General features: G+C 45.1%; 2 protein-coding genes, 1 long non-coding RNA gene and 1 pseudogene across 3 annotated transcripts in view; 3 read left to right on the top strand and 1 right to left on the bottom strand.

Annotated features, from left to right (window-relative positions):
- The first annotated feature begins 97,484 nt into the window (after window positions 1-97,484).
- Tmem108 (transmembrane protein 108) lies at window positions 97,485-264,177 on the top strand. Its single transcript, XM_059268483.1, has 5 exons — window positions 97,485-97,575; window positions 132,041-132,126; window positions 250,093-251,496; window positions 259,035-259,189; window positions 262,397-264,177. Exons 2-5 carry the CDS (start codon window positions 132,087-132,089, stop codon window positions 262,517-262,519), a joined length of 1,722 nt encoding a protein of 573 aa, XP_059124466.1. The 5' UTR covers window positions 97,485-97,575; window positions 132,041-132,086; the 3' UTR covers window positions 262,520-264,177.
- LOC131915336 (uncharacterized) lies at window positions 203,334-205,542 on the bottom strand. Its single transcript, XR_009380319.1, has 2 exons — window positions 205,482-205,542; window positions 203,334-203,913 (listed from the first exon to the last, which is right to left on the bottom strand). It is a non-coding gene; the product is annotated as an uncharacterized LOC131915336 (long non-coding RNA).
- LOC131915722 (U6 spliceosomal RNA) lies at window positions 223,324-223,420 on the top strand (annotated as a pseudogene).
- A 2,700-nt stretch (window positions 264,178-266,877) lies between the features above and the next one.
- The window catches only part of Bfsp2 (beaded filament structural protein 2), a 55,556-nt gene continuing 34,075 nt past the window's right edge, over window positions 266,878-288,358 (top strand). Inside the window, exon 1 of the mRNA XM_059267086.1 lies at window positions 266,878-267,366. Coding sequence (XP_059123069.1) covers window positions 266,878-267,366 — 489 coding nt within the window. The remainder of the gene's footprint in view (window positions 267,367-288,358) is intronic.

Genomic DNA, 288,358 nt, shown 5'->3' with positions numbered 1-288,358 from the left:
TTATTCCTCCTTTTATTTATTATTTTAATAATCATTGAGTCCAATTTGTGCTGCCCATATACTCAGGACTGTGGGGCCATCCTCTGGAGTGTGGTTGACCTAGTCAGGGGCCATACCATTAAAGAAAATTGGCTCTTTCTCTCCCAGAAGCCATCACCTGTTCATAGCTCTGCGGTTAGGCATAGAGGCTTGTGAACCCCTTCCCACTCTGTGCCGTATGGTGAGCGGCTCGATCTTGTGCAGCTCTTGTGCAGGCCACCACAGCTGCTGTGAGGTCATGAGTGCAGTTAGTGGCCCTGCATGTCCAGGAGACACTGTTTTGCTCTTGTCCTCCTCAACTTTGGCTCTTACAATCTTTCTGACCCCTCTTCTCTGGTTGTGTCTGGGCTTTGGGAGGGGGGATGATGCAGATGTCCCATTTGTGGCTGTCCTACAGTTTTACTTTCTCTTTTGCTGGAGTTTCTTCACATGCTTCTTTACCCCTTCCTTCTGTTAACCTCACTACCTTATTTAGTCTCTTTCATTATCTTTGCTTTGTTTCTCCAGGAAAAAAAAAACTAAGAAAAAATGTGGGAGTCCAGCTTAGGTGGAGGAGAGGAGAGTGAGGAAATATCAGATAGAATGAAAGATGGAGACGAGAAGAAAGACAGAAACACAGGATAGCTTCGTGAGGGCCTGGATCAATACCCACCAGCCTCGTCCTTTATTAAAAAGGGCTTTTTATAATATGCCAAGGGGAGCAGCAAAAGACCTCCCCCTTGCAAGATCAAAGCACATCATATAGTCAAGTGTAGACCCTTCCAAATACCTGGTAAACAAGCCTGTGACCAAATTGTGTCCTTATGCAGCCCTGCTGGGTTAAGCTCACACACACACACACACACACACACACACACACACACACACACACAAAAGTAGGAGAAAACTTGTGTTCCGCAGTTATGTGGTTCCCAGCTGACTGTAGACAGTGCCTCCTGAACAGGCATGAAGACTATACACAGGTAGACCCAGTGTCCCTTACCAATCTCTTCTAGTCTTTCTCCACAAAAACTCGTACTTCACCTGGCTGGTCCTTGAGCCTATTCTCTCCTCCCTATGTGGAATGCCTTATTGTTTTCTTTTCAATGTCCACGTGTGGCATTTATAGACTTGACACAGTAGCCAAATAGTCTTTGCATCGTATCTCGTGTTTATCAGATTTTAGAAATGTGACTTTGGGCAAAGACTTTAATGTCCCTTGGCCTTCATACTTTTTGCCGCTGATGCTTTCTTTGACTTTTCCCTATGAGTTTGAAAATTTTGCTCATGATTCTCCTGGTGTCTTGGTCTATCTGTCCACATTAGAAATTGACAGCAACTTCATGGATATTCTGCAGAGTTTAGAGCCACATATCTGTTTCCGTTCATGTAAGACGAGAGTTATCATGAAGACTAAATGTTGGGGTTACAGCTGTCATTGCTGAAAATGTTACTGGAGTTTTTATGATAGAAAGCCTGCATTCCAGCAGCCTCCAATATACCAATGAAAGAGATAAGAAATGGTGAATAACAGAAAGTTCAGAGGTGCCACGTTGGGAAGAGGAACAGCAGATAAAGATGTGCAGGGACCCCCTAAGCCCATCTCTAGGAGAAGGGCGTGAGGTTACGGTGTAAATAGAGGACAAGAAGTATGTCTAATTAGGCAGTCCTGGTCAAGGTGTGGTCCTGCCTATCATTGACCCATCATGGTCTCAGCTCAGATCTGCTCTGCCTGGTGTTGGGATAAGCTGTTCACTTGTAGCTGTGAATGGCTGAGGGTGAAGCCTTGCCCTCCTGGGTAGTTTTTCTCATCCAAGTGTGGGAGTTGTCTGTCCTGTAAGGTGTTGCTCTTTCTGGAAGCCAGGGTGACTCAAGAAGAGAGGTTAAGGACATGAATTTATCTCAGTGCCTTCAGCCAGAGTACAGGTGCACAGTGGAGGCAGAGGCTCCAGGCATTCATCTGCCTTGAAGTTGCCTCGTGGACCCAAGTGAAGAGTCTTTGCTTCATAGCAAAGGCAGCAGCTAAGTGTCTGTTGTAGAAATATTTCTTTAAAATGATGTTTTCCAGGACCCGAATGTAGGGCTTTTTATTCTAAACATCATTGTATAAAATGCAACATGACATTAACGGCCTTGCTCGGATAAGCCCTTGGAGTTTATTTAAAGCTGACTCTGCCTTGTATTGATTCTCAATTATAACACATTTAGCATGAATGTACCTGCCAGCATTCTGGAACAATGCAGTGCTGGGCTGGCAGCTCTGCCCTTGTCTCGCTGCCCAGCCGACAGCAGATCAGGGTTTCTTTTGTTCATTCTGTTTAAAACATCACCCTCACCCTCTCTCTCACTCACATGATAGAACCTCGTGTGAGGTCTATAAATTTTAGTTTCACAAAAGCTATTTCCTCTGTCTGTTTTCTTTCTTATTCTTGCTTTTCCTCTATTTTCCTTATAGTCTTAAGTACCAAAGGAAGGCTTGCCTTTCTCTGCTCCAAGTAACAATAACTTACTGCTTGTGATGCTTTTCCAGTTTGATCTCTGGTTTTTCATTATTAATATGGCCTGGTATTTCATATACATGGTGGTTCTTTTTTGAGTTAACCATCGTTTCTTGCCCACCAGTTTATGAGCAAGGAGATGTCTTTACGACTGAATTCTTTTTCATTCTTTGGCCTTTTGTGTATTCTGCTAATTGAACCCTTCTGGTTACTTGTTTTTGTGTGTATGGTGTGGTGTATGTATGTGAGCTGTGGAACCCTATCTGGTAACCCTGGGAAGAACCTATAATCCCATGAGCCCTACTTCAAACTGGAAGGAGTTTCTGCCACTGACTGGGGGTTGGGGGTGAGGCTTAGGTTTTATCTATTGGTCTTTTTTTGTTTGTTTTTGTTTTGTTTTGTTTCTCTGTGTAGCTTTGTGCCTTTCCTGGAACTCACTCTATAGACCAGGCTGGCCTCGAACTCACAGAGATCCACCTGGCTCTGCCTCCTGAGTGCTGGGATTAAAGGCGTGAGCCACCAGCCCCTGGCTATTTCCATTGGTCTTATGCAGGTTGGCTGTCTGATTGCAGGGTGGCAGGTCACTGCTCTGTGCAGTGTGTTCTCGGCGAATGTGCTTTAGGCTCATAACCTCTAAGATCACTCAGCTGCTTGTATTCTCCACAACACTGGTGAGGTCAGCATCTTCATGAGAGTTCTAGTCCCTTGCCCTGGTTATTGAACACATTTTATTTTTCCTTAGCCAGACCCATTTCTTTGAGGGGCAGGGACAAGGCCTAATTCTCATATATTCTCAGCCATACATTTTGTTCCTGTAGAGCAAGCAAAATAGGTAGTGGTCTGTAAATGATTTAATCTAATTAGACTAAGCCTTCATATAACTGAAGAGAAATAAATGCCCTTACCTACACGAGCATGTAAACACACCCTGGGGATATACTGATTGACCATAGCATTAAGATATCATTTTATGAATTTCATTTCTTATCTTTCCATCCCTATTTTCCTCACCTCTGTGTCAGGCACTGGGTAAGGCTCAGGGGATCCAAAGGAGCTATCAATGGAGGGGACAGAGAGCAGAGAGAGAATTTAATCTGATTAGAGTGTAAAGTACTTACAAAAACCCACACTGGGGAGCTGCCTCTGGGTACAGGGAGGTTTTTCTGAGACTGTGATGTTTACCAGCTGTGGCCATTACCAGCTCAGGGGAGGAAGAGACTTGTTCAAGGCCAGCTCACACACAAATTTCTATGCCATGCGATCATTCCTCTGAGTGTCATGGAGGTTCTGTGAAAACACCCACCACTGAATACTTTGGTTATCTTGAATCTCTTTCGGGCCTTTGGACTGGCCATTTCATGAACAGTTTACATCTTGATCGTTGGAGTAGACTGTGGCTCATCTAAATCTAAGCCCCAATGTGATGATGTTCAGAGGAGGGAACTTGGAGAGAAATCAGTTGCCAGGGTGGAGCCCTGAAAGCCTTGCAATTAGAGGCCAGTATACCCCCTTTCTACCATTTAAGGACACAGCAGTAAGTCAACAGCCTGCAACCTACAAGACTCTCATCAGAACTTGACCATGATGGCACTCTGTTTTAGTTTTCTTTGTGTTGCTGTGATAAAATATTCTGACCAAAGTAACTTAGATAAGCATAGGATTTATTTGGCTTACACTTCAGGGCATAGTCGTTGATTGAGGGAAATCAGAGCAGGAATCCAAGTAAGAATGTAAAAGAGAAACCACAGAGGACTATTGTTTACTGTGTCATTCATCATCCCATGCCTAGCTAGCTAGCTTTCACCTGCATAGGGGTGGTGCTGCCCACAGTGGGCTGGGCCCTTTTACATCAAGTAACCATCAATGTGTACACATCCACAGGTCAATCTGGTCTGGGAAATCCCTCAACTGAGACTCCCTTCTCAGGTGACTAGACTGTGTCAAGTTGACAGTGAAAGCTAACTAAGGCACACCCTGATGGTGAACTTCAGCCTTTAGAACTGTAAGTCACGTGTCTAAGGTACTTTGTTACAGCAGCCCAGAAGGATGAGGACAAATGCTTCTGCTTTGAGAATGAGAGACACTCTGAATCAGTTTCCTCCCATGCTGCTCATAAAGCAGTGTTTAATGTCTTGCTCCCTCACCTCCTAGAGTGGTTATTGGATCCTCTCTATTAGTGTCTACAATTCTGGATGGTTTGTCTTTTACCAGTCTACTTCCCTGTGTCTACCTTCCCTGATTACTCATGTCACCAGGGTTTTGTTTTGTCACCCTACTCTTCAGGGTGATAAAAATTGAAGATCTGGGGTTTATAGAAATCAAGAGTGGCCAGAGCTAAGTGATGAGCAGGAAAGAACTTCAGGAGTTTTAAGCTACTGAGTAAACTCCAAGTCTCTCTGAAACAAGCCCAGAGGTTTGCCTCTTGACACTAGAAGGGGAGAGTTTTGTCATTGTTTCCTAATTGTGTAGACCTCTGTATATGTGTGTGGGTACAGCCAGACATGCTGCCTGGCAGACATGGAAGTCAATCCTGCTTTGCCTGTTACTCACACATCGTAGATGGGATGGGTACAGGGATGAGGTGATACAGATGGTGGGGGTGTTAGAAGGACCGGCCTGACCTATACCTGTGATGGGTGTCATGTATTATACTGGTACATGGAAGAGTTTGTCATCCCCTTGCAGAGAAACATAACAGGTATGAAAAATTCGATTTGTTCAAGATCACACACGATGATGTCTTCATTCCCATCGCTGTTAACATCATTAATCTGGCTAATGAGTCTCTGAGCTGTGAAATTGGCTGCAGAAGTTTTATGTTTAAGGGCGTTTTCTGGTTAGATCTGGTTTCCTAAGATTCTCAAAGAGGTTTCTGATCACACAGAAGTTTATACTACTGGAACTGTCAGAAATATCAGTAATTTATTTATAAATTATCGTAAAGTAACTTTTTAAAAAGTTTGGACTGATGAAACCTTTCTACATGTCATGGAAATCAAACTGTGAAAGCAAACTTTCTGTTTTGCAATACAATAATTAAAAACTTAGGGATGGAAATGGCTCAATGGGTAATAATGCTTGATGCACGAACTTGAGGAAATCATGAAATCAAATAACCAAAACTTAGGTAGGTAAAACAAAATGTGAATATGATTACATGTGCCTGTAACTTCACCCTTAATATGTGTAATATGTACGTACAGAACATGATCACTGAGCCTTGCTGGCCAGCGGCCTCACTTGCCAGTAGCTCCAGGTTCAGTAAGAGACCCTGTCTCAAAGGAATAAAGCAGAGAGCATGAGAGCAGAAAGGAAAGAGAGAACCTCTGACTTCTTCTCATGCACCATGGAAAATACACACACACACATGTGCATACACACAGGCACACAAGCACATACACAATTATATATATAATTTTAATAAAAACCCATAACAGTATTTAAAACATGCCTATCCCTGCTGACCGGAGTATGTGCAGCATCCGATATGTTTTAAATTTTATTTTTATTTACATGGATAAATTGCACATATTAGTGGGCTGTAGTCTTCATTGTCAGTTTGTCTAGATTTAGAATCACCTGGGAGACACACCTCTGGGCTTATTTCTGGAGAGGACTGACTGAGAAAGGAAGGGCTTTGTCAATGTTGGCTACACAGAGTCATGGGATGGGACCCCGGGTAGAATGAAAGGGGAAAAAGACAGAGGAGCACCAGTGTCCCCCTTTCCCTACTGCCTGCTCTGTGACAATGTGAGCAGGGAACACTCTCCTGCTACTCCTGCCACTCTGCCTTCCCACCACGAGATCTACATGCCCTCCAACAACAAGCCAACATAAATCCTTAAGTTGCTTCGAGAAAAATAATACAAGTGTGGTTCACGTGCACACAGTGTGCACACCTCAAACCATGGTAGTCAGCTCTTTCCATTTTCATTTCTGTTTGGCATCTAGGATCTCCTTTCTTCTAGAATTCATAAGCTCTATCACAGCATCATTCATAACAAAGCAGTGGAGAGGATTAGACATTAGCCGAATAGAGCACTTACTAAGTTCAACTGCATCTATGCTATGACGCTGGGTTAATATGAGCATTGAAGAGTGTATCCAATTCTTCAGAAGCTTAAAGTCTAGAATAATTCCAAGGTCTTTGTTACAGAGGAGGTGTGGGGTGGATGTGTAAGGACCTGCTGCTGGGGACAGCAGGTATATATCCTAGTTCAACATTTTACCTTGGATGTTTACGACGATATGAGGGGGAAATCAGTGCCTCGCACTGAAGGAGGAATTTGGGCACAATTTGTAGGCTGCCAGTACTGTTTAACTGAGTGCTGTTACCACTCTAGGCATTTATTTTTAAAAGGAACTAGCAATTTTCTCCATTGGCAATTCATTAGACACCCTAAGAACCTGCAATTTGACTCCATGGGCTGGACACCGAGGCTTCTGTGTGGAATGCTGGAGAGAAAGCCAGACAATGCATTACCCAGGAGGAAGGGCACCTACTCAACTTGCAAGTAAAGTCTGTTTTCAGTTATTCTCAGCCCAAGGCTCAGTTTTCTGGTGTGAGTGAGTGTTTCTGGCAAAAGAATATGAATTTTTGACCTTGAAGAATCCTAACCTGTTGACCTAATGTGCAAACAATAGCCAGGAGAGCTTTTTTTTTGGGGGGGGGGATTATTCATATTCTCATTTTACCTCACATTATTTAAAGTTGTCAATCTATTCATACTCAAAGAATAAAAAGGTTTGTTTGTAGCCAATGGTTATTAGAATGGATACCAGCCCCATTCTAAAAATCAGGATAGGTTTAAAGAAAGATGGTTAGTGATCTTGAATCTGTAGACTAGGATGGGTTTGTAATTCCTAGCTACTTGGGAAACTCAGGCAAGTGGATCACAAGTGCAAGGCCTGCTTGGGCTACAAAATGAGCTCAAAGTTTTGAGCCTGGATGACTTACTGGTACTCTGTTTCAAAATTAACAACAGGTATAAAGGGAGTTGGAGGTGTAGTTTATGGTATGTGAGGGGCAGTGGGTTCAAACCTGTGGCACACTCAGCTCTGCATTCTCTTTTAGCATCAACATTGATGCCATGGGGACTCTGGACAAATAGTCTCACTCAGGACGAATGTGCCTCCTTAGAAACTGGAAGTAAGTCTTATTAAAATTTACTTTTACAGAATTAAATTTGTCTTATTCTGAAATCCTGTGATGTCGTTTAATGTCAGTTCATTTCTAAAAAAAAAAATGAACTACCCCCGCATATCCAGAGAGACAAGAAGAAATTTTGAGAGTTTTGTCAAAGTTCAAGATTCTGAATTGATAGTGGGGACATTCACAGAATTGTCTCTTTTTCCTCCCTCTGGGCCCACAAGTGAATGAGTGGAGGGTTGAGTTAATGAGGTATTGGTTTTGCCTTGTGAACTAGAGTGGAGAGGGAGCTCAAGGCATATGGAAGGGCATAGTACTGATAATTGACTGTGGAGTTAAAAGTGATTGATGAGGTGAAGCCCATTATGAGGAGACTCAGGGACCCATTATGAGGAGACTCACTCTTCACTCGGTGAAGAGTGGTGGATTCAGTGGGTCATGGGTCTCACTGGGACCAGAATGTTGAAATTGGGGTTCCAGGTGTACAGACTGACAGAGGAGATTGTGGTTGGATAGGGGCTCAGAGGTATTGCAGGAAAGGACTAGTGTATGACCTTGGAGAAAAATACACAGAGTCGAGTGTTGGAAGGCTCATCAGTGTGATTCTGAGTTCACGTAGGGCCAGAGCCACTGGCATGAGGCAGAGTGACGGTGAGGGGGCCAGCAACCCAGGGCTTCCCAGAATGAGAGGGAGTGGGTGGGATAGTCTGATGGTGCATGATTCAAAACTTAGATTTTACATAAGAGGAAGGGAGGAATAATGGTCTAGATGTACTAACAAAATGCAGTAAAGACACCCACTCCATACCTAAGTTCCAAAGCCCAGGGAATTGAGGGGGGAGCCACTGCTTAAGAGTCCTTGATGGGGGATTAGTGGGTGAGCAAGTGTTCTTGGGGAAAGCCAAGCTTTAGTCAGGACAGGAAACTAGGCAAAGTGTTCCAGAAGGGTGCGAGGGAGGAGGGGGCAGATATCTTGCTGATGACCTCTAGAGTTCCAGAGAACACAACCCAGGAGCTGAAGGCACTGTGGAAGGGTGAGAAACAGGATCAGGGAAAAGAATACAAGGGATCCTGTGGTGAGAGAGGCTGAGGGGTGACAGATGGCACAGAAGCCCTGGACTTCGTTGTGCCTGTTGTTGGCGGGTGGAAATGATGGAATCTGGTCTCTACCAGGGCTGTGGGTGTGAAAGTGCAGCGCAACGCTCAGGCATTTGGGATGCCCTCTGGGCTCCTACTTGGAATGGCCTTACGTTATTTATATAGGACTCCAATCCAACTGCAGCCACAAGAGCAGCTGGCTTTAGTCAAAGGCTCTCCCTGCTACCCAGGGAAGAGTCATGCATGGCAGAGGTCATGGAAGGATCTCCTGCTTGACACAGCTCTGTGTTATCACTTTGCCAGGCAGACAGCATTCCCCTTAGACTGAGCTGTATTTGATAACTACTCTTGCCTGATTCAGAACCAGCCTTCACATTTTACTTCATCCCTCCCCACTTGCTGTGCCTGGATTCATGAAAATTGCAATGTATGCCATTCTGGGGTGGGGAGTGTGAGCTGTGGTGCCCCCTAGCTCTACTCAAGACATCGGTGCCTAGAGCCAGAGATCATCTCTACGGACCTGACAACCTTTCAACTTCACTGTCTGCTTAGCCCAGGAGGGGTTTCAAAAAAGTACTAAACATCTTCAATGAATGTTGAGGAATAGTAATCTGCTTGGGGGAAAATAATTCATGTTTACTTCTTTGTGAGTGTTGGATTTAAAAGAGAAGGAACTCCAGGACAGGTCCCCACATCTCCTCCATGGCCTCTAGTGTCTTCATTCTCCATGTCACACTCTGCTGACCCCAAACAAGCTCTAACAAATAAGGAAATTCAAGAAAGATTTACAAAGGACCTAACTTTGCTTCTCCTTCCTCTTCCTGGACCTCTACTTCCTCGATCACACAGAAATGTCACTTCATGTGAGCTGGGATCACCCTTCACTTGGTTAGGTCCAAACATGTAAGGGGACTTCTCAGATATGAATCATAATTTGCGAAACAGAGTGAAGGAACAGAGGTGAACATAAAGGTCACTAGAAAAGGACACCTTTTCTATTCTGGAAAGTGACAGCTTTCGCTAAAGGCTGGAGAGATGGAGTGAAACGGAAGTGGGGTTCATGGCATCTGGGTTTTTTCAAGGTAACAACCCCTTCCTCCTTTCAAAGACATCTGACCTAGCGTCCATTTGCACAGCATGTAAATACCACAGCCAGGGTGGTATTTTTTTTTCTCCTAAACTTTTTTTTCTTAGCCAGAACTATGCGCTAACACTTCTTCCTAGCCATAGAAGCTCCTAGAAGTCTGGAGACAGCAAAATGAAATCAGGCCTGCGTCAGGCTGGAGACTCCAGAAGCAGGGCCAGGCCTTTGTCTACTCAATGATATTTTTGGATCATTGATCTCGCTGTCTGGGAAGTTCAGGATGACAAGTCTGCAGGGATGTGGTCCTTGCATATAGATAAAGTCCATATGGATTTGCTGAGTGAATTAAATCGTCACTGTGTTAACTGCTCTGTGTTCCCGTCTGTCTGTGGGATGCAAAGCATGGCTTTGAGATGTACATGCATGCATGCACCAGCACTAACGTACAGAGATGCTCCCGTATGCAGAGGGTGACCCTGACTCTTGCTTGTGTGGATCTCAACTAGCCAAACCATTGCAGCCCCCAGTGATGGTTGGTAAGTGGGTTCACTATAAATATAGCTGCTTTCACCAGTTTTTCATCTTTTGTTTCTTAGAGAAAACAATCAAACTTGTCTCAAGAAACTATAAAATTACAATGTGTAGAAAGGTAAATATGGCATCTTGTCTTCTTCCAGGGACATAAGCCTAGTCTGACCTAGCTAAGCATTGCTTAGCTGTAGTTAATGCAGGAGAAACTCAGCTTGTTGTTGTTGTTGTTGTAGACATTACAGAAACATTCCTTATTGCTGAAAAGAAATGAAGGAAGGAAGTGGGGAAGGAGGAATGAAGGAGGGGAAGGAGAGGAAGGAGGAAGGGACAGAGGAAGGAAGGGAAGGATTTTAACACAGGCTACATATTCCTGGTTTTGTTGCTACCATCATGAGCCCAGGCTGCCCTCAAACTTGCTATGTAGCAAAGGATGACCTTCTCATGCATCTGCCTCCCAAGTACTGGGATTACAGGCGTGTGTCACCACACCTGATTTGTGCAGGGTTGCAGAGCCTTTTAAATACTAAGTGCTGGGATTACAGGCGTGTGGCACCATACCTGATTTGTGCAGGGTTGCAGAGCCTTTTGCATACCAGGCAAGCTGTCGGCCCCACTTCCCACCCCACACTGCTTCATTAAGAACTTGTATGCAGCATTTATTAAATCACTCCTTGACCTTATTTTCAACAAGTTGTTTTATTCATAACTGGGCCAGTTCTTTTCAAATTAAAAAGAAAAATTGTACGTCCATATGGCACTCGTGTAGATATGAGTATTTGTACGTGGCATTCTAGGAATAAAAATATCGTTTAAAAGTGAAAATTGAAATGCCAACAAGCGCTTGTTTCTACAGAGTTCAGCTGTTTTCCAGGCTTCAAGTAGGCGGGGATCGCATGTTAGAATTTTTCAGTGTAATTGTGGGGTTATTAATGCATGGCACTTTCGGTTCAACAAACAAGGAAATAGACTGTTCTGGAAGCTTCCTAAATTAAGTGTAGGGATTCCAGACAGCCCTAGAGTAGTGCAAAGCCCTCACTCTTTGCTTCATTAGTGCGGTTTCTGCAGGCTCTCTCTCTGATCATAATTCTTCCTATATACTTATCCCCCAGTTACCTTCCTCTGTCTGGCAGCTGGAACATGACATCCCTCACTAGATTCCTTTTGGTTTAGGTAAATGCATCTTTTCTGCAAAGTAACAGTTTCCCGGAACTTGAAGTTTAATCAGTATTGTATCGGGACAGCCACCGGCTTCATTTCCACTGCCATCTGGTGCAAGCTCCTTTCGTGGTGTGTGTGCTTGTCGGTGAAATGATCTTTTCAATCTGTTTCATATTACCATATTATTATTTCTAGTGTATATCTCATTTATTTTAGATACATATCATTATAGGGAAGATTTATGATAGTTTGTAGAGAGGCATAAAATACAACAACTTGACATTTAAGAATGGAGAAGAAAAGGCAGAGGTAATATACATAGAATAGGGACTGAAGCTTTGAAACTTGCAAGCTGCTGAGATGGAGCGTGTCTTGGGGACACATAGGTGTGGGGCTTCATAGCTGTGTAGAAGGGATTTCTGTTATTCTATGTCCTTAGTATGAGAACAGACTGTTCATCTTCACTCATCTGTGATTTGCTCAGTGTCAGTCAATATTTAAATAGCAAGTCCTTCAAACACAGTCACATAATTATAATGTACATTATAAAGGATAATGAGTTAAGACATGTATCTTCTGTATTTATACTTCCTTGAAGCCCATCCTGACCTTTCCCACTGGCACTCGCCTCTCTCCATCCTTCCTACTAGTCACCCAAAATCCAGGTCTCCTTTGGGGTTCTTAAGTCTTAAAGTGTTCTCATATATCCAGAAGCAAAAACGAAGCCTGATGTGCCTGTTTTCTTCGTTACCTTTGCTTCTTGTGTTCAGCGTGGTTTGAGGTCATGCTAAAGTTTGTGTCTGCAGCACATTTTTATGTGTTTGTATGTGCTGTTCATCGACTCCCTTTCAGACAGTGAGGAGAACTGTCAGTGTCCTCCTGTCTCCTGGTACATGCCTCCCTGTGTGTGTCTTCCATAAGTAAACACATATGAGATGCTCAGCACTATAATTATCTGTTATGCCTTGAGAACTGTACCTGTTATTCAGCCTTACTAGATAATGTCAAATTGTTTGCTGAAGTGATGATGACCATTTTACACGTCTACTAGTGAAATGGGAGCTTTCCTGTTCTATTTTCTGTATAGCACTTGGTACTGTCAGAATGACACTGAATACTTACCTATCAGATGGACAATTCATGAATTCCTAGTGTCCCTTTCCCTTAATTTTAAGTATTTATTAAAACACACAGAGAGAGAGAGAGAGAGAGAGAGAGAGAGAGAGAGAGAGAGAGAGACAGAGAGAGAGAGAGACAGAGAGACAGAGAGAGACAGAGAGAGAGACAGAGAGAGAGATACACATAGGCCACGACATAGAGGTCAAAGGACAGTTTGTGGGAGTTGGTTCTTTCCTTCCACATATGGTTCTGGGGATGGAATGTAGGTTGTCAAGCTTGGTGGCAAGCATCTTTGCTGCTAACTCATCTTGCCCATTCGATGAATTTCTTGTAAAGATTCTGCCCAGGCCAGAAGCCCTGGTAACAGGGTGACCCAACTTTCCTGTTCACCTCATCTGTCAGGGCTTCAGATGCTGACCCCTGAAGTTAGACTGTTTCTCAGCTGTCTCAGTGCTCCAGATGTTCGCCTGCTCCCACCTGCACCGATTAGACACTTAGAGAATTTTCAGATGTCTTTTTTCAGGGATAGTGCTCTCAATACACAAATCAGTGTCATGTTTTACAGATACAGAAAAAAACAATCCTACAATTCAAATAGAACAGCAGCAACAATAACAAAAAACTCACATAGCCAAAGCAATCTTGAACAAAAAGAATAAGGCTATCAGCATTCCATTTCTTGCCTTTAAAACATACTACCCACGTGGCAGTTCATGCCTGTCTGTAGCTTCAGTTCCAGGGCTTCTGGCACCCTCTCACCCTCTCACAGACATATATGCAGACAAAATACCAATGAACATAAAAATTAAAAAAAAAACATACTAAAGGAGGGGCTGGAGAGGGGTCATCAGTTTGGAGCATGTACTTTTCTGACAGAGGGCCAGAGTTCAGTTCCCAGAACCCATGGCTAGAGTGCCATAACTGATTATAACTGCCGCTATGAGGTGTATCCAGTACCTCTAGCCTCCTCAGGCACCTACACTCATGTGTGCATACCCACATACATACACATAATTAAAATACTTTCTGTATATATGTATGTGTATATACATGTGTGTGAACATGCTCCAAAGGTATAGCAATCAAAACAGCATGATGCTGATTTAAAAATAGAAACAATGACCGATGGAACAAAACAGAGTTCAGAAGTGAACCTATTCATTTAGAATCAGTCTGTTTTCTATAAAGATGTCAATAAAACCCAGTAGGATACAGATATACTTTTAAGTAAATGATGTTGGAGACATTGGATATCATATCCATCTGCAGGAAGATAAAGTACTCTTATACTACATATGAAAACTCAAAATATATTGAAGAATTTAATGTAAGATTTGAGACTGAAAATACTAGTGGGAAATATTGCAGGGAGCAGCCATCAGCCTGGGCAATGGTGTTTTCGATTTAGCTCCCACAGTTAGACAACACAGTCAAAGATGGACAGATGGATTACATCAGACTAAAACATCTCCTACACAGCAGGGGGACTGTAGAGATAGCCCCTACAGGTTGGGAGAAAATACTTACAAATGATACATATGATAATATCTAAAGTGCAGAACTCAATCATTTCAAGAGAGAAAAGACCCATTTCCTGTTATGAAGATGAAAGATAATATTGGCGAGGCTCCAGGGAAGAAAAACCCTTTTCCACTGATAGTGGAAATATTAGTGAGTCTAGCCACTGATGGACAACTGTGGATGTTCCTTGAAAGCTGAACATAGAGCTATGTGATCCAGTGAGCCCACTTCCCATTAGATCTATCCTGAGGACTTGAGGTCCGTGTGCTGCAGACATACTTACACTGCGTGTTCACCGCACTATTTACAGTATTAAGATGGGGAGTTTATATAAAGTGTCTATTAACTGATTAATAAGGAAAATGTGTATATGGTACATTTTACATATAATCATACATACACAGCATGGAATACGTTTTATCTTTGGAAAAGAAGGGAATTCATCATGCAGCAACATGAATGAGTCTGGAGGACATTATAGTGAAGTCATTCAAGTCTGACAAAAAAAAAAAAAAACCCAGCAGGTTCTCACATGAGAAAGCTGAAAATGGGGGAGCCACAGAAGCAGAGCATAGAATGGTGGTTACAGGAGACTGGCGGATGTGGGGGTGGGGAGATGTCGGTTCTAAGGAGCAAAGCTCCAGTTAGGGGAGGGGTGCATGGTAGCCACTGGAGGCCACGAGTATGTTAGTCCACTTGACTCTGTCATCCCACAGTGAATACAGGTGTCACGGCATCACTGCATACCCCACCATTAGGCGCAATTAGTTGTCAAAAGCATTGAAAAGGGTTTCAGTTTCTCCGCTTAGTGGTTTTTCTCAGTTCCCAACATGTAAATCAGAAAAGTGCTTGGCAGCGCACCTGTGCGGACCGTGAGCCGTGCTCTCAGAGAATGTCATCGTCCTGAAGTGGTGGCAAGGGCTGATGGTGCTCTCCGTAGGTAAATTAAAATGCTGGGAAATTCACAGTGTGAATGGAGGGTCAGGGCAGAGCCGCTGAGGCATGCGGAAGTGGTCGGGGTAGCACAGGAAGAGCCTTGGGCAGGTGAAGTTGGCTGAGGCAGGATGTTTGGGAAGAAGGGGAGGAGGCAGACACTGCTGCCAGGCCCTTGGGCCTGTCTTTAAGGGGGGGCGTGTGACTCCATCCTGGTTTCCCCCTACACTTCCGGTGTCTGTCACTTTACCACTTCATACTGAGCCAGGGGTGGCCCATGATCCAGCCAGTCTTTGTCTGTCTGTCTGTCTGGTTGAAACCCAGGGCTATAACTGGACTCACCTCACTCTTAGGCTCCCAAGAATGTTGTTTTCTGATCTACTTTTTCCCAGTATTTTATGTATTTATGAATTTTGGATTTGTTGACTTAGCATATACTATTTGTAGTCATGAGAGTGTGATTAAATTATTCTAAGAAAATGGACCTGCCTTAAACTGATAGTTCCCACCTTCTCCCCTGCCCTTATTAAAACGTCTCTTCTAAGTTTCTGACCATCTTAGGCAGGTCCACCACTATATTCTTCCCACTCTTCTCCCCTGACTCAGAACTTCTCATTGTATCTCTCTGGTGGTCACATGTCAGTGGAGGCCCCAAGCAGAATCTGTGCATGCTCTTGGGAGTGTAGGAGAGTCTTGAGTCCAGACATTATAGACAGCTGGACTTTGATGAACACTCAGTCCTCTTTCTGTGTCCCCAGGGGCCCTGAGTGACACCTCCAATGTGAAAACCCTTGGAGGTCACTGCCACACACCACTCATGTGACTTAGACTTGTAACCTACCACAGCCACAGCCTGAGAGACTCTCCTTGTGCCTAGTGTGTGAGACATTGCCCTGGGTACGCCATCTGGGCGATGGGGCTTGTGCATGGGAGAAGGGAGTGAAGAGTGAAGGCTGGATTGAGTATCACCTTTGCTACCTTTATAAGGTCAAAGATTATAAGTTGATTCATTATAAGGTGAGGGTCATTTGAATATTCAAATTATTTAAATTAACTCTTAACAGCTATCTACACCTATGTGTTCATTACAGCGTTATTCATAATAGCCAAGATAAGGAAGCAAACCTACATGGCAGGAGATGAATAGGTTAAGGAAAACATATGTATTCAACCTAGTAAAAAGAAAATCTTGTCATTTATGGCAACATGAATTAATATAGAGAAAGAACTGTATACTAACTAAACTAGTCACAAAAGGACAAACACCATGGAATTCTACTGTATGGGATTTCTGAAATAGGTAAACAGGAACAGAAATTTCTACTAATCCTTGCTAGAGGCAGCGAGAAATGGGTTCTCTGTTCTGCAAAATGAGTATGCCCCAGAGATCAGGTGAATAGTGTATCACCTACCCCTAACCACGGGGCATTATTCACTTTAAAGAACAAGGGGATCTCATGTTAAGTATTTTAAGCCCCCAAACACACAGAACACAAGGAAAAGTTTGAGGTAATAGAGATGTCCTGTATCTTGGTTGCAGTATAGCACCATAAGTATATGTCCACATTCATCAAGGTCCATGCATTAATTGTGGACATGTATATATATGTATACATTTTAATATCTGTTATACCTCACTGAGCTGGACAGTTTTAAAAGGTCAAGTAATAATGATGATGCCTTACATATGTCTGTTGTTTGTAGCCCTACATACTTTTCCATCTCTGAGGAGTCAGGGGTACCACACCATCCTTACTGTGAAGGCGGGCTGTGCTGCAGATGGAGGCCGAGACTTCCTTGGAGTCTCCTAGAAGCTGAGCCTCTACAGTGGCTTTTCAGTGGCTTCTTCCTTATCTGTCAATTTCCATTAGCTTGGGGTATGAGAGCCTGGCCTGTCTGCAGTTGACTGTAAACTGGAGATCACAAGGAACAGAAGAGATCCCTAGAGAAGCAGGCTATAGTAAAAGGAAGTTACTGTCCCTGCAAAGTTCATAGCTCTGTTCTTCCACTTTGAACTATTTCATTCAGGTTTTCTAGTTCAAATAGTCTGAATGGTTGAGCTGACTACCTGGGTTCTATCTAGTCTGGCCATCTCTGTTGTCAGAGGCAGAGGAGAGTTTTCAGGGTGAATCATGAGAGGCCCTTGGCAGAGGGTGGTAGTCCTGCTTGGCAAATCTATCAAAGGATGGGGAGGCTGTGAGTGCTGCAGCCTCTCTACAGAGCTGGCTAGAGTCAGCCTCATGGAAGGGACAGATCCAGGTCTAGAGACAGGCCAATGAAAGAAATCAAAGCTTGGCCAAGACATCAGAATCAAGTCAGGAATCAAAGCCAGGAATGGTATATTCTGAGCTTTGAAGGCTGGAGCTATGCTCTCCTTCTGCATAGGAGGTAGTCAGGCTAGAGCCCGAGAGCAGATGGAGCCATGGCTCGGAGCCCCCATGCTTCCTCACTTTCTGACCGAGCCAGACAGAATAAGGCCTGCACAAGGCGTGAGAAATGAGTAGGTACCTGGCCATTTGTAACTATGCTGGGGCACGCAGGGAGGCAGTTGATGTTTATCAGTTGCAGGGCAAAAACAATTTTTTGAAGGTCTGAGGCTGTATTTTGCAGAGGGAGGAATTGGCCGTTTCATTGTCCTCTCTGTTTCTCCTACTGTTCTCTTCTCTTTTATTGTAATCACTGCAGTGGTGTTCAGAGTAACCAGCCACATGAGGCAGAGATGATGCCAAGCAGCAGGACCAGCAGGTGCTCCTGGAGTACAATAGAGGAGGGCATGGTCCAGCAAGCTGCCCTTCCTGAGAGGGTCAATTCTCTCTTCTTCTTGGAGAAAAGGATGGATCTTGTACAATCCTGAGCAAAAACAAAGGCGAACTCTTGTCTTTGAGAAGGATGTTGGGGTCATAGTTCCTCTTAAACTGGGGACACAAACATGGAGACACTTCAGCTTTTCTTTGCCCACCGAAATACCCTTGCTCAGTAGGCTTCCTGAACCCCGGCAGCTTCCTGTTTTCTGCACCCACTTCCTCTGCAGAAGGAGCAGTTCACTTCCTGAAGGTCCAGGCTCCCAGGCAGAATGAGCTCTGCCCCTCTCTGAGGGCACAGGGGCACGTGCCCTCCCCAGCAGCATTCCCAGAAGTCAGCCCTGAGAGCTGCCAAGCTACCTTCTTGACCTTTGTGTCCTCAGCACCGAATTCTAGATAAGGTAGCCTCAGTCTTTGAGAAAGCTCCTTGAGGACAAACCTATAGCAAGGTGGTGCTGGAAACTGAATTTTGTTAAAAAAGGTGGACCCGTGTGGAGGCCCACAAAGGTTTCCTAGTGAGAGCTGAGCTTGCTTTACACAGCAGGGCTGCATTAGGGGATGGCTTGACCACATGCATGGTCACCAGGTGCCTGGGATGATCTGCACTTGGCTGTGCTGGGGGGAGGTCTTTTGCTCCACCCCTTGGCATTCCTTTAAAAGCCCTTTAGTAGAGACAGAAGGGGCTGGTAGGTTTTGACCCAGGCACTCCTGAGTCTATCTTGTGTTGCTATCTGTCACTCTCCTCTATATTTCTATCTACATATTCCTCATTTCTCCCTGCTCAAGAGTACCCTGGGGCGAGGGGAAGAGGGAGCTGGTCTTCCTCAGACCTGGGCTAGAGAGATGCCTCAGCGGTTAAAAGCCTGTGCTTCTGGGGACCCCATAAGTTTGGTTCCCAGCACTCAAGTCACTTAGCTCACAATCACCTGCAGTTCCAGATCTAGGGTGTCTGATACCTTCTTCTGACCTCTTTGGGTACCTGCAGTCATTTATACATACCCATACATAGACATATGTGAATACACATAATTAAAAATTAATATATTTAATGTAATATTTTATTAATTCTTTGAGAATGTAATGTAGTGTATTTTGATCATATTCACCCCATCTCATTCCATCTCCTAACTTTTCCCAGCTCTGCCCCCCACTCCCACCCCTTCTTTTTTCTCCTTTATTTTTCTCCTTTATTTTGTTGCATGTATAATGCTAATACATAAATACAAATGTTCTGAGTCCATTTGGTGTTGCTCATATGTATGCCATTTTAGGACTGCCTACTTGGTTTAGGCTAACTGGTTAACTTTAGTTAACGTTGGTTAGTTTAGGATGAATTAGGGAGGTCATCTCTGGAGAAGACTGATTCTTTCCACTTACGGTGGTTTGTTGCCTGTAGCTCTTCATCAACTCGTACAGGGCCTTGTACGAGTTCCCTCTGCCACCATCCATGGTGGCATGTCACTGGGTAAAAGCAATGAAGCTTGCAGCTTGTCCTGTGTGGGTCACAGGTTTCAGTCTTAGCGCTCCATGTCCATGCTCTTGGCTTGCTTTCTTGTGGGCCACAGGAAACTGCTCTTCTCAGCTCCTGGGGAGAGCCACACATTTTACTCTTATCTAGCCTTCCTGTCTAATTCTCAAGCCTTAGTACAGCAGGGTCCTTGTAACTCCAGGCAAGGCCAAGACTGACCTCTGCCAGAAAACAAGTGCTACTGCTCTGTAGAGCTGAGCTGAGTGACCAGTTAGATCGAGCAAGTTCAGGAGGTCAGGGAACATCCAAGCCACAGACAGAAGACTGTGACCCTCTAAGGAGCCACAGGCTTGTTATGTTTTTATTTTAATTATTCATAGGGACTTAATAATTTAAGTGGTTAATCAACAGAAACCTAAATAGAGCTTAGTAGGAAATAATTAGAAATTTGAGATATGTTTATCTGGAAGAATTTTAAGATTGGGAATTATCTATTCAGTCAGAGTAATTGCATAAAATAAGACAATTTTTCATTGCCACATGTGAAGTCTCGGTTGTGTATACATATATCATACTTGAATCTTTTAGGAAAAATACAAAGATTCTAATCATCTTTTCAAGTGATTTATCCAACAAATAGAATAATACTGAAACTTTTATGTAATTCTCTGCTAAAAACGGACAGAAAGATATTTAAGACGTAGTTTTTCTTTTAAAAGCATTCAGCAGTTAAATTGAGAAAGGAAAACACACTTGAAATATGAAATAACTAGTTGTGCAGCTAATGAAGAATGTGGGATGCTCAGGTGGGATGAAGGGCAGAGTGGCTGCTTACAACGAAAGATAAAAGTTGGATGACCTTTGCTGAGTCGCTTGTTTCCCCTGGGTTTGTTCCTCATCTCTAAAGAAAGGTCTTCAAGACCAGCAAACAAGATGATGGTTTGTATATACGATGAGGTCTGCATTCATCCCGGGCTCAGTGTGTTGAAAGGACCTTGCAGAGGCACTCTTGTGAATTGCTCAGTGCTTCTTGGGCATTGATGAAGATTTCCTGTTGTCTTCACTTGGCAGGTACCATGAGCCCTTTGGGCTGCTATAATAGAACACCAGAGGCTGGGGAGTTTATGAATGACGGAAGTTTGCCTCCCACCATGTATGAATACTCTGAGATCAAAGCACTAACAAGTTTGTGTCCTTGGATCATTGGGTGGCCATTTGTCATCACACCCTTATCCTGTAGAAGTAGCCAAAGGAATCTATTAGGGTTCCTTTCATAGTGGCACTAATCCCGTTCTAGAGGATCCCCACCTTAATGTCCTAAGAAATTCCCAGTAGTCCCAACTTTGAGTGCCATGGCACTGGGGATTACGTTTGAAGATGGAAGTTTGGGGATAGGAGGGACACAAACATTTAGTCACAGATAACGAATTACAGTTAAGAGCTAACAGCTCCTCTAGGGCAAGAAGGGCCCCCACAAAGACATTATTCTGAAGGAAGACTGGTGCACAGACAGGAAGCTTGAAATCAGGTCTGAGTACGGGCCCACAGCGGTGCTAGATACACCACCTTCAAGGCAGGGCCTCCTAGAGATGAAGCAGACCCCTGAGTCCTCATCCCAGGGAGGTCAATGAGATCCAAGTTTCACTCAGATGCCTTTTGCTTCAGGCCAAGGCTACAAGCTGCCCAGGGAAGTGGACCCTGTGTTTATGACTAACCTACTTGAAGAAAATTAGTTGGCAAAATAAAATCCTGTATACTAAAGTGAGCTGCTGAAGTTGCCCCACACGATAAAAAAAGACACTCCAGAGGATAGCCCAGATTGGAGACTCTTCAACTAGATTGCCAAGAGCCCCAGAAGTCACCCACAGAGTAACAGTAGGGTGTCCGCTGTTGGCTGCCTCTGCCTCAGCCATTCACACCCATTCATTGTTTTAGAGTAGGAATACATTATGTTAAGTAGCAATGAGCATGTGAAGCTCATGTGTTAACTTAGAATTCTTTGGTTTGTGGGTAATTTTCTGGGTGCTCTTAAATAATGAATTTATGTAATTAGGATGCTAAAATTAAGCTATACACCTGCATCTTTGCCATATTTCTTTCTAAGGATGCATGTTGGTTGCTCAGGGTATTTGACATAAACCTCAGAAAAGACAAGTTTTATATAATTCTCTCCAAGTTCCCTCGTGTCTCTTCATATGATGGCATTAATGTCACCACATGCTAACCCTAATGAACAAAAAGGCCCATTTCCAAATAACACATCAGGGCTTCAACATAGGAATTTTTCCTAGGCAAACAGTATAGTTAGGTGCCTTGTCATTACTTCCTGGTGACATGGGCAGAATTCTTCCCAGGAAACAAATCTCAGCAACACCCTTTTCAGGACCTCTGTAGTCTTTACTCTCTCAGCATGCTGAGTGCCTACTTTGTGCTCGTCATCTGCCGGTCAAAACCGGGGTTCTCTGTGCTGACCGTCTAAAGGGAGAAGCAAGTGCTGCTGTGTGGATATCTGTAATGATGGCCGCAGCACTGCCAACTGCCCCGGAGTGGTCTGAAGGGAGAGGAAGACCGTCCATGGGACTGAGTGACAGATGACGGTGCACTCCTTGAACTCGTCACAGTCTCTTGCCCCAGTGTCACCGCGTCTGTTATTCCCTCTTGCCCCGTTTCCTTCTTCGCTTGGCTGGCATCCTTCAGTAACTGTGAGTGCATATGTAAAGTGACCAAGTGTCCTGATTTGCCTCCTACAGTCCTGAACCTCTCCTCTTGTCCCAGGGTAATTATTTATGTCCTTTTCTTTTATGCTCAAGAATGTCCCAGTTTAGACAATATATCATATGCTCACTTATTTGCCAAACACTGATCTAAGCATTGTACATAAAATACTCACCTACTGCAGACTAGCCATAGAAACAGTGACTTAAAAATATGTGTATATGTGTGTGTGTGTGTGTGTGTGTGTGTGTGTGTGTACACACACACACTATATATATATAGTTATCAGTTTTAGAATGAGAAGTAAGACGGAAGTTGAATAATGCACTCAAGGACCCTGAGGCAGTGGTCCCAGGCTTTGAACCCAGGCTGTCTGCCCTGGGCCTATGTATTCCACCACCACTGCGTTGTCTCTGGTGAGACCAGACTTGGGAAACTGTCCTCTCACCCCTGCCCTACCCCTCACTCTGGCTGGGCATTTTCCTGTGTCCCCCTTCTCCCCTCTGTGTACCTGCATTGTGACAAATTGTGGGGACACTGGGAGTGCCCCCTCCTCATCCCCAGCACCTCACATATAGTGAAGTCTCAGTTAATCTGATGAATGAATGCATCTACAGAGAGAGTCGTCAGTGTAGGGCACACTTAAACCAGAAACGGACTTACATTGGGTCATTTTACTCCTTTCTGGAGATTCTGCCCTTGTCTGTCCTTCAGAGGGCACTGACTAGCTTCCTTGGCTCAGCACTGTCCCCAGACCTACCAAACTGGGGGCTGGAGCTAAAAATGGACATCTGTGAAAGAAGTATATCCCATAATTTTGTTTGTTCAGCCCTTCTGACATCACATTCATTGGGAAATTTCTGTTTCTTTTCATGTCTCTGCAGTCGTGTTTTATTTTTAGAGAGTTCTAGCCCAGAGGGCAACCAAAAGACAAAGATATTTCAGAGGATCTTTAAATGAAGTAATACATTTTTTTAAAGTATAGCCTTTAAAGCTTGTTAAAAAACTTTGAAAGGGACAGGACATTTGGGTAATTTGGGGGGACATAAAAGTGGGGTTTTCTCCCTGTTGATGGTACTGGTCCCGGTCTTCTGAAGGGATTGTAAAAGAAATATATAGTTTATCTATAGAAATCATGAGGAGTATAAAAAGAAACAACTGTCAATCCTGGAACAGCCTGCTCCCGGTGTGAATGTAGCTGAGATCTTCCGTAGAAAGATGATTTCCTCAGCCTCCACCAGTGAACTTCTCCATGTGATTCTTGGGAACAGAGAAGAGTGGAGTTCCCCTTTAGCCAAGAGCTTTTGTTACCTGTATAGTGTGTACCTTGGCGTTATAGAGAATAAGACTGTTGCCTCAGCTCCACCTTTTCCTATAAGTTAAAAAACCTGATCAGGACATTTTTATCTAGGTAAAAACCAAAGAAAAGAGCATTGGGAACCACATGACCCAGCTGCAGCTTTGCACACATATTGATTGTGTACACACGTATTAATTGTACACCTATACTTGTCTTCTTGAAGTGATCTGGGCCGTAGATTTTCTTTCTGGGCTTGGCTCTCCTTTTGGACATACTCCTCATTTTCTGTGGGAATAGAAAGCAGTCCGATGGATGTCTCACTTTTCCCACCCCCAAGGAGTAGCATCCTGTTGTGATTTGGGGGGTGTATATTGTGGGCAAGCGTCTCATCTGAAATGTTGGGAGAGGCATGAGCTGTCAAGACAACAGTTTGGAAAAACAAGAGTGGCAGGTGAAAGTGACCTCGGCTGGAGTGACGAAGGCTCGTTCCTGAGAAACCATGACCTTTCGGAGACACTTTGGGACAGGTAATAGAGCTTATAATTATCATATGTGTTGCTGTACTGACAACAGCCAGTATTTTGTCATGCTTGTTACATACTCTGCACAGCCTCCAATACTTTCAGTAGATAAGCCATTAGTTCTCATAGCAATCCAGTGAGATGGAAGAACTTGGGACGTCCCGTATTTTATAGATGTAGAACTTCCGGCTCAGGAAGGTAGTGAGAAGTTGTGTGTGTGGTGGTGGTGGTGTGCGGGGGTGGGGGTCATTGAGAGTAGCTCCTTTAGTCAGGAAGCTGTAGCTCCAGGGGCAAAGAGGACTTCTTCAGGTCTAGCACGAGCGGTAGTGGGCCCGGGACTGCCCTTTAGAAGCTGGTCATAGACCTGTTGTGCGCTTTGGCTACAGCATGCCTTCATCTTCACTGCCAGGGACACTCTCTGACTCTTCTCTCATTGTCTCTGCTTCTCTGGAATATGTATGCCTGTATGTCTCTTTGTCTGTCTACCTGTCTGTCTGTCTCTTTCTCCCTGATCCTCCCTCTCCCTCCCTCTCTATCTCTCCCTCCCTCTCTCCCTCCATCCATCCCACCCTCCCTTCTCCCTCCTCTCCCCCTCCCCTCTGTCTCCCTCTCTCTTGTTTTATTGTAACTCTGCAGTATTTTGAACCTTGCCAACATTTAGAGACTATGGACTGTGAAGACAAAGGCATGCCCCAAAGCCAGTGTAAAATTAGAAGAGTCTCCTGCCCCCTTCATTTGAAATTTCCCAAAGTAAAATGAATTGTTTTCCTTCCTCTTTTTCCATTTCCTCCACCGTACGGCCCCCATCAGTACTGGGTGTGTGAAGAATGGTGCTCATTCCCTGCCACCGAAGGCATTGCCCACTGTGGTGCTTATCCGTGCTCTTAGGTCGCTTTCATAATAGAAAAAGCCCGTTCACAGCAAAAAGTCAATGAGAAAGGAACACGGAAACAGATCACCAATGGGCAATCAGAGGCCCAAGGACAGATGGAATTAGATTGAGATAGGAAGATTACCTCTCCCCTTTGGTTTTTTTAAATGCCTGCCTTCCCCACACACATGAGATTTTACCCACCCAATACGTTATAATCAATTATAGTCCTTACTATTTGGAGCAAAATTGGCCACTGAGAACCTCTTCATTGTGGTTCTTGTCTTCTTTTGAATAACCCCATTAGGCTCTGAGTCCTTTCTTTTTGTCTGGGACATCTCGAGATGTCATATTGTACTTTCTGACTACTTTTTCTTTCTTTGGTAGTCATTACTTTTTTTTTCTTTGTGAGAAAATATAATAGTTTAGATTACACAGATTTTAGGACGTTTTATAAAAGCCTGAAGGGTTTTACTTAGATCTCTGTACCATTTGTGATTTTTTTTTTTAAAGTCAGCCTTCAAAAACATTATTTTTAGAGTGGAGCCTTATTCTGGAAAAGGAATTTATGTATTTCCTAAATCAAGGGTTTCTATATTTTACTGATGTCATCCTTTCTCTGGTTAAACTGTTATTCTGATTTCTCTCTTTGACTGCTGAGCTGTATTTTAAAAACAAGAGAGGGAAGAAAACACTGGAATTGCTTACTAAAGTTATTTTGTTTGAAAGTCAAAGGAAAGGATTCTCAGGTCCAACCTTGCCTAGAAGTGGTGACAGGATGGTGTCAACACTAGTGATAGATGTCCAGAGGGGCCCACGCCTGCCCCACCCTGCCTCTGAAGCTGGCTAGAGCAGCTTACACCCTCTGTCCAGAGCTAGATATGCCTGGTGTCACCTCTTATGTTTTAATCTCTGAAGGACTTAAGAGTTTTTTGTTGGATTTTGTTTATTTCCTGTCATCTGTAAAATGGATTAAAAATTGCCTTTGTAAATTTGGGTAAAGACTGATTTAAACCTTGACACACGAGCAGCACAGGACCTGAGGAAGGAGTGGGGGTGGGGGGGGTAGGGGGTGTTAATAGTTGTTGAATGACTGCTATCATGATTCTATTTATTTATACCTTGTATAACTGAGTACCACAGACTGGGTTATTTATAAAGAGTAGAAGATTGTTGAGCCCGTAACTCTGAAGCCTGGCAAGTTCAAGAGAGCAAAGTGTGAGCATCTGCTCAACCTCCCCAGAGCTCTTCTCATTTCATGTGATGCAGGAGGACATCGGCCGGTAAGAACAGGCTTTCATCAGCTCAGGTCTCTCTGCCTCTTACCGTTGTAGGCACTGATGTCATCGCAGAGGCCCTGGTCTCCTGTGGCCCCTTCTAATCCTGATCAATTTCCAAAAGCCCTACCTCAAATACCATGAAGATAGGATTTTTAGGAGTAAGTTTCTGTAGACCTTTGGAGGATCCAAATTAGACCATAGCACACCTGCAAGACATGGCTGCCTTGTTCTATAAACCTTTTTACTGTTAAATATAAGACAGAAACTCACATCACATAGAACAGTTGGGCAGTTTATTAAATTTGGGCGATTAGAATTCTTTTCAGTACCATCCTGGGAAATGATCCCTGTGTCTCTCTTAGACAAGGTGTGAGCACACTGTGGGGAGCACACAGAGCCCTGCTTGTGCAGAGCTGATAAATCAGGCTTCTGTTCACTGTCAGCGGTCACACGCTGGAGGAGAGAGGACATTCCATTCAGCTAGGTTAATGCCGACCCAGACCCAGAGCCCTGTGTCCCTGTAGTATGGTTGGCCATCTCTCTGGATTAGCTGTGCAGCTCTTTACTGCACTCCTGCTGTGGAGGGTCTGATCTACTTTGTCTTTTTAAAAAAAACAAAATAATCGGAGAAATGCATTTCTTTAAAATTGAACTCTTTGTGGGGGAGGATGACCTCGAATTTGTGACCCTCCTGCCTCTACATCCTCAGTACTGGGATTCCAGATAGACACCGCCCCACCCATCCCTGGTGCTGGGGATCCAACCCAGGGCTTTGTGCGTGCTAGGCAAGCATTCTGCCAACTGAGCTACTTCTCCAGCCTGGAAACTGCGGGCGTCTCTACCTCTCTGGGACATTTCCATTCCACTTGGAAATGGAAATAAAGACCCGAGGAGAAACAGTCAGCTGTAGGACCATGGGTCTGCTCGACTTTCTCTCTGTGAGGGTCATCGGAGGTTAACTGCAAGTGACACTCTTGAGAGGTGTGTATGTGTGACTCAGCTTTGTCCTTCTCTGGTCCCTTCCGGTGTTCTCTGGCAGTAACTTCCCCAGTGTCTCCTTGACCTGCTCTTCACATTCCAGGCCTAAATGAGTTCTCAGTGCTGCTGAGGGAGTTCCTGTGTACCTGACCATCCACGCTCAGTTGTTTTCCTTGTTCATATGTGATAACCCTGCCCAGGCGAATCTTCAACAACCTCCTAGACTCCGTGCAGCTGAGTCTTATGACTACGGGAGGTGGCAGCTTACTCTATTGCTCAGCCCTAGTTTAGGAGAACAAATACTGGTTTGTATTGGCTTGGAAAATGTTGTTCTCTTTTCTTTCTTGAGTCTTTTTTTTTTTTTTTTAATGCTGGCTCTTAAAAAAATGTCATGAATCTGTGGCATTATGATAGCCTTTGGTATTGTCGTTTGGGACCAGAGGGTGGCTGGGCCAGAAAAAACAAACAAAAGCAAATAAAAAGGCAGCCTGGCAGCCCTTCTCTGCTTGTCGCACACAGTGAAGAGATGCTGACCCCATCAGCTCAGGTTTCAAGGAAGATGGCCGTGCTTCTTGCTCTCATGGTGTATCCATAGTCCTTTTAGCAAGGCCAGCCTTAGAAGAGCTGACTAGCAATGGCAGGGCCATGACAAGGGGGGTCCGGGCTGGGTGGTGTGGCTTGTGAGACTAACAGAGGGGCTGGAAGACTTCACACAGGTGGGGGATATGAAGTCGTATGTCAGATCTTCACCAATGGGGGGATCCCTGAGGATAGAGGGGGAGGGCTTTGAGGGGGGAGGCCAAGAGTGAAGAGGCTCTTATACAGGGTGTATTTGAAGGAAGTGAGGAGGAAGTGTGCTGAAGGGGTAAGAGGGTGAGATGATGAAGTGGTGTTGACTAAATTGAGGGTAGTTACAGAACATAAATGGCAGTAGTTCCCATGGTACGGGGTTTGAAGATGAGATGGAATGTTTTAGTGAAGGTCACATGTGATTCACCTCCAAAGGAGTGAGAAGGCTTTATGGGGAGATCAGATGGAATGTTTTAGTGAAGTTCATATGTGATTCACCTCCAAAAGGGCGAGAAGGCTTTGTGGGGAGATCACTGCTGGGGCTCTGTGGGGAGATTGATGCTCTTTTGAATAGCAAACTTTATTTCCCTCCTAAAGCAACTGTAATTCATTTTTATAGATCTGCACTACCAGTTCATCACACAAAGAGGGGTTTTGAATGATTCATGGTACAGAGCAATGCTTTCACACTGTATTTGGATGTTTGAATTGGAATAAATAGAAGCATCAATAACTCTTTAAGAACATTTCTGGTTGATAATAGTCATTTGAATAGCTACTTGCTAGATCGACTCTAAGAGCTGTGGCATTGTACTTGGGCACTAAGACAACTTTGGCATTGTTACTTGGGACCAACTGGGGAGGGAGGCTTAGTCCCTCATTAAGATTGGTTGAGCAGTCATCTGTTCATTGAGCCCTTGGACACTGCACATTGATGCACGGGATGGTTACCATTGGAATGTGCCAAATACGTTGTTGGATCAATGTATTAGTCTACATGCTATATCTTTTCTGTGTCTTTCATGTACCATACATTTATTTCTTTATTAAAAATATCTTATTTTAAATAAAGTGCAGTGACTCGTAATGTTTGCTGTAATTAATTCTTATTTTAAATTTTTATTCTTTGACAGCTTCATACATGTATATAGTGAATTTTAGTCATGCTCACCATCCATCCTCCTGTCTCATCCCCCATCTTCTTTCACCAAATCCTTCTCCTTCCCAGCACGTCCACCTCCTAACTGCATGACTTTTGAGTAGGTGGGACCCATGGAGTTTAGTTAGAGTTGCTTTCCCGAGCACGGGTAGGAGGTTATCTACTGGAACATGGGCAACGTCTCAGTGGCTACACTGCTGAGGAAAGTGACGGCCCTTCCCCCAGCCACGTAAACAAACTTCTCTGTATTCCTCCAGGGAGGGGGCGGGGCCTCATGAGCCACCTCCTTTCCATGATGAAATGTTGAAGGGCTCAACCTTGTGCAACTGTTGTAATGCTAACGGTCTGGTTGACCATCTTGTTCACTGATACTATGAGGGGTAGAGCCGACAACATTGACTAGACTTGTTCTGTGTGGTCTGGAGAATGATCTGTATTAGCTGTCATTTCGATTGCGAAAGAGTGAGTTTATTAAGTATACAGCAAGCAAAAGGTAAAAGAATATGTACCGAGTAGCAGAGAAAGCAGAACATCATTAAGTCAGGAGCGCAGTACATTCAGCCAAGATGGCGGGAGTGGCTCAATTGAGAGAGCATATAAAAGGTAACATTAGGTAGCTCCGACTCTTTTCCTGTTATTGAGAAATCAGGCTCTGGCCGCCTGGGAAGCTGTCATTTGATTCGATAAGTGAGGACAGGAAAGGAGGAAGCCGGAGGCAGGCACCTGGGTACTGGGTATCAGGATCTCAGAAGATCATATACCAACCATTGTATAGACTTATTTTCAAAGGAGACTTGTGTATGGTGTGAAAATACGAGGTCTGTGTTTCTCACTCCCTCACAACCTGTGAGCCCAGGCTCCATCATTCTCTTCCCCGCCCCCACTCTGGAAGGCACTCATAAACACACACCCACCACAATGCTGAGGGCTGCATTCATAATTCTTGGTACAAACGGGAAGATTTCACAAGGCTGAAGTGAAGGCATACTTACAAATTCACCAGATGGGCAAGCAGCATCTGGTGTCTTGTGTTTGGGACACCCAGATTCTCATTTCCTGCTCGCTGTCAGCCAGGGTCATTCTCCTCTAGAAGCTGCCCACACTCTTTGGATTGCCTGCCTTCCTCCATCTGCCAAGGCTGCAGTGGTGAGCTAAGTTCCTGTCGGGCTTTTAATCTTACCAACCTCCCTCCTGCTGCCTCCTCCTGGCTTCATGCACCTTCCCTTCCTTCATGCACCTCTCTCTCTAGCTCTTCTTACTGTTGGCTTTTAGGACTCACTGTGACACACGCCCCCACCTGACAAAACTGTTGTCTTAAAATCAACTCATTCTTGGCCTTAACTCTGTCTACAAAGGTCCTTCACAATTGCATCTGTATTAAGTAGCTGACCGAACAGACAACACACAAGAAAGTGTGTGTGTGTGTGTGTGTGTGTGTGTGTGTGTGTGTGTTGAGAATTCTAGCATCATTGGCCAGTAAGATGGCTCAGTAGATAAAAGTCCCTGCAGCCACAGCGGGCACAACCTGAGTTTAATCCCTGAGACCCACATGGTAGAAGAAGAGAACTGACTCCTGGATGTTGTCCTCTGACCTCTACACATGTACCATGGCATGTGTGTACCCACAACACAATAAGTGAATATTAAAAAATTAGGAAGTCTCTCACCATACATTTACCATAGCACTTGCTCTCTTAGCTAAAGGGGAAAGCTGGGCAGGTGTGCATTCATAAAAAAAAAAAAAAAAAAAAAAAAAAAAAACACATTGTTAACGCTTGAGCCTTTGGCTTTTGATACCTAAGAACTTTTGAGAGTATTAAACTGTTTTCTTGGCCACAGCTTTCAGATATCTTGGGTGTATGAGACTAAAGTCAATCTTCTGTTCATGTGTTCTCCATGGACAGTGTGTGCAGGGAGGTTTTTCTTTCTCTGGAGTAGTTGAAGATATGAGGGAGCTTTCAAACGCCGGCCAGTTCATTAATCAAACCTTTACTGACTATTCTTCGACAGTGTTCTGAAGATTCTGCCCTTCAGGAATTTACAACCTAGAAGAGGTGACTGTCACTTAAACAAACGTGGAATGTGGAAACGCTGCGTAGGGTACACACAGTGCAGTCAGAGCTCAGACAGAAAAGCTTGGGCTTCCGTAGAGACAGCTTTACAAAAGTGTATATACAGGGACTAGAGGTCTGATGAAATGCTTAAGAGCACTAGGTGGTTTTCCAGAGGACCTGGGTTCAAGTCCCAGCACCCACAGTGTAGCACCATCTGTAACTCCGGTCCCAGAGGATCCCATGCCCTCTTCTGGCTTCCACTGGTATCAAGCATACACATAGTACACAGGCATATGTGCAGGCAAACAGTCACATAAAATAAAATGAATATTTAAGTGCATACAGTTAGGCTTCATAGAACAAGTGGTTGCTGAGAAGTATTTTACATAATCACAACATGCGAAAGAAGTACTCTTCTATACTGGATTTTATTTAGTCCTCACGTGACTTCTTGTGATAGGGATTAGAGTAGCTGTGTTACAGATGTGAGAGCTAAGACCAAGGCTTAGAGGCAATCAGATTCCAATGCTGCCCCGGTGGGGACTGAGCCCACTTTCAGCAGTTCTCATGCTGGTGAGAAGAGAGGCATGCCTACTAAGAAATCTACACAGCAGAAACCATGAGGTTGGACTCGGCGCACAGAGCATATGGTAGCTCACCATCGATGTGGCCTCTCAGAGCCCCACCTATTGGCAGTCACCCCTTTTTCTAGAGTCCTCCTCAGCCGAATAGGGTTGACCTGCGTGGCTAATAGGATAGTGCAGAAGTGATACTTCCTGACTCTGAGTGTGGCTCCCAGCAGACACTGCTGTTTGCTTTGCATATCCACTGTCTTGAAGACACTGAAGTATCCTCAGGGAGAGCTACCTTAGAAGGGGAGTCCCGCCTTCAGATGGCTGCAGTCCTGTACAGCATGGGAGACCCCGTGGGAGACCCTGAGCTGGAACTACCCATTTCAGCTTCTCTCGGCTCCCTCCCCAACAGATGCTGTGTGACATACTCAAGGTTTATTGTTGTTTTAAGTCATAAAAAAAATGTGGCTTAATTTATTTCACGCTAAATCGATGTCTAATACAGCATAGACTATGAGCAATATTATTTAAATGGTGTTGAACTGATGGTTAAAAAAACTTGCCTGCCTGCCTAGAAGCATGAAGAGGCACTGAGAGGTTTAAAGCTGTAGAGTGCTTAGAAAAATAGACTATTGGGGAGGCTCTTGCTTATAGAGTATTTACAGATGACCCAAAGTCCATGTCATTTGAATCTGGAAAACAGTTACTGAGGAATTAAATACCCCTCAAATACTTTATCTTGAGTGTTTTCTTTTCTTTTTGCCTGAAAACCTTAATGTGTTTATCAATTTTTTATTGTAGTTATAGGAATCATATTTTATCTTTCTCTGAGTTGTGTAGAGTGACCTAAATGTCTAGAGCATTTAGACAGGGCTGCATGAGTGAGTGAAAGATCAGATGATTTTTCCAAAGAGTGTCAGAGCAGCAGGACGTGGTGGTACACACCACTGTAATCCCAATCCCAGTACTTGAGAGGCAGAGACAGGGGGATTGCAAGTTGGAGTCCAATTTGGACTATACAGAATAACCCTGTGTTTAACCAACAGAATAAACTAATAACAGAGAACTCTCCAAGGGGTTCCAGAGCGAGATCTGTGGTAACCACCAGGACAGAGCACCAATGGTATGTGAGCATGTGACGGTCAGATTTCAGTGAAGCCCAGACTCTGCAGGGACAGTGTCCAGTAGGAGACTTATATCTGAAGGTCTGTCCTCTACTTCCTGTGGAGTCCAGCTACAAAGGGGTGAAGGTTATATTGCCTTCAAGACCTTGTCATCAAGTAACTTGCCAAAAGAGGCATGGGTCCTGATTTAGTGGGATGCCCAGGAAAAATCCTGTGAGCACTTTAGGCTTGGAAGGCCCTCTCCAGAGCCCTGGCAGCAAACAGTAATAGTTTCTAAACCTCAACTGTCTCAGAAGTGTGAGTGGGTGGAGGGAATGCTTTCCTTGTTAGTGAAGGCAAACCCAAGGCCTTGGGGAAGTGGCCTAAGGAGGGCCTATAGCTTTTGATTTTGCTGCACTCTTCTAAAGGCTGGTGATTGCTCAGAACTGTGTCTCTGAGTGTGACATTGCTATGTCACGAGGGTAGTTGGTTCTGCAGATTACACGGCCTCTTGTGCCTGGTTGATTGTGTTTGGACCTCAGAGTTAATGATACAGTGGAAAGCACAATAGGTTGAGGGTCTAGACGGGAGAGTGCTAGTTCTTTCTAGAACAACAGGAGCTGCCTGATCTTGGGCAAGTCTTTGAATTTCTTTTTGAATTCCTATAAAGTAAGGGAGGGTTGGCTGGGTGGCTTTGAAGGTTCATTTTCATTACAACTAAACATGGGACTCTGTAATATCTTCATCAAAACTGAGGTAGCCTGTATTTCTGGAGAAGAACATAGAGTGATAAGCTGACTCCATCTTTAAGAACAGGATAGATAGGGGAGGCAAACATGTACATTGGAAACTTTATACTCTGTTATTAGGCACAATAAATACTCATTTGCTAACTGCTTTCCAGAGTATCCTATGTAAGGTATTACTTTGTCATTGTAAGACATTTTAAATTTCTAAGACATTTTTAAGTTCTAAGACATTGAAGAATTACAGTAGAAAAAAATTGGAAGGATCCCATTGCATGCATGTGTAGTGCACAAATAAGTGAATCTATGCCATAAATATTGTTTGGTATGCTCTTTATTCTTTATAATTACAATTTTAATGAATGGTGAAGGCTAGAATATTCTTCACACTTAGCAGGAGTTGTAACCTCCTGCCTAATAATCAGAGGAATTTTTGTTCTGTCATTATACATACATACATACATGCATACATGCATACATACATACATACATACATATGTGTGTGTGTGCATGTAGTACTTGGAAGTTTCAGTTTGTGGTTATTATAGGTTTTCTTTTTAGGATTGGTAAATAGAGATAGGAACTTTACAGATCTCTTACAGAATGCCTGACACCCACTAATTAATCATGTCTTCTGTATTCTAGCTTCTGCTATACTTGCTTATTTTCTTTACCAGGCTTAACTAGTTTGTCTAGATTTTTTTTTCTTTTTTTTTTCTTCCTTGCAATCAGATAATCATGTAAAAAAGTTTCTGAAAAAGGAAGAACATGAAGAGGCCTAGATATCATGGTCTAATATCAACCTCTGGGGCTAGAGAGCCTCTTGCAGAAGACACAAGCTTGGTCTCTAGTACGTACCCACATTGGGCATCTCACAACTACCTATAACTCCAGCTCTAGGGGCTGCATTCTACCACCCTCCTCTGGTATCCATGGTTACTGTGCTAATGTGTATATACCCACCCACCTACTCATATGTACCAAATTAAAATAATAAAATGAATCTAAAACAAACAAAAATCTTGGGCCATCTGAGATGATGTGGGGATGAGGGTAGGAAAGGAAGTGGTCATGGGATATAGTGGCTGCTTGAGAATGTAGCCTCAACTTCGGACACCAAGCAGATGGGACCACAGGAAGTCGGGAGTGCTGCATGTTTGGAGGGAAGTGTTTCCCCCCGCCCCCAGTCTTCCCACTGTGGACCCTCTTTACACATTCAAGATGCATTCAAGCATCTTTCTATTCTTCTCTCTACAGGGACTATATCCTCTGCTCTTTTCCACTCATCAGTTTTCACATTCCATTTGAGAGGCATGTTTGGGATATTTCTAGATTGGGAACTTTTCAGGACCTCCTGAAGCAGTGCTCAGTATTGTTAGATGACCAGCATTGCACTCTCTGTCCCCTGAGGGTGGTGTGAACCATAGCCCAACAGAGCTTGAAGGACCCTAGGATTCTAAACTCTACGTGGGAACAGATGTTGAAGTAAAGCTCCACCTCTTGAGCTTTGGAATTGTTATGTTATGAACTGCAGTGTTTTTTTGGTTTTTTTTTTTTTTTTTTTTTTTTTCGAGACAAGGTTTCTCTGTGTAGCTTTGCACCTTTCCTGGAACTCACTTGGTAGCCCAGGCTGGCCTCGAACTCACAGAGATCCACCTGGCTCTGCCTCCCGAGTGCTGAGATTAAAGGCGTGCACCACCACCACCGCCCGGCTCAGAACTGCAGTGTTTTTATTGTATTTTCCTGGCTGGTTTTTATGTCACCTTGACACAACTGAGTCATAAGGTGGGAATCTCCATGGAGAAAACGTCTCCCTAAGATCGGGCTGTAGCTAGGCAAGACTGTAGACCATTTTCTTAGTGATCAGTGCAGTTCATAACATACAGTAGTCTTAACCTGAGCTGTGATGTTTCAGACCTTGTTTTTGGGCACTGGGTGTTGTGACACCATAAGCAATACAGACTGCTTCTTACGTGTTCATAACTAAGGCTGCAGTGATGCTGCATGATACAGCACAGATGGGCGCTGCCATAAATACCTTGTATTCATTATGTGTTCGATTTTGAATTAATTTTTGGCCATTGCACATCCAGAAACTTTTTAGTGTTGCAAAGACTTTCACAGCTCCTGAATTCGATTATGCAGCCCCACATGGGGTCACAACCCACAGTTGAAGAAGCTGTACCCTAGAACAAATCTGTAAGACCGAGAAAAGACATTGAAGAAGGCACAAGAAGATGGGGAGATCTTCCATACTTAATAGATCGACAGAATTAATAATGAGAAAATGGCTATATTACTAAAAGCAGTCTACAGAGTCAGTGCTATCTCAGCCAAAATCCAATAACATTTTTCAGAATTAGAAAAAGATACTAAACTTCATGTGGAAATACAAAATATTCTGAATAGGCAATGTAGTCCTAAACAGAAATAATAATGCAAAGGAACAATAATGCAAGTGTATCACAATCCCTGACCTGCACAGAAATCCATTCAAAATAGAGCAGAAACCTTAATATAAGACTCATCTCGCCATAAAAAAAAAAAATTGAAACTTTGGGAAAAAGAACAGGGAAAACATCAAGAGTTAGGCATAGGCAAGAACTTTCTGGAATGAAAGTAACACCGAGTTGACAGGTGGGATTATGTGAAAACAAAATGCTTCTGTACAGTACAGCCATGGTGCGGGAGAAAAAATTTACCAGGTATATTTCAGATTAGGTTATATTATCTGTACTACATAAGGAACTGCATAAATTGAACACTGATAGGCCTAATCTTTCAGTCTTTGGGCTAATTATCTGAACAGACAGTTCACAAAGAACAAAAAGCCAAATGGCCAATAAATATTTTAAACAAATGACCAGTAAATATTTTTTAAATGCTCAACATCCTTAGCCTTTTGAGGAAATGCAAATTGGAACTACTCTGAGGCCCCCTGTCCCCCAAGTCAGAATGGCTGACATCAAGCCAAGAACAAATGCTGACAGCATGTGAAGAAAGAGGAGCCCTTTCTTACTGCTGGTGGGAGTGTAAACTGATGCAGTCATTATGGAGACCAGGGAGTGTGGAGGTTTCTCAAAGAAATAAATAGTTGAAACTAGAACCGCTACATGACCCGGCGTTTCACTCCTGGGCACGGACCTAAAGGATTGTATGGGGACTATTCACATCTTATCCTGGATCATGGGATACCTGCTCATCCATGTTTATTGCTGCACTATTCACGAAAACAAGGAAATGTGAACACCCTAGGTTCAACAGGTGAATGGATAATGAAAGTATGGTTTGCACATACAGTGGACATTTATTCAGCCTTAAAGAAAAATGTCGCCATGACATGTATGAGAAAGCGGGGGGGGGGGGGGGGGGGGCGGGGGGGCGGACACGACTAGAAGTTTCCATGACCTGTTTTCTCCTATATGCATGTTTTAAATTTTAACTTTTGTGTATCTGTATGGGTGTAGGTGTTTGTATGTGATAAAATCAGAAAGGGGACCATCGCAGGGACAAGGTGGTCTCAGGGTGGAAAGAGAGAATAATGGAGTCAATGTGGTTGAAAAGGAGAAAGGGGAATCTGGCAGTGAAGACGAGGAGATCGGGGAGGGCAGGGGTACTGAGGAGGGAAGTGGGACAGGAAGATCAACATAAATACAGCGGGTATGAAAAAGTCGTAATGAGGCCCATATCTGCATGCTAATATAAAAGGCCTGGTCATTGAAAAAGAAAGGCTATCCCTTACAGGAATATCTACAGGAATATATCTCTGGAGGCTAAGGGATGTCCAGGGCTTCAGCTGTGCCCTTGACTGCTGTTGGTAGGTGGGATTGAAACTTACCCTGCCCCCACCAGCCCCTCACCATATAGGAGGAGATCTGCTAGGAGGCAGTGGGCAAGACTACTGCCCCCTCATCTGCTGGAGAACAGGGACAAACCCAGCAGGCTCTGCAGCGTGCTCTTGCACTCTGTCCACAATTTGATAGCAAAGTAGTCCTTTTCTTCTTTCCTGTAGGAAACAGTTTAGTTTTCCATAGGGAGAATACCCCAGAAACACTAAGACACATTCTGCCGTCTGTAGGTGAGGCTGTAATGAAGCATTGAATCACTCTGTGTGTGTGTGTGTGTGTGTGTGTGTGTGTGTGTATTCATGTTCATGTTGGTATGTATATGTGTGCAGATACACGTATATGCTGTGCATATAGAAATCTGATGTCAACCTTGGGTGCCTCAGGCACCATCCGCCTTGCTTTTTGAGGCAATGTTTCTGACTGGCCTGGAGATTGCCAAATAGATCAGGCCAGCTGGCCAGTGACTCCCGGGGGATCCTCTCTACCTCCCCAGGACTAGGGTTGTAAATAGGCCCCACTACACCCAGCTATTTTACGTGGATTCTGGGGAACCAAACTCAGCTCCTTATATTTGCACCCAAGCATTTTACCAACTGAATGAACTGCTTCCCCAGCCCAGATTCGTTTTGTAATTACCAAGCAGGGTAGTGGAATGTGCCATAGAATCCTCCCCATGTTTCTTTATTAATGACGTTTTGACTCCTTCATTCATGGCCGATGGGTATGTGAGATCGTTAGTCTCAGAGAACCATAATGATGCTTGCTGAAAGTCTGTGACAAATGGGTAGCTTCTGAGGGGTCTCAGGCGGGCAACCTGCCCTGCTATTGGAGAGATACTGTCTTATATTTAATATCCGTGTGAGGAATGTTGAGGGCCACGACCAGAGTCAGGCAAGCCTCCCTCCAGCCCCACTCATGGTGACTAATGAAACATGAATGTTCTCATGAGGGTCTATAAAAGTCAGAACTGTCCAGCGCCTCAGAGTTCCAGTGGGAGGCAGAACAGGTTCCAGGAGCAAGCAGGTAAATCTGTTTGGCAGTTGAAAGTAAATCATTGCAAACACTGGAGCCTTGGGGAGAAGCAGGAGAATTTAGATCGCAGGACACAGCCCATCCTGCTATTAAGTGGCATTCATGTTCTTGAAAAACACCATGCTGTACAAAGCTGTGCAGAGCACAAACCACAGGCCTGGGTATGTGTACGTGTGGCAGTGGCAGGGGGTGCTGGTGCCCACAGCGTTCAGCAACTTACAGACAGCTAAAGGTTGCAAGATTTGCGGGAATCATATTCCTCAGCACTGTAGCCATTGGTACATTGTGCCCATGTACCATGCTCATACGGGCAATTCTAACTGCATGGGACACACACACACACACACACACACACACAGAGAGAGAGAGAGAGAGAGAGAGAGAGAGAGAGAGAGAGAGAGAGAGAGAGAGAGAGAGAGAGAGAGAGTGTTAAAGAGGAAGGAGGAGGAGAGATGGTTCACAGGTTAAGAGCACTCACTGCTCCTCCAGAGTAGTCAGGTTCAGTTCCCAGCACCCACATGGTAGCACACAATAACCTGTAACTCCAGATCCATGGGATTCAACATGCTCTTCTGGTCTCTGTGGGCACTAGGTACACATACAGTGCACTCATATATGTGCAAGCCGAGTGCTCATTCATATAAAATAAAAGTAAATAAAGCATAAAGAAAAGTAGAAGGACGACTTGGGAAGCACAGATTTGGAGGGAGATTGAATAATGGGGGGGGTACTTTGACCAAGGAACACCTTATTTATATTGAAATTATAAAAGAATAAATTTAATAAAACAATAAAAATGGTGATAGGGTTAGCATGTTGAAATGGTGAGGAATACAGAAATGGGAAACCCTTAAGCTTGCCTGTGGAAGAGGCTCTTGAAGGAAGGATGATGGTTCTCCAGTTACTGTGGAGGAGAGGAGGAAGAACTGTCTGACATTGGGAGGACAGCTGTGCCAGCAAGAGCAGGTGTGGATGTGGACTCACGGGCTGGTGAGCTAGGGTGGGTATTGGAGGCAGGCACTTCTGATCCCTGCACTTAGGGGGAGGCAGGAAGATGGTGAGGTCGACCCCAGCCTTAGCTCCACAGGGAGACCTGTCTCAAACAGGTGTGTGCATGTGCTTGATTCTAGCAGACGTGGTTTTCTGTGGTGACAGAGGAAATATCTCAGACAATTTTTTTATTACTCTTGTTCCTGATTTAGCATTTGCACAAATACAAATTTATCTTTCCAGTATATGCAGTATAACAAAATTGGCTTTACCAATTTTCAAGACATGTAACTTGTCCCCACCTTTAAAAATTGCATAATGGCTATCTGTGAAATGAGGAGTCATGTAAGGATGACTTTTAAATATATTTATATTAAGCGTCTCATAAAAGTCCCTTCTCAGCCCTACAAAACAAACACATGTTAATCTTTTGAAGGTTACACAAAAATCTCCCATGTCTCCACGTGGACTTGTAGAGATGACCCCATGTCAGTCCTGCTCTTGAGCTGAGAGCCAAGTTGGGGCCCAATCCTTGATGTCTACATGTAATTTTCTACCCAAAGATTCTAATTGACAGATCGCCCAAGAAGATGTTGCTTCTGTGTTATTTTGTGAAGTACATGTATGCTCATTTGTTAATGGGTTACTGGGGGTGAGGGGTAGAGAAAGGTGGCCCTCGGGTTGTCTTTGATGACTTCAGGACATGGCTGTGTGTATTGGACATTTATGAGCAGATCGTGCATCGGAGTGCATCCCTTTTAAATCTGGGGCTCTCTGGAATTTTTTCTTTTCAGGTCAACTTTGAAAAGAAGAAAAATCCACCTGTAAAAAAGGTATCCCTTTAATGTTGGTGCTATGAGGGAGCACCTGCCTATTTCTTATAAATTGAATTAGACCCAGAATATCATCTTTCCCTTAGACATGACAGCTGGGTTCTCATTGTGTATTGGGGGTGCAAACAGACACGTGTGACTGCTGTGATAGAATAAAATGAGAAATTGAAGCATTGTAGGATGGGGTGGTGCACATAACCTAGAGAGCATAACCTAGGTGCTGGGCACTGTTCTGCGTGGCTCACGTGAACTACTCATTTATCCCTAATGCATTCTGTGAGGAAGTTGTTGTCATTGGTACCCTCATTTGATAGGGGGGCTGAGGTTCAAAGAGGATGACCTCTCTGTTTGGAAGACCAAATAGCTAAGGTGGGATGCTGAGGTGCAGAGCCGGGGTGTCCCCTTCCAAGCTTGCTGACCTGGTGGGAAAGAAGGGAGGAGCCAAAGGCACAGGAGTTAGCCCCGCCTCTCTCACTAAACAGACCTTCCTCCAAGCAGCTTTGTTGTCTGTTAGAGGATAAAAATAGCACATGCTTTTCCTTCCTCACAGTGTGTTTTTTAATGAAACTCTTAGAAAGGGGAGGGAAGAGGTGTTTGATGCCCAGCACTGTACCAGACACCCTTCACATGACATCATCCGTCGCCATGCACTTGTCAAGTTCACTGCTGACTCTCGAGTCCCTGCCATTTTCAGAAGATAGATGCACTGCCATCTGCTCTCAAGTGTGGGTTTTCCTTATTGCCTGTCTTATTCATCTGGTTTCATATGGGGTAGGGAACTATTTTTAAAGCAATGCAGGCTATTTGTAGAAAATTTAGGCAAAGGATTTGAATTGGCAGTCTACAGGGGAGGAAACTCAAAAGGCCATCAACAGCCAGACATCATGGCAAGTGCACACACGTACACACACACACACACACACACACACACACACACACACACACACACACCTACAATCCTAGCACTCAGGAAGCTGAGGCAAGAGAATGATGAGTTTAAGAGCCTGGGCTGCATAGTTATACCCTGCCTGAAAAAGGAAAACATATAAATAGTGGCCATCGGGAAAGATAAGCCAATTCACCAGCAATGAGAGGAATGCAAATTAAATCATAATGATACATTATTTGTATAGCATATTAGAGAGTTAAATTTTGCCAAGTGTTTCTAGGGCCCCATCTATTTCTGATTCTATTATATGGCACTGCCTGCAAATGTCAGGGCTAGTCAGATTCCCCTGACGTACTAGTGACACTCTTAGAGATGAAAAGAAAAGGAGGAAGAAATGAGGGGTAATATAAAATAAAATGTTCACACAGGGTTACTGTGGTGATGAGGTATTTGCAGGTAACGTCAGTGTCATTGAGAAAAACAAATGACTGGATGAATATTTACGGGCAGATCTCAGGGGCATGGTGCCAAGTGAGAAGAGCAGAAAAACAGCACCATACAGCAAAGGCCCATTTCCTCAGGTTCAGTACATGCACACAAAATGATATGTACTTTCTACATGCCCACACAGAAGATATACTTAATAAAGATAGGATGCTTGACCAGGGCCTGTGAGGGATATAGAGCAGCATACAGATAAAAAGTAGAACAATAAATAATAAGGCAAGAAAGGGCCTTGCCAGAACCAGTGAAGATAATGTGTCATGATAAACTAAGAGTCCTAAGAAGAAAAAAAAATGTGAAAAGATGTCAGAATAGAAATTATACATAATTCCGCTGATTTTATTGATGGTCTTAAAACTTTGGCATGCTATTCTAATATTTTATTTATATGTGCTTTATGTGCATATGTATTTATGTGAATGAATGGGTACAGATGTATGTACACATATGCACTTACTGACATAAATTGTTGAAGGTCACACCGCATGTATTCTTTTTGCACCCTGGCTCTGAAGATGGACTGGAGTGTCTCTGGGATGCCTTCTCCCCTTAGGATGGATACTGCATCATCAAAGTCTGACAAGTTATCCCTGACATGGGGACCAGTATAACTTGAAACCCTCTGCCAGATGCTCTTAATGTCAGATGGGAGGTGAATAGCATTGAGTGCGAGAAGATACCAGTGTTTTCATGTACTCATATTCAATTCTAGTAGCCATTCATTTGCCTGGCTGTGCTGGAAAATAAGAGCTGTCAGCCTAACCAGATGGTGGCGGCACACACCTTTAATCCCAACATTCGGAAGTAGAGGAATGCGGATCTCTGGGAGTTTGAGGCAAGCCTATCTCCAAAGTGAAAGGGCAGCCAGGACTGTTACACAGAAAAACCCTGCCTCAAAAACAAAAACAAAACCAACAACCAAAACAAACAAACCACACACGTACAAAACAAGCCACACAAAAATTTTCAGACCATGTCACAGATGGTAGGAGTGTGTAGCATCGAGTGAACGTTGATCCCAAGTTGGACAGTGATACTGAAACATGGTCTGATGTGCCAGAGAACCATTCCTTGTGGTTATCTAATGGCTTTTGATGGGCTCTAGCGGAACAGTGTCTGATAACTGTTTGCTCAAGAACAGGTCAGTCAGGCATAATTCAGAACGTTTCTTCTCTGTTATGCATCTGAGCTGTGACCAGTCCTTAAAAAGGACTGTGTTTTCCTCTCTCATGCATTCCATAAATGCCTGATGAAAGACCTCTAATCAGTCTAGGCTCCTTGCACAAACCAACAAAATCTCCTAAGGGAGACTCAGATTTCACATCCTTCTACCAAGAGCTAAGCACGATCCAGTACCACTGGCTGCTGTTTCCATGGTGATCACTGCCAACATTGCAGGTCCTTCACAATGGCTTTCTCCTCAACAGGTGGACTTGGAATATATCTGTTAAGGGTTAGGGATGAGGGTAGTATATCTGTGTCTGTTTGCATGTTTTTGTCTCTCTTTGTTTGGTAGTGGTTCAATTATTATATTTTACTCAAAGTACAAAATAATCACAAGTCAGGAGACATTAATGCTTTACACCTAACAGAGGCCACACAAAGGTTTGTGGCATTGTGTTGAATACACTAGATTTGGGAGAAAAAAAAATCAGACATAACAGAAGACATGGTCTCAAAATGTCTCTGATGTCTTCACCACTGGCTACTAGTTTCTTCAATAGTTCCAGCTCTTTGGTGTAATCCCCTTGCATATGAAGTTTGCTACTCTCAAATACACAAAATCCCATGGTTGGGAGGAACTATTTTAAAATACCAATTTGAGGCTGAGGAAATGGCTCAGTCAGTAAAGTACTTGATATACAGGCACAAGGACCTGAGTTCAGATCCTCAGCACCTATTTAAGAAAAAAAAAAAAAAAGTTGAGTATAAGTTACATATGTCTGTAACCCCAGTGCTGGAGTGGGGGGTAGGGGGGTAGTCAAGCAGATCCCTTGAGTATTCCAGCCAGCCTAGCCAGACTTACTTACAAGCTCCAGATTCAGTGAGAGATTCTCTCAAAAAATAAGATGGAGATCAATTAAGAAAAATACCCATAGTTACCTCTGCCCTGCATAACCTGTACATGACACACACGTTCACACTCACACAAGTACACATATACAAAACATATACTCAAATACACATAAAGAAATGAAAAACCTCCTTTCTTGGGGTTTATTATTAAAAGTCTGTCTTATTTAGGGTTTCTATTGCCACATTTAAATGGGAATGGCTTACATTTTCAGAGGTTTACTCCATTATCATCATGGTGTGACATGGCAGCATGCAGGCAGATGTGGTGCTGGAAAAGAAGCTGAGACTCCTACATCTTGACTGGCAGGCAACAGGAAGTGGTCTGCCCCACTGGGTGTGGCTTGAGCATAGAAGAGACCTCAAAGCCCACCTCCACAGTGACACACTTCCTCTATCAAGACCACACCTACTCCAACAAGGCCACACCTCCTAATAGTGCCACTCCCTTTGGGGGCCATTTTCTTTCAAACCACCGCAGAGTTCCTCTCTCTGATAGCCAGGCTTGGTTGTTCATGCCTGTTATCCCAGCACTCAGGAGACAGAGGCAGGAGGACCAGGGATTCAAAGCCAGTCTGAAGCCAGTGTGGGGCACAGGAGATCTTGTTTCCACAGTAACAACAAAGGCTTTCTGGGGGCAGGGAGCCACATGATCATCAAGAGGCTTCTGACTACCTGTTAAGTGCTCAGGTGTGGGTGGTTTCCCACACCCAGCTAACACAATCTGAAGATGCTGATATCAAAACCACCTTCATGCTTCCCAGTCTTGAGATTTTTCCACAATCTAAAGTAATACTGCAGTTTATCAGGGTTTGTGGGTGTTTTTTTGTTTGTTTTGTTTTTTTTCTATGTCTCTGAGGGAAATGTTGCTTTCCTCCATGTTAATTCAGGACTTAATGGTTGTAGAGTACTGTAACATGGCTTGATATATCCTTAAATGGAAACTTCTCCTCTCCGAGGAGAAGAATTAGCAAGAATTCTGTGTTTTGAAGTTAATGTAATTATGCATTAGTATTAAGTTCTGTCCCTGCAAAATATTTCACTGCTGCCTTCCCTTTGTTCTTCCGAGCCTACCTACTTCTGGCTCCACCTCAGCGACTGAGCCATCTTGCCCTCCCCCTCCCGCCTCCCCCCTCCCCTCCCCTCACTGCTTCTCTTATTTTAGTGCAAAGACACTGGCCGGCTGTATCTCACAGGTGGTGCTGAATCCAGATGACATTTGTTGGCATTCTTTGCAGACTCTTCAGGGCTTTGGAAATGTAGGTATGATGTGGGACACAGGCTGGTAAAGGCTATTTTTCGGGTGTGTCTGGAGGAGGGCGGCATCAGGGGGCATCAGATGTCATCTCTCTGGGGCTCTCCAGTTTGAAAGGTTCTCAGAGATCATCAGAGAAGAAGAGAGAGAAAAGGGGGCAGGCACTCCCTTCCACCCACTCACTCCACTCGGGGACCCATTCAGCCTAGGATAAGCCTTCATTCAGCAGCCCTCTCCTGCTTTGTATGCAGAGACAGAAGCTCTTGTGATAGCGTGGAGGATAAACACTCATTTCCCCAAACATCCAGATGCAGTTGGCTACAACCATCTGACAGAGCTGGCTCTCTAGAAACACGGTTCATTTAGACTTTACTCATTCACGATCCTGAATGCTTCCTCTGGGGTAAATCTGCTTGACTTTATTGTGTCTACAAAGAAGGGGGGGGGACCCACAGAGCGAGTTCTCAGTGTAAATACGTTTGCTAACAAACACATTAACCTGCTTGAGAAGGAGATGTGCTTTTAAAAGCCTTCCTCCTGTCTGCATCCTAACCATGTACTGATTATGAGTGATTCCCGCCATTAAGGTAGTCCTTGGAGAGGGATGCTACTTGATAATATTTTACTAGCATTTAATTTGAATTACTCTAATGAAACTCCATTTCTTTGACTCACTATAATTCAGTATTGTCACACACATCTTTTCATCCTTGTGAACTTGCTAAAAAATATCATCATTAATTACATTCCCCTACATCCCTTAGGTACTGTTGGATACAATTATATACTTTTGAGCGAGATTTTCCATTTTTCTCCATCTTTTTTTTTTTTAGGATAAACACATACTGGCACTCAGACATTTGGATGAACAGCATGATTGCCTGTAAGAAACCCAACTAGGAGAAATAAAATTAGTTATTATATATAATTTAATATATAATTTATATAAATTAGTTATCTAGACTTGAGTGGGAAACAGAGGCCAACTGCCCCCCCACACACACATAAAAAAAAAAACTTGGTTGGATTTCTTTAATGGCAGAAAATAACCTTTATTATTCCTAAACAACTTCTGCACAAGTGAGTACTGAGTGAATGAATTAGTGTGTCAAGGGTTCTGTGCCCATATATCTTTTTGGATTCCTATTGTGTTACCTGAGGACTGCTTGAATATCAAGCAGTCTGTGTTGTGATAAAAACTGCAAGGGGTTTGTGTTGAAAGTATTGCCTGTGTTCCTTACACCCGTCATTCATTCACCCAGTTTCTGATAATCTGGGGCGGGAACACTGACCATACACCAGCCAGCCACAGAGAAGATAGGAAGACCCTGCCCTGGTACATCTCCCTTTTAGGGTGTAAGACACTCAACCTTTAAGAGAGACAGAGTCAGCCTTCTGCCCCTTGTATTCAGATGTCCATCTGTGTGTTCAAAGTCCTGCCCCAGCCATCCTGCTGTGGTTATTTGTGATGTTACAAAAGACAGTTGTGAACTCCGTCACATCTGGAGTCTCTCCAGTACTTGGGCTCCACACCACTAAATAAAAACAGTAGCTTTGGACTAAGGAAATGGCTAATGTTTTTTGACTATTAGCTTACAATATGCCAGATCTGTCCTGAAGACATTTTTATCTATGCTCTCTCTTCATCATCCCGTATCCATGAAGTGAGTGCTTGTCCCATTTTATAGATAAGGAAACAGAGTCACACAGATATGTTTATTCAGCATTATTTCAAAAAGAAAAACGGCTGCTTATCTTTTTAGTAAGACTTTTTGGCATCCTGTAACTTTCAGACTATACCTACCTGGGTGCATTTGACCGAATATATCTGTTCCCAACTGTTCACAACTTTTGAGTCCAGAGGCTCTAAATCCTGGCCCAGGACTCTGTCCAGAAGCATGCTGCCACCTTCCTCTTCATCTGACCCATAGATCTGTGTTACAAACTTGGACCTCGGTCTGAGAGGAGATTTGAATTCTTAGTGACATTGAGCAGTTATTGAGGGGTGTTACAGTGTATCATATTTGATAGCTAACTCCATGGAAATACCAACAAATGCTGTATTAGTTACTTTCATGTCACTGTGACAAAATACCCAGCAGAAGCAACTTGAGGGCAGAAAGCTTTATTTGGACCTGTGATTTTCCAAGGCTCGGTCTGCCATGCATGGAAGCATGGTGGAGCAGCTTAGATCATGGCAGTGACCATACATGGCAGAGGTTATTTACATCATGGTGAACCAGGAGGCAGAGAAAGAGAGGCAGAAACCAAGGGCTGGGAATGTATCTTTCCAAGGTCCATTCCGAGTGACTTCCTCCCACCAGGGCTGCTCATTGCTACAGCCTCCCAAGAAAATACCAGCAGCTACGTGTGCATAACAGGAGCTTGTGGAAGGGGCTTCAGATTCAAACCACAACAAATACCCAGTTTATTTTTGTCATCTTTGTTAACGTCTATAATCTGTCCTTAGCAACTTTGGAGGACAAGCTTAGTGTATAACCGAAGAGTCAACTCCTCCAAATTCATCTGTAGTCTTGATTCATTCTTTCATCCTCTGTAGTGTATGCTCAGGGTCTGTGGAGATGCTCGTGGAAGTGCCTTGTTTGACATGTGATAAAAACGGAGAGAGCACTTCTTTGGACAGGTGACTTCACTTGTCATTACTGAAAGCCACCACAGCAGTCATTACGCCTGGCTTGCTGGGGTCCCCTGGACTTAGAACAGTGGACAGTTAAGGTGGCAATGTCAAGAGCTTTCTGGGAGTTTTGTGAATACCAATTATAAGAAAAAATGGGAGGAATGTTTGGGAAGTTGAGAATGATATGGAAATGAGCCATAGCAGTTTATTTTTTTTTTTAATGGAGTGTTCTCCATTAACCTTTAGAAGTTGCAAAAAAGAATTTTATGCCATGGTTTCTATTTTCTTGTTATTGAGTTGACAGTCATTAAGGGGAAATTCCTTTTTGGCTGTCTCTCTGCATGAAGTAAAACCTCCCCCTCCCTGGAGACAAACTTTCAGTGTTAAGGTTTTTGTAGCTGGAGAGCTTTTCTCTCCAGGTCCCACCAAGTCCCGCCAGTCCTGGAGCCCACTTATAAAATAAACACACAGACGCTTACATTATTTAAAGTGCTTGGCCATTAGCTCAGGCCTATCATTGTCTAGCTCTTACTCTTATATTTAGCCCATTTCTATTAATCTTTACTTTGCCACGTGGCTCGTGGCTTACCGGTACTTTACATCTTCCTTGTCCTGGCGGTGGCTCCAGGCAGTCTCCCCTATCCTTTCTCCTTCCTCAATTCTCCTCTCTGTTAGTCCCGCCTATACTTCCTGTCTGGCTATTGGCCAATCAGTGTTTATTTACATAGTGTGATATCCACAGCAGGTTTTGGTGGTGGTGGTAGTTTTGTTTTGTTTTGGTTAAACATCATTTAAAATTCTTGAATCCCATTTACTGCTTCCTTTTTATTTAGATGCATATGGTATTTCTGGGGCCTGTGTTTCTTCTTTAGCAGAACAAAGGATTAGCCCATTAGGAAGAGCCACTAGTTTTAGCTTATTTGCTATGTGTTACTGTGTGTTGCTGTTTATACAACTTTTAATTTGTGTATCCCTGATCCAATTTTTCATTTCTAATAAAAGTCTCAAATACTTAAAATGCCCAACACATTGATAGTATAAGCTCTGAGGACAGCCTACATAGGCTGCTGCTTCCAGTTTGGTCCTTTCCTCCATGGTATTAGCTACCCTGTACCACTTACAGAAGACGCCTAATCTGCAGGTGTAACCTGCAGCCTTTACTCTCTTAAGCTACATTCTATTAATGTAGACGCACATGTAAACATAAACCTTAACACATCTGTGCTTATGTAAATACATGGATTCTGTTGTGCAGTATACATTCTCAGCCATAGATGTTGGGAGTCTGCCCTTATCAGTATGCAGACTCACCTCATTTTGAATGACTGTATAGTACTCCATTGTATTCACATGCTATAGTTTAATGACATTTAGATTTTTCTAGTTTTATTCTGTTCCAATCCTCCACTAAGCTTCCCTAGAAACATCCTTTTGTTTTTGTAGGCATATCTATCAGATACTGTAAGAGACTCACTGATAAGATAGATGCATATCTTTAGTGATCTCTAATTCTGCCAAATTGTCCTCCAAAATGATTATACTAACTTATACTAATGGAGTGTGGGAATGTCCTTTTCTCTGTATCTTTGTTAGCCATGAGTATGACAGCAATTTGAGTTTGTGAATCTGATGAAGATGGAATTGAATTTCAGTATACATCTCCAGTAGCTGCCATGTCTAAAATTTGTTCCAGTAACTGTTCACTGAACATGTACTGTGTCTCATTATTGGACTAGGAAATGGTGACCAAATATTGTCCTTGTCCTTTAAAAAGCCATGAGAGTAAAATTTTCTAGAAGAAATTCAAAACTGTCAGTGGTAGAAGATACGGATCTTTTGTTCTTTGCTGGCAGGAAGACACTATCTCATAAAGCATGGGCAGTGATTACCCATGCGCACATGGACAGTGTCCACCCCTGCCTACATTGATGGTGTCAACCTCTGCCCACATGGACAGTGTCTACCCATGCCCACATGGACAGTGTCTACCCATGCCCACATTGATGGTGTCTACCCATGCACATATGGATAGTGTCCATCCCTGCTCACATTGATGGTGTCTACCCATGTACACACAGATGGTGTCTACCCATGTGCACATGGATGGTGTCTACCCATGCCCACACTGATGGTGTCTACCTATGCCCACACTGATGGTGTCTACCCATGCCCAAATTGATGCTGTCTACCCATGCCCAAATTGATGGTGTCTACCCATGCCCAAATTGATGGTGTCTACCCATGCACACATGGACAGCATCCATCCCTGCCCACAATGATGGTGTCCACCCCTGCCCACATTGATGTTGTCAACCCATGCCTACATTGATGGTGTCTATCCATGCCCACTCTGGGTTCTGCTTCCTCCTTTCTTAACTTGGCAACTCTCCCCTCTGCAGCACTTGCCTTGATTTCCTTGTGGAGAGCAGTTGGCTGCAGGAGAGAAGCTTTTCCAGCAGTTTCCATCTTTCTCCTGGACCTGGCTTGCAGTTAGGTCCTGGTGTTACAGTTAGAAGCAAACACTCACAGTCACCCACTATTGGCATCTTTCCTAAAAGGCCATCAGGCAGGTGTGGCATTGTTTAGGCAGAGTGTCCCCAAGAGCTAATTCATTGGTTTAAGATTCTCATCCTGCAGAGATTGTCGGGGAAGATATTTCACCCAGGGCACCCAAATTAGGTTATAGGTGTGATGAATCTTTAGAATTCACTGCAAGAAAAAAAAAATGAATACAGCAGCATTAGTCATTTGAGGCTGTTTGTTCCTGTTACCAAAATAAACGAAGAGAATAAGGTACAACCTGTAAGTTGAAATACCTACATGCTTGCTGTTAAATAAAATAGGAGGGTCCCAAATATACACATAATGGCTGAATACATCCTGGGAGATTTGTGAGTATAAGGATGTGCCTAGAGGCCAGGGGTGAACCTAAAGTGTCTTCCTCAGTTGCTCTCTACCTTGATTTTTTTTTAGACAGAGTCTATCTCTGTGTGTGTGTGTGTGTGTGTGTGTGTGTGTGTGTGTGTGTGTGTGTGTCTGTCTGTCTGTCTGTCTGTCTCTCCTCTCTCTCTCTCTCTCTCTCTCTCTCTCCCTCCCTCCCTCCCTCCCTCCCTCCCTCTTTCTCTTTCCCTCTCTCCCTCTCTCCCTCTCCCTCTCCCTCTCTCCCTCTTTTAAATCTGGAGCTCTTGGATTTGGCTAGCTTGGGTGGCCAGCAAGCCCCAGGGATCCTCCTGCCTCTTCCTCCCCATTGCTGGGTGTGTGCTACCAAGACTGGCTTTTTAATGTGGCTCCTAGGGATCAAACTCCTTGTGGTTGCCAGATGAACACTTTGCCAACTGAACCATTTCCCTAGCTCCAAACCTGGTTTTCTGAATGGGTGCAGCTTTAGATACTTTTTACTCTATTTAGCTAAGGATGAGGAAGAGCTTGAGTTCTTTAAGAATTGAGCTACCCAAGTGATCAGCTTAGAGTTGTCCATGCTCAATACGTTGCCCTGAGCCTATGGACATCTTTTTACCGTGGGATAAGAGCAAAGTTCCAGGTTGCCCAATGCCAGTGTGCTCTCCAGGCCAGTGCCCAGTGAGGCCTAACTGATAGCTCCCCTTTTCACAGGCGCCAACAAGCGCCTGAGTGTGTTAAAAGGTAAGAGGAGGGGAAAGCCAATCCCCATTGAAAAGGCTGGAGCAGGCTAGTAGTTGCTAGGCAAGCTAAAGTAATTCGGTGTCCTTGCCAAATGCCTGCTTTGCAAATAGGGAAACTTTCATGGAAGGGGAGTGAGATGGGGGTGCTTGTTGGTTGCCATAGGAATGTTTCCATGATTGGAACAAGGCCACCGAGTGAGGAGAGTAAGCCAGCAGCATCCATGGCTCTTTCTGCTTGGGAATAGAAACTCATTCACGGTGGGTGGTGGAGTCAAGGTAAGCCCGGGGAGGAAGGAGCAAAAGCCAAAGGGGTGAGGCTGGGCAGAGGGTAAGGACAGACAGAGCATCCTCTGATGACCTGCAAGACCTGGGCAGGCGAGGCCCCAGACGCTACATGTATTCAAAAACGGGAGAAGCGTGATTGCTGCAGCTACGCTGAAGACCTGATGCTTGTAGGAGAATTTACAATCTGGTCTTAAGTCAGGGAGAATTCTAATTAGACACTGGAAAAAAAAACCCAGGTTTAAAATAGATAGGAACTTAAAATAATGCAAGTCACTGAGAAAGACTACTTAGTCTAAAGGTAGGTATTTGGTATTTATGTAAATATTATGCCAGCTTATGTCTTCATTTTAGTTCATGAAGTAAAGGTGGTAATTAAAGATTTGTTATTAATGAAATACCCTGTATTTATCCAATTCAAATTCATAGAGAGGAAAAAGCACAATTGGCCAAACTGTGCTCCTGGTAGGAAGCCTTGAACGACCCTCTGGTGGGGCTTTTAGTATCAGGCACCCTGTCACTGGGTGGCAGCCTGTGGGAGGACAGCTTTTGGGTTTGTGCAGAAGTAAATGGCTGTTAGCAGATGTTGAATGTGCTTGTTGGCATCTCAGGGATGAATCGGTTTCCAGCTCTGACGTGGGAGGTAATAGCTTTCTCTTGCCCAACTGGAATGGTAGCAGCTTGGATGCTCTTTTCACTTAGATGGATACAGCTCGTGGGGCAGGCACAGAAGCTCCAGGCTGCAGACAGTGGAGACTGGTGACTTCACTGTCTGTTGATTGTGCAAAGACTTCCAGCTTTTCAGTTCACAGTCTTCAGTGGAGTTTTCTTTTTATCATGAAGTTTTACTTGTACATAGGAAGTATGTATGAGTGTGCTATTGTTTGTCATGTATTTGATTCATTTTCAGATGTTCAGAGGGCACTTAAAGCGATTTCTTTAAAATATGACCAGAGATAGGATTGGTATGATTCATTGCTGTTGCTTTCTCTATGTGTTTTTGAAGCACTGGGAATAGAACATAGGACCGTGTGTGTCTAGGCAAATACTCTACCACAAAGCTATATTCCCAGACATTTAAAAAATGTATTTGTTTATTTTGAGACATGGTCTCACTAAGTTGTACAGGTTGGCCTTGAGCTTACTTTATAGACCAGGCTGTCCCCATATCCCCCTGCCTTAAACTTTCCAGTTGATAACAGGCCTGTGGGACAAGGCCCAGCCTTTAATGTGTTTTTGGTTGATTGGTTGGTTGGTTTTGATTGGAAGAATGGGTCATGTAAAAGAAAACTGAAGAATATATTTATTGTCATATTTACATTCTAGTGTTGCATACATTCTTAAGGGGTCAGAAGTCACTGTTGTTTGGGGATAGAGTCAATTTCTCTGGTCTGGACCAACAATGTCTTTGCCACTTTAGAATTACTAAGAGTTGACAGGTTGATTCCAATCTACAAATTGGATGCATGTTTGTAGACTGACTGCCCAACTTTTCTTTACTGATCGAGTGTCATCCAATAAGAAAGACTGTCCTTGAGCTCTTCAGATGACTAGACTTGTATGATTCTGACAGAGATGCCAAAATGCACACCAATTGTAATCTCTTGAAGAATGATTTTCCTATCAACATCCCCTAAAATCTAGAGCAATGAAAATCTAGAGCAACAGAAATCTAGAATGACGAAAATCTAGAACAGTGAAAATCTAGAGCAGCGGCAATCTAGAATAGTGAAAATCTAGAACAGTGAAAAATCTAGAACAGTAGAAATCTAGAATGGCGAAAATCCAGAATGATGAAAATCTAGAGCATTGCTGTCAAATAAAAACAAGCCCCAAAGACTCCATTTCTAAACTTAAATTTAGCTTTAAGTAGGACTCAATTTCATGACATTTAACATGAAACTGATCTCCATCATCTAACTAAGGAGCAGCTAAGTCAGTCGAGAGGAGTGACCTCCACTCATCCTCACTCCCATGGCTTGGCCTGGGAGACCCATGTCGGGTATCTTTGAGAGGGAGAATCCTGCTTCCTAAGTGTGGGTCTGTAAAGTTTACACTCTTAAGAGGAAATTCCCATCAAGCTGTGCTAGAGCAGGCCTGTCAGAGCTATCTGCCTGGTGGCCCTGACTATCTCCAGCCTTGTTCCCAAATCCACCTCATTGTCTTCACTACAGATAACAGCGTGCCAGCCATGGGTTGCCTCCCCTGTCCTTGGCTCCAGATGCCGCCTTTCCATTACCTCAGTGTGCGTCCTGGATGGACAGCCCCTTTATCTTACTCATTGTTTCAGTTCCCACATCTGGCAGTTATTTCTCTCTTCCCTGAGTTCAGTAGTCAACTGTTCAAATCCCGGTGCGGTACCAATTCAAGTCATGTCTATCACAGTCAGTGTGTTGGTTTAGGTGGATTTAAATAAGATAGACTTAAATAAGAATGTTTGCCTCCTTTATCCCTTGCCTTGGATTTGTATGGTGCCTAACTCAGACCTTGCTTTAGATAGGTCAGGGTTATTCAACATAGCCAGTCTATGATCAAGCAGTTTGAAGCTTAAAGAGCGTTGTTGGTCCTTAGACAGGAGGAATTACAAAGTGCTTACTTCTGGTGGGTGGGTAAGTACTGACTTAGCTCACAGCCTTGACAGAATTTTGACATGGATTTTGCTTGGCTCTCACCCATTTGTCATAGAATATAATCGTGGCCCCGTTCATCAGTGGGCTATAGAAGACAGAAGCCTGTCGTTTCCTGTTGGGGAATGGCCACTTGCCAAGGACAGCATCCATCAGAGTGTTAATAAAATTCATCGCCTGGGTCTTAGAATGTTTCAAGTGAAAATCAATGACAGAACTTCTTCAGGTCTAAAGAGCAAAGGCCTTGGTTTAGGGGTAGGCTCTTGTCCAAGAAAATAACCAGTCCTCTCTTGGCAAGGAAGCTAGCTTTGAAACTAGGAGATAAGTCTGGGACCCCTTGAGCCCTTTTAAGTTAATGAGAATAGGAATGCATGTTGCACCTGGTTCTCATTACCATCGGAAGGCTGAGGCTAGTGGGATGTGTACCAGAGATAGCCTAAAAACCTTAGAAGCCAGCCCCAAGTCCACCCACCACAAGAGGCAGGCGTGACAGCAGGAAAGCTGGAGAATTGCTCCAGGCCTCCCTCATTTCTCACCGGTTAAATAAGAGCTTTGGGCTGGTGGCCCTGAGGTCTTTTGCTCACATCAAATGAAGGCCTGCAAAGCTCAGACTAAGTTTGGACAGGAGAACAGCATTCAGATGTTTCACTGATTCTTTGTTCTGTCCATACAGCTTTCCTTTTGTCTGCTTGTAACACTGTGAGGTCAAATCTTTAAAACCTATAGGTTTTCTGAGACTTTCCCCTCCTTAAGTGGTCAGTAATTCAGCTCAGTTATTTCTACAGCATAAAAGCATCCAGTAACCTCCAAAAGAAAACAAGTCAGTTCTCTACTGACTTTTAAGATCCATGATAGCAATACCAGTTTAGGGGTTCATACATATAGTCCTGGCACGTGAGAGGCTGAGGCAGGAGGGTCACCATGAGTTCCAAGTCCCCCAGAACTACAGACTGAGAACCTGTCTCAAGAAGGAATGTAAGAGCGAGACAATGAGGAGTGCTTTGAAATGCCATTCTTGAACATGACATGGTTGTTGCATGTATGAACTCAACAGCTGTGGTTACCTACAGCTGGAATGGAGAGGGGCTCCAGAGGCCCTACCCCGAGCTGAGGAGGTTTTGGTATTGCTGGCAGCTGCAAGAGGGAGGCTCACTTTCCTTTAGGAGTGTAGCCCCTGGTACTGAGTTTGAACCAGGTTCCCAGGTTCCCCCGTGGCTCATCCCATGGATGACCCTACACCCATGAGCATAAAGACAGCTCTAATTGGACTTAATGGGTTAATCAATAAATAAGGACATAAAGTTGGGACAGGGATATAATAGGAATTCCAGAAGTGATTTTGGGGGATGATGAGGAGTAGGTTTGATGAAGTACACTGTATACATGTCTGAAATTTCCAAAGAATAAAAATTAGAAAGATGAACGAGTTCCATGATAGCAGAGAGAGGAACTATTACTGTGCTGCCACATTAAATTGGTTCAGTTACAGTAAACAGAGCAAGGGGGTCCCACAGCTAGTCTTGTGGAAGTTTCCAGTGCAGGCTGGAGCTGTCCTTCAGGTGCTGGAGCATCACTCACACAGGAGGAGGGAGTGTGGCTTTCCTGTCACGGCTCCTTTTATCTGAGATAAACCTAGGGTCTTCATGCTTCTTCTAGTTAAAAACTTGGCTAGGATTCCAAGGAAAGGAAACATGGTGATTGCCTGTTATATACCAAGCCTGGTAGATATTTGATAAACAGTGGCCCCTTTTTTTCTCTAACCACCCTGCAAGATAAACAGCCATTATTTCCATTTTAGAGATGAATCTAAGTACTCAGCGCTTTGCCTAGGGTCACACGGTAAGGAAACGGGCCAGGACTTCTATTTGGCTGTAATCTGGTTACTTCCCACTAGCACGCAATGGCAGATGGCAATGTAGAGCCCGGTGGCTGTGTTGGATTCCGTCGAATCTGAGGACTCCTGATCTCCAACTGTAGCTGCCAGTGTAGATGGAAACAAAAAAGGTAGATGCATAACTGAGTCCATCTCACTGAGAAGCCAAGGTTGTCAGCCTGGGCTGAGATCTCAGCAGTTCTTGGAAACAATTAAAAACAAAAGAATTGGAGAGGCTGGTTTTGCAAATAATAGATTCATTCACATGTTTACTAATGGATGTTGTTAGTGGCAAAAGGCAGTTGAGTCCTAAATTGAATTTGGCTTTTGCTTCTTTGGGGTTAAAATACAGAGCCCTTGTCTGGGTTTTATGTAATTTGACTATTTAGTGGTTCTAAGTTCCTCCTCTTTGGGGCAGTTGAGAGCATATCTATGCATTCAGTGTCCTTCCCCCGAGTCATGGCAACTTTCTGTTATCAGTGTCTAGTGGTCTGTTACACAGCACTCCAACACGTAGGGTTGCAAAGCAGCGGTCAGGGTTGTGGGGCACATGAATCTTGCAGTCTGGCCAGGGCTCCATGGGAGCAGCTCACCTCTGCTTTCCTGTGATCCTCCAGGTTGGATGAGCAGCCAATGGCAGGCATGGTTTGAAGCTAACCCACTCTGTGTGTGCAGCCTGGATGGAGAGGACTGGAGTAGCAGGGCTTCCTGGTGATCTCTAGAGAAACAGCTTTAGGGTAACCCAGTTCCTTTCTGCACCAGCTCAGCACATGACCCCGGAGGAAGAAAGCCAGGCAGAGCCATTATCATTGTGTGTAACCAAATCATGCAGCATCACTCCTCTGTGCTCTCTTCTCTGAGGCCATCACGAAGCCCATTCAGGTACAAGGGAGTGAAAGGAGGTTCTACACCTTGATAGAGCAGCTCAGAGTTTCTGGAAAAGCCTTGCCATAGCTGTTTTTTGAAAATACAGACTGCCACAGGGAGGAAGCAGGCTGCAGGCTGTATACAGGAGGCCAGATGCCACTCTGGGCCTTTCTCTCCCACTCAAGGGAACATATTGGCATGCAAATAGATCTTATTTATTCCACTATAATTTACGCTTTTCAGAAAAGTAAGTCGTCTGCAAATTTTTGGCAATCTGTTTACTGTTGTAACCAAATGCTTGTAAAGCACCCACAGATTAGGCTTATGAGGTGAAGAGCTGAGGCTTATGTCGAACTTTTACATCCTTTGTGAGCTGCTTCCCGATTAACGTTTTTGGATTGTGATCAGCTTTCCTATTAGCTACCTTGTATGTGAAGGGGGTTGGGGATGAGTAACTGACAGTTACATAAACAGCTTTGCACAGGAGGTGCCTTTCCATTTAAAACTTAAAAAAAAAAAAAAAAAACGAAGACAGTTGCTCAGCCTGAACGCTGCATGCTCCCCAAGAGCTCGCTTCCATGTTTCGTTGCACCTGCCACCTCCTCCTCTGGAAATGGAATGATTATTCAAGCCACGTTTCTGAATGTTTATCAAATCAGCATCTTCTTTAGGGCTCTATGTGGAAAACCTGAGAATCTTGTGTCTTGGGACACAGCATTTTGTTCTAGGCCTTTACTAAATGGAAGCGTGGCATCCATACAGAACAGGATTTAAAATTCATGAGCGCTGTTTGATGAGTTAAAAACATGGGTGTTAAATACACATCCTAGAAGTTTAGTAGTAAGCCATCACTTCCTGTAATGCCCCCCATAGAAGTCAAACCCCCATGACTTTTGTGTAAATTATCTCCTTTTTACCTTTTACAGTGTTCCATCCCTTTGATAAGATCCTCACTTGAGAGAGAGAGAGAGAGAGAGAGAGAGAGAGAGAGAGAGAGAGAGAGAGAGAGAGAGAGATTGAGATTCATATCATACTTTTCAAATCAATTTAAACTTTTCAGAATTGTAGATCAATAGCAGAATGTATGAGGTCTGAGGTTCAATCCCTGGCACCAGAACAGAAAGAGACAATTAGGAAACCTCAAAATGAGTAAACAAATCAAAACCCCAAAATATTTCACATAATAATCGTAGAATTGTTTTTAAAAAAAAAAAAGTAAGGTTCTTTATATTTTTGCTGCTATTGATGGTGTCTTTGGCATGCCTTTCTAAGGGATTCACACTGAACATAAACACACTATATGTGTGTGTGTGTGTGTGTGTGTGTGTGTGTGTGTGTGTGTGTGTGTGTGTGTTGTTTTCAAGACAGTTACATTTGCTTAATTTACTAGTTACAAATTTAACATTTCTAGTCAAAAACCCTGAAGTGGTCCAACATCGAAATTTTTTTTCTATTTATCAGTTGTTTCCTCCAACATCGAAATTTTGAACATTGTTTAATTCCACATCTGACCTCATGGCACAGGTCATAGTTGGAATGTGAGTGCAGTAAACACCTGGTGTGAGGGCTGAGCTGTCAAAGTGAAGTGCGGTGCTAGGCAGCTTTTTGTTAGTGTAACTGATGCTCAGATAATCTGTTCAGGAAAAGGAAGGCTGACTCGGTCTCATAGGTGGAGAGGCTGAGTTGATGACCAATGGATGCTGTCACTTGGGGGCTGTGATAGCACAGTGTGTCGTGGCACAAGCATGTGGTGGAGGAGACCCATTCACCTCTTGACCAAGTGGAACCTAGTGGGAGCCTTGTGTGACTCAGTGTGTGCCTTGCAGATTGTGGGGTCCTTGTGTCTTTCTCTTTGCTTATCCCTATTAAATGTTTGCCTCTGTTTTCCTCTCTTTCTTTGCGTTTTTATTTCCCTCTCCACCATTTTAGGCTGGATGCTTACCTTACTAATTTTGAACTCTCCTAATAGAGACATCTAAGGTTATAGGCTTCCTTCTAAGTACCAATTTCATTCTGTTCCTTACATTTTTATATGGTCATTTTTTATGAAAGTCTATTTTTATATGAAAATACAATTTTCAGTCAGTTCTGTTTTTATTTCTTCTTTGGTTGTGAGTTGTTTCAAAATGGGAACTTCTGGTGTTCTTTTAAAACAACTATTTGTCTTAATTGACAAAATTGTATATGCTTATGGGGTGCAACCTGATGCTTTCAAATATGTATACATAAATCAAGCTAATTGACATATCCCTTACCTCGCATACCTGTTCTCATGGTGGGAACACTGGGATCTAATCTTAGTGATACTCAAGAATACACATAGCAGTTAACTCTAGGCAACATGTTTTGTAAGAATCTCTTGAACTGATCCCCCGTCTTACTGGTCTTCCATGTCCTTTATCAACATCTCCCTAATGCTCCTTACCTGAGCCCCTGGTAGTCCCCAATGTTCACCACATTGATATGCTGGGAGAGTGCTGTCCCCAGAAAGGGAAGGGAAGTTCTACACAGACACACCCCTCTACCCTTTCTTAAATCCCTACATCATCCTAATACCATTCTCTATACTCAGAACTCCAGTAATCACCATTTCACCTTCCTGCTTCTGCATGTTCTGAGTTAGATTTTACAGTTTCACATGTGAGGTCATGTGGTATTTGTTTTCCTGCCTGGCTTATTTCACTTTTTATTTTCCAGTTTCATCTACATTATCACAAGTACAGGATTACCTTCTGTTTTAAGGCACCCTAGATTCTATTGTGTACACAACATGTTTTCTGTCCCCATTCTGGTTATCCTTGGAGAATGTGTTCGATTATATTGTAAAGGACCTAGTCTGTGTGTATACCAGCCTTCTGAATTTCTTGAGGCCATCTTTATAGCTTTGTCAACCTTCAAAGTTGTTTTATAGCTCACTAATTATTACATGCAATATTTCATATATGTCTTATGTACTTAAATGTACAGTATTGGGCTGGAGCGATGGCTCAGTGGTTAAGAGCGCTTACTGCTCTATCAGAGAACCAGAGTTCAGATCCCAGTATCCACATCAGGTGGCTCACAAAGGCCTGTGACATTGGCTCTAAAGGATCCAACATCCCTTCTATCCTCTGTGGGCCTGTGCATGTGTGCACACACATGCACATAACTAAAGATCTTAAAAAAGAAAACGAAATGCAGTATAGTATTAATGAAGCTATCTAAGCCTTCCTTCCTTCCTGGTGTACTACCTACTGAAGTTGGTATCAGGAGATTTGTACTAGAATTACTCCCCCTGCTCCTGGATTTGTCTATGTGTGGTATGATGGATAAATATCTGGTTGCTGCCTCCTGCTCTTGGCACAGAGTTCCTAAAATGCTTTAAATTTTCTGGGTTAGGGGGTGTCAGGAACGTCTTCTTTTCTTTCGTTGGCCTTTGACCTTGGCCACTGACGCAGATCTCTTAAAACCTGCCCATTTCCTGAGTGATGCGGATGACTAGTCTGTCTGCCAGACAGCCCCCGAATTCCTTGGAATCTCTTTTGTGATAAGAGTGTATTTTTATCAAACGAGGCAGCCTTCGGTGGGTTTCTGGATAGTTTCAAGATCAGAGCCATTCACCGGGAGGACTAAGCTGTGACGGGATGCTGGGAACTTCCAGCCCTGACTCTGATACCCTGGAAGAGAGAGCGGCTGGACACTGAGTTAATAACCAGTTAAGCCTTTGGGATGCCTACATGAAATTAATCCCTAAAGATGGAGTTCAGGGAGCTTCCATCTTATTGAATGAATTGAGATATTTGGTGTACACACGGTGGGCATGGAAAGTCTACTTTACACAAGCACACCCCCTTTCCTTACTCTGCATATCACTTCCATTTGAGGCTTCCTGATTGTAGCCTTTGTGGTGAACTAGTAAATGCTAGGTTAACGTGCCTTCCTGAGCTCTGCGGGCATTTCTAGGAAGGTATCCGACTGGAGGAGAACATTGTGGGAACCCTTAGTTTTAGCTGGTGCCAGGGAATCCTAGAGATTGTGGTTGGCATTTGTAGTGGAAACAGCTGGTTGAGACTGGGTCCTTAGACCTGTAGACTCAGACACTGACTCCAAGCATTGTCAGGCTTCACTAGAACTGTAAGGCACTCAGTCGATATTCACAGAGAATCTGAGGGTTGTTTAAAATGGAAAACCACCCACACATTGGCTCTTGAAGGTACTGTGGAAATGAGGGGTAGAGTGGAGTTTTTTCCCTTTATCTTGTCACTTTTTGACTTGTCTATTTGGAGGGAATCTTAGTGGGTACCTATGGGTTCATAATTAGACTTTTTCAATGTTTTAGGTGTATCTTGCAACAATTTGCTACATTTTTTTGTTCATTCTAAGTTATTTAATTCTATTTGGTATTTGCTCCTATTTTCATTTACTAAAATTAATATATTTTATATATTCTATCACCATTATTTTGGGACAAACTTTCACATAGCCCAGGCTGGCCTTGAACTCACAATGTAACTGAGCCTGGCCTTGAACTCCAAATCTTCCTGTTTTTACTTCTCAAGTGCTGAAATTTCAGGCTTGTATCACCATGCTCAGCTTAATTTATTTCCTTTATTTTTCAGTACTGGGGACTGAATCTAGGTCTCCACACATGTAAGGAAAGCATACTACCACTGAGTTATAATCCCAACTCTATTTGCCATCATTAAAAATCTTTAAATAATGCTCTATAATGTAGAGCCTCTATTATAATGTGTTATATATATTGCCTTCTGTTCCTGCTATCTTTTGAACTGGTAAATTTTTTTCTACTTATTCCAATTTTTCCAGCTACTTGGTAGGTTACTTGCTTTGTGCCCATCCTTTAGAAGCTGCCCTTTCTATTTCAACACATATCATTTCTCAAATAACCTGGTCCCAGTGTATGGGGAATAGCTCCAGTGTGCTGTGAACCGGAGGGAAGACAGGCAGACATCTGAGGCTTGGACAGAGCTCAGTTTATTTAGGACTTGCTAATAGAAGTGTTTTCCTATATGGCAGCAAAACTATCTAGGTCCCTGCAGTTTGGGTCACCAACAGTGTGTATATTACCTAGGACTATCCTGGGTGGAATGTATCTACATCAGAGTCAGGCCCGTCCTGGTACTAGGGTCTGGCATACAGCCCCACATACCATTCTAATGGTTTCATCTGCTTAGAATTTATGGGGAAACTATGCAGGAAAATCTAACCAGGGATGTTCTGGGGTGATCATGTTAGTGATGCTTCAGTAATGTAAAAGTGAGCCCTGCTCCCCAGCCCTCCCACACATACACTTTAAAACATCTCTATTTGTTTAATGGCCTTGTTACTTTCAGTGCTCCATAATGCAAAAACTTACATCCCTCCAGTGTCCTTATTTTTCCTGCACAAATTATTCATCTTTGAATAATGTCTCCTTGCATCTACCTATCTGTACACTACTATCTTCTCAGTGTCATTTTCCATCTGGAATCATTTTCCTTTTTTGGTAAAGTATATATTTTAGATTTCCTTAAGTAGATTTTTTTTCACAGTAAACCTTACGGTACTTATCAATGAAACAAAGATAAAATATGCTCCTGTAAAATACACAGTTACAGTGTAACTCAAGTATGAGATTAGAGGTTAGGATGAAGCATTGAAATCACACAGAGACTTCTCAGCAGAGGGTGCAGAGGGGGCAATGAGAGAGAGAGAGAGAGAGAGAGAGAGAGAGAGAGAGAGAGAGAGAGAGAGAGAGAGAGAGAGAATGAGATGATGGGAGACTGTGAATGCATTCACAAAACACTCATCAGTCCTAGTGGGCTGGCTGGAGTTTAGGCATGAGTTGGTGCCAGAAGGAGCTAGCTAGAAGGATGTGAAGAACCTTAAATACTAAACTCAAGTAGAGAATGAGGACAGCTTTCAAGCGGGAGGGGTTACAAGATTAGATGCATTATTTAGGGGTGAAATGTGTGACTACATGAAGAGCATGGGGCAGTAGTTACTAGGGGAAGGCTGAGGAGCTGACTGAGGCAAAGCAAGGATAATGAAGAGAACATGTGAAATCTCCAATGGTACTTAGAAGGTAAGGCACAGAAGACTGAGAGGTGTGGTCCTGGGGACTCTGTTTACTGGACAATGAGCATAGGATGGGGTGTGTGTTTGTGTTTTGGGAGAGAAGGCCATCTCTGGTGGAAGAGAGAATAAATCTAGTAGGTAACAGAAGTTTTGCCCTGTGCTCAGGACAAATGGTGGACTGATTTTACAAGAGGCAGAAATGCCCCTATTGGAGATAACTGCTGAGAACTCAATGACATTTTCTCATGGCCATGGCTTCTAATATCTGAATTAGAAGAGAGATCACCACGTCAGGGCACAGAGGATGGCACTTCAGCAGCAAATGAATGTAATGGGTGAACAGGTAGCTTTCAGTTGAAGTCTAGGGCAGTAATCAATGGACAGGTAGCTTTCAGTTGAAGTCTAGGGCAGAAATCAATGAACAGGTAGCTTTCAGTTGAAGTCTAGGGCAGAAATCAATGAACAGGTAGCTTTCAGTTGAAGTCTAGGGCAGAAATCAATGAACAGGTAGCTTTCAGTTGAAGTCTAGGGCAGTAATCAATGGACAGGTAGCTTTCAGTTGGAAGTGTAGGGCAGTAATCAATGAACAGGTAGCTTTCAGTTGAAGTCTATGGCAGAAATCAGTGAACAGGTAGCTTTTAGTTGAAGTCTAGGGCAGTAATCAATGGACAGGTAGCTTTCGGTTGAAGTCTGGGGCAGTAATCAATGGACAGGTAGCTTTCGGTTGAAGTCTGGGGCAGTAATCAATGGACAGGTAGCTTTCGGTTGAAGTCTGGGGCAGTAATCAATGAACAGGTAGCTTTCGGTTGAAGTCTAGGGCAGTAATCAATGGACAGGCAGCTTTCGGTTGAAGTCTAGGGCAGTAATCAATGGACAGGCAGCTTTCAGTTGAAGTCTGGGGCAGTAATCAATGGACAGGCAGCTTTCGGTTGAAGTCTAGGGCAGTAATCAATGGACGGGCAGCTTTCGGTTGAAGTCTAGGGCAAGGATTTGAAATGGAGTGCCAGCTTCACCGCTGTTTCAAAATCATGGCTGTCATGGTTGCTCTGAGCAGTAAGAGGTGGGACCTCTTATTGGTCTATTTTTGCCTTCGCAGTGATGTGACAGTGTGCCCCTGGGTGTCCAAGAATGTCTGGTACCACAGGAGAGAAAGGGATAGGAAAGTCAGAGACGCGGAGCAGAACGAAGGAAGAGGGGAGAGGGGAAAACTCCTTCATTTAATTAAAAATGTATTTCCAGGGCTTATGCTTCCTCCCTGCTGTTTTTAGCTAGCAAGATCACCTCCCCTTAGACACCACATCCTGGCCTTTGAGCCCAGGGGAGGGCTTTCTGTTAGCTGCGTGAGTCATCAGTGTGATTCAGTGGCTGACGGCTCAGTCACTTGCAATAATTGCAGTAGGCTCTGCTGAGAGCCAGAGGACAGTCTCCTGACCAGGGTGGCAGTGGCCGTGTCCTCAAGCGTCATAGTCTGTCAACCTGAGCAGTCAGTCCCCTGCCTCCTGGTGCCAGTGAGGACCTCTCAAACTGGTAGAGGATATCATCACAGCCGGGCTTCCCTTAGCAGAGGAAAGGGAGGTAACGGGGTGCAGGGAGCCAACTCTTGTTCCATCCAGTGTTTTATTTGGATATCTGTCCCCTGTCCAGCAGCATCATGATCTCTAAGACAAGCTCTCTAGTCTCCCCCATTGTCATGGTGGCTGACCCGTGGTACTCCACTGTGTGTGGCTCTGATCTACTGCTATTAAACAGCAGATCGAAGGAGTGACTTGAGGGAAAGTCTCAGGCAGAAGTGAATCACATCCTGCCTGGAAGGGAGGATTGGGGTTGTTAAATTGCAGAATGAGGCCTGAAGGTTTTGGTTGCTATAGTCATAAATCACGGCGATGACATGCGATCCAGCCCTGCACTTGCAGGGGAACCATGTCCGTTTCTGACAGCACCAACCTCCGGGTGGCATCAAGAAGGCATCACATGGGTGAGCACATTGGAGATGCTCGGGATGTTCTGTTAGATTATGGTACTCTATTGTGCAGGTAAAGAGAGTCAGATTCTCAGAGACGTGGGGAAGCACCATGGGCTCCAGGCAGTTCCATGTTGGCCCCAGTTCAAATCCAGGTATAATTAGTAGTTAAATCTGTAGCATGCTGCCTCAGGTGTGTTTCAGTGTCTCCTATCATTTCAGAGAACAGACGGTAGCTTCAATGAATAGTCTCACCCAGGTGCTCTCCCTTGATACAGACACCTTGCCTCTGTGCCTGCCCCCAGGTTCCTAGCCTTGCATCCCTAGATGCTAGCTTCAGTAACACCCGAAGAAGAGACTTGTTCCAGTGTTTCAGCCAGCCCTGGCATAGTCTTCGTCTTAAACTGCTTTTTAAATGCCAACTAGGGCATTTATCAGTGATGTCTTAAAATTACTACAAGTTCTGGATGGGGTGGTGGGGCAGCTACATGGGTGGAACACTTGTTGTGGAAGCATGTGGACCTGAGTTCAAATCTTCATCACTCATGTAAACGGGTGCTTGCAGTGGTGTGTGCCTATGATTCCAGCACTGGTTGGTGGAGACAGGAGGATTCCTGGAGCTTGCTGACCAGCTGGTCTTGTCAAATCAGTGAGCTTCAGGTTGAGTGAGAGACAATGTCTCAAAAAAATATGGAAAAGTTAGGCAGTGGTGGTGCGCACGCCTTTAATCCCAGCACTCCAGAGGCAGATCTTTGAGTCTGAGTTTAAAGCCAGCCTGATCTACAGAGTGAGTTCCAGGATAGTCAGGCTACACAGAGAAACCCTGTCTCAAACAAACAAACAAGCAAACAACAACAAAAATGGAGAACAATTGAGGAAGATATCTGGACGTCAACCTCTGGCCTTCATACACACATGCGCATACATGTATGCATACATGTGCACACGGTATACTTGCATATGCACACATCTAAGTTTCTGGTTGTCCTTATCCTAGGAACAGAGATTGCACAGCCAGGACGTCAGCTGTAGAAATATGGCCATTTGTTCCTTTTCTTTCTTTAGTGATTTAAAATTTCTAATGGCTGCGGATGATCCAAATGCCAAGCCACCAGGAAACCAATGTGGAAAGGTGCCTTGGTGGCAGGTTTCCTTAGTGCCTGAACTGGTTTCCGTGTTCTGCAAAGCTTGGAGAAGACAAAGCCTTTGATGAACATGGAGTGTTTTGTGGTTTCCAAGAGAGAATGTGCAGTAGCTCTCTTGAGCAAACAGAATTTACAGTAAGAAGGTGGGTGGCCCTTTATTATGGAGAGAAAATGTTCATACTTAAGAGCGCAGGACATTAATTGGCACTGAAGCTTATACCATTCAGGTCTGTTGAGTGCTAGGTGCCACTTGAGTGTGAATCTTTTGAAATAGGACCTTTTGAATATGTTTTCTTCCATATCTTATAGATTGATACACTCAATCCACACTCCCTGAGATTTTATATCTCCAGTGCATTCATCTGGAGATGTTTGGAAGAAAAAATAAATAAATAAACGGCTTGTGTTTGTGTGGTTCATCTTTAACAGCATCATTGAATTTTATCCTTGTAACAGCTCAAAAGCAAAACCACTTAGGAAGCAGAAGAGTTTCCATTAATCTCTTCATTCCTTTCCTTTTATTATTGCTTTGTGGCATGAAAGACACTGTAATCCTGCTTACAGGTGAGAAAACAGAAACAGATGAAGCCAGTTGCCCGAGGCAACAGAAGCAGCATTTGCTGCTGTATAACTCCGGAAGTCCCTGGGCAGACCCCAAGGCTGTTGCAGTGAATGAGGAGGGGAAACTTGGCTGTACCCTGCAGGGGGGCCTGTGCTCTGTCTGGACTCCGGGCTGCATCCTTACCCCTCACTACACCTCCCTAACCATGGGTGCCTCCTTCTACATCTCTGATGCTCCAACTTAGGAACCCTCTGTATGGGAGAGGAAGACTCTGAGACTGGCAAATTCCTTTAACTCTTCAGTCTCACATCTTTAAAATGAAGGCAGGATGACCAACTGGCTAGTGCTGAGACTGTTTTATTTGAGCAAACCCCGTTAGAGAGCATTTCAGTATTTTCTCTTCTGCCTCACCTGTTTTGAGAACAAGTGAAGACATTTAATGTGTTTGAGAAATCTTCAATGAAAAGATTTCTCTAAACACTTCTCCGATCTGAATGCTTAAGTGAATCCTGGGTTATTGGCTTAAAGTTGGGGCTATTTCATATGCTGATAGAAGTAAGATGTGCTTTCATGAGTTTATATGTGCATGCATTTTCTGGCTGTGTCCCCTGAGAACAATGAGCTCATACCAAGACCTTGATTTTAAATATCATTTTCCAGCAAGGCAAATAGAGCTCCTGTAGAAATGGCTATGTCTACAGCAGAGAGAGGGAAACACAAGCTGAGTCTAGAGTGTTGTGTAGGAACAGAAAGAAAGATGCTCAGAGAGAAGAAGGGCGGGGGAGGAAGGGAGGGAGAGAACGGACACGAACCTCACAGAGGTACAGAAGCTCCTCTCAAAGAACCCGCAGCTGTCCACATGGCTGCAAAGTTAGCCACAGAAGTTCACAGAGTGGTTAATAACATGAGAAGAAAATAAATATCCAGGGGACCATAACACTATAAATAAATGGAGAGAAGGAACAAGTTTTCCAAAGAATTTCCCTTCTTTTTTTTTTTTTAAGATTTATGTATCTTCGTGTGTGTGGGTGTTTTGTCTGCATGTCTGTGCACCATGTGTGTGCCTCATGCACACAGAGACCAGAAGATCCTCTGGAACTGGAGTTATAGACAATTGTGAGTCACTGTGTGGGTGCTAGGATGTGAACCTGGGTCCTGGAAGAGCAACCAGTGTTCTTAGCCACTGAGCCATCTCTCTAGCCCCAGAATTACATTTCTTAAGCCTAGCAGGGATAGGTAGATGGAGGAATAAAAGATCATCCTTAGGACACCGCGGTAAATTGCCACAGGCAAAGTCCCTTTGATGAATGCCCAAAAAGGGCAAAACATTGAGAAATGGTGTGTTCACCTTCGTCACATGGTGGAGGTAATGTCTTCAAGCACTAATTTAAAGTGTGGCACCAAATGCAAACCTTGCAAGGGAAATTAAGCTTTACTTACTGATGGGAGACATATCAGATAATCTCCAGCATATATTATGACCACCATAATAATAACTACTTCAGGAGAGATCACTTGAGTCCCCAGAAACACACCAGTAGTGAGTGATGCAGCTAGAATATGTTCACTGATAGGACGTAATGAGAACGGTCTCTCACCTCTAGGGTATGCTTGCCAGTCTTCACAAGTACAAATTCAAATATCCTGATGAGCTTCTCAAAAGTACTAAGATTATGAACAAATCCTGAGAAACTGTTAGGTTGAAGGAGACTCAGAGACTCCTAATGACTAAGTGCAACACGCTGTCTTGAATTGGATCCAGGGTCAGAAAAGGGAACACCAGTGGGGAACATGAGGATATTTTAATGGCATTTATGGTTTACTTAATATCATCATTGCAATGTTGATTTCTGGGTCTCTCTAACTGTACTGTGGCTATGTAGGAGCTTAGCAGTAGAAGAGAACTGAGTTAAGGGTATACTTAGAAACTCTGCAGCTCTTCCAGAAACCTGCATCATTTCCAGATAACAGGACTTCATGGTTCCCTTCTGAGGGATGCACTGGTGCACAGCTGAGTTTCCAGCACTTAGGAAGGTGAGGCAGGAGGATTGGTGCAAGTGGGAGGCCAGCCTGGACTCCAGAGAGAGTACCAGGCTAGTCAGGGCCATGTAGTGGCTTATCAAAAAAGCAGGGAGTAGGGGGCCCTAGGGATGGATCAGGGAGTAAATCAGGCACTTACCACACAGTCATGAGGACCAGAATTCAGATCCCCAGAATCCACATAAAAGCTGAGTAGGCTTTGATACCTTGCTTGTAATCCTCATGCATATGAGGCAGAGACAGGGAATCCCAAAGCAAGTAGATGAACCCGTGAGTTCTGGGTTCAGATCCTCCTTACGTGAAGTAGAAAGGGGTTGTGGGAGACACCTGATGTTAAAATGTCAGTCTCCACATGCCCGTACATGCAGGCCCACAGGCACTTACTTACATGTAAGTGTCCCTACACATCTGAGTATGTATGCACACAGACATGCACCCCACAGGCAAACATGCTCATACATATAAATGTACACTATACACACAAGCAAAAGACTCCAAAAGAATATAAATATAAATAAAATTCTTTCCTACATTTTTTTGTTTCTCTGTTTCTCTAGTACTTTTCTTGTAGACCCACAAGGCCATAGTTCACTAACTCAGATCTTTGTGAGCAGGCATGCACTTTGAGATACGTGTTACCCAGTTATATAAATTCTACAGAGAAGGGTCTGTTTTTTCATACTGATTGTTTCCAAAGAATTATATTCTTATTTAATGGTGAACAAATGGACAGAAAATGAGAGAGAAAACTGTGCTGTTAATGAAATCTACTTACTAAAGAGTGCATTTAGCTTTATATATTTTCATTTGTTTTTGAAAGTATTCCTAAACTATGCCTTACTCTGGAGAAGGGTTAGGCTCATGGTAAGGGGTCTATAGGCACATGGGTTACCATTTTCCCAAAAATGCTTTAAGCTGTGGAACAGAATCCTCAGGGACTGTGTCTTAGAGAGATGTGGGCCATAGTTCATATGGTTGATTTCGTCATAGATAAAATCAGACCTGGTATTTTCTTTCCCAGGCTTTCCTAAAAGTCCTTTCAAGGGCTTTGAAAGTTAAGGTTGGAAGAAATGTGCCTGTGTTTGAGTTTCTGTTCAACGTTCTCCCAGGTTACGAGATCAACCTCTTAGGAAGTGATTACATTGGGCTGTGGATCCATGTTGCCTGAAAAGTTCGTGGCTCTTACTAGTCTTTTCAGGAAACATTGTAAGCAATAATTAAAGCATGTAATAGCTGTTTGTCTTGAGACAGTAGGAAAATACTCAGGATGACTCAGGAGCCAAAGAGTCTGATTTGGCTGTGTTGGTTTTGTTTCCAGGCACATTAATATTTTTAAAAGATACTTCCGTGAAGATACTGCTTGCATGATATCATTATATTTTAATTTGATGATGCTAACACTGGAGAGAGTTTGAGGTTTCCTTTAAAGATCTTCTGTGCATTCAAAATATAAAGCATGGTCTTTGCAGGATCCTAGCATAGTTTTCTCAAATGACATTCCTGATGTAAATCATCAAGAGGGCATCTCAGCCTTTGAGTATGTTGGGAACATGTATGTCATATGGTTATATTATAAGGGAAGAAAGTGTCCAACCATACTCTACTCTCTAGTGGCTGCTACAGAGAGGAATTTCTACCAGGAGCTTGGATTCTGCGTTTTATTGAACACACAGCATCTTCCAGGTCTTCAAAGAAACTGTTCGCATTTTTTTATTCCCACAAGCTTCCCCTAAACCACAACTGAGAAGTAAAAGTTGAATGTACTTAATGTATACAATGTGATGTTTTGATATAAGAATATATTGTCAATCAAGGCATTAACATATCTGTCGCCTCATTTAGAACACTCCAGGTCTAACATAGTAAGTTTTAAGTCTATAATATAGTGTTACTAGTTGTGATTGATTAATCTTCATTGTCAGCCTGACTGGATTTGGAACTCCCTAGGAGACACACCTCTGGGTGTGTCTGTGAAGGCATTTTCAGAGAAGTTTAAAACTGAAGAGGGAAGACCCATCCTCAACGTGGGTGATTCTAGACTGAAGAGGGGTAGGGGAATGTGAGCTGAGGACCAGCATTCAACTCTCTCTTCTTTCTGACTTGTAGACACAGTGTAACCACCCACCTCATACTCCCACCCCCATGCCTTCTCTCTCAAGATGGACTGTGTCCTCTCAAAACTGTGAGCCAGAATTAATCCTTCCTTTAAATACCTTAGGTATTTTGTCACAGCAGTGAATAAAGTAGCTAGTACATTAACAGTAGTTACCACACTGAACACTGAACACCAGGATATATTCATTGTCTAATGGAACTTTTTCATCCAAGTTCTCCATTTTTCCCACTGTTTCTGAGTTCAACTTCCTTAAAGTCCACAGAGTATACAGTTTTATTAAATAGTAGAATAGTAGTTATCTTTCTGTGTTTTTTCAGCTGCTATAGCACCCTCCAGATTCTCCCATGTTGCCACAAAGGCAGGAGTCCCTGCACGGTCGAGACTGGATAATACCCTATTGTGAGCACTTGCCACGTTCTCTTTTATCCACTCATCTATTGATGGACACAGGCTGTTTCCATATCTTGGTTACTGTGAATAGGGCTGCAGTGGATTCTTTGTTGAGTGCAGCTCTCTCTATGATGTCCCAATTGATTTCCTTTGGGTAAATACCCACTAGTGGGATCCTGGATCATATTCTATTTGTAGTTTTAGAGACATTCTATACTCTCTCCCATAATAGCTCTACCAATTTGCTTTCCCACCAACAGCATACAGCCTTACCTCCTTTCCCCCATACCCTAACTAGTACTTACTTTTTTTTTTTTTTTTTTTTTTTTTTTTTTGCTAATAGCCCACCTAGTGTAAGGAGATGCTTCACCATTACCATTTCTCTAACAATTAATGATGTTGAGCACCTTTCCCAGACCTGTCAGCTGGGAAAGGTGCCCAACACCTTGCCAGAAAAAAAAGACTTTTTAAAGCTCTTTGCCGTGTGTGTGTGTGTGTGTGTGTGTGTGTGTGTGTGTGTGTGGTGGTGGTGTTGGTGTTTTTAAGACAGTCTCATGGAATCCAGGCTAGACTTGAATTTACTATGGAGGCCAGGCTGGATGGAACAACTCCTACCTTTGGCTTTTGAGTGCTGGGATTACAGGTATGAACCATTGCACTTGGCTCTTCGAGAATTTTTAATGGTTTTGTTGTTTTTGTTTTTGTTTTTGTTTTTGTTTTTGTTTTTTTTGCTGTTGAGTTATATGTGCTTTTGGAGTCGGTGTTAAGACCGTAGTTTCTTTTATAACCTTTGTTACCTAAAAAGTGGGACATGCTAGAGCATAAGGTCTTTAAAGTACTTTTAGGATCAAGAACATAAGAAGTCCAACTTTAAAAAGATGTTTATTGGTGTGTGTGTGTGTGTGTGTGTGTGTGTGTGTGTGTGTGTGTGTAGGAGGGAATGTGCAAAACACAGTGGGAGTATTGAGGTCAGAGGACAGCATCTGGGTATCAGTTCTTTTCTTCCTCTGTGAGTTCTGAGGATTGAACTCAGGTCATTGGGCATGCATGGCAAGCTCATTCACTGACCCCTAGCTTCTAAAAAAACATACCATTTTATGCTGAAAAATGGAGGAGCTATTCAGTGCAGTTGTGTTCTGAGTAGTCTCTCAAGTGGGGTGGAGTGAGTGTTACAGATGAGGGGACAAGTGATGTGGTGGCACATCATCACTCAGGCAAAACCTGGACGGCAGTAGGACCGGGCCTTGCCTACAAATACCCTCTTCCTCTCAAGAACCCTTCAATGGCTTCCCTTCTCTCAGCTTACACACCCTTTATGATTTAACTCCAGTTTACTTCCCTTGACAACATTATCCCAACCCAGCTATACTGGGAGTGAGCTGATTGCTTTCATTCCCTCCCATGCTTTCTGTCTCCACCTCTCTCTTCTCAGAAGGCTTATACATGCCTTTAGTCCTGTCCCATCACCATCTCCTCCAGGAAGTCCTCCCTCAGTCTCTCTAGGTCTAAAGGAAGAAGTGTTGCTAGGTGCTCCTTTAGTATCCACCCTGACACTCCCCTCATTAGCACTGGTATACTGTGTTATTTTTTGACTGTTAACTCTCTACGATAATGCGCATGCGTGTATGTCTGTGTGTGTGCGTGTGCGTGCGTGCGTGCGTGCGTGCGTGCGTGCGTGCGCCTATGTTTAGAGGTCAGGAGAAAGGTTTGTCTTGCTCTATCTCTAGCCCATAATCTAGTTCATGGCAGCAAGATGCTCAATAAATACTTATTAAATAAATCAACAAACAGATAAATGTACAAATGAAGGAGCACATGAGCAGTATTGATCTGAACCCGGTGCTCACTTTCCACACCCCTTTCCAGATGTTTTTCATTGGGAAAACCACCATGGAACTCAAACTGCCATACAATCCATGTCTGCTGTGAAGCGCCAGTCGGCTTTTAGAGTCATTGTGTGCCATATGCAACAAGACATTCTTTGACTAAGAAGACAGTCTAATAGAAACTTGGGGGGAAAGGAAGTCACTGATATTCAACCAGGAGTTTAATGCTGGAAATAAATAATAGTAACAAAAGCAGACTTAAAGTTCATGACCTAGGGGCTGGGGAGATGACTCAGTGGGTAGAGTGCTAGGGCAAATGTGACACCCTGAGTCTGGGTTCCCAGAACCTGTGTGAAAACCCAGCTGTGGAGGTGCATGCCTACAGCCCCAGCAATGAGGGAACAGAGACAGGTAGATCCCAGAGGCTTGCTAGCCAGCCAGAGTAGCCAAAAGTTGAACTTTAGATTCAGTGAAAGACCCTGTCTCAAAGAGATAACCAAAGTTGACCTCTGACCTCTATGTGTGTGTGTGTGTGTGTGTGTGTGTGTGTGTGTGTGTGTGTGTATACGCGCGCGCGCGCGTGCGCGCGCACGTATATGTGCACAACTTATTACCTAATTTAATGAAGCATTGAGAAATATATCTTCCTTCTGATTATGTTCGGAGACCAATAGAACCATTACTGAACATTTTTAACCCCAGCTTATCAAATGTGTGGTACCCTGTCACTTTAAGTAACTGAGGTTTCTTTGTTTAAACATTCCACCTCATCTCAGTATCCTAGTTACCTCATATTTCACTGGTCTCTGTCAGAAGCAGAGTGGGAAAGCAGAGATGAGAGAAGGGCGTGGAGAATTGAATGCCATAGTAAATGCCAACCAGAGTAAACCAGAGACTTGTCATGTGTCTCCAGTTGGTCTGCGCACGTTGAGTGATGGTTGGTGCACTTACTTGCTTGCTTTGAAATCAAAAGCAGAGGCTGACTTCTTCACTCCATGGCTTGATGAATGCTTCCAAGATGGCAGCAGAACAGTCTGTCCCATCGGGGTCTCTTCTGGCTACTTGTTAGATGCCAGGGGCAGAAGAAGGTCTTCAGCTCTTCAGCCAGAGAGCCTTTGAAGAATAGCCTTGGTTGCTAAGGAACAGCGGTGGCTTATTTTTGTGCAAACAATTGGTCTGCTGGGAATTGACATTACTGCTTCAGCCAGGCTGTCTCTCCATAAAGAGGTGGTATCAGCTTTTGTTTCTCATTATAACGGTGACATACTGACTCCAGTTCATCTCTTCCATCAAGAGTTATCTACGATGAGCCGTCATTAAGGCTGAGAACAGGGAATGGCATACCTGCCTTCCCATGAATAGTGATTTGATTCTGGAAAATTAAAAGGAATAAAATGAGGAAATCAGTCTTTACCCTTGCTTTAAAAAATTGCTGTCATCTGTTTGGGTGAAAATTGTTTCCTGGTCCCTTCATGGCTCCCCTTGCTTACCAGGGTCATGATTCTCTTTGACAAGTGTAGATATTCACCAATTTGCTTTGGAAGAATAAGAATTTAATTCCCAGAGCCTGGAAGACATAGAAAACGTTCTGGAAAGTCTAGACATTATTAGTTGGAAAAACACTTTTAAGCTGTTTTTTTGAAATGCCCTTACCTAAGCCTGCTAGACAAGAACCAATTCAGTTTTTTTTTTCTTTTTTCATGTTAAAGTACATTGGAACACAGCATTTCCACAAGCTCTGAAAATTCATTCAGTGTAGCAATTTAGGGCGACTTAATTAAAAAACAACTAGCGGTGTCATTAAGCTGGTGAGAAAATAGATTTAATTTCAGACTGGAGGCCTACCTCTAGGCTGCAGAGAGCTTTGATTCAGCATTTAGGTTTGTTTCCTTTTGTGCTCGGGCCAGAATTGAGCAATGTAAGTAAATTTAACTAGGTAGATTTTTTTTTTTCAGAAAAAAATGAAAATTGAACCCAAGAAAATTAACCTTGATTTGAGCAGAATTGAGTAGATAAGTATGTCAAAACCGGTCCAGACAAGAAGTTCCCACAGGCTAGAAAATGACACGAGACTAGCAACCAAGAGGCCTGGGTCCCATCTTGGCTTCATCACAGACTGTATGATTCTGAGGTAAGATAGAATGAATGATCCGTGTACTCCCAAGAGTATTTGGCTGGGAGTTAAGCACTGTTAAATACCATTAAGAATGTTAATGGGACTGGAGAGATGGCTCAGTGGTTGGGAGCGCTGACTTCTTCCAGAGGACCTGGGTTCAATTCCCAGCACCCACATGGTGACTCACAAGTATCTGTAACTCAAGTCCCAGGGAACCTGACATTATCTTCTGTGGTTACCAGGCATGTACATGGTTCAGAGATATACATTCAGACAAAACACTCATTCATACACATAACATTATTACTTATCAATGTAGGCTGATGTTGGGCTGGGTGATAACTCAGCCTATAAAATGCTGGCCTTCCAAGCATGAGGACCTGAGTTTGACTTCCCAGAACCCACATTTATAAAAGTTCTGGACGTGGTGGTATGCACATGTAATTCCAGCACAAGGAGGTGGACACAGGTGGATCCTGGGGTTGCATTGACCAGCCATCTTAGTCAATTCAGTGAGTTCCAAGTCAGTGAGAGAGACTGTCTCATTCATAAATAGTAAGCCATGGATGGCCCCTTAATAATGACAGTCAGGATTGTTCTCCAGCTTCTGCATGCACCTCTACATGTGTACACATGCATCACACACATGAACATATATGTACATGAATACATAGACACACACCATGTTAATGACAAGTCTTTATTGAAAGCATCCTTTTATGTCTACTTTTCTTTCAAATCAGACTTTTGGAGGCCTGATGTGACTCTGATTGACCGATCAAGCTTCTGGAGGCCTGATGTGACTCTGATTGACAGATCAAGCTTCTGGAGGCCTGATGTGATTCTGATTGACAGTTTCCATGACCTTCCCTTGCACCTGGCTGCCTTAAGCAGGAAACTACACACCAAACAGTCCATCTTTTGGTGACCCCTGAACTGTTGTCATGGTAACCCAACTGCTTTAAGCAGTTCATGAATGTCTTCAGGAAACTACCTCTGCTGTAGGAACTCAGTACCCTCAGTGGCTGGCAATGGCTGCTTTAGGAGGCCTTATTCCAGTCACAACTTCTCTCACGTGCAACAGCTCTGCAGTACTGCCCTGACAAGCCCCAGTAACCACCAGATGGCCTTGCCCACTACTGCCCCTGAGGTGCAGCCCTCATGGTAACCCAACTGCTTTAAACTTTAAGGCTGCTCTGGACCTTGTGGCAGTAGTCATGAAATTAGGTCAAAAGAAGAGTGCTCCCCACAGTGACCCAGCAGATAGTTCATGATTGGCCAATACGGGGCTGTGTCTACACGTGGCTTGTGATTGGTTCTTACTCAAAGCTTGTGTCTGGTCTTTATGTGAGAGTTGTGAGTTCTCAGTGAAACTGGAAGCTGTGCTATGATTGGTAAAATTGTACCTGTAATAACCCCCTTTGGGTTCTAACCAGGCTGGTCCCTACACTTTAACTACTTAGTCTATGAGGCATCTCTCTTATTTACCACCCCTGAACATTTAGTGCTGCAGTGTTGGGTCCTAATAACGACTTCCCCCAAATGGCCTTGTATATACTTCTGTCTTTATCGTGGGTAGAATAGGCTGGGAGGGTTACATGAAATACAGGCAAAAACCCAGGGCTTCCAACCCTGGGAGTAGCAGTAAGGAGGTGGCTGAAGAGTTCCAGAGAGACACCAGGAGCTGAGGGTCCTGGCGCCCATAGCTGAAACACTAAGAGGAGACTCACAATTCCAGAGAGACACCAGCAGCTGAGGGTCCTGGCGCCCATAGCTGAAACACTAAGAGGAGACTCACAATTCCAGAGAGACACCAGGAGCTGAGGGTCCTGGCGCCCATAGCTGAAACACTAAGAGGAGACTCACAATTCCAGAGAGACACCAGCAGCTGAGGGTCCTGGCGCCCATAGCTGAAACACTAAGAGGAGACTCACAATTCCAGAGAGACACCAGGAGCTGAGGGTCCTGGCGCCCATAGCTGAAACACTAAGAGGAGACTCACAATTCCAGAGACACACCAGGAGCTGAGGGTCCTGGCGCCCATAGCTGAAGCACTAAGAGGAGACTCAGAATTCTAGAGGACCAGGTGCTTAGGACTCAGAGCTGTAACAGATGCATCCAAGCGTTAAGGAGTCCAATACCTGAAGTTCCGAGCTGCAACACTAGGAGGCAAAATGACTGAAGAGCTCAAGAAAGTAACTAAGGGCAGAGTCTGCAAGAAGCTCACAACAGAGGTGTGAAGTGGGTGAGAATCAGCCCAGAAGCTGAACCTAGCAAGTGAATGAGAGGCTGTGAAAAGCCAAGGAGGCCATAAGCTAGAAAAGCTGCCAGCCCTGGTCTCTAGAAGAGTTCAAAAGACAGGGCCAACCTAGAGTCCTTCCACACTCTCCCCAGAGCTGTGTGTCTGGCTGCTGCATGTAGGTCCTCTAAGCCATGGACAGTAAGCCTCTGGCTTGGCAAGCTTGGAGCCCTAAACCTCTACTTCCCAGAGCCTAGAACTAAAAGCCCCTGCGTCTAGAAGCCCAGCCTCAGAACTTCTGGAACTCACAGCCACAGATGCACAGAGCTTCCCCTTGCTTATCCATGATTTCTATAGAATAGAGCCAAAGAACCCCCAGCCAGCCATTTGTGATGATTCCAAGCAAAGCCCTTGAATTTCTGTGGAGCAGGTGCATTCCAAAGCCCCTCCTAGGCCTAAAATTTAATTATCTCTTAATATCTGAGCTCAGCTGGCTCGAGGAAAGGCATTTGGCAAAACGCAAAGAAAAGAAATTACTGTAACAGTTACTGAGTGCTTACCATGTATTCTAAGTGGTTTAAGTGCATTATTCCATTTAATCCTTCACAGCAGCCCTATGAGATCAGTACGGTAGTTATTGCTTCACTTTTATAAAGAGGAAGTTGAGGAAAGTTAATCAGCCTGCCGCAGGTGAGCTCCATCTCTGGTTGGATTTCAGACTGATCAGAGGAGCTGTGAGTGAACTCACTTCCATGTCATCCCCTCTGCTTTAATCCGGCCTCTCTGCCGACCGAGCGTGTGGCTTTCAAGCCGTCCTGTTTGGCCCTGTGTGGAAGCTCCATGCTCATTGTGCTGTCTCCAGCTGGTATTCTGACAGTGTGTAGCAAGACACCTTTCAGTGGATTCACAAAGAGTAAATCTCAGTGTCGACGTCAAAGGGAGCCTGCGGAGACTGTAGTAAGCAGTCAGTGTTATGCTCCGTGATGGGATGGGATGTAAAAGGGAAGGATGTGTGTATAAAGCCACACGTGTGGCATGTTTGTGAGACTCTGTGCCCGGAGAGGCAGGCGGCATCTGAAGAGCATTACCAAATGCAGCAGACCTAGATATTCCCTACACTTCGTTTTTTTTGGTGGCCTCTGACCCCCAAGATGCTCAAAACCTGGTCTTAGTATTTAGTCAGTCGTGTGATTCCGTAGGTATTTTAAAAGTCACCAAAGCCTTTTATGGCTTTCCACTGTGACTGAGAAACTGTAGCGAATGCAAAGAACTGTCTGAAAATAAATATTTTGGAGGCATGGAGTTTGTTGGAAATGTACTGTGTGTGTATTAACAGATACACAAAGAGATGAGTGATATCAGGTACTGTGTTTAATGAGTAATATTAATAAAAATTGAAAGTGGGAATGTAACTCTAATTATGGGTATAGAGATTTGCACCTCAGCCTGCACAGTGTCACACACCTGTAATTCCTGTACTCAGGGCATGGAAGCAGGCAAATCAGTAGTTCAAACTAGCCTAGACTACATAGTGAACTCAGGCCAGCCTGGACCACAGAAGATCTTGTCTCAAAAATAAATTTATACCCCAATGGTCTTCTAACTAAAACAATGTGTGACTCCAAAATCTTTTGGCTTGCTATTGATGTGATTTGAGCAAATTGATCCCTGAGCCTTAATTATTTTGTTTGTAAAATGGGATGCTGAATCCAAACTCTAAAGATACAGCCATGTAACTCATTCTGGACAGTGAAACATAGGACCAAGTCAACACCCATCATTTCCAGTGAAAAGCTCTTAAGACACTCTGTGTGACTCACCACTTTCCCCTTTCTGTAGCACAAATGTTAGAAGGTCTTGTTAATAAAAACAAACCTGGAGCCAGGTATTGGGGTGAATGCTGAATGATCAGAAAAACAGAACAAGCCACAGCTTCCTCACCTCGCCAGTTCCTCAGCTGATCCTGTTTCCTCAGACTGGAAGCCTCTGAGTCCTCATCCAGAATGAATCTCAGCTGAACTGTGCTGCTCAAAAGCCTGAAAGCTTAACCAGGCTAGTTCCTGGTCTTCATGCCTTATATACCTTTCTGCTTTCTGCCATCACTTCCTGGGATTAAAGGCGTGAGTCACCATGCCTGGCTGTTTCCAGTGTGGCTTTGAACTCACAGAGATCCGGATGGATCTCTGCCTCCCAAGTGATAGGATTAAAGGCGTGTGTGCCACCATTTTCTGGCCTCTATGTCTAGTGGCTGTTCTGTTCTCTGACCCCAGATAAGTTTATTAGGGTGCACAATATTTTGGGGAACACAATATCACCACACCTTCCTTTTGTGCCCCCGTGTGATGGCAGAAGCACAGTCCAGCCTTAACCAGCCTTCAGTAGCCGTGGTGCCCAGAGCCTCTGCTAACTGACACTGCGTGGGGAAACACAGCGAGAAAGAAACACGTCATGTTGCAGTCATAGCTTCAACTGTGACTGCAACACTCTCCTGTCCTGCTCTGCGTAGAATGCATGTCACTGCCGCTAATGTCACTGAAGCACCTGAGGGTGTTGGGGTTCTTGAAGTGTTATCTTAGTGCTACCTGCTCTGTACTGGAGTTGGTTTGGGGCTCCACCTTTCCAGTAGATACTGACCTCAAACCAATCATAACTCACTCACTCTTACCTTTCTCACCAAGCATTTTATCCAGCTTACGGACAAAGAACAGAACTGACTTTTCCACCCACTCCTGTCTTCCAAATTCAGTTTAACTGATGGACTGATGGTCAAGATATAGTTGCTGGGTAGATCAGACCAATGTTAGGAATAATGCTTGATTATGACCAAAGGCAAACTTCCATGTACACACACCTGTACATGAACCTGTAGCTTCAACAACAAAATTATACCTTCATCTTTAAAAGTAAATTCTTGCTTAGATTTTGAGTTCTTACTCCTTTCGACAAGCCTTTCTCACAGAAAATTTGGCTTATTTTAGCCCATGTGACCACAGACCTACGCTTGAACACCATGCAAGAAACAGCACTCAGAGTAAAAACAATTTTTTTAGAACTTTGGGACGACAGCTCCTCTTGGATGCTGCATGAGGCAAAGATGTGTTAAACTGTACTCTAAAGAGAATAGTAGCATTCTGCTCATTAGTCACGGGCTCTGATGATGGTCTGAGTCATTAGAGTGAGGATCTCCTATATCCTGTTGAATGTCACTCTTGAGGTGTGTAAGTCCGGAAGAATGTTCTAGAAGAATGGTCAGCTTACCATGACCCTGTTGGAATGCTGGTGGGTACCAGTGCTGGAGACTGAGATGGGCATTTTTTAGTCTCCCTAGACTGAGAAGAGTAACTCATCTTTATAGAGCAAAGCTTGCCTGCCAAAGCCAAGTACTGAACTAGTCGTGTGTTATTTAGTTTTCTGTCACCTTGACACAGGCTAGAGTCATCTGAGGACCCTCAAGTGATAAAATGTCCCCATCAGATTGGCCTGTATGCAAGCCTGTGGGGCATTTTTAGATTAATGATTCATGTGGCAGGGTCTAGCCAGCTGCTAACTAATTAAGACTGGTTAAAAAAAAAAAAAAAGTGACTCACGGCAGCTTAGCCTTTAACTATGTTCATCCAGCTGAAGATATTCCACCAGGCTCCCCCGTGGGAAAGAGGAAACATTGTATCCATCAGCTCTCCAGACCCTCACTTCACGTATACATTGTTTCTGATCGCATCCTCACCAAGTCCCCTGGGTAAGGAAGTGGGTGGGATACTCAGCATGTCGCTTGTGCTTCCTTAGACAGTGATGAATACAAGTTTTTACTGACAAATCCCACAGCTGTCTGCCTGTAAACTAGTTTTTAATTTGACTTTTACTAATTAAGTTCGGTAAATCCCCACAGCCCATTATTGCCTTGGAATTTTGATATTTTAAAACATCAACACTCACCTGGGCATTTTTTTTTCAGTTCCTCTTCACTGAATGTTTTTTTGGTTTTTTTGTTTTGTTTTGTTTTGTTTTTGTTTTGTTTTGTTTTGTTTTTCGAGACAGGGTTTCTCTGTGTAGCTTTGCGCCTTTCCTGGGACTCACTTGGTAGCCCAGGCTGGCCTCGAACTCACAGAGATCCTCCTGGCTCTGCCTCCCGAGTGCTAGGATTAAAGGCGTGCGCCACCACCGCCCGGCCACTGAATGTTTTTATTTGTGCTCCAATGACTAATTACTGTCATCCCTCTGCTGGAGAGACACCACCACTTCAACTTTGTCATTTTGAGGGTCCTTGTACCTTACCTGGCCTCTCTGATAGCATTCTTTCCAAACACAAAACCTGGGGGATGTGGTGGTGTTCACTTTTAATCCTAGCATTTGGGAGGCAGAGGCAGGTAGATATTTGTGAGGTTGAGGCCAGCCTGGCTTATACAGCAAGTTCCAGGCCAGCTAACACTACATAGTGAGAGCCCTGTCAGAAAGAAAAAAAGAGCAAAAAAGGACCTCCTGCCCAAACATAATACCTCAGTTTCCGTGTTGTTCCTGGGGAGGCTGGGGGGAACCCTGAAGTTGCTTCAGCTCTGGGCTGGGTGCTGCTCGTCATGTTCTTGTTCGCATCTCACGGTGCTGTGGGCAGGCACTGTCTTTATCCCATTTTGCAAGTGATGGAATGGAGGCTACTGAGTCTTACTCCGTACACACAGCGGACAGTGGGAGAACCTGTAGTCCAAGCCAGCATGGCTCTCTAGTCTCCTTCCTTTCAGCTGTGACGTCAGACCCATCCACCCTCTTTTTAACCTGTGAGATCTGTCTGCCTCCACGTTTGCTCTGCTTTCTTTATGAGGACCCAGCAAACCAAAGAGAGAAGGTAAGGATTGGCCCTGAATTTGCTGAAAGTACATTGGAGTAGCATGGGGATGGCAGACAGCAAACAGACCACACCTGCCTGTGTGGTGATATATTGTGTACCCTAATAAACTTGCCTGAGGATCAGAGGACAGAGCCAGCCACAAATTAGACATAGAGGTCAGGCAGTGGTGGCACACACTTTAATCCCAGCACTTGAGATCTCATGCCTTTGCTTGGGAAGCACACATGCCTTTAATCCCAGGAAGTAATATGGCAGGGCAGAGAAAGGTATATAAGGTGTCAGGAAACAGGAACTCACTCTCGTTAGGCTGAGGATTTCGTAGAGGTAAGAACTAGTGGCCGCTGCTCTGCTTCTCTGATCTTTCAGCTTTCACCCCAATATTTGGCTCTGGGTTTTTTATGATAAGACCATCTAAGATTCGAACAACATACCTGCTTTGGTCTCTCTTGTTGGTTAAGATCAAGGAGGCCAGTCCCCTGCTTGTGGGGTGTTTGGGGGAGAACTGGTTGCTTTCTGGCTGGTATTTGGCAGAAGGCATTTTTCAGGGTAAGTGGGCTTCCATTTGGGCACTAACACCTCAAAGGCAAAGTCCTGTTAGGCAAGGATCTTGCTGTGTTTGCCTCAGCATCTAGAATGAAAGAGATGGTTCTGGAAAGTGGGGCTGGTAGGAAGAATGTCTGACAGCAAGTGACTGTTAGAGATGTACTCACAGGTGTTCAATCTGGGCCACACCGGGAGAGTCTGCCTAGGCTTCAGTTCACTACTGAGATTCTAACTTATTAGTCTACTTTTTACACTGTTTTTCTGGGCATAGGTTAAAAAGAATTGAGCCCTTCACTTGGGCCAGGTCCCTGAATAGGGCATAGCTTGGCTGGCTACATAGGCCACCAAGGGCTGCTACCTTCAAGACTTGCCATTTGTAGAAGAGCTGATAGAGAGCTAGGGATATGGCTTATTTTGTGGAGAGCTTATTGGCATGGAAACCCCGGGTTTGTCCCCAGCATTACACAAGTTAGGAATGGTGTGTTATTCTTGCAACCCCAGACTCAGGAGGAGGCAGGAGAATTAAATGTTCAAGGTCACCCTTAGCTGTATGGTGAATTTGAGGCCAGCCTGGGCTCCATGAGACCTTATAGGAAAAGAAAGGGGAAAGCTGATGGAACATCTAGTCAGCTGACTGCACTTTGCTGTCACTGCTAAGGTTAGCCAGGTGCTGTGTCCTTACACTTTTGCTGGCTCTTAGGACCTATTTGGAAACCCACCCACCCTGCCCCATTTCTTAAGTATCCGGGTCAGCCCAGCGCCCTCCTGTGGCAGGTTCATATACTACTGTGACTGTTATACACCTCTTCCAGACAAAGCATGCCATCTAACATCAGTGTTAAACTGCCACCCAGTCATGACCCTCAAACTGGCCTTTCGTTCTCTCCTCCACCTGCCTCCAAAAGCTGTTTCCTATGATCTTTTCAAAACAGAAGCTCCATCATGTCCCTTCTTGACTGAAAATCCTTCAGTGATTTCTCAAGGGTGTTGAATAACTCCTCACCCCAGCTTGCTTAGCCTCTGTCCTGGATATCATCTTATACCAGCCTTGTCCTTTTGACTAAGCTCACCCACCTTGTTCTTCCTCTAGTGCTTCATGCTCCCACACTGGCACCTGTGTGAAGGCTCTTTCTATGCCCTGGAGTGTCTGTCTGCTGGTCTTCCTTTCACATGACTGGCTTCCCCAAACCTTCAGATCTCAGCTAACATCACCTTACAAGGCACATTAGTACTCCTACCCAATCACTCCTGAAAATATTCTATTGTCCATTTCCTTCCATTAAAAATCCACTCATGGCCTCTCATAGATACTCTCTGTTGTATCTGCCACAATAAGAATAAGGCCTGCCTGAAAAGCCCAGGGTTCAGTTGATGTACATTGAATGACTGTCATGGGGCAAATGCCCCACACATGTTAGCTATTATTAATTATATTAGATAAAAACAAAGGTGTGAAGTTTCAGTACAATTGGGTTTCCATTTGTATGTGATTCTTTGCAGTGATGTGCTCACGGAAGACTGGAGGCACAAATCTTTCATTTTTTTTTTCAAGAAAATACAGAACATTGAAATCCAGTCTAGCTATCTCTGTCACAGCGTATCTACCAATACTTTTCTCCCTTCCCACCACCTACCCAAAGAACTCTCCTCTGTGGTCAGGACAGCACCCTTGGAACCTGTGTGAAGTTGTAGAAGAGGCTGGGAATCCTTAGAGTAACCACTTGATTATTTGCATGTCTACTATTCCTATGCAGCTGAAGCGGGAGGGTGAAAAGTTTCTAGTGAATTCTAATCAGAGTGGTATTTAAGGAATGCCACAGTAACTAAGCTGAACTGATGCAGTTCTGAATACTAGGTACCTTTGTTCAATACATGAAGGGCAGATCTCCTTGGTGGGTGTCCTGTGACAGGCATTAAGCTCAGGATTGGAGAAAGTCTCTACGTCACAGGTGTATACACTAAAACCACATATCTACTTGGTAGCCACCTAATTGATGCTACGAGATGTAGTTACTAACTTGCTTTATTAATTCATTTTTAATTACTGCTAATTAGAAACAACCCGAGAGAGAAGGGAACTGTCAGACTTAAAGAACATGATACCAGTTGTTCTGGCGTGAGCAGACCAAGGATGGCCAACAATCCCTAAAATGGAGTGTCAGGTCCTGTTTCACCCTGAATCATTTCTTCAGAAGGGCGTCCTGTCTCCCACCAGCCATCAGTGCTCTTTGTTCGACTCCCTTCTGTCCAACACCCGTTTGCAGGACAGATGCTTAGGATTACAGGATATCATCTTGCGGAAGTCAGGGCTACCCCGGCAGCATCTCCAGGTCAGGCAGAACATCTTTTCCGAGCCCTTGGCTTCATTAGCACACTGCTGGGTGCTGACCTCAACTGACTCATCGGGTTATGAGCACAGTTGGGAATGGGAATTATTTCCCCGGGGGATCCCGGCTGAATAATAGCTATCATTTGTATGCAGTTAAATGATTTGCAGAGTGGCACGGCTCAGAGCTCCCAGCTGCATTCTATTTCTGGAAGCCTGTGAAGCAGTTTGTTGAGCATGTGCTTTCTAGAAGGTAAGGTGGACGTGGTGGCCGCATCTGGAGTCGGGGCTGTCTCCTACCGCATACAGATTTTGGTTGAGGTCTGCAGCTAAAGAATGGAGGTTTAATGTCTCTCTCCTGCTTTCCAGACCCTTGCCTGTCAGTTCTTTTTTGCTACCTGCCACAGTCTTGAGCCTCCAGATCCTGCCAAAGGAAAAGAGCTGGACATGAATATTCATGAGGGACTGAACTTCAGAAAGCCAAGGTCAGGAAACCCTCTTTCTCAGAGGGGTTTTTGGCATGTTGCCTGGCTTTCCTCATCTTTTAGTCCACTCCTTCTGAGGAAGTTAACAGATACAGCAGCCTCATGTCAAGATAATGTGGAAGGCAACAGTGGGTTCCCCCAAGATGGTACAGGGGTTCCCAGCCCAACATGTATCATTCATAGCTTTGGTGCCCACATATGCCTCACGAGATGTCCTAGCTAGGCCACTGATGACTGTCCTAGACTTAATCAAGGGTTCCAAGGGCTTCCTCTCAACCCCTGAACCTTCCTGCACTAGCAGACCAGATTTACACAAAATCAGCTGCAGTCTTGAAGACTGCAGCGGGGTGGGGAACTATTTTATCCCTTGACTTCCTGAGGGTAGAGGGGTTGACAGGCTTCTTCCCTGGGATGTGGGGACTTGGAAACTTTGAAAGATGGACTTCCCTCTCTACTCTCATTATTCTCTTTCAGGCCAGTCCAAAATAAGGTAGACAGTTCCTGAGGAAAGACTCCTGAAGTTGTACTCTGGCCTCCACAGTCAGATTCACACACACACACACACACACACACACACACACACACACTCACACACTCACAGAGCCATGGGGAGATTTGCAAATAATAATCAAAAAGGCAATGTCCCACTCTTATCTCCTCTATGTGACTCTTCTATGTGGCTCACTTTCAGGAAGAAGCGTCCATGAGTTTACCCCAGTTCCAGCCATGTTATAATTGGATAATTATATTCTGTGTTTCTCTGTTTTCCAAGCTTTCTACAATAAGCATGTATTTCCTTTGTACTCAGAAAAGCAATTATTATAAACAAAACCCTAACATAAATGAAGCCCTGAAATATTCTCTCTGTAGGAAAGGGACTTGTGTCGTTCATTATTTCGTCCCCAGTTTCTGTGCACCTGAGGCATCTCAGGACTGTGAATGGTCCCAGTTTCTGTGCTCCTGAGGCATCTCAGGGCTGTGAACGGTCGCAGTTTCTGAGCCTTGCTCCTGGAGATGCTAATTCGGTTGCTCTGGGAGGAGATGAAGCTACCAAGGAAGGTGGACACTGGTCCTAGAGTAAGCTATGCTGGAGAGCATTGTGAGAATCTCCACTGTGGCTTCTCACAAGGGACAGAGTCTATGTTGCAGTTGAAATCCCCCCTCCTTTCCCCCTCCACGCAGGCTCCAGTTGTTTCTACCTGGGAAGAGCATGTCTGGTTCAGTTTCCTGACATGTCATTTAAGCTCCTGGGACTTGGAAAAGGCAATTATCTATCAAATACCAGATGGCTATGTAGATTAGCCCCAGTGAGCAAAAACATAGAGATGTGAACAAAAGCTGGTGATTAGCTGGTTGAGTAGCAACAGGCCCTCTCTGTGCAGATGCACTGGAAACAAGGGCAGAAGCAGATCTTAATGTCTTTATTTTCTTGGGTTCATTAACAATGCATTCATTATTTTAGTACTGTTCTGATGTAAATAGTGGAGAGATAAGGAGAAAGTGCTACATCCTATACCACAACATTCTTGCTTTTATGTGTTTTCTTTATATTTTTATGGTAGGAGATGACAGTGTTACGTTCCATCCGGTTGTAAAGAATAGTAATGTGTGCTTCCTGGGAGGGTTTTATTTTACCCCAAATTAAGCATTTAAAAGCTCAGTTTATGTGACTATGAAAGCACTGATGTCTGCCCTGTGTGGTGCATGCACAGGACTATGCCACACGAAAAAGGAAAAATGGCCAAAGCCACTCAAAATATTTGAGGCTGCCATTCCAGTTGTGCTTGGTTTTAAAAAAGGAGGGCCTGCACTTTTCTAAGATGCTCCCTGTTGAGCCCTGCTACAGACCTAGGGTTTGCCATCTGTCAGTTAACTGACCCCTGAGTACAGAGAAGAAGGACTACAGATAATTTAAAACAGTTACACCAAACCTAGCAAACTGCATTGTCAAAATCTTAAAGCATCAATATATTAAGTTTAAAGTGTACCCGATATTTAGAACTATCAGCATTCAAAAGCATCACCCCCAAGCATTTAACTATTGGTATCATGTAAACTGTAATCATCATTTGACTTCTTCAATGCAGAGATCTTTTGAAAAGGTCAAATTCTTGCTCCACTATACTACTTTTTTAAATGGAAGAGCAGTCGTTTCAAGGTATGGTAAGAGATCATATCTGTTTACATACATTCCTATGACTGTCAGAGATATCGGTATCGTTTCTGCGTTGTGGGATTATTTTGACAATTCATTATATGTATTTTGGGGGACATGGTTGACCTGGCTCCTTCACAATCAAGCATTGAACCCCATATTGCCCCTCACCCATTTGCAATGTTCAAGTGGTAAAGATTAGGCCGGGAAAGGCAATAACTGTGATTGACAAGGTGCCTCAACTTGTTCATGACTTGATTTTTTAAAAATCATTAGCTTCTTTATGAGTCTGAGGTCATTGGTTCTGGCGATGCCTCTCTGGCACTGGATAACTCACCTCCGGGTAGGTGGTAATTGTGGTAACAGACCTGCCATCGATTGGCGTCTCCATGTCAGTTTACCCACACAAAGTAGGTAGAGGGAGCAGTTGGCCAACTTGTAGGGCAGGGGTGGTAAGGTTTCAGGGGGGCTGTGTCAGTTTTCCTTGAGGCAAAAATAATGAAGGCAACCTCCCCACAGCATTTCTTTGGTTCTTCTGTGTCTTTTGTGATTCCACAAGTTTTATGACAGTTTCTATTTCTGTGAAAACAGTCACTGGTATCCTAGTCTGATGGAGGTTGCCTTGAGTTTATAGCTCACTTTTTGTGGCATAGTCATTTTAACACTATTAATTTTTTTAGTCCCTGAATATGGGCTAGTTTTATGTGTGTGCATGTGTATGTATGTGTTTGTGTTTGTATGTGTTTATATTGTGTTTGTGTGGTTTTGGATGTATGTATATGTATCTGTGTGTGTGTGTATGTCTTTGTGTGTGTGTTTATGTGTATGTGTGCATGTGTCTCTGTTGTATGGTTTTTTTGATCAGTGTTTTATCATTTTCATAATAAAGATCTTTCATTCCTTAGTTAAATTCATTCTTAAATACCTTATTTTGGCAGCTTTTATGACTTGTATTGCTTTCTTGATTTTCTATTCATCACGTCTATTGTTAGTAAATAAAAATGCTGCCTTTTTTAACACTAATTTTCTATCCTTCAATCTTACTGAATTTTGTTGGTCCTAACAGCTTTTTAATGAAATATTTAAGTTTCACTATGTTTAAATCATGTCTTTATAAACATGAATAATTTTACATCCTTCGTTCCAATCTGAGCACCTTTTATTTCTTTGCTAATTGCTGGAGCTAAGACTTCCAACACAGACTGTAGAGAATGGAGAGTACCTTCCTTGTCTCATTCCAGATCTTGGAGGAAATGCCTTTTCCCTTCAGGAGGATATTGCCTGTGGGTTTTTATTATGTAGCTTTATTATTATGAGGTATGTTCCTTCAATGCTTAATTTGTTAGAGGTTTTATCATGAAGGTGTGTTGAATCTCAACAAATACTCTGTGTCTATTGTGCTCATGTTTTGTTCTGCAGTCTCTTGGTGAGATGTAGTATGCTTATGATTTGCACGTGTGAGACTGTCTCTCCAGAACTCCTGTTTGATCATGATGTATAACCTTTTCCCACGTGCTGTTGGCTTCGCTTTGTTGTTTTATTGGTTCATCAGGGGGATGGTCTATATTTTTTTGTTACAACCTAGACTGGTTTTAGTATCAGGGTAGCATCAGCCTTGCAAAAACAGTTTGGCAAAGTTCTTTCATTTTTGTTTGAAATATACAATGGGTTAAATGAGAAATGTCCCCCAAAAGCTCCCACATTTGAACCCTTGGCCCCCAGTTGATGGCATTGTCCAGGAAGGTTTAGGTGGTGAAGCTGTGCCAGAGGGAGTACATGAGGGGTGGGCTTTGAGAGCTTAGAGCCCCATCCAACTTCCAGCTCTCCCCTTCCCTTCCCCTCCCCTCCCTCCCTTTCCCCTTCCCTTCCCCTCCCCTCCCCTCTCCTCTCTTCCCCTCCCCTCCCCTCCCCTCCCTTCCCCTCCCTTCCCCTCTCCACTCCTCCCTTCCCCTCCCCTCTGTTTTATGTTGATGGTTGGAAAATGTGATCTCTCAGCTTCCTGCTCTGACTGCCTGCTACCCTGCCTCCCTGCCATTGTGGAACTATAAGCCAAGACAAACTGCTTCTTTGGTCATGGTGTTTTATCACAACAACAGAATAGTAGCCTATGAAGAATGTTTTTTTAAAAATTGAGAAAAAAAAATCTCTTTTTGAAGTGTTTCCTAGAATTCAGTTATGCATCTCTCAGATCTTGTATTCCATTTTGATGGAAGACTTTTTAATTATTGCTTCAATCTCACTACTCACTGTTCATCTGTTTAGATTCTCTGTTCCTTCTTTTCAGTCTTGGTAGGTTGTAGGTGTGCAGGGATTGATGCATTTCTTCTAGGTTTTCTGATTTGTTAATTATTCATTGCAGAAAGCTTTGAGAAACTCTGCATAGGGGCTTGAGAGAAATCGCCTGAAAATTCAACAGACATCTGTTTAGTTACAGCCATGGAGTGACTCCATTTGTTACAAATTCTGAAGTGACTCTTGAATGAGCCACATATAACTAATCATCTCATTTGTGGCAATTCCACACTTAGAATTAAACAGATACAAAAGGCTGTAGTCTCATAATTTTCTACTTGAGAACTTAAGTTTCCTCATTCTCCGATTTGTGAGTCTCATTTACTGCCTTTGGTGTGCAAAGTTCTCATGATGTATATTGATACAGGCTTTGATGGAAGTGGTGGTGCTGATGATAGTTAACACCTTTTCAGCATTTTCCAGATGCCGACACTGTAAACAGACATTCCTCTAACCGACCGCCTAGTCCCAAATAACCACTCTGAGGCTTACATTAATTGTAAATGCTCAGCCAATAGCTCAGGCTTATTACTAACTAGCTCTTACATTTTAAATTAACCCATATTCCTTATTTACGCTCTGCCACATGGTGGTACCTTTATTAGCATGGCATGTTCATCTCCAGCTCCCTCTGTGTCTGCTGGTGACTCCTCACTCCATTCTTCTCCTTCCCAGCATCCTTAGTTTGATTACCCTGACTATACTTCCTGCCTAGCTACTGGCCAATCAGCATTTTATTAAACCAATTTGAGTGACAAATCTTTACAGTGTACAAGAGAATTATTCTACAGCATGACACTGCTCTGAGTTCTCTCAAATCACCCTTACAATGATTCCTTTAGAAAAAGTCACCATCAGCATCAGCCCCTTTTACAGCATTAGTTTCCCAGGGGCATGTAGCTTACAATTGGCAGGACCAAGAATGGACCCTGGACAGTCTTCCTCCAGAGTCCTGATCTTTAAGCAACACCCTTGCCTGCTTCTCCTTAGAGAAATTATTGGACATTGATGGTTTTAAAGCTAGTATTCAGATAGCCACTACAAGTGTTGTTGGAGAAATACAGGACTCATACAAGTGGCTGTCCACAAAACATCTGGTAGAATTAGACAACAATGCCATGATAGGGGCCACCTGGCTTATGAAGCCGAGTCCTGACATGAAATTTCTGAAGCGATTTCATTGCAATGATGTTATGAACATTTTATAAGGGATTCAGGATAGTGTATGGTGATTTGATTCAAAAATTACACATCCAAAAGCACTTGATTTCTTTTTGTTTTTTTGTTTTTGTTTTTTTTTTTGTTTTTTTTTTTTGTTTTTTTTTTTTTGTTTTTCGAGACAGGGTTTCTCTGTGTAGCTTTGTGCCTTTCCTAGAACTCACTTGGTAGCCCAGGCTGGCCTCGAACTCAGAGATCCACCTGGCTCTGCCTCCCGAGTGCTGGAATTAAAGGCGTGCGCCACCACTGCCCGGCTGATTTCTTTTTTATATGGGGAATAAGTGTCATTTTTCAGTAGTCTCCAGATAAAGAAAACCCACATTAGATAAGTGGTGTACTTGATAGTTATCACCAGTCTCCCTGGCACAGTAAGCCAGGTAACAGTAGGAACTTGGTGCTGCCAAGTGTAGGGGAAGTTGTAAGAAAGCCCAGCCAGGATCCAGCATCTCTCTGTGCCCATCACCCCAGGCTTCTTTATCCCTCCCAATTATAGGGAAAGAAAGAACCTGTCCCAGCAGTCGCGTGGGGGGGGGGGGGGGGGGGCTTGTCACTCATGCAGCTGCTCTGCACTTCTTTTTATAGCAGGAAGTATGCACTGACTTCCTCTCCAGTTGACAGCTTCCTTCCTCAGTTTATGCCTCATGGTGGCAAAACCCATGTGGCTTCCGAAGTCACGCCAAGCTAAGGGTCACTTCTTCATCTCTGACATTGGCTTTTCCGTATTCTGGACCCAGGGGTTGCCCTGTATCATTACAAAGAAAGAAGATATCACAAGTCTCTTTTTTGCTTTGTTTTTTGTTTTTCTTTTTTTAATTAAGGGATTTTTCTATTCATTTTACATACCAACCAATTTTTTTTGAGAATTATATTCACAGGTACCATATTTACATTATTTCCATCCCTTCATCTCCCCCATCCACTCTTCTTGGTGATATATTGTGTCCCCCAATATATTGTGCATCCTAATAAACTTATCTGGGGTCAGAGGACAGAACAGCCACTAGATAGACATAGAGGCCAGAAAATGGTGGCACATACACCTTTAATCCTATCACTCGGGAGGCAGAGATCCATCCGGATCTCTGTGAGTTCAAAGCCACACTGGAAACAGCCAGGCATGGTCACTCATGCCTTTAATCCCAGGAAGTGATGGCAGAAAGCAGAAAGGTATATAAGGCGTGAAAATCAGGAACTAGAATGGTTAAGCTTTCAGGCTTTTGAGCAGCAGTTCAGCTGAGAGGCATCCAGTCTGAGGAAACAGAATAAGCTGAGGAATTGGCAAGGTGAGGTGGCTGTGGCTTGTTCTGTTTCTCTGATCTTTCAGAATTCACCCCAACACCCAGGTTTGTTTTTATTAATAAGACCTTCTAAAGATTTGTGTTACACTCTTTTCCTGTCTGCCCTCAAATTCATTACTTCCTACTTCTTAAGTTATTGTTGTTATATGTATATACACACCCTCCTGAGTCCATTTATTATTGTTTGTATGTACACATGTTTAGGGCTGACCACTTGAGGTCATCAGAGAGTTTGTCCCTGGAGAAAACTGATTAACCCTTTCTTGGCAGCCATTTACTGCCTCCTGGTGTTCATCCAGGGGTGGGGCCTTATGAAATTCCCCTTATCCATGTTGACATGGCCAGTTTTGTTTAGCCAGCCATTGTTAAGATCTCATGAGTGCAGCATCCCTGTTGTGTCTAGAAGACTCTAGCAGCAGGCATCGTGGTCTTCTGGTCCTTACAGTCTTCCCACCTCCCCATCTGAGAAGTTCCTGAGCCTTAGGTATAGGAGGTGCATTATATAAATCAGGACTGGGCACCCAGCTGTCATTTATCCTCTACATTTTGGCCAGTTCTAGATCTCTGTAACAGTTTCCAACTGCTGAAAAAAAAATCCTTTTTGATGAAAAAAAAATTCTTTGCAAGAGCCACACTTATAATATCCTTATAAATATTTAGAATGCAATTAGAAAATAAATTGGCTTAGGAAAATGGCAGAATTAGGTTCTCCTCTGGGGTCTGTGACCCCTCCAGCCATGAGTAGTTGGGTAGGTTTACTAAGCATGAATTCTCTCCTAATTAAGTAGCTACTAGTTACTTCCTAAGATAAAAATGGCACTTTTGCAGCCCTGGGACTTCCTGCCTGGCTGGTCAATGTTGTGGGTTATAAGCTTTACAGCTGTGTAGGATTGTTGATTGCTTTCCGCCTTTGGAGCCTGCAATGCAGGTTTTGACACTGTGTTCTTGGGGAGGAGGCGGCAGGTCAGTCCTAGCTTGATTCTTCCAGGTGAATTGTGTGGTGTCTTCAGCAATAGGGTCTTACCTTCAAATGATGGAGGCATGCGGGGGCAATGGCAATAGCTTATGTCGTTTGGGAGACTCTTATGTTCCCCTGACCAGCAAGTAGAGGCAATTCCCCATGCCTGGCACTGGGATTTTTGTTAGTGTCTATGGCTCTTGCAAGGAACATCATCACCCTATGTGATGTCACTCCATTTAAATTATATGAGTCACATAGTATATGTGTATTTTTAAGTAAGACTAAAACACAGTGTTTACTCATGGCCTTTTCCAACCTCCTTAGTGTTGTTGCCCATCCTTTCTTCCTCTCCCTCTGTATTACCCTCCCTCTCCCCTCCTTTTAGAGGGGACAGTAGGACACAGGTACCATAAAAGGAATAATGGGAAAGATGGGGGAAGGACTTTAATTGGGGGTGGGAGAGGGGAAGCAATTTTAAGCACATTTAAATGGAACTGATATTTTTAAAAAATAGAAGAAAGTGATTATATTCTAAGAATATTAAATTCATCAGATTAAATCCAGAACACAGATTTCAGTCCAACAGAGGATAGAAGACTATTTATCATTGCCATAAAAACCTTGGACTTTGGTAGATGGAATCAAGACTAACTGACTATCCAGCTTAAAGTTATGCCGAGTCTAGTTTGAGGAAATGTTGCCACATAGTCCCGCAGTGATTCAACTAATTAGAATTAAACTTCACCATTTATGTGTTGGAGCCTGAAGATTGGAACAAGACTGGCATTGAAACAGAAGGTACATATCCTAGAATACCTCTTTGGCCAGAGCAGAATTTTAAGCCACAGATAAATGGTCTTTGGTAGTAGACTTTGTGACTCAGTCTCAAATCTGCCCCCACCCAACAGTCCACCAGATAGCTCTTGCCCTATCTGGGGCACCCCGCCACCCTGCCACACCCCCACACCCCACCCCTCACCCCTCACCCCCCACCCCACCCCCGCCTCACCTGGCTTGATCCACCATCCTGCTGCTATTATCTGACAAATCTTTCAAGGCCCAGTTGTCTCTGCATATCGGATTTCATTCTGGTTCAGCGGCCCCAGAGCCTGTCCTTCTCAGTGGTCGATCCATTAGCCGCACGGCACTGAGGGAAGGTTAACTTTTCCCTTTAGTACTCATGACCCCAGGGGGTGTATAAAAGATGAGATTTCTGCTTGCATCGAAGAAAATGCTGGTTTGAGTTCTCCCCAGAGAGCCCCTCTAAGTATAAACATGAAAAGGTTCGCTCAGAAGACCTGGTGGGGATCCCCTTTAGAGAGAATGGCCTGAGATTCCAGTGAGGCTCTGTCACATGGCACATCTCAGCAAAACATGAGACAGGTACTAGGAAGTCCGGGGAACATTAGCAACTGGCACCCGGTTATTGCAATCAGGTTTTATATGTCTTAGTCTGAAGGTTCATGACGTGATTATGTGCTCATGGCCTTGTGGCTTTAAGCACACAGCATTGTGTGTTCAGTTGGCTGTCGTGTGCTGGAGAGGTCTCACGTCCAGTAAGATTCACTCTTCTCTCATCCCAGGAACACGGGGCTCAGCTAAGGTATATGTCCCTCTGTCCCTTCAGTGGACCCTCCAAAGTCATAGGAAGAGCTGTTGTATATCAACATCCATGACTTAATTTAGTTATTGCTCTAGCAATGGAAACTGACAAGATAGTGACATTGAAAACCTGGCTCTGTCCCTTTATCTGCTCCTTAGATAAGGAGGAGTCAGCTCAACAGATTCACTAGAAAAAGATTAGTCAGCAAAAACAATAATGTTCTTATTAATAAAATCAAACCCGAGGCCAGTTATTGAGGTCAATGCTGGTAGATCAGAGAGACAGAACAAGCCACATCTATCTCACCTTGCCAATTCCTCAGCTGGTCCTGTTTCCTCAGACTAGAAGCTTCTGTGTCCTCATCCCAATGGCTCTCAGCTGAATTGCTGCTCCAAAGCCTGAAAGCTTAACCAGCCAAATGCTTAACCAGACAAATGCTGCTAGTTTCTGGTCCTCACGCCTTATAAACCTTTATGCTTTCTACCACCACTCCCTGGGATTAAAGGCTGCTTTCTGGGATTAAAGGCGTGAGTCACCATGCCTGGCTGTTTCCAATGTGGCCTTGAACTCACAGAGATCCAGAGGGATTTCTGTCTCTGGAATGCTAGGATTAAAGGCGTGTGCTAACATTTTCTAGCCTAAGTATCTTGTGGCTTTTCTGTTCTCTGACCCCAGATAAGTTTATTAAGGTACACAATATTTTGGGGAACACAATACCACCACATTTCCTCTCTTTTTGTCTAAAATTTAAAAAAGCTTGTAACTAATACAAGAAAAACTATCTAATAACTATATACAATATATACAGTCAAAAATTACATTAACCATGTCTAGTCCATTAACACTTGACAGATTCAGATAAAAACTCTATTATATATTAACAATGTCCAGTCCAGTAACATCTGATAAACTCAGACCAAAAAATTTTCATTACTTATCTTATTTAAAACAAGTAGTTCCTTTTTAAAAGTAGATTCCATAATCTCCCTTTTTATCTTATCATATCCATATTCTCTTTTTTCTTTCCATAATACATTCAGTAGTCTACCTTTTATCATTTTTATATCTTCTCCTTTTTCTTCAGTGTAGATTCAGTGATCTACCTATTTATCCTATTATTTCTTTATCTTTTTTCTCAGAGTAGATTCGATGATCTATCTCATACCTATATTCTCTTTTTCTTTCTGCTTTCTAGGGGTGAAGATATCTTTAGGGAATCTTGAAAAGAAAATTTTTGAGTTACTTGTCAAGTCCTGTATCATTTGTCCAGTCAGGGCTTGGAAAAGTTCAGGGCTTGTTACAAGTCCTTGCTCGAGTAGTCTGTCAGACTGGATTATCTCAGCTAGCCATCTTGAAATTGTCCTAAACAGTTTGTAGTCCAAAGTCAATCTTTCCTTGGTGTTAACCAGCTTAATGGCTTTACCATAGTCCATGTGGATTGTCATTGCAGGATCCTGTCATCTTTTTGAAGATTTCAAAGTCACTGTTAGGCGTGGTCATGGTTCCCTGCAGACTTTTTTTTTTTTTTTTTTTTTGTGCCTCCTCTGTGGTTTGGAGTAATCACAGTCTGATAAATGTCTGTCTCTCAGAACCATGAACATTCTTCCCTAGAATAGAAAATCTTCACAGCAATTTCTCCCCACCGTTTGTCTTGCCAAACTTTTCCAAACTGACCTTGCTGATGCTTTCTTGTAACACGATGGTCCTGGCAATTCTTCTCTGAACCAGCAGCAGTAAACCGTTTGTCCCAGGTAGCAGTATCATTGCAGTCACCAACACGATGAGAAGAAGCCAGCAACTCAGAGTAGCAGCCACTGCCTCATGGTCCCACCACTGTTTGTGGTTCAGTCCAGGCCAAAGCTTCTCCCAAGCCTCCTAGGCTGGCCTCAAACTTGGGATCCTCCTGCCTCTGCCTCCTTCAGCAAATCCTACTGGCGTGCACCACCACAAAAGGCACTTTTTTGTGAATTCGTACCACACAACGTTGGGCGCCAGATGTAGCATGAATCTTATATGTTCTTATTAATAAAATAAGACTGTAAGAAAAATGAAAGAATAGCCTCCCTCTGTTCTGCCCAGAGTAGAGATGGGAGGAGAAATAAGAGGACATGGACCATCTCTAGAAGTCTCTGAGTTTTGGTGTTGGAGACAGGAATGCAAGGAAAGCTTGCAGGTATGAGACTCTACCATGCGTACTCATGGGTCTGGGGCTGGCCCCAGAGCCTGCTCCAGCCAGTGCATGGCAACAGTTAGCATGCAACAGGGGTGCTGGGTGAGCAGCTGCACAGATGTGGGGGTAGACCACTGGGCAGGGGTGACCTAGTGTGTGGCACAGACTCTGGGGTCTGCAGCCGAGGCTGAGGAAGGGATGAGCCCTCGGGGGAGATGGCGGCATGGCTGGATATGAAAGAAGTGGCAAGACTTGTATTTCACCACCAGAGACCACGAGGACTTATGGCTGCAGGAAACAAGGGCCATTTCTGTGGAGCACTGGATGTCTGGCAGTATATAATAAAGGCTTGTCTCAGGGTCTGCTCCCCATGCCCCACCAAGGACTGGGGTGACTGGGATGCAGCTGTAGGAAGAGAGGTCTGTTGTGGGAGTTCGCTCCGCCCATGACCTTGAGCTATCTGGCCTGATAGAGGTGGTGCTTTTTATCTGCCTATGTGACTGCTTACAAGGGAGGAGGAAGGGGGTTGAGCTCTCTTGGGTGGTGAAAACCAGATCAGGTGTCATGAAGCGTCATGTGATTGGTCCCCAGCTTTCCAAGGACTGTGCAACTGGATTCACCTTATCCTGTATCAGTGAGTCTGTTTTCCCCATAGAATCCCTTAATAAATTGATAGATCTAGACCACTGAGTTCTTGTTATAGTGGTCTGAACATTTTCTAATCAACCTTTTGTCTAAATTATTGAATTGAGCCAAATTTTTAGTTGGATTAGACATTCAGTTACAGTAAAAGCTATTGCATCAGATGTGATCAGAATCAATTTTTTAAAAGTGATTAAAACAGAAGCATAAGTAATGTATGAACCCATCTATAACTTAAACATTTTATGCTAATTTAATGTAAATCTACATTAGAAATCTTTTCATGTAGGGCTGAGACCTTTTTAAAAAACTTTTTTTGCTTATTTCTCTTCCAGTTAGAGCTCTCAGTGCTGCTTTCTAGAATAGACCTGCCTTCTAACGGAAAGTCTACAGCTTCAACCTGTGTTTCTGGGCTGGGTCAAGAACTCTTTGGGATACTTGCAAAGAAATTTAAGGGTAGAAACTTAGCTTTCTACACACACATACACACACACACACACACACATGTGTATATTTATATTTATATATATATGTATGTATGTATATATATAATCAACTTGACACCTCATTGGTTCTGTGTGTGTTTTTCTGACCTGTCTCTCCTTTTAACACAAGGCCTCCTCCACTCTGCCTATAGCCCGCATTGGAAATGTTTGAGCCACTTTTGTTGGGGAAAGTAGCTTCTTGATTGGGTCCAAGCTGCAAACTCACTGATGAGTGGTTTCCCTGTCAGATGGACACGTTGGTGTTTGCAGCTTATCCATTTCCACTTCCCCCTACTCTACCTCTGCTTCTGCCTAGCTCCAATAGTCATGTTTAACTCTCTCACACTGAGTATCCTTCAAGCTTCTCAATGGAGACCTGAAACTTCTAATAAGGCAGAGGATGTAGTCAGTAAATCAGAGCCGACCTCCTTCCAGGCTGGATGATGGAGCAGAGAACAACTTGTGTTGTTTGGTTTGGTATTGTTTACTCAAGAGCCATTGTTGCTCACATGCCAGGCACTGTTAAGGCTGATTTCATATTATCAATTATTATTTCTGGTCTCTTTATTGACACACTTTTGAATTTTACTCCCAGAGTATTGATGGGCAGGATTGATGAACTCCCCCAAACAATTTGAACCAATATGTTCACTTCTGTCTCTAGTATAAACCCACTTGGTCATATGTTCCAGCTGTTCCAGCTGTAAACCGTGCCTGAGAGCTATGTAATAGGAAACTATCATAAAAGGTGTAGTATCCGCTACTGGTCTAGCATTGGTTTTGATGCCTTCAAAAGGCTTAGAAATTGAAACCCAGTTTAAAACATGGCCCATCTTATTTGTGAGTAGGAACAGAAATGTCAGTTGAGAGCATAATGTGACAGATGTCAGGAAAATGTGTCCCTCTACTGATTTGTGCCTTTATCCCTGGGAAACTCAGGGAAGGAAGGAAGTCTTTCCAATCCAAATTTCCCTCCTGATAAAACGTTGGCACGAGCCTTTCTAATCCTAGGTTTCGAGTCTTAAATTTTGCTAGATGGTGCATACATTAAGGGTCTGATGCTTTAAATATCATCATATTGCTTCCAGACGCTTGAGGGTTTGACATGCGAATTAATGTATACCATCCTCCCCCCCCACCCCGCTCCCTGTGTGTATGAATATGTATGTGAAGTGTATACTACCTCATCCATTCATAGCAGAGTCAGAGGTACAGTGAGTCACTTCCTAACCCTGTCTTTTCACACTGTAACAGGAAGGGCTCATGTCGGATTTCAACTCTTCCTGGGTGCAACATTCTCTTAGTTTACTAGGGAAGAATTTTGAGTCCACCGGTTTGTGCCCTTCATATATAGACTTGACTAAGGTTTTCTGTCTTGAGAGTCTAGAATATGGCTCCCATCTGCATAATTTTGTTGCATTTTAATATATGTAAAGAAGTAGTTAAGATTAAAGGCTTTTTGACTAAATTCCTTGTATATATCTAAACTCAGTCTTTACCACTACTATTCCTGCCAATACCAGTGCTTAGAAATCTCAGCTAAGAAGCTACATAACACAACAGTGTTACCATTTGGACTCCAGTAACGGCTGTCCCTGGCTCATTAGCATAAGGCATGGTCTTGATTGTGATTGGAGAGCCACAAGGCTGATTTCCAAATCTCCACCCACTTTCAAGAGACTGCCCCTCTACTTTCCTATAGGCTTTCCGTGTATCTGAACCCCAGTTGTCAGAAGAGGGACATGAGAGCCAGAGAGATGTTTTGGTGGGTAAAGCTCTTGCCTCACAAGCCTTGAGGACTCATTTCAACCCCCAAACCCATACAAAGCCAGATACAGTAACATGTATCTGTAGGAGAGGGGGGGGAGAATTCTGGAATGTTTACAGGCCCTAGCCAGGCCTACATAGGCACACACCAGGTAACCCTGCCTCTGTGATTCAAGCTTGGCCTCTGGCCTCCACACATGCACTGTGACATGCACATGCCCACACTTACATGTGTGACTTGCACATGTAACTTGCGTACAGATCTGTGTGTGCACACACATGCACATGCAACACACACACACGAGCTTTTTAAGAGAAAAGACAGGATCAGTCAGTAGCTTTTGTGTGCGCATATACACACACATGATCCCTCATATGCTATTTCTTCCCCAGAGCCATGATGAGCTGTCATTAGGCTTAATTCTGCCTCTGACCGCTGGCACGCGAGCCAAAACTAGGCTTCGCTCCTTTTCTCAGTTCTCACACCCCATTGACATTGAAGCTAATTTGTCACAGTGACACTAAGGAATGTTATTATTCAAAGCTGAATTTAAAAAGAGAATTTATAGAGAACAAAACCAATAAGCCAAGCAGCCCTGACATTTAATTTTCTTGGAAACCTTTCCCATTGAACTAGGCAAGTCTGCACACTACGTGTTTTCAAAATGGAAAGTAGCATTGTAGTAGGGTAATCTCGTATAAATGATGAGTGAAGCTTGGAAAGAGGATGTGTGCTGTGAGTGTCCCTCCCCTTCTGTCCCTCCCCTTCCCTTCCTGTGGCTGTCCCTCCCCCCTCCCCTTCCCTCCCCTCCCTTTCCCTTGCTGTGACTGCCCCTCCCCTCCCCTCCCCTCCCCTCCCCTCCCCTCCCCTCCCCTTCCCTTCCCTTGCTGTGACTGTCCCTCCCCACCCCTCCCCTTCCCTTGCTGTGACTATCCCTCCCCTCCCCTTCCCTTGCTGTGACTGTCCCTCCCCACCCTTCCCCTTCCCTTCCCTTGCTGTGACTGTCCCTCCCCTCCCCTTCCTTCCCTTCCCTTGCTGTGACTATCCCTCCCCTCCCCTTCCCTTCCCTTGCTGTGACTGTCCCTTCCCTCCCCTCCCCTTCCCTTGCTGTGACTGTCCCTCCCCTCCCCTTCCCTTCCCTTCCCTTGCTGTGAGTGTCCCTCCCCACCCTTCCCCTTCCCTTCCCTTGCTGTGACTATCCCTCCCCTCCCCTTCCCTTCCCTTGCTGTGACTGTCCCTTCCCTCCCCTCCCCTTCCCTTGCTGTGACTGTCCCTCCCCACCCTTCCCCTTCCCTTGCTGTGACTGTCCCTCCCCTCCCCTTCCCTTCCCTTGCTGTGACTGTCCCTCCCCACCCTTCCCCTTCCCTTTCCTTGCTGTGACTGTCCCTCCCCTCCCCTTCCCTTCCCTTGCTGTGACTGTCCCTTCCCTCCCCTCCCCTTCCCTTGCTGTGACTGTCCCTCCCCACCCTTCCCCTTCCCTTGCTGTGACTGTCCCTCCCCTCCCCTTCCCTTCCCTTGCTGTGACTGCCCCTCCCCACCCTTCCCCTTCCCTTCCCTTGCTGTGACTGTCCCTCCCCTCCCCTTCCCTTCCCTTGCTGTGACTGTCCCTTCCCTCCCCTCCCCTTCCCTTGCTGTGACTGTCCCTCCCCACCCTTCCCCTTCCCTTGCTGTGACTGTCCCTCCCCTCCCCTTCCCTTCCCTTGCTGTGACTGCCCCTCCCCACCCCTCCCCTTCCCTTGCTGTGACTATCCCTTCCCTCCACTTCCCTTGCTGTGACTATCCCTTCCCTTCCCTTCCCTTGCTGTGACTGTCCCTCCCCTCCCCTTCCCTTCCCTTGCTGTGACTGTCCCTCCCCTCCCCTTCCCTTCCCTTGCTGTGACTGTCCCTTCCCTCCCCTTCCCTTCCCTTGCTGTGACTGTCCCTCCCCTCCCCTCCCCTTCCCTTCCTGTGACTATCCCTTCCCTCCCCTTCCCTTCCCTTCCTGTGGCTGTCCCTCCCCTCCCCTTCCCTTCCCTTGCTGTGACTGTCCCTCCCCACCCCTCCCCTTCCCTTGCTGTGACTATCCCTTCCCTCCCCTTCCCTTGCTGTGACTATCCCTTCCTTCCCCTTCCCTTCCTGTGACTGCCCCTCCCCACCCTTCCCCTTCCCTGGTTCCCCCTCCCCTGCTCTGAAATCACAGTGTGGGTTTAGGATTTCAAAGATGATATATTAGGTTTTTTTTACTTTGTTCCTTTTCTCATAGGAATGGAATGTTGGTAGAAGTGTAGGAAGAAGTTTTGTATTTTATTTTGTCACAAATTTCACATTTATTCTATTTAAAATGTTTTCCAGCCCTTGAACCCAGAGAACTAATGAACACTGTCTGTGTCTTATGCTTCAGAATTCTAATTTGAATTAGTTAGGACTAGTTGGGAACCCTGGCTCCTGCAGGTGAACTAAGTGTATTGAAGGAACAGTATTTAGAATGCATCAGGCTTCCTGTTTTAGTCAGAGTAGGCAATGTTAGTTGCTTTAACAAAAATCTTTACATCTCAGCAGTTGATATGGTAAAAGATTATTTGTTTTTCCTATCCAAGCGTAATAGGGTTTGGAAACAAGTGAGCTGGAGAGTTAGATAGCCTTTTGGGGCTCAGAATTTGTTTATAATGTAGGTTAGCTAACTTCGGGGTGCCAGCACTGTTCCGTCCACCTCTTAGTGAAAGATTGTAGGAGGTTGTGCAGGCGAAGGATAGGTAGGTCTTCCAAGCCATTGCCTAGAGTTAACCTTAGTGCCAGGGAGTTTTGGGAATGTGTTTGGTTCTAGGACATGCAGATAGAAGTGAGTTTGGTGAACACAGACTCTCAGCTCTGCCTTGGGTTCCCTTCTCCCTTCCTCCAAGCAATAGTGTCTGTAGACCTAGTGCTCCAGTGGGATGTCTGTGATGTCACCAGGCATGTATACGATGGTTCAGTATGCGTTCCTCATTCGTATCTCCTCTCACTTGCTTTTCTCAGGAAGAGGACTTCGAAGGTAAAGTAGAGGAGGCTTCACTGCTGTCAAGGATAAGCATGTAGAAGAAGAAAGCCTGCTTGGGTCTCCATGTTTTTAAGGAATTTTGCTGGGAGTGGAGAGAGATGACTAACAGATAGGTAGACAGACAGACAGACTTCATATATGAGAAGATGAAAGAAACAGTGATGGCATTTATTTATTACTCTATTGGGCACAAAGCAAGCTGTTCCTCTGTTGGGGAGGAGAGATAATTCTAGGACTTTGAGATAACAGAAGATGCCCAGGTAAGCAAAATCAAAAGCTAGGCAGATTTCAACACTAGTTGTAATGAGATTAAAAATTATCAAGATGTCTAGTAGTAGAATTCTACTTGATATCAACTTGAGACAGAGAACTACAGAAGTCCATCCATTCATGCTCCTATGCTATGTCACCATGTGGTGTATAGAGAATTCTCAGCTCAAGCTGATACTTGGTCAGGAAGCCATATAGACACATGAAGTACTCACTCCCTAGAGGAAGCAGACAAAAAGTAGAGAAACATATTCACAGATGCTGATAGGAGCCACACAATACAGTATGCCTGTGAGTATTTAGTTTCTCCACTTAGCATCTGGCAGATCCTTCAGCAAAGCACAGTGAAGACATCAGTACTTCAGAGGGAAGTTGTAGACATGGACATCTTGGGCTCATCAAATATGGCTGTTTGTGCTTTGGCTTAGAATCCTGCACCCCAAGAAGGATGCAGAAAATGAAGTATTGCTTTCTTATTGATTAGGGTACTAACTCCATCTACCAGGAAAGGCCAGCACTGCAAGAGAAATCACATTTCTATGGCAACAGATGGCAACTTTTAACTTGACATCACATGAAAATGATTGTTTCTGTAGTCTTGAGGACTGCAATTTTGTGAATGTAGGAGTGACCTTTGATCACAGAGTTTTGTTAGCATATCTGGGCCAAGGGCTAATGTCCAGGATAAAGACCTCAGGACTTTTAATATGTCAGCCTTGATTTTAAGTACATCAGGACAAGAAGCAGCATTCGGATCATGCAAGATACTATTTCCTTCCAATAACAATGACCTTATTTTTATTCCAGAGGCATCTCAAGGATAGAAGGATAAGATGTTTCACTTTTTGAACTTCCCAGAATATTACCAGGCCCTCAGAAATGGGGTTGGGGAAAAGCTAATTAAAATACTCTATGTTCGATGTTGCTGCCCCCTTTTCCTGCTAAGTCAGTGGCCTCCTTTTTTCATTAACCCTTTTAAGTCAGGGCATTCTGTTGAGGAAACCAGCTTCCTTGTGAGCTATGCTATAGAGAATCACACACTGTCTCTGCTTTAAAACTTTACAGCAAGAAAACGGATATCCGGTACACCAGTCTTATGTAGGATTTCATGCAGTCCAAGCCAGCCTTCAATTCCAACCCTCCTTCTTCTGTCTCCCAGGTGCTGGGGTTATAGGCCTGCACAACATGCCTAGTGGCCATATCCCCTCAACAGAGATAGAGGAGGCCCTGTGTAGATAAAGAGACCTGATGTGTGCTAGTAATACTATGCGATAGGCACTTTGCTAGCTGTCTCAAGTACTCAGAGACCTGTGTGGGTTTTGTTTTTGGCTCTTGGGAATGAAGAGAGGCCTTGGCTCAGACAGGATTCATGAGAGGATCTAAACTGAGCATTTACATCTTCCAAGGCCATTGGTGCCTGACGTGAGTTGTCCTAACATATGACTCAGGGATATCAAGAGAGCTGGGTTTTTAGTTAAACAGTAGTTCTTTGAAAAGGAAAAGGAATCTTGTCAGTGCCAATCTGGATTTTTTTTTTAACCTTGGAGTGCGTTTGTGGGTGTGGGCATGGTGGAGGTCAGAGACACTCTCAGGTCGGTCCCTCACCTTCTGCTTTGTTTGAGACAGTCTCTTTGTTCATTGTTGCTGTGAGCACCAGGCTCCCTGCTCTAAGCTCTCCCAAGATTCCCCTGCCTCTGCCTCCTGTTTCTCCATAGGAACAGTGCTGAGATCACGGACATTTGCTACCACATCCGTCTTTATGTGCGTTCTGGGGATCCAAACTCAGCTTCCCACACTTCCAATGCAAAGGCTTGACCCACCAAGTCATCTACCTAGCCCTCAGCTTTGTTCTCAATAATAAAAAGCCACAGGCACTTTCCACTCAGAATTAACCGGAGGCCATGAGCAGTGTCACTGTGAACAGCACTCGGGTGGGGGGTGGGGGCCGGGGTTCTATACAACAACCAGGGAGAGGTGGTTCTGGTGAGAAAAATGTGTGAGGAGGGAAAGTCAGAGAAGAGAAGCAAGTTAATGAGGCGCAGGCTCCTAGATTCCCCAAAGCTTGCTCTCCTGCTGTGCATTCTTTGGTAAGCAAACTTTCACTGCTTTAGTGTGAAATAGAAATACTTTTAAGAACCCCTGCATATATCATTCTGATGTATGTTGGAGTAACAACTGACCACCCAGCAGCAGTCAGTGACAACCACGCAGTGTGTCTGTCACTCATGCCACATGTCAACTAGGATGGGTCACAGCTCTGCTTGATGTCATCCCATCCTGGAGCCTAGGTGATGATGTCACCTCTACCTGGAAGGTGGCCAGTTTTGTTCTGCAGAGAGGGAAATTCCCTTTTGTTAATGGATGTTAATGTTGTGCCCTGTATCTTAACGTTTCCTTCCCAACTTCCTGCTACAAGGTGTCCAGGACTCATTGTCAGTGCCCAGGAGGGAGCCACTAAAGAATTCTAAGTGTGGCATTGCAGGGATCAGTTCAGTTTTTAGAAATCAAGAGATAAGGAAGGGGGAGCAGCTGGAGACTCTTTGAGCTGCCTACTGCCAACCGCAGACCTGCTGTGAGTGAACTGGAGGGTGAAATCATGAACCTGCCACTCTGTTATTTAAAACCTGATTGCCAAAGTGCCCAACCTGCCAGAGAATCCATCCACACAGTGACCATGTGGCAGAGGGGCTCACTGCTCAGTACCACACTCTCCAGTCACCACTAGCCTCCCAGGCCCACTCCTCACACCCTGACTCAGTGTCTTCCTCTTCCAGCAGGCCCTTTTGCTGAGAGAGACCTGTGCATTCTGCATGCTCCACAACCTAAGACAACGCTAGCTGACACTTGAAGGGCCAATGCTTGGCCACAGGAAAGATTAAGGAGGACCTGACAGCATGTGGGGGTAGGGTCGTGGGGGGGGGGGTATCCTCAGTTGAGACCATTCTTCACAGTTGGCATGGAAGAGCCAGGGAGTTGGCTGGAATATGTACAAAGCTAATATGTTCATCTTGGCCACAATGAGTTGACATGGGACTCCTCTGAGATTACCTAGCTGTTGGGAAGCAGCAGAGGGCATCCACAACCAGAGCCTTGGCTCAGGTACAGAACTAGATTCGAGGAGTTTAAAGGGATCCCCTAAACTAGGCTTAACTTTTCCCCTGCCAGAGACATTTTTACACAACCTCAAGTGTGTAGGTATGTGAAATAGGTATGTAAATCAAACATTTACTGATAATGTAACATAAAGAAGTTTACTTCAAAATAATTCTTTGGTATACATAAAATTTTGTCATTTATCAAAGGCAAAAACACATTCGCATATTAACAAGATGTATATGTTTGCTTTTACATAAAGAATTAGATCTTGGTTATTCTCAGCACTGCAGAATATAGAGCCTCTTTTACATTTTTTCAGAATTGATTGCTATTTTGACTTTATAAGTGTCCTTAGTGAAAATGCAACTTCACAAAAATATATAGTACAAAAACATGGCACATATGTTTGGGGCCATCAGATAAATTATTAGAAATTCTATCCTAATCCCTAACCAAAATTCAATGAATGATTGTTTTAAATGAAATTCAATTCAGCAGCTCAAACAGCAATTTTTAAAGCCAAACATTCTAACAACTACAATCTAAAGACTATTAATTTGATATTTATATGCTAAGAAATAATGGCTAGAAAATATTGTCTTTATTTTTCATAATTAAATCATTATGTTTCTATCAAAGCAAAAAAAAATAATTATCTAGTAAAAACTGTGTAGTTTATAATATGCAGTAGTCCCAAATCTGAGCTGAGGGGTTTGGGGCGGCATTTGCTGGCACACACAGTGTGAAATGTATATGTGTTTCACATATATTTCAGTGACAACATTTGATGAACAGATTCACATTACCCAAACCACCCAGATTCATACACCTCAGATTCACTGCACATTTGCTTTTCGGTTGCTGACCATTCACAAACCTTACAAGTAGTCAGGCCTTTCATGATGTCATATTCTCTTCCATAGCCCCTGGGACCCACAGTTTATGAAAATGGGGTCCAGAGGAATGTTGATAGAAAAAAAGGAGCAAGGGTCAGGATGGGCTGGAATGCCTGAGAGTCAGCACAGGAAAAAGAGACAAAATAATAAACTGAGAAGGATGGGAGAGAGCTGGATTGGGGAGCGAGTCTCCTTTTAAATCTACAGGTTGGATTGATTCTTGTGTGCATTCACTGCCCGTTGTGACCAAGCTCCGGTTGTCTTTAAAGCATCCTCATAGACTGACCTCTCTGACTCATGCAATAAGGAACTGAGATGGTTCTTGTTGTATAGCTTATATTGTATATTGTCAACAGAGAGAATTTAATGAGCAAAGGAATTAATTTGAGGGTTAACTCACAACCACAGGAGATTTATCATAGGGTCCGGGAAAGGTGAACTATGTCCCACACTAAATGGCTTGGTCCAAGATCTCAGCATCCAAAACCACGAGGTAGCGAAGAGAAAGTCGAGTACGTGCATCCCAGGTCTTAAGGGTCCCCAAGTGGCCACGCTCCAGGGTCATGTACCTCAAGGTCATAGGCAGGTGTAGCAATTACCTGCTACCTTACTAGGGGCGGTGCTTCAGGGCGTGGCTCAAACAACCACCCACTACACCTTTCTGGGAGCCATTTTGTATGTCTGTGAGAGATGCACATGTAGAGGTCAGAGGACAACTTTGGGTATCAATCAGTCCTCACCTTCTACCTTGTTTGAAGTGATCTCTCTTGCTTACTGCTGTAGATGCCAGGTTAGTTGGCCTTCAAGCTTGCAGGGGGTCTCCTGTCTCTGTCCCCATCTCCCAGTAAGGTGTGCACCAATGCATCTGGAACTTTATGTGGGTTCTGGGGAGCCTGAGGAAGATCATCAGGCTTGCAATTGCTTTACCACCAAGCCATCGCCCTGATCCCTTTGAGAGCCAATGTTAAGTGTTGTCAGGAGGACTTTTGTGTTGTGGTAAGAATTTAAGTACTTGCCCTTCGTGGTTCCATGCCACCCTGGAATTTTAAGTCTGTGAATGATAACTCATGATTCTTGGAGGATGCAGGTGTCTTAGGGTTTCTTTTGCTGTGATGAGACAACATGACCACAGCAACTCTTGTAAAGGAAAACATTTAATTGGGCTGGCTTACAGTTCAGAGGTTCAGTCCATTATCATCATGGTAGGACATGGTGACGTACAGGCAGACATGGTGCTGAAGAGGTAGCTAAGAGTTCTACATCTTGGAGGCAACAGGAAGTGTGTTGTTGGTTTTTTTCCCTATTTGTGGGGCCCACCACCCAGCTACCAAATCACACAGAGACAAATTCTTACTTATTAATGTCTGGCCTTAGCTTGGCATTTTCTTAACTTTAAATTAGTCCTGTTTATCTTTTGCCTCTGGGTTTTTTCTGTTCTCTTCTGTAAATCTTACTCTTACCCCATGACTTGCTATGTAGCTGGGTGGCTTGCCCCTGGAGACCTCCTCTTCTCTGGCTACTTCTTCGTTTTCAATCCTCTCTTGCCAGATTTCTCCTTCTATTTATACTCTCTGCCTGCCAGCCCCACCTATCTTTTCTCCTGCCTTGCTATTGAATGTTCAGTTCTTTATTAGACCATCAGGTGTGTTAGATAGGCACAGTAACACAGCTTCAGAGAGTTAAACAAATGCAACATAAACAAAAGTAACACACCTTAAAATAATATTCCCCAACAAAAGTGGACTGTCTCACTAGGAGTAGCTTGAGCATAGATGATATACTTCAGTGGCATGTGCCTCCACAGTGACACACTTCCTCCAATAAGATCACACCTACTCTAACAAAGCCACACCTCCTAATAGTGCCACTCCCTTTGGGGGTCATTTTCTTCAAACCACTACAGTAGGCTAAGGAGAAATTACAGCAGAAACAGATTCAGCCAATTGTGAATAACAAATATTCCAGAGGTCTGGATAGTGTGTGTGTGCACTGAACAAGTTCAGACTTTTTCCTTGTCATTTCTTCCTAAATAATTCAGTTTAGCACTATTTACATAACATTTACATGGCATTAGATATTATAAGTGATCCAGAGATGGTTTAAAGTATATGAGAGGATATATAAAGAGACTATATGCAAATACAGTACCATTTATGTTAGAGTCTTGGATATCTGTACAATTTAGTATCTGAGGGGATGGCTGGAACCATTTCTGGATGGAAACACCACGTATGCTTGAAGTGCTAGAGGGAAGGAAGGAGAATGTTCACTATGGGCAATTAATACTAAAGTGGAAATGAGTAGAGAGGCTTACAAGTCAGTGTGTATGGGAGGAGGGAGGATGAGGAGGGGATGCCAGCGTGATAAGGAGGACTGTATTGGAAAGCAATAAAAGGTGAGCTGAGATGTGCTGAGAAAAGTTGGTAAATTAGGCAAAAGGAAATCTATATGGATTTTTTGAAAAAGGAGTTTATAGTCCATGGTGTGTGTGTGTGCGTGTGTGTGTGTGTGAGTGTGTGTGTGTGTGTGTGTGTGTTTACAGAAAATGAAGTCAGTAGCTTCAGAAGAAAGAAAACTCGGTGAGAAATCTTTTTAGGACTTCATGCCAGAAGTGTTTCAGGATGCCAGTGGTAGTGCACTCTTGAACCTGGGAGAGGTTCTAGAAAAGGAATTGACCAACAATACTCTATAAAGCAGTGTTCCCTCTCTTATGACAAAGGGAATACTAATGTATGGGTTCAGTCTCCAGTGTGGGAGGCTAAAGAAGAGGTAAATTTTCTCTAAAAGGAGAAAAGACTTTTAAACAGTTGCTTCTGGTTTTTGTTTGTTTGGTTTTTGAAGACAGAGTTTCTCTGCTCAGCTCTGGCTGTCCTGGAACTTGCTCTGTAGGCCAAGCTGACCTTGAACTTAAAGAGATCCACCTGCTTCTGTTTCTCGAGTCTGGGACTGATGGTATGCCACCACTAAAGCAATGAGTGAAAAGCACTTCTCGGGAACCTGTGTGAAGGCTGGCGACATAGGATTGCATTTTCTAGACTAGTTTTTGGGAGGGCATATATGCCTTTTACCTAGTATGGCTATGTAAAGGACAGTGAGGTTGGTAGGCAAAGTCATGGTTTGGAATTTGGGCTCCACCATAAGCTAACTGTATGAGTGGGACTCACCTAGACTTCCTGAGTCCTCCAAAAGGTCACCACTGCCTGCTTTGTGAGAGTGATTAGAAGACAGCACTATAGAAACCTCATCCAACTACTGAGGGATCTGGATGCAGAGATCCATGGCTAGGCTCCGGGTGGATCTCTGGGAGTCCAATTGGCGAGAATGAGGAGGGTTTGTATGAGCGAGAATTGTTGAGACCAAGGTTGGATAAAGCACAGGGACAAATAGCCAAACGAATGGAAACACATGAACTATGAACCAGTGGCTGAGGGGTCACCAACTGGATCAGGCCCTCTGAGTGGGTGAGACAGTTGATTGGCCTGATCTGTTTGGGAGGCATCCAGGCAGTGGGACTGGGTCCTGTGCTCATTGCATGAGTCGGATGTTTGAAACCTGGGGCCTATGCAGGGTCCCTTGGCTCGGCCTGGGAGGAAGGGACTGGACCTACCTGGACTGAGTCTACCAGGTTGATCTCAGTCTATGGGGAAGGCTTTGCCCTGGAGGAGGTGGGAATGGGGAGTGGGCTGGGGGAAGGTGAGGGGGCGGGAGGGGGGGAGAACAAGGGAATCCATGGCTGATATGTAGAACTGAATTGTATTGCAAAATAAAAATAAAAAAATTAAAAAAAAAAAAGAAGACAACACTTAAATCGATGCCATCTGGCATGTCACCGGGTTGTCATTCCTCAATAAATGTAAATATCCTTTTGTTCCCTGCAATTGCAGAGTGGCACCCAGATAGGTGAGTGGTGGGGTCCTAAAATACCTTCAGGTCTGTTCCTGATTAGCCAGAAGAGAAGAGATGGGCATGTTTTTCCATACAAGCTTTTATATAAACTTGAGTTTATTATTATTATTAAACTGGTAAAATATAAACATTAGATGGACTCATTCATAAAATTTAATTACATTTTTAATGAAACACAAATACTTAGGAGTCATAGGGATATTTTTTTTTTTAATCATACTGTTGTTTTAAAAATGATAAGCGGTGTTGGTTACCGTGCGGAAAGGTCACGAGGCATGAGCCACAACAAAACTCAGTATCAGAGCTTTATTGGGGCTGGGTGGGGTGGGGTGGGGGACAAAAAAACCAGGCCTGGGGAAGAAGCATGTGCAGAGAATCGAGAGAGAGAGGGAGACAGACAGACAGACAGACAGAGGTAATGGGGGGAAGAGAGAGCAGAAAGAGAGGGGGAGGAGTCCGTGTCCGGCTTTTTAAGGATTCCCATGAGCATGAGCAGGTGGGCTTATGGAGCTACGCCCACATATGCAGATTGCGTGACCACAGCGCGCTGGAGACGCAAGACCCCTTGCTCAGCTCCTGAACTACATGTGTGCGTTCATGCAGCTGGAGTGTCACCAGACTCCTAACACATTCCATCTTCTAATTTGACCCCACCTCTTTCCCCAAGAATGAATAAGTAATTTCACTGGACCCTTGTTTGAAATCTTAGAATGTACTTATGGCAATGTGAAGTTTCTTCCCTGGGGAAGAATACAACAATTGCTCATTCAGTGCCAAACAGCCATCCCTGAACACATGCATACAGGTAACATTATATAGATTCAACAGGTTATAGTTAGCAATATATATGTATATACAAATGTATATATGCGTGCAATAATAATTAATGAAAAAAAGAGGCCAAAAATTTGAAGGAGAGCAGGAGGGGTATGTGGGAGGTTTTGGAGGGGGGAAAGAAAAGGGGAAAATGTTGTAATTAAAACACAGTCTCAAAAATAAACAAAAAGAAAAAAACCTGCTTCTCAGTTATAAATTGGGTATGAGTATTGTGCAATTCTAACTTCTTTAATCCTATTCAATATAGCCAAGATAGTAAGTGTGCAGGTGTTTAGTGATAGGGTATGGGTGCTGCACACCTGGGTGCTATATACTCTGATGTAATAAGTTATAGTGTCTGACCCCAGGAACAAGCATTTGAGAGAGGGAGAGTAGTGTGTGTGTGTGTGTGTGTGTGTGTGTGTGTGTGTGTAAGTAAAGATAAGGAAGGTCTTTCAACTTCTGATGTATAGAATTCACATATGATAAATCTGTAAAGAACAAATTTGAACTTTTAAATTTTTTTGGTGTGCACAGAATAATAACTAAAGCAACCCTAAAAAGAAAACCAATTGTATTTACTCCTTTATAATTAATAATATGTTCCCACATGTATTACTTAATTCAATACTTGCCATGAGTGGTCCCTGAAGAATGATAGTAATCACACTTTTACTTTGTGAGCAAGTTGGAGGCTCACAAAATTTAAGTGCATTCTTAAATTTTGTACAGTCTGTCTCTCTAAGAGAAGGACTGGGACAAAGTTCAAACTCATTTTTGCGGCCTATTCTTCTCCACCACAGTTACAGGTTCTCTTTGAGCATTCCTTTGGACATCCCACCCACCCTACGCAATTCAGCACAGCTGCTTTCTTCATGTAGGACTCTGCCAATCCATCAGGGCAAAGTTCTTCCCCTCCTCACTTCTGGAACACCATGTACTTCTGTTATTTTTGAGACAGAGTCTCATTATGTAACCCTGGCTGGCCTAGAACCCACTCTATAGACCAAATTGGCCTCAAACTCAGAGCACTCCTTCTGTGTCTGCCTTCCAAATACTGAAATTACAGGTGTGTGCCACCATACCTTGAAGTGTTTACTTATATTGTTCAATTATTTATAAAGACTTGGGAGTCAGATATTAGAGTAAAAACCTGATAAATCCAAAGAGCAGCAGAGAAACGGTCAGCTGACCATGCCTCTCTATGCTTCCAGATCAAAGAAGACTGTTCCTCTCTCTAAACACCCCCATCTCTTCCTGTGCCCTCCATCTGGGTCCTCCCAAACTTCTATGGCTAATTCTGGTCATCCAGTCACTGACTCCTCCCTTTGATTCAAAGTAAACTTTATTGGCAGTCTCAAGAGTATCAGTGCAAACAAATATTTACAACAATACCTGGGTGATGTATTTCTTAACCTTATGTTACTGTAGGTGTTACCACTCCCAGATGGTAAGTTCCGTGGGTCCAGGGATTGTGAAGGAATTAGTGGATGACTGAATGGACACTGCTTTAGGAATCTCTTCCATGACACTCTGTAGCTAGAGTTTTTCTGCCTGGCCCACAGTTGGACAAATCTCTCTCACCTGCCAGTCCCACAGCTGCTCAAACCCGACCAAGTAAACACAGAGACTTATACTGCTTACAAACTGTATGGCCATGTCAGGCTTCTTGCTAGCTGTTCTTACAGCTTAAATTAATCCATTTCCATTAATCTATACCTTGCCACATCACTCGTGGCTTACCGGCATCTTCACATGCTGTTTGTCATCGTGGCGGCTGGCAGTGTCTCTCTGACTCAGCCTTCCACTTCCCAGCTTTATTCTCCTCCTTGTCCCACCTATACTTCCTGCCTAGCCAATGGCCAATCAGTGTTTTATTTATTGACCAATCAGCAACACATTTGCCATACAGAACATCCCACAGCAACACTCGCAGTGTTGGGACGAGTCAACAAAGGATCTCAGAACTGTCTGAGAGGAGAAAAGATCTCAGATCCGAGCTGAGATGGGGCTTTAAACCACAGACATAATGCATGGCTGACATTGGAAAGCACACCTGTCAGGCAATGGTCCTCTCTTCACCATGGTCGTTTTAATTTCTTTCTCCATGATGCTCTCACGCAGAGCACAGTAGCTCTGGAGTTGACAGGTTGGCATGGCCCACTGTGGCCTTTGCTGTCTACTCCCTTGTTCCTTCTACCTTTCGCAGGTCCAGCAGATTCTTTGGTAGCTGTTCGGCTATCGGCCTAATTGATCTCCTTTTCATTGGTTGTCTTCTCACTGTTTTCTGTCTTCCCATCTCTCTGTTTCCCTAACACTGGTGTTTAGTGAGAGTGGAAGCTCAGTTCTTGAAGGCGATGGCCCTGGATGTCTTGGTTGTTGATTCCTCATGCAATCGCTGGAGGTATGCGCTGCCTTTCTCTGTGGTCAGAAGACAGTGTTCATTTGAGTAGGAGTCCCACAGAGCCTCTCATCACCCTGTGGCCTATGCGCTTGGAACTTACTGTGTGTTAAATTGCTAATCAAAATGGAAACCAGCTAGCAAGATAATTAAAAAATACAAGCCGTTCCTTTCCAGGATACACAGCTTCAGGAGAGGCCATGGCCAGATAGATTGATGTGTCTCTTTTGGAAAGTAATTTAGCAACATGTATCATAAATTAACATATGTTTACGCCTTTTTTGATGTGGCAGTTTCCTTCTGGGAATCCATTCAAAGCAAGTCATTCTAAAGTTAGAAATACGAATGCAGTGTGTGTCAGAGAGGGGATGGCACTCAGCGGTGTGCCAGCAAAGTGACAGCAGCTTGACAAAATAGGCATTTATCCTTCTCCCATGAGAAGTAAGGAGACCAGCATTCAGGGCTGTGGAAGAAATTCCGAGTTTCTTTGATGTCCCAGGAGCCCCCACTGACCCAGACCTCATGTCCCTGCTGCTGTAGGGTGGCAAGTTTGTCACATACCATTGTTCCAGGTAGAAAGAAAAAAGAACAAAAGGAACGAACGTTACCTAGAGAAATCCAAGTAGACGCTAGTCTCCTCTACTGTAGGCAGAAAATAATAGAAACTTAAAATTTGGATCAAATATGTTTCCAGATTCATCAAAATTTAGATTTTGTTTGTAGGTGAAATTCAAAGAATGGCTAGTGCCAAAACAGCTGCTAACATCTTCCATAGTAATCACCATATGCATCCTAGCAGAAATAAAATACCTGAGTCATGTGTGTTGATCCAGAGTCACAGATAATCCAGTGACACAGCATGGACTGTTACCTAACTATGCTGGTTATGACGAGGTCAGAAAAGCAGAAACCTCTTCAGATAGGAGAGCTTTGAATTCATGGAATTTCTACAACCTGTGGAAGGCTGAGTGAGTGAGGTCAGGAAGGCCTCTGTCTGCTTCAGATCCTCTCAGTGCAGAACCTGAGGCAAGGATTAAGGAGCCAGGGCTTTATTTGGAAGATGAGCCTAAAGATCAGAATGAGAATGAGCAAGAGGAACGGCCAGCAGGATGATATGTTTGTGAGGTTGTGTTGCTTCTCTCAGGATCTACTGGGAAAATGGGGGACCTCCTAGATTTGTCTCCATAAACTGTCGAAAGCAGAAAGGTTAACTTGCCAAGTGTTGCCCCAGAGGTATTAACCTCATGTGTTTTTAAGCAGCACATGTGTATGTAAGCCTGGCTCTTCCCCATGGCTCAAGCAGCACATGTGTATGTAAGCCTGGCTGCTTCCCATGGCTCAAGCAGCACATGTGTATGTAAGCCTGGCTACTTCCCATGGCTCAAGCAGCACATGTGTATGTAAGCCTGGCTGCTTCCCATGGCTCAAGCAGCACATGTGTATGTAAGCCTGGCTGCTTCCCATGGCTCTTGCAGTTTTAGAGGAATCTAAAACCCAGAATGAAAGTGTGTAGTTCACACCGTGGTGGACAGCTGCAGGCCCAGAGGGAGCTGAGGCTCACATGGAACCGTGTAGTTGTGGCTGAAATCAGAAGTGAAGGTAAGAAAACACAGACCAGGGCACAGAGGTGTCTACCATAGAGTGTTTCAGAAAGTAGGCCATCAAAGGGTTATACAGGAGGGACCACGATCAGCCATGCCTGCAAGTGTCTGGTGGGCTCTACGGAGCCCGTGCTAAGCCTTCCACATCTTGACTTACACTCTCCTCAGCTGCTATTGGAGAATGATGTCTTTGCTCTGTTGCCGCCTTCCTAAGTCATCCAGATGTTTCCAGTTGGTAAGACCCAGTGAGAATCCCGATATAAAGGTCCCTGATAAATGAAGCTTCCAGGCCTCATGGCCCTGCAGGGTCATGGAAACTAGAATGATGGGGTTATCCTAAATAACTGTCAGTGATACCTGGCCCGTCAGTATCTAATCAGGTATTTATAAAAATACCTGTAATATTGAAGTCACTTGCACCTTACCCCATGGCAAGGGAAGGTTACAGGTGTGGAGATGGCCAAGGACACAACACTGATGTTGGGTAGACGACAGAAACAGCAGCTGTAGTCCCATTTGCTCCTAGCCTGGAAGGAAAGTCTGCATCCCAGGCAGGACCTCAGGAATTCCAATTGAAAACAGATGAACAGCAGGTTCTGCCAGAGGCAGTGTTTGTAATCCAAGAGGACAGGATGCTCCTGGCTCCCTGTGATGCCTGAGCACATAACCCCACTGGGGGTAAAGGAACTGTGTCTGCTCTTGTTAGCAAGCAGGCTGCTTGGTCTTCTCCATGGAGGAAAGGAAGGGAGCTGTGGTTAGACTAGATGTCCAAGCAGTGTGTAGTATTAAACCTTTATGACAGGCAGCCTTCCCTTGTTTGAGTCCAGACCAAATAATAAGATAAATGGCTCTCATTTTGCAATTATAGCCTTCTCACCTTTAAGTTTTCCTGCCTTTTGTAGCAAGCCCAGGAACCTCAAGGCATAACCTACCCCCAGGGTCAGCTTTTGGTATAGTGCCTCCTCAGAAAGAAAATAGAAAAACACATTGGAAGACTGCTTGAAGGAATGAAAGTGAATGAATGGGCACCACAGCCTATTCCCCTGCACAGGCAAGGGAAGTCCCGAGCTCTCTGCTGCCTTGGCTCCTTGGCGGGTTGTCCCTGGTTGAATGTCCATCAGTCACCTGCCCATCAATCATCCTCCCACTGGCTGTGCTGTCCACGGGTTCAACACCACCTGGTCCCCAGAGAAAAGATCGAGTCTCTCCTTAAATTTCAAGCTCATTTCTCTCTGCCCAGCAGCAGAGCCACAGCCTTTAGTGGGAAGAATCAGAGTGTGTTTAGAGTTAAATTAATTAAATGTACAGCTTGCACCCCGGTTAAACTCGCCCCGGTGTAAGTGGTCAGCAGCCACCTGTAGTTGTGGCTGCTGTCTTAGGCAGTACAACTTTTGAAATATTTTTATGATCTCAGATATTTCTATTGGACAGCCCCTTGCATCAATCTTGCAGTCAATCACCCATGCGTGTATTCAGACAGGCACCAAACACCTACTGTGTGCTGGTATTCTGAACACTAGATATCCCCCTCAGACAGGCACCAAACACCTACTATGTGCTGGTGTTCTGAACATTAGATATCCCCCTCAGACAGGCACCAAACACCTACTGTGTGCTGGTATTCTGAACACTAGATATCCCCCTCAGACAGGCACCAAACACCTACTGTGTGCTGGTATTCTGAACATTAGATATCCCCCTCAGACAGGCACCAAACACCTACTGTGTGCTGGTATTCTGAACACTAGATATCCCCCTCAGACAGGCACCAAACACCTACTGTGTGCTGGTATTCTGAACATTAGATATCCCCCTCAGACAGGCACCAAACACCTACTGTGTGCTGGTATTCTGAACACTAGATATGCCCCAGCAGGAGGGAGAGACAAAACTTTTGCCTTCCTGGTACTTACATTTTGATTCACAAAGCCGACATCTAGATGTGAGTGTATATCAATGGATTAAGGAGGGACAGCTGGGGCAAGCAGCTGACTTGATTTTTAACTTCCTGGCTCATGCCCAGTCTGACTTCTTTGGGTGTAACTCGGTTGTTTATATGTCCAGCTTATAGATCCTGTGTTAAGACACTGACTTGCAAGGCAGAAATGGGTAACGTGTTTGATTTACCTTTACATGTTGACTGTCACTGTTTGCCTTTTTGATTCTGGGTGGGAGGTTTATTTGAAAGTAGTTGTTCTCAGATTTAACTGTTTGAATCAATTCCAGCAGCCTGCGTTTAGAATGTTAGTTCAGTGCTGGGAGATGGTTCAGTGGGTAAAGGCATCTGCCGCCAAGCCTAATGACCTCATGTTGGTTTACCTACTCACAAACTCTATGTAATTAAATTCTACTTTACACTTGGAATTTCTCAGAGAGCAGTAGCATCACTAGCCTGAGGAGTTGAGCCATGAAGACAGGTGACATTTCTAAATTAGCCACTGGAAAGCAGACATACTACACTAGATGCTTCCAACAAGATCATTGAATGTCTGTAGTATCGCATTGGTGGAACTGCTATGATATGGTTGATTTGGACGTTGGAGGTTGGTGTGTCTATTCCAACTTCCTCTTTCCTCATTTCATGGATCCTCCGGAGATATAAATGATTTGTCCAAGTTCACAATTGTGTAATAAAACTCCGACATACCAGAATATTGAGGCAGAGAAATATGTGAATAAAGCAGGGGAGTGGTCTCTGTTTTAATTTATTGTGCATCTTGAAGGGCTTGAAGCTTATTTCTGGGCCCCCACCCTGAATTTCTGATTCTGACTTGAGGTAGAACCTGATAATAGATATTTCTAGTAAATTTCCTGTTGCCTCTAATGGTGTGAGGACTGTATCTTAAGAACCACTGGTGTGGCCCATTCAGTTACATTATTGTGATGGTAATAGATTAAGGAGAGAGAACTGGTCTACCCAGTTAGCCGGCTGGGGCTTTAAGGATCCAGTGGAGGTATCCATCTCAATCCAGATCTAAACTAGGGTTTGGCACCACCTAGTGGCAGACATTCTGTTTCATCATGGATGGGAATAGTTCTGAGTCCCTTAGCTGACTTAGATTCTCTTAGACTCTCTAGCTGTCCCATGGTTCACAAGCATTTATCTTGTTATAGTGGTCCGGAAAACTGAGTTTTGTTGGTGATCTTTCAGCCACCAACAATGAAACTGTGTAACTTTCTCATCTTCGCACACCTACCTCCTCTTGTGCTTTTACATCCTTCCGTATCCACCCGTCAGAGATCTTCTTTAACTCCCAAGGCTTAGTTTACAGGACTCTTATCCTGCCACTCGCTGAGGACAATTTTTCATCCCTCCAAAGGGTCAGACATACTTGTACTTAACTGTGCTCTGATCCTCACACCAGCTCTTCAGTGTGTGTTATGCCTGTTCTACAGGTAGGGGTCCCAAGGCTCCAGAAGGGTTAACATGTTTTCTAATTTGTTGTAATTACCAATAATAATTAGCAGTATTAGTTGTCTAACACAGTTAGCAGAGGAGAGATAGCTGGGTTGTTTGTTTGAATACAGGGCCCTGTGTATGCTACCTAAGCTGCCTGTGACTAAGCTATACTACCCTCCTTCTCAGTCCTGTTTTGTTTTCATGTTGAGACAGGGTCTCACTGTGTCAATCAGGTAGATGGACCTGGAGTTTGCTAACTAGCCCCACCAGCCTCGAACTTAGAATCTTCCTCTCTCAGCCTCTGGAGTGCTGTGATTACAGGCTGGAGGCACCGTGTGCAGCTGTCTAGTGATTTTTGGTAAGATATTCTCTCCTCCGGATAAACTGGCAGTTCGTTGAGAGCCAAGGGGAACCTCTCCTTTGCTTCTGTTCACACCTCCAGGTCCTGCTCCAAACACAGCACTGTTACATTACAGCACTCGGGGTTTTCAGAGACTGACCTCCTGGCTGCCTCCCGCACACACTGTCACCTTCCACCTGACCTCCTTGCAGTCGCCTGTGGGCCATGGCAAGGAAGGGGGTGCTGCGGGTGCAGCCCCTGATGTTATTCCCAGCTCACCTCAGCTAGCTTCCCTCATGCAGGCTGCGAGAAAAAAAGCACTCCACTGTCACAGCAAGTGATTCTGGTGGCTTCTGTGCCTTGCCAGGCTCTCATCTGTGTGGCTCCCCCCACACACACACACACACACCCCCCGCGCCTCTGCTGTCTCCCTGTTCGTCATCACTTTACTGTTCCAAACACCTGGCGAAGCATGGCGCAGGAACGTTGAGAGAGAGGTTAATCAAAGTCAGAGGAGGGTGAGAAATCACTTCGGCACAACGGCACACAGTGCTCCAAATGGGGGCTGGCTGCGGGAGAGACAGCGGATCTAAATATTTAAGAAACACTGACGCACTCCTTCTCTGTGTTGAATGTGACTTGCAAATGTGGCTTCATTCGTCATCCCACCTCCTCTCTGAAAACTGCCACTTGCAGGAGAGGGAGAGTGGGCTGGCCTCACTGTGCCTGAGGACTGTTAGAAGCCGAGGCAGGAATCCTAGTCTTCAACACAGTGGTCCCTGACGAGGTCCCCTTGGTATTTGGGGGGAGTTCAATTTCCTGTGTTCTGAGGTTCAGTTCTCACTTTTAAACCTGACTAATCCTGAGAGCTTTTTCAAATTGCCCTATCCCAGAACCCAGGTATTAGAATTCCCGCGAGAAGGACTAGGAATCTATTTTTAAAATCGATTCTGGGACTGTGGAGGTAACTCGGACAGTAGAGTGCAGGCTGTGCAAATGATGACGGAACTGGATCCCCAGGAGCCATGTGAAACAGTTGGACGTGATGGAATGTGCTTGTAATCCCAGCACCAGAGAGTCAGAGGGACCCTGGAATCTGCTGGCTGGCCAACCTGGTCGACAGGGCAAGCTCCAGACCAGTGAGATAGCATATCTCCAAAAACAAGGTTGACCCATCCAGAGGAATGCCACCCAAGGCTACCTCTGCTTCCAACACACACAGACACAGACACAGACACAGACACAGACACACACACACACACACACACACACACACACACACACACACACAGAGAGAGACAGAGAGAGACAGAGAGAGACAGAGAGAGACAGAAAGAGACAGAGAGAGACAGAGAGAGAGACAGAGAGAGAGAGACAGAGACTGGTCACCTTTGGGAGACTATCTTGATGGTCAGTTAGTTTGGAAAACCATTAGTCTAAATACCTCTGAATGTTTTGTTCTAACCCAGTCGCCAGAGCAAGGTCGAATCATCACCATCTTCATTTAAAGCTATTTAAGATCTTCATAGTTCAGATCAAAGTTACTGCTTTCTGCAGGCTTTCTGGAGCAAGGCATGGAAATGAGACTCATCAGAAACCCTTGACATGTTTTGATTCTGAACTCTGTGGTGAGATTAGATGTCACTCTCAATGTGGGTCTAACCTGAACTAACTCTATGCTCTGCAGGTAAAGGAAGTTTACATTGGCCCACACCGCTGTTGCCCACAATGATGATGTTGTTGTTTCTCATAGTTTTGATTCCAGCTGTACATCCCATAGTCTATGTCTCCTGTGGAATGACGTGATATAAATTATGTATTCTGAAATATTAAACCAGAATCACAAATTAAAGCTATGCTATCTGGAGAATTAAAGAAGCCTTTCTGAGCATTCAAGTGGAATTAGAGAAGCTAAGGAAGAGAACAGAAGGGTTTGAAGTTGTTGCCCAAAAATAAAGTTGACTGAGGAGGACTGTGCTATTGTAAATGATTTCACATACTAAAATCCACTGTGTGACCCATGGGTTTCTGTATTCTCTCCACATATAAACGTTCTGTTGAATGTTTTGCCTATTCTTTACAGCCTTGCCACCCTTTGGCTGTGAAAACATCAGTGTACTTTTCTGGGACAAATGCCTACTGCCCAGAGGAAGCATACACATTTGTAGGTCCCCAAATTCAATTTCTGGAGATATTTTTCAGGTGCCATAAAAGGAAAAAGAAAGATGACTGAGTTTACTATGGCTAAGAAATAATCTTTCATAAGCACTGCGGTCTAAATGACAGCGCATACTCAGTTGGTAGTTGGCAGCTTTACAGTATTACTTAATTCACTGACCTCAATATCCCGTCTTGAATATCAAAACCGTAAAAAAGGAAGCGTGATATGCATTCTTGGCCTCACACAAGCTCCATCCTGTCTCCTGAAATGAGACAAATGGTCCTAACACACTTGCATGCCAGAAGAGGGGGGGGGGGGGTCTGTATCATTCTAGAAAACTTCACATGTTGGTACTGTGTGTGTATTGCACACAGCGGGGGGGGGGGGGGATGCATATGTTCCTGTGTGTGCATGTGTACATGTAAGTGCATATGCATGAGCATGAGAGTGGAAGCTGGAGGTCAGCATCATGGTCCTCACATGTGACTCTGTCACCCAGTGCTGGGTTTTGTAGACACACGTCACTGCTCCCCTCTATCATATCTGGCTGCTAAGGATTCTAGTTTGGGTCCTCACTGTTGTACACAAGCACTCCAGTGCCTGAGCTCTCTCCCCAGGCCACTGTGGAACTCTTTTTCACCCTTGCTGACCTTGCCAACTCTGTGAGGAGCCCAGGGTACATGCTTCCCTGTCTCCAACAGAGCTTGAAGTCCTTGGTTCCCTTTTATAGGCTTTTCCTTAGCAGGAGATGGATGGTTTGGTGCATCTTGGTGGCCTGACATCCACTTCTTTTAGAGAGGGAAGAATATGGGGGATGAGGGAAAGGGCTCTATTTAAGTTCTCTTCCCTTAGAGTGCCTGGCCCAGGATGACTGAGGAAATGCCCCACATCTCCCCCATGTTGCCTGATCCCAGACAGTACTCCTCATTTTACTAGGGTGTACCCCTGTGGTGTCTGCAGCGGGAGACCCTGTATAAGCCAGAAATCACAGGGTCTGTCTTCATTTGGTTGGTAGACTGGGCCCACATGAATTTAACTGCCAACATTGTTCAGAAGGTAGACCTTTGTCTAAATGTCTGAACTTCAACTTCTCTTTGAAATTTAGAGAGTTTTTGAAATGTTACATTTAAGAAGAAAGTTGTGTATTGCTGTTAAGCCTTGGCTGGCACTATTCTTGCCTCCCGGTCTACCGTGAGATCTCTGTTGCCTGTAAGTTCCTGTAAGTGACAGAGTGGCAGCCAATGTAGTTGTGCTCTTGTGACTGACTGTAGGTTTGGAGGAATATGAAATGTTTCTTATATAAAAGTACAAAATATTGAACATAGGAGAGCTACATATTTCAAGGGAAAAAATGATGCCCATTTTTTTATGGAAGTATAGGATTCCCTGTGTTTAATGTGTGAAGAGGCTGACTAGGAAGATTTGACTAAAAATACCATTGTAATAGCCATAAGCATTCATTCACGACTTATGCTAAGTCTGAGAAACCTTCATCTCTGCCTTCCTGGAGTAATTCTTTGCTCATGCTAAGGCTCTCAGGCTCTCGGGTAGTTTGCAGAATACCCTGTTCTGTTTCTCTAGTTCCCCCGTCCTCACATAACCCAGAGCAGCCCTGCTTTACTGTTACCTCATTACCTCGTAGGGAAGGGAGAGACCCAATGCTCTCGGCACAGTTGGTGCTTCACTCCGTCTGATTTCCTGAGCCCTCTGCTGTGAGTGGCAGCCCCGTTTAAAGATGAGGAAATTGAAGCCCAGAGAAGTAACTCTCTCAAGGTCACCCAGCAATGTCAATTAAGTGGCAGGTGTCCCTCCCTGAGTGTCTCCAAGACAGTCTTGCTTCTGGTGCTTTATGTGAAATGCCTGGCAGAAACAACTTAGGGGGGATTTACTTTGGCACAGGGCATTGGTTCTCAACCTTCCTAATGCTACAACCCTTTCTTTAATACAGTTCCTCATGCTGTAGTGACTCCCCTCAACCATAAAATTATTTTTGTCTCTACTCCCTAACTGTAATTTTGCTACTGTTATGAATCGTAATGTAAATATCTGTGTTTTCTGATGGTCTTTATGGGGTTGTGAGTCACAGGTTGAGAACTGCTGGCTTAGGGATTCAGCTAATTCCAGACAGGAAAAGGAGGCAGCATGGCTCTGTCTGTGGCCCTGAGAGTATGAGGCAGAAGCTGTTCACACTGAGTGGACCAAACCATAAAGAGAGTGGCTGAAGTTAAGGACCCGGCTGTAACCTTCGAAGACCTGGCTATAACCTTCAAAGGCCCACACACTGACACTTCACTTCTGCCAGCTAGACCATACCTCCTAAAGGCTGCAGCAATAGCCTTGGAGGACAGTGCCACCAACTGGTGACCAGTCATTCAAACCCCAAGCCTGTGGGGGACATCGTAGATTCCAACCGTCACACTGTCTAATGACCTTTTTCTTAGAAATCAGTGACAGAGGATGTTGGTGTTTGTGGAGAAAATATACACACTTCTGTTTATACAGGCAGAAATAAACGGCTCTAGTTGTCTTCTAACCTTCATTTGTAGGCAGCTGGCTCCAAGGGAGATGCACCATTCTCTTCCATTTTGGGGTGAAATCAGCCCCCTCTTTCTCCACACAATTTTGGTCACTTTCTGCGATAGTTGTTGGGCTTTGACAAGTTAATAATTATTTTTTCATTTTAATTTTACCTTTTGTGTGTGTGTTACCTGCATGTACATCTGTGGAACACTTGCTTGCAGTGTCTATGGAGGCCAGAGGAGGGTGTCTGAGCTCCTAGAAATGGAGTTACAGATGACTGTGAGCTGCCATATGGGTGCTGGGAATCAACGCCTCCCCTGCCACCAGGTCCTCTGGAAGAGCAGCTAGTGCTCTTAACCACTGACCTGTCTCTGCAGCCTGACAGGTTGGTAATCCTATTACAGAAATTACAGCTAGTCATCCATTTCTTTGGATCCTTTATAAAGAGAACACAGATGTAAATTTTAAATAAGATCAACATCCACTGTATGCTCCTGAGAATAGGTTATAAATCCAGTTAAATAGGACACTGGATTTGACAAGAGGCATTGGAGGGGAATGGCCCCAGTGCCTCCAGCTCACTTCTGATTCAGAAGCAGAATGAAGAGGCGGGTGATGAGCTCTGACCTGGTCAGTCATACCTGGCATTCTGCTGTTTGGTGACAGTTGACAGCTCACATTGAGCCCTTGCCAAAGCTTAGTGAGCAGGCCTTGGGGCAGTGACTTTGTATGTGTTGTCTAAATCTCTGCAGCAAGCATACCTGGAACCATGTTTATCCTTTGTATGAAGAGGAAATCCAAGCATTTGCCCAGGCCCTCACCTGCAGACAGAGAGATAGGCCCTTTTCTGGCTCCTCAGGTCCAAGTTATTAGACCCTTCTGTCCGCTCTCCCCACCCATGAGGAACTAGGTTCAAAGGAAGGTTTATCTATCCCTTCATTGTCTTCTCTGAGCTTGGTCATGTCTCTTACCAGCTCCATCAGATCTGCCTTCTCCTACAGAGCCATTACTCTTGTTTAGCCCAGACTCCCCAGCTAGCCCAACCATTATCATTTTTTGTTTTGGAAAATATTTTGAAGTTCAACTGAAATACAGTCAGTTGTCATTATCCACAGCAATTATATTCTGTAAAATAACCGTGAACATTGAATTAGTGACTATGGAATCATTTGTCATAATGGAAACACAGCAAGAGGTTCCCAATAGCCTCTCCCATTCTTTGGTCGTATGATTATTACATAGCCTTATTTTATGTGCGTTTCTGTTTAAAGACATCTTATTTCATACACATTCATTAATGTTAAACTCAGAGATACCAGCACTGTAGCATGAGCCTGAACAGAGCCTATGTGGTTTATATGCTTTCTCTGCCAGGCATATCCCAGCCCCCCTGGAGCTTAGGAACACTAGAAGGGATGTCAGCACCGTTCTTGGGAGCCTTTCGAATAGGAAAGTCAGCAAAACTCACAGTACAAGATAATACATGGAAAGGACACGTGTGTGGTGTGAGAACAGAAACAAGTTTGGATGTTGTCCTGTCCATCTACACTGTGCATTAGTTGACTAAATTACCTGCAAGTCAGAAAGCCCACACAGGGGATGGAAGCTCGTGGGTGGGTATTTCAGATGGAATTCTTTGCTTGGTTTCTGTTCTCTTATTGTTAGCACTGTTTCTAAGTAGAAGGGTTACTATTGCTCATCTGATGGAGAAATAAGTAATTACAACTTTTCTAAATTATTTGATCGGTTCTACTTTTGTTTCAGTGAATTCTGATCAAATCCAACTTCTCTCGTCTGACTTCTTCCCCACTCACCATAATCTTTTATAATCATTGTTATACACTCAGGTCATCTCTTTTAGCTCTCAAAGTACATGTAGTATTCTCCTGAGTCTAACTTATTTCATTTAGCATGGTGCTCTCTAGTTTTATCCACTTGATGATAATGACAGAATTTCATTCTTCTCTATGATTAACACTCCATTGTTCCTGTAAGCAAAATGAAGTGTATTTTCTCTATGCATTCATGTGTTGATGGGTACCTAGGATGATTCTGCATCGTTAGATAGGATGTGCAAGTATGTCTTTAGTATTCTGATTTCATATAACTAGCTGAATCACATAGTAGGTCTATTTTAGTTTTTTTTTTTTTCAGAAACCACCACATCATATTCTCTAACTGTATTTATTAATTTACATTCCTACCAGAAGTGTGTTAGTTCCTTTTTTCCCACACCCTCACCAGCATTTGTTACTTATTGTTTTTTTTAAAATATATTATCCATTCTAATTGCGCTAGACAGTATCTCATTGTAGTTTTGATTTGTATTTTCCTGATGGCTATACTTTTCATATACTTCTTGGCCATTCATAGTTCTTCTTTGTAGACCAGGCTGGCCTTGAACTCAGAGATGCACCTGCTGCTGCCTCCCAAGTGCTGGGTTTAAAGGCATGCTCCATCATGCCTGGCTAAGATTTTATTTCTAGTTATGTAGCTGTGATCCTTTAGCTCTGCTGGATGGTAACTGTGAGGAGGCAAAGAGAAGCTCCTTAGTCTTTGACAGCATTTAAGTCCTCAGTATTTGATGTGACATGGCAGCAGCAGTAGCAGCAGGGGGGGCCTCTAGTGTTCCAGCACTCATAGATGCTGAGATACCAGAACTCTTCTCCCAGTGAGTGTATAGCTCTTTGCAGGGGGATTGCGGGGTCTAGAAAGTCAAGATTCCACAATCTTTGGTAGTGACTATCATTGCAGTGTCTGGGTTTAAATATCAGGATAACCCAACCATAGACAATGGTTTGCAGAACCTTCCAGACCTAACGTGCTGGGATTCCCTGGGTCTTGACAGCAGCCAGTGGTATAGGTCTCAGACTTAGGTGCCCCAAACTGTTGGCAATTGAGGATTGATGGCTTTCTGGAACTCTTAGTTAACAGAGTCTGCAGTTTCTCTTCTCAGGTTCTTTATGGCATCCTAGCATTTGACCTGAGATCTTTGACCTTCACTCTTTGCCCCTTTTACCTTCTCTTTTCATGCACTTCCCCTCATCTTCCTGCCCTTGTTCCAATGTCTCTTGTTGTTATAGCTACTTCTAAGTCTGCTGCCGCTGTTACAGCGGCTCCTCTGAAGAACGCACCCTGTGCCTCCACCTCTTCTGGGATTATGAAAAACACTCGACACTCTCCAGCTACTTGGCATTTGTACCTCACCCTGATGGCCCACTCTCCACGGGCCAGCTCTTCTATGGCTGTCAAAGGTCTACTTACTGCCTGAGCCAGGAGGCGAATGGTTCTAGTGTTTACTGATTCCAAGGGTCTGAAACTGTATACCTCCTGACTTTGTCTGCAGGGACAGTCCTAGAACTGGAATAGTCAAAGTAGATTAACTTTCTTTGACTATGACTTTTTGACCGTTAAAGCCCTCTGATTTCTTAGGAGTTCACTCCAGAAACTAATCATTATCCTTAAAGCTTTTAAATTATGCCCAAGGAACCATGCTGATATAGTTAATATTTCCTACTACATGGTTAAAAAGTAGCTTCAGGGACTGGTGATATGACTCAGATGGTAAAGGTACTTACTGTGATTAGGTCTGGTGACCTGAGTTCCATTCCCTTGGATCCACATGGTCCTGTGACCTCCATACATGTGGCTGCACCACTAGAAGCCACACACAGACACAGACACACAGACACAGACACACACACACACACACACACACAGACACACACACACACACACACACACACAGACACACACACACACACATACACACACACTAAATAAAATGTGATTTAATAAATCAGCTTTTGATAGAATCTAACTGTGACTCTCCATCCATTCAAAGTAACACAACTGACCCAAGAGACTCAGCTTAGAAGCCATCATTAGTACAGCAAGTGACTTCAGATTGGTCACAAAATGAATATACAGAAGCCAACCATTTCCATGTCAAAGTAATTAGAGAATAAAATAGTAAGAGGAAATCCATCACATTGGCAAAAGCTACATGTAAAATGCCTACAAATCTACTTGAAAAGACAATAGAATGTAAATGAAGAAAAACCATTGTGAAACTCCATCAAAGGACTTAAAGATGAATTTTGAATAAATAGTATGCCAGATGGTGTCTGTTGTTGGGATAACCCTGTGTAACTCAGATGGTCCCAAATCTCTAAGATTTGCCGGCTCAATCGTTTCTTTGATAGCTCACTAATTGCTTTATTCCTTATATTGGGGACCATCGCTTGCTTCTTCAAAAACCCCTAAGCATTGCTAGAGATGACTAACGGGGCTTATGTTCCTCTTGATCAAAGTTAACCACAATTATTTTCTGTTCTCTTGTTTCTTGATCATCTACATATTCACTTACTCCGTATTTACCAGATGTTTATTGAGTGCTTACCATGTCCTAAGTACTCCATAGATGCCCACTACCCTTTGCTTATGGCTGCTGCCAGGGGGTGGCTTCCAGCAGTTGCCCTTCTCTCAGAATGTGATCTTTTGTCTCACACTGTCCCCCCTGTGAAGCCCTAGCAGCAGTTGGTTATTTTATGCCACGTTTATCCTAGGATGCTCTTCCTGGAGGAGCACTGTGGGAGAAGGAATGTAGCTAGAGCCTGTGAGTAAAGGTAGTGTAAAACAAGAAGCAGGGGAAAGCTAAAGTTCACGGGCATCCCCTGAGGGCCGTTTCTCATTCCATCCTTTATCTTTCGGCCTCACCTGCCAGCATATTTTGGAATTGCCTCTTCCTATTTTTTTTTTTTTTTTTTTTTTTTTACTTTCTCCTGTTTATCACATCAGCCTTTGCTGTTTCTGGACCCCCTCTGTAACCCATCTTTCCAACACTAATATTTAGAAGCTTAAATATCTTTATTTTTAACTAAAGGCAATTTAATGATCTATGTCTCTCCTTCTTACTCTTAGGGGTTTATGGTTGTTTTTTGCCTAACTAAGGACGTCATTAAGGTGTTGTGGTCCTGAAAAGAGAATTTCTCACCCTTTGGAAGACATTCTGATATCTACAGTGCAGATTTTAAAATATTTTTCTTTCTCCTTACTGCATTGGGATTTTGAAGATACCAAGTCTTTTCTAAGCAAATAAAAGAGATAGATCTCCAACTAAAATCCCCATATTTTTCTTTAATATCGCCTTTATCTTTAATCTCCTTAAAGTTAATTACATTGAAATCATTTAAACACCAGTAAGACAAATCTCAAAAAGAATGATAATAGAAAAGTAATAGTGTACTAATGGTTTAATACAAACACCACTCCAATGGTAGAATGAGAAAACAGACATTGAAAGTGTCACAAAGCCGAGAAACTCACCTAAGACTAGAAAAGCATTTAGAAAATAATGACTGCAATATGAAATACCAAGAGAAAAACAGGGAGAAATACTTTTTGTAACAAGAGACCAACAAAGGTCTTTCTAACCATGGGGAAATGAGCAGCATGCTTAATAAACTTGTTCTTTAAATACAGGATATCCCACACAGGAGTAAAGCTCAAAAGCACTATGCTATGTAAAAGGAGCCAGATGCAGATGCCATGTACTGTATGATTAGATTTATACAAACCAGAATAGGCAAATCTAAAGGGACAGCCAGTAGATTAGTGGTCATCAGACAAATGACTAACAAAAAGTAGTGTATACAGTGATGAAATGTTCTGGAATAGGTAGTAATGGTGGCCAAGCAGCTTTTAAACATGTTATTGCTTGAGAATTTCATGTATGCATATAATGTGGTGTGGTCAAACCTGTTCCCATCTCCCTCTACTGTAATCTCTCCCATATCCCACTACCACTTTTTTCTCCCCCAAGGAGTGTACACATTTTTAACTTACTTAGTCCACGTAGTACTGCCAATATCTACATGTATGTAAGGCCATCCACTGGAGCATGGCCAACCTATCAGGGGTTGAGTCCCTGAAGAAAACTGGCTCCCCTTTCCCCCAGTCATCAGTTGCTAGGGTGGGACTTAGTGAGCCTTTCCTCATAAGTGCTACTCTTTGAGCTGGCTTGATCTTGTGCGGGTCTTGTGCATGCTGTCACTGCCACTGTGGGTGCATGTGGATGACAGCCTCGTGACATCTTGAAAACACTGTTTTGTGTCAGTCTCCCATTATCTCTGTTTCTTAGGATCTCTCTGCCCGCATCTTCCACAATGATCCCTGAGCTTTGCAGATAGTGTGATATAGATTTCCCATTTAAGACTGAGCACTCCACAATCTTTTATTCTCTACACATGGATCAGCTATGAGTCTCTATCAGTCACTACCTACTGCCAACAGAAGCTCTCTGATAGCATTCACCATCTAATTGTGAACATTAAAGGCAGAGTTTTATGATATATCAATTATATCTCAATTTTTAAAAGATATCAAGGCAAGTTAGTTCTACTTGGGGTGTTATAAGAAAATGAAAACCTGACATGCCGGTAGATGATGAAAAGAATGATCAAAAAATATAAATTCTAACTTTTTAAAATAAATGACTACTAAGCACATAATACAAATTAAAGCAATGAGATGTAATATTTATTTACCTGGAAGCATGAGAAGAAATTCTAAGTTGCCATTCTTCGGTAGAATGTAGTCTACATGGTTATTCTATGATTCTGGTTCTGAAAAGAAAATTTATAGTTTCTCCAAAGCCTTATACTGTTTCCTTGCATTTTCATTTCTAGGAACTTCTCTTAAATAAATATTTGCTACTTAAATAGCAGATATCAAAGTCTTGTTGACATAGTAGCATGCTTCTGCTACTGGGGAGAAAAGTCAGAGTAAAAAGTATATAAAATACAACAGACATATGAAGTGCATATGCAAAGTCCAGAGAGATGCCCTCCAAAGTCTGAGTGATTGCCTCATATTGGCAGGATAATATAATTTGTGCTTTCTTGGTTATTCTTATCTATATTTTCAGCTAACTACGTTTTCCAAATACTCCATAGTAGTATCCTTTATAATAATAAATTATTTCTATTTTTTTAACCTTTAAATGTTATTTATTTTATTATTTTCATTTACTTGAAAGAAGGTCATGGCTAGCCTTGAACTCTTCCCTCCTCCTGCTTCTGTCTTCTGGGTGCCAGAATTACAGGTGTGTGCCACAGTGCCCAGCTAACAAATTCATTTTGTACCCTGCATTTTCAACTGTTAGAAAGATTTCTGGTTCTTACTTTGGTTTAGTGAACCCCTCAGCAGGAACAAGATTAGAAAAGACAAAAATATTTGTTCTTCTCTTAGGACGAGACCAGTGGTTCTCAACCTTCCTAATGCTGTGACCCTTTAACACAGTTCCTCATGTTGTGGTGACCCCCAACCATAAAATTATTTTACTTGCTACTTCATAACTGTAGTTTTGCTACTGTTATGAGTCATAATGTAAATATCTGTGTTTTCTGATGGTCATAGGCAACCCCTGTAAAATGATTGTTTGACACCCCGGCCAAGGGGTTGCGACCCATGGGTTGAGAATCACCAGACTAGAGTGTCATGAGATCTATAAAAATCCTTCAAAGCCAGATTCTCACTCTCTGCCCATAGGGGTTGTCTTGGGTGAGGGGTGGGCGGGAGGTGGTGCTATATGGTTTGGGGGTTTGGTCAAAGGGTCAATGGTAATTGTATAACATAGAACATTATAAATTACACTGTTTTTAAGATTTTTCTATTTCAAATACAGCTATGTATGTACTGCCATTCTCACATTCAAATGGAATTCTTCTAATTAGGAATTTATGTCCTTGATGTAACAATTTCTTCTCCCATTTTCCTAGACAGAATCATGAATAAACTGGAGGATAAGCAGGACCAGATGATACCATGAAGAGAAGTTTACAGGCCCTCTATTGCCAACTGTTAAGTAAGTTCATGCCACATTTATTCTTTATCTGGAATATGCCAAGGTTATCACTTTCTGAGCTCCAGGATCTTTGTGGAGGAAGACGAGAGTTGGGTCATTTTTCCTTTGCTTCATCAAGATAAGCCACCAAGCGTAAAGTTGCTCTTATGTCTTAGGCATCCATCATACTGTAGACCCCATTATAATTCTAGTATGACTTAAGTATCATCAGTTCAAAATGCACATCAAAAACATGTTCTTTGTTTCATGGTACAATGTAAGGTGTTGCTGTATTATCTTGTGTTGATTCTTCATGGGAAAGAACTGGTAGATTGTATTTTCTGGATTTTTGTCACATGGAACCTGATAGGCTTCGGGGACCATACAGCCTTTGGCTTGGAATGTGATGCATAATTATGTGTGATTCTCATAAAGTGAGTGGGATAAATGTGGTTTCTTGGTTTTGTGGTAGAATAAGGAGTATGACTTTCTGTGTGCTGCTCATGTGCTTTTGAGTTGTACCACAAAGAACCATGAATGATGGTACTTGGGATGGGAATAGCTACTGAGTTGAATGTAAAACCCAGTACAGCCCATGCTTTTGATCCTCTGGACAACTCACTTGGTACAACAGACACTAGCCACTCTTGAGTCAGAGCAAAGCCACTGAGTTGGAAACCTTGTGGATGGAGCTCATTGTGTCTGTCGAGCCTGGTGGGGAGGCAGATGGAAGACAGGTCTTTCCTAAACCAAGCAGTGCCTGACTTTTGCTGAGAGAATAAAATGAATCAAATGAAAAACGATTGAGATGCAAATCACTAGGCAGTCAGCCTGCAGAATTTCTGACCCAGGTTAGATTGTTGTAGCGTGTGCAAAGCTCTTTATCTACACAAAGATTGGGGCCAAGTGTTTTAATTGGCTCATTTCTTCTGCTGAATTCTAATCCCAGAAACTCATAAGGCTAGTTCGGCCTGCTGGAAAGTCGCCAGACTGTATGGGGACCCTCTTTTGTTCTTTCTCTTGTGTGTTCTATGGGACCATAGTGGTGTTGTTTTCTCTCTCTCTCTCTCTCTCTCTCTCTCTCTCTCTCTCTCTCTCTCTCTCTCTCTCTCTCTCTCTCTCTCTGATAAGCTTATTTGTTAGAGGGGGGCTCTACAGATTGAAGAGGCTATGCCATAAAGAAACGAGGAAGTCTACCTTGATGGGGAAGGACCTGTGAAGGACAATAGTCACCCCACACATACACACATGTGCTACATCTCAAAGAAGGAAAGGTAGGCTTCGCTGCAGGAGAATTGGGGCACTGCAAAACGGCACAGCAGATTCGAGAGGTAGAAAACGTTTGAGGAACCACCTGTGCTGATTGTACGTCCCACATCTGCATATTACTTAAAGCCATGCATTATCTGAAAGGCGCTGGATAAATTATTCTGCCATTCAGAGTTTGAACTAATGCTGCACAGTGATCATTCTTCTAAACTCTAAACTGAGCACTCTGAAAGCTGGAGGGGTCAGACATCACCTGGACAGCTACAGGCTCCAGTTTGCAGAGATGCTGAGAGACTCATATAGCACTAATGAGGCAGCTCTTTGGTAGTTAGGGGGTAGGTTATAACCATCACTAAACCTCCCCGATTATTGACATGCATAATAACTCATATGTGCTATTGGTATTCAGTTGTTAAGTGTGGTAGTTTGAATGTAATTGGCTCCTATAATAATATAAGGAGTGGAGGCTTTGTTGGAGTAGGTATGGCCTTGTTGGAGGAACCGTGTCACTATGGGGGCGGGCTTTGAGGTTTCCTATGCTCACAGTACTGCCCAGTGTCTCAGTTGACTTCCTGTTGCCTGCCAGATGTAGGACTCTCAGCTACTCCTCCAGCACCACTCCTGGCTTTTGAGTGGGTTCTGGGGATCCAAACTCAGGTCCTCATGCATCCATAACAAGCACCTCTTCCTCAGTGTACTCCAGTCTAGAGCTGGGATTGTAATGGGACTCCATACGAATTTAATTTTATGATCATTCTCCATAAAAATCTAAGATATCATTAATGTAAGAGGCACTGTTATTTCATGAACAACTAAGAAAAATATGTCATTTAAGCTTTTGCATGCTGTCAATTACACCTTGCACTGTAGAAACAGATGCATGGGTAACATACATAATTAGTAGCTGGATTGTGCCTAACTGGGTAATGTAGTTCTCAAGTTTTTGCCACTCAGTTCACCTATAGAACTAAGCCTCAGCAAAGCCATCTGTAGTTCAGGCTTCTACTTCAGGTGGGTCCTTTGAAAGCTGGGGAGAGATCAGAGGAACTAGGTCGTCACACACTGAAGTTGGCTCATGTAGTCTGTCTTCATGATTTGTTTCTCCTGACAAGTGAGCAGGAAATCTCCCCTAAGACTAAAAAGGGGAACTGATGTAAATTGTAACTGACATGGTGTTTAGGTCCAAACAACTATTGACTCTGAATCTTGCCTTTCAGATGTTACAGGCCATCATACAGCTACTGAGGGTCATTCCCGGGGTTGGGGTGATGGGAGCTTCACCCCTCATCCTTTGCAAAAGAATACCTTCCCTTGCCACCTACACTGCCTGGTCCCAGCCTTCATGGAGTGTGGCAGTGCTGGATTCTGGGTAGAGAATGAAAGAGTTCAAATCCTGGCCCTTCTAAATTATTGGAATCTATTTCCAAACAAAGCATAGCAATCTGAGCATGCTTCCATGGCTTAACAGCTGTTGAGCATCTCTCCCCCGACGCTTTGCCCACCCTGCAGCTGTGATAACTCTTGACCCTAATTAGTCACTGCTGTGGGAACATGTTAGAACTTGAGTTTCTGTTCGTTCCTTACTTCATGCTGAGTGTTTGTTTGTTTGCTTTTTTCAAATCAAAAATTGGAGGCTGGATATTTTCCCCTTCATGAAAAGATTTGCAAGCACTCTCTAGGGATAGGACAGGTCTCTGTATCTCTGAAGTCATTCACACACATTTGAGGTAGAAATGCTGTCAGATGTGACCTTAGGCATCTGCAGTCTTCAGAGGGCTCATATTGATTTAATGCCTTCCTATGGCTTTGAACACCTTTCATTATAGGATTACCTGGGAATGTCTGAAGGAAGTTGTGCTCGTGTTTAGGAACCCAGTTGGTTCATAAAAATCCCATTTTCTGTATGAAAGACCCTCTGTGAAGGAGAAAATGTAGGGTTTGGTTGTGATGGTTGTCCTCTGAGCTCTCCCCTGTCCTCTGACCAATTATGTAACTTCACAAAGTAATTCCTCAACTGTGGTGCCCGGATAAAGAGTATGATATCTACCTTGATATATACGCATGAGAGATAAATGAGAATGGCATAAAAATATTCCAGTGTTATGAAATGCCCCTCAAATATGAGCTGTTGCATTGTTAGAAATTAGTCATATTTAGTAAATAACATTTATTTGCTTAGCAATCCTATTTTAAAGAAAGGAGAGAAATAGTCTACATCACTCTGCCCAGATGCTAACTCAGATGGGTCCCCCTCACTCTACATAAAGGACATTAATTGAGTATCGTATATTATTATATTGTTATATATATATTGCCTTGTTTGACAGGATGTGTTAAAATTCTGGGTTTTTTTCTGAAAAAGAAGTTAAGCAGGGTTTGTTTTATTGTTGTTTTTCAATTAAAAAAGACATTTCCCAACCCATCAATTCTATATTCATTTGTAATTAATCTCAGAGTTTTCAGAGACATGAGTCACTGGCTTTACTAATGTGTGGTAGATTTTAGAAATTCTTCAGGGCAGAACTCAGGAAGCTTCCAAGCCCAAGACCCATTGCCTCTGCAGCCTCTCCATCCATACCCTCCCTCCCTCCGTCCCTCCCTCCCTCCCTCCTTCCTTCCCTCCCTGCCTGCCTCTTCCTGAGTCATTGCCATTGTCAGCCTTTGCCTTGTGGTTGCTCCTTGCTGTGGCAGTTTGCCAGCCTCTCCCCCACCCCGGGGGGCGGGGGGGGGGGTACTGGTCCTCTCAGGCTACCAGTATCCTGGCAGCGCCTCTCAGGTGAACTTGGCTCTACTCAAGCTGAACTGGAGCACTACCAGGAGCTGTGGCTTGGGGAGTTACCCAAATAGCGGACCAGAGTCATTTCCTGGGTAGCTGCTAGAGGACACCCTGCATTCCTCTTTGCAGTAGGAGGTAAATGAGAGGGAGGGCTGGGTGCTCTGAAGGGAAACACCACACAGATATGGTAATGACCAAGACTGCAGCTGCTCTCTTGAGGATCTCTGTGAGGCATGGCCAGCCCTCCACCCCGAGAGAAAGCCAGCTTTAGAGTAAGCCAGAGCGGCTAGAGCAGCTTTCCTGAATACACGACAAAGGAGAATTCTTGGGGAGAAAGGATGCTCGGATAAATAGCTCATCTCATTCATATGTTATGGCTGTTTTGACCATAAGAGTGTTAAATGATTGAACTAAAAAATAAAACACAGTAACTTGCTTAAATAGGCTAGCTATAGAAATTTCATCCAGAAAAAAATAATCCCATATTTTATTTGATCTGATACAGTCAGGATATTCACTTTTCTCATGACAAGTGTCATAGAGAACGATGTGAGTTCTGAGGGAGTCCTGTTGGGTCAGCTTATTTATAAAGGTCACCAGGAATAACCCATAGAGCCATGTAGGAGTGGGCCCAGGGATGGCAGGAAGCCCAGCAAGGGTGGAGCGTCTGTCTTCCAAGCTCTGCTTAAGAGACAGCTCACACTTTGGACTGTCTCCCTTACAGAGGCAAAGCTGAAGTCTACATTCCTGGGTATGTCAGTCATCAATTGAGTAAGACAAGGGCATGCCAGGCACTGTCCACTTAAGCTTGGTGACTCGCATGTTAAGGTGTATGTTGAACATTTGGGATGGTACCATAAACACTGGGCCATTCTTGCCTCTCCCCGCTCCCCTCCCATTTCTCTGAGTATAAATTTGGTAAGAGATCACGTCTCCCATTGCTGAGATCCTGATCTAGAGGAGTGGGGAAGGTTGATGATTAAGCAGACTGCTGTTGATGCATCAACTGCACCCCTTGGCCAAAGATGTGATTGAAATTGCTCCTGGACATAACACCCCTGCTTTATTAAATTGTAGCGATGAATATGACCGGGTATTTTATTCTCTTATTCCTTCCCATTTCTTTAGCAGTGCCATCACACAGATGAGAAGAAACTCTTTTTGGTTGATGGTGTTAGGGACTGAACACAGGACCTTGCATAAGCCCAGCAAGCATTCTGCCTCAGAGCTATATACTTATCATTATTAGCCATTATTATCTTTATTATTATTTGTAGGGCTGGGGGTTGAAGCAGCCAGGTATTTGGAATCATCACCACTCTCAAAATCTAAATTTCTTCCCAGTCCATGGATACTTTATAAAGTTCTAGGGCCAGTGAGATGGCTCAGCAGGGCAAGGTGCTTGATGCCAAGCATGATGGCCTGCGTTCAGTCCCTGGGACACACATGGTAGAAGGAGAGAACAAACTCTCAAGAGTTGCCCTCTGACCTCCACATAATGACAGGATTACACACACACACACACACACACACACACACACACACACACACACACCCCAAATAGATGTAATCAAAATTTAAATCATGAACTTATGAAAACCAGAAAACTATAGATTTTTAAGGCAAGTTACAGTGTAACTATGAAGGAAGGAGGAAATAGCTGTGCACATGTTCCCATGAGAGAATCTGGATGGACATACATCCTTACGTATCCAAGAAGGAACCGAGAAGTTGCCTTCAGTGCTCCATGAGACTGCATTGATGGCTGCCGGGTCATTTACTTTTGGAAGGGAGCAAAGGACAGAAGAAGAAAATATTAAGAGATAGTTGCTAAATCTCGACAGACATTGGCCACAGTATGGCCATTTGCTGCCCTTTTCTTTCATCTTCTGGAAAGAGCTTTATTCTTTAGCTTGTGTGGAAATCATATATTCTCACAATCAGAAGGAAGACCTGTTAGTAGTGGCCACTCCATCAATGGATAAATAAGTAAAGATACTGGGGCCACACTGAGTGGATAAGCAACATGGCCAGGCCCCCAGCCTGCTGATGTGAGGGGAGAAGCTTAAGTGCCTCGGAGGCAAGGTGCATGCTGGGTATCCTTTCCCGCCGTCCCACCCCACCCCTGACTTATGCTCAGCTTCACTTCCTTTTACTAACGCTTTAGCGTGTTCTCTGCTCAGGGCTTTGGGGCCAGTCATTCATTCTGTCCTGGCATTCCTGTCCCCTGCAGTTCAGACCCTACCCCATAACCCAGCATGCCACATCCTAGTCTCTCTGTCATGTTTCCCTCAAGTTCTCTATGGCATGCAGTCACATGATGCTTCTCTTGACTGCACCTGTTTATCACTTCTGTGTTCCTTTGGACCGTCGGCTAAAGGCCAGCACAAGCTCCTTTCAGCCTGTAAGGATGCCTGGCCCTTGGGTGGTCCAACCTCTCCTGGTGACAGCGGCATTAGCAGTGAAACAAACTAGACAGAGGAGCAATGAGCAGACGGATGGATAGTCAGAGAGCTACCATCGTGATGTATGTCATGTGTATTCCCAGACGTGCAACACAAGCCACATGGCTCATTTAATATCCCCCTTCCCCCCCTCTGTAGCTACATTTGGAAAAAAAAAAAAAAAAAACTAAGTGAAAAGCAACGAGTGAAATCAATTCCAATATCGCATTCTATTTAGTACAGTGTGCTGTGTCCTTACATGGCTCTGGTCTCAGAACCCTGACTAGGGACAACAAGGGAATAAAGGAAGGACCAACACACGGACAGAGAAGCTGGGATTGGGTGGTCCAGGCTCTCTGATGGAGCTGCTGCAGCACCCAGGAAGCTCAGCATGTTCGTTCTGTGCAGTTGAATGGAGAAGTGGGGTTGTTCCTTAGAGCTGAAAGAAGCAGGATTGCATACAGATAACCAAGGGGATGGGGCTGTGATATACAGCTGAACAAGGAGGTAGGTTTAGCTTATCTTCATAGAAGCATTCCCTATAGAGGAGCAGTCTTCAGGCCTCAAACATCTAGAAGGAAAAGGTAAGAAAGGTATGGTGTACGTTTTCAGCACATACTGTCGGCATTTGCACTAGAACCAGAGGAAGGCCTTGCCATCCCTCTAAGTGCCCCTGGGGAAGGCTTTGCCACTCCCCTGGGGCTGAGACATCGGGGTCCTTGACAATGCTGTGTTCATGTCAAAGAACGCACGTTCACTCAGGACTTCGCTCAGTGCCTACACCAGTGCATCCAAAATATTATTTCCATATGAAGTCAGTACTAAACAGTGGTTAGTTATTCTACTTTCCCCTCATAGGCACATGCCAGTCCTTTGAAATCGCATGGACAGTTTTACAGCATGTCTTAATTTAAATACTAAATTTTTGTCAGAAGTATTTGGCATTTAGATGTCATAAAATTGATAGTTGCCCGAAGGGGGGGGCTGCTGGGGAGATGGCTCGGACAGTGAAATGCTTTGCCACTCAAGCTCAAGGACATTCTGTCCTGGCATCCCTGGGGAATGAAAGCCAGGTATGGCGACCCATATTATAATCCCAGGATTGGCAAGGTAGAGACAGGAAGATCCCCAGGGCTTACTGGTGGCCAGTCTAGGTGATTGGTGAGCTCAAAGTTCAGCAAGAAACCCTCTCCCAAAACATAAGATGAAGGGTGGTAGAAGACACCCAGGATCAACAGCTGACCTCCATGGGCACACACACACATACTCCCACATACTTGCATGCACACACACAAACATAATACATACATATGTTCATATATACAAGCACACATACAGGCACAAAATTGATAGTTGGAAAAGTAGGTTTTTAACTTTATTTTTTGTAACCAAATTAGTTATCAGTTTTAAATTTTAAATGAATTAAAATTGAGAGAGATTTAAAGATAGGCTCCTCTATTACACTCGCAACATTTTGGGTCTGTGTCAGATGCTTCAGATTGTTGCTTATGAAGGCCCCGCAGCTCCTACTGCCTTGTATCACTGTGTGAGGACAGAGTCCCTCATGGACAGAATCCCTGGGACTGTGTCTACAGTCTGTCAACTTCTTGGCTGACATGTGAAGTGAGAGAAATGAAGAGATCATTTTAAAACCTTGTGAGCTATATTATTTAATTCTGGTTTGTTCTGGAAAGAGCAAAGCCGGGGCCCTCAAAGGTCCATGGATCACAGTCCTCTGGAAACATCGCCCAAGGCATAGAAAAGAAAGGGACCCACAGAGAGCACAGGCCTATTCCAGAGGCTTCACACCCACATCATGGAGTCATAGGATGCTTCTCTGCAGGAAGGTGCATTTCTCAAGTCCCTGCAAGGGCCTGCCCTGAAGAGGTGCATTCTTAGGCCCCACCCCTTCGGGCAAAGCCTCTTCATGTCAGCCCCTCCTGATTTTCCTGCTACAAGCTCATTACACTAACAATTCCACAAAATATTGTTTCATGATATGTAAGTCCCTCAGGAGAATAACAAGGGTCAGAATTATGTTCTGAGTCATCGATGTCACAGGCTTCTGTCATGGCTCTAAGTTAATTACAAAATGACAGTTCTCCTCGGCTAAAGGCATTAGCAGACTAACTCTAATTGACATGTCCGGGACCACATGCCCAGATGTCCAGGGTGCCTGACAGACACAGAGCTGAAGCTTGACATGGCAGAAGTTACCAAGGGTTGAACCTTCCACAGAGAGAGCTCACAGGAGAGAGCTCTTTTCCAGTGGAACGAACTGTCAAGAATGGAATCCTTAGAAGAAAACACGACTTTAGAACCATCTCTAACTCCTGGGGAGACTTAGTCCCTTTCTGTTTTCATTATCTTTTAACACACTATTTTTTAAGACAGTTCTATGCAGTTCTGATCTCAAACTCAAGGTAGTTCTCCTGCCTCAGCCTCTTAGGTGCTAGGATTACAGGCATGTACCACCCAATACCTGGCTTCTTTTGGGAGAAGATGGGAGGGGGTGTCTTATGTAGACCAGTCTGACCTCAAACACAGATGAGACTGACCTTGGACTGTTCACGTTGCCTCTGCCTCCTGAGTGTTAACATTACACCATACCCAGCTTCAACACACTTCAATAGAGAACCTGTTCTGTGTTAGACATGAGCCCAGCGATGGGGAAGAGCTCAGTGACAAAGTGCTTCGCTGCCATGTGAGAGGTCCTGCGGTCAGACTTCCAGACATAGCCCTGACCTGAGAACGCCAAAGCTAGTGGAGAGAGGCTTCACAGAACTGTAGTACAAACACTCTCCATTGTTGTCAGAGTGCCTGCTAGATAGCTTCGTGGAAGACTCTAGGATTATAGATGCAAGGTATGCTTTCCACCCTCCAGAATCATGTAATTAAGTGGACAGGTACAAAATATGAAAACAAAAGATGCCACATTATGGGATGTGGTAAAAAGCCATAGATCAAGACTCTTCTCAAATGCACTTTAACTAGTGAAAAGGGCAACATATGAATCCACCTTCTGATTCTTCATATGTTTTCATTGGTTCCAAACTTGGGAAATGGCAAATATTATGCCCCAAAACTAACATTATAAGTGGCAGGAAAAGCTTTTTGTACTTACCAGGCTGTTTCCCATCCAATATACACCGACTCCTGACATCGCTGGTGATATATGTTACTTTATCACCATGTTACTTTTAAGGAAGTGCAAGCCAGGCATGGTGATACATGCAATTCCAGCACCAATCAGGTGGAGGCAGGGGAATCATGAGTTCAAGGTCATCCTCAGATACATATGGAGTTTGAGGCCAGCCTGGGTTATCTGAGACCTTGTGGCAGGAGATGGAAAGGCAAACCCAAAAAGCCAAGTGTCATGCCCAAGACAGCAGAATTAGGAGGAACTTAGATCTACAGTCTCTATCTTCCAGCCCAGAATCTTCCCACATCCCTTTCGCCCTCCCATAATTCCGAATCACAGCTCTCGCAACAGGAAGATTATACAACCCTCTTCCCACTCGGAAGAAAGCAGGGGCCATCCGAGTGGGTTTTTCTAACAGCTTTGGCAGCCCCAGCCAGTGAACTTGTCCACCCTTCCCTGGCAGTCTGCATTAGCTTGTCTCCGAAGCCTGGCAGTTAGTTCTTGTTGTCTGCACCCTCACCCCAGATCTGTCTGAAGTAAAAAGTAAGATTGACTCTGAAGTCAGACATTGGCTGGGCATATTTGGCAAAAAAAATTATTGCAACCTAAAGGCATTGGGCCATTTCTTTTGTAAGCTGGTGAATCTGTAGCTCAATTTTTTTCTTTTTGGTTGTTATTTTTTGGTTCACAGGCTCTGGTTGTGCCGTCCTTATGTCTATATTTTTAGAAATCCTAGATTATTATAGAAACTGTGAAAAAAAAGATGGGAAAAGAAATCTGGCTCCCAATGTAACATCCGCTTAATTATTTCTTAGATTAAATTTGCCTTCATCCAGCCCTCAGCAGAGGCTGCGCCTGCCCCTGCTGCTGAATGAAGCAGCTCTGGCCCTTGTGAGGTTGCCAAGGGAGCTCCGGGATGATGGGGAAGTTTCATGTCATTGCTGGTTCTTCTCATCCAGCTGATTCTGGGTACCTGTTGGGTGTGAGGAGGGAAGTCAGGAAAGGGCACACAGAAGGGTGGATAGCTGACGTTCAGTAAAATACTTCTCCCTTCCCCCCACCTGTAGCATGAATCTTAAAAGGTCTTATTAATAATAATAATAATAATAATAATAATAATAATAATAATAATAATAAACCTCAGGAGCCAGATATTGGGGTGAATGCTGAAAGGTCAGAGAAGCAAAACAGGCCACATCTAACCTCACCTCACCAACTTCTCACCTGATCTCGTTTCCTCAAACTGGAAGTCTTTGTATCCTCATCCGAATGGATCTCAGCTGAACTGCTGCTCAAAAGCCTAAAAGCTTAACCAGGCTCTAGTTCCTGGTCCTCACTCCTTATATACCTTTCTGCTTCCTGCTATCACTTCCTGGGATTGAAGGCGTGTGGCACCATGCCTGGCTGTTTCCAGTGTGGCTTTGAACTCACAGAGATTCAGATGGATCTCTGCCTCCAGAATGCTACAATTAAAGGTGTGTGTGCCACCATTTTCTGGCCTCTATATCTAGTGGTGGTTCTGTTCTCTGACCCCAGGTAAGTCTATCAGTGTTCACAATATATTGGGGAACACAATATCACCACACCCGCCTTAGATTTCCTCCCTTTCTCCATAAGCAGCCCAATCTTCAGCAGACCTTAGAATAAGCTCAGCTCAGGGTTTCCTGCTGAGTCTTCTTCCACAGGAGTTTGATGCACTCTCCCATAAGCCCTTAACACTGAAGGCTTTCCCTCCACAGAATGCTCACCTAGCACAATGACAGGGATGCTGACTTGCCTTGATTCTTTGGGTATTGCCTCAGCTCAGACTCCACAGCTGAGCTGGTGTTACTGGTGCACATTAAGGTTGAATATTCTAGACCCTTGTGGACATCGTGGGTGTGACGTCACCAGCAGCACTGTCTGCAGCCAGGTTGCTTTCCTTCTGCATGCTCTTAGCTCTTCCACATCCTCAGTGCCCGCCTCTGTGCCCATGCTACACAGCCCACAAGTCTTTTATGTGCAGTATTTGAAAAGCACAAATGATATATTTTCCCCTTCCTTCCTTTCTTCCTTTCTTCCTCCCTCCCTCCCTCCCTCTCTTCCTTCCTCCCTTCTTTCCTTCCTGCCTTCCTTCTTTCCTTCCTTCCTTCTTTCCTTCCTTCCTTCCTTCCTTCCTTCCTTCCTTCCTCTCGCTTCTTTTTTTTAAATTTTGTTCCTACAGGAGAAGGTTAATACAGTTCAATGAAGAGAAAAGAAGTAATAATAAATATGTTGCAAAGCTAGATTTGCTGGTGCACACCTGTGATCCCAGCATGCAGGAAACTGAGGCAGGAAGAGTGTGAGTCTCAGGTCATAGCAATAACCTGTCTCAAAACTAACCAAAAGTATTAAATAAGCCTGGAGTCTCAGAGTAAAAAAATAGAGAAAAGTAAATTAAGCAATCATAGACGAGGTCATCATTGAATTCAGAGTTGGTATAAACGTATGAGCAGATGGAGAAGTTTTTGAACCATCCTCACTCTTACAGTTAGAACTCATAATAATATGGACAGTTTTACATCATTGTTTTAATTTGCTATTTAATAAATTTACCATAAGAGTGTAAGAGTCTTTGGAGACCCACACTGGATTGTAGTCTGAAAGTGCTGATGATGTGACATTTGAAGAATTGTAAAACATCTTGCAAAAACCCTTTGATTGACCCCAAGCTTTCTCTGCTTATGTGACACAGTTTGTCCCGTGTACAGGGTCTGAAGTTCAGCAATGGCTCTGCTCATTGTACATAAGTGTTTAGATCAGATAGACTAGGGAGAAAGCACCACACCTTAGTGATGTGTTTTCAAGTTCAGCAAAAGCACCTACACTAATGAAATCAGCTACTCAGTTTTCTGTTGCCATGGCTACTCTGTTGCCATGGCTACTCTGTTGCCATGGCTACTCTGTTGCCACGATAGCCCTGAGCATCCTTTTCCTGCAACTGATGACATTTCAAACTATGGACTCAGCTATCAGAGGCTCCATTTTCTTAAATTTTCTTTTGTACTGAATACGTTTTCTTTTAAGGAACAAGACATTTTTAAACTCTGAATATGTAAGAGATTAATGTGCATGCAGTAGAAAACGTTAGTAAGAAAAATAAATTTTAGTTTATGAAAAATACAGTAGCTATATATACTTACCCCTCAAAAAATGCCTTCTTGAAGTGTCAGTACAGTAATCTAGAAATAGAAGCCTCAGGTTCATGTGTATGCAGGACTGAGCTGCATGACAGGCTTTAACACATTATGCTCCCGGTTGTACGATTAGCAGTAGCTTGTCGGTAGCATTTTTCACTGTTTTCACATTATCAAATGGGTATGTAATGGATATGGTTAGACAGGATGCTTTGGGTCTTTCCTGCTTCCGCAAGGTGTCCTCAATGCAATTGAGTGGCGCATAGCATCATCACGGACTCTACCTGCAAGGGTGAGGAGACTGTTTTTTTTTTTTTAGTAGCCATCTTCTCAACCTTCATACACTTTGCTTCTCTGTTTTCTTCCTTTTTTCTCTCTCATCTTGAAAAAAACAGGTTTATTTGACTTGGAACTATTGTTTTAAAAATCATAGAGCACATTCCTGGGGCAGGAAGCCCTGGGCTTTTGCTTGCTTGTTTACCTTGAGGACTCTTACTGCCTGTGCAGCCCTACCGGGTTCTTGTTTGTTTTAAGGACTCTTATTGCCTTTGCAGCCCTACCGGGTTGTAGTAGTGAGCCGGTGACCTTCCAAAATAGAAGTTGGTACCCAACCAGCAATTTCTGTAACTGAACCAGATCAGAAGATATGCATGCATGCATGCATGCAGCAAATATGTGAGTGCCCTTATAAGCTATGTGTGAAATCTTGGATGTGTCCTTGTAAGTTCAAACAGATCAATTTTTAACCTCTGAGAGAAAGATAGCTTTAGAAAGTTACCCTTTTCCAAAGTAAATTTTCATAGGCATGTAGAAGAGCTTACTATGGAGCCTCAGAAAGAGGATAAGGTCTCTTAAAGAGTTTCGCGCCAGGCATGGAGGCACACTTTAATCCAAGTATGAGGGAGGCAGAGGTAGGAGGATCTCTGATGAGTTCAATGCTACCCTGGTCTACATAGCAAGTTCTAGGCCAGACTCAACTACATAGGAAGACCATATCAAGAAAAGAAAATTTTTTCAGTTTTTTAAAGCTTCGTACAGTCAGCCAGTAGATACCTGGTTGTTCTTATGTTTGTTTTGGTTTTGTTTGTTTGGTTTTTGTCGGTAGGCCATTGACTATAGCAACACCTAGACCACCATGGCCTAAAATAAAATCAATTCATTTATTTTGTTTCTTTCAAGACAGGGTTTCTCTAGGTAGCTCTGCCTGTCCTGAAACTCACTCTGTAGACCAGGCTGGACTTGAACTCATGGAGATGTGCCTGCCTCTGCTTCCTAAATGCTGGGATTAAAGGCATGTAACACCATCACCCGGCTTCATTTTTTTTTTAAGAGTTGTTTTACTTGTTTAGTTTACAGGGTGTGTGTGTGTGTGTGTGTGTGTGTGTGTGTGTGTGTGTGTACTTCTGCCATGGTGTGTCTGGAGATCAGAGGACGACTACTAGTTGTCCTCTCCAGCCACCTGTGGGATCCAGGGTTCCAACCTGGGTTGTCAGACATGCGCAGAAGTGCCTCAGCTTGAAGCACCATCTCTCCGGCCCACAAAGGTCTGTTTCTTACTCACAAGTCTCAGCTCTGACTGCCTTTGAGATGTGGTCAGGAACTGAAGATTCTTTCCATCTCATGAGCCTACCCTCATCAGTGCTTGGCCTCCGAGATTGTGACAGAAAAAGAAGAGATACCACATTTGTCCCTCCCTAGCTTTGAAGTGATATACATAAATATCTGTTCCACCATGCGGATCTGATGGCATGGCCCTCTCCAGATGCAGGAAGACTGGGGATGTCCATGGTTTGGCATATGCTTCCCAAGAACAAATCTACTGTGAGAGGGAAACACGGAACATGACTAAAAACCTAGTGATTTCTATATTCTTTGCATTAATCATAAAACTCTAACTAGAGAGTAACTAATAAAATGAGACAGCCCGTCAAGTGTCGAATTTGTCTGACAGCCTGTGGCATGAAGAAGAATGAAGACCATCAATGTGTCTCTCAGACACAGCAAGTTCTAATCCAGTTGCCATGGAGCTGCTATGCACTGTGTCATTATAATGGCTTCCCGTTACAGAATTCTGTTGCCATCACTGTCATCATCACTGCGACTCCTGGTGTGGGTGGGTACCCCAGAGCTCCATGAGTGAGTGATCAGAAACACCTTAATTTCAACGTTTTGACAGACTTGTGGGGTAAATATTACTTTTCTGCAGTTGAAAAGGAAATTGTGAGACATTTCAACTCTGTTGTACTAGTGTTGAAAGAGCAGGAAATGCGGGTGAATAGAAATGGGGTCACTATCCAAAATTATCCACATGGCATGCTGTACAACACTTGCATTGCAGGCTGTGGTAATGGGTCCTCCTGGAGTTCTGTGACTCGTCAGTGGAGGACCTGAATGAAAAGTTCAGCTGAGGAATAATTAGAAAAACAGCAACTCGTGTTTCTGGCCCCGTACGCTTGCTCAGCTGGTAGCTTCTTTTTAGGTTGTGCTGATGTTAGCTCTGATCGGTCTTGTTCTTGAAACTGTCTGTGAGGAAGTCTTTCATCATAACAACTGTTGTTATCTTTCTGTGGAGAGATGGAAAGTCAAGAGCTGGGAGCATTACAGGAAGGGGAGAAACAATAGAAGGTGACAGGGGCGTAGAATCCCGCCTTCTTTAGAACCACGGGGATGGGTGGGAGACCCATCTGAAAGATGGGGCTGGGACAAGCCCTCTGTGTCCATTGATGACTGCAGAGAAGCTCACTGAAGCAGGTACAGTTAGCCTAACAAATACAGTTCTCAATGGCAAGAACAAATCATCTAAAAGTCAGAAATGCTGGATTCTAGTTCTAGCTCTGCTCCTAACCTGCTCTTGCTCCTCTTACCTACTGAGCTTCGCTGGACCCATTCATAAAGCATTTTCATTTATTCACCTGCGTTAATCAGAGGACAAGAACCAACAGAGTGAATATTTATTAAAAGAGGATTATCAGATTGGCTATGGTCTGCAGTCTGGATACAGTGGCTGAATTCATACAAGAGAAGTGAGAACCTGGTGATAACTCAGTCCACTGGGCTGGTTGCCTCTGTAATCCCATCCTCATGCCAAGGGCCTAGAGGATTCCTGGAGAGCCACTGGTAGGCTCTGATGTAATGCTGGTGACAGGTGGCTCAGCAGCAAGACAAATTGCGTAGGTGACCTCATTACCAAGATGTGAAGGCAAGCCAGCAAACACAGAAGCATTTCCCTCAGGCCCCTTTATATCTGGGCATCCTGGGAAGGCGCTGCCTGCATTGAGGGTAGCTCTTCTGACTTCAATTAACCTGATCAAGAAAACACCTTCCAGGTATGCCCAGAGGCTCCCCTCATGGAGGATTCTGGTACCATCATAGCGCCTATGAAAACACCGAGTTTTCTGTAGAGTTGCTCCTTCTGTTAAAAGGAGTACTGTGAAAAAACAAAAAGTTGGCCAGGGTGTCATCAGGTCCACATTGTGGTTGTTTAGAAAACACATCGGAAGAGGAGTGGAAGTAAAGACAACACAAAGAGGCCTCCTCCAGTTAGCCCTCCCCATCACTGCTGCTTAGGAAGGTCCTCATCTTTTCAGTCGTGGCCAGAGTCATGCAGAAAACGGAAGCACAGCGCCCCTCTAACTGGCTTTGTGAAATCCACTCAGGCAGCAGCAGGAGTCCTCAACAGCACTCAGTAATTTCACCTGTTTTCATCATTGACCAAGTTACTGCTGGTGGTTAGTCATCTTGAGAAATGTGTTTTCGGTGTCTAGTGTATGCTGCTCAGGTGTAGTCGTTATGCATATTAAATAATTTATTTTTAAAAGACGGTAATAGGCCTGATGTCACAGAGCTTCTGGTAAATTCTACAGAGTGTGGGAAGTTGCCCATGAGAAATTTGAAAAACTAAACTGTAAAAATGACTGTAGCATCAGTGGGAGTCCCAAGCTTGTCTGTGAAGGAGAATGTGTCATTTTCCTGTAAAGGAGGATGGAAAAGGTATTTTGTAAGTATTTGCGGGTTCAGTGACCACCCAGGAAAAGATAGTCCCTGTGACGGGGAAGCCAATATACAAAGCTGTCAATGGCTGTGACTTTGTCACAACAGAAACCTCTGTTGAGCAGCTATAGCCATGGACAGACTTGCCCTCTCATGATCTAGGTTTTTAGTTCCTGTTAAATGTGCCATGTGCGTAATTCCAGAAAGCGATCCAAATAGACACGGTTCCTGTGGGTAGCCTGAGGACCAGCCACCATATGTGAAGAAGCTGAGGCTGGCAAACCCAGCCAACGTCCCAACCACATCAACAGAAGCCGCTTGAATTGGCATCGTCTTGAGACCAGCCAGAAATGGGGATTTTCTTGTTAGCGAGGCATTCTCAAATAAGCAGCCTCCAGATGGTTATGGATTAACTTCGTCTATATATGAGACCTCACCAAAGAGTCACCTAATATAGAAGGAAACAAGCCGAGATGTGCAGGAGTCAGCCAAATAGAGGGTTGATTGATCACAGATTGATTGACTACCTTGTTAAAAGGAAAAAAAACTTCAGATATTGCAATTAATAACCATGTGCCAAAACATGAGCTAGTTTATTTTCTTCCAGTCCACTGGTGTCTAGTAAACTACCCTGCAACTGAGTGGCTTAAATACTCATTTGTTTTCCTTGAGGATTTTGTCAGCTGGGAGCTCAGGGTACAGGGAGAATAGTTTGTCGTGTCTGAGTTATCCGAGTCCTCAGCTGTGGCCTTGAGACTGTACTGGTTCACTAGTTGGCTGCTGCAGATCTCAGCTGGCTTATGTTGCTATGATTGGGACCTCATCTGGGTTACCCAGCTTTTACCTTTCACATATGGTGGCTGGTCCCTAGGGTGTCTGTGGGAAGAACTGAGCAGAACCCAGCCCCAGAGTGACACAGCATCACTTCCACAGCATTCTGGATGGAAAGGGCCCTGAGTTTTAGCTCTTGGACATTAGCAAAGCTCTGAGAGACTACTTACCACCAGAAATATTGGTACATCCAGTCTAGAAAAACACTACCTGTCATCTTATGAAAAAAACATAGTTAAATAAAAGATAGAAATGAGAAGATAAGAAATTATCTTAACTGACCAGCCAAATTTGAAAAAGAACCAGCCAGAACTAATTAAACATGTAGTCTAGCCAGGTGTATTGGCATATGCTTATTTGTAATCCCAGCACTGAGGAGGCTTGAGGCAGGAGGATCACTGCAAGCTGAGAGCCATCCTAGTCTACATAGTAATTTCCAGATCATTCAGGGCCATGTATAAGTCTTAAAAACAAAACAAAACAAAAATAAGTAGCCAGGCATGGTGGTGCATGCCTTTAAACCCAGCACTTGGGAGGCAGAGGTAAGTGGATCTCTGTGAGTTTGAGGCCAACCTAGTTTACAAAGCAAGTTCCAGGACAGCCATGGCTCTGTTACATAGAGAAACCTTGTCTCAAAACCAAAAGAAAACAAAACAAAAAAATCTTAATGCATCTGTAATTGGGGGATTTTAAAAAAAAAAATAAAGACTAGAGGCTGGGTATGGTGGTACATGACTTGAATTCCAGCATTGAGATGCAGAAGTAGGCATAGCTCTGTGAGTTTGAGACCAGCATGGTCTCTATAGAGTGAGTTCCAGGACAGACAGGTTGACAATAGTGAGACCATGTCTCAAAAGAGAGTGGGGTGGGGGGAGAATAATGTGAGGACATAATGACTTGGAATATTTTCTAGAATATATGAAAGATGCAAATAATATATAAATGCTCAAATTATGGAAACAAACTTTATACCAAAAGTGTATAACAAGAGCACCACACCTAAACAGATGAGCAAGATCATCTCAAAACAGGCCAGAGGTAAAGACTCCTGAATACTGGTGGATGACTTCTAATGAGTATTATTATAGTATTGATAGCAAGTAACTACCAGTCTGGGATTAAGGTGCCGATGAAATAATCTTTTAAGATGTGTGGTGGTTTGAATAGGTACTGCCTCTGTAGACTCATGTGTTTGAATGCTTGGCCCATAAAGCATGGCACTACTAGAAGATGTGGCCTTGTTGAGTAGGTGTTGCCTTGTTGGAGGAAGTGTGTCACTATGGAGGCGGGCTTTGAGGTCTCATATGCTCAAGCTATGTCCACTGTAGCACATAGTCTCCTTCTGCTGCCTGTGGTTCAAGATGTAGAGCTCTCAGCTCCTTCTCCAGCACCATGTCTGCCTGCACACTGCCATGCTTCCCACCATAATAATAGTGAACTAAACCCTGAAACTGTAAGCCAGCCCCAGTGAAATGTTTTCCTTTATAAGAGTTGCTTTGGAGCCGGGCGGTGGTGGCGCACGCCTTTAATCCCAGCACTCGGGAGGCAGAGCCAGGCGGATCTCTGTGAGTTCGAGGCCAGCCTGGGCTACCAAGTGAGTCCCAGGAAAGGCGCAAAGCTACACAGAGAAACCCTGCCTCGAAAAACCAAAAAAAAAAAAAAAAAAAAAAAAAAAAGAGTTGCTTTGGTCATGGTGTCTCTTCACAACAATTAGAAACCCTAACTAAGACAAGGTAAGAGGGGAACAGAAGCAATTTTGTTTTTTGAAACAGCATTTTCACATGTACAGTTTGAGTTACAAAATCTTCCAAAGATATGCTTCAGAAAGAAGAAGAACATTTCCTGGAAGGAATCCCTTAAATCAAGGAATATTCAAACCCAGTGTGGTGGCACACATCTTTAATCCCAGTGCTTGGGAGGCAGAGGTAGGAAGATCTCCTTGAGTTTGAAACCACCCTAGTCTACATATCAAGTTCCAGAATAGCCAAAGATACAAAGAGAGATCCTGTCTCAAAAAAAAACTTTTTAGCAATGAAATAGACAAGTGTGAGAGTGAAGTCTTTTCTTTATTAAGCAGTATGATAATATCTGGCCTGCAGAGTTGATGAAAAGCAAAACTATAGCATACTGTACAATTATGGCATTGAAACTTGGAGGAATTTGGAAAATTCAGTCATTTAAGTTTCTTGTATCATTCAAGAAAATAGAAATGCATTGATTTTTTCTTAGACAAGGTGACGTTGCCACAAAGGTGGCAAAAATTTCCAGGGGACCACTGAAATGGTAAAAATAAGATTCATGAATTCCAAACCAGCAAAATCTACTCAACAGAATAAGAAAAATAGAATTTTCAGAGCCCACAGGAACACAATCAAGAAGGGAGAAAATGGGGCAGAGAGAAAATTGAGTAAATAAGACAAGGCAGAAATAACCCCAAATATCAAAAAGTACAATAAATATAAATGAGCCAAATTAACCAATGAAGTGCCCCACCACAAAATTTATTTAACCATACCTTAGAGTAAAAACCAGAAAAGGATGAGAAACAGAAGTGCTCAGTTAGTCTTACTGATGATCAGAGTTGTGGCATTGCAGCCTGGTGGGAGGGATGGCTGAACAGAACACCTACAAAGGACACCATGTCTATTATCTGTCAATCCTGATGTCAAAATGCCTACAAGACATACTACATCTTCTTACCTGTCTCTAGGGTAGAGGCAAGTGGACGTTTTTATTGATACCTCTTTTGAGGCTGTGTCTCTTAATATTCATGACCTGGGTCGTCTTCATCACAATTCCTGTGTTATACAATAGCACCTCTTTCATGACCCAAGATGTCAAACTCTGGTGAGGAATGAAGTGTTTGTGGAGTTATTGAAGGATTAACTGTAGACTCGTAAACCATCCCAGAGTTGTTGCAGGAGATGAGGCAGCATCATAAAGTATTTATCAAAGTGATTCATCTCCATTGCTGTGGACAGACTACATTCTCATTCTGACACTGAGAGTTTATAGCCAGCCTCTGAGTCATTGCAAATATATTATTAATAATCCTTAGGAAAGCAGGACATTGTTGACTGATTTTGGAGCATTGCTTGAACAGTGGAGGCTGGCTTCATAATAACAGTGTCTCTGGCAACTTGATCTTCTTGAAACAAAATCTGAAGATGTATCCTGTTTCTCCTTCCCATTCTTTGGCTCCACTCATCTTTTATTTGATAATATGTTAAAGCTTGCATTGACAAATTAGGCTGGAGATAAAAACCTTGATCTACCTCTGCCCGCCTTCTCCTTGAGAACCATTATTGAATAAAGAGACATTTGACATGAGATTGGCATTAGTAATGGGATTGGTTTGTTTATCTACACTGGATTAAGTTAGTACTGGGGAGCTGTAAACTGGGCAGAATGATGTGATTCAGGAGATAAGTGTAGGGACTTCTCTTGTAGGTGGTTCCCTGTGTACTGGGCACTCAGCACGGAGCAACACTCCTCTTGTAGAAGCCAGTGGTCCCAGCAGCCTTTACCAGAACCCAACATGAAGAAGGATCCAGTAGGGAAGAGATCCTCTATATGAGGAGTTGCTTTCATATCTTCCCTGGGACCTTATGAGAAAGGTGATGGGTAAAGCAGATCTCAAGACTGAGTCCCATAGTGAAAACTACTCACACCTGCTGTGTATTCAATGTTTATGTCCCCCTCCCAAACTCACCTGGCAAAAATCTTAACCCCCGAGGTGACATTGTTAGGAAGAGGGCACTTTGGGAGATGAGTAAACCATGAAGGTGGAGCCTTCATACTGGAGTTAGTGCCCTTATTACAGGAGCCCCAGGAAGCTCCCTCAGTCCTCCCACTGTGGTGATACAGTGAGAAGAAGGTGTCTACCGCTGCCAGAGAAAGTTATCTGTGAATTAAACTCCCTTTCCTAGTTTCAAAACCTTCTTAGGACTCTTAGGTCTAATAAACTGTATCAGCAGTGTCAATAAGAGGAACCCGGGAGGCCGCGATATGCTGCAGATGATCCTGCGTTTTCTATTCCTGACAGGACAGTTTCCTAGCTGGGAGGCCTTTGATTCCTTTCCTTCATTATTAAATGGGAGGGGGCATGCCTGCATCTGGGATGCCCAGGGAGGCAGTGAGTGCAAAGGTCTGCACAATGGCATATAGGGTAGCCGGTGCCCACACTGACTGTTCTCTCTCCCCATGACCCCCACACTCCTCTGGCTCCCCTATTCTGTTGAGGAGTGTGGGGGTTTGCAGCAGTCCAATAATTTGAAGTCAGTTTCTTTATGGTCCCAGGGTTTGTGATTGAGCATAGAGCCCTGCTAGTTACAGGCCAGGGCCTCACAGGGGACCTTGTTGCTTCAGGAATTATTCTGAGGGAAAAGATTTGTCCTTAGAGTTGCTGTGCAGGGAGCAGCCTGCTGACCTCTGCTTCTGTGTGTCTTGGGAAACATTAGAAGATTTCAAGTGTAGGACTGGGAGAAGGAAATGTCGCCCTTTGTGCTAAAGTGATTTGAAGAAAGCTGATGTTTTTAGTGTGACAGGCTCTCTTGCCCTGAGTTAGCAGACGGCCACATCTGTTTCTTTTTCCTTGGCTCTCTTGCTTACTGTCTTCATTTCTTTTGTCTTTTTAACACGTACAAAGTCATAGCTTTCCTTATGGCACGCCCATACATACATGTCACCTGACCTGACTATACTCCGTCCTTTATCATAGCTTTTCATACAGGGTAGCAGGCCCACTCACATTTCTCCCAGTCTCCAGTGACACCTGCCTGCCGCTTAATGCATCCCTGCTACTGGGTCAGGGTTCTCACAGTTCAGTGCTCTGATGGATTGAGCTCTGACAAGGCTCTTGTGATTTGCTCCTCATGCTTCTGCAGCCTGGAATGAGAGGCCATCCCTTGCTTTCTGAGAACTGTACTTATGGTGCTGGGAACCCCCCCTGAGAGGGTTCTAGGAGAACTGCTCCCTTATAAAATACTTGAGGAAACACTAGAGGAAGCTGTTGAGAAGTGACAAGTCCTGTTGTTCTGGACTTGCCTCCCTCCATGGTTCAGTTGTGAGATGCTTAGAAAGCACAAGCTCCATGTCTTTATTTTAGCAGTAGGTAGCATCATTCCTCCAGCGCAGATGAAGAAGTGGAAGCCCAGTGAGGTTCAGTCCAATACTTGGGCTTGAGTTGGCTGCAAGTGAGCAGGATAATTAACCCTCACCTGGCCTCTGACTTCAAGCCCAGGACTCCTTAGGCTATTCTATATCCGCACTTATAGGGAATGGGCTACCAAAAAGAATGTGTGAGTCTTGCAAAGAAAGAGCATATTTGAGTCCTGACATAGGACTTGGTGACTTCATAAAAAGATACTTTGCCACTGGTACAAATAAAAGTCTCTAGTACCCAGAGAGTGGGTATGATTTTTGCAAACAATACGAGCCTCGGAGGAATGTGTCTGACAGGAGCTGAGTTCTATAAGTAGTCCAGAGGACAAGGAGGCGCTTCCTAGGTTGCAGTGAACAGGTGGGTTCCCACCTAAGGCTCTATGGTTCCTTGAGACAGAGCCTAGGAGAGAACCTGCTGAGCCCAGTGTCAAGGAGGCTTAGAACTGATTTTGTGCACATGACAGCCCAGTGAGGCTCCTACCAGGGAGGACAACACAGCAATTTATCCACTTGTGTGTACCTTGAGCTTGATGTTGGATGTCTGCCTCATACCTAGTCCAGTTCACAAACCCGCATTCACTGTTGCTTATAGACGACCCACCCACAACTTTAGATCTTGCTTATTTTTCAGTACGAATATGAAGCACCTACTGCATGCTCAACATTATTCTAGTGACTAAGATCAATAAGTGCTCTTGAGCTTGTAAACTATTAGAGAACTAGAAGATTTTTTTTAAAATTTAAACCAGGAGAACCCCACTGTGGAGAGAATTGACCAAGTTGTCGGTATAGCAGGTGGCAGGTCGTGCCTGATTGATTGTGTGATCAAGAAAGGCATCCCAGAGCACATGGTGTCAGGCTGAAATACAAATGACGGAAAGCAGCTTTGCCTGCCCAAGATTAGGAAAGAACATTCTAAGTAAGGATGCCATGGGACATGTTTGGGTGTGGCCAGAACATAGACAATCTGGAACCACTGGGTACACAGGACATGGACAAGAGGGGCCATTTGCGTTTTAAGTATTGATAACTAAGAAGGCATGATGGTTAGACTTCATTGTCAGCTGGGTGGGATTGAGAAGGACCTAGGGCATCAGCAGAGCATATGTCTGGGTGTGTCTATGAGGATGTTTCCAGGAAGAATTCACTAAGGGAGGAAGACTCGGGACATGCCTGTGTCCTGGTGGGAATCTTTACAAACAGACCATCACAAAATCACACCTCTCTGGATATCACATAGGTTAAAACAGACATGGCCACGGTTTAATTTCTCAGTTGCTTATGTTCTGTCTACAGCATGATGAATTCAGACCCTGTTGCTTCTCTCAGAGGAAAACAGGGCATCTCCACTCTGTGACTGAGCACCTGTGACTTCTCTTCCTGTCCTCACTCACCTCATAGACTGGCAGTCCGGGTGCAGGAGAAGGGGAAGTGGAGAAAGCTCACTGGAGTTAGGCTATGACTCTTTTTCCCCCCCATTTGTTTTATCGATGCTTTGTGAATTTCACACCATGCACCCCAATCCCACTCATTTCCCAGTCCTTCCATATCTGCCCTCCATCCCTGTAACCTCCCCCCAAAAGAAAACAGAAAATTAAAAAAAAAATCTCACATGGAAAGTGCAGTGTGTCAGTGTACCACACAGTAACCCTTTTGTCCAACCAGCTTTACTTGCAGATGTTGATAGTGATGAGTCATTGGTCTGGTTCAAGACCGCTGGCTTCTGCTATACCATCCATACTGGACCCTCACCCAAACTCCTCTCGGATATCCTGCTGTTGCCCCAGTCATGGAGATCCTGCAGCTTTGGTTCTGCAGGACTGCCCCCTTCATGTGCTCATTCCAGCAGCTCATAGAAGGAGTAGGTGTTAGGGTGGGCCAGCAGGTGAGGTGGTAGCCGATTGCTCAGCCTGCCTGCTCTCCCACACTCATACCACTGGGGCTAGCTCTCTTCCCACGTCATCGGGACCAGCTCTCTTACACCCATGTCTAGCTAGCTCTCACATGCTGCCCAGGCAAGGTGTGGTGTCAGGCCATCTTTCCTGCATCCACATCACACTGGCACCACCATGTCATGACTGATGAGGGGTTGGTCCAGCTCAGTGCAGTATTCAAACATCAGATGGCAGCTGAGACCAAGGAGGTTCACATGGTCTTTGGTGGTGACACAAGCCACAGACATCAACACAGACCCCTGCTCTAGAAGGGCCACAGACCCAGACTTGGCCCTTGGCGGCAGCATGGGTCCATATATCACATTGGGCTGTTCCTCGTGTCCAGATCTGCCTGTCTTCATAGAGCACAAACCACTCTGCTTCTCTTTCTCTCCCATTTCTCCGCCACATACTTGTTCATCATAGTAGCATCCAACCTGCCTACGCCAGGCGGCACAGGCTGGGCCTCTGTGGCCTCTGGCTGTCTGGGGCTATGATTCTTACAAACACTGCAGGCATCATCTCTGTGTCTTCTGGCCACTATTAGGTGATCTGTTCTGCTCCATCACATTCTCCTCACCATGATGGACTGAAGCCTTCTGGAACTGTGTATCCTTCTTCGGTTTTTTCGTCAGGCATTTCAGCCTAGCAACAGCAAGCCTGACCACTACTGTAGTCACTGGAGAATTACAAACAAAAATAATATTTCAAAAATGTAGTTGACTGCTTCATGCAACAATTATGTTTATTATAGAGGGTAAGAGTTGTGGCAGCATTACTATTTAGGAGGGGGTTACAGTGGTCAGGTACAGTACAGTAACTTGGACCAGTGTTGGAGTCATGGAGATGATACAGAAGATCAGGAAACATCTTGGCAAAATCCCCTATCCTCACCCCCATGGGCAGGATTTGCTCATGTTCAGTCAGCCCTCATAGTCATCAGGGTAAAGGTGTCCCAACGAGAAAGGTCTTAGGTCCAACGTTCCCTGTCTGTTATTTGTGGTGCTTGTCGCTAATTGAGCTTATAATGAAAAGGGATTAGTAGACATTTAGTGATCTCAGTGTGGCTGGCTATCACAGCATCTCTGGTCCTGGGGAAGTTGGAACAAAGGAATAGTGGGAAATCATAAGGAAAAACCAGGAATATGGGAGCTGTTTTATTCACTCATTCATTTGTTAAATATGTATTACCTTCTGGATCTCTATGGACATCCATTCATGTCTGTAATAGATGCAGCAGCCCTTTAATAAGCCCTTTCTGAGTGGCTTGCACAGGAATAATCCAGACCATTTCCTTCATGCGTTCCTGAAACCAAGACAGACATCACCACTTTCTGCACATTCACTCCTGAGACTTACTAGTATCCAGAGGCAAAAACTATTCCTGGCTTCTGGGGTGTTGAGGTACCCCATTCTTCCCTTTCCCAAGATCCAAGCTATGTTAACTGATCCTTGAATATTGCCATTTTAAGAAACTGTTAGTTCCAATAAATATTGATGGGTTGAAGCTCAAACATTTTAACAAAGCCACAAATGAAGAAGTCACAGCAGCTTTCTTCAGACGTCCTTACAGTACAATCTCCACAAGGTAGCAGGTCTTCCGTGGTGTCACAGTGCCTGCTGCAGGCAGTGGCATGCTCTCCCAGCCTTAGGCCAGTTCAGTGCAAAGCCAGTGTGGAGAAACGGGGCTTTCTGGCTCAGATCCTGGCACGTCTGTGTTGTGTTCCTGCCCTGCCTCAGACTCTACCTTGATCATACATGACAGAGTTTTACATGTCAGAGGCCAAGTCCTACAAATAGACATCTCCATTCTCCTAGGAAGTCCTTGACTCTCACAGTTTCTAATCTTCACTGTTCAGACTGTGTCCGGGTCACTCCCCAGCCTCTACTCAGTGGAGCCTCAAATTCTCATGATTGGAAATCTGCTGCTGTTACCTTATGAGCTAAATGAACCAGTGTCTTATCTATGGTCCAAATTCCCCCCTTGTATTTTTTCCAATGTCTTGAAATACTCACTTTTAATCTCATATTGAATACAGTCTCCGTGGGCTTAGTGAGCTCAGCTTCAGCGTATTGCATCTGTTCTATATGATGTCATGTTTATTTACAGGAAATTATTATAAAATGGGACATGCACAAGCTTTGCAGATTACTGAGGAGGCTGCCCTCTGGGAGGATTCTTCTCTGAATTTCATCTATCTCATGATCTCCTCCTACTGTCATTTAGAGAGCATCTGTGTACCAAGCATTACCATAGTAACAGAAAGATCATTCAGACAAAAATGGGAGACAGACAGCATTGAGCTTCAGCTTGACTGGTGAGCCCACCAATCAAGACACAGAATAAGAAGAAAGCAGGGGTCCTGTCTGTGGTTTATCACCCACCTAAACTGATGAGAGTGGCATAGCATGAGTAGATGCCTGAGAGTTCAATTTCTACGGTACTTAGGAAGCCTGCCCCCCCATGCCAAATCCTACTGGATACTAGGGCTTTGTGTAGAAGATATAGTGGCTGCCTTCAGAGAATTTGCATTCTAGTATTTATACCCTTTTCATGCAAAAAAAAAAAAAAGTTCTGGAAAAAAATCTTGACAAAATTTTCAAATAGAATCCTCTTCTACCAGACATCTTTTTCCTCAGAACTCTTGAGAAGAATGGACTCTGGAGTTTGGAGAATAACATGATTTTTTTTTCTTGTGAATACTCTGCCAATGAGACAAAAATGGTGACCTCTCTTTGAAATAAACAAGCCTTCATGGGTAGGGAGTCCTCTCCTGTTAGTGGTTCTTTTTTTTTCCTGGAACTCACTTGGTAGCCCAGGCTGGCCTCAAACTCATAGAGATCCGCCTGGCTCTGCCTCCCGAGTGCTGGGATTAAAGGCGTGCGCCACCACCGCCCGGCTCTGTTAGTGGTTATAAGCAGTGGTTTCTAACAAATTGTATACCAGTTGCTTTGTACCCCTGAGGAGACCCTGGCCTGTTGGGGTCACCAAGCTGAAGGAGAGGACACAGGAGTTACAGGAACTGGGTAGTCTGTGATAAAGCTGGGCGTGCTCCAGGTTTCTTGGAAAAGATCACCAAGGAACTGTGCTGGTAAATTACAGGGAAGGAGCTGGAGTGACAGCTGAGAAATTCCTTCCCTCCAGTTTCTCCATAACCCGAGTAAGGGGCAAGGAGCTTTTGTCCCTCTGAAGCTAAGCTGCTGCTTGGTTGTGTGCCACCATTTGCTCTGTGAGGTGCTCTTCATAGTTACTCCACGCTAATTACAGAGAGAGGAGGGTAAGTCACTCCAGCACTTGGAGAATCTGACTTAAAAGTTTAACAGTGAAATCGATTCTCCCCATCTGTGAGCACTACTTTCTTGCTCCTTGACCACTGGAAAGGCAAAAGGAGGCATTTGGAGTGGTAACGCATGGTGATTCTAATGGTGCTTAAAAAGTCTAAAGGGTTGGGTTGGTGTTTTTAATTTGTCATTCCTCCCAGCCCCAGGAAGGGTGGGCTTTTAAATAATCACATGGTCCAGAATTGGCTGTAGAAGAATGAACTTCAAATCAATACCACACGCAGTGGGAACTAAAAGCCTGCAGACAGCCTGAGCTCAGTGCGGGGAGTCAGTCTGTCCTGCTGCCTTTCTCTAGACCACACAGCGCCTGCTGAATGGTATGTGACAGCTCTGGAAAACACAGAGCCAGCTTGTCCTTCTCTTCCTCTCTTCTCCCAGGCCTAAGACAAACTGTTTCAGAGTGGTTGTTTTGTCTATGGAATGGTTCGATTCTCATCCTACACAGCAAATAATGGGTGTGCATCTCACAGGAGGATCGTGGATCTAAAGGGTAAATTCCCAGTATTTAGATATTCTCCTTTGGTGAAGCAGAGAGTACCCTTATCTCCATAGAAGGCTAGCCTTTGAGCTGTTTCCCCAGCTGGTCCGCAGCCCCTCAGCCACTCACATTCGCTAGACTGGATTGCACAGGAGCAGGAACCACCTTTGTCCCTGCTTATCTGTGCTTAGAACTTTGTTCTACAGACTTGGAACTGTGATTTCCCCTAGCAGGAAGCAAGCTAGTGTAGGACTGAACATTTGTCCACAAGTGACCCTACCATTCTGTGGCAACGATAACACCATTCCTTCTACAATATGCCATTATAGTCTGCTCCTTTCAGCGTCTGAGATAAACTCATCACACACAGAAAAGGAAGCAGTGACATTCAAAGGCCATTCCTTGTCTTCTTGAATCATTTGGGACATGGGTATAGGATGTGTGGAGAAACGATGAGTTGATGGATTTTCCAAGCGCCTACTACAGACAGACTGGGGGGAGGGGCGGGACAGTGATCTACGAAGCAAGCAGAGATGAAGTTATCATTGTTGAGGGTGGGTAAGGTGATTGAATAAGATGTGTGTGGTAAAATACAGATGTGTCAATCAGAAATATCAGCGCAGGAAACAGAAATCAGGCTAGGTATCTGGAGTGGAAACAAATGGTATGTAAGGAATTAGATGCTTCGAAAGCCATTGGACACAACAGGGCAGTAAAAGTGAGGGGCTGTGGAGGGTCCAAGGACACATCCCTGCAAGTAGCATTCTAGAGGCCAGAAATGGCTTTTGCCTAATTCTAAGACCCAGGACAGCCGTCTCTATGCACCAGCAGCAGTAACCAAGATGACAAGGTTGCCTTCTTCTGATCGTATCTCCGTGTCCTCCTCTGCCAGCCTCAGTGGAAGCATTTCACTGGCCTCTCAATCACCTTCCAGATCTCCCACAGCCTGGAACACACACATCCTGAATGCACATGAGAACCTGAGAAACACAACCCTAAGCTTTCTAGCTGCTCTGTGTAGAAGGAACTGAGATTGGGGTGGGAAAATTCAGTTGTGGTTATTCACCACAGTGGGAAAGTAAGTCTCTGGTGCCTACTGCAGCCTGCGTACATGACTCACTGTAGCACTGGATAAATCAGACATTAGGCTGTGGGGATATATTATGTACCCTAATAAACTTGCCTGGGGATCAGAGGACAGAGCCAGCCACTAGATTAGACATAGAGGTCAGGCACTGGTGGCACACACCTTTAATCCTATCACTCTGGGAAGCACAGATCTGTCTGGATCTCTGTGATTTCAAGGCCACACTAGGCTCCAAGAGATTGATCCAGTATAGGAGAGAAAACAGAGCCAGGCGTGTTGGCACACACCTTTAATCCCAGCACTTGAGATCTCATGCCTTTGCTTGGGAAGCACACACGCCTTTAATCCCAGGAAGTAATATGGCAGGGCAGAGAAAGGTAATAAGGTGTGAGGAAACAGGAACTCACTCTCTTTAGGCTGAGGATTTCATAGAGGTAAGAAGTAGTGGCTGACTGTTCTGCTTCTCTGACCTTTCAGCTTTCACCCTGATATCTGGCTCTGGATTTTTTTTTTTTTTTTTTTATTAAAAGACCATCTAAGATTCAAATAACATTAGGCAGCAGCATCCTGCTCTCCGAGCTTCTGTTTCTTCGGGGACCTTTTTAGCAGCTGGTTTGTAATGGCATCCAGAGACCACACTGAGGGGCTGCTTTCCAACCTGGGTCTCAGAGCTGACCTTTGGCCAATGTTACTGTCAAAACTGGAGCACAGGTCATGAGCAGGTTGCCCATGGAATATTCAGCTTTCCTTGGGGATGCCCTTTACCAGCCAGAGGAATTTTTTTCTCTTATTAGTTCATAGCTGATAGGATTGTGCTGTCCAATATGGTAGCCACTAGATATATGCAATTATTTAAATTAAATTAGATTACAAAAACTTTAAGTAACACTTAAATTGCTTTATAGCACCAGGTGTCTAGTGGCCACCCTTTTGGGCAATGCTTGTATAGTAATTTCTGTCACTTATGAAAATTTTAGTGATTAAAATTACCTTAGGAGCTTTTTTTTTTTCCTGATTCTTTGGAAAAAAAATGCCCTAGTTAAAAAGGGTAGGATTTGTTTTAGCCACAGCTCATTGTACAGTCCATCATAGAGAAGTCAGGGCAGCAGGAACCTGAAGCAGCTGGTCACATTACAGCTACCACCAAGAGTGGAAAACAGTGAATTAATGCATGCTAGTGCCGGCTATCTCTCTCTCCTACAACCCAGAATGCCCACCAAGAGAATGGTGCCACCCACAGTGGCACGTCTCACTTCAGGTAGCATCATCAAGATAGTCCCCCACAGACAGGCCCACAGGCCACCCTAATCTAGACAGTACCTCACTGAACCTCCATTCCCAGATAGTTCTAGATTTCGTCAAGTTGACCATTAACTGACCACAGCAGATACCAGCACAACATATCTTCTCCATGAATAGAAGTTGCAGGGATATTCCTAACTGTGCGGCCTTTGTAGGTTTTCTGAACTGCTGATGTCATAGTGTATTGTTTTCAGATCCCGGTCCCCTTCCAGTGTGCACCTATTGTCGACTTTACTGTGACTCCTGAAGTTGTTCTTTGAGTGACAATGAACAGCAAGAGCAGAGCGGTGGCTGTTTAACATCTTCTGATAACTCCTAATCAAATACTTCCTCTACCTGAGGGATCAGATTAGCACAGAGCTGCTAAGAAGCATCACAGCTTTGATGATATGTTCATTTTAAAATTCGCTCTTCCCAGACAGCTTTCTGTTTCTGCCTCTGACCGTCTGCCTTTGATGTTCCACCTTGAAGCTATAGAATATTCCATTTTTAAAAACTGTCCTTGATGTGTCCTTGATGATTATCCCAGCACTAATAGAAGTGTGCTGTCCTAGATGGTAGCCACTAGACACATGCAATTACTTAATTGGAACTACAAAAATTTTAAGGTAGAGTGTTTGAGGTCAGCCTGGACCATATAGTGAGACCTTTGTTTCAAACAAATAAACAAAAATTGTCCTTAAACTCCCAGCTGTGGGCTGACAGACAGCATGCCCGGGACTGGACTGATGACCACAGCCTGCAATGCACAGAACACTGCTGGAGGAAATGCAGGTGTTACTACCTTGGCTGAGACTGTAGTGTAGTGATTCAGAGTCCTGCCTTCAAGAACCTCTGCAACACAGTGTTCTAGCATTTATTACATCATGGCTTTCTCTTCCCGTCTCTGTTGACCATCCTTGGCAAGCAGAAGTTCAGCCAAGAGTATCCTAGGTGTAGGTTGCCACGTAAGGGGCTGCGGTGGAGAGCTGTCTGCTGGGGAGCTTTTGTGGAGAGCATGGACATGAATGGACTGTCCTTCGGTTTTCTTTCCTGACTCTATAGTCCACATCAGGGCAGATGGCGGGGAAACTGCACACTGTTGATGAGCTTGTCATAGAAACACCTTCTCCAGGCAAGAATTAACACTGTGTCTGTTTGTGAAACAGGATCTTGCTATGTAGCTCAGACAGGCCTTGAACTCTTGATCCCCCTGCATCTGCTTCCTAAGTACTAGGATTATAGGCATGCACCACAAGTCCCAGCTTAAAATTTAACATTATGTTTTGGGCTTAAGATTAGAGGGGAGAAGATCTGTCTGTCTGTCTGTGTGCACATGAGTGCTATTGCCCACAGAGGTCAGAAGAGGGTATCAGGTCCCATGGACCTGGAGTTACAGGAGGTTGTGAGGCACCGGATGTGGGTGTTGAAGACTAAGCTCAGGTCCTCTGCAAGAGCTCTTAGCCACTGAGCATCTCCCCAGCCTCTTAGCTATTTGTAAAAGTAGCTGTGTATGAAACATTCTGTACTTTTAAAAAAAGCATCAAAGACATCATTCATTATATTGTTTGTTGTCTTTATGTAAGTACCTATACAATAAAAGCATCTTAAAATTCAGTATTGGAGGAAAAAAAACTGATAAACATGTGTGCCACTTTCACAGAGAGAGATTTACACAGTCCCTTCAGATATGTTTTTGCCTTGGCTCCAAGGAAGCTCTGAAAACAAATATCCACTTACAGTCATCCTCCTAGCCTAGATTTTCTGGGCTGATGTTTTTCTCTCAGGCATTTGTCTTCATGTATGTTCATCCCCATGTGTGAGATGGAGCTTATCTTGTGACTGGGATATGTTAAATCTCCTCAAGTGAATCTGAAGTGTTGTCCTAAGAGTCACTGAAGTGAGTTAATAAGTGAGTGGTGTGAACAGAAACTAGAAAAGAAACCCTTAAAGACTTGGGCCACAGCTGACCTGTAGGAGATGGTGGGTTGAGCAGGCAGTGGCAGGTGTCTCCCAAGCCTCCAGGGTAACAGATGAGTTACTACACTCTCATAATCCCAGAGCAGCTGCCTTCATTCATTTCTTCATCCAGCATGCGGTGGCACCTGCTGTGTGCCAGGTACTGTGATTGGCATAAGGATGCCAAAGTGGTTCATCCTCCTGCCTGTGGAGAGCACATTGCCTGGTGGAACTGTCAGACATATAGATAATGACTAGATATTATAATAAACATGGTGATGGAGATGTGCCCAGCACATCATGGCAACCTGCGGAAGTGGCATCTGGCCAAATCTTGAGAGCGGGAGCCGTTAAAGGCTTCCTCGGGGAAATTGAATAGAAGGCTGATCTGAAGGATGAATAGGATAGTGTGTCCTAGAAGAGGGGTCAGCACTGTGAGAAACTGTACACTGGGTACAAGGCAGGTGTACAGGACACTGGGTACAAGGCAAGTATACAGGATACTGTGTACAAGGCAGGTCGATTACTGCTGTATGACAATTCTCCCCAAGACTAGGTGCCTTAAGGCACTATACATCCTACCTGTCCAAGGGCCAGGCACTCAGGGGAGCCTCAGCTAGGAGGTTCTAATTCAGCATCTTGCACACAACAACAGTCGAGATGTCAGTGGGGCCTGCAGCTCTCAGAGGCTGGATGAGAGCTAGAGGGTCTACTTCTAGAATGCCTCACTGGTCTGGCCATTGATAGTGGGCCTCGGTTCCATACCATGGTGGTCTCTTCTTAGGTACAACCACGTGACAGCTGGCTTCCAGAGTGTGTGATCCAGGAGGTGTCGAGGTGAAAGAAAGCCAAAACATCTTATCATCTCATCTTCCAAGTCCCACAGAATGCTACTAGCTACACAGATTAGTCCTGTTCAGTAGAGGAGGGGACTATACAAGGGCATGAAACACAGACCATTAAGGAGACATTGAAGCTGGGTACCACACAAGGATGTTTAGCTTGAGGCGGACAGAAGAAGCTGGGCAGATGCAGCGCCCAGTCATGATGGAAACTAGCATCCAAACATGGGATCTGGGGCATCATCTATCAGTTACCAGAGCCATTGTAGCAGTAGCAAGGGAATCAATGAGGTCAGATCTGGGCAGAATAGGGAGCAGGCTTGGAAAGCAGGCTGACTGTCCACCAGGATGATGTGAGCCTACCTCAAGCTGGCTGTGAAAATAGAGACCATGGCTACTCAAAATGTGGTCTGTGAACAGATAACTTTGGCATCATCTGGGAGCTGGTAGGTGTGCAGAATCCCAGGTTCCACCCCAGATGTGCTGAATCTCGTTTCTGTGGCCCCATTTGAGAAATGCCATTGTAAAGACTGCGGTGGATACAGTGATGAACGTGAATGCTGAGGAAACCAGAAGCTGAGGCTGACTCCTCAGTCATGCTTCCTCCACTTCAGAACTGGAATAGACCCTGTAAACAGTTCTACTAGAGTCTACAGAATGGGTCCCAAGTGCTTTGGACATTTACACACTATTACTAATGATGTGAGATGATCTTATAACGAGACTTCCTTTTTTTTATGAATCATAACCATGTAAACAAATGATGCCCACAAGGGAAACCTACTGAAAACTACCACCCCGCTGTGAAGATTGATAGGATTTTCCAAACATCGTGTTGTTTCATCTTAGAGCCTACATAACAGGATACTTATATTTCTAGAACTGGGACCAGGAGGAGTGCAATAGGGCGATAAAGAGGAGTTTGGAAAACTACAAGCTAATGCACATTCTGGAAATTTTCTTGATTGCCAAATGACCTTCCCAAGCATTATCTTTTCTGGAGTCAGATGTGGGCCCAATTAACTCCTGGGCCTCTCTCAGCACCAGTTTGCCAGGAAACCCATTATTTGTGCTATGGCCGACGGGAGACCCGTCCAGCGGTTTTTGCACTTCAACACAATCACGTTGTGTGATGTCCTCTTGGCCTGCAGGCTGGCAAGTGCCATCTGTCATCATGTTTCAAGTGTCAGTTTTTGCCTCCCTTCTCCCTTTGCAGTGAGAAAAATTATGTAAATTAATTATGGATCTCGGCACTCAGATAAGCCAACTCCACACAAAAAAAGATAGGGAAAGGGGGGAGGGGTGGAGAAAACAGGAAGGAAGGACCCTGCCTCAAAACACTAACAAGCCTCGTACCGTGAGATTGCTTTATTCATGGGGAAGGCAGAGGTCCTCCTGAGATCTTTGACTGCTTTGGTGGCTACTGATTTCAAACTTGACAGAGCCCAGGTCTCATTCTCCTCCTGCCTTATGCTGCTCCCTCTGCTGTTAAAGGATAAACTCACCAAACGAGCACTGGGTGGCTGGCTCCAGCCCCACCCCACCCCACCCCACCCCCGCCCCCTAGAGATTCAATGGCTTCACTGGGGTGTATCCAGAAGAAGAAGAGCCAGGGGGAAACTGATTCCTTCTTCTCCTTAATTTTCTCCAGACTCTGCTCCAGCCCCAGGTAGTTTGGTTCCCAATGTGCCACTGATCCATTATAGAGCCATTTGGGGGTGGCTTCTCACAATGAGATGAAGGTGTCCACTACAGTCTATGCTGGACACATCCCTGATCAGCAAATGCCAGGTTCCCGTGGTCAATTACTCAGCCCTTGGTGGTCACTCTGAGCTGCCTGTCTCCTATAAATGACTTCTCTGGGCTTTTGAAGACCTTGCAGTTGAGTGGACAGAGAGGTTCTCTGTGTGACAGTGCCCATCTTGAACTTCAGGGACTCGCAACCACCACACTCCCACCACACTCTCAGGAAGTGTTGAAGGTAACATTCTCTATCTTCACATGGAAATGAGTTCATAAGGCAAGAGATTTAAGTTACTGCTGAGTTTTGTAAAAGGTAAACTTTATTTTCTTCATTTGCTGGCTTAATAAGTATTGTACCCTGGTTTATTAGAAGTTTATAAGTTTGCTTTTGAAAACATTCTTTGAAGGACCGAAGAGATGGCTCAGTGGTTAAGAGCACTCACTGCTCTTCTAGTCATTTATAGGAGACAGGCAGCTCAGAGTGACCACCAAGGGCTGAGTAATTGACCACGGGAACCTGGCATTTGCTGATCAGGGATGTGTCCAGCATAGACTGTAGTGGACACCTTCATCTGAGTTCTGGTCCCAATACCCTTATCAGGCAGCTCACAACTGCCTGTAACTTCAGGAGCTCTGCTGCCCTCTGCTGCCCTCTGCTGGCCTCTGCAGGCGCCTGCACACATGTGGCATGTATTTACACAGGTGTACACCTGTACATACAAAATAAAAATAATAAAAAGAAATTATGGAAGATATTCTTTGAGAATCAAGAGAATCAGATGTCCAAGAATTTGTGTCATTCCCCACCCCTGGCCAGCTTTCAGGGCCCCCTGCCCTGCTCAGATTTTTCATTTCATGGCTCTGATCACTTTGTACAGGATGATGTAATCACTCACTGTCCTCATCTTCCTCCCAGGGGGAGTAGGCCTTTAGTCATCTATGTGAATGCACTTCTGTATCCCTGGCACCTAGAGAGTACCTGACCTGGGGTAGGAACTCCATGTATACTACTGAAATAGGTGGGGAACAGTGAAATTCCAAGTCAGTAACCTGTACACACTGTCAGCAGGGACAGATACGGAACTTGAACCCAGACATTCAATCTTTTATCTTTCCCACCCTGCCTGTACCTGTTAGCTGCTGGAGTGGGGGTAGTCTGGGGATTATTGTTCCCAACCGCAGAAGGTATTTTCTGAGTCCTGTCCAGAAGTGGGTGGTATTGTGAGCATTGTCTGTACTCAAAAGGATCTTGGCAGTCAGAGGTGGCTGCGACCTGGTTTTCTTGGTCATCAAGGCCAATTTCTGCTGCAGGATTTTCTCTCTGATTCTTAATAAACTGCCTATTTGGAGAATGCTGCCCCCCACCACATGTATATACAGTCTTTTGTGCTCCCAAGTCAGCACTCAGTCCTGCCAGGAAAGGGATCATAACCTTAGCCCAAGCTTTCTTTGCTACAGCCTGGGCAGGGGGCATTTCAGGTAATTATCAGACCCCTGAAGCTCCTGAATCATCCTTTTGAAGGAATCACTACTTTGACCTTTGAACCATCCTGGTTCTTTGGCTCTGGGTTTGACCACTCTGGTTACTTCAGATAACCAAAGCATTATCTTGAGGATCCCCAAGCCCTACTCCAACATCTGTCCAGTCTTGCTATGCTCTTCTCCATGCCCAGACCCCTTGCCGTCCCAAGGGGCAGTTGCAGAAAGCAGGAGGGATTTAGTTGCTGATTGAAGAGGTAGGTGGAGAGCTTTGCTCTAAGGGCACTAGGATCCCCAAAACAGGAAAGCAAAATGGGAGGCTATCTGGAGGCAGGAAGGGAACCAGTATGGGGTGGGGCATGGGGACGGGCTATGGGAGAGAAGGGGTTTATTAGAATATTTAGAATAACACATGAAAAATGCCAGAATACATTACTTTGTATGCTCACTTAAAAATTAATTTTTAAATGGAGAAAAACAAACAAGGCAAAAAAACAGGAAACAGGAAACCAAAAAATAGGCAGGCTTGAAAACTCTGGAAAAGCAAGTTGTCTGGGGAGTTGAATTAACTATGTCATATTGTCATTAGAAAATATTGATTTTTTTTTTCCGCTGACTACTGTGTTCAAAACCTTTCTTACAAAACCCACAAACATTTCTATTAGCAGGCCTGTCATTTATTCAATAGGAAAATTTAAGCCCCATGTTGCAAAAGTGATTGCTTAGAAATAATCTCCAACACGGTGTTGGAGAAAATTGCAGATGGTTTCTGCATCTTTCTGCCCATTAGATGCCGCTCACCAGAGAGAGGGAGAAATAGCAGGAATTAATAGTACGGTTAGGCTGGATTTCACAGGCCTGCCTAGCTAGTGTGAGAGTTCAGCAAGTGTCTCATTTGCAGAGAGCAGGAGATTAACAGACTCCTCCGACTCCCCTGGGAGCCAGAGTGAACAGAGCTTGGTGTGACAGTTACGGGCTGTCATGAGCCAGCCCCTCCAAATTGTCCTATCCTTTTCTGGTCAACTGGTCAGCTTCTTCCTGTCTCTCTGCATTCATCCTTCTGAATCCCTGCTACGGTGAAGCTCCCTGAGTGAGCAGAACAGAATCCTAAGGATCGCTGTTTTCAAAGATCTCAGGTTCTGAGAAGCGAGGAGTTTGGCAATAATCAAGAGCCAGTGGACAAATCAGAGCATCTGAAAACTAGGTCATGAGGTCTAGGACTGCACATCGGAGTTAAGGACTTAATGTCTCAGCTCAGAGCTTCGGTTTCCCTGAAGGCCATTCAGACCCCAGATTATCATCAATAACACCAAACAGACTAGTCCCTCCCCTGGGATGTTTTCTGTCTTAATTAGATATCTGATTAGTGTCTAATACTTAAGGCACTGAAGAGGCATGCTGGGTAACTCTGATTCAGTTTTGTAAGAACATCACAAACTTTTTTTTTAAAGGAAACCACTATATCTATCTAGTGGAAGGAATGATAAATGTTTTGTTTTTCATATCAAGTAGACACAGTGTCACCCAAACATGAAGACTTTCTTTCATTGGATATTCAGAAGCCTTGCATTTTTATCCATATCTTGAGAATTATGGCCATGGTTTCCTAACAACACTACCAAACCCACCCCCAGCACCTTCCCTTTCTTCCCAGGCCCTACATTTAGCAGTTCTTGAACAGGAGAGGGGTTGGGGGTGCTCACTGCCAAGGAGCCCTCTCCCAGCCTCTGAGAACCTCTGCTGCACACCTATGTCCTGAATGAGTCTCAGAAAGGCTGTCAATCCTACACCGGGCTTTAACTTTTTGCAAAGTGGGCATTTTTAAACTCATTCAACTTGTTAATTAGCAAAATGCCTCATGTTAGGATGCTCTGGTCCTTTCATTTATAATAAAGGCTAAATAACATGCCCCTGTGGTCATGTTTCAAAGGACAGGAAAAGAAAGGTAGGTAGATGGCTCGCTCACTTCCAGGATAGGAGAGGAAGCTGATGGTCAGCAAGTGGACCCCTCCTAGGCGAGTCAGTGGCTGAGCTTCAAGGCTTTCCAGCCCATCTGTTCCCGACAGTGACTTCATGGGACTTGTTTTTCTGTGCCTCAGAGAGGTTAGCTTTTGCAGTTGAGACAAAATTCAAACCCATCCACCCCATAACTCGTTGCCAGCCTGGTGGTTCTCAGATGCTCAGCTCGTTTGTGTGATTGGGCAGAGACAGCCAGTGCCTTCAGATTTCTGAATTTACCTGTATGGCAGGTGCCTCCCAGCCCCCAGCCCCACCTAGCTGTAAATGCCCCCTCACTTGATCCTGGCCATTCCAAGATGAGAATGAGCAGAGGTCCTCTAACTGCTCCAGCTCATGTGATATAATCTAAGCTCCCATTGAGGCTGGCAGAAGACACAGGGCAGGAATTTTTCTTTTGTGTAGGTATGAGGGGGCGTATATGGAGGCTAGAAGACAACCCTAGGATTGCTCCTTAGGAATGACCTACCACCTTGTTCTTTGAGAGAAGGTCTTTCACTCAATCTTGAGTTGAGCTCATTCATTAGGCTAGGCTTGCTGGAGAATATCTCTCTGAAGTATGGGACTCTTGTACCCTTTTCCAACAGTGCCAGACACACCCGACCTCCTCTGAGGTGTGAATTTTTCCATCTCTCACCTGTTTCTAGATGAAGGAGGGGCTTACATGGAAATCTGCATGAAATCCCATGCCCGGAACCTGTTGAGAGATATCAAATAGAAATTGTGAATGAATAATCTTTTCTTTTGCTTCTCTGATTCTTGCCAAGGTGGTCCTTGATTTTTCTGCTTCTGTTAGCAAAAAGCATGAACCCTACTGTAGATTCCAGATCCAGTCTTGGAAGACATGATGGCAAATGGGAAGTCCTTGAGTCTTTTGGGGGGAAATGGAAAAGGCAGTATGCCAGGAATCAGATGCCAACTCCAGTTTCATACCTAACTGCCCACATGACCCAGTTAGGGTCTCAGCCATTTCCCTGGCTTGACAATAAGTACCTTGGTTAGATACTCTCCAGAGCAATGAAGTAGGAGTCACAAATACAATTTTAAATTTTCTAATAGTCACATCAAAAATGAGTAGGTGAGTAATAAGTAACTTATTAGGCCCAGTGTATAAAATGTTCTTTCAACAGGCCACTTGATAGTTTACATTATTTTCACATATTAAGTTTTTGAAACCTAATGTGTATTATATACTTACAGAATATCCAAGTACTGAGTGGACATATCTTTTGGCTCATGCCTATTCTACTGGCCAGGAAAACGATAATTTGATGTCTGGTTTATTTGTTTTCTTTCTTCCATGATCCCTTATTTGAAACTCACAAGGTCAGATGTGTAATTCAGAACTTTTCATATTTTGAAAAGCTAATGCAGTGTTTACATATTATGTAAACCCCCTTGGGGGTGGCAGGTTCTGGAACAGCACTCTGTGATCAAACAAATAAATATTTCTGTAGCAAGAAGTATAACAATATACACCCAGTGAGATAAATAAAGGCAATAAATAGCATTGCAGAGGCTGGGTGCTGCTGCCTAGTGAGTTACAGAAAACTCACAGGGCTTTGTTTTGTTTTGTTTTTGTTTTAAATGTTTTGCCTTTTTTAATTACAAATGAAGCATTGTGGGTCCATACCATGGAAGCTGCATGGGTTTAGCTTTGGTGTGTACTTAGTTATTTTATCAAAAATTAGCCCAGCATTAATACAACAGTGTAGTCACACACTGGCTAGTCATAGATATGACACTGAGCCTTCTCCCTTACTTTGAACCTCACCAGTGACAGTAACTGAAAGGTGATTCAAAGGACCAGACTCTGACTAGCAGCTAATACACAAGATGCCAGTGCACTAGAAATAAAAATTTAGCGTTAGTTTCTCCCTCTCGAATCTGATAAAGTTATCAGACATCCAGCTATATTCTGGTGTCCCTGATGGGTTCACTCGGGTAACTCTCCCATGTCAAAAGCGGTTCAGTTAGTAGGACTTGGCCTCCTGCAGGCCTTGCCAAGGAGGAATGGAAAGATCCTCACTGTCGTCCTGCATCGCATCTGCTCAGGACGGTGCACAGCAGCCTCAGAGGTGGAGGAGAATAGAAACCTGGCTTTTTTAGCTCCAGAATCCACATGGTAAGGACAGGAAATTCAGCCCACATGTGACATTTGCCATCCTCACATAGGGTAGGTCACCACAGGCGACACTTTAATGAGCCAAGGCTGATCTAACAGACATCCTTCACTGCCCTGAAGCCCACAGGAATCTTGTCAGGCCATGAACCACTAACCAGTCATACAGCCTCTGATTTGGAAGCTCCTGGACCTCCGCCAAGGATTCCAGAAAGAAAACCAATAAGAGTGACCTGGCAGCAAGATCAGATTTTCGTAAACAAGGGTTGGAAGTGGTGTGTGTTTGTGGAGAGCACAAATCCTTCTCTGAATGACTCAGAAATTAAGAGGTAGCTAGCAGAAATGCTGTATTCAGAACCATCTGGCCCATCCAGAAGATTCTGCATTTGCAATGGGTTTCAGCTGCTCTGAGCAGCTGCCTTCCCAGCATCCCCTGCTGCACTCAGGCACAACACACCTCAGTGTCACCAGAGCTGGCCAGATGTGACAGAGAACAGCACTGTAACCACTCATTCTGCAGAATCCCAAGGACTTCTGTGACAGCCTATACACTACAGTGATTTAGGACATGCTGAGCCAATCTGGTAACCATCCCAGATTATAAGAGATTAACAGGACACAGCAAGTCCTGGCCCATGTTGGCCTTGAACCCTGGCTCAGACATTAAGTTTCTGGAAAGGCTGTTATGGACACAGCTGGTGAGATTGGGATAGAGATGTTCCTTAGATTGGAAATACTGTCACTGTAAATCTTGCTGGGCATGGTGGCATATGCCTTTAATCCCAGCACTTGGGAGGCAGAGGCAGGCAGATCTCTGAATTTAAGGCCAGCCTAGTCTACAGAGTGAGTTCCAGGACAGCAAGGGGTACACAGAGAAACCCTGTCTCAAAAAAACAAACAAAAAATGGCCAGCCTAACAATCAAAAAGTCTTGAACATCAGTGTACCGTGGTTATATAAGAAAATGTCTTTGGGCCAACTTCAGTATAAAAGGTTACCTTTATGTTTTCAAATGCTTCAGAAAAAAAAAAATCTGTCTTACACATGCTCACATAAATGGGACAAAGTTAATTATTCATAAATGTGTGAAAGGGGCACAGAAATTATTTCAACTTTTTCTGAGTTTTTTCATTAAAAAAAAAAGAAGAAGAAGAAAAGAATGGTGGCCTGACACCATCCAGAACCAGATGTTCCAAAGGGAAAGCCATAGAGAACATGAGGATCCATGCTGCCTCCCCAAATCAGGATGCAACTTGAGGTGGCTTTAGGCCTCTACCCTTGGCCTTCACTGACTCATTATGAGGTCTTGGTGAGCGGCTCTACATAAGACTCCTTCCGCTGAGCCATACTTCCTCATCCTGGAAATGGAGTCCTGTCGCCTCGCAGGCTTCCTGTTTGGATTGGTGGTGGTGCTTGCAAAGTGCTAGACTGAGGCTTTATCCACGAAATCAAATGTATTTGTGTTTCCATGGAAACACTACACTACAGCCTGCTGGCCCAAGGGTCCTTTGTTTTCACTGGGCACAAGAAACCAAATATACTGAATTGAGACTCAGGCTCTGCCCTTTCTGAAACCCTCTAATCTCAAACCCCCATACAAAGCCTGATCATATAAGGACTCTGAGCCCTGTTCCCAAGCAGGATTGGCTTCCCAGTGGGCCTAATCATTTTGGACCAAATCACAGCAAGCTCTTCCTAGAATGCTTTGGAAAAATCGCTTTCTTCCTCAGCTGCCACACAGCACAAGAAGAAAGGTCAGGCTATGGGCTCAAAGGTTTGCAAAGGACAAAATGAGCACAGGACTTTGACCTTAAAATGAATGACCTCACAAAACATGGGAGGTGAAAGTCTAGAGAAAAATCATCTGGGGCTATGAGAGAATTGTAACGATGTGGGACTCGGATCAGAAGTCTTGGATGAAAACGCCACTCCAAGCCTGTCGGGTTATTTGTGAAATGGGAACCCTGGTGCTTAATCCAGTCGGTGGACAGAACAAAATGGAAGGCTGCAGGTAAGCTGTGGGTAGTAAGACCATCTAATCAGAGAATCCCAGTACTCAGGGGAGTTAAGCACTGGCCTCTCTCTAAACTGGAATCAGAATCTGTTTGAACCTCCTTCCCAGGTCAATCAGATGTTCGTGGAAGTGTGTGAGCTCTGAGCTAAAACACCTCCTCTGAGTTGAGTCTTAAAGCAGTTGCTTTGAGAGGCCCAGCAACCCACTCAGAGCAGGGCCTTCAGAATGGTAGCTGGAGCAAGATGACTGTTCCGAGTGTGGTCTGTTCAAGGTACAAACTGTATCTTGCCAGCATCTGGCGCCCTACCCCAGCTTCTGCCTCAGCACAGAGGTCTGAGCACATGGGAAAAAATGCCTGTCTGCAAATGGATAACAGCTGTGCATTTGGGCACACCTGTTAGTCCTAGAGTCTGAATTGGCCTGAAAACTATGGTGTCCGTCATAAAAACACAGTGGTTTTAAGAGAAGCAATGTAAGGACTCAACCCAAGGGCAAGGGCAAGAAAGAATGTGGACAGTCTGTCCATCACCTTTTGCTGCTAGAATTGAAAGCTATCATGACCCCACATGGCCCTACATCCTTCTGTTGGGTAAAACAAAGGCTCCTAGTTGTCAGTTGTCTGCACCTACTTGACTTTGAGCCCAGACTTGGTTTGCTGAGTCTGGGCACCAAAGGCAGGAGCTAGGAAGCTGTTACAAGTTTCCCCTTTCTCTTTGAGGAGATTGTGTGTGTGTGTGTGTGTGTGTGTGTGTGTGTGTGTGTGTGTGCGCGCGCGCGCTTCCCACCATAATGATCATGGACTAACCCTCTAAAACTGTAAGCAAGCCCCAGTTAAATGCTTTCTTTATAAGAGTAGCTCAGGCTTGTGCATAGAGGCCAGAGGTCAAGACCAGGCATCTTGTTTGATCACTCTCTGCTGTGGGATGTTCTGTATGGCAAATGTGTTGCTGATTGGTCAATAAAACACTGATTGGCTATTGGCTAGGCAGGAAGTGTAGGTGGGACAAGGAGGAGGATAAAGCTGGGAAGTGGAAGGCTGAGTCAGAGAGACACTGCCAGCCGCCACCATGACAAGCCGCATGTGAAGATCCTGGTAAGCCACGACCCTTGTGGCAAGGTACAGATTAATGGAAATGGATTAATTTAAGCTGTAAGAACAGTTAGCAAGAAGCCTGCCACGGCCATACAGTTTGTAACCAATATAAGTTTCTGTGTTTACTTGGTTGGGTCTGAGGCTATGGGACTGGCAGGTGAGAGAGATTTGCCCTGACCGTGGGCCAGGCAGGAAAACTCTAGCTACAACTCTCCACCTTACTTTTTGAGATGGTATCTGTCACTGAACCTGGAGCTCATCAGTTAGCTAGCCAGAGGACGACTCCAGAGATCCACCTGTCTTTGCTGCCCTAGCACTGGGATGCTAGGTCCCTACTGCCACAACTGGCTTTTGACAAAGGTACTGGGGATCCAAGCTCAGGTCCTCACGCTTGCTCAGCAGGTGATTTAACCTCTGGGCAATCCCTCCAGCCCTGAGGAAGTAATGTTTGTTCTGAATTTCAGTTCAGTTATCACCTAGATGGTGTGCAGAACCGAGCATAGCTGTAGTCCCTTTGCTTCTAAGAAGACAGGCGTAAAGCAATTCATATCCTATAGCTCTTACAGCAAAAAACAAAATTTAATATCTTAAAACAACCATCATTGCCATGGGCCTTTTTCTAAGAGGTAGCCCCTCTGGGTTGGCTCAGAACACACACACACACACACACACACACACACACACACACACACACACACACACAAGTTCTCAGCACAAAGGTGATTTATTACCCCAGAGAGAGGGGGGTGCCTATGAATCAGACAAAGGCAGACCAGACAGCAAGCAGCAGGTGTCTCTGCAGGAGTGGGTTCTTAGGGAGAAAAGGGGAAGTCCGTGCTAGGGTGAGTTGGGAAGTCCTGATTGGACAGGTTAGCCAGTGTAGCCGAATAATGAATTTTGATTGTTGGACCTCAATGTTTTGTCTCAAGAATGAGTCAGTGGCCAAATAAGGGGATAGACCTTGGGGTCTAGCTTAAGAAATGTAATCTAACCGTTTGGCAAAGAGAGGGAGGGGGGGAAGGAAAAACTGTCTGCAGTTCTTGGGCCTGCTAGAGAGACCTTCACTTCTGAGTCAGGCTAAATTCTCCTATACATCTCTGGTCAGATTCAAAATGGGACTGAGGGACAGCTGATCTGAGGTGGTCTCATTTGAGACCACTCATCCCTGATCTCCATGGCCCCACATTCTCTGGCAGGCTGTTTTCAGCCTTGTTCACACAGAGGCTTAGCATGTGCCCAAGAGAAGAGACTCAGCCGTACAAGACCTCTTGGAGTCCAGCCTCGGAGCCAGTACACTTGCCAAAGCAAGTCCCAGGCCAGCCCATGTTCAAGGGGTGCAGAAAACTTTAGCTGCCATTGGAAAGGGCTCCCAGGCTATGTGGCAGAGGACACACACTCTATGAAAGGAAGAAGTCAAGCCAATTTTACAACCTACCCAGAGTCTCACACCAGCTTGTATTCTTGAATGGAAAGGGTCAATGATGTGTAAATTGTCAGCATGAAGGAAGAGGGAGTAGATACCAGAGGATTCACATGTTTAAATGCAAGGAAACCTGAGAGCCAAAGTCTGGCTATTGAACACTAAAATGTATAGAACTGGTGTTGATGGGAAAATGAGTTGGTGGGGGGAGGGGGCAGGGAAGGAAGGAGAGAGAGAGAGAGAGAGAGAGAGAGAGAGAGAGAGATTTTGCAAGGGAGTTAGGCTTCCTGGGTATCCCTTGCAAGAGGGATAAAAAGTAACCTTGGAGGAGACGCTGCAGACAGTGGCTAGCAGACACAACCAGTCATCTTTTGCTGCAATTACCAATGACAAAGACATTTCAGCAACATCTCCCGAGTCACATGGCCAAGAAAGAGGTACACAGAGATGCCCCACCCCACCTCCAGCAGAGGCATAAGAGCAGTCGGAACACTGGGTGGTGATAAGCAAACATTCCCCACTGAGCAGCTGGTTCAAGTGACTCATTCCTGGTCTTGGCCCTTCCACTCATCAGCTCTGTGACGTCCCCAAGGCCGCGCTCCCTCTCTGTACTTTAGTTGTCTGTTCTGCCGAGCGTGAGAGCAGCATTTAATGGCCGACGGTTTCTTTCAGTAGCAACTGTGACTTGAATTATGGGCAGACACCCCCAGCAAATGATAGCTTATCCCAAAAACAACATCCACTGGTGGCATTGCAGGAGGGTAGATATTTCAAAATAGAATCCTGGGGTCTAGCTGGGTTTTCTACTGGCAGACCTAACTTTTGCTGCTTTTCTTTGGGGTAAGAGTCAGGGAAGGTCTCTCAGGATTTAGGAGACTTTCCTGGGTTTTCCTCGGTGGTAATTAAAGCTATAGTGCTCCTTGCTGGATTCAGAGACTTAGTGTCACTTACAGAGCACCCAGGCTTTTAACACGGCCATCTCGTTCCTCCCATCCTACCGTCTGCCTTTGGTGAGATATTGCATTAGTTACTTATCTCATGCCATGACAAACGCCCAACAGAAATAACTGGGAAGGAAAGGTTCATTTTGGCGTCTGGTTTCAGAGGGCCACAGTCCATCATCATAAGGAAGGCAAAGGAGAACCCCTCGATCTGGAGCAGCAGGAGCCAAGGCTCTGCTGTGTCATGTGACTGCCAACCAGAAACTAAGGAGAGCAGGCCGGAACCAGAAGTGGGGACAGTCTCTAAAAACTGGCCCTCAGTGACTTCCACTGCCAGGCTCTACATCTTAAAGGCCTTCCACACAGCACCAGAGCCAGGGAAACAAGCATTCAAAGTAAGAGCCCATGAGGGACATTTCAGGTTCAATCTGCAGCGAGGTACACTGCAGTACTGTTTGTAATAGTGAAAGGTGGGGAAATGGCTTAATAAAATGGGTACAGATTCAGCAATTAGAAGGATCAAACTTGATCCATGTTAACTTAGAATACTTTCCAGAAGAGAGAGATGAATGAGTAATGCCCAACGAAGGGACCCAAAGGAGTGATAGTGGCAGTTGAGTGGTTAAGAGTTAAGGAAAGTCATGAGAGGCTTGGCCCTTTCTATACTATTTAGGGCTTAACAAAATACAGTCATTTGTGTGATTTGAAAATGTAGTGGACGTTTTCAGAGGAAGGCTCAGTGGTTATGTACCACATACGACTGACGTAAGCAGTCAAATAGAAGGATTGGTGAGAGCCTGTCCTCAGATTAACAACACAGCATCTTTGCCGGGAGATTCATGATCCCTCTGACCCACTAGCTGTGGGGGATCGGGGAGGTGGACACCAACGTTTACAGGAAATCAACACCCACCTATTCCAACCTGCACAGGGCCCTGAAAACCTCCACAGCCCGGGTCTTAATTGCACCCACATTTCAGTTTCATCCTCACAGCTAACTCTGAGAAGTGACAGATTTCTCATAGACAGCACAATTTAATTACAATTAGTTCTTACAGTTTAATTACAAGAAAATGCTTTCTCCCCCTCCCTCTCAGAATCTGGGCAACCAGAAAGCTCACATGACCAGCAGCTTTCCTCCCTGGTCGGCTTTATGAAAATGAAACAAATAAAAGGCAGACTCAGGGAACTCTTCCAAAAAACCATCTTTCAAGCCCTGCCATAGGATCACTGCAAAGTTCTCATGCTGTCAATGGCTATGGTAGCTGGTAGCATCTGCTGATGATTGATGCTTAGAACCATTCCAAGATACTGTAGAGTCCCAAGGTGGCTTTGGATATTTCAAAGGAAGATAAAGTTATGAGTAATTTCAAGTTATACATTCTGTGTTTTTTGAGAACCGCAATTCATCTAGTGTATATTTGGTACCATCTCAGGCGCAAAAAAAAAGAAAAGAAAAGAAACCTCAGCAGTAGCCTTTGTGGATAAAGCAACACAGGAGAAAAGGCCCATGCAGTGTTCCCAACAAGCCCACGTGGACCGATTGCACAAGCTCACAGACACATGTGCCCAGTGGTTCCTCTTCTAGATGGCTCAGCTGTAGGTCGTTCCAATGGTAGTGTGTGGACCAGTGGGCTGTGGAAGGCAGCGTGATGTCCAAAGGCTGGAAGTGAGTTTCTTTCTCATCCTCCTCTTTGGTCTCCTCTGTTACCTGCTCCCGGCCCGAGAGGCAGCAGGCAGTCCTAGAGGACACACCGCCATGCCCAGCAGGGCTTGGCTCCTCCAGTGCCCCTCCCTCCCCCAGTCTCAGCAGCTACCTCTTTCCCTCCTCTGTAGTAATCCAGATGTCCCAGAACCTAATTAGCTAGTGGACAGAAAAGACCCACCAGCGTCATTGTCCTCTCTCTCACGCAAGCTAGCTTCCTGGGTCTATCCTAAATTGCTTACCTTAATGTGTGATAGCACTCATTCCTACTTTGTACATGCCCGTGTCTGTGTATGGATACACACACACACACACACACACACACACACACACACACACACCCCTCCTGCCCCAGAGAGACTTTATGAATATCGAAGGACACTTTATGAAAGGTATAACCTGTGTACCCAGTGCAGGTAGCTACTGCCGTCAGATCCATTATGAGCTGCGTCATATTTCTTTTCTTTGCATAATATGTGTTTCCTTCTACAACCCAATGTTTTCCTCAGATTGGCATCTAGTTAATCCCATACTTCAATATCTTCTGTCTTGTTCAATAGTTGGACGCTATGCTCCTCTTTAAAAACAAGGAGAGAAATTGGACACATAAGCAGGTTAGTCTGCTTGTGGCTGCTTCTGGAATTGCAAGAGGCTGACCTGAAGGCGCATAGTATTTTTAATAATTCACCACTCCAGACAATTCTATAGAGTTAGTGAATCAACCCCCCTCCTCCCAAAAAATTCTTACTTATAAAGCTCCTTTAAGGAAGAGTCAGAGCTGACTCTATCCAGGGATGGGAGTGACCTTGTGATTCTATTAACCCAGTAAAGACTGTTTAAACAAAGCGCTCCGAAGTAGCCCGCTGTTTGACACAATAGTGTGTGTGTGTGTGTGTGTGTGTGTGTGTGTGTGTGTGTGTGTGTGTTTGCTTCCGAACAAGCTATTGACAAATGTGATTTGACTGGGTCCCTGTCCTCTGCAAGTTGTCATGGAGGTTAATAGAGTCGCTTCCAGCCAGCTTCTTCTGTTTGCCAGAATATTTTCCTTGGCTCCTTTGTATGGTATTGCTGATGATCTGTGAAGAGGGGAAGCAAGGAAATTATGATATAATTAGTGACAGATGACAGCAAAAATGAACGCTGTAGAGAGGGTATGTGGATTAGGTTTCAACGCAACTGCCCAATCTAAGACATGCCCGTCACCTAAAAGAAACAGATGTTCGTTATAGATGGCTTAATTGTAAATTTTGCCCTTGAGCTAAATAAAGCCCCAAGAATTTAGTTAGACTTTCTTTCAGATGGTTCAGCCAAACACACAGGTCAATAATTTGTTTAACCTTGCTGGACATGGATAATCACTTTGGTTTGAAAGCAAGCAAGTTGAAGGGAGCATCCTGCTGCTATGGCATAAAGTCAAAGGCCTGTTTAATGTCCTCATCAGCATGCTGGGCTCCCCAGGGAGCCTTGGCTGGGTCTAAGATGAAGGGCCACAGGCCCATAGACTCCAAGACAGGAACAATTTTAGTCACGTCCCAGGAGGGAAGGGGGACATTTCTGAAATCCTTAGTGGGAAACATTTACTTTTGTTCTTGTGTGTCTTTGTAAACATCATGACTTAGCAACTTAGGTGGGCAGCTGTGCCTCTCACACTCAAACATGATGCAGGGTAGTTTCAAGAAGTCTGGACTTCCCACCCTAAACAGACGGATCTTATCTGATTCTTCCACAGTTGTGCTACAATAGATAATCTCTGTTCTGATACACTTAATTAAGTAAAACTCCATAACATCCAAAGTGCCAGGAGATAAGAGAGAGATCTGTATGCAAAGAAATCAGTTTAAACTTGATGTGGCTTTCCTGATTATTAAGAAATAAACATTTTAATGTCATCTGTCCTTGCAGGTGAAGACATAGAGGTTCCCTATGAAGAAAATGTTTGCTAAATATAGTCTACCCTCCATAACCATCCACAAGTTCCTCACCAGGGGATTCAAACAGATAAAGGATAAGATTGTGGAAAATTTACATCTGTACTATGTACAGACTTTTTCTTATTATTAATTAAACAGTGCAGGATAACAACTGTTTACACTATATTCAATATTGTAAGTAACTGATTTAAAGTGTCATGAGGATACTCATGAATCAAATAGTGTTCCATCTTATGGAAGGGACTTGTGCATCCTTAGATGTTGATGAGGAAGACTCCAGAACCAATCCTTGAAGGTTGTTACTCACTGTACCCTGTCGATGCTCACATTTGGACCCACCCCATTCACCATGAGCATGGGACACTAACACACTACATTCTACCTGCATCCCTAGAGGAGGCCCTTAGTATATATACTGTCATACTGTACAAGTAGGGTAACTTGCTTCCTATGCTAAGTGCTTACTTGTGTTAACTTCCTTAATTCCTATATAAACTAACAAGTATTTTTATGCTGTGAAATAGTTATAGAGCCAGTGAAATGGCTCAGTTGGTAAAGGAACTTGCTGCCAGACCTGAAGACCTAAGTTCACGCCCCAGAACCCACAGAGGAGAAAGAGAGAACTGACTCCCACAAGTTGATGTCTGACCTCCACAAGTACACCACGGCACTCGCACACACACACAGACATACACAGACACATTCACAGAACTAATGGATGTTCTTTAAAGTTTTAGTGTTTACCTGTTTTGCTAGGATAGCAATGCACAACTGTAATCCCAGCACTTGGAGGCTGAAACAAGAGGATGTGAGTTCAAGAACAGCCTGGGCTACATGGTAAGTTCCAGGCCAGGCTGAGATAGATAGTGAGATCTTGTCTCAAAAATATCAAGCAAAATATTTCCCACGTAGAACTAATTAGATAAAATCTGGGATTTTTGTCTGTCTCTAGAAATCAAAGTCCATGTGTGTGGCTAGTACAGGATATCCATGATTTCATATTCTGTCAGGCTGAGTGATAGGAATTGGGGGTTTGGCTTTTATTCTAAACAAATTGACATAGGCTTGAAATTTCTGTAATAAACGCAGAACTTCCCCACCCCACCAAGAATGTTCAATTCTCTTCTAAAAAATGGCAGTGATGCCCAGTGGGATGGCTCTGCAGGTAAAGGCATTTGCTGCAAAAGCCTGGTGACGTGAGTTTGATCTTCAGAACACATGGAAAGGTAAAATGAGTGAGCTGACTCCCCAGAATTGTCCTGTGGCCTCCACAATGCTCCACGATACTTGTGCAGCCCGCCCCCCACCCCCACCACACACACACAAAAATAATGTATTTGTACAATGGGATGGAATGTGCATCTAACTTAGGCACGTTAAAAATGTGGTATAGATCACTTCTGTTTAATGTTTTTCTTAAAAACTTGCCCAGCTATGAAGTATGTGTGTGCAAGCTCTCTCTGCTGCTGAAGTCCCGCCAAGGCCCCTGAAGGCAGCACTGTAGCCTGACCTCGGTGCAGCACAGTTTCGACTTGATGGGAGGTAGCAAACCAGAGAGCATGCAAACTGCTGCCTCAAGCTCACAGCTCCACATTAGGTCCCACTGGCCTTTCCATGACATACCATCTTTGGGAAGGAGGGTTTCGGTGCACATAGTATGTGAAAAATCAGTGGGGAACCAGAACTGTGGGTAACAGAGTCCGGTCTGATTCTCAGGTTTGAAAAGCCATGCAGTACCCAGCCAACATACATTCCCATTAGTAACCAATTGCAAGAGCTAAAAAATAAATACTCTCTTTTAGTTCATGTCCATCTCATTTTCAAACGGCTAATATACATTTCTCAAAAGTTTTTTTTTACCCTAAGATTCCAATGAATTAAAAATGTTTTGGAAAGCTGACACTCTGCTATCCTATACTGCTTAAGATGTAGAAGCTGAAATTGGAGCTTCTCAGATAGATTTGTCCTCTAAGCTAGTTTGCCTTACACTAAAATTCACTTCTCCATAAGTGATGAACACTGTTTGTTCCAGGCACTGTGCTAGACAGAGGACACAGCGGTAACTAAGACACCAGGTCCTTCCCTGAGGAGGCTGCCTGTGGTAGACAGTAGACAAGGTGAACAAGAAACATGTCAATCTTTGATTGTCACTGAAAGAGGCCTAGTGAGGAGATAGGAAATGGGTAGAGCAGCTTGTCAGTCAGTTTTCTGTTACTATGACAAAATACCTGAGTGTGGTGGTTTGAATGAGATTGGCTTCTGTGGTAGTTTGAATATAACTGGCCCCCATAAGCTCATAGGGAATGGCACTATTAGGAGGTTGACTTCGTTGGAGTGGGTATGGCCTTGTTGGAGGAAGTGTTTCACTGTGGGGTGGGCTTTGAGGTTTCCTATGCTCGGGATACCAACCAGTGTCTTAGTTGACTTTCTATTGCCTGCAAGATGTATGACTCTCAGCTACTCTTCCAGCACCACATGTGCCTGCATGTCACCATGCTCCCTGTCATGATGATAATGGACTGAACCTCTGAAACTGTAAGCCAGCCTCAACGAAATGTTTTCTTTCTAAGAGTTGCCATGGTCATGGTGTCTCTGCTCAGCAATAGAAACTCTAACTAAAACAGCACCCATTTGAATGCTCAGTCACCAGAGAGTGAAACTGTTTGAGAAGGACTATAAAGATGAGGAGGCGTAGGCTTGTTGGTGGAGGAGGTGTGTCACTAGGAGTGTGCTTTGAGGGTTTAAAAGCCCGTGCTAGGCCCAGTGTGTGTGTGCACATGCACATTCATGCATACATGCACATTCATGCATACATGCACATGTTGGCTTGCTGCTTACAGATCAGGATGTAAATCTCTCAGCTGCTGCTCCAGTACCATGCCTGCCTGTTTGCTTCCCACCATAATGATTGTGTCCTAACCCTCTAAAACCATAAGTAAGCCCCCAATTAAATGCTTTCTTTATAAAAGTTGCTTTCATCGGGTTGTCTCTCCACAGCAATAGAATAGCAACTAACACACTGGGGTAGTCAAGTCATAAGGAGAAGGGATTTTTATTGGCTCTCAGGTTTTCAGTCATGTTTGGTTGGCTTCATTGCTTTTGGACCTATGGTGAGGCAGAATGTCATGGTGGGAAAAAGTGCAGTGGACAAAGCTGCTCACCTCAGAGCAGTTAGAAAGCAAAGAGAAACAGGAAGAGGGGTCCAGGTTCTAGTATATGCTTCAACGACATATCACTAGTGATCTTACTTCCTCTCAGTAGGCTATATCTACTGAAAGTTCCAGCATGCACCCATATTGCCACAGATGAATAGGCCTTTGGGAACAATCTAAGATCCTTAATAGGCAGGGAGGTGACATTTTAGACAAGGTAAACAAAGAAGGCCACACTAAGATGATAAGACCAGAAAGAGCCAAAGGGACTGTCAACTGCTTGGCTATCTCTTACTGATGCTTGCTTAAAATAAAATAAAACTGGTTTTTCGCTGGGTGGTGGTGGCACACGCCTTTACTCCCAGCACTTGGGAGGCAGAGCCAGGCGGATCTCTGTGAGTTCAAGGCTAGCCTGGCCTACAGAGTGAGATCTAGGACACGCACCAAAACTACAGAGAAACCCTGTCTCAAAAAAAAAAAAAAAGAACCACTGGTTTTTCCCATCATGATTCTGACCCCCCTTGCTCTTATAATCCTTCCTCCCTCCCTTCAACTGAACTCCAGGATCTTGGCCAAGTGCTTGGCTATGGGTCTCTGCCCTCTGAATGGGGGTGAAAATTGCATGGCTTGATGTGTTTGTGGGTCCCCTGGCAATGGGACCAGGACTTACCCCGGGTACACAAACTGGCTTTTTAGACCCCGTTCCCTATGGTGCAATGACATACTCAGCCTTGATGCAGGAGGGAGGGTGCTGCAAGCTGCAGGAAAATGTAATGGAACTCAGCCACTCTCACAAAAGCTACTCCTTGGAAAAGTCAAGGACTTTTCCAAAGGTCAAGCCATGGCTTAAGAAGTCTTGGTGATAATTTAGCTTTTGTATATATATATATTAGCTGGTTCCTACAGTGATTTTCTTGTAATGCTATGCATGCTTCCAAGAACTCCTAACAGTGTATTTATCTAAAATACCTATCCAGCATCCAAAGCCAACCAATCTCCTGAACTAAACCATGCCTGTTTCCTAGGTCAGGAGGATAGCTTTATTTCTTGTGCAATTTTAGCTGAGACCCTTATACAGCCTTACTACATAAATTCCCTTCTTGAGATACTAACCGATCATTATCTCTCAGTTGACTTCCTCCTTTACCACTCCCATTTTGGGGTGTAAAAGAAAGCCTGAAAGTCACTGCCTGAGGAAAAATTTTTCCTGCCTTTATGACCCAGTAAGAATTCAAGCCTGGTGACCTTGCTCTGCCAGAGGATCGCTATTGCTTGGGTTTATAACTGAAGTTCACCTCAGAGACTGAGGAAAAACTGAGGTATAAGGAGAACGAAGAGAGGATATTGAAGATTTTGGCTGGAGAACTAGATTGAGAACTTGAGGATGAAGAACTGAGCGAGATAAAGAGGATTTTGACTAGAGAACTTGAGGACGAGATGGAAGATGAGAAAGAGCCAGATGGGGAAGTACTGGATGGGTAAGAACAAGATGAGAAGGACCGAGATGAAGCAGAACTAAGATGAGAGAATTAATATAAAGCTTAGAGGAGACAGCAGATAAAGGTAGAGAGAAATCAGGCAAGAAAGGAGCTAGGCACAAGAACAGAACTGAAGCTGTGTAGATAGGATTTTATCTCAGAGGAATAAAGTAGATGGACAAAGAGCATGGTGTACTTAGATTTATTTCCCAAAAGTAATTCTTGCCGTTCATAGTTTCTCTTCTGAGCCCCTGGGAAGTATATTATTAAGGCTAGTCCTATAATAATATATGAGGAGGGGATAGGCTTGTCTCCAACATGGTATCACAGCCTGTGTTGACTACCCAAGGGAGGCCTTACACTCTATGAGGAGGGGATGGGGGTAGAATGGGGGTGGGATGGGGTTAGGTGGGGGAGCGGGAGAAGAAGAGGGAAGGGGAAGAGAGGTTGATATGTAAAAGGAAAGAAAATCTTTTTTAATAAAAATTTATATCTATATAATTAAAAAATAAAAACAAAACAAGAAAACTGAAAAAATAAAAATAAATAAAACTGTTCAGGACCAGCCTTGGCATAAAGTAATAACAAACAAAACAACAACAACGGAAGTAGTCTGCATCACATAATTAATGCAAAGAAAAATTCACTGGGATTCCCTCACTATTCACTTCATTCAGTGGACCCTGAATTTACAGTATGTAGTAACAAAGATAACAGAGAAGCATGACACCCAACGCTGTACCTCAGCTACAGTGGGAAACGAAGAGGGATCTGAGAATCTCATGCAAATCAGAAGTCATGTTATCATGAGCGGAAAAGCTGAATGACCCCGGCTAGAGTGCTTAGAGCCTGAAATGGAACCCACACCGCACTAGCAGCAGCTGCTCGCACAATAACAATGAGCAATATCTTGCTTCTGTATGGGATGTTTTATGAGATGAGAGCTGAGGGCCGTGAGGGGATTTTTTTTTTAATTGAACCATGTGTAACACTGGGGTGTCGATACTGAAAATGTTAAAAGCCGTTAGAACTATCAGTCAAAACAAGCAGTGGGATGTTTTCCTTCTGGCACCCTTTAAAAAAAGAACTTGTAAATGGAAGTATCGGCGGAAAACAAAGTTTAAATTACCCATCACTGAGATTTTTTTTTTCACATGAAGCTTCAGCCTTGTGGAACTGTGGGCTCCCATGAGCCTCAACCAAGAGAAAACTGAAAGGTTCGTCCATGGCTTCTCCTGTGATTTGTGCCTCAGCTTCTGTGTCCCTAATGAAGCCATCAAGTTTGTTCCCACTGTGGCTCAGAAGCAGGCATGTCACCATGTGGGGAACCGCATCAGCTCCTGACCTGTCAGCACATCCTCTCTCAGCTCTGGATTCCTGACCAACTACAGCTTAGCTTGTCTCCCCTGCCCCTGCCCCTGCCCCAGCCAGCTCAGGAACAACCCCATAGTAAATCATCTCCGGCGGGGGTGTTTGGCAGAACTAGCTCATCAGTAGCTTCCCCTTGACGGTCTGAATCCCCCCACCCTTGGTAATAACAGAAATCTATGTTTCGTACCTTTGAGATGAGGACCATGGATGTGTATTTTGACAGGTGCTTTGATGACTTATAAATTACTGCTGGGAGTCTTGAAGAGGGGGTGGAGAGTCACCAAGCCCACAAAGGGAAGTGTGGTTAGGTGACACATGGGCTCATGAGGTATCTCTTACGAGACTAGGGACAGGAATGTGGATGAGAAATGCGAGGAAGTCCAGGCTTTCATGCTGATCCCCAAAAGCAATCTGGTAAGGGCCTGAGAAGTAGCTCAGTTGGTAAAGAATTGGCAGGGCAAGGGAGGGGGGGCTGTTCCCCCTAGAACTCAATGTGGTCAGGGTTTTAGTTCCAGCATTGAGGAGGTGGCGACAAGAGGGTGAGCTGGCAGCCTAGCCTACTTGATCAGTTTGAGGCCAGTGAGAAACACTGTCTTTAGAAAGATGGATGGATGGATGAATGGATGGACAGACGCTGAACAGACAGATGGACGTGAATGGTGCCTGAGGAATTATACCCACTATTATCTTCTGGCCTCCATATGAATGTCACACACACACACACACACACACACACACACACACCTAGCGTGGAGGGGAGTAAGCGAAGAGGAAGCTCTTTTATAACTATGTTCTGAGGGCTGGAGAGATGGCTCAGTGGCTGAAAGCACCCGATGCTCTTGCAGAGGATCCAGGTTTGGTTCCCACCATCAGGTAGGCGTCAACCACCTGTAACTCCAGCTCCAGGGGATCCGTCACCCTCTTCTGACCTCCCTAGGCACACGCATGAACATGATTCATATGCAGACAGCAGGATGCTTACATACATAAATAAAAATAAATATTTTCTTTATATATTCTTCTTCAAACAAAGGCATCACTTAGGAAGCTCCCTCTAGCTTCGTTGTTTCAACCCTAAACCAAGGTAAGGCCCTTGCTTTGACCTCACTTAGGCTCATCACCCTGGACTGGCTTGTTCTAAACTTCCCTTTGTCCCCACCACATCCAACTCTTGCTTGTTCCTCGACTTGGCACTGGTTGTCATCATAAGAAAAATAAACAATGTGGCCGGAACTCAGAACTGCACTGCTTACAAATAAGGCAGGCAGGACCAAGCCACCCCAGAATGCTTTGCAGTGGACAATGGGTTGTATGGCTTTGCTTTTTAACCTGGCTCCTGTGGGAGCCCTGGAGATAATCCCCATGGAATTTTCTCAAGCATCATTCCCACACTTTAAAGTGCCAAGGCATTCTCATTCTTTTCTGTACCTCCTCTGTCTGCTGTAGAAATCTGTTCTTACCATGGATTTGATCAAGAGAAACTTTGTGGGAGCGCTGAGCTTAGGGTAGGTAGCCCTTGGCTGCCAATGCATGTACCTTTTTCTTCAGCTGTCTTCATGAGACATCCTGACTTTAGGTCTCAGTTTCTGGTCCTATTAGCTGGTTTCAATAGCCTGATTCACTTTCTATAGCCAAGAAGGATGCATGGGATCTTTGGAGACTTGATCAAAGTATTATAGGCCACAAGCAATGGTGGTTGTTTTGTGCTGCGGGATGTCCTTCTGTATTCTGTGAATATGTGTTGCTCTCATTGGTTGATAATCAAGTTGTTTTGGCCTATAGCCAGGCAGAATAAGGCTGGATGGGAAAGCCAAATGCAGATACAGGGAGAAGAGGGGCAGAGTTGGGGCAGACTCCATGGAGCCAGCCACTGAGGAAGCAAGACATTGAAAATGAGGTATCAATCCATGAGCCATGTGGCTAAACATAGACAAGAATTATGTGTTAATTTAAGTGTAAGAGCTAGCTAGTAATAAACCTGAGCCATCGGCCAAACATTTATAATTAATATAAGCTTTTGTGTGATTATTTGGAACTGGGAGGTCAGGACAGAGAAACTCTACCTCCTGCAGTTTTGTGTTTTAAGAACAACAGGAAACAGGACCTTGTATAATTCAACCTTGTACACTGCTGCTTTTTCTGAGTCACAGAAAAGAGTCAGTTTAGCAGTGGGCACCTTGCAGAAAATGTGAGCACTCAATAGAGTTTGCATATAAACCATCTGCCACTCATCAGAGCATCCAGCCGGCCACTTTCTTCAACACTGAGACCCACACGTGAAGACAAAGAGTCAATTGTGCCTGTCTTCAGACTCCTTCCTTTGAATCTAACACTTCCTGCACATTCCTCAAAGGCGGACGCCTTCTTTGTGTCTGTCTCCTAACACATGCCTAACACAGGGCTGGGTAGATGGGAAGCCCTTGACAAATGCTGCCTATTAAATGAACAAGGTTGGATACCGGCCAGCACTGGATTAGATGCACGCTTCAGGCCAAAGATTAGCGCAGTACACATTCACTTGGAATTGGAATGGATCTTAAGAATTCATCTCGCCAACTTCCTGTGTTTAGTCAGAGCCAATTTTCAAGCACCTAACAAATTAGAACTCTTTACCTTTAGCTCCTGAATTGGCGGGTGAATGATTTTGCTCACTAGCCCAACAACATGAGCATCCATGGTACGGCCTGTGCCGCTTCTTCCTGCTGCACTTACGTATGTAGACTGTGCCTAGATTTTGTGTAGAGGAGTTTTTGTGTTACCGAATACCCATCTTATGGCAATGTCTGGTCTGCTTCAGATTGGAAGTGGGAATTGTCAGCTCAGAATATAGGAGAAGAGCTACAAGATGGCCTGTGTGAATTGTAGAATTGCTTCCTGTGACGGCTGTGATGTGGAAATCAGACTCCACACACTGGGAGAGAAGCTTCGGGCTGGAAGGTCACCATCTTTTGCCAAAGATAGGCCTGAGTGGGAGGCAGAAGGTCTCAGATGTATTTTGTTTGAGTACTCACTTCCCACTCGCTGAAGGGTTGGTCCTCTATGCTTCTCCCCATGGGGAAGGGGGAGATGGTTGTAGTCTACGTGCGGCATGTGTGGACAGTTGATGAACTGATCATTGCATCAATTAGTTTTATAAGCTAGGCATTTTCCTGTCTCCTTTTCTTCCACTAGATAACAGTAACATTTCCCTGTTTGTACACAGAGATGGGGATAACCCTTATGTCAACCTGCAAAGTAGTGGACATGAAATGAAGTAATCCTGAAAGCCTTTTGTGAATTACCATGTCTAATGTCAGCATCATGTTACTGTTATCTAGAAAATTCCCCTTACTCACTTTTCAGGAGGAAAACAGAAGTGAGCTGTGATTTGCTCCCAAAGCATTCTCTAGAAAAACTAAGCCTTGGCTCCAGGACATGTCAGTCACTGCTTGCAGGGTCCCCCTTCCCCATGGGGAGAAGCAGAGCAGAGAGCAGGGGGACAGACAATGCTGAAGCCACCACAGGCTGCCAGGCAGCTGGGTTACATACACCTTGCCTCATCCATGGCACAGGATGAAGAAGTCATTACCGATTTACAGCATTAGGATGTGGGGTAAGGAACACCAGCTTTGCAGCTGAGAATAAAGCCATGTGGGGTGGCTTTACCAAGGCCCCTGGGAAAAAAACACACTATTGCCCCACAGAGGCCAGAGCACTGTGGACAGTGGAATCTCCTGCAGGAAAATACAAAATCTAGACTTGGAAATGAAAGGCTGAGAAGGACTCTTGTCCAGCTTGGTCCTTTCTCCAGATTCTCATCATGCCATCATTCTTGTTCTAGCGTGGCTGAGGTATTTGTCCACATTTCATTTTTTTTTTTCAAACATTAACAGAAGTCCTCCTTTTCTTGATTGTCTCATGGTTATTGTTCTACATTTCAAAAAGAATGTTAAAAATATTAAAGATACTTTTAAAAAACAAACTAAGCTTTGGTAATAAAAAATACATGAAAGCTGGAAAGGCAGTCGGGTCAGGATTTAAATTGCAGAGTGTCTGCCCCAAAGCCCTTGCTGCGTTGAGTTCATTAAATGTAAAATAAGCATTGCATCATTTATGTAGGAATTATACACAGGAGGCAGGGGGCTTAGATCCCTCACGAGGGATTACATGTATGCATAAAGGAATCATGTTTCTGTGTGTGTTTCCAGAATGTAAGATACCAAGTAGCTGGGCTCACCAGGAAATATTATGTAAATATTAAGATTTTAATAACAGGTGGCGAGGCTGCCCCCCCAAAAAAAAACCAGCAAAAAAAATACTAGTGAAAAGTAAAGTAATAGCATGGTATTTTCATTGAGCATTGTGTTTGTCCTGTCCTCATGGGAAAAGGACAGGTTATAGGTTTAGAGGATGTGCATGGCTAAACCAAGACAAACCATGTGTCAAGAACTGGTAGGGTAGGACAGCAGGTGATGTGGAGCCATCGGTGGCCAAAAGCTGAGAGCACAGGAGGAGCAACCCCAGAGGGTGTGTCCAGGATAACCATGGCAACAAGATCTAAATGCAAAGTGTGTCTAAGTGACTCAGAGGCAGCCACCCTAAGTGCCAACATCCTCTTTGAGTGGGAGGAAGAATATGGAGGAAGAACCCCTGAGGATGGTGGTCTGTCCTGTAGGGATATCGACTGCCCCCACTTCCTCAGTAGGGCTGGTCTTCCGATACCTGATCAAGATTGAAGGTCTGCATCGCAGCTTCATTTCTCGGGGCTTCCGTGCCTTCGAAAGAGGTCAGAACAGGATCAGGCCATCAGCAGCTTTTTCTTAAATGCGTGCACATCTGCTAATAATCCTCATTAGACATGCAGCTCGCTGGAATTTAATTTAGGGTGTTTCATTTGTGTCCCTACTGTGGTTGCCAGGACAGATGTGTGTGGCTCAGCTGTGCTTCCCTCTGACTGAGACAGATGTCGGGTATGGGATCACGCTGGAACAGCGCCAGCTTGTTTATTCGTGACATTAGATTGCCAGCCGCCTTTCATTTGACAGAGGTTTTCATTGTTGTAGTTGAAGAGAGGGACAGAAATTGTGAGAGAATAAATGAAGATAGAGTGAATCAGGTAAAGGTGGGAGAGAGTAGCCCGTGGTAGAGAGGTAAAGGGCTGTGTTCGGGTTCACCGGAGGAACAGAACTGATAGAATGAATCTATGTGTATAAAAGGGGGATTTATTAGAATGTCTTACAGACTGTAGTCCAGCTAGGCCAACAATGGCTGACTACTGATGGAAAGTCCAAGAATCCAGTAATTGCTCCCAAGGCTGGATGTGTCAGCTGGTCTTCAGTATGTGCTGGAATCCTGAAGAGGTGGGCTCTAATGCTAGTGAAGGAATGGCCTTGCCAGCGAGTGAGGGCAAGCAGCAGGCAGAGAGCAAAAGCTTCCTTCTTCCCTCTCTTTTAGACAGGCTGCCACCAGGTGTGGGCCAGATTTCAGGTGGCTCTTCCCACTTCAAGTGAGCCAGTTCCCTAAAAATCACTCAGTGGAGTACCCAGCGGCTTGGGTTTGTAGTTAATTCCAGATGTAGTCAAGTTGACAGCCAAGAATGGCCGTTACAAGGGCAGAAATAATCTAGCTGGTATGTGATCCCCATGTGTAAGTTAGGTTCATTGTGTGAAAAATGCCAAGTCCCAGTGCCTACTTCAGGATTCCTTCCTAAGTTCCAGGGACTGGGTTGACATCCCCTGGTGGACTCGAACCCAGTCCTCCCAGCAGGGGCTCGTGAGAGCCTCTGGCTGGTCTCCTCTACAGACTCTTCTTTTTTTTCTTTAAGTGTAATATAGATGTTTTACCTGCAAGTATGTCTGTGCACCATGTGCATGTAGTCCCCTGGAGGTCAAATAGGGACCCGGGGATCCCCTGAACTAGACTTGGGATGCCTTGATGGTTGGGAGCCACCACGTGTGTGCTGGGACTCAAACCCTTCCCTCCGGAAGAGCAGCCAGTGTTCTTAACTGCTGAGTCATCTCTCCAGCCGCTCTGTGTGTTCTTTATGTGATGGAGAAGTCTACAAAGAAGGAGGAGGGGCAAGGAGAGAGACCACGTGAACACAGACTCCTGGATCCAACCACGTGAGCACAGACTCCTGGATCCAACCACGTGAGCACAGACTCCTGGATCCAACCACGTGAGCACAGACTCCTGGATCCAACCACGTGAGCACAGACTCCTGGATCCAACCACGTGAGCACAGACTCCTGGATCCAACCACGTGAACACAGACTCCTAGATCCAGAGTGCTTTACCCTAGGGAGGACACAGCCTGCTGCTAAGACTGCTAAGGCATCAGGAGCAGAGAAAGAGAGGAGGGCGGGCTTGATGTTGGGGTGCATGCTGGCGTGACACACACACACACACACACCCCTTTCTTCACTGCGGTTACTTATTTCACTTCATGGTCACCGTTCCCGGGCAGTGTTGCTTAAGAAGCTTTGTGATTTTTCTGATTTGGACTGCTTATAAGGTTTTCTGAAGTATAATCACAGAGGATGTCTTACACCTGTGACTCCCACATTCTTTTGGGTTGTTTATATTTCCCAGAGAGCTGCCTGCCCCACTCCCTATTTTGAGCTGACATATGGGGGTGACAGTCCTTGTGAATCCCCACTGGAAAAGCCTGAAGTATAGTGCAGATAAGAAGGACGTCTCTCATGAGGGTGTTGGCGTTTGGTCCCTAGCCAGTGTGCCGGAGAAACAATAAGGGTAAATGGTAGTAGCTCTTAAGGTATAGTGGTGATTTTAGGCTAATGTCATCTCTTCCCAGAGCTCAGTGAGCAACCCCTGTGTAGCTAGAGTTTTCCTGCCTGGCCCACCTCAGGACAAATCTCTGTCACCCACCAGTCCCACAGCCATTCAGACCCAACCAAGTAAACACAGAGACTTATATTGGTTACAAACTGTATGGCCATGGCAGGCTTCTTGTTAACTGTTCTTACAGCTTAAATTAATCCATTTCCATTCATCTATACCTTGACACATGGCTCGTGGCTTACCGGCATCTTCTTATGCTGTTTGTCATCATGGCGGCTGGCAGTGTCTCTCTCTCTCAGCCTTCCACTTCCCAGAATTCTTCTCTTTGTCCCGCCTATACTTCCTGCCTAGCCAATGGCCAATCAGTGATTTATTTACTGACCAATCAGCAACACACTTGACATACAGACCATCCCACAGCACTTACCCTTTTCTTTTCTTAAAAAGGAAGGTTTTAACCTTTATATATCTCCAAAGTCAGCTTGGTATATTTGGGAATTTGGGCGTAGTTTCTCTTACTACTTCCTGCTGGAGGGGGGCGCTGTATCTTATGGGGACACAAAGAATATTTTAGGATTATGGAGTAGTCCATGAGGGTGTATCATGTGAGCCAGTTGCCTTGAAACGGTTCTGGATGTTGGATCATCTGGGCCATGGTGTCATCGGAGACCTTTCAGGTGGTCTTGGCTGGTCAAACCTGATGTATCTTAATCTGGAACAAATCCATAGCCTCTGGCTTTCTGTGGAAACAAAAGCAGAGACTCTTTTCCAAAGCAACATATCCTTACATCCAAATTTTGAAGTCAAGGTACCTTTAAAATATACATTTTGGCATAACTCAACAGCTTTTACAATCAAATGTTTTTCTGCAGTTAAAAATCCCAAAGACAACACAATCCAGATTCTCTGTGTAATATCCATTTTTACGTGGCTTATTTTTTATACTACCTTTACTGTCTCTTTAAAGACTTTATTTTTAAAAACTATTTATTTCTTTATATAACTGTATATATTCCTTTTTTGTCTCTTTCAAGCCTACGTATATTTTACACACACTGTAAACTATTACATCTGAATCTGTCTTATTGTGAATCTATTGCCTTAAACTGCAGCAGCTGTGGCTGCTGGCTCCGCCCACCTCAGCTTCCCCACATGGCTACATTTACCACCAGCTCTGGGAGCTATCCTGGGTCTATGCTTTTATCCAAGCAGCGTATAGCCCAGAAACCTCTTTTTTTGTTTTGTACTAGCAAAGGCTAAATCCACCAAGCAGTTTAATGTGCCACTTGCAGAGGCCTCATTCCCGCCATACTGCAGGAACCCACCAGTAGCTCAAACCGGCAGCTGCCACTCATTTGAGAGAGACAATTAGGAAGCTGTTTTTAGCTCCGTTTTAGAATCTTTTTTCTCAATTTTTAGGTGGAAACTCTTGCCCCACGTTGGACGCCATTTGTAGCTAGAGTTTTCCTGCCTGGCCCACCTCAGGACAAATCTCTGTCACCCGCCAGTCCCACAGCCATTCAGACCCAACCAAGTAAACACAGAGACTTATATTGGTTACAAACTGTATGGCCATGGCAGGCTTCTTGTTAACTGTTCTTACAGCTTAAATTAATCCATTTCCATTCATCTATACCTTGCCACATGGCTCGTGGCTTACCGGCATCTTCTTATGCTGTTTGTCATCATGGCGGCTGGCAGTGTCTCTCTGACTCAGCCTTCCACTTCCCAGAATTCTTCTCTTTGTCCCGCCTATACTTCCTGCCTAGCCAATGGCCAATCAGTGATTTATTTACTGACCAATCAGCAACACACTTGACATACAGACCATCCCACAGCACCCCTGGCTGGGCTGACAGCTGTGAAGCCTCTCTAAACAAAACAAAGCAAAAAACAAGTATTTTATTTCTTTCAGGGAGACATTCAGCCTGAGTATTGACAATCTATAGGTAGTTGATTTGGAGGTCAAGACGTACTCTGCAGGGTTTCTTTGGGTAGCTTTTGGCCGGCAGTATTGGCAGGGCCTAAGGGAGTTGTCTTCACCTGGGCACACAGTCTGCTGCTGGAACAGTTTGTCCTGAGGTTTCCTGCACTGTGATAAAATACCCAACCAGCTTGAGGAAGGGAGTGTTTATTTCCACTCGGAGTTTCAGAGTACCTCTGTCATGGTCTGTCATATGGGGAGGTCAAGCTGGCAGGAGCTTGAGGCAGCCGGTCACATTGTATCCAGTCAGGAAGCAGGGAGAGAGATGAGTGCTTTCTGTTCCCCCATTTTCTTCTTTTCAGTCAGTCCAGTAGTCTGGGTGGTCTTCCTGCCCCAGTTAACGGCATCTAGAAGATCCCCACAGACATACTCAGAGACCTGCCGTCTAGGCGATTCTGGAGCCTGTCAAGTGGAAAGTCTTAACCATCTCAGTTGAGAAGCTTATGAACATGATGTTCTACTCTCTTGGCTCATGACAGCATCAGCCAAATGCTATTTAAGGTTTTTTGGGTTGTTTTTTTTTCCGTTGTTGTTTTGTTTTTGGATGTCATTGTACCAAAACCAGAGGCCTTAGTGGCTCACAGAGTATTTCTTTGCTTTTTCTCATCTCTTACCCAGGCTCCCACTTTCTCCTTGCCTGGGATGAAAGCATAGTATAAAAAACTGAAGATGGCTTTCATTTGGGAGAGCCAGAAAAACATACCTCCTAAGACCAATACACACGTTTCCGGTAGCTGCCCCAGTCCACGGCCATCCTCATTATACATCTGTTCTCCATCATCCCTAATTATATATGTAATTATCATATTCCATTAGCAGGTTTTATTAAAAGTCTTCCTGCCACATGGTAGTAATGACTCTGAATGCAATGTCATAGTGAGAAGAGACATAAATACACGATCTCCTCTCCAACATGGTCAGGGAAATTGCGGTGAGGTACAGACCTTGATGAGGTGTGTTAAGGGCTCAGTTAGGAGCAGCCCACCTCCCGGATCTGTACTTTCCCTTCTTCAGTAGCCCACTGGATCATTTGTCAAGTCATTGAAATCCTCAAAAAAGGTTCCAAAGGGACTGGTTGGATAGCACGCGTTGCAAGCATGGGGACCTGAGTGCCACCTCCAGAACTCGCATAAAATGCCAGGTGTAAGGGCAGGCACTTGTCTCATCATTTCTGGAGGGGTGGAGACAGAAGGATCCCTGAGACTCACTGCTCAACTAGTCTGTCCTACTTAGCAAGCTCCAGGCCAAAAAGAGACTCCGTTTCAAAGAAGGTTACATGGTGTTTTCAAGGACAACACCCAAGGTTGTTCTTTGGCCTTCATACACATGTAACCCACCCACCCCACAGATACACTAAAAACCCAGGGTAAGCTGATTCCTAGATAGTAAACTTGCCTACGAGCATACTCGTAATGCCTGAACTAGCCAATCCTGAGTCTATACACATTTTAATAATATATAATAAATACTGAAGTTACTAAGGTCTGAAACAGATTAATATCTCAGCCCTACTTGCAATAGAGTTGGTGGGACTGGCTATCAACATAGAGGCGGGCCTGGCACCAGGGAGTGTGCACACAAAGGAGGAAGTTGGGGATGTGTTCAGAAGAATTGTCATCACATCATTGGCCCTGTTTCCTGATCCATTTTTGAAAAACATGCCTGGTACGTTTTAATTATGTGTGGTACATAAGACATGCAGACAAGGAAATGCCTGTCGTGAAGGATTGAAACTATCCAGATCTCTAGAAGCAGAAGATGCCACAGACCACTTGGGAAGCTCCAGGGCTGATGAGGAGAAAGTGCATGTCAGAGCTATTATTGAGATTTTCATGGGAAGGAATGGGGTAGCTATGTAAATCATGGAGACGGGTAATATGAAACATTAGTGGGCTCTAAGCAGTGAAGATGGTCTAGGTTACTGGTACTGGGCCGTGGGGTGGTTGTGGGTGTTGAGGGACAGTGTCCTACACTACAGAAGTTGGGAAAATAGTTGGGTATAAACTAAGGATTGATTCATTCAGATGCTAAGTCTGTGTTCATAGATACATTTGCTGTCTAAAAAGCTCACCCTGGAAAAGACAGCCCCACCCTAGATGCCAGAGCATGGTTATAGAGAAAGAAGTTATTACACAATTAATAGACTGTCATACACACAAGCAAAATCCATCATACTGGAGACATCTGTGTTTCAGGGGCTGGTTTCCCCTAAGCAGGTAGGAGCTTACAGAGCAGCATTAGAAGAATGTCCCTTTTTCATGTCCCTTTGATATGAGGCACATGGCAAGCAAGCCTCTATAATCTGTTCTGACACCAGGCAAGGTGCCTCACCTGGAAGAACCATTCGTCTTTCAGGATTTATTCCCAGGACCTAAAGAACACGGAAACGCTTTATATCATAGCAGCATGCAGTCCACGAAGCACAGACTTGAAAGAATGACCGTGCTGCACAGAACCCCAACTGGTCCTTTTTGTTGTCTCTGTTTGGAACTGTAGAAATGTGTTTGCCTCGGCTCTCCTCCCAGGCATCCAAGGGTTCAGGAGCACACCACACTGTTTCTGTGCCGCTTCCTGTCATGCACAGTGAGAATCACCAAGAAACCATTATGTGGGAATGTTGCATCAAGCCATTGGCAAATTAGTCTCAGTTAATGAGAATAAACATTTACAGAGTCTTCCTTTGTATTTGCAAGATGGTTTACAAGCACCGGCTGGCTCGTGTGTTAATAATTACTTTGGGGGATTCTTAACAATGAATATTTAGGAGACGGTTTGGATGGGATTATGAAAGAAGACAAGTAATTGAGCATTCTTAATTTCATAGTCTCTGCAAGCCCATGCAGCTAACTTCATCAAATTCATTGGCTGTGATGCCTGATGTTCGGAGCCTGGCAGAAATACACGTTGGGCAGAACCATGTGGTAGGATGTGCCTTATGTATTCTTCCAGTGTGGTCCTCTGGTGTCTTTCTTTGCACGTAGTTGGAAGGGCTACTCAGAAGGTAACCTGTGAATCCATCCACCCCGGGATAGGAGTACCTGGCTCTGCCCTTCCTCTACATCTGCTGTGGCAGATGACCCCCAAGAGCATCACTTCGTCTCCAGTCTGTAATCTCAGCTGTGGGATGGCTGGGAAAAGAGAGAGATGAGGAAATCCAAAGACCCTGGGTCTTACCTGGAATGAACTCGGAGTCTGCCACTTTTCCCTGTCTGAAGCTCTAATGTGTGGTTTCAGGCATCATTGTGCTTATCTTACTAAAACCCAAAGTGACATGTTGGTGGGACTGCAGGAATATGTCTGCCCATATACTGCATACTGACTTTTCATGTCCTTACAAGTCTAGAGACACATTCCAAAACCACTAGTTAGCAACCTACATTTTCTGATCTACATTAACATTGCACTCCAATCTTGACATAGCTTTCACCTCCCAGTTCTTTGGGTGTCCAGTGCACTCCACATATGCACCGTGCTCTCTTTCAAGTGTGAGGAGTAGCAAGCCTGAAGCACCCCTTATTTCCCTCCTTGGTGGACCCCCCAAGCCTGAAGAGATGTTGTAGATAGAGCCATGGCCCTCATCTCCCCTGTCTAGCTATCAGCTGCCTCCCACTGAGTTTTGCTGAAATGGTCCAGGAAATATAGTCAGAACTAAGAGTATTTCAGAATAAAGCTGTTCTGTGAGGGACCTTTACATAACATTTACCTCTGAGTTTATATAGATATTCTTCAAGGCCATCAGTGGCAGCCAAGTACTAGAATAATCACTGTATGTATTCATATATTATTTAGAATTGTCATTTCCAAATCACATCCCATATATTATACTAATAACCATAGATTTAAAAAATTATTAGGATATATATTATATATATATGTATATAATGGTTTCATTATGGTATTTTCATGCATGTATATGATGTGTTTTTATTATATTCACCCCCCTCACTACCTATTACCTTCCCTGTCCCCTTCCTCTTCCACACCCTTCCCAAATAGTCCCCCTTCTCTTTTATTTCCATGTGACACCTTCTGTCATACATCAGCATTACCAGTCAGGGTTCCCACAGGGAACAGCCATCTGTTCAGAAGAGGCAAGTGGGCAGCGTTTGGACCTCTGAAAGGGAGTGTTTCATAATGGTGACACATCCCATGGACAGTGAATCCGATGGAAGGCTTCCATAAACCAAGTGTTTCTGGTGCCTCCCTAAGCATTTCACCGTGGGTAGGAAATGTGCAAAACGGCATCAGATGTCAAGCCCATGCCCTCTAAAAATAACTTTTAAATGTCCTAAAATCAAGAAACTTGGGCACCAAAGGAAGCAGGTATTTACCCACTGCTCATTCTTAACACGTTTACAATCTTAGTGTGAGATTCCGCCTCAGCCACAAAATAGGCACACACCCTTAAAATGATTACTGTTAGGTGAGTAACCCAGTGTGGACTGATAAAGATCACATGAACTCATGTGGCAGTTCCCTTTGGAAACTTCCTGCCATCATATGTGAAATTGAATCAATTCTATTTTAACTTAATGTTTTGTTGTGTTTTTATAAGTTGGGGTGAAAAAGAATGGTTCTATGATGGTGTGGCCACAATTTTCTTCTGGCCGAAGCAGGAAATTGGAACATTGTTTTCTGTTTGTGTACTTTGTCACTTTACAGCCGTTGCTGGCATGGGGCTTTTTGCCAGCTTGGTGTTACATAACCCAACATAGCCACATGGAAGCTCCCATTTCCAGAAGGTCTCACAGTATGAGATTTGGCTATGCCAGTCTAACAACTTTTCTGAGCCCAAATCTGAAAAATGGGAATATTCAACCAATTATGGTTTGCCGAAGTGACGGTGTAGGATGATAGTGGAAGAAAAGGAGACAGGAAAATGCCTAGCTTATAAAACTAATTGATGCAATGATCAGTTCATCAACTGTCCACACATGCCGCACGTAGACTACAACCATCTCCTTCCAAAGCAGCAGTTGACAGACCTCATTAAGCCACTGTCCTATGATAACCGGCAGACATCTATGGCATTTTCCTCCTAAACCTGTTTATATTTACTTTGTAAACAACTTCATTAAAGTATAAATTACATGCCATCAAAACTTCTCATTGCAGGTATACAGGGACATATAGCAACTCCCATCCTCCCCTTCCCCAGCTCCCTGGAAAACACTGATCTCTCCAATTCTATGAGTCTCAGTATTTTCAACTCCTCATGCAGGTTAGAATCATGCAGTATTTACCCTACCCACATTGGTATTTGTGGTGTGCTAACATTTAATTATTTCTAAACCATTTGAGAATGAATTCCACATTATCATGCCTTTTGCCTTCAAATACTTGAATGTGCATCTCATAAGAAAGTATTCTGTTATGTAAACACAGTGGCCTACCAATGTCACTAGATCTAACTTTGTCATGATGCTTTCATCTAATTCATTTTCATATTCTAATTTTATCAAATAGAATGCACCTTAGAGTATGTTCTCCTCCTGAGCAGGCTCCAACCCAATATCACATAACTCGCTCAGTTGACCTGAATCCGTGATTCACAACACTTTTTAACACCCCTTTGCCTTTTGTAACATTGACAAGTTAAAACCTTTTCAAAATATATATAGAAAATCTCCTTCAATGTTTAGTTTTAAAAATGATTATTTGAAAACACATAAAAATGTTCATTGCTGCTTCTTGGTCTGCCATTCCCTCCTGACTCTGTCCATGTTGGGCTTCCTGAATGGTATGTGAAGTAGGTGATAGTATGTCCTCCTCAGACACATGACACCCATCTGTTCCTTGTGCATCTTCCTTTTCGTCACCCAACTAAGGTCACTTTCCCCTTAGAGTTGGTCAATACTCTGCCTCCTTTGTGGACAGACGTGTTTAGATTTTTTTTTTTTCTGTGTCCCTTTGGAGCTGTGCTTCTGCTCACAGCATTACACGTAATAGCTTACCCCCTGTGAAGACAGCGTTTATAATGGCATTAAAGGCTGCAGACCTTTCTAATGTGTATTTAAGCCTTTTTCCCTACTGCCTGGTTGATTAGCATTAGAGAAAGTGCTACCAATTGGATGACAGTTTCCCTATCCACTGTAATCTAATAGAAGATTAACTCCTTTCCGCCCTTCTATTAATAGCTGCAGTCAAAGGCTTCCCTGATTTGATTCCTGTCATCCCTGTTCATGCATAAATGGATGGGGCTATGCTCCTAAAGGAATGCCTAAAGCTTTGGGTTTTTCCTGTGCTGTGCTATCACGATAAATGAGCTTCTCAAAAGAAATGACTGAGCCTTTATTGAATAGGGTAATACTTGGAGAAAATATTTTTAATCACCAAGGAAAATAAGGATGACAGATCCAAACTGTGTTCCAGCTTCCAACCAATCAGTAGAGAATGACAGTTATGTGGCTAAATTATGGAAATGCTAATTGAAGGCAAAATCCAGGCAGGGTGGTAACTAGTCTTCAAAAACACATTGTAATTATTGGGATGATCTTGGTGATGGAAGAAAATTCTAGACTCCTCTCAATTCTTAGTCTGACGATTTCCTAAGTACATGTGTACTTTGGGAAACAGTGGGTACACAGCTGGTCTCCATCAAGATTCCGTATCCTCAGTCACTTTTGCCTCTGACCATATAAAATATTCTCCATGATCACCAGCATAACCAGACAGCTGCACTGTACAACCTAGATCCATTTCTTCATCTAGTCACGGAGGTCGGTGGCTGGTCAGATCTGCTTATGCCATCTAGCATGAAGTCCGTCTTGGTGTTGCATGAATGCATGGGTCTGCTCAAATATCTTCAGAGCAAGGACACATGTTCAGTTTAGTGTGTGTATAGCCCGGTCCTTAGAAATGTCTTAGCACAACACCAAAGTCCATGGCTATTGGGATAGAGAAACAAAGACATGAAGGGAATAATTATGAGCATAACTACTTGGATCGCCTTACCTCCTGCTCTTTCAAATACTCTAGGAAGAATCTCCATTGGAGATACTTGGCACCACGATATTCTTGCTGTATAATCTTGAAGTTGTTTAACCTTACTGTGCCTCAGTTTCCCCACTGCCATATGGAATAATGGAATCTTATTGATAGGTTGTGGGAACAAACTGACAACATAGTACTGACCAAGTGCTTATAGCAATACCTGGCACATTGGAAGTGCTACTCAGTGAGAATTCAGTGTTTTCTTTACCCTGGACCCTTATTAAGAAGATGCAGATATAGATAAATATCTTGTTTTGATGGGTGAAGGCAGAAGTGAATTATCTTTGCTGACACAGTAGTTGATGGGTGATCTACATCACAGAAAAACCACTCAGAGCTTTAGAGTCTTGTTTCATGTCCCTGGGGAAGGCCCCACCTCCTTCCAGTCTTTGCATCATGTGGAATGATTTTGAGGTATAGAAATCCCTTGGGACCCCATCCTGAACCTATGGAATGAGACTGGACCATATTCTGTCCTTGGAAAACAAACAAACAAACAAATAAAACACTTGGGTCTGTAGCTAGAGTTTTCCTGCCTGGCCCACAGTCAGGACAAATCTCTGACACCCGCCAGTCCCACAGCCACTCAGACCCAACCAAGTAAACACAGAGACTTATATTGGTTACAAACTGTATGGCCGTGGCAGGCTTCTTGCTAACTGTTCTTATAGGTTAAATTAATCCATTTCCATTAATCTATACCTTGCCACATGGCTCGTGGCTTACCGGCATCTTCACATGCTGTTTATGGCGGCTGGCAGTGTCTCTCTGACTCAGCCTTCCACTTCCCAGCTTTATTCTCCTCCTTGTCCCGCCTATACTTCCTGCCTGGCCAACAGCCAATCAGTGATTTATTTATTGACCAATCAGCAACACACTTTACATACAGACCATCCCACAGCATGGGTCTCTTCACCCTGAAGGCCCACCAGTGCTTGGACCTCTGGGAACTGCCAGAAATGGATTTGATGAGCCAGTCCAGATGGGAGCATGAGTCACACAACCTTCTGTGTCTCTGCCCCTTCCAGGCTCACAGCTTCCCCAAGAAGTGTCACCCTGTGCTGGTTACACCAAACTCAAGCACTCTCTGAACTGAAGACCCGGAGGCAGTAAAGAGACCAATCCTAAAACTTAAAATCTTGAGGAAGTGAACATTTGTTTGAAAAAACAATCTCACTTTTATGTGTTGACATGAAATGAAACAGGATATGCAGTGGTATCTCTCATCTGTGTGTGTGCGCGCACACACACACACACACACACGCTCTGCAGCTCTGGTCAGCACACATTCCCTACTATGAAAATCCAGGGACTACATCAAGCCTTTCCTATAATGAAAGGGGAAGGGGAAGTGAATTCAGAGGCAGGCACTGCTTAATCATCCATTGATCTCAGTCTGTTTTTCTATGTTACTAGGCATCCCATTAATCACACAGAGCAAGGAAAATAATAAGAAATGTACACATGAGGAGGTAAAGAGGGCATTCAGTCAGCTCTTCTTTCCATAGCTTTCCTGCCTGTTTACCAGAGCTTAATTATCATAGAAAGAGAATGCTGAACCCTAAGTGACATCACAAAGCCCAGTTCTTAACTAAATAGGCCTGACACTTAGAGGACCTTGCCATCACAAGATGAAGAGCAGAGGTAGAGTGCTTTTCCTGTGTGAGCATCTCTTCTTCATGGATGGAGATGTGCCAGCACCTCTGGAACATCTGGGAGATGAGCCCGAGTCAGAACCTTCCTCCTATCCTTATAGGGCCCAGCTGGCAAGGTCCCTGGAGGGGAGAATCAGGCCTGCTGGGTAGACGTAATTGGCTCTAGGTGTTTAGTGTACAAGACTCCAGAGAGAACCAAAAAGCAAAAGGAAATGCTAAATCATAAACCAGCAGGCTATCCAAGATACCTGGCAAAATGAAAAGTTGGATTCTGAGTGAGAAGACAGCTCAAGAGGGGCTCAGGTTGTCGCTAGAAAACCATTCCCCACGTGGGAAGAAGGGATCTAGACTGCCTCTTCAGCATCAATGGAGAGGGAAATGACAGTGGGAAGGAGCTTGGCTAGGATGGGAGGGCTCAGAGACCCCAGCAGACCAGAAATTTGTTACAGCTACACTGGTGTGATTGGAAAACATTCAAGATCCTGGGCTGGCAAACTCCACAGCATGTCTGTTACCCATCTGTGTCCCGTGGTCAGGGAGTCTTCAAATAATATGTACATGACTGTGACTATGGCTGTGATGGACCTTCCCTTTATTCAGGCCTCTTAAGATGTTCATTACTAAGGAATCAATACACAGTCTCCCAGTGGGAGGGAAAACTTCTTTTGCCAAGTCTTGGGGACCATGGCACAGGTGTGAACAGGAAGAGTTTTATGAAAAATGAGATTTTCCTACCTTGCACTTTCAGAGTTATACATTACATAAATGTCTTCTAAAACAACAGATTAAAAACAGACCATGAATTCTACACAGGAGCTTGACATCAGACCAGTTTTTGAAGCAAGCAGGGTACAACCCTGAAGAGCATTGACAAATAGCAACAGCTTGTAACCTTTAGTGTCATCTTGACTAGAGGTGACACTTGGTGTGGGTGAAAGGGTTTGTTAATATGATTCAGTGCAGCAGCTGACATGATCTCAATGCCTGCTTTGGGGAGGGGGACAAGTTAGGAGCTGAGGACACAGCTGTTAGCAGCAAAACAGGCCAAGTCCTTGGCGCCCATAAGACTGCCGTGTAAGGACGAATAAATAGGAGCTGTGTCCGTGTGGACGCCGGAAGAGTTGTGGTGAAGGGTGCTGCTTCAGCCTGCAAAGGGGAGACAGCAGACAGAGCCCCAGAGTGAGAGGCAGGAGACAGTTCACCTTCCAGTGAAATGGTTGGACTGTGGGGTCTCCCTCACAAACACACTCTTAAAGTTGTGGTCAATGGTGGTGATCTGGTACAGGAAAGAAGGGGAATCACAAATTGCATTGTAGACTTTAAAGAGTAACTTGGAAGGAGTGTTCTTTTGTGCCAGTTAATGCCGTGGGCTTCTCAGAAGGTGCATTGTGTGTTGGGGTGAAAGCCTTGAGGGACACCACACTGGTCCTTTCAGCCTTGGTGAAGGTGCAGACGAGAGACAAAGAGGGAATGAAGGATGTTGCACACCAGTTTTTAATTGCCCCTTTAAGAGTTTTTCTTAACTCCTAAAAATTGGGATACCGATGCTGAAGTGCGGCTCTCCATAACTGATGGCCTCTAGCAGGGGTCAAGTGGGGAAGGACTCAGTTCTCTTTAAAGGGGCTGGCCACCAGGACTTTGACCATAATCCAACATGAGTATGTGGGCAACACAAAGTGGACTTTATATTTTCTTACTCTTCTTTTGTGGGAGTGGTCACAAGGGTGAAGAGGTAAATCTGGGAGGACTGGGAAGTCAGTGTGATCGGGGTTCATGGTGTGAAATTCCCAAATAATAAAAATATTATGTTAAGAAAGTTTTTCTTAGACTTTACCATCTGTTATGTGTTATCTTCAAAGCCTTCAAAGATTTCCTATCATATAGATTAGGAAATTGGAAAATAACTAAATATCTTGCAAAAAGCCATGCTGTTAGTTGTAATTCAAGGACTTAAAGCCAGCTCTGATTCCAAAATCGGTATCTTTACTGTACTCAAAATTCTCTCCTAGATGAGGTATGTTCAATTAAATTGAGAACATAGGACACAATATCAGAGAAAATGACCTAGTATTTGGGGCAAATAAATTGCAGGAAAAAGAAAGAAAAAGGAGAGAAAATAATAATAATTACTTAAGAGACAACAAATTTCAATGTACAGATTTTATTTAGATCCTCATTCAAATAAGCATAGATAGATGATAGATTAAGAGAGAGATAAATGATAGATAGATGATAGATAGATGATAGATCTAGTTGCTTGAGTGATAGATGAAAGAAGAGAAGGAAGGATGGATCTAGGAATTTGAATAATAACAAAGTATTTAGTAATATTAAAGAATTTTTATCTTCATATGTAATACTATAGTGGTTAGGTTTTTCAAGACAGTCCTTTCAAGGTACATACTAACATATTTCTGGAATATATATGCTGCTTGGGATTAACTTACCCTAAAGACTCAAAAGAATAAAGAAGCTACATTTGTCCTCACTGCTAACGCTGGGCAATAGGCTCATGAGGATTGCTGGACTTCGCTGCCCAGGTTTATATATGCTTAAAAAAAAAAAAAAAAAAAAAAAAAAAAAAAAAAAAAAAAAAAAAAAAACTTTCCACAATAAGATGTAAAGCCAAGTAAAAAGTCTGCCCTCTGCTGACTGAGAAACTAGTTGCTAGTTTCTCTGACCACCTGCATCCCCTACTCCCCTGCAGTAGTACTACAGTCAGGATGCCTTAATTGTCAGAGCACATATGCCAGTTCCGTTGCTGTCTTGGTTCATAGCCATGACCTAGACATTGGACTTCTGCCTACAGGAGGCTCCTGGCTCTACAGCCTTGATATAAACAGTCCCAAGGCCCAGCACACCCAAGAACCCAGGAAACTATTCCGTGTGGTAAGAGGTGGTCTTGAAAAGGCTGAAAGTCTGACCTGTTGTTACTGGCTTGCTAATCCTGAGCTAAGCTCTCCCCCTTACTGGGGCCTTGGTGAGTGGTTTCAATGATCAGGAGGAATTGCATAAACCATCAGGTCCATCCCGAAGATCTGGGCTCGCAGGGGTCTTGATCTGCTATGATCCAGCGCTGAGTCAGGAAGACGTTTATGCTCGCACTCTCGCTCACATGCTCTTTTGAACTGTTCATGTTTTTCTGGATCCTGACTACTTCCCCCACTGGATTGTGCCCCTCCACCCCTGAAGGGACAGCTGCCTGTTTCTTTGTGTTTCCAGAACAGTGATATCTTAGTTGTCTCACGGCTGTGACCAAGGCAGTTTAAGGAAGGGAGGGTTGATTTTGGCTCCCAGTTTGAGAGGGCAGACCATCATGGCAGAGAAGTCACAGTGGCAGGGGTGTGAGTCAACTGGTCCCCTGGCATGCATGGTTAGGGAGCAGAAAGACCATTGCTATAACTCTGCGTGTTTCCTCCTTTTTATTCAGCCTGACACCTCAGCCCATAGAATGGTGCCACCCACATTTACGGAGGTTCTCCCTTCCTCACTTTACCTAATCTGAAAACTCTCTCACAAGCATGTCCAGAGGTTTGTCCCCCCGGGTGATTCTGGATCATGTCAGCCATTAACAAGTGAGACAGGAAGAAGATGGCTTTGGGATCAGAGAAACCTGGACTCAAATTTTACATCCATCACTTCCTAACTGCAGAGTCTTTAGCAAATGTTTAAACTCCTTATCCATGAGATAGTAACAGCATCCACCGGGAGGATCTAATGAAGAAATTACTCAGGCCCCGTGTGTTGTCGTCCTCCTCAGATACTGTAATCACAAGATGGGTGACTGAACTTAACTAGATGTTTCTCTGCCATGTGGTGCCTCAGGAGCAGCCACTGGGTAGAGCTGTGCATGTTTGTCACAGCACAAAGGCACTCAAGTGGACTCCCCAAGCTGTGTATCTTCATATAGGACCATTTGCCCAAAGGAAAGTTAGCTTGGCCTGCTTTGTGCAAAAATGCTGAATGGGCTTATATTGCCCTTACTTGGCAGAAAAATGCTGGTCACTCAGAGAAAGGCATTTGTTTTTGTAACAAATTCTTCCAACTAGTGCTAAATGTCAAGAGAAAAGGAATTCCAATTCATACTTTCAAAGCAGTGGGCCTGCTTTGAAACAAACCATATTGTTTTAAACCGTGTGATTATTTCTTTTTGGTTGACTCGGGTCTCTAGCCTGAGCATCATGGTGTCAGATTTATTATGAAATCAGCATGAAAATATCAGTTATCCAAATGAACCTGACTGAGCATTAGGTGATACTTTCCCTGGGCCTCCCTTGGGTCCTGGACAACCCTGCACATGTCCACCTGGTATGACTGGCAGGTGGATGGTCAGTAACGTCAAAAACTCTCCTAACAAAGGAAGAAGGGCCACCCCACCCACCCCCCGCCACTGCCGCCACCATCACCACCCCCCCTACCCCTGTGGCTGAAGATGGATGGAGGTCAGTGTGGATACTTTGTGCATCTGTGGCTTCTCTGCCCTCCTCTACTCTCACTTCCACTGTGAAGGTCAAGACCAGGGATCCACCTTTCTGACAGTGAAGAGCCCAGGCAGGGCCCAGTTCTGTGGGTGTTTGAGAGGGGTGTCAAAACAGTTCCAAAGCCTGTCAGGAGAAGGGCAGGCAGGAGCAGAGCCCAGAACATTTTGAAAGAGAAGAGCAGGGAGACTCCCATGTGGCAAGGGGGACACACTGGAGGAGGGAGACTCTGGCATGCTAGATTGCTTTGCTGGGTGTCTCACCACTGCCTGCTGAAGGTCTTTCCTCTTGCCCAGGACCACCTAGATAGGAAAGACTAAGTTGCTCCCCATGGGGGTTTTCTTGGGTTCTATCTGCACTGCCTGATCCCAAGGGAGTGTTCTTGTTGAGGCTAGGAATGTTAGTCCAGAGGGGTGCAATAGTCCACTCTCAGAACTCCAGCTGGGTGTGACGGTGCATGCCTGTAATCCCAGCACTAGGAGGCTAAGGCAGGATTTGGGCAGATTTGAGAACAGTCTGGACTTCAGAACAAAGTCCTGTCCCCAAAAATCAATCAATAAGTCAAGCAATTACTAAATCAATAAGTAGAAATCTGATTGGATATAGGCTTTCCAAACAGGGACATTTTGTCATTTTGCATGGAGAATGCTAATATCAAGAGCTTGGAAGGAACTGTTTAAGACAATGGTGTGCATGTCATGGAGACATGGGTCATCCATCCTGAGTATGAGGCCATTCCATGATCTTCCAGCTGCAAGGAAATGAAGCGTCACTGCAGGATTCTCTAGTCCCGCCTGCAGGACTCAACAGTCTGGTAGAGACCCCTGGATGCCCACCATTTCACTCGTCCCCATGTATGCTCAGCAACCTGCACACTGCCTGAGCCCTAGAGGCTTCAGCAGGACATCCTGCCTCTGTGGTCGTCACAGAAAAGCAGTGTTATCACACACACTGCAGGCGATCACACAGGTGGGTTTTCCCTACCTTTCTCCTGCCCTCCCATGCTGTCAGACTATCATGGAGCTGTAGATCATATCAGTCTAGCCCTAGAGCGCAATAGATGGTGAACTGTCATTTTTGTTTGTTAGTTAGTTCTGTTTACTTTGTGTGTCCAAGCTTGGAGCGAGCTGGATCCACTGTACTGAATGTGAGAGCAATGCCTTCTTAACCTTTTGGATTTGGAGCCATAGGTTCCCCAAGTAGATAAGGGGAATACAGGGGTTTGGGAAGGCCTCAAGAGGAAGGTGGCTGGGGGTATTAGTCTCACTGTGCTAAATCTGTCCCTGTTTTAACCAGTCCCGTTTTATGTAAGTACTTACTATTTGCCTCCACACTTCTTTGGTCTCTCAAACTAGGACTATCAGGACTATGAACCCATTTCAAGCAGGATGGTGCTTGGAATACAGTGAGTGGTGAGCAGAGTATTGGGTGAAGGAGTCTGGGAGCATTCAGTGCCCCACAAGCTGTGTTCAATTCAGCCACTTGTGTACGTGGTAGATGTGAGGTGTCCACTTTAAAAGGAAGAGCACCCCACTCTTCCCTAATGACTGGTGTCATTCTTCATGCTCATCTCCCTAGAATCAGAGAAGGAATCCAGCAGATGAGATCAAGGCTCTTTCCTAAGAAAGATGTTGTGTTGTTGTTCAAGCATGTGACTCATTGGGTCATGAGTTCATTGATGCCCGAGGCCTGTGACAGTGTGGCTGGTGAATGAAAAGCTTTGCTAGGTGTTATCTCTGCCGACAGGACTTCAAGTCTCTAAGAAAAGTGCCACTGAAGAGCAGGAGGAGTGTCCTGGAGGTGACAGAGAGAGGTGTGTGGTGTGTATGTGTGTGGGGGGGGGGGTGTAGTGTGTGTGTAAGCCAGCGGTCAGCATGAAGTATCCTCCCTATCCCTTCTGGCCTGTGAGCTCTGGTAAATTCCATCTATCTCCACCTCCCAAGCACTAGAACTAGATATTTCCCCTGCTATGGCCAGCTTTTTACTTGGGTCCTAGGGATCTGAACCCTGGTCCTGATGCTTATGAGGCAGGCACCTTGAGCATCTGCCCAGACCTCCACCTTCCTTCTACTTGCCTCACTTGCCTCACTTGTATTTATGCAGACAGAGGAAACGTTGTGATGGCTTCCTCACAGCCTGCAGGCACCCGAGGGCAGGAGGGGGAAAAAAAGAAAACTCTACAAAGCAAAGAGATCCAGGGCCCTCTTCATACACACTCCCCAAAGAAAGGCACTGTGTGGTGCCCACTTCCTTGCTGATCAAACATCCTGCCAGGCTGCAGGTGGCCAGGAGTCTGGGGCAGAGGTAGAGGGTAGGGGGTGGTATGGGGGGTCCATTCTGCCTGAGCTGCGTTCCTCCTGCCTGGGGAGAGCATCCAGTGTCAAGTCCCCTGCTTTGCATGGAGAGATTTGCTTGCAGGGAGTTACCATTGGGGTGCATCTAAGCAATGAGACCTCCTGTCTTTTCTTCCTTTATACCTGGCAATTTTTGCTTTGAGAAGGGAAAGAAAACTGTCAGAACAAACTTGAGGGGAAGGAGCCTTAAAATGCCATCATCACCTCCAGTTACTCACCTCCCCAGAAATGCACTGGGTCCGTTCCCCTCACCAAAACGACCTTCTGGAAATAAGCCAGTTGCCTTTAGAGGATGCTTGCTCTCGGCCAGGCTCCTCCCCCCATGGCTTACTGGGCCTCACAGTGTGAGGCTGCCTCTGTTGCCATGGAGAGCAGCTTCAGGAGGGAGCACAGCTAGGAAGAAGAGCTTTGGGCTAAGTCTTGATCCTCTGAAGAAAAGGTTAAGTGAGAGAGGGGGTGGAGGAAGGGGGCGGAGAAAGAGGCAGAAAAGAGAGACAGAGGAAAGAACAGCAACAAAGGAGAGACAGGAGAGAGAGGAGAGGAAGAAAAGACAAATTAGATGAGAGACAGAAGTGAGAGAGAAACCAAGAAACAAAAAGCTTTATTTAATGAATGGGTGGTAGTTTTCTTGGGGGCAAATCTTTCTGGAAAGGGAGATCTTGGTCACCAAGAGCAGCTGGCTATGCAGGAGCGTGTGTGGTCAGATGGAGTATGCCCTGTGTCTCTTCACCTATTATTTTGGTTTTGCTAAGACAGCATGCTGTGTCTCCTCATCTCCCACATCATCTAGAAGGAGCATACTTTGTTGACCTTGCTGGATTCCAGTTTGTGTTCTCTGTGCTGTCTGTCCAGCTCTCCCCTGGTTTAACGCGTTCCTTCCCGTAAGGTTCTGGCTGGTGCACACATAGCCTCCTATGATGGTGTCAGACTAAAGGGTCCCTTACAATGCCAAACACATAATATTTGGGATTTTCCTCCAAATAAAGCGTTAAGAGGTGGGGAGTTTGTACAACGTAACCAGTCATGAAAGGTGGGTAAGGGTGGACCTTAAGATCGAATTGCGTGATGCCCAGTTTTACCACCAAACAATATGGGGAAGGGGGAAGTCGATGGGGTTTAGATGAAATAGGAGTAGACGTGGTGACTAGTACATGTGTGGTTCACAGTGTGGTCATTCTGCCAACTTGTAAATAGCATTACACTTGTGGATAATAAAAAAAAAAAAAAACATTTGGGAGCTGATGAGATGGCTAAGGTACTTGCCACCAAGACTGATGACCTGGGTTTGATCTGGGGGACCCACATGGTGACAGGAGAGAACGGATTCCCAGAAGTTGTCCTCTGATCCCAACATATACATGGTGGCACATGCACACACATGTGAAAAAAAAATGTACTATTTTTAAAACAGTTGTACATATGTCCTTCGATCTTTAAATATGGATGGAGTCTGAGGGAAGAGACATTGACCTGAAAGAAATAGGCTGCAGGCAGGCACAGTGGGCAGACACCCTGGTGGTTGATGTGAGTGGATAGTTTATTATCGAGATGTTCACTCTCATCAAGCATCTCATCAGTGGTGAAAATAGCAAGAGCTAAGCCCTTGAGCATGGATTGTGTCCACACTCACCAGGTCCTCCCTTGCTGATTTTATGGGCCAATTCAGCCTCTTAATTGTCCACTGTAACGGAAGTAAAGAAACTAGACAAATGACTCTGTTCCTGAAACCAACAACAGAACAGCCAGAGCAGGCTGCAGTACCTGGGTTGACTGGCCAAAGCATTGCCTCTGTTGGTGAGTGAAAAAAAAGAAAAAGAAAAGGAGGCCATGACTACTACGTGGAGATTTTTATTATAGATATGAGGAAGAAAGAGTCCAGGCTGGGCAGACTAAAACGGACCATAACAAAGAGAGAGGCAGCCCTGGGGCCAAGAGACCAAGAGACTGGTTTAGGCAAAATGCCTGAGTTCTACAGGCTGGGGGAAGGGAGGCAGAAACCCTGGGAAGGAAAGGTTTAGGGTAAGGGGTGGGGTGAGAAGTAGTGGGAGGAGCCACAGGTACTGGGTGATGCTGGGAGAACAGGCCAGTGTTCACTTTGATATGTTAACAGGCATCTCAGCCATTTGTCCTAGCTTTCTGAGACCTAACACTGGGGAGCAGAAGGCCCCTGGAATCTGCCTTATCAACTATATCTGTGCTATCTATAACCAAGTTACATAGGCACAGGGCCCTCCAAGGACCCATCCTGATGATACCTCTTTCTCCTGTTTTCCCCAAGCATGGCTTCCCCTGTGTTCCGTGATGTATATATTTCCTTGGGGACCAGCCTAATTAAAACTGAAGAACTTGGAAGCTATCTTATTAATATTCATCAGGGGAAATCTAATGATAGTGGATGGAGAAGTGAGAACCAAGAAGCTAGACCCAGAAGTTGGTTCACGTCAAAAATAGGTTCTAAAACTCGGAATTGGATTTTCTGGATGGAGACTCTAGATGGTGGGATGCCCTAGATGAAGGTTAGGAGCCTTCACAGAGGCAAAGGTGTCCCCTGTGCTGCTGGAAGGGATGCTCTTGTGGGAGGACTGAGTATGTCAGTGATGCCTGTCCCCTCTTAGAGATCTGAAGAAACTGGAAAGTGAGACTAAGAATCCCAATGAGCAGCTCTGTTGGAAGGAGATGCTGAATGTCCGGAAAATACCTGACTTCTGCATCGGCTATAACAAAAATTATCAGAAAACTTGCTGGAATCCAGGTGCTAAATCCAGGTCTATCCCCACCTCGAGGGTTGGCTTTAAGGGCTAGTTAATGTGTTTCCCTATGCAGGGAGACCTAGGGGAGTTGGAACATGCAGCAATAAACACCAACAGTGAGGATGCGCCCAGAGGAGCCCACCTCAGGCAGGACCTCCACTGTAGGTGGGTGGATAAAATAGTGTTGAATAGGATCCTTCAGAGGCTCTGGCAACCAGCCTTACCGGAGAAGGTGAATGTCCCAAGGCAGATGCTGGCATATTTGAAGACCTCTCTTAGGTGAGAAGGAAAAAACGGGTGCACCTTAAGAAGCCATTCTGCTGTAGTCTTCAGTCTCCCAGGCCCCTCCTGCCCTCTCTTCCTTACTCACTTGCACAGCAGGCTCCTGTAACCAAGAAGGCGGCAGTCCATTAGAGCCACTTCGGCAAACTACTTCAGGACAGCATATTGAGAGGGAGAGTCTGCTGTCCCCTGCTGGGCTCCATCATCTGACTCTTTGTCATACTGTCTGGCCATCTCCTCAGTCCCCTAACTTAATCCTTCCTCATCCCCATGGAAGGCCAGGGATGGAAGCTGCACACCACAGCACAATGTCAATGTCTGTGGATGCTGAACCTCTCCATGCTGGGTGAGTTCTTTTGAACCTGTGGCTTTTTGGTTTTAGACAGCTACTTTAGAAACTTTTAGATCTGCCCTTTCAAAAAACAATAGCCACTGGTGCCTCTGAAACTTTCATTTAGGGCTGGGGAAAAAGCTTAGTTAATAAGGTACTTGCCATGCAAGTGTGTGGATTGGCGTTTGAGCCTGTCACCCACATGAAAAAATCATGTTGGTGTGTGCTTAGGATTGAAGTCCCTGGGGAGGTGGGGACAAATGGATCCCTGGGGTTCCCTGACCATCCAGTCTAGCCTAATCAGTGATCTCCAGGCCAGTGAGAGAGCCTGGCTCAGAAAAAAAAAAAAAAAAAAAAAAACCTAAAGTGGATGGTCCACCCAAGATTGCCCTCTGGCCTGTACACACGTGCATGAACACACAAGAGCACGCACATGCAAAGATCAATTTTAATGGGTTAAATATTCAGCTTGCCAGTCACACTAGCTGCATTTCTCTTAATCATAGGTACGCTAGTGACTGCCATACTGGACAACACAGATACAGAACATTTCTATTGTCATGGAAAGTTCGGTGGCTACACCACTCCTGTTCAGGGGTCATCAGACTGAGGCTTGATTCTTGTCCACCTTCTTTTGCTGCAAAATTTAGTTTTCCTGAAAGACATCCACACCCATTCTCTTGTGTATATCTGTGCTTTCCCACTCTGCCAGCAGAGTTCAGTGGAGCGATGGAACCATCTGGCCCACAGTCTAAAATAGTTACTATCTAGACCAGGCAGTTTCCCAGCCCAATTTTACGTGTTTTTCGGAAAAGTATGCACAGCTATGTGCGTACAAATGTTACAGTTTCAGGAATAAGTGAGTGCCTCACTCCTATCCATGTAGCAAAGCACAGGATACAAATGTCTTTACTATTTCTTTCTAGAATCTTCAGACACCAACCTCAGATGATCAGAATCTGCAAGAGCAGAGGGTCACACAGCATCCTTGGTAGTCTCTGAGTATCACTGACAGCCCCACTTTCACTTAAAAATAAAGCCATTGCATCTACTTCATATGGCTTCCCTGCTTTTACCTCTTCTGAAAGTCTGGATTAGATGGCTGTTGTTCTGCTCACTATCAACACATATCAAGAGAAAATTGTCACGATCTTCTTCCCATCTTATCTGATGGTTTTGTATTTGTCACCAGAACACCTTCCTTTAATCTTCTTCCAGCCAGTCTCCATGCCCCCCAGCACGCACGCGCGCGCGCGCTCACACACACACACACACACACACACACACACACACACCTCCAGATGTGGCTCATGTCCTTGCAGGTTTGTGTTGATTCTCACGCTGACTGAAATGGAACTTGTCTGTGCATGTGTGCCGCTTGCCTAATGTTTCTTGGTCACAGGAAAATGTTGTATGGTGTGAATAACCAGTGTAAGGAAGGAGAGGAAAATTGAATCAGGAGATTGACAGTGACTGAAATAGAATGCTTTTGAGGTATGCAGGGGTCAGTTCTTTCCACCTTCAGAAAGGTCAGACATACACCAGTACCTACACGCCTGAGTGCCCCCCACACACACACACACAATGTCTTAAGGTTACTATTGCTGTGATGAAACGTCATATCCAAAAGCAACTTGGGGAGGAAATGGTTGATTTGGCTTGCTGTCCTGAATCACAGTCTATTGAGGGAAGGGAAGACAGGAACTCAAACAGGGCAGCAACCCAGAGGCAGCAGCTGATGCAGAAGCAATGGATGGGTGCTGCTTACTGGCTTATTCCTCAAGACTTGCCCATCCTGACTTCTCATAGCGCCCATAACCACCAGCTCATGGGGGGACACCACCCACAATGTCTGGGCCTGCCCCCATCAACCACTAATTAAGAAAATACCCTATTGGCTTTGTCCACAGCCTGATCTTATGGAGGCATTTCTCAGTTGAGGCTCCCTCCTCTAAGATGACTCTAGCTTGTGTCAAAAAAAAAACTAGCTTGTGGTGTAAAAACTAGCCAGCATACAAAGTTTAGCATGAATGCCCGATTTAAGTTTCTAAGAGGACATATATCCAACTGAAGCCATGGGGCGGGGGTGCGCCATGGACAGAAGATGACAGATTGCTACCTTGAGCCCCCAGAGTCCAGTTACACAAAGGTGCTACTGTCTACTCGTGGTCTTCAGATTTTGCTATTACATTTTAACCATGTGTGGTAGTAGATGCCTGTAATTCCAGCATTCAGGAGGCTGAGACAGGAAGATCTTAGGTTTAAGGCCAACCTGGGCTACACAGTAAGACCCTGCCTCAGGATGGAAGGAGGAGGAGAGGGAGGGAGGGAGGGAGGGCAAGGAGGACAGGCTTTTAGATTACAACTATCTTCATCCAGGAAGAACCTAGCCCAGCAAGTTCTTCGTTTCTACTAGAGACTGTTGTTATTTTTGGTGCTGTTGTTTGTTTGTTTGTTTGTTTTCAAGACAGGGTTTCTTCTATGTAGCCCTGCCTGTCCTAGAACTGGCTTTGTAGAACTAGAACTCACTCTGTAGCCCAGGCTGGCCTCAAACTCACAGAGATCCACCTGCCACTGCCTCCCAAGTGCTGGGATTAAAAGCATGTGCCACCCACCACTGCCCGGCTTTAAGGGGTATTTTTAAGCTTAACTGATTCATAGTGTCCCTGGCACCAGGACGAGCTAGGAAATCCAGTTAGTAGAATAATGAAGAAGGATTGATGTTTTGCTGGTAGTTCTTCAGAACACATTATTTACATAAGAAACAATTGTTTAGAAACAAATCAGGATGGCTGGCCCACGCTGGTAAATTTCCCTTTTCACAGGTGATTAGTAGGCAGATAATGGAGAGGCTCAAAATTCCATATTTGGCATTGATAATTAGAGAAGCATAATTATAATAGGACAATAAAAGCACATATAATTTTTAAAAAAATGCAAGAGGGATAAACAGCTGGGCACGACAGCTCACACCTGTAATACCAGGACCTGGGAGGCTGAAGTGGGAGATGGCTCCAGGTTCAAGCCAGCCTGGGCTAAGTAGTTCCAGGACAGCCTGTACTACAGAAGGAGACCCTATCTCGGGGAGGGGGAGAGCATGAATAAATCAAAGAAATAAAAATAAATAAAGTAATATGAAATGGTTAACAGCCAACAGCATTTATGTCAGTAGATGGAAATAAAGTCCTGGGTTAGATGATAAAGACTTCCATCTAAAATACTTTAATCAAAAAAGCAAATTTTAGAAGTTTCAATATTAATATGATTACTAGAATAAAACTTGAGAGAAAAAGTGTTGATTATTTTATGAATGGTGCAGTCCATAATGAGTGTATATTGTACTGTAGAACAGTGCAGGAAGCAGAGTGGGTGAAAACTGTTACAACTTAAGGAAAAGATAAACGTGTAGCTAGGCAGAGCCAGGCGGATCTCTGTGAGTTCGAGGCCAACCTGATCTACAGCGCGAGATCCAGGAAAGGCGCAAAGCTACACAGAGAAACCCTGTCTTGAAAAACCAAAAAAAAAAAAAATCATGATGATCATGGTCATCAATAACTCATGGAGTCCAGAGTAAGTCAAATTTAAATATGCTTGATGAGGTTACTTTTTTGCTAATTTAACATTTTATTGATTCTTTGTGGATTTTATATCATGCATCTCCACCCCACTTATTTCCCCATCCCTTCGCATCTGCCCTCTGCCCTTGCAACCTACCTCCAAGATAGAACAAAATAAAATTTCAAAGAAAAGAAAGAAGAATCTCATCGTGGAAACTGTAGTGTGACACAGTGAGTCACACAGTTTACCCTTTTATCCATATATCTTTACTAGCAAGCGTTCCTTGCAATGAGTCATTGGTCTGGTTCCGGGCCTCCAGTTTCTGCTATACTATTGATACTGGGCTCTCACTAGGACTCCTCTTGGGTATCCTGTGGTTGCCCTGTGTCTTAGAGATCCTGCAGCTTTGGGTCTGAGGCACTGCCCCTTCATGTGCTCTAGAAGATCATAGATGGGGTAGATGTTGGGATGGGCCAACTCATAGCCCTGACTGGGTCTAGGTGGTTGCTGAGTTGGTCGGCCCCCCAGCTCTCCCTGATCCTCAGAACCAGGGTGAGCTTTCCAGCACTGCCCCAGCTAGCTCACCCTGTACAGTAAGCAGCCAAGGACGGGGCCAGTTCACCTGTTCTCACCTACACCACCAGGGCCAGCTCTACTGTGCTGCCCAGGTGAGATGCAAGGCCTGCTCTCCCGAGTGCTGCAGCTGATGAGGTGCCAGACCAGCTCTCCCACCTGCCACAGGTGGTGAGGGGTGGGGAGTGGACATCACTCCCTCATTCACACCACCCTATGGCAGATTAGAGGCAGGACCAGATCTTCCACCCTCACGTTCTCAGGGGCACCTCACCCATGTCCCTGTTAACAGGGTCAGCTCACTGTGCTGCCCAGGTGAGGTACAGGACCTGCTTTCCCTAATGCTGCAGATAGTGGGGGGCTGGGCCAGTTCTTCCACCTGCTGCAGATGGCAAGTGGGAGAGAGCATCTTTCCCTCACCCATGCCACTCCATGGCAGATGAAGGGGCAGGACCAGTTCTCACACCCTCACTGTCTGCACCCCCCAACCCAGGCAAACAGGGTCAGCTCTGTCCTGCTGCCCAGGCAAGGTGCAGAACCTGCTCTCCTGAGTGCTACAGCCTATGAGGGGCGGAGCCAGTTCTCCCTAGTGTGACCCTCAATGAGGGGCGGGACCAACTCTGTACAGCCCTATCCTCTCAGCCATTAGTGGTAACAAGAGCCACCCACAGACCGAGGCTGCAGCAGGGCCACAGGCCCAGATATGGCCCTTGGCAGCAGCCCAGGCCTGAACATCACCATGGCCCCAGGTGACAAGCAGGCCACCCACCTCAGCCCACTCCTCACTACCTTTACTTCCTCAGATCTGCTCTTCTCTACAGGACATAAACCACTCTGTCTCTCTGTCTCTTCCATACCCCACCATATGTTTGCTCACCATAATAGTGTCCAACTTCCTGGCACCACAAGGCCCCAAGCAGACCCTTGTTTTCTCCTCCCCACCTAGGGCAGAAAGCCCTGGGTGGGCCATGTGTGTCTTTTCCTGCTCAGTCTTAATTGATGAGGTTAATTTTAGAACTATAACCTTTCTATGCAAGAGGTGACATAATCTTTTCAAATATTGAGAGATTATTTATAAGAAGCATTCTATATTGGACCAGAAAAAAAAACTTCAAAAATTCAAGAGAACTTGTCCTTCATAACCATAAGATCTGGGGGGTTATAAATGAACAAATTAAGCCAAAGTCTCACTACCTGAGTATTGAAACAAAGGTAAAGAGATGGGGTGTGGCTGAGTCGAGCACTTGCCTAGCATGCACCAGACCCTGGGTTTAGTCCCTGGTACCAAAAGGAAACAGTACACAAACAATTTCATGTCTGAAACAAACTTACCTTAAAGAAAGAATAACGTGAAAAGTTCAAACATGGATTTCATAGGCGGCAACAGCAGTTCAAACCTACACAGCAAGATGATTACAATATATGGTACAGAAATAATCAGGTTCAGGTAAAGGTTGGAGGAAGGCAGAGAGTGGCCAATAAATTCTAAATGCAGAAAAATAAAAGATCCCTTAGGTTGAGCTCATTTGATCATTTAACAAGAAAGAATGAACATAAACATAGCCCCTAAATCTAATCAATTTCAAGAAGGCATAAGACAGGACATAAAGTCAGCAAACAGAAACAGGGGCTTTTCTAGATAAGGGGGGGGGGGGTAAGGAAAATATGCCATTCTTTATACCTTTTTAAAAGATGCCTGGGAGTAAACTTAACCAAGAAGGTGAAAGACCCCCAAAGATGAAAACGTTAAGACAGTGAAGAAAGAAACTGAAGAAAATACTCACTAGACAATGGAAAGTCCTCCCGTGCTCATAGATGGGCAGAATTAGTATTGTGAAGATGCCCATGGAACCACAAGTAATCAACAGATGCTATGTAAATTTCCATCCGATTCCAATGACTGGAACACAAGCATTCAAGTGTTGGGCTGAATGTGGGTTCAGTATAATATAGAATGCTGCAGATCTAATCAAAACCCCTTTAGGTGGATAGAAAAGGATTTGGTCTGGTTTTTGAAGCAGGCTCTCACTGACTAAACTGGTCTCTAATACACTGTAGAGCCCAGGCTGGCCTTGAACTTCTGATCCTCCTGCCCTGCCTCCTCCATGCTGGGATTTATAGGTGTGCAGCACCATACCCAGGAGTAAAGGAGATTTTGAACCAAAGAGAACCAGAGGGTAACCACAGAAATGTAATTCAAGAGGCTAGAAAACAAACTGAGAAGGGCTAGCTTCCATGCCTACCTGGTAACTTCAAATCTTGGTCTGGGACTTGGGGCTAGAAGCAATCCCAGATGGTAATGCAGAATTCTCCAGGGCTCAGGAATTGGCTGTGACACCAGGAACCTCTGGAAATGGGCACTGAAGTGGAGCTGAGGCCAGAGGACTCGCTGAAAAGCTGTTAGAAAAGCCTGGCCTTCAGAGCTTTCCTGTTACAGGGGAGGTAATGTGGTATCCAAGGTCTTTGTGGCTCAACGAACTGAACAAGACGCAGAAAAGCAGTAGTAGAAGTATAGATGTATTAAAGATGAAAGTGAACGCAAAATGGGACACTCTACAGAGCAGGAGCAGCTGGTGCAGGCCCTGGCTCAAGAGGCCCCACCACCACCCAGTGTGTCCAGGGTATATTAATTACAGAGGAAAGGGGAAGGGTTCCCTGAAGGGGTGGAGCTTTCTTTGACTGACATGACTGGCTTCTCTAGGTTATATGACATTATGTTTACTGTGCATGGACCATTCCATGATCCTCTGTTACAATCGTATGTGTGAGATATAATCCATATGCATTAGTCCTTTAATAGTGGGGTTTATATAGTTGAAGGAAGGTCCATTTTGATTGCCAGGTTCTGAAGATAACTTTCCTGTGACTAACCCTACCTTTGAGCCTCCTTCCCACATTCCATACTGCAGGGAGTCTTTACTCTTTTACCCATAGAAAGGACTGGAAATCCACTCTATAAGTGATTAAGTGCATGGCAGGTGGGAGACCAGCAGGCACCCTATGCAGGAGTCAGGTCATAAAGAGTTCACACATTGATTGCTAAGACCTGATCTCTTCCTCAGCTTACTTCCAGAATGTCCATAGCCACCATCCCAACTCCCCTGCAGAGGTAGAGAGTTGGGTGCTGAAAAATCCCAGCTCTAGAATCACTTGGCCATTTCCCCTGGCAACCAACCTCATACTGAGACCATCCATGAAAGAGGCAGAGGCCTCTTAAATCATAGACGCTTACTCACCTGCTTGTGATCTTGACCGTGAGATTTCTCTAGAAGCTGAAGGAAGCCGGTGAGAACCTGAGCGCTGAAGTGGCAGGCTGTGGTGGTGTTCGCCTGAGCAGTACATGAAATGGGAACAATACAGAGACTAGCATGGGCCCTGTGAAAGCATGACACGCAAACCAGTGAAGCGGTCTAGAGTTTTAGACAAGAGGACCAGGGTTCAAGATCAGCCTTGGTTGTATAGCAGGTTCGAGGCCAGGTGTGGACAGGGATCAGGCGCCGATTTGTCTTGAGCCTGTTTGTAGTAAGCATCCCTTCCTTCACTGAAATGTAAGTATTGTTTTTCAGTATGAAGATGTAGGATCAGAACCTACAAGAATGGTGACAGAGCCTGAATCCTGTGTGAGTTTGGCTATTATGAAGGCCCAACCTTCTAGAAAGAGATGGATGACCCCATCTCTTCACCCAACAAATTAGGACCTTGGATTAGTTACTTTTCTCCCTGCTACAACAAAATACCTAGCAGAGCAGCTTAAGGAAGGGAGGGAGGATTGACTCTGGGTGCTGTCCATCGTGATGGACAGTTGTGGCAGCGGTAGCACGAGGCAGCTGGTGACATTAGACCCGCAGTCAGGAAACAGAGAAAGGTGAGTGCTGATATCCAACCCCCTTTCTCCTTTCCATTCAGTCTCCAACCCTAGCCCATGGATGGTGCTGCCCCACAGAGTGGGTCTCCGCACTTCAGTTAACCCAGTCTAGAAACTCACACACATGCTGAGGTTTGTCTCCTAGATGAGTCTAGATCTTGTCAGGTTGACTACATAACCAGCATAGACTTTGACCAAACATGGAGTGGGTGCACCATCTGACCAGCCCTGTCACCCCCATACTTTCTGGACTGAGGAAGATTGAGGTTTAAGATCTGAATTGGGAGAAAGGTGAAGAGAGTGTGGAGTCATTCTTTAAACTTGCACGTGGAGCCAGATAAGAGCTTCCCTGCCTCCCTCAGGCTCTTTGTTCAGTCAGTCCTTTTCAGGGAATGAACTGGATTATATTTGCTTCCTCTCCAATGTCATCATGGAGCCATTGGCCCAAACTTCCCTTCATAAAGAGGCACTGGGTCTCTTCTGTACTTTGTCCCCTGACATTCTGGAAGCATCAGTGTGTTCTGTCCTTCAGTAAGGTTGCCTAACGGTGACATCAGTTGGCCCCCTCCATCTCATTTGCTCTTCCTCTGCTCTCTTCCCTCTGGGAAATCTCAAGCTCGATGGTTTTGTCACAAGAATTACTATTGGTGCTTATTTTGACATAAACCACACCGCAGCCTTTTGGAAAGCATGGCAAAGCCGTGTATCACCAAGAGTGTCATGGCTGGCCTCCATATCTGCCGTAAAAACATGGTAGCCGGGGCTGGAGAGATGGCTCAGTGGTTAAGAGCACTGAATGTTCTTCCAGAGGACCTGGGTTCAATCCCCAGCACCCACATGGCAGCTCACAACTGTCTGTAACTCCAGTTCCATGGCAAAACACCAATGCACATAAAAAACATGATAGCCAGCATGTGGGCCACGTGCCAGTGAAACTCGCCAGTAAGATGCCCAGATGTGCACAGCTAGGAGCTGACACTGATATGAAGCTCTGTTAGACGTGGCCACATATCTGAAAGACGTCAGCCATGTTTCGGGGCCACAGTACAGTGAGCCAGCACTCAGAGAGTCACACAGCTCATCTCCGCCTCTAGGGAAGCTTTGTCCAGACCCTCATCTAGTACCGTAAGCTATATGGAGCAGACACATTAGGATTTGTATATTGGGTTTCTAGCCATACCTCTGTGAGCCAGTATGAAATAGAATGATCAGAGGCTAGGCCCAGAGGGACTTGGGACTGAACATTTTCTCTAACCTGGAGATGACCTCTGAAATACGTGACTTAGAGATGAAGCTCTCACAAAGAGCATCATCGTGCCTCCCCTCCACACCACCCTCCTAGACCCCTCACCCACACCCTGGCAAGCAAACCCTGGCACGCCCAGCTCAGAGAGTGGTTTAAGGAGCCAGCCAGCCTCCCTGGCTGGTGGCAGGAGCCTGTCAGATTTTGCTTTACATGTCATAGAATCTTTTTTTTTTGTACACAGATATAAATTTCTAATTTGGCTTTTTCCTTTACACATTCATTTGGCATACGTGCTAAGCACATGCTTTTTAAAAACTAGTTATAGTTCAATTTTGAATTTCTTACTTTCAAAATGATCAGCACCTCACATGCTGATGTATAATTCATCATGCAAACCAAGATCCTGTTTGAGCTTATTGAAAGTGGGGAGGCAGGGCAGGCCTGTGCCTTGTGTGTTAGCACCTGCAAGACTCCTGCAGTTAGACCTGCTTACTCCCAGACCACAGCCAAAAGGGTCTGAGTGTCACGCCAGAGTATTTGGGTTGTGCAGAAGTGCTGATACTGTTTACTCAAAAGCATTGGTTTAGTTGAGCTCCAAACACCCTAAAGTTCAAAATTAGGACCTTGTTAATTAAGGACATATGCTCATCTGGGTTTATACTGCTAGAGAAACAAGTTCATTTTAATGTCTCTGAAACCAGGATGCATGTCATGGTCCCTGTGGGCCAGACCACACTTGTGACTGTGTGAGGGTGAATGCTAGTGGTAACTATTCCCCTCTTCATTGCTCCATTTGAGGCACTATCTGTGTTTAATGGTGTGTGTGTGTGTGTGTGTGTGTGTGTGTGTGTGTGTGTGTGTGTAGGCATGCATGGAGATCTTCATGTCTCCATCTTTCTAGCATTGGGATTACAAGCGTGCTCCAACACACTAGGATTTTGTGTGGGTGATGGGGATCGAGACTCAGGTCCTCAGACTACACAGAAGGCACTTGACAGCCAGCACCATCTCCCCCGTTCTTGTGTCTAAATTCTTCACAAAGACCTGTGACTCAGCACAAAGTGTCTGCTGAGGGGCTGCGAGCTGAGCGGCGGGACAGGAGTGTGGGGTTTGGGGAACAAATGTTCAAAGAAAGAATGGTCTCCACTCCACATTTCCAAGGAACCGCCAAGTTCCATGTGGCAGCAGAGGAAAGATGAAGCTGTCAGAACAGCTGAGCAGGGCTGTGTTTTGTTCCGAGATGCCGCAGAGAGGCTCGGCAGTTACAGCCATGTGCTATAAAGGGAGGGGAGGTGACAGAGCTGTCTAGACACACCAAAAGGAGCTCTTTCATAAATGGAGAATAATCATTGTAAGTGCGAGAAAGAAGTGTGTCATATTTAATCAGCAGGGGGTTCTTCCTTCTCTTGCTGTTACATAAGACAATAGTGCATACATTTGATGGAATACAGTTGCTTAAAACAGAGAACTAGAATATTCCTTAAAAAAAAAAAAAAAACCTTTCCACCTACCAGCTGACTGTGAAATGAGGAAACGTAAATTCACTGACAGAATTGTTCAGAGGAAGTGCATGTTCAGATTGATCAGCTATGACTCTACTCACCCTCAGATGGTCTGACTGGTGCAGCCAACGTGTCCTTGAGCCCTAGAGCATGCTGGGAAGTGAAGTATCCAGTCTCATGGGTGGGCCCGGAACCCAAATCTCCACAATCATGGGACATTTATTTAATAAAGATAAGAAGCACAATGCCCATCTTCAGCTCCAGGTGGACAGTTTGGGCCTCGGGGAAAGAGAAAAGGGGTGAATGGGGGAGAGGGTGAGAAGGGGTGAGTGGTGGAGAGGGAGAGGAGGAATAAATGGGGAGGAGGAGAGAAGGGGTGATGTGGTTTCTGATGGAGCAGTTGATCATTGAGTTCTTGTCACGTTTACTGCCCTCGACCCTTGTTCTTAAGACCTCCACCTTCACCTCTGTTCCCTCCATTCCCACCCCAGCCCCCTCACTTCTCTCCACTCCTCTCCTCCCTTCCCATCCTTCTTCGGAACTCTGCAGTGGCAGATTTCCTGAGGTGGAAGGGAATGGAGGCATCTGGGGGTGGGGGAAGCACACCACAAGTGGAGGGCCTTTGAAAACCACTCTAGAAGTTAACTAGAACATTCCACTTCTCAAATCTGCTCTGCCATCCACGGTGGCTGAACCGCCTTTTGTAAATACAGTTTTACTGAAACACAGCCAGCCCCCTTTGTTCACATCACATGATTATCTTTGCACAGCAGCAGAACAGAGTGACTGCAGCAGAGCCCAGGTGATGTTTAGTGCCTGGTGGTCCTTCACAGAAGTCTATTTGCGTCCTGGTTGGCATACATACCTCTCAATCCCAGTACTTGCCAGAACCTTCCATTAGTTCAGTGCTCTGAGAGGTAGCCACAGTGGGTCACTTTATCTCTAGTTAACTTAAAAACTGTTTTCCAAGGGAGCAACTGAGGGGGAGCATCTGAGAATTCCTAAGAGTGGACAGACTTTGGGAATTGGCTCCTTAACAGTATCTGGGATACATTGCCATTTGAAAAGTGAGGTCATCCAGAACACGCTCATCCAAGCAGATCAGAAAGGGCATATGCGTTCCTGTGGATGTAAGGCCTGTGAGGAACTTGGATGCTGCATGAGGGAAACTCAGAGGGAGGTATCTAACTATACTCATTTTCTTAATGTTGACTTAAAGACCATGCTCATAAAACTTATTGTCCAAACAATCAATCAACCTGTCAATCAACAATTGAATTTTAAAACAGAAACACAAAATACTAAAATACTCTGGAAATCAAATATACACTTTTCATGTGCCCCAGCGATTCTACCTCTGGGTGTTTTCTTAAGATAAATGAAAGCATATGTCCACACAGACTTGTAACCAAATGTTCATAGCAACCTTCTGCATAACAGCCCCAGCCTGTCCATAGCAACCTCATTGGAAGCTGGAAATAGCTCAAATGTGTTTGCCATCAGGTGAGTGATAAACATGTGCCCGTGCCATAAAATACTGCCCCACAGCAACAAAGAAACAAGCCATTGATGCACACAGCAAGCACATAGAGTTCACAGGTACGATAGTGAATGAAAAGTGATAGACATGTGCCCATGCCATAGAATACTGCTCCATAGCAACAAAGGAACAAGCCACTGATGCACACAGCAAGCACATAGAGTTCACAGGTACGATAGTGAATGAAAGCCAACCACAGAAGACCAGAACTCCACTTACCTGGAAAATCTGCCACAGGTCAGTCTATAGTGAAGTCAGTCAGATTGGCTTGGGTTCTGTCAAGGAGGACAGTTCATCCTTGCTGTACTGAAGTCACCTGAAGGTTTCCACTCTTGAACATCTGGCGGTCCTTCTGGGAAAGTGTGCACACTGGGCTCTCCTGCCACTTCTATGCCATCTCTCCTCCCAGACTCAGAAAGTCTTTGCTCATGACCTTGGAACTCGGACCCACTCCTGCCTGCCATCGTCACAGACGCAAGGGGAAAGAACACAGACCCTGTCCATGAGTCACCATCATGTTGTTAGAAGAATCTGCGGGGTGAAATGAGTCAGGCATGTTTGGGAAGTGTGACCTGGTATAAAATTAAGGCACTTAACACACAGTACCTGGGACAGAGTAGAACCAAATAAAAGACCCTCCCTGACCATCTCTCCCACCAGCACTGTTCATGCCATCACTTCTACAATGTTCTCCCTGTTGCCAATAAATTGGACACAGCTGATGCCACTTATGTCCAAATGCTTTCTCATGGGTAGGAGCCTTAGCTACCTTCAGAAAACAGTGTAATGGAAATGTTGCCAGCCAAAGAGTTCTTTAGCATAATATACAATTGTGTAACTTTACCACGGGAGGCATCAAGAACCAGAGAGGACACTAGATCAAACAACTGAATCCAAATCGAAGCTGGTGAAATTATGAGTTTACTGGGATTACCTAAAGGACAGGCAGCTCAGAAAGATGTGCCATCAAAGGTTCTCAGCCTCTAGTCAGCCTTCCATCTCCTGTGTACTTGAGCGTCCCTCAAGACCTCACGCAGCTGGGGCAGGAGAAGCGTAATGACTGAAATCTCAGGTGAGCATCTCATGGCCCTCCATCCACAAGAGACCATTAACAGTGTCAGTGCCGGTCCCATAGATTAGTTATCAGTTTTATCGTTCTTCTGGCTTCATTACTACTACTACTACTACAAATACGAGCTAAAGCCCTCTCTAAGGACCGATTTTATTACGGCTGGGAGTCATGCCATGCTCCTTTCTCCAACTCTTCCATTCTTTCCTTTCTTCTTCTATTTCATTTCTTGTGTATGGCGTGTGTGGTGTATGTGCATGTGTGTGTGCAAGCACCCATGTGTGTAAGTGAAAAGCCCAGAGGAGGACATTGGGTGTCCTTCTCTGTTGTTCTCTGCTTCATTCCTTTGAGACATATCTCTTCACCGAACCTGGAACTCATCTTTATTCCCCTAGACTGGCTAGCCAGAAGCCCAGTGGTCTTCCCATTTCTATTGATAGTGCTAGAGTTGTAGGTGCTTAGGGCTGGGCCTTCTCGTGGGAGCTGGGGCTAAAACTCAGGACCTCATTCTTGCACTGCGCATGTTCTGACCCACTAAGCCACACCCCCAGCCCTCCTGTGTTCTTCCTCATCTTTTCCATAGTGTTCCCTGAATCCTGAAGAGGATGAATTGATACGTGTGTTTTCCTGAGCATTTGACCGATTTGTCTCAGTAACAGTTGACATTTATTATCCTCAGTAGTTTGAATAATTATGAGGCTCACAGCTGTTGTCCACTATAAAAGGGAGTTTTCTCTGACTGTGGCCTATAGCAGCACTAACTTCCATGTATAAACACAAATGTTTAGAAGGCAATTTGACAACTATGTTACAACCACTTAACTAAAACATGAAAAATCATTACTTTTTCCACTAAGACCTGGGATTTTTCACACACAGAAGTTTTTTTTCCCCTGGATTAAAGTAGCAAATGTGGGTTCCTCCCAGTGGAGTACACTTTAAAGCCAAGCAGAATGTAGTTGGTTGCACCCTTAATCGTCATGCCATTATTGTAAGTTATGCCACTCTCACACCAGCAAGCACTTATTACTGGCATGCTGATAGTGTACCATCCATAGCTGGGCAGGGCCACTCTCCTTCACAGAACTGCCTGACGCCTTCTGGCACTATGAACACCATCCAGTAGGGAAGGTGTCTCCGACTCAGTCCAGACCTGCTTTCTCTATGCCCTGAATCCGGAATATGAAGTATCTTCACCAACAGGAATTCACTGTCCAGCTCTGGTGTGCACATAACAGTAATGGCTCAGCTGGGCCCTCAAGTGCCCCTGTATCCAGCAATTCATTATGACGTATCCCACCCCAGGGATATTCAATAATAGTGACTCTCTGTATGCATGCCTTTTTTCAGTGAGGGTGCCTGCTGCATTTAAATACTCCACTTCTGTTTTTACTATTCTTCCAGATAATCTTCTGAATCTGTAAGACACTCAGAGGTTCACAGTGCAGCCTTTTTCCAGGATGTGAGCAGGATCGCTGAGGGTCCACTACCACCTGCTACAAATAAATGTGAATCAGTCTTGGGCAGATAAAGAGTTAAAGGAAAAAGTTAACAGTGCCCAGCACAGCAGAGCAGCGTCTCATCACTTGTCTCGTTGGTTCTGCCGGAAGAGCAGTGAGGAGTGCTGTGGCTCGGATGGGCACTGCTTTATTTAGCTCTCTAATCCAGTCATTCTCCACACACAGTCTGCCTTCATTACTGACCACACCAGCTTGTTGAAAGGGCTTTGGACTGAGCAAACAACCTCATTTTCACAGGCTGCCATTTCGCTTGGACTCAGGACTGCCTTTACAGTTTGCACCCTTAAGCCAAACTCTCTACTTGTGATAAGTGGGGTACATTCCAGCAGCACATCCACCCTCATTACGTTTTCTTTCGGCCAAGAAATTGTGCACAGTACTCCGGGGAAGAGTAATTTTCCGCACCCAGAACAAGCCCAGTCTCTCTCACATGCCTGCTCTGTTTCCATATCTATACACTGTTGTCTCTTACCCTGGTGCCTTTAGGGGTTGCCATAAGTTAAGATATACTTAGTTCCAACATCCACCAAAGCCCAAACATTCTGTGCATTAATTGAGGATGAGTAAATCCATAATTCAGTGTTGGGCCTCTGCATTTTGCATGGCCTTCTCCCTCAGGCAACTTGGGCCATCTCATTTGAAGAATAAATGGAATTATTTCCACCCCTCAGGATTACCGCCCTCCGTAGCAAGGGGTACAATGGAGATTCACTCCTTTGGTGAACTGTTGATTGGCTTCAAAGCCCTCTAGAGGTTCATGAATACAACAATTAGCCTTTTGTCTTTTCTTCTCCCCTGGGAACTCTGGCTCAATTCAAATCCTGTTGTGTTTGCTTTTGTGTGACCCACATGGGCCCCTCCATCTGTCTACTTTTCCATTTCTTCATTCCCTTTAGATTGTTACAGCGCTTTTCAAACCCACTTTACATGCCTGTCTAAGTTGGAACCCCCTCCTACCTCATGAAGATCATATCCCATCACCAAGGCCACGAAGGCTCCATACCAGTCCCAAGGCCCTACTGAATTTTCTTCTTTAGCTCTCCAGTGAACACAGCCCTGCCTGGCCTGGTGAATTAAGTATCAAAGCCACTTCTCACATGCCCAGTTCCCTCGCTGTCATTTTTGTCTCATTCTATTCCTCCTTGCTACCTGATTCTTCCCAGGGGTTCCAAGTTTCTGGATCCCAGAAGGGGCTATTTAGCACAGACCTGTTTTGTTTCCTTTATGCCCCCTGTACCCTAAAAAAAATAGCCAACAGCTCCATCCAGTCCTCCTTCTTACCTACTTCCTCCTCCTGTCAAACCAGAAACTAGCTTGGATCTGATCCCCACATATCCTTTGTGGGATATTTCTACTTTATATGGGCAGTTCCTTCTGTACAGACACTTCAGTCTGGTCTCCCATAGCTGGGGCCACGCATCTACCATTACAGCAAGGAGGCTTGTCTTGCTAGGCCACGTGGGAAAAGATGGACACCCTGACATTTCCACCCTCATTCATCTTTGATTCTGTCAGTCCCTGTTCAGCCACCAAGTGTCATGTGACTGGAAATAGTGGATACATAAGAAATGTCTACTCATCCCACATAGGTACCAAAGACCAAAGAAAGAATGCTAATTGAAGCCCAACCTGGTAAACTAATGAGTTTATTGAGGTTGCTTGCAGGAGTATAAGCAACTCACCAAAAGCTACACTGCTGAAGAATCCTAACCTCATGTCTTGTCTGCCTTTGGTCTACTGTATACCCTAGCACCCCCCCCCCAAGACCAAATGCAAGCTGGGAACAGTAGTGAGTGGTAAGAGTCTCATGACACTTCCCTTCTCCTTCCATAGTATCAGCAGCGTGATACCCACCACCATAGACCTAGCTGTCACAGCCTTTTCTTTATTTCATTGCTGTGACTTCAAGCCAAGGTCTTCCGGAGGTCACCACAGCAATTCTGCTTTACGGTGCCTGGTAGTCATTTCATGCCCAGAGGAGTTCACCACAACAGTGATGAAAGTGGTATAGTGGTACTGTCCCTGTGAGTAGAGATGCCTGTAAATTGACATTAAAATGACAAGTGGAGAACAAAGCAACGTCTGTATTGAAGCCACACCTCCTTCTCGGTGAACAAGTCTGTGTAGCCCCCTTTCTACTCACAAGAAGAAAGTGTGGCCTGAGGCCTAAGCTCAGCACATCTTGTTTTGTTCTATTTTTTTTTTTTTTTATTATCCACTCCCACATTGTCCTTTCTTGTTCCTCTTCTCTTTTTTCCCCCCGCCTCTGGTTTTTTCAGACAGGGTTTCTCTGTGAAACAGTCCTGGCTGTCCTGGAACTCACTCTGTAGAGCAGGCTGGCCTCGAACTCACAGAGATCCTCCTGCCTCTGCCTCCTGAGTGCCAGGATTAAAGGCATGCACCACCACTGCCCAGCTGTTCATCTCTTTACTGCTAGTTTTCCTCTTTCCAAGTAGCCCTTCTTCTACTTAATGTCCTTTTAAAATCTAGATTCCACAATAAAAGAAACTATATAGCTTGCCTTGCTGAGTCTGACTCGTCTTGCATAATATGATGATTCTTTCATTTTCCTGAAAATGACATGAGTTCATCCTTGAGGCTAAGCATCACTCTGTTGCACGTGCGTTCACATTTTGTTTACCCTTTCATCTGTTTGTGACCACCTAGCCTGATTCCATACCTCATCTGTTGCCAATGGTGCTGTGATAAACATGGGTCTACAAGTATATCTCCTCTAAGCTGGCTTTGATGCCTTGGGTACATACCCAGAATGGGTATAGACGGATCATACAGTGTTGGGTGGAGCAAATACCACTACAATACAGTAGTCCTACTTTTCATGTCTTGAGAAACATCCTTGCTGATTGCTGTAGTGATTAGATGAATTCATATTCCTATCAACAGTGTATAAATGTTCCTGTATCTGTCCTCCACCCCCCACACCGCCAGAATGTTGTGTTTTCTTGATGATGGTCATTCTAACCAGGGTGAGATGAAATCTAAATGTAGTATTCTTCCTCCTTTTTTATTATTAGCATAATATTAATTACACCTTAACATAGGTTTGATTTACATTTTCCCAGTGGCTAAAAATGGATATTTTTTTCATGCACTTGTCATTTTTAATTAAGTAGGCAACTGTCTCTTCATTTGCCTGTTTATTGGATTATTTGTTCTTCTGGTGTTTAATTTCTTGAATTCTTTATATATTCTCTTCTCAAGTTGCTTTTGTCAAGAATGTTGTCACAGTGATGGAAAAGGTAATAGGATTCTTTTGCATGTGACAATATCACATTTGTCTGTCCTTGGTATTATTTCCTAAGCTACACCGGAGTCCTGTTGGAAAATTCTTTGCCTATGCCTGTCTCACTGTGTTTCTTCTGTTTTTCTCCAGCAGTTTCAATATTTCAGGTCTTATAGTTAGATCTTTTGTCTGCTTTGAATTGTTTTTTGTGCAGGGTGAAAGGAGGTTTCAGTCTTCCCCATCCAGCTCATCCAGCACCACGAAGAGGCCACCTTTTCTTCAGCCTCAAGTTTTGGCACCTTTTCCAAATATCAGGTTGATCAAGTCCTTTACTTCACAATGGTCATATCTACCCCTCAGTGCACGCTCTAATCTGAACTCATGTCCCTCTTTGTGACCCCACTGAAGACCAAAGGCAGAATTTGGGCTTCGCTAATTAAAACAGATCCATTTGGTAGGAGCCCAAAGGAAAACAAGACCATAAATCCACAGTAGAAAACAGCTATGTGAATGTCAACTCTTTCCGCCAAGTCTCCCCTGGAGTGCGGTGTCCTCAGGAAGCAGATTCATCAGGAACCTGCCCTCTTGTCAGGGACAGCCTGCTGCTCCTGCAGCTATCCCTCTCACAGTTTCTTGCCCTCAGCTGCCTGGCTGCCCCACATTCAGTCCGAGCTGAACACGGGACCAACCAGGAATCATAAGCATGTCTTTGGAGGTCATGCTTTCCAAATGCAAATTCATCTTACCAAGGGCAGACGGTCCTCCATTCATTTGTTCTTGCCCTGCTTTAGATTAAAAAGGTGCAGAGAACAGGGGAGCCAGCCAGCCAGAGGGCATGATACCCAGAAAAAGCCACACCCAGGGAGCCAAACAGGATGGGACAGGAATTGGCTACAGGGCACTTGTTCGTTTCTTCAGATTTTTCTGAGTGCCACTTCTGGGTGGCTCCCCAACCCTGCCCCATCCTGGCCACAGGTGTGGAGTACAAAGTTATCTTTTCTACTAGAACCAGAAACTAGTTCTGAACTCCTGGGGGCAGAGCCACCTCAAGTTCGCTGGGCCCCTAACTCAATCCATTCAAATCTGAGGCATTTGTTACATAGGTCTCCAGGCGCCATTGATGCTGTTGGTGAGCATGCTCAGAACATTCCCATGACAGAACATCAGCCTCGGGTATGGTGCTTGAAACGCTCTGCCTTGTTCTTTAGAGCCAACACTTAGACCAGCGCTGACCAGTAGAAACACAATACAAACCACAAGTACTATTTCAAATTACACATGATAAGGAAGATTACTTTTAGTGATATATTTTAATTAGTATGTACCAGGATGCCCAAGATGTTGGTATCTCAGTGTGTAATTAATGCAAAATGTGAGGGAATAGTCTATTTTTATTTTCATACTTTAATTCTTCAAAATTGAGGAGGAATTTATAACTCATAGCACATAATGACATTATGAGTGCTTAGTCCCATGTTGCTGGTGGCTCTCATATGAACAGTGTGGACTCTAATATCACCCTGTGCCGGGCAGTGTTATAAATATGTTATATGTTAACTTCAGATCCTTGCGGTAAGCCTCCAGTGAGGATACTGTTATCATCACTTTATGATGAGGAAGATAAACCACACAGAGCTCAAGTAACTTGGAGGCAGAAGAGAAATCTAAACTAGTCACTCAGTCAGGGTCAGCCATGTTCCTGTAGCTGAACTGCTATTCCCCTGGAGGACAGAGAAGGAACATCATTCCTTTGTGCCAGTCCACACCAGGCAATGCCAGCAAGTGCCAATTGATTAATGGTGAGAGAGGGTGGTAGGGCAATGATGATTTTTCCAAACTTGTTCAACCAATGGGATATGACTGGGTGAGAGGGCATATTTGGGGGGGAGTAGGGAAGAATCAATGAAGGACATCTCAGAGGCAAGAAACCAGCTCTCCACCCCATAACTAGAAGTGGGGGCAGCCACACCTTTCAATTACTAAAGAGAATGTCCTCAAGAGAGGACAGCCAAGGGCCCATTGCTGTGGGATGTTCTGTATGGCAAATGTGTTGCTAATTAGTCAATAAATAAAACACTGATTGGCCATTGACTAGGCAGGAAGTGTAGGCGGGACAAGGAGGAGAATAAAGCTGGGAAGTGGAAGGCTGAGTCAGAGAGACACTGCCAGCCGCCATGATGACAAACAGCATGTGAAGATGCCGGTAAGCCACGAGCCATGTGGCAAGGTATAGATTAATGGAAATGGATTAATTTAAGCTGTAAGAACAGTTAGCAAGAAGCCTGCCATGGCCATACATTTTGTAACCAATATAAGTCTCTGTGTTTACTTGGTTGGGTCTGAGCGGCTGTGGGACTGGCAGGTGAGAGAGATTTGTCCTGACTGTGGGCCAGGCAGGAAAACTCCAGCTACAGCCCATCTCTTATGTCTCAGCCTTAGCATAGGGCCTGGAGCCTTTGAAACATCAAGGGATGTGTTTCAGCTTGGATCACAGTCTTGCTCTCTTGGATTCAACTCCAACAGAACTTTTAAATTTGTGCCTAGAATGCAGGCCAGGCAATGGGTCAGCCTCAGAGAGCCTGACCTTGCAAGATCCAAGGCCATCCACTTGTCACCCCAAGGCCTGCTGATCTGAGTCCTTTGGTCAGGTGAAAAGCTCACTGTGAGGAGCGATCAAGCTTACACTACACAGGTTTGCACCTGTCAGCATCCGTAGCTAGAAGACAGAGGAGAGTAGAAAGGTAAACACGTTCACCTTTGTGTGAAGGTGTGCACACCATGGCTCAGACTTCGAGGTTGTAACCCTGAACAAATCCTTAACTTCCCTGAACCTTAGTTTTAGGGAAAGCACCCACCTCACAAAATTTTGTGAATACTAAATGAATTTTCAAAAGCAAAATACTTGGGGCCGTTGTGGGTAACCAATGCTACGTGTTCCCGTTCTGCTCCCAGCATACCATAAACAACTTCCCACACATGTATAGACATACATTTCTCAGCAAGTGCTAAAAATTCCCCTGCCAAATTCAATTTCATTGTCTGTGGCAGATGATGAGGTGATGGGCACCATCCATGGCTAACATCAGAATAGGTTTATCTGGGAAACACAAAGCACCTCCCCTCAGCTTAATGCTCCATTTGTTGACTGCATGAATTAAGAGACAGGCAGGTGGGGTGGTGGGGGAGGGGATAACAAGAGTAAGAGGACTCAGGTGTCTCTGCTCCCAGGAAGCCTTCCTGGGTTCCCTCCAACCTTTATGGGTTCCACTCAAGAGTCGCCCAGAATTGCAATGTCTTCCTGAATTATTCTAATACCTTCTCTCATTGTGCTCTCCTCTGTGTGTATGCGCTGTTCTTATTTCTTCAATTCAGCATAGGCACAGTGATTTATTACTACTGCTACCAGAAAGTGACCACTGAGTCCACCTTGAATCTTTCAGGTACCCAAATCCACAGATTTATAGTCCATACAGAGACATGTGAAAGGTGGAAGATTGGAACTTCTATGATCATGTGGGAGATGGTTAAGATTTTTGTCTTACAATTTAGTGAGGATTGAGATGAATAATGAAAATGTTTAACACAATGCCAGGCACAGTATATCTTCATAAATGGGAATGTAGCATTAATGGTGGTATCCACGTTGGTCATCATAAGGGTTTGGGAAGGGATAGTAAAAAAAATGGAGAAAATGAAGGGGAGCTTTAATTCCCATGAGTGCACAGCAAGGAAGGCTGAGTTTCTGAATTTAGTTGTGGAATATAGCTCATGCCCGAAAGAGAAATTAGACCTTGGGATGTGGGCGTCCTGCCTGGAAGTAGGAAATGGAATGGCATGACCCGGAAACACAGCTGTGTTGACAGAGCAGCTTTGTTCTGAACAAACTGTAGCAGGCGGAGAACCCTCAGCCAGTGTGACAGGCGGGGCCAGACAGCCTTGCAGCCAGCCTGACAGAACTACTGCGGAACTATGAGAATGCCAAGCAACACTCAGGAGAAGCCTGGGAGGCTCAGGACCTGGCACACAGCAAAGGAAGCAGCCACTCTACCCTTATGCCAACCTCCCCTCCACCTGCTCCCTCCTCCAGGACTTTGCCACCAACCTGTCAGCTGCCAGCCTTCTCCCCTCTTCAGCAAGCATTTTGGTGAGGAAGGAGAGGGGTGTTGAGAGAAGGCACTACTACACTGCTGGCCCAATTAATGAGGCTATTACGGCAAATGTTCCCATGTTGGCCTTAGGAAAGGGATTCTGGGTCTGACCAAGCCAGGGCTTTGTGTCTTTGCCCACTCCCTCTGTGTTTGGGAATTGAAGTTGCGGGTAGCCAGGTGCTAGTGTCTTGGGACAGGTGCCATCCTAGGACTTCACGAAGTCTTTGGGAGTCATGGAGGAGCCTCCTGGACCACATCCCAAGATGTGATTGTAGCCTCTGAAGGAACTGATATATTGGCCTGTTAAGGCAGATGCTTACGTCAGCAGTAGCATGGAGACATAGCCCAGCACTGCCACCAATAGCCTGCAGGCAGACCTTCTATCCAGCTTTAGGGCCTTCACTTAAGTGAGAACTTCATGCCACAGAAAAGAATTTCAGGAGGAGGCAACGGGAAGCAAAGTTAATGGGTTTGCTAAGTAGAGACAGGATAGTTCATACTATAGATCTAATCACTGGGACACAAAGTTAGAGATATATAGGTAAAAGTGAGACACACAACATGGATGTGGGCTTCTCAAGAGAGTCAAAGTCAAATGTCTTTTCAATTACTATATATGTGATTTTGCGGTCTTTTACATTTATTGTGTGTGAACACACATGGATATGAATACATCATGGAGCATGTGTGGAGGCCAGAGGAGAGCTTATGGGAGTTAGCTCCCTCCTTCCACCATATGGGTCTCAGGGATCAAATTCAGGTCATCGGGCTTGGTGGCAAGCACCTTTACCAGCTGAACTATCACACAGGTAGTTCTGTGACGTTCTAAGTTACATTATTCAAAGGATGTAGTTCACAACAAGATTTAATAGTAGGCTATTAGTAGGCTAAGCAAAGTTTTAATAGTAAGTAGAGTTTAAAATTAAAGGAGAAAATGGGACTAGGGGGATGGCTCAGTAGACACACGTGAAGATCTGAGTACAAACTCCCAGAACCCACATAAAAGCCAGGCACATAGGGTAAGCATCTGTGATCCGAGAGTTCCTGCCAGGAGATGAAGGTCGAGCCAGGAGAATCCCCAGAAGTTCACAGGCCAATGAACCTGGCATGCACAGGAGCAGGGGGTAGGGAAACCAACAAGGTAGAGGTCAAAGACCCACATCCAAGGTTGCCTTCTGACCTCCACATGCACAATGTGGCATTCATTCATATACACAAATGCACGTGTGCACACAAATAAAAAATAGTAAGCATGCAATATATGAGCTAGTTTACTGGTTTGTCTTATTATAAATGACACTGTAAGGCAGTTTTATAAGGTCTCTTATCTAGATTTGTAGATGAAAAAGGAGTGCTAATACAGTTCAACTCTGTAGATGAAACTGGTGTAAGCACGTTATTGTTTTAATATCCTTTTTGGGAGTGTCTTTAGGATGGTATCTTAGTTGGGGTTTCTATTGCTGTGATAAAACACTATGACCAAGAGCAACTTGAGGAGGAAAGGCTTTATTTCAGCTATGGTTCCACATCACAGTCCATCACTGAGGGAAGTCAGAACAGGAATTCAAACAGGCCAGGAACCTGGAGGCAAGAACTGAAGCTATAGACTTCACTATATATATAATCAGGAGGAACACTGATTACTGGCTTGCTCAGCCTGCTTTCTTAGGGCACCCAGGACCACCTGGCCCTGGGTGGCACCACCCACAGTGAGGTGGGCCCTTCCCAGGCAATCAAGAAAATGGACCACAGGCTAATCTGGTAGGGGCATTCTCTCAACTGAGGTTCCCTCTTCCAAAATGACTCTAGCTTGTGTCGAGTTAACATGTAAATACCGATCACAGAAAGCACACCCTAGCTCTGAGGGTAGTGCCAATGCTATCGGCCATGTTGAAGTTTCTGGACTCTCAGCCAGCATGGAACACAAACTAGATCCTAGGATGAGCAGCTTCCCTCTTCCCACATCTGTTCAATTTCTCCTGTCTTTCTACCCTGCCTCATTTTTTGATACATCCCATAGACCTGTCCCTTGCATCTCTGGGGGAAGTCCTTCATGGAGTTACCTTGTCAACTTTCCACACCCAACCCCCACAAAAATGAAAACCTTCTGAAAGCTTAGGCCTTGAGCCAAGAAGGAACTCTCATATCTGTAGTGAGGTTCCTGGATGTTTTGGATCCAGTCTCCTAAGGCACAAGACAGTATCTGGAAGGCCAATGGCATGGCAGTGAAAGAATTTACTACAGGTATGAAAGATAAAGAGAATTTATTGGCATATGCTGCAAGAAGGCCGCAGGTGAGTTCCCAGTGAGGGGTCCTCACAGGGAGAGGGAGATAGAAAAAGTCTTTCCTAGTAGTTGGGAATAGTTGATTTTATCTTGTGAGACGTGTGTGTGTGTGTGTGTGTGTGTGTGTGTGTGTGTGTGTGTGATATGTGGACATCAGAGGACAATTTTATGGAGCTGGAATTGGTTCTCTCCTTCCACCTTTCTGTGGGTTCCAGGAATGGAGTTCAGGTCTCCAGGCTACACAGCAAATACTTTCACCACTTTCACTCTTATCAGAAGAGTATGGGCCAGATATTGGTAAAGTGTTCCTCAACTTGGGACTTTTCTGGTGTTTGTTTTATAATCACTCTGAGATTATAGGCCTAAGGGAGAAAACTGAAAAGGTAAGGTGCCATTTTTATATCAATATGTAAACTGTTATCATGACTCTGACATGGCCAGTGTTGACTTTAATCTCCTGGCTGAAGGCCTTGAGCTCTGTAATGTAACCAGAGGCGGAGCTTTCTGTCCTGTATGCCCAATTATACCCAGCAGTCACTTCCCAAATTACCATTCAGAGGAGAGGCTTATATTAATTATAAATGCTTGGCAGATGGCTTAGGCTTATTACCAGATAGACCTTACTTTTAAATTAACCCATATTTCTTATCTATGCTTTGCCATGTGGTCTGTGGCTTGTTACCTCATTTTCTACATGTCTTGCTTCCTTGGTGGCTGTCCCAACTCCACCCTTCTTCATCTCCATCCTTAGTTTGATTATACCACCTGACCTTATCTTACCTCACCATTGGCCAAACAGTTTTATTATCAATCATTGAGAGCAACACATAGTCACAGCATACAAAAGGACATCCCACAGCACTGTAAAACATGGAACATTTTCTCTAAAGTCTTGCTTTGGGTGGGGCGGGGCTTGAGACAGGATTTCTCTGTGTAGCCCTGGTTGTTCTGGAACTGACTCTATAGACCAGGCTAGCCCTGAACCAGAAATCCATCTGCCTTTGCCTCACAAGTGCTGGGATTAAAGGCATGCACCACCATGCCTGGCTGTCTTACTTCATTTTTGACTGACTTGGAAATTTATACTTTCCTTGTGGTGAAAAACATTTTAAATTCTTTTATTTTTGAGATAGTTTCCCTATGTAACATGGACTGGCCTCAACCTTGCAACCTGCCTGAGCCTCCCAAGTGCTGGGATTCAAGGTGTGCACCAGCACACTTGGGATTTGAACCCTTTCTTTTGGTCACTTTGAAATGTGCAGCACGTATCATTCACTATAGTCACATGTTGCACGGTAGGTCCCCAGGACTTTTCCTGTCTCACTAGAACTCTGACAGCTTCCCCCTCCTTCCCACTGACTCCACCCTGGCCTCTCCAGCATTCTCAGGACCCCATTAACTGGGGGGTTAACTGGGCAGAGCCACAGGCTCTCAGGACTTGTTTTCTCTCCTCTGATGTCAACGAGATGTCCCCTGAATACTGATGATCCTGTAATCTTATTAAAGGCTGCCTTGGCCTTTTCTTCCATCTCATTCCAACTCTCACTTGGTCTGGGGAGTCTTCGAGGGACCTCTTCGCTTGCTGGTACATGCTCCCTCGGCTGATTTTGTTCCCTTCTAGAACAGCCTTGCAGGAGGCCACACCTTCAGTCTGCAGGGACCAGTTTCTCCCAGCTTTATTCTGTCCTGTGTGACAGGAGATAGTAGGAGTGTCCCAAGATCCTATGTTTCCTTCCTCTTTGGGGGTTGGGGGGAACCTGTATCTATCACAGAAATCATGGAGCTATAGAAAGAGGAAGGCAGAACCCCTGTGTTGAAACCCAGGATGATCACTTAATACCACATGGGGGTGGTGTTTCACTCATTATTGCAAACCACTCTTAAATTTAGGACTGGAAACTATAATTATCCCTCATTCCATTCGTAAAACTGGAGTTTGAAAAGAGGGTCATTTATCTCTGCCAAAGATTTACCGAGGTGGTTTGGCTAAGCCTATGATGTCCTCATCCCCATTGACCATATGGTGCTGGTTGGTAGCTAGAAGTTCAGCAGCACTGAAGGCCAGGGTTCTGCCTCCGTTCCCTTTCACATGATCCCTTCTGGGCTGCTCAGGTTCCCAGACAGCATGCTCACTGGCTTCTAAGTGCCCCCCCCCAAGAACACAGGAAAAGGACCACACCCTTCAGGTCTAGCCTCACAAGTCACTCAGCCATAGTTGCTGGTCCCACCACACCCAGGAGAGGGAACAAAGCCACCTCTCGATGGGCATGCTGAAGTCACTTAGAAGAAGGAGGAGAGGTTTAGATGTGCCATTATGTCACATTGTGTTCACGGCAGATAGATTTCAGAGGGTCCCGTTCTTCAGCAAATATTTATTGTAGCTCAGGTGTTGAGCTAGATAGGAGGACTAGAACATTGAACCTGACATCCCAACACTGGTGGTTTAGACAGAGACAGGTGGGAAGTAGACCAAGCCTTGCCTATTTCCATCAGAGAGAGGAGCTCAGATTAGAAGCATCACCACCATGACCACTACCACCACAACCACCACCCCCGCCACACACACAAGGTTCCCCGCAAAGTTGCCTTCTAAGACTCAAGGTAGAGAATGTTTGGGTTAAATCAGAATAACTACGGCAGATAACCAAAGGCTGAAAATAAAAGGCTGCGGAGTTGCCTGTGTGTTGCTGCATTGGAGAGCATAGGGTTTTAAATTATGGTCGTTGATAACAATGGTTGTATTCTCAATAATAACATTGTCTTTATCCTACATTCCTCTGCTCATGCAGGACATTTTCCCCCCGAATCAGAAATTCCTCAGTCTTAAGGATCTTTCTTGAGCGTCTAGGATCAAAGCCTGGGCTTTCATCCTGAACTGCTGCGAGGCGCCCTCTGGACCTTAGACAAATGGTTTAACCACATGATAGCTTGGAGATGATGGGGGAAACATGACCTGCAAATTTATCGTGATTGTCTATTTCTTGTTCCAAGAAAAAGGGCTATGTTCTATGTGTGTGAGGTCAGGAGGAGCCGGGAGAAGAGAGTGCATGAACATGTATGTGGTTGTAGACATACATGTTTGGCTAGAAAGCTATTATCTGCCAGCCTCCCAGAGCTACAGCATAAGAGAAACTCACATTGGCCAGAGGCCACAGGTGTGTCAGGACACACAGGCCTGACTCACGTGGTTTTCTTGCTTGCCTGTGTTCTAGAGACTGTGCTCTGGGAAGCAGTTCCCAGTGGAGTCATGGATCTCATCAGTCCAGCTGTTGAACCGTGATCTCTGGACATTTCTGGAACCCACCATGTGACGGCCCCAGTTAGCTCAGAGTACTGAGCAGAGCTTCTGCCCTTCAGCCCGGAGAATGGATGCCCAACTTGATGGGAGGGAGCTTGTGGAGTGTGGCTGCCTGGAGAAGGGGAAGCGCGAAAGATCTGTGCTGCAGGCTCCTTAGTCAAGGTCAAGAGGCCTGCCTTCAGCGCAGTGACCCGGTCCTCCTGAACTCAATGATGGCATATTTAATTCTAAGTTATAACCATGCTCCAAAGAACTGGAATTTTTATGTGGTTATTAAAATAAAAGGAGCCATTGGAATTCAAAGAACAGAACACACTAGAGTCCTGGAAACAGAGTGTAAAGAGTCCTAAAAGTTGGGAACATCAGTGCGATTAGCCAGGCAGTGTGTTGGCCTGAGTTGCTTCCCCTTCTAACCCTGTGCAGCTGTGGTTAGCTGTAAGTCATTTTACTTTGGGGGGTCTTTGCCTTCTCATCTGTCAGATGGAGTTACAATAGTCCAGACATCCCTTTCTGATCAGAAGACAGTTTTGGAATTAGGAAGTTCATGTCTAGGCAAGGTTGTAGGTCAGCAAAGAAAACAGCTGGGGCCTGACCTGCTGTTCTAGAGGCACGCTTTTGTTGTGTTGTAAGTGCATCAAATGCAGAATCTAAATGCCCAAATGTCCAGCATACTTTGTACTGCCCCAACTAGGTAATTTATAGTTTCCTCGGCATTCTGGAATCTGGAAGTCCAAGGTCAAGAGCTAGTATCCAGGAGGATCCTCATGCTTTGCCATCCCATGAGAGGAGAGGGGAAAAGGGGGCCCAATGTACTGCTTTAAAAGAAACCCACGCCCTCAAAAATGACTATTGCATTCCTGCAGACTGAGTCCCAAATGCTTCCTCTTAGGGCCAGCTTCCCAATACTGTGGCTTTGTAAGTCAGTGACTCGTGCCCTTTGGCAGACCCTTTAAACTATGTTCTAGTTTAAAAAAATAAAAATGCCCACCAGGTGTGGTAGCACACAGCCATCGATTCCAGCACTCAGGAGGATCCCAAGTTCAAGGCTAGTATGGGCTACATAATGAGATCCTGTCTCAAAGGAATAAAGAAATAAAAATAAAAATGCTAGTAAAGAGGCTTAAAGCTATAACAATATATTTTGCTGTAGTTGTTCACGAATCTTAGGGTTGACTGGACCCTGTCAGGCAGCACTCATTAGCATCTCCTCCCTGGTGGCCATCCAGTGGTAGCCCAGGGCTACCTGTAGGCTTCCTCACTGTCACATTTGGTGCCTGGCTGAGGCTAGAGCAGCAGGGACTCCTCAGGAAATTCCTGTCACACCCCACATGCTCTTTCCTTTGAGGAAGCCACACTCCTAATACAAGACTAACACTGTCCGGAGAGAAATGCAGAAGGTATGAGACCTCTACTATGACATGGAAAGGCAGAGTGGTCACAAATGCCCATTTCGGCTCAAACGAAAAAGGAGGTAGATGCCATCTTTTAGTGGAAAGGGACTTCTCAGAACCTGCAAATATGGCTTAGCCGCATTAAGCAAATGGAATGTGTAAGTTGCCGTCTTGCTCAGTGATGGGGCATAGCTCGGACACCTGTGATTGCCTGAGATAGGATTAAAAAGGCAGTGGACAGAGTACCCTGTCTTATCAACTGGATGTGGAAGAAGAGTCCACTGAAGAAGATACTTAGAATTCCACTTAATTTCCTTATTTTGTTTGTATGAATTATCAATATAACAAGTGTATACAAACTTTTTTGTATACAAACTTTTAAACACAATTTTCAAGTAAGAGAGAAAAACTCCAACCTAGAAAATGAATTCCCAAAGATGGTAAATCATGGCCTTTAACCGTGCAGAACATGGAGGTGGAAGGTGTAGTGGGGGGGGGGGGGGTGTGCACACAGGCGGAGAGATGTTAAAGGTGAGGAGTATAGCTCAGTGGTAAAGCTTGCTTAGCATGCCTAAGACTCTAGGGGTTCCGTCTTCAGCACTGACAAAAACAGAAAAAGATTTGTTAAATGAAAGGGGCTTGAAAATGTAACCATTCGAGCCAGGCTTTGCCGAATCCCAGCTCCCCATTCCTCAGCTGTGTGGCCACCAGCAAGGTCCACGGGCTTCCTTCTGTTGACTGCAGCATGGAGCTAATAAGAGCACCCCTGTCCAGCTGCTACGAGGACAGATGTGCCTGCAAAGGTTTGCCCTTCCAGCAGCTTCCTTGTCTGTGCCAGATGCAAATGCCAGTGCCCAATATGGACGGTGGGCAGCCAACCAAACACGCAGGAGGAGGATGCCCTCTCCATCCTTTGAGATGACATGTGCATGGGAATTCTAGGGAGGAGGCCGCCTGCCTTCCTGTGACATCTGGGCACCCATCAGTCTATGGGCTCCGACTGTCCCCCATCCCCCCATACTTATCCTTACTCTGACACGTTTTTTTAAATTTGGCTCTACATTTTAAGTATGTCAAGCTAGATTTTAGTTTTAGTGACTCTCACATATTTGGAATTAGTCTCAGGAGTCCATTATGTAAATCCATGCAAATGATATGCAAAGAGGCAGTCACTCCAGATTGTGGGGAGGGGAGTGTGTAGACCAGTACAAAGGGCCTTGAATGAAAATTTGCATGTGTTAGAGGAGCCCCTAGTTGAAGGCCTTGCACATTCATTGTGACAGTACACATCACATCCTTCATTTGCTAACCTTTTGTGCTAAGGAGAAAGGGTGTAAGCTCTTGTCTCATTTCCATATTCAAGGTGACAGTAAGGTTAAAGGAGTTGGACAGTTCAACCCTTGTAGCTATTTTATGATACAAATGAAAATTTTTATTTTTAAAATAATGGCTGTGATCCAGGCTGTCTCCTTGTTGTGTGACTTTTCCTGGGGAGACATGAACAAATGTCTAGTCACCCCATTCAGGGCACAATAGCAAACCAAAGAAATGATTCCACCCAAACCTAACTCGGTGAACTGATGGGTAGGAATATGGGCAATTCAAAGCCCCACTTTGGCTTAAATGACAGTTCCAGAAAGCTGCATCCCAGATTCCCTGATGCTTTCAGGCAGTTCTAACAGTCTCCTCTCCCCTTGCAAACATTTGTTACTTGCATAAACCTGGGGAAGTGCCACATAAGTTTTCTAAGTTTCATGAGCTCCCAGAGTCTCCCAAATGGCTACACCACACTCCCCAACTAGCCAAGTGCTATTGCACAAGCCACATCACTGGGTCAGCTCTCTGTACAGTGAAGAGGTTGATTTAGGTGAACTCTAGGGCTCCTCACTATGCTAACCAAAGCCCCATGGCACCGAGGAATAAATTTATGCTTGTATAGTAGCAAAGATTGGAGTCTAAATGCGTGATGGAGAAGAAATTTTACAGGTTGCTTAGGGAGGAAGGAAATGTCTGGGGAGTCTGGTACCTGAAAAGCAGTAGCAGTAAGGACAGTCACAGGGTCTGGCTGGGGTGATCTGAGCCCCTGTAGGCTCCTAGTGAGGACATCAGGGGAATTTCTTTCTCTACCCATTTTAAACCCCCAAGCAGCATAAGCCTTGTGTTCTGATGTCTGATGACATTCTGCTGGAGGCTTGGTAGCTCTGCTTCCCACTGTGCGCTTGGCCCTGGGGTTAGCTGGTGTCTCTCCCCAAACTCTGTGCTGGTGACTCTGAAACCAAAACAACATAATGTCCTTGGCTCTAGGGCTCTGACCACCAGACACATTCTGTGCTCCAGCTAGGCGGTCCTCAGGGGACTTAATGTTAACTCTAGCTACAGCAGCAGCCACCCAGTGGACATAGTTATGACCTGCCAGCCCCATGGACCAAAGACCTTCCTAACTCAGCCTTGTGATGCCCAAGGGGTATGGAGGGTAAGATGAGCACCCAAAAAGCAGGAGTGAGGGTGTCTCCTTAAGGCACATGATGTGAGGTGTTCCTAGTGAGACTGGGGCACTACCATCAGCTCCCACCTTCCCTCGGACCAGGTTTCCTTGTTTCACCAACCTCAGCCCCCTTGACTGACCCTCACATCATCTCCCAATGTAAACCACTTACCCACATGCCCTTTGTCCCCATCTCCCGGATTTCAGAAGTGCTGTAATACAAAAGGCTTGTACCCAGCTGCTGTACCAAGATAGCACTCTCTGAATGACTTAAACCAGATATTTATTTCCCCAAAGCATCTGAAGGCTAGAGTTTCAAGATCATAGTAGTACCAGGATTGGATTCTTGTGGTAGCAGGATTGGCCCCTTTCCCTGAATCACTGACAGCCTCCCTCTTGCTGCCCTGCCCCCACAAAAGGATCCTTCTATGACCCTTTATCACCCTGATGCCCCATCTCTTCTTAGAAGGGTACCAGTCAAACTGTGTTATGGTTCATCCTTTGACCTCTGTTCATTTGAATCTCCCTTTTGAATGTCTCTCCAAATAGTCACATTCTGAGATTCTGGCATTGGAGGCAGGCGGAGGGTGGGCATTGTTCAGCTCTTAACAGTCATGAGACCAACTTGTAGCAGAATGTCCCTCACACATTGAAGGTTGCTACCACCAAGGACCACCCCCATGGTGCGGGTTTGTGGGGCTGGAATAATAACCCTGAACAGATCAGAACAAAGTAGCATATTGCTTCTGCTGTGGGTACAGCTGATGGGCCCCACCTCCTCCTGCATCACTGGTGGCAGTCAACTAGGAAAAGCATATGCTTTTGAGACAGCCCTGGCTCCACATGCTCCTGAGACTGTGTGACTACACACATGTTCCCTTGTCTCCCCGGGCTTTCATTTCCCACCCTGTCAAGTGGTTGCTAGGATTGACTTGAATGAGCAGAATGCACTGCAAGTGTGTGGGCTGACTTGTGAATGAAAGTGTAGAAAACTGGCTTGCTTAGGGTGGCCATTGGTCCTGGAGACAGTAGGCACTGTTGCCTCTGTTAAAGACAAGGTCCCCCAACTTCCCCAGTACTGGCTTAGCTGTGAATATTAGGTCCAATGGTTATTCCAAAAACCACCCCACACTGAATGGTGCCCCAGGCACACTTCCTCCAGGCTCCTCCCTCCCTGCTTCCTTAAGGCTAGCCAAACTCCCATGAATGCCAAGCAGGACCCTGCCTCCTGCTGCTAGCAGTTTTGCTGCCCATCCCAGAATTCGTGCGGGAATCCTACCCACGACACCACTGTGACCACTTGCCCTGCTGGAGCGTGGTGAAGTACAGAAAAGCTCCGAGAGAGTTGTCAGATCTCTGCCTGCTCTCTAGGATCTAGATAGGGTTAAAACGAAGTCCAAGAATGACCGCGGAATGCACATGAACACTGAGGTGTTGAGAATCACAGAATCGGGCCCTGTTAGAATGTCCCACCACCCATTGGGAACAGAGACCAGCTCTCCCTAACCCGTGTGCTACAACAGCCCAGGATCTCGATGATCCCATGTGTTCTGTCGACGTGCAGGGTTACTGGCACATGGTGCTGTGGTTATGAAACCGTTTATATTCAGGAATGCTTTCAAACTCTGATTTTTATGCTTTTGCATTTTTTTCAATAAACTTATAAGGCATACATTATTATACAACCCTCTTTATTGTTCAGAAGGGCTCCTCCGACTCAAAAAGACCAAGTAGTACCAGTGAGGACTTCCCCAAGTTCAGCTACATGAGGAACCATAGGGAAAGCACTTAATGCCAAACCTTCAATAGGCAGTGGTCTTTCCGCAGCATTTTCTGTCCCAGACTCTACTGTGGTGTTAGGAAAGCTAGATTTGATTGCCCTTCTCTGGACCGGTGCCCTCTTCTGCCCATCACACTCCTATGGCACCAGGACATCTCTGCTTACTTCAGGGTCATCTGTGGGTCTGGGGGCTGGGGGGCTGCCCTGTTTGTACTCTGGGGTAAGCAAGTCTGAATGAGCAGGGGTCTGACATTGGCACTTTGTTCTTGTTCAAGAAAAGGACTAGGAGGAGTTCGTCAGCTCTCCCACCCAAGCCTTCCCCAGTTGGCTGTGAGCGGCTCCTGGGTCAAGCTGGCCATAACTCCTCCCCAGCTGCAGTGACAAGTCTCCCAGGCTCCCATTCCAAGACCATGCACTGAGGGAGGGGGCTGTTGGCATTCTGGGGAATTAGCCAAAGGGTAGGATTGGCTGGTCTGATTGCCTCGGGGTCACCCGGTGCTGCCATTTTCCATGATAGGTAGCATCCTCCTCCCTCTGTACAGACTTTCCCCAGCTGCAAATACAGTTCTTGTGTCTCAGTGCCAGGGTGCCAGGGTGGCCTAAGGAATGCCCCAGAGATCCTTCCTGCTTCCCCAGAGATGTCTCCAAGACTTCAGTGAGGATGACCTGGCTGTGACCAACACCTTTGTTCCTCACCTCTGTCCTCTCTCCCTGACAGGCTTTCTCCTGACCTTGGCACTGACCAAAGCTCTGGTACTCGCTGTCCAGGAACCATCTCCCAGGGAATCTCTGCAGACCCTTCCCTCAGGCAGCCCCCCAGGCACCATGGTGACAGCATCTCACAGCTCTACCAGACTTTCCTCCGTGGTGACACTGAACCCCAAACCTGATGGACCCACCTCACAGGCTGCAGCTACTATGGAAACAACAATCTCTCATCCAGAAGGGCATCCTCCTACAGACACCATGTCCACTGTTATGGTGACAGCTGCCATCCCCCATCCTGAAAGCCCTCTGCCCACAGGTTCTCCTCCAGCTGCCATGGCAACCACATCCTCCCACTCTGAGGGCCGCCCCCCAGGGGATGCTGCCCCCACCATCCTGCCAACAAAGCCAGCAGGAGCCACCAGCCGCCCCACGATGCCCCCACGGGCCACCACTCGTAGACCCCCCAGGCCTCCAGGCTCTTCCAGGAAGGGGGCTGGTGGTTCATCTCGCCCTCTCCTACCTGTACCCGGTAGCCACTCAGCAAGGAAGGAAGGCCAGAGGGGACGAAATCAGAGCTCAACACACCTGGGGCAGAAGCGTCCTCTGGGGAAAATCTTCCAGATCTACAAGGGTAACTTTACAGGGTCTGTGGAGCCAGACCCCTCAGCTCTTACCCCCAGGACCCCACTCTGGGGCTACTCTTCTTCGCCACAGCCCCAGACAGTGTCTCCAGCCACAGCACCCAGAAGCACCTCGTGGGTGCCCCCCACAACCTCCCTGGTACCTGCAAAGGACAAGCCAGGCCTTATCAGAGCCAACCAGGGGAGTGGCCCCACATTGACCAGCCCAGCAGGGGAGCCGGATGCCACAGCAGCCTCAGGCACCCCTGCCAGTACACAGCCTGCCCCAGTGCCTTCTCAGCGCCCTCACGGTGACGTGCAGGACAGCCCTAGCCACAGTGACTCTTGGCTTGCTGTCACCCCTGACACTGACAGACCCCCGTCTGCCAGCTCTGGGGTTTCCACGGCTGCCACAGGGCCCACCCAGGCTGCCTTTGAGGCCAGTGTCTCAGTCCCTTCCCAGGGCATCCCTCAGGGAGCATCGGCCACCCCTCAGGCCCCAACCTGGCCCTCTGGGGTCTCAGAAAGCACTGTTTCTCCAGCCGAGGAGAAGACTGAGGCCTCCCCCACCACAACCGACAGGGGGCCCAGACCTCTGTCCACAGTGCTGTCCACGGCCACGGGAAACTTCCTCAACCGCCTGGTCCCTGCTGGGACCTGGAAGCCGGGAACAGTGGGCAACATCTCCCATGTGGCTGAGGGGGACAAGCCCCAGCACAGAACCACCATCTGCTTGAGCAAGATGGATATTGCCTGGGTCATCCTGGCCATCAGTGTGCCCATCTCTTCCTGCTGTAAGTACCCTCCTCTCTTCGCTCTTTCTCCTGTCAACATCCCCATCCCCCAGACTCTCTTGCCCTGGAGTTAGGTAGCCCCACTGAGTGAGCTACAGAAAGCCGTCGCCAGGGCAGTGGTGAGTTCAAGGCCAGCCTGGTCTCCAAAGCGAGTTCCAGGAAAGGCGCAAAGCTACACAGAGAAACCCTGTCTCGAAAAAACCAAAAAGAAAAAAAAAGAAAAAGAAAAAGAAAGCCCTAGATCCCAGCAAAGGAGACAGCAAGGGGAGAATCATGGCCCACCCATCCCTGTCCCTGGTCCAGGGTATAACTCAAATGTCCATGGATCATAAAGCCACAGTTCCCAGAGCTGGCCAGCCACACGTGTTGCAGAAACACCAAACTAGCAAAGAGACTTGGCTTGCCTGGGATCCAGGTGGCAGGGAGTGGGTGGCCGGGCTGCAGCCCTTTCTTGAAGCATCTGTCCTTCCCGCCTAGGATGATTACTACCCTGCCTCAAGGGACCAGGCACCATGGGTGACGAGTGGCCCTGGGGAGTTAACAGGCTACAGATGGAAAAGTCATCGCCACCCTCTCCTGCTTCTCCATCTTGTCTTCTCTCCCCTCCCCTGAGGAAGAAGAGATAAAGCTTCCGTGTGCTGGGAAGTCCCATCAGCCTTGAGCCAAAGCCCAGTTCTTAACGAACCGGCTCAATTAAGGCCTCAGAGTTACGTGGATTCTAGCTCTCCTCCATCCCTACACAACCCAGCCTGCTTTACCCTTCATAGTAATGCGAGCTCCATGCACTGTGGACCATGTAATTCTCTACTCCATGGCAACCCACACCCCTCTGCAGCATCCTGTTCCTCTGAGAGGGAGGAGTTAGGAGACATTCAAGAACCCACAAAGGCCTCTGAGAACCTGAACGTCTCCCTTATGGCTTCCCAGGTCATACTCTGTCTTCAGAGGATCTTCACTCGACTCGACCCTACCCTACCTCACATGGTTACCATTAAAGATGTCACCCCATGCTCCTCACTGCCCCTGGACAACCTGTTCTGGCCTTTCGTGTTCTGCCCAGCTCTCTTGAGAACCTCGTTTGCCTTGCCATTTTCACCCTGCAGTCCCTAAGTGGTGTCCACCTCAGTCCCAGAGACACTGGAATGGCTCTCAGGGAGAGCCATTCTTGACCAATGCTCCTCCTCATCCATGACCCTCGGGGTCTCCTTCATAGGAGGTATTGCCCAAACCTGCTGTATCTGCCACCTCTGAATGATCACCTCTTTATCCCTGGTCCCCCACAAGTGCAGCATCCCATCCATACCCAGGCATACCAGGGAAGTCAGTAGGGAACACTTTAGCCACATTAACAGAGCCTGTGCTGACCATCAATCCTGTTGGCTCAACAGGCTTCAGATCACCCTATGGGCTAACCTTGGTCTTAAATGAAGCCCCAAGGCTTCCCATGGAGAGGCTGTGAAGCCAGGATGCCACCCTCCCCTGGTGTCACAGGTCAGCACAGACAGCCCCTGACATGGCCAGCCTTCTGCTCATCACCACAAACACCGCTTCTCCCAGCTTTACTGACAGACCTTGTGTCAGGGCTGGGAGGCCACGTCTGCTCCAGGACCTAGTTCAGGGAACGTGTAAAGTTGGTGATGCCTCATGCTCAGTGAGAGCAGCTTTATTGTCTGTGGTGGGAACATATGTAATTTTTCAGGTGTTATTGCTTGCTTCTAAAAGAGGGATGAGATGGAGAAAATGTAGCACTATCGATAAGCAAATTATTAATGTGAGAACTGCTTTATAATCTTTCAAGTGTGTTGGATGCTCTAGTTTACAGTTGGAGTTCTAGGTATGTCTTATTCTATCCCTACACTATCTAGAGAAAATAAGCAAGAATACACAGCACCGAGGTGTCAGGAGACTTTGGTCATCACCCACACTCTACTGTTGAGTTAGTAAACTGATGTCAATCAAGGCAGGAACAGAGACGCAGCCCCAAACTGCCCCCAAGGACAATTCAGAGCTCCAAGAGCAGCCTTCAGATTCAGGGGGCCGCGAGGGGAGACACACTTTCTAAAGATCTGGTTTGGTTCATGCTGGACATTTATAGCCCCATGGGGAGAACAGAGCCCACTTTTTTTGATGTTTCTGCCTTTACACAGGTGGCTCCTCACTTCTGCCTGGGCCCTGGCTGCCTCTACATAAGCTCTGTGTCCTTGGTCACAGCCATAGCGTTTATGAGCCATCTCTGACCACAATCAGGGAATATCTGTCCAGTCTCAGAACTCTAGGCGCTGTTCATAGAAATTATCATCTGTTTGGGATGTTTCCATAGTCCTGCCCTATCTAATGATCAGACAAGCTGAGCTCTTTGAGGCCTGATGGCCCATGTTCCAACCTTCCCTACGGTCTGTGTACCCCAACGCTACTCTACAGACGTCACAGTGGACTCTAGCCCTTCCCAGAGGGTCAGGTGTTCTAGGCAGTCTGGCTGATAGCAAAGTGTGAGTATAGAATTTATCACCTCTAGCAGAAGGGGCTAGGAGAGAAGCCAGGTTGTGCAGAGCAATAGGGACTCAACTCCAGTTACGCTTTCTCCACCCTGTGCTTGTTCGTCATAGGGCAATTCCCCTAGTTCTAATGAAAGTGAGGGATGAGAATAGCGAATTCTGAGCTTGTACAGGGATGGAAGGTCAGCAGCCCACCCACCTTCCACATCACGAGCCCTCTCAGTGGCTGGAAGGGCATCAGTGTGCAAGAGCTGAGGAGTGCTTTTGTCTCCTGAGCCCTGCCAGACACTCTCCACCAACTCTGCTTCAGATGTGCTGAGAACTGAAATTGATTGGTTCCAGGCCACTGTGAGCTAGGGCCAGGAGCCCTGTGGCTGCTGAACTGGTCTCTGCTGCCACCATCAGGATGCACAGAACCTGCCGCCTCCTGTTAGCAGCCTCTGGCCTGCCGTTGGCCACTGCTCACCAGGGGGTGCTCTGGGTTTTCACAGAACCGTTTGGAGGCTCTGCTGAGCTCCCTGGCCTCACACTGGGGGTGTTTTCTCCCAGCCATGCCCCCCACCCCAGAGAAGCTGGAGCTTTGGGGAGGATTAGAAAAGGAAGCCAGGGCCATGCTGGTATGCTGTACCACCAATCCAAGTTCAGCCTAACAGGGCAGAGGAGAACCGCTACCCGGTCTTGACCATGTACCTTGCCCCAGAGCAGGAGAACCGCTACCCGGCCTTGACCATGCACCTTGCCCCAGAGCAGGGCTTCTTCTAGGCTCTGGACCATTAGTGCAATATTCTAAGGGATGACATGTTATAGGGCCCATGATTCTTAGCTGTGCTCATCGTTCAGTGAATGTTAGCTATGAGTACACACACACACACATATGTGCATTGTCTGTGTGTGTGTGAGGGAGAGAGATGCAATTTTACTCACAGGACCTAACTAGCTTTGTAATTACCATTTAAGAAAACTTAGGTTAGATTGATTCTTACCATGAAGCAGGACAGACCCAAAGGAAGTGTGGCTAGGCACCCAGGCTCCTTGTGATTATGGACCAATGAGAGGAGACGGTACAGAGCTGGCTACAGCAGGGCAGGATTGTCCATGGATTGCCACCTTGCCCATAACCCTGGCAGGCTAAAATAGCTATCTCTGGGCTTCAAGCTAGTGTCCCCTGCTAGACTTCTAAACACCTAAGTCCCACACACCAGGATGAGGAGCCAGACACTTAGCCCCTTAGTTTCCTGAGGCTTGTAGCCTTATATCCAGGGCACAGGAGCCGAAACACATTCCAGTCCCCATCGGCTGCCACTTGAATCCTTTATGGAGTGTCCTCCAGTACTAAAAATGGCTTGTGGAATCAAACACACCTGCCCACACACCCAGCTCTTACTTCTCGACTGTGGGCTTAACCAGAGTTCCTGCACTTCCTCTTCTTTTGGATGAGAGGGGTGTCTGCTGCATTAGTTCAGGTCCCTTTAAGAGGGGGGAACCAAGATGGAATCGGGCATGCAAGGCAGCTATAAGACACCCAGGAAAAGCTGGAGTAAGCAAGGCAAATCATACACAGAAATGCAGGCCTCATGCCATGGAAAAAGATGGGGAATGATGAGGATGGAATATCTGAGCGTGTTTCTCCTGGGCCAGTGGGAGTCCTTGAGCTGTAGAGGGGTCCTAAGGGACTTGAGCGTGCTCTGCTACCCCTGCCATAGTCAGTCATGGTGGGGCATGCAGGATGTGGGCAGACCCTTTCCACACTTGTACTACCTCCAAGACCCGTAAAAATCAGGGAGCATGCACTTGAGGTCTTACGTCAGGGTCTGCTGTAGGGAAGGTGCTCAAGAACCGACAGTGAGGAGGGGTGGCTAGTTCATCCCCTGAGGATTCACAGTGCATGTTCCAACAGGCCCGGCAACTGGCAGTTCAGCGGGTGTCTGAAAAAATTGGGCCTTTTACCACTTCTCATCACCCACAAGGTCCCGTCATGTGAACACAGTACCCAGGGCTCCAGCTTCATACCGGTGACCCTTCTTCCTGTCACACAGCTGATAGGTCCCAGAAGGTTCCTGGGGAAGCCAAGAGAGCTTGCTTTACTCTCGGGGCTGTTCTAGAGCTGCAGGACAGAGGAGCCCCACTCATTCCCTGTAGTCTCAACAGCTGCTGCCTTTGGAGACATGACGCAGTTGCTTCCTTGGCTAAATGGATACGTGGCTCACACCTTGTATTCACTGTCTAGTTTACAAAGGGCTTCTAACGCTGTACTGTGTGTTCCCTCCGGTGTGCAGAGTGGCAGGAGACAATAAGCATCTACTTGAAGTTACCAAAGCCCAGGTCCAAGGTAGTGAAATCAGCCAGGTGATCTTGATCAGTGTTCATTTCAGTGGCCTTCCATTACCTCCTCCCTACATGGGAAGAGTAACCGTGCCTTTCTCACACCGTGACTGTGTGGGCTGAGTGCACATTAGACTCCGTAAAGCCCAGCTGTACCTTTCTCTTGGATGAAAGGTCAGACCACTGAAACAAAAGTTCTAAACACAGCTAGAGCATTAGCCTTGAGACCCTCACAGTCACGGAGCCCATGTTTCTGCATCTCTCTTGTAGAAGGTATGTGAGAAACACTAGGAAGTTCCCAAGAGAAGTAGAAGCCACCAGCCCTTCTACAGACAGGATCACTGCACTCTGCGTAGACCCAGGCTTCAGAGGCAGTGACAGTGTGGCATCTGAGACACAGCAATGGGCATGCTCGGCAGCAGGGCCTGGGGACGCTCATCTCTCTGGATTCCTACTCCCTACTTCTCAGACTAAGAATAGCGGCTGAGAAAAGTCACCAGATGCTGGGCAGAATTCTCCTGCGTGCAGGATTGCATGTGAGCTGCACAGAGGCCGGGAGGTCAAATGCCAGACTCGGGTTTGCAAGCGTTGTGTTAACGACAGGGTTCTAACCCCCACATGCCTTTCACCACAGGACCAGACAGTCTCCAAGACCTTCTCTGTCACCTTGATCTTGCTTGCTTGCCTGTGACCACTCATGGGGTCCAGGGCATAGATGGCCCACTTCCTCAGAGACGTGCCTTTTGAGGACATTCCCCTCCCCCACCTTGTTTACAGCCTGTGGCAATGAAGTGTGTGATGTGATGTGATGTCAGATAGCCTCTCAGAAGGGCAAGAGAAAAGTGGCTGTTTATCCCTGACAACTCCCGCTTCCCCCTGGGCTCCAGCTTCAGCAGAGCTGAGAAAACCTGTGTCTTCACTTCCTAAGCGTTTCTAAGCGTTTCTACTTCTCTAGGGATTTGGCTTTACTAGCTTGAATTGCCTTGGCCATTTCCTCCTTGATGTTTCAGAGGCAGAGACTGGTGGCTATGAGGAATGAAGGTAACAGGAAGGGAGAGAAGGGACCATGGTGTCTCCCAGCAGAGTGAAGAGGTGGTTTCCACGTCGGGCTTTGCAGCCAACCTCTGCCCCTTCCTTCTTTCAAGCAGTGGAGAAAGGGCTTTAGAAGGATTCAAGGGAAAGACAGAGCCACAAAATTTGAACAGTCTGACGCCATCCAGTCTCTGAAATCCCCTCGAGCCCATTGAGAAGCCCCCTCCATGTGTCAGGGACTTTTCCACGGCACTTTAGAGGCCTGATTAGCAAGTGGCTAGTCCTCCTGTCCAAAGCAGATGAGGCAAAATGCAAATGGAGCCTGCCTCGTGACTTTGTTTAGAGATGGTCTCCAGGGGGGCCAGTGGTGGGGAGGAAAGTGACAGAATGTTCCAGAGAACCCCCAGGGCTGGAGCCTGGGCTCTGAGGACTCAGCTTGTAAATGTGCTGGCTTCTGCAGCTGCCCTGCAGCCTGACAGTGAACTCACCCTGTATTGCTCAAACCCTTTGAGTGTTTCCGAGGGAGCTGGCCCTCTGCTGCCCCCTGGTGCTGGCCTCTGAACAGAGCAGCCTGGGCCTCCATTCCCAGGCACCGAGATGATTGGCACCTTCAGGATGTCAGTCAGGTACATACAGTCCCCACCCAGCCCTTCACTGTGGAAGGTTCTGGTGCTGATGAACCTAGGCAAAGCCCTTGCTTGACACATACTAAAACACAGCTCTGCAGCAATCACAAATGTCCCCCAAATACATGCAACCTCCCTTCCCCAAGCCCTGGGGTACACCTCTCAACACTGCCCTGGCCCCCCCTCCTACCTCACCGTATACTCCGTGCCATACTGATCTTTCTTTCCTCACACCCACCTGGGCTGTCCACACTTTGGTCTTCTCTTTGCACATGTCTGTCCCCAAATCATGGAACATACTGCCCTTTCTGCCTGAGCCCAGCTCCTCCCTGTGGGGCCAGTCCCCTTGCTATGAGGCTACCCCATGACTAAGGCAGCCTCTCTCACTTGGCCATTTTGTCTTTACTAGATGCCATCCCTATTGAAATCTCCCGATTCATTTTATTACCTATGTATCATCTGACCTCTTCTGCGAGCACCCAGTAGGATGGATGCTTAGGAAGACACTGGTGACTTTTTTTTTTTTTGGAGACAGGGTTTCTCTGTGTAGCTTTGGAGCCTTTCCTGGAACTCACTCTGTAGACTAGACCAGGCTAACCTCGAACTCACAGAGATCTGCCTGCCTCTGCCTCCCAAGTGCTGGGATTAAAGGCATGCACCACCATTGCCCGGCAACAGTGGTGACTATTAACAGTTTCTAGCACACAGTAGGTACTCAATATAAAGGTAGTGGTTGAAAAACCAAGCGAAGGCTAGCACAGTTATTGGGGTGCTTGTCTTACATGCACAAAGCCCTGGTTTCAGTCCCCAGCACTGCAAAAGCCAGGCATGGGGCACAGACCTGTGATCCCAGAACTCAGAAGGTAGAGCCAGTAGGATCAGAAATTCAAGGCCATCCTCGGTTACATAGTGAGCTCAAGGCCAGCCTGCGATACGTGAGGCTGTTTTTTAAAGAATGGATGGGGTAAGTGGCTGGGTACAGTTCCACCTCCTCTGCACCCCACTGAGACTTAGGCATTTGTCCCCCACAAGTCTGCTTCTCTGACTGGGACTCTCTCCACAGCCGTCCTGTTGACAGTGTGCTGTATGAGGAGGAAGAAGAAGACGGCCAACCCTGAGAACAACCTGAGCTACTGGAACAATGCCATCACCATGGACTACTTCAACAGGCATGCTGTGGAGCTCCCAAGGGAGATCCAGTCCCTGGAGACCTCAGAGGTAACAGCCCCACACCTCCATGGCCGGCCACTCTCCACACAGAGAGCTGCACAGTACCTGCTCAGCCCTGAGGGCCTGCTCCTCCACAGTGCCCTGTGGGCCAGGAGCTTCTCCCCCTGCCCCAGCCTTACTGAACACGGGGGTCTGAGCCCTGGGGAACTTTCTGAACACTAGGTTTGGGAAAGCTGTTCTATCTGGGAATAAGTAACAAATGTTTATTGAGGACTTGTTTTGTGGAAAACAGTGTCTGGGGACTATGAAGATGAAAGCATGCTCTCAGGGGACTTCCAATTTTGAACTGTGGCTGGGAGATGAAGCTTGGAGTCATTCAAACACAAACCAAATGAATAGTAATAGATGCAACGTGTGGGAACCTGGGGAGGAAGCCCTCCCGAGAGGCACGGGGAGGATTTCTGGGCTTCACTAGGTGTGCCCCAAAAGGAAGACAGAAGCCTTGGAGATGGTCCAGGAGAGAGATGAGGGACAGCTGAGCTGAGTTATTGTGACAGTGTACCTTGCCTTCCCTGCACCTCCATTCCCTGGGCATCTGGGTGAGCTTTGGTAACAGTAGCTGCTCAGTAAAAGCTAATAACCAAAGGGCAGGTAGCAATACAAGCTTCGTTGAAGGTTTTCGTTTGAGTGAGAAGCCAGCACACATTTTTCTTCTAGTGAGTAGAAAACCTGAGAAAGGTTTGAATCTGGGCAGTGAAGCCTAAATATCTTAGATTTTCTCTGTAAATGGGAAAGTGACCACTGAAGAGAAGAACCCAGAAACATGCTGTAGAAAAGTTCCACCTGGAAAACACCATGGTGTTCTTCTTGTAGAACCAAAAGGGATGGGGGCTACAGTCTACGGTCTGTGCCAGTCCAGGAGGCTCCCAGGAGAAGGGCCACCTGGCTGTGGTCTCCAGAACAAAAGGGACCACAAAAGCCACAGCAGGAAGTATGCCAGGTTTGGCTTCAGACTGTACCCTTGCTCTCCCACCCCTACCCCGCCAGTCTACTCCCTTGGTTCTGATGTATTTGTAAAAGGACTATAATCTGTTCCAACTCACTAAACCTGTGCTGTGTGAGGCCAACATGTAAGTCGTTTGGATCCAGGATGGAAACCGCTGGGACATGTGTGCCCTGTAGAGCACCCACAGGATGGTCGCATTCTCCTACATGCTGCATCCTCAGACATGCCCATGGTACCTACCATCCGGCCCCTCCCACATGCCTTGCCTAAGAAAGTGTCTCTGTGCCTGGCTGCCCTATGCTGTGGTGATGGAATGGCAGATCATAGTGCCCAAGGGAGATTGGATACTTTCTTCCCTCCATCCCTTTCTTCTCCCTCCCCTTACCCCTCTATTGTCCTGGTTGTTTCCTAAATACCTTTCTCTTTTCATGCAGTGCCCCACACATTTCCGCCCCCCATCCAGGTTCACTCGCCTTTCAACCTCCAAACCCCTCACAGCTCAGCCCAAGAGCACAGAAAATGGACTTCTGTCTCTTCTCCATAATTAGGAGGGCCAGGCTTCCAAGCACCCTCCTAGTGGGACTTGGTCAGATCAGCCCTTCCTTGAGGGACATGCCTATCTCCTGTTTTATCAACAACGCAGTTCCCTTTTCTCCCGACCACTCATAAAGCAGCCAGCCCTTCTTCCTCGGGAATTGCCTTTTGTCCGTTTTGTTTAAAGATAAACTTCAGAGAATGAATTGTGGCTTCTTAAATGAAGCCACTTCTGAGAAGTCTAGCCCAGGCCAGCATACACAGGCCTGTTGCTGCGTTTTGCATCCACTTGCCTTGAAATGGCCTGGAAGTTCTGAGACTTTGGTGGTTTGGCATTTCCTTAGGCGTTGGCTGGTGTGTCTTTTCCCTGAGTTAATACCTGGATCGGGGACCTGCCATTAGTAGCCCACAAGTGCTTATAGTCACTGGTAGCTAGATGGAAACCCTGTCAGAGCCTCGAGATTCCCTTCTGAGCAGCATGGAGTGCCTGTTTAAAGGTCTTTCCTCCCTGGGGCTTAGACAGGTTGGGGGTGGGGGTGTTTCTTTCCTTGTTTTCACCCACCTCATAGCTTACTGCTGCAGAGAGATCCTGTCTGTCCACGTGGGTTCTTGTGTTGCTTCACGACAGGGGGCAGTGATTCTCACCAGGATGCAGGGGTGGGGGAAGGGGCTTAAGAGGAGGATGAACTGGGCTGTGAAGACTGGTGGGCCTGTGAGACTCTGAAGGGTAGTTATGGGATGGGTGGTGCTGATAGATGTATTTGGAAAGGAAGAGCTGCGAATTTGCCTGAGGAAGAGGCAAGAAGTGGAGTCTGAAGTCCAAGGACCTGAGCCTCTGCTCACTAAGGCAGTAAGGGGTGGGTGGGTATCGGGGTGTGTGTGGTGTGTGAGAGTAGTGTGGTGTGTGTGGTATGTGTATTTGAGTAGTGTGTCTGTGTGTGTAGTGTGTGTGTGTGTGTGTGTGTGTGTGTGTGTGTGTTTTACATAGTGAGCCTTGAAGTTGCACAAGGAAACCAAGAACCCTTTTTCAGAACTTAAAAGTCTGGACGCAGGCTCTGCACCTTGGCACTGGCCTGGATAACAACATAAAGCCAGCAATCCTGAAATGAAAGTGCACATATTGGACGATTTCTTGTTGCTGTGGCCAGATTGCCTGACGGAAACACTTAAAGGAGAAATTGTTGTGCTCATGGTTCCAGAGGGTTCGGTTCATCATGGGCAGTCACCGTGGAAGAGCGCAGTTCACAAAGTGGCCAAATGGCCAGTGCCCCAGGGCAGAGAAACGCTGGTGCTCACCTGCCTTGCCAGCCCTTTTACTCCCCACTTTTATTCTGTTTGGGGCAAACCATGGAATTCTGCCACTGCCTTTAGGGGGGTCTCTTCCCCCTTGATTAGTCCTCTCTGAAGTCATCCATCCCAGGCACTCCCAGAGGTGATTCTAAATCCAGCTAACCTGACCAGAAATAACCATCAGTGTGTGTGTGCGCGCACGCATGTGCATGCATATGTATTTAGTTCCTCATTGGTGTGCTTAGTTGCTTGATTTGTTGAGGCAGTCTCCCACTATGTAGCCCAGGCTGGCCTTGAACTTGCCATCCTCTGGGGTGCTGGGGTTGTGTGCGCCACCACACCCAGCTATACCTGTGCATTGCTTGAAGAGCAGCCAGCCCTCATTCCATCCCCGGCTCACACGGTCTTCCTCCCTCTCCCCCCAGGACCAGCTCTCAGAGCCCCGCTCCCCAGCCAATGGCGACTATCGAGACACTGGGATGGTCCTCGTGAACCCCTTCTGCCAGGAAACACTCTTCGTGGGAAACGATCAAGTTTCGGAGATCTAGATGCAGCAGCCTCCGAGTTGCCATTCCCTATTTTTTGTCTCTAAATTATAAATATACAAATATATATATTATAAATATAACCTTTGTGTAACCCTGACTTAATAAGAAACATTTTCAGCTTTTTTTCTTAAGAATTGTCAACATCTTTTTTACAAGTGTGGTTTAAAAAAAAATTTACAGAATGACCCATGGCTTTATAAAATAAAGGTATTTCTAAGCAAAGCAGTTGCACTGATTGCTTCTCTTGACTGTTCTGGGCATGTAGGGGTCTCAGGAGCCCTGGGCAGGTGAGGAAAGTCTCCCATGGAAGCTGAATGTCATGATGGCCAAGTGAGTGGTCCTTTGTCTGTTCTTGGAGCTATGGTTGACTCAGTATGTCTACATTTCCTGTCTCCTTGTATGTATACTTGTAGAGGGGACTGGTGCACCAAGGCAGAAGACAAGCAAGGGTTCAAAACAGAAGGGCACTTGCCACCCTGAAGTCTCACTGTGCCATCCCTGAATGTCAACTTTAATGGACCTATGGACATCAAGGCATCGTGGGGTTCCAGCCCCCTTATATCACCCCACAGGATGCTCCCACCACGCTAGAAGAAACGGGACTGCCTTTGTCTGGCAGAGAAGTGCTCCCTAGAAACCCTTCTCTGCACCCCTTTCCAACGCCCCCACCTGCCCTAGACCCCATGCCTCTCTTCCCGGGAGGACAGACGCTGCTTTCGGCCTTGGGGCTATGCCACACTTGTTCTTCCTGGTTCAAGGGTCAAGTGTTTATTTAGATTCTGTATCACTTTCTCTGGAGGCAATGATGTTGTGCCCCCTGAGAAACAGGTCTATCTAGAAACCCTGGTGGTGTAGAACTATTTTTTTTAACCTTCCCTAGTAAATCTTTAAAGAAGAAGATTGCCAAATGAATCACTCAAGAGAAGTGCCATTCTGTCTACAGACAGAAGCGCTGCAGACCTGCCCATGAACTTGCCATCAGCTTTCACTTCCCCCTGCCTTCCCTCTCTTGTTCCCCGGGTGCAGGTCCAGCTGCAGTCCCAGCCCACACTGAACCCAGTGTGGCCAATTGGGAGCAGACTCTCAGAGACCCAAGAGGGGCTTCTGGAGGAATCATGTTCTCTGTTCCTGTCCTAACCCACCGTGGCTAGGAATTTAACTTCAAACCCCCTCCCCTTTAAAAGAAAAATAGTTTGATAGTATATTTTGAATATAGATGTTCTTATTGTCAGATTGGGACTTGAATCTGACTGTTGATTCCAATGTCTGTGTCGTTGCTGTGGTCTTCTTACCACGACTTCCTTCCCTCCTCCATTCTCCTTTCAGAAAGAAGGGTGGCCTTCAAAAGTAACATGTGTTTCTCAATGTTGTGTGGACCTACTTAACATGAGTCTGCTTGTCTCTTTTCAAAGACTTCAACCCACAAAAGCAGCAGGTTAAATGTTGTGCCGAGACTCGCTCTCTAACACGTTGCTGTCTGACCTTAACCTTATCATAATATTTCTGTTAGCTATTGCATTGAATATGCCAATGTGTGTGAGTATGTATAGAAAAAACTTGTTTGTAAAGTAAAATTTATATATAATATATGTCATCAAAGATACATATGTTATATATACATTTGTGGATGTATGACTTATTTTTCCGTATCCACAGAATTCAGCTACCATGTATATATAAATAAACTTATTTTATTACCCAGAGGATCAAGTTGCTAATACATTTTGCATTCTTTTTATTTAATAACCCGTAAGTCTCCCCTTTAATGGTACCCATAACCATCTCATTTCCATGTGTACTTTATCTAATTGAACATTGGATTGAATTTTACAAGTGTGATGAGGTAACAAGGTCGAGTTATCATTTAGTAAAACTATTCTTTTAGAACAAGAGGGTGGGTTTTCCAAGGGAGAGTCGGCTCTCTTCAGATCTTTGAAAGACTGGTGTCCAGTGAGCTGCCTCCCTTTGCCTGTCCCCATCTCCAGGGAACTGGGCAGATTTGAAATAAATGCCTCTGAGTCTGAGTGTGTCCAAAACCACTGATCATTTCCATTCCCTGGGCAGTAACAGTGCCTAGACCACATGACACCTTTACAGTCAGTAGCTTGAACCCTTCATTAGCCTTGAATAACACATCCGGGAACTGACGGAAATGGAGCTCCCTGGGGCCCAGCAGTACCACCTGTATTAGGAGGTTGTTACCAGTGCACCATGGGAGCCACAGAGATGGTATTCATAGGAAGAGTGCCATACCTATGTAAGCTAAGGCCTGTAAGCTCCTGCCCTTTCCTTGATTCCATTGGCTCCTTAATCTGTTAAGCAAATAACCAACACTGATATTTAATGAAGTATCTCCTGGGAGGTGGGGAGATACCTTAGGAAAGTGCTTTCTATCATGAAGATCCAGGTTTGATCCCCAGAACCCACGTAAAGTATCTGGGTGTTGTGACACATGCTTCTAACCCCAGAACTGAGGAGGCAGAGCCCAGGCAGATCCCTGGGGCTCACTGGCCAGCAAGGATAGCCTGATTGGTAGGTTCCAGGCCAATAAGAGACCCTGTCTGAGACAGTAAGGTGGATAGCCCCCATGGATGCCCCTAAAGTTGATCTCTGGCCTCCATGTGTACACACGAAAGTAGCCAAGTACCTCCTACATTGTCCTAACTAAACAAAGAACGGGAAAGGTTGCAATTTTCGTAAACAGAAAATAAAAGTACACATAGTGCTGTAGCGGATGAGTAGGACCTGTGTGCCCTGGCAATTGGCAGACGCTAGTGACAACCTATGTAAGTCCCTGGAACAGAGAGGCTTTCTTAGCTCTGCTAAGTTCCGGACATGGGGTCTCGGGGTCTTTTGTCACAAAGGGAAGTAAGGGTATCTGTAATACTTCTGGAACTGAACAATGTGCACCCTAACAGCAGTACTTGTCCACACTATACTTTCCTACCTTCAAGTTGGAGTGAAAAGTCAGTGAGCTAGACAGTGGAATTGTGCTCAGAATTGGGGTGCACTTGGTACCTACCAGAAGTTAACTCCTGTTTCCTTCTCCTACCTGGGGTCCATCCTCACATTACAGGATCAAGGAGTATGTCCATCTCTAGATCTGGGGTGCCTAGTTTCAATACACTAAAACCTCAGTACATGCCCAGGCTGGAGAACATTCTAGCCCCCAAGAAGTGATTGGGATATGACAATTGACAGTGTGACTTAGAGTATGCCACAGGCAAGGATTAAAACCTGGGGTGCCCAGCAAACCCTAACTTGTGGCACCCACGGGTGCTTTCCAGAAAATGCTTCCTTGTTTTCACTTTTTGGTCTTAGAGGGGGAGACAGAGGTGGGAAAGAGAACAGAGTCTAACAAACAGCCGCCCAGCAGTTCAGGTCCTAAACTGGCTCCAGAGTGTCTGATGTGTCCAAGTTAGTAATCAGGAAGATGTACAGCAGGTCTAGAGGAGGAGCAACATGGCCGAGGGCCAGCAGCTGACAAGCATTGTGTCAGAGGGCAGATGTGAGGAGGAGGAGGGGAGAGAAAAGCTGGAAGGGGGCTGGAACAGCTGCCAGACCTGAGGGGAGAGGACAGCAGCAGCCTTGCTGTGCTTCCCCTGGCTCTCTGGGGCTGCCTTCCTCCACGGCTGGCTCGCATCCATGTGTGTCCTCCGATCCTGTGTGGATGTGCACTCACATGCACACACACATCCCTACCTCAGCACATGAAGGTATGCGGAAAGCCCCACGATCAGTCCTGAGGCTGCTACACTGAGTCCCAGCTTGTGATGTGAGATCTGGATGAGGTGATCAGTACACTTCTCCTCTAAGGTCCTCAAGTGAAACAAAACTGCTTGTTGCCTGCCTGCCCTTCACTATGGCAGTGACATACAAACCCAGGGACTGGGGATATAGAGTTCAGAGAGTATTCACCTAGTATGCATGAGACCCTGGATTCTATCTCAGGGATTAGAGGCAGAAGATCAGAAGTTCAAGGCCATTCTGGCTACATAGGAATTTTGAGGCCAGCCTCAGTTAGAGACCCTGTCTAAAAAGAAATAGGCAAATCTAGATGACCTATTCCCACAGTCTGCAGTGGTCCAGCGCCCTCCCCCCCCCCCAGCAGAAAAGTCTGGATGGTTGGGCACATGACCCAGCATCAGAGAATGCCTGTGTGCCTCTCACAGGCTGGTGGGGCGGTCCTCTTCCAGCTCAGTGAATGACAGAAGCTCATGGAAGGCCGTAGACAAAGAACATGGGGGCAGGGGAGCTTCCAGAGAGGCCCGTGACCAGGCCATGAGGATGCTGGGGCTAGCAACCAAAAGCCACTGGACCCTGTAACCCTGCCAGGCACCACAGAGGCAGAGAGAATGATGAGTGAGAGGAGAGTGGCAGTGGACTTGCCCGCTGGAGCCAACTCCAACATGCCCCTGCAGAGGCACAGGGTGTCCCTCAGGGGGACACGATCTCCATCCTCCCTGGAGAGCCCCCCAGCATCCAGGACCAGTGCTGTGGGTAGCCTCATCCGTGCGCCTGGAGTCTATGTAGGAGTAGTACCCAGTGGGTGCGTAGGTGGCCTTGGTGCCCGAGTGACGCGCCGGGCCCTGGGCATCAGCAGTGTCTTCCTGCAGGGCCTACGGAGTTCAGGCCTTGCCACTGTGCCTGCTCCCGGCCCAGAAAGGGATCACGCTGCTGTTGAAGACCTGGGGGGCTGCCTAGTGGAATACATGGCCAAGGTGCATGCTCTGGAACAAGTCAGCCAGGAGCTGGAATCACAACTTCGGGCTCACCTGGAGAGCAAGGCCAAGCGCTCTGGAGGCTGGGATGCCCTCCGAGCATCCTGGGCCAGCAGCTACCAGCAGGTAAGTCCTCCAGCTTTGTCTCTAAAGGCTTGCTAGAGCCCTGAGTGGGGATGTTGAAGGCTACAGGAAAAGTGGTGAGTAGTCTGAGGCCGGGAAAGCTGACCTCTTTCGTCCCCAAACCGCTGGGGATCTGATGGTGACATTAGCTGCCATTCACTGAGGCTGACTAGGGGCCAGGACCCCCTAGGCATAGCACAGGCACCACCCCCAAAACATCCCAACAGTGCTCTGCGACCAAACTATCATTGCATACACTTTTCAAATAAGGAAACTGTGTACATGGCCCAAGTTCACAAGCTAGTAGAGCAGCAGTTTTTTTTCAGCCTGTGGGGCATAACCCCTTCGGGGGTCTCATATCAGATATCCTGAATTATTAGCTATTTACATTATGATTCATAACAGTAGCAAAATTACAGTTAGGAAGTAGCAATGAAATAATTTTATGGTTGGGGGTCACCACAACATGAGGAACTGTATCAAAGGGTCACAGCATTAGGAAGGTTGAGAACCAATGTAATAGAAAGATGCAGCCAATATCTGAACCTGGATTTTCTTTCCTCAAAGCTGCCTCTGTCACTGTTACTGTAAAGGGTTTTCAAGCCACCATAGAACCAAATCCCATTGAAAGGATGTGCTGTTTTAAATGATGACTAAATGAAAGTGTGCACCTGTATCCACATATAATGGGTATATGGGATCAATGGGAATATGGACCATACTGGTAATTTTCAATTTCCTACTACGTGTGTGTGTGTGTGTGTGTGTGTGTGTGTGTGTGTGTGTGTGTAAAAACAGGTGAAGTTGACGTTAATATTATCTTACTTAACTCAATATAGCAAAAAGTATTTCAGCATGAAACCAATATAAAAATACCAGCACAACAGTTTAGATTTAACTAGAACTTTCTGGGCGATGGAAATGTCTTAGTCTTGACTGTGACTTCTCCTTGGAAGACATGAACAAGTACGCTTTCACCTCAGACAGGGCACTACCAACAGATCAAAGATTCTACCCAAGTCTAGCCTGGTGACCAGTTAGTTCACTGGGGTTACTTAGCAGAGCGTGGGTGAGGGGTTCCTTACATGAGCATAACTGAATCAGAGGAAGCTGCATCCCTGCAAAGTGCATGGTGATGCTCATGAAAGCTGCACCCCTGCAGCTCCCTGCCCAATTTGCAGGCAGCTCTAAGGAAGAGTCTCCCTTCCCTAACAAGGGTTTATTGCATATATAACTGGTGGAGGGGGGGGTGAATCTTATAATTTGCTGAGCTTTGTAAGTTTCCTTATGCTTCCCAGATCTTAGGAACTGCCCTCCTCCCTCCCAAAGGGACTACACTTCAACTCAGAAAAATACCTACACAACAGCTTCTGTGGTAACCGAGGCCTTGGGACGTGGGACTGGGAACTTGACATTTTTGCTTTCCTTGGGTTTTATTCCTTCTGATCACTACATATAGCGGACAGCCATCTTGCTGGGCAGGGATGCAGAGGCCTCCTTTCCTCCTCACCTGGGTCAGGGCTGTGACCTATTCTCTGGGGTAATTTCTGCCGGGCTCCAAGCACATCCATCAGTTCTGTAAGCTGTGGTCTCAAGGCTGGAATCCCACCGCCATTGCCCATCTCAGCTGGTCCCTCTGTGGGTAGCTGACTTCTTTCTCCCCTTCCTCCCCAAATGCTGGCCTTGGGATCCCCACACACTAAATCATCAGTCTCTAATCCAGCCAGACGCAGCCAAATTCCATTTGCTCCCTGGAGTCAGGCATGCAGCCTGGAAGGTTACAAACTGTTCATGTATGGTTGGGTGATGTCAAGCAGGGGCATACATGGAATCCCCATCTCATCCCATGATGCTGCTTCTTCACTGTTCTCAACACCCTCCCTCCCTCCCCCAAGAGGAGGAGGGTACAATACTCTCCTTCTGGCTGCTGCAGATGTTCTACCCACACTCCCGAGTTGTGAGGGAGAGTCTCAAACATCCAGGGCCTCTCAGCCTGTCCTAGAGGTAGCCACTCCTCAGGGAGTCCCCACAACTATCTTGCTTTCAAATATGTGTGACATATTAACCCCTAGAACATCCCAGATATTCCAGCTCAGCAGCATATGCTGGACAGTATGACACCTGGATGCCACGCAAACGTGCCAGGAGGGAACCAGACATCTCAATGGCATGGTTAGAAAGTTCAGTGGCAGAGCCTAGTGAGTAGACATCGCAACTGGCGACAAAATCTTCTAAAACGCATGAGCCTCAGTTTCTCATCTATAAACTGGATTGAATAATGTCTACACAATCCAGCAACTCTATAACCTATAGACTAGACAGCTATAAACTACCTCAATAGAACAGCCATGAAGAAAGAACACCAAGACTTCTGCTTCTGCTCTAGGTGGTCAAAGTCCAAAATGGCAGCCATTTTCCTCTAACCTATCTGTGAACACCTAGATATAAACAGACACTTTCTCCTTCTCCTCCTCCCTGTTCTCTTCCTCCATTTTTAAGTTTCACTCTCTTGATTCCTTAGCCTTAGAACCACTCAGGCCCCTTCTCCTGCTAAGCAGTGAAAGCAAGTGGGGAAATTCCCAGGTGGTAGCCTCTGAGACCCAAGAGGACCGGGAAACCCCACTCCTGGTCCAGCAGGAGGCGGCTCTGTGCTCCTGATTTTTCATATCAAGCAGATGATGCCAGTAACTAGGTCTGGAAGCAACAGCAGCAGCAAATCATTTTCTCCTCCATAGCCAAACACGAGCTTGCACTGAGAGACATCCCCGTGCCCAGCTGCAGAGGGAACAGCCGAGGAGCTTTGGCGTAGTGAATGTCAGTGCACAAGGCAGGAGCTGAGCCAGGGTGAGTGAGAAACTGCCAGGGGAAGAGAAGGGGATGTGGAGATCTAGAGATTAAACGTGGAGGAGGGTTACTGGCTCTCCACAGGGAGAGGGCAAACAGAAATCAAAATTATTGGAAGGCCTGAGAATCGGGGTTCTAAAGTGGGCTTGTCATGGCCCTATTTTCTCCCCCTTGGAGAGACAGCCTGCACACTGGAGATTTGTCTGTTTAGAGAAACTGCTAGAAGCTGAGGGTGCAATTCAGGCCCCTTTCTCTCACCATGGAAGCTGCCGGCCTGGTGTCACAACCACACTGAGAACTGATCACACCCACTGGGTGAAAAAGGCAATAGGGTAACATCAAGACTGACAACCTGTCGTTTCTGAAAGGAGGTGTGAGGAGCAGAACAGAACTCTGAGCTGTTTTAACGTCTACAAAAGCCTAAATATATTTCCCAAGGGGAAAAACATTTCATTGCTCTCCCTTTCCTTGTTTAATGCACACACACTTGTGCACGTACATGTGTGCACTGTGTTTGTTGATACAGGGTCCTGGCTAGACTGGCAATTACTATGTAAGCCCAGGCTGGACTCAAACTTGAAGCAATCCCCCTGTCTCAATGACTGCCAGCTAAGCTTTATAGGACACTACAATGTGGTTAGAAATGTCATGACATAGAGGAACATATATTCGGGAAAATTCTGAGAGACAAGGATGAATAAGACTGGAAGAATATTTCAGTAAGTCAGGGAGGAAAGGAACCATGAGGCTGCTACTTGGGGGTAGTCATAAGTTGTTTCCTAAGAAGGGAAACTTCTGATTTCCTACGAGCTCTTGTTTTGCTACTTAGAGTCTATCTGGGGGAAGAATGGCTGAAGAAAGCAGAGAAGAGACAAACCTGTACCAGGCGCCTCTCTCCAAGCCCTTCTCACACACCCTGCTCAGTCACTCCTAAATCTCTCAGGAAACCTTGCAATGTGAGGCTCATGTCAAGAATGAGGGACCCGTTGGTCCATGTAATGAAAAACACAAGTGGTACAAAGACCAGGAACTTTGAAACCAGACAGTCCCAAGCTCAGACCCTGCATTTGCATGACCTTGAACAGGCTTCTATGATGATGTCTGTACATCTCAGTTTCTCATAATAATGAGGATTTTTGGAGATGTCTTTGACATGATAAAATATCTCTAAAGAAGATGCACTAGAGGCCCACTTGGGAAATTAGAATTGAGGCAAAGATATCTGCTACAATGTAACACTGGTCAGAGATGGTGGCCTATGCAATCAGAATAGAAAAAGATGAGTGTAAGAATTAGGAAGAAGGAGAAAATGTTGGCTCTTTCTAGAAAACCCAGAGAGCTCAATGTAAAAATTGTACAACAAACAATAAGCTTTAATGAAGTCACAGGTTATAGAATTCCACCAAAAAAATGCTATTAATATATATAACTGAAGTGATAAATTCATTTATCGTACTAATATAACATGCCTCTGAAGAAACTTAAATACCCAAATTCTATAATGAAACGATGATTAAAAACCCAAAGTCTTGAACAAATGAAAAGAAATGTCGTGTACCTAAACTTAAAGCCAGCAGCCTTCCTGAGTTAATTTATAAATTTAATGCAATTCTAATTTTTATTCCAGTTCCTTTAACCTTTAGCTAGGTAAGTTGACCATAAATGTTATTTGTAGGAACAAAAAAGACAAAAAGAGCCAGAAAGGGAAAAAAATTTAAAAAAGCAAGAGGAAACAAAGGGGCAGCACATATTTAAACATATTATAAAGTCTCATAATTAGCAGGGCATGGTGGCACAAGCCTGTCATCTAAGTACTCAGAGGCAGAGGCAGGAGGATTGTGAGTTTGAAACTAGCCTCAAAACACCAAGGGACTAGGTAGGTAGTGAGCGGCAGAGCACTTGCCTGGCATGCACAGGCCTGGATTTCAAACCCACCACCGTAATAACAGTAGGAAGGCAGGGGTCCCAAGCTTCAGTCTCTTTTGCCATCTCCCAGATAACTACAGGCTCAAGTTGACAGTGTTTCAGAAATGCAGCCTTCGAGTTTCTTGAAGGAATGTGAATGTGGGCAACTAATCTAGCCCACACATTGGAGGCGGTGACTATAAAGGAGCCGATGTGAAGTTAATGATGCATTGCCCGGCTCTGGGACCTTCCAAACCAAGAGCAAATAAAACCAGAGCCCTTGTAAGGACTGTTCTGCAGCCTGACTCTGTCTTTGCTTATGGCTTGCATGGCCATCTTGAACTCCAATAGTTTTAGCTTTGTTTACATAAGGAATTTTACATCTGAGAACATTCTTGTGGCCTAATCATTTTACAACCAACCCTATGAAAAGTTTGCTTTTAATGGACGATGGGTAAAGGGCCCAGAGTTTACTTGCCTTTTGCCCCCATGTTATGATGGGCCCCTACCCTGTCTCAACAACGGGCTTGCTTTCAGCTGTGTGTGCTCTACCATTGACCTTAGGACCGGGAATGATTGCTCCGTGGTGGAGCACCTGCCTACCTGGCTTTAATCCGAAACACCAAGCAAAAGAAAAAAAAGAATGTTTTCCCTTATAAAATACAACAGCTTATTGGGAATCTAAATCCTTCCAAGTCAGAGCAGGGAAGCTCCTAAGCCTCAGAGAATCAAGAACTCTCCATGGGTATGTCCTCATAGGAGAAGTAAAGACCCATCTCAGCAGACAACTCTGGAAGCAAAAGCCAGACATCCATATTTAAGAGCAGTAGGCGGGACCTGCTAATGGGCTGCACTCTCCAGAAAAACTAAATTCAAACTTAATCCAGGCAGCTGGCACAAGTGCCGAGGAGAAACGTGGTGGGTCTTTCTGAGACTATGAGAGAATGGCTGAGGCAGGCAGAAAGTGGCACAGGTCCCCAGCAGCCCCCAGGGGTGAGGCTGAGCCACTGAAGCTGAGGACTCCATTTAGGCAGATAAAACCTCGTTCATCCTTGTCTGCCAGGGGAACTTCACAGAAAGACTCATTTATCTGCTTTAAACGAGCGAGCCTGGCGATCACAGATGCATTATTCAGCAGAAATGAGAAGATACTCCAGCTGTTAGCGGGAGGTAATGAAAAGCCACTGAGGACTCCCCTTTCACACTGGCTAACTACTGGAAAGCAACTTACAATTTATTTATGTATCTGTTTATTCCAGGGGCCATGGAGTAATTGTAAGTCTTGGAGGAGACACTGTAATGTAGTGAGGGAAGGGGAGGAAGGCAGGGCTCTGGAGACGCTGCACAGAAGACAGGCCACTGTCTGAACGCTGCCTATACTTGCCTGGCCCAGCCCTGGCCCAGTCCTCCCTCCCCTTCACCCTCCTCCCCAGATCCTCCAGCCAGTCCAACCTGGCCAGAGTCTTTCTAGGTATCATGCCTTGACTTAAATATCACCCTCCCTAAAATTTCACGGCATCTTCATTGGCTTCCCTCTCACCCTCATGTAACTAGCAGGTGACATATTTCATTGCTCATTTATCATGAAAACCAAAGCATCAAGCATGTCTCTTACTCGAACCTTGGTTATTTATCTGCATAATGAGATGAAACTCTCTTGCTGAAATTCCTTCCCTGTGGGGAAGACATAAGCAATGTCTATCCCGCCTCCTATGGTCAAAACGACACCACAAAAGTTAACTGTGGGGAACTACTGAGTTTAACAGACTTCCTTACAGAGCCCAGATGGGAGGTTACTTACTGGAATGTGGATGCTTCACCCGGAAGAGATGATGACTCACCCAGGGCCGCCTTGATGGAGTGCCCACCGCTAGTCTTCCCTATATACTCTGGCTCCTCCCTGAGACCATGTGCAATTAGGGTAACATTGCGAACAGCCAGTGGTAGGGAGCAGCTGGATCCCCAGGTGAGGGTCCTATGACCCTCCCGCCCTTCCTTGTTAACAGTCAGCAAGCCCAGCTGGGGTGATTTTTTGCAGGCAGCAGCACAGCTGACCTCCCCACAGTGGTGGTGGCTTGGCTCTGAGGGATAGTCCTGTACAACAAACAGTCTCATCTCTCCTGCGTAGTCATTCCTGTGAGGAATGAATCAGACAAGGAGAGGAAGGCTCTGGGGCCTCTCAGGAATTCACTGTGAGGGTTCCCAGAGGAGACTAAGGAGCCCTGCCTGGGGAGTAAATCTGACTGGTGTTTCTCACAGCTGCAGTTGCTAAAGAAGCATCCAGCTCTAGGTCTCCAGTACAGCGCCCTCACACACAGGCCAGAGCAGGACAGGAACCACATCCAGGGGAACCCAGAATTCCCAACTACAGTTTCCTATCCTGTCAGTGATGAGTGTGGAGAGGACTTAGGTGCTCTGGGGACCCAGGGGGTCCCCCACAGTGTTTTCTGGCAAAGCCAAGTGTCTCGGTAAGACTCATAAGGCTGACAGCTTGAGTAGAACCCTGATTCACAGGGCCTCTCATGGTATCTCCTTGGATCCCCAATGGTGGATGGAGTGCCCTGTAGAGATAGGATCGCCCAGTGCTGCCTGCCAGAATGAAGGCCTCAGCCTCTATGGCCGCTCCACCAAGCAATCATTTTCTTACTGTCCTGGAGGCTGGAAGTCTGAGACCAAAGTGTCAGCCAGGGTGTTTCTCCTGACAGGAGCCATCTGCTTCCTGACCCCTCACGTGACTGCACATCTGTGTCCACGTTTCTTCTTGCAAGGCCCCCAGGCCTTCATGGCTTCATTTGAACCTTATCTTCTCTTTAAAAATCCTGTCTCCAAACATGGTCCCATTCTGCGGTACCGGGCAATTAGAACTTCAACATACGATCGAGGGGACACAATGCAGACCATAACCTCCAACTGTATTTTTTTTTTTCAGTTTATCGTGATATTTGGTTTCTTGAAATCAGAGTCTCAAACTCATGTTCCTCCCACCTCAGTCTCCTGAAAGCTGAGGTGTACAACACCATGACCCCTAATTTATAAAGAAACTGAGGCTCTTTAGTTTATGAAGAGACTCAGTCCTCATTGAGTTTGTATTCTAGGCAAGACCAATGCAGTGTTGTTTGCCTCCAATCCCCACAAGACATTACTAAGAGCTCTCTGGTGCCTTCTTTTATAAATCCAGAGGGACCTATGTAGAACCCCACCGTCTACTTTGAAAACCCTCTGCCTGTTCAAATGGAGCAGCACCCACAAAGGCCCTCTTCTGTGGGGTGCTCAACCTCCGGGACGCGCCTCCGCTGCTGCTCTCCTTCTCTGCCTCTTTTAATCTAGAAGACCGTGTCGCAAAGGGTAGATTGATCTTCCCGCAGGCACAGCCAGGACTAGAACTAAGGGCCGTAACTAGGACGCAGGCTGGGGCACCTTTCAGCTCTTCAGTCAGCTCCAGACTGACTTGAAAGTTTAATAGCTTTGCCTGCCGGGAATGGCAAGGCCTCCCTTGGGATTCCTTTTTTTTTTTTTTCTTTCAATGATATTCAGGCTCAGAACAAAATTATGTGCCGAGCCGTCAGCCCTCAAGGCAGGACACCTTCATCTCATTGGAGTTCAGAGGGTCCCTGGGGTACGTGGTTCCAACTGCCCCAAGCCACTGTTCCGTGGGAGGTGGGCAGCAGCCTGTATGGGAGGGAGAGACTTCTGTCTAAGACGAAACGGCTGTGGGGGTTTCCAAAGATTGCTGGGTGGGCTCTGGTGCCTCCAAGGGTGACTGCTTCCCCCCAACCCTGAGTTTCAGGCCAATCTGGAGAGCTAAGGGTTCTTTGAAAGTAGTGAGAGGTCACACTGAGTGTTGGAGCCTAGATGGTGGCCCCCGAAGGTTCTCAGGCTAGGAGTGAGACATGAGCCTGTTGAAAGTGACCAAAGATGACAGAGGATATCCTCACGGAAGACAAGACCATGAGCATACTGCCACATGAGCATGTTCTCGCAAAGGAACATACTGGAAAGACCCAGTGTGTTTGAAGGAGGGACCTGGGAGGGCTTATGCGGGAGGTGGGAGGAAGTAAGGGCTTGCTGTACATTTTATGCTGGCACGGCGGGGCTGCCCGATGGCTGGGAACCACACTAATAATTTACCCAGGAGGAGAGAGGCCGAGGCAGCCAGAGGGCAGCAGGAACAGCAGCTGCTCAATCCTACTGAGATCTGTGTCCAAGAGTATCCTCGCCTCTGTCCTGATATAATAACCACAGACCCTGGTGTAGCAGGAATCTTAGAGAATCTTATTAATAAAACAAACCCAGAGCCAAGTATTGGGGTGAAGCTGGAAGATCAGAGGACCAGAACAAGCCACAGCTAACCTCACCTGGCCAACTTCTCAGCTGGTCTTGTTTTCTCAGACTGGAAGCCTCTGTGTCCTCATATCCGAATGGCTCTCAGCTGAACTGTGCTGCTAGAAGCCTGAATGCTTAACTAGCCAAATGCTTAACTAGCCAAATGCTTCTAGTTTCTGGTCCTCATGCCTGATGTATCTTTCTGCCTTCTACCACCACTCCCTGGGATTAAAGGCTCGCTTTCTGGTATTAAAGGTGTGAGTCACCTTGCTTGGCTGTTTCCAATGTGGCCTTGAACTCACAGAGATCCAGAGGGATTTCTGTCTCTGGAATGCTAGGATTAAAGGCGTGAGTGCCACCATTTTCTAGCCTCTGTATCTAGTGGCTGTCTGTTCTCTGACCCCAGATAAATTTATTAAGGTACACAATATTTTGGGGAACACAATACCACCACACCCTGGTCTCTGCCTCTCTCCACCACTATCCCAGAATGACCACATCTGATGATGGCCCAGGCTGTGAGCATTCACACGCAGGTGAGAAATCCATGTTGGCCACCGGCTGCAGAGCTGTGATCTGACTTCTTCACATCCACCACACCAGGCTTCCTTAGCTTCCCTGTCCACCGCACAAAAGGACCAAGTCAACAGAGCTAACATCCCGGGGCCTCTAACCTCCTATACCATCTCCTGGTACTCTGGAGGCCCAGGCTGGCATGTCATCCCTTTAGCCCTGCTCTGCCTTTAAAAGGCACAGCCCCTCAGCCTCTCAGCTGCTTGGTGAGCCACCTCAGTGGGACTCGGGCTCTGAAGGAAATACTCTCCTAGTTCCTGGGCTGGCTGACAGCTCTTGGCTTGCGGTTGTATCACCATCACTGAGTCCCTGCCGTCGTTATTCCCTGGATGTCTATACGAAGAACATCACAAATCACTCAAATCAGATCAAGTCCTGTCCCAATAACCTCATCATAACTTGATTATATCTGCAAAGACCATATCTCAAAGAGAGTCCTAGGGTTCAGACTTCCCTGAATCTTCAGGGCAGTCTACAGTGCAAACCATAACTGTAGCCATTGGTCGGTTTATTTTTGTTTGGTTTTTGTTTTATACCATATACTCCTGATTTCTCGAATTCTGTTCTAGGTCTCCAAATGCCACTTCAAAAGTCCACAACTACCAATATTTTTGTATCTAACCTATTTCTTTTCCCATTTGAAATCATCTTCTGCCTTCTATCAAACCATGTGGGGCTTGGAATTCACTAGGGTAAACTGTGGTGCAGGAGAAAGCTGCTCATTGGGCAGGGAATACAATTACTGTGTGACTGGGCCAAATGACACCACCTCTCTGAACCTTTTTCTCAACTGTTAAATGGAGGGACCGGCTCCCCTGGTTCTCAGGAAGTAAGCCAGATTCCAGTTCGTGACCCTGGAAGGCACATGACAGGGTCCTCTCCACGGCCCTGAAGGGCACAAATTCCGCTTGACTCTCCTTCTGGTTGCTACCTGGCTCTGAGCCCATAAGACAAATCCCTCTTACTCAGAGGCTCATCTGTAAAATCAGAGGGCAGAATTCTCTGACCTCCCAAGCCTCACATGATAGACCATTCTGCCTCCTGTGCCGCCAGCAAAAACTAAGAAGAGGTTCCGCTGCCCCCACCAACATCAATTCTTTGAAATTTGCCTTTGTGGCTAGCCAGGCTGGGAATGTTGGGATATGAGATCCTTTTATTCCTAAGATTCTGATAGTGACCTATGCCCCCTAGAAGGGATGAAACATCTGTTTTATTAACCTCACATACCTGCCATGATGTATCTCAGATGTTGCAGGATTAAATGAGAGCGAGCAAAGTCCACCCATGATCTGAGTTCATAAAAACACAGATTAAATTAAACAAATACACAGCTGGGATTCCTGAGTTGGCCAGCCCTAGCACCGTGCCTGCATGTAGATGGCAATAAATACTCATGAGCTGTCTGCATCCTCCTATACATGCGACCATCCCAACCCTGGTCCCCGTGGCAATCATTCTCAACCCGCTCGATACATGGAGAATTCCCAATGTCAGAAGTGTGGTATGGTCTGCCTTGAATTGGACAACAATGGCATGATGCCAGGAAACAGGAAAGGACCCAAGGAAGACAGGAAGGCAAGGGAAGATGAAGCAGAAGTCAGGCAGGAAGGAAGAGGAGTCAATACATGGCAGCAGCTTATGGTGCATACTACAGATCCCCAAAGAACTGAGTTCATATCCTGGCTTTGCCATTGACTGACTTTGTGACCTAAGACAAACCTCATAACCTTATCCTCTCTGAATGCAATGTGGTGATCTGTAAAAGGAAGATAGTATTCATACCACACAGTTGTTGTGGGACTTAAATAATTTATTTCCAAACTTTATTGTGATGCATTCAGATTAACTTAGTGGGTAATTGGGGCCATCATTTGTGAATGTTAGGTAATAATAACCATGAACATTGCATAGCCTGTCTAGCCTGTCTGCCCAGCAGACCCCATATGGGGAAGGAGTACAGATAATATCTGCACAGTGGCACATAGGGATGGGCCCCTGGCGTCTCTTTGTGGCCAGCAATCCCAGAGTGGCCTCTGAGCCAAACCCAGAACTGAAGGAGACCCTCCATGAGATGGGGTGGAGTTTGGGGGGAAATCCTGGGCTGTTGCCTCTTAGCAAGTGGTGCCACCTTCTGGCTGCTCTAGGAGTTCTCTTGCAAACTGAGCATCTCCACCCCCTTGCAAAAAACGTCCTTGTGTGTCAAGTCCTGGACTCCTAGAATCACCTCTCTATTAGAGCCGTCTTGATTTGGGAGGCCAGCCACACAATCCACGCCACACTGTAGCCAATCCGATCATGTCAGCATTTCCACTACAGGTCGTGATTTCTTACGAATTCAAAATCAACCTTAAAATCTCCATCTGTGCTGAGACATGGCATAGCCAGGACATCCGTCCCTGTCCGCTGCTGTTGCTGTTTGGGACAGAAGAAATCCCCCTCCTCTCCGAGTTTTATTTTGTGTTGCTTTGGGGGTTTAGGCCAGAGCTTGAATTTGGAGGCCGAGTTCCAAGTTCTGAATCCTGGTCTTCAAATGCTTTCCCAGGTTCTGAGTCCGTCCCACCTTGGCCTCCCCCTCTGAGGAGGAAGGACATAACTGCAGCTGCCGTTATCATGGCGGTGGTCCTTCCGAAGCTTAAAGGAACACAGCAGGAGGGAGGAGGGCTTTGTCAGCGTCAGCCTAGACTACCACTTCTCAGCCTGTGTGTGTAATTAGTGTCACACGTAAGTACAGAACCTTTCACCATGGTGGCATGCACCGCCCTGCCTCCGTCCTCACAGCAGCCTGACAGTGCAGCATTTATCGCCGTAGTTGCTATGGGGCTGTCACAGTTTCCCTTTTATTCCGTTCATTTCTGAGGCTTTGAATGCAGCCTGCCACGTACCAGGCACTATGAGAATTTCAATATTAAAGAGCCGGAGTCTTAGGCCCTGGGCCCTGGAGTCCAGGAAGAATGATGAATCAATACATTCACACTGGTCCAGCCACATTGTGACGTGTCAGCACAGTGCTGGGCATGTGACAGATGTCAGCTGTCACGGACCAGGAGGGACTCAAGAGGTATGGTCAAAACACAAGCACCTCTCCCTGGATCCTTTTTAACCCAAGCAGTGGAAGACAGACACTGTCCCTAATACTGAGTGGAAATCCAAGAGATGTTATGATTTTTCTGATCACTAGTAACTAAAAACCACATGATAACCAGACATGGTGATGCATATGGCTTTTTATGTGTACCAAACTCAGGTCATCAGGCTTGCCTGGCAAGCACTTTTAACTGCAGAGCCATTCTCCCTGGCCTCGCCCAGAGCATGGTTGCAATTCCAGAGCTGGTGAGACACAGGGATCTCTGGCCAGGCAGCCTGGACCAACTGGTGAGCTCCAGGTCCCAATAAGAGACCCTGTCTCAACAAATGAGAAGGAGAGCTCCTAAGGAACAATACCCAAGATTGTCCTCCATGTACATGCATGCACATATAGGCACATACATGTACATGTATGCACACAAAGGATCTGCTCTGAGAACCACACCTGAAATCAGAAAGGAGGCCCAGTAACTTGGACCCCAGCATATTTCTGAGGAGCACAAATCCATCTGACAAGGCAAACACCCAGGAGATAAATCTCATCAGAGGAAAGTTAGAAATAGCCATTTCCAAATAGCTTCCTTTCACCAAACAGAAAGGACTCTGGGAGAGGCAAGCAGTGTGGACTGTGTCCTTATCTCCAGGGTCTTCCTGTGCCTGTGTCTCTACAGCGGCCTTACCCACTGTTCCCTGGGTCTGCAGCGAACCCTATTCTGCCTTCATGACTGCTCCTCTGGGAACCTGCCCTCCTCTGGACGTGTTCATTCCAGTGGCTCCCACTTCCATCCCAGCATACTTTCCCAGACAGAGTCTCTGTTGTAAGCCCCGTAATGTGTTGACCACTGGACCAGCTTTGTTTGTTTTTTTTCCTAGTAGACTTTGTTTAATGTCACCTCATGTTTTCTTAATTACAAAATATTTCAATATAAAAAGAGTACCCAATGCTCAGCTTGTCAACCCTTCATGTTAAATTTGACGCACCTTATTTTAAGCAAAACTCCAAGGTTTTAGATAAAATTGAAACCCCTTTGTGCAGGGAAAAGCTGAAGTTGCAGTTCACTCTGCAGAATGTCTGCTGGCAGGGTTCAGTTTTTCCAGGGAAAGCTAGTGTCTGTTTTATCCAATCACAGAGCTAGCTGACTGGAGGGGGCTCGTTCACATTACAGGAAGCAATATATAAAATAATATATATATAATAACATATTATATATTACACATACTAATATATTATATATAATAATGACTGGGCTGTCGTGGCACATGCCTTTAATCCCAGCACTCAAGAGGCAGAGGCAAGTAGATCTCTTGAGTTAGAGGACAGCCTGGCCTACAGAGTGAGTTCTAGATCAGCCAGACTATACAGAGAAACCCTGTCTTGAAAAAAATAATAATAACAACAACAATAATAATATGTACACTGAGTACATCATTGTTATCATTACTACTCTTACTGTGCTGATACTGAGATTGAACCTGGGGCCTTGCACATGTTAGTCGGTTACTCTGCCACTAAGCTATACCCCCAGCCTCTTCTTACTTTTTATTTTAAGACAGGGTCTCACTAAAATCCCCAAGCTGACCTTGAACTTATCCTATAGTCCAGGCATGCCTTGAATTTGCAATCCTACTGTCTCAGCCCACAAAGTAGCTAGAATAACAAGCTTTCACCGCCATGTCCAGCACCATGTCCATATTAATCTTACCTAAAATTACTCTCGTAGAAACATTCAAAATAGTGATCAATAAAACACCCAGGCACTATAACCTAGCCAAGCAACATACAGACTTGACCATTACAGTGTCTACCGCAGTGACTCTCTATCTTATTTTCTGAGACAGGGTCTCTCACTGAACCTGGAGCTCCCTGTCCTGGCTAAGCTGGCTGGTAGGCAAGCTCCGGGTGTATGTCTTCCATACCCAGCTTTTTTACATAAGTTCTAGGATCCAAACCTAGATCTTGATGCTTACACTTTACCCAGCAGGCCATCCCTCCAGCCCTGTGAATCACGTTTTATTAAAATCCAGTCCTTCCCATCTGTGTATTAATCATCTCCAACTGCTTTCACACCAAGAGGGGTGGGATTGTCCCTTGCAGCAAAGACACATGACCCATGAAGCCTGAAATACATATTATGTGACCCTTGATAGCAAAGTTCTAGGCCTACTGTGGGCAGTACACAAGCAGAATCCACAGCTGGTGTGTAGCACGGCCGGGTGGCTCTGAACTGGCCTCACAGATTTCCCTCCCAGAGCCATTAGGAAGAGCTCTGCGTTCCTCACACGCCCCTCTCACTGTTCTCCTTGGCCTGGTGTTTGGGAACTGATTTCTCCCTGTCTCACATGCTTGACTCATTGATATACTAGATATTTACTCATGGATTAGAATGCACCTGGTACCGCTGAGATAAAGCTGCCCTGTTTCATAAGAAGAGAAGCGAAACGGCACCATTTGATGTTAGGACAGTGGTTTAATCACGGTGGGAAGGCATATGGCTGAGCATAGATTTTGCTGACCGGCCCTGAAGAGGGAGCACCATGAAAAATAACCAACTAGCTGGAAGCATTTTGCAGGCTGAGGACGCTCGGCTGGGAAGTAAAACAACAAGTTGGCCATCTGCCCGAAGTGTCTGACAGCCGGGGGCACCTACATCGTAAGTCTCAGCAGAAAGGAACTCTATTTCATGACGGCACCCATAATACAGTCGTCTGGTGATTAAACGGGTTTTTTTTTGTCCTGCCTTTTGACCTTAGAAAATAAAACATCTGTGATTATAAGAGGGGGAGAGCATCTGAGAAAGGAACTGTCCATAGTTGATACAACAAGAAATGGAGATATTTATAGTCACCAAGACAGTCGGTAAAAAGGAAGGGAGGTGGCCTGTGACGGCCAGATAGTCAGCCTGGAAGTCAGAACACAGTGTTGGAGGCTGGAAGTCATGACATCCGAAAAGATGGAGGAATTGGAAAGGCATTAAACCAAAGAAGAGCAGAAACTGTTGAAGGGGGTCTCAGGGGGAAAGCACTAAGGCAGGAGAATGCCACTTTATACAGCCTTTGGGGCTGTTGAATTTTAAAAATCACATGTATATGTATGCCCACACGTCGGGGAAGTTTTTATGGGTATTTTTCCTTCTTTGGAGTTTTTTGGTTTGTTTCAAGTCAAGACCTCATTACTGTAGCCCTGGCTGACCATAAATTTGTGATCCTCCTGCCTCAGCTTCCCAAGTGCCCTGTACCATCATGTACATGTGTACCCTGTTGTATGTACCACCGTGTGTGGACCATGGTGTGTGTACCACCATGCCTGGCTATATGTGGGTATGTGGTATCCTGACAATTTTAAAAACTAAAATATAAGAACAAGAAAACAGCAAAGATTAATGAAAAGTTGACAGATATTCCAAATGAGGTGTGCATAATGACCTCTAAAGTAAGGACAGAAGTTAATGAGAGCAGATATTTTTATATCAGACATGTGGGATGTTATAATTCTCCTCTCTCTACATCACTGTATCATTATATATTTGAAATTTTCTATAATATATATGTTTGCTTTTTAAAATTGTTGTTGGAAAGGACAAGAGAGCCAGGCAAGGAGGCCCAAGGCTGTCACCTCAGGACTAAACTGGATGCTGAGGCAGGAGTGAGAGACAGACACTGGTAGACGGACACAGAGGCCAGCAGTGAAGAAAGACAGGAAAAGATGAGGATACAAGACGGCATGGCCATTGTGGAGATGCCCAGGGCAGCCTGGGCTGGCTTTAAGGAATGGACAAGAGCTCACCTAGCAAAAGGCAGTATGGAGGCAGGGCTGGTAAGGCTTGCCCGTGACATCTCTAGGGAGTAAAATGAGGCAAGAGCTGGAATCTAGGTGAGCTAGCCAAAAATAGTTCAGTCCCTGATAAGAAGAGGTAAAGCTAGAGATGAGCAAAGTCGAGTTATAAGGGGCCTTGTACAGCAAGCTAAAGAGGGAGGGTTTATCAGGAGCACACCTCAGAAGAGTCTAGGACAGTGCTTCTCAACTTGTGGGTCGCAAATGACCCTTTCACCGGGGTCACGTGTCCTGCATATCAGATATTTACACCACGATTCTTAACAGCAAAATTACATCTATGAAGTAGCAACAAAGATAAGTTTATGGTTGGGGTCACAACAGCATGAGAAACTGTATTAAAGGGTCGCAGCATTGGGAAGGTTGAGAACCACTGGTTAAGTAGAAGGAGGCAGAGGCTGGAGAGCAGAGATGAGCAGTAAGAGGAAGTTCAGCTGGCTACCCAACAGAGTCCCCAAGACCACTGAGTCTTGACATGCCTGGTGCTCAAACCAGATTTCTTTGGAGCCATCCAGATGAGGAAGTAACAAAGTGATTCTCAGGCTGGACTCAGGTGGGGCCTCTGAAGTTTCTGAGTCTAGGAAGCAAGTCTTACTTCAGCTTTGCTTCTCCACAAAGGACTACTGGCAGCTTGTCAGTTCAACTGATGTCTACTGTCAGTCCCCATGCAGCCAATAATGGGGGTTTCCCTAGTCAGTCAGCAAGCAATCACTGATAAGAGCACACCTGTGATCCCAGCATTCTGCAGGCTGAGGCAGGAAGCATGCATGTTCTAGGCTAGCCTGGGCTACATAGGAAGATTCTATCTCAAAACAAAACCTTGATAGTCATCACAATCCATAGTAAATGATTCAGAGAACCCAACTAGGCAGAGATGAGCAAAAAAGAGGAAATTCTCCCCGAGGTGAAGTGGTCAGGATGAGGAGAGATCCAGGCAGAGGCAGGAAGACCAGTATGATCCAGAAAGACAAACCAGTGTGATCCAGAAAGACAGGCCAGTGTGATCCAGAAAGACAGCCCAGTGTGATCCAGAAAGACAGCCCAGTGTGATCCAGACAGACCAGTGTGATCCAGAAAGACAGACCAGTGTAACCCAGATAGACCAGTGTGATCCAGAACAACCAGACTCCAGAGTAACTGGACCTGTAAACAGTTGGAACACAGACAAGCATATAGGGCCTTGAAGGCTGCTGTCTTAGGCTCAAGCTTTATGCCTAATTGTGCTGGCTATGTTTGTTGGAGATGGGGGAGCCTTGACAAAATTCCTCTACAATGTAGCGCTGTAGGAAAGCCTGTATGGCATTTTCTTATTTAGTGATTGATGTAAGAGGGCCCAGAAGAAGGGCCACCGCTGGGCAGTGGTCCTGGGATCTATAAGAAAACAGGCTGAGCAAACCATGTGAGCAAGCCAGTAAGCAGAACCACCCCCCTCATAGCCTCTACATCCTGCCTCCAGGCTCCTGCCCTGCTTGAGTTCTTGCCCTTACTGCTTTTGATGATGCACTGTTATGTGGAACTGTGAGTGAAATAAACCCTCTCCTCACCATGCTGCTTTTGGTCATGGTGTTTCATCACACAATAGTAGCCCTAACCAGGACACCAGGACAAGAGGCACCTCTGAAGAGTTTGATCCAGTCAAGTTAGGGTGACATGATCTCCTTTGGGAGTGTTAAGAGCACTCTGGAGGCAAAGTGTAGACTACAATGGAAGAAAGTTTAAGGTCTAGCTCAGTGCTAGACAACTTGTCTGTACTCAGTCCCAATCGCCACCACCACCACCATCAAAATAAAAGCACACTGAAGGATCGAACACTGAGGGAGATAGCATAGGAGGGCATGAGAGTGATGTGCACAAGGGACATGGGGAGATAAAGACAGGCAGCTGGGTCTGAGAGGCATCATAGAGGGAGAATGGACCAGACCTAATGTTGGATTAGATGTGGGAGATGAGAGGTCAAGATGTTAAGTGTGAGATGTCAGTGCAACCGCCACATAAAGAGAAAGCAGATGTGCATGGCTGGAGCTGAAAGGGAATTTCAGAACTGAAGGTGTAAATGTGGAAGTCAGCTAGGCATGACAGCACACACCTTTAGTCCCAGCACTCAAGAGGCAGAGGCACGCAAATCTCTGTGAGGCCAGCCTGGTCTACACAGTGAGATCCTATCTCAAAAGTAAAATAAAAGATAAATGGATACTGGGAGCACACACAATTTCATTTCATATAAATCTCTGTGGATAGATGAGATTGCTTACAAATGAAAAGAAGCCCCAAGATCCAGCCCTGAGAACCAACTGCATTAGACCTCTGATAAGGGAGAATTAATCGGCATGCCAGGAAAGGCAGGAGAGGGATGTCATGGAAGCCAAGGGGCAAAAGTATATCCTTGGGGACACATGTGAGTGGGGGCTTGGCAAGGTGGCAGTCTTCAACGTGATGGTAAGAGAAGTATGGCTGGGTGCTAGGGACAGAGTTTGGCTTCTTGTTCATTTATTACTAGAAGCAAGTCTTGCTGAGCATCCACCCTTACTTGAAGTCAAATAAAAGTGAAGATGTTTCCAAGGGAATCTCGTATCACTGTGCCAACTGAGTTAATTTCCCAGGAGTCCATTCTTGCCCAACTCCTCCATAAGCCTACAGTTCTGGCTGCTGGGACACCAATATCTTTAACTCTAAATAAAGTATTAATGGCACTGTTGGGCTCCCATGATGGCCTGTTTTAAAATGCTGCTTGTCTTTGCCTTTTTAAAAAACACAATCATGGTTCAATCCCTCACCTGCCACCACCAGCTCCATTTATTTTAATAACTATGTCCCCAGTGAAGCAACATCAGGAAGAGATCAAATCAGAGTAAGCAAGACTGGAGTTTTTCCAAGGACCACAGACAGGAGAAACTGTAAGAAAAAAATATATCAAGCCACTAGAGGGAAATCTTCATTCAACTGCCTGTGCATTCAAAAAAGACATAAGCAAGGGGCCGGAGTGTAGCTCACTGGTAGAGTGAATGCCTAGCATGTAAGAGACCCTGGGTTCAATCCCTAGCACAAAAAGGGGGGGAGGAGGAATTTAAAAGAACAGATGGAGTGGGAGCAATGGCTGAATGCACAGACCATTCTAATTCATCCAACACTCATTGAACTGTTGCCTTGTCCAAAAGACAATTAACAATGATAATAATGGCCGCCAGGTGTGGACTACTCCCCCTGTGCCAGGCCGGCTGCTGGGTGTTTTCCACACGTTGAGTCATTCAATTCTCACAACCAACCCAGGGAGGAAGTGTTACTGTGGATGAGGAAACCAAATCTTAGTGTTACTTACTCTTCAGTGAGGAGAAGAGCTAGGTCTAAGAATAAGAGTGTCGGCTCTTGATACAGGCTCTTGATACCGAATAGGGTGGAGTGATTCAAACACAATGATGATGGAGCAGAGGAGCAGAGGCAGCAATGTTCACCCCAGGCTCCAGTAACTCAGCCTAAAAGGAGTACTCCATCATCAAGAAGTGTCCGCTTTGTCCTCTCTGCTCTTCACCCTCCCTCAAACCAACACTGTCAATGCCACCGTCATTCATCATTAGGAAGATAAATGACCCACATGAGTACAAGAGCCTCCTCTGGTGCGCAGCATCCTCTCTGTCTCCTACAGTCTTCCTTCATAACCCAGATCACATCGGTACCATGCTCAAAAACCTTACTATGACTTCCCAGGAAAATCCCCACCCCTTCCCATTATCTCTGAGGCCTTCCTTCCATAGGTGGCCTTTGCTTGCCTCTTAAACCTCATCTCCCACAGTAGCTGCTCATTCTCTAACAACATGCACAGAACCTGCCATAGGGTAACCAATAATCATATGCAGAGGAGACAAAGGCAAGAATAAATAAGGCTATACAGAGAAAACCGTGTGTGAAATAAACACAGAGTAGGATTTATTAGACAGGCCAGGGCTGTGAGGTATTGCAGGTGTTCCAGGTGTCCCAGGCAACCATGTGAACAAGAGCAAGGGCATACTGGAAGCAATGCTCTACAAAATGCCGATTCTCAAGTTTTGTGTGTGTGTGTGTGTGTGTGTGTGTGTGTGTGTGTGTGTGTGTGTGTGTATGTGTATAAGCCTCTATCCAGCAGGCTGCCTGGCACAGACTGAGTAGACCATGAATGGTAGTCATTATACGATGGTCATGATTCCTCTTTGTACAAAGCATTTGTTCAACACATGAGGGAGAGGTGGATGGTTAAAACACAAGTCGTTTGTGAGCCAGCCTCAGAAATCCTGATTCTTACATTGAGGGGAATGATCATTTGAATTTCCCTAAGCTCCTAGGGATGCCGGGGATCATTCTTAAAAAACCACTGAATAAGGTACCCTAAGGACATCTCCATGAGGGGAGCCAGAAGAACAAAATCCTCCGACAGCTACCCCTCCTTCGACAGCCGTCCCTGCT

This window comes from Peromyscus eremicus, chromosome 7 (assembly GCF_949786415.1).
Source record: "Peromyscus eremicus chromosome 7, PerEre_H2_v1, whole genome shotgun sequence".
NCBI lineage: Eukaryota > Metazoa > Chordata > Mammalia > Rodentia > Cricetidae > Peromyscus > Peromyscus eremicus.
This window is presented reverse-complemented; position numbering and strand designations above follow the sequence as displayed.

Bases quoted from the DNA above. Each gene is read 5' to 3' on its own strand.
- Tmem108 (XM_059268483.1), top strand. From the start codon at position 132,087: ATGAAGAGAAGTTTACAGGCCCTCTATTGCCAACTGTTAA. The intron at 132,127-250,092 runs GTAAGTTCATGC...TCTCCCTGACAG, and splicing joins CCTCTATTGCCAACTGTTAA to GCTTTCTCCTGACCTTGGCA. The intron at 251,497-259,034 runs GTAAGTACCCTC...CTCTCTCCACAG, and splicing joins TGTGCCCATCTCTTCCTGCT to CCGTCCTGTTGACAGTGTGC.